General features: G+C 32.8%; 5 protein-coding genes across 10 annotated transcripts; 2 read left to right on the top strand and 3 right to left on the bottom strand.

Annotated features, from left to right (window-relative positions):
• Positions 1-15,920: 15,920 nt before the first annotated feature.
• LOC140436082 (uncharacterized) lies at positions 15,921-18,894 on the bottom strand. Its single transcript, XM_072524790.1, has 2 exons — positions 17,635-18,894; positions 15,921-15,953 (listed from the first exon to the last, which is right to left on the bottom strand). The coding sequence occupies exons 1-2, from the start codon at positions 18,892-18,894 to the stop codon at positions 15,921-15,923; spliced, it is 1,293 nt and encodes a 430-aa protein (XP_072380891.1).
• Positions 18,895-160,230: 141,336 nt separating this feature from the next.
• Positions 160,231-195,428, top strand: LOC140437519 (uncharacterized). Of its 2 annotated transcripts, none has more exons than XM_072527091.1 (3): positions 160,231-160,348; positions 187,312-187,457; positions 195,077-195,428. In XM_072527091.1, exons 2-3 carry the CDS (start codon positions 187,320-187,322, stop codon positions 195,218-195,220), a joined length of 282 nt encoding a protein of 93 aa, XP_072383192.1. In that variant the 5' UTR covers positions 160,231-160,348; positions 187,312-187,319; the 3' UTR covers positions 195,221-195,428. The 2 variants fall into 2 exon arrangements, with proteins under 2 accessions (XP_072383192.1, XP_072383191.1); XM_072527090.1 differs by having other exon boundaries at positions 160,302-160,425.
• Positions 195,429-198,367: 2,939 nt separating this feature from the next.
• Positions 198,368-223,360, bottom strand: Bili (FERM domain-containing protein 8 Bili). 2 transcript variants are annotated; one of them, XM_072524905.1, is made up of 9 exons: positions 223,166-223,360; positions 211,445-211,563; positions 208,978-209,195; positions 207,296-207,538; positions 207,062-207,227; positions 204,550-204,900; positions 201,769-201,898; positions 199,034-199,295; positions 198,368-198,746 (listed from the first exon to the last, which is right to left on the bottom strand). In XM_072524905.1, exons 2-9 carry the CDS (start codon positions 211,453-211,455, stop codon positions 198,601-198,603), a joined length of 1,527 nt encoding a protein of 508 aa, XP_072381006.1. In that variant the 5' UTR covers positions 211,456-211,563; positions 223,166-223,360; the 3' UTR covers positions 198,368-198,600. The 2 variants fall into 2 exon arrangements, with proteins under 2 accessions (XP_072381006.1, XP_072381007.1); XM_072524906.1 differs by lacking the exon at positions 223,166-223,360 and adding an exon at positions 216,515-216,595.
• Positions 223,361-228,637: 5,277 nt separating this feature from the next.
• d4 (double PHD fingers d4) lies at positions 228,638-283,665 on the bottom strand. 4 transcript variants are annotated; one of them, XM_072527085.1, is made up of 8 exons: positions 283,511-283,665; positions 278,991-279,372; positions 276,759-276,884; positions 272,522-272,648; positions 260,337-260,678; positions 251,821-252,207; positions 229,707-229,819; positions 228,638-228,906 (listed from the first exon to the last, which is right to left on the bottom strand). In XM_072527085.1, the coding sequence occupies exons 1-8, from the start codon at positions 283,585-283,587 to the stop codon at positions 228,781-228,783; spliced, it is 1,680 nt and encodes a 559-aa protein (XP_072383186.1). In that variant the 5' UTR covers positions 283,588-283,665; the 3' UTR covers positions 228,638-228,780. The 4 variants fall into 4 exon arrangements, with proteins under 4 accessions (XP_072383186.1, XP_072383187.1, XP_072383189.1 ...); XM_072527086.1 differs by having other exon boundaries at positions 260,367-260,678; XM_072527088.1 differs by lacking the exon at positions 260,337-260,678.
• A 1,312-nt stretch (positions 283,666-284,977) lies between these two features.
• On the top strand, positions 284,978-287,331 carry LOC140437518 (uncharacterized). Its single transcript, XM_072527089.1, has 2 exons — positions 284,978-285,166; positions 285,217-287,331. The coding sequence occupies exons 1-2, from the start codon at positions 285,081-285,083 to the stop codon at positions 287,291-287,293; spliced, it is 2,163 nt and encodes a 720-aa protein (XP_072383190.1). The 5' UTR covers positions 284,978-285,080; the 3' UTR covers positions 287,294-287,331.
• Positions 287,332-288,358: the final 1,027 nt, after the last annotated feature.

The following is a 288,358-nucleotide window of genomic DNA, read 5'->3' as shown; positions in this document are numbered from 1 at the left end:
CAATTTTCAAATCAGTTACGTTCAATATGTATTTAGAAATGAAGCAGAGATAAGCCGAATTTCATAATAGAGATTCTTATTTCTTACTGAAAATGCGCAAGTCAAGTGATAGCTGAATATGTTAGTGTTATTTTATGTAAACTAAGGCTACAGATTCTGTAGCAGAGGACTTGAAAAATTCAACCATATCTTGCATTACTATTTTTTAGAAATCTCTTTTTGGGTACTGCCAATTGACACCACAAATATATGGTATCAATGTACTAGACCTATACAAGCTGGAAATAATTAGAAGTCTCTACTGGAATCAGACAGCAAATCTCAGAGTTGAAGGTGAACACACTGACTATGTGAAAATCATGCGTGAAGTGGGGCAGGGCTGTATTTTATCTCCTCTAATCTTCAATCTGTACTCTGAAAGAATATTTATCGAAGCTTTGTACGAAACTGAAAAAGGTATTCTACTAAATGGTTGCCGGCTAAACAACATCAGATACGCAGATGACACCATAGTATTTGCGGACAAGTTAGCAGACCTACAAGTTCTTACGAATAAAATCACGTATTACAGTCAACAATATGGACTCAATATAAACGTTAAGAAGACAAAGCTTATGATAATTAGCAAGAAAAGAATAACAGAAGGTCAATTCTACGTCAACCAATCCCCTGTAGAAAGAGTGACGCATTACAACTACCTCGGCACCATAATAAATGAAGAATGGACCAACAACCAGGAGATTAGAGCACGCATCGGAAAAGCTAGATCCACCTTCAATCGGATGGGGGTCTTCTTCAAGAGTCACAACCTCTCTCTTGATACAAAAGTAAGAATGCTGCGATGCTACGTCTTCTCTGTCCTTTTTTATGGTGTTGAATCGTAGACCTTGAACGAAGATATGTGCAAAAAACTGGAAGCATTTGAGATGTGGCTATATCGGAGAATGCTTAAGATCCCGTAGACTGACCGAGTCACAAATGAGGATGTCCTCAGAAGAATGAATAAGAATCAAGAAGTACTGACCACCATCAAATCTCTAAAGTTACAGTTCTTCGAACATATTATGCGAAATAAATCCAGATATACTCTCCTTCAAGCCATCCTGCAAGAAAAAATATTTGGAAAACGAGGTCCAGGAAGAAGAAGAACATCTTTGTTAAAGAACCTCAGAATCTGGTTCAATACAACATCTGTGCAGCTTTTCCGCGCTGCTGCAGATAAGATAAAGATTGCCATGATGATCGCCAACATTCGTAACGGATAGGCACATCAAGAAGAAGAATACAAGCTGGTACAGCTTTCCAGAATTCTGGAATTGGCATCTTAAAAAATGGAATATATGCAATAAGCCAATTAGCTGCAAAGGGACTAGATCGTCAGAAACGGTTTACGAAAAAAGAAAGAAATCTTTTTTATTATATCCGTCATTAAAAAACCCAGTTTTTCATCACATCTATCCTATTAATATCAATATTAATCTCGGATAATTCTAGATACGAGTTTGCTTAATAACTTAAAGACTGCCTTGATAACTTCACCTACAGTTTGATATCAATATTAATCTCTGATAATTCTATATACGAGTTTGCTTAATAACTTAAAGACTTAGTTGATAACTCCACCTACAGTTTTATTGGGTGAATTGAGTAGCTCAAAAGAACTATTGCCTTTTCCAGGATCAAGTCCTGCAGACATATTAGCACCATATTGGTCGACTTTAAACCCATATAGCTTGTAGAAGCAATATTATGCTTTGGAACTGGAATTATCCCATTACGACAACCAACCAACGCTAGATGAAGGACAACGAATTTATGGAAAGCAAGGAATATACTTCGAATGGTTAGTTGCAACATAAAGTCTATAAACAGAATGGAATAACCACCTAAACAGAATGGAGGAGACCCGTATGGTCAAATAGCTAGATATAAATTACCAATCGGTAAAATAAGTATCGGACGACTGTACAAAAGATGTAGTGATAACCTTCGATAGAGGTAACAATCCAATTAATCAATCCAATCGGAGATTGGAAACCATTATCACTATATTTACTCCAACTTACCAACTGATACTGCTATCAACAAGGAGGATCAACAGAAATAGCAACATCCAGTGGAGTCTTACGTTGCCACGTTATCTATTCCTGTTGCGACATAAACATCATAGTTTATAAAATTAAAAAATGTAATTCAAAGTTAATTGAACAATATTTAAAGGGTTTTTACCTACATATTTAGTGGCTTTAAACGTGAACATCCAGATAGCACTGATGAAGGAATAATAATTCCGAAAACGTTCTGTGATGTAGCCCGCTAGGGTTTTTTAATATTATACCTTTTATAAAGGAATTTTAAAATAGTTTTTTTAACTATACATTAGTTTATAAAAATTATTTTAATCCCGGATATCCATCAAGTTTTCTGACTTGTTGACGCCTAGTTACTACAGGATACTACAAATCCGAAAGGAGGAGTGTCTTACACGGTGTTGTAAAGTCGATCGTCCTCTATGTGGCATCATTTTGGAGCGAGGAGGTAGAGATAACGGCCTATAGGAGGCTCATGACACAAGTGGACCGAACAATTCTGTTAAGAGTAGCATTCGCCTACAGGACTGTGTCTGCGGCAGCCTTGTGGACTATCACTGGATGTGTTCCGTTGCATGTTTTGGCGGTGGAAAGAAAAGAGCCCTATGAGACAATAGGCCCAAACCTTACTATGGCCAAGAGAAGACAGGAAAGGAAAAGGTCAATTGAAAGATGACAAGAAGAGTGGAACAACACGGAGGATGTGGCACAGTGGACGAAAATGCTGATCCCGGACATAAGAAATTGGGTGGTCTGTGGCCACAGGCGACTGGATTATTTCCTGATGCAGGTGCTCATAGGACACGAGTGTTTTAGGGCCTACCTGTCTAGATTCGGAAAGGCTGACACAGATGAATGTCTATACAGTGGATACTCTGACACTGTGACACATACGATGTTAGATTGCAGCAGATGGATAGTAGAAAGGAACAGAATGGAGAGAGAGACAGGTGTGAACTTTGTTACAGTGTTGGACTAACATACACAGCTATATCTGTGCAGTGATCAATAAAAAGGAAGAGGAAGAAAGACAGCTGTACCAACGGCAAAGGTAAGAGTGAAAGATGTTGGAAGTTGAAGCTAGAGAAGTAGGTCACACTGTATGAGTTAGATAGGCGTGAGTCAGACTGTGGGGAAGGAGAAAATTCCCGTCTGGGAATGATGCTGTACTAGGAGCGATGACGGTCTTCTAAGCGCCACCTGGAACGAGACAGGGAGCCTCCTTGCTGATAAATGGAACGTGGATGTGTATGAATGGAAAATGAATGAATAAAGGTAGTACTTCGGAAGTGATGCCGGCCTTACAGCGGCCATTCTGCTTCCTGATCGCTTGGATGACAGAGGAAGGTCTGGTTTAGCAGTTAGGCGTTCCGCAGGTAGACTCGGCAACGGGAGGGCATTTTAAAGTACCTTGGGAACTATCGACGGGAGTACGAAGAACGAATCCTGCACTAAGGTCAGTCAGGCGGCGTCCTGGACTGAGATGTCTTTTGAAAATTCCAGACCCCCCCTCTATAAAGACGAAAAAAAAAGTTTGTAATAAAATAAATAAATCCTAAAAAAATAAGTAGATAACGACGCCGCTGAAATTGTGGAATTTCTCTATAGTTTACGGTTTAACATTTGAATTTTAGCAATGAGTCACCCCTTTAATTGATTGTAGGACTGTATTATATTTTTTAACTAGTGTGGTGAAGTTGCTTATCTTCGTGAAGCTAATTAAATAAACTCACTGTTTTACTTCCACACCATCTACATACAAAATAAAAGAAAATAATCTTAAGTTCTTGAATTTGATATACTTTCAATATCTATTGAAATAATATTACAAATTTTTTTACAAAATTTCCTTTTAATGGAGGTTCCGGTGTAATGGAAAAAATTTGGCATATTTTCAAAACACTTTTTTGTGAGTTATGTTTACCTTTTAAAATGTCTTACACTTTTAATGAATTAATACTATTCCACTAAGAAAGGATAACTAAAAAAGTGATACAGTAGGCGGCAATAGACTAGCGCAAAGCTTCACACTAAGTTTTTGTATTTTTAAATTTTAAAAAAATTATGAAACATTACAAAAATCAAAATAAAGAATTATAGTCAGTTTGACATTTTGTATACTTAACGGCCACCCCCTTGTTAGGTACACAAATGGACTCTTCCGCTGTGACGGTATAAATATGAAATTTATTAAAATGTTTTACTAATTGAATTTATATGAAATTATATTTATATGAAATTATGGAAATATTAACAAATGTCATTTGATAGTAAATTTCATTATTATATAATCAAAAATATGTTTTAAAAATAACAAGGTATATTAAAAGAAACATGGAACAGTATGCGGTACTGTAGACTAGCGAGGAGCTTCATACTAGGTTTTCTGTATTTTTAAAATTTAAATAATATATTTAAAATTAAATACAGTAATTTTATTATTCATGACTTTTTTATTTTTTAAACAAATTCAATAAATTATTGTTTGCTCCTAGCGACACCTGTTAACGTATTAAAAAAGCATAGAAGCATGTGTTGTTTACTTATAACAAACTTGTCACAATCAGACCAAATAATAATAATAAAATATAAATAAATATCATTTGATGGTAAATTTGATCATTTGATAGTAAATTTAATTAGTATATGAACTAAATATGTTTAAAAATAACAATTGTACTTATATGAAATTAATTTAAAAAGAGAATTATTATGAAAATATTGTTGCTAATTGGATTGGATTGGATCTATGACTTTTATTAAATCTTGACAATCGTTACGAATCGAATCTTTTAGTGACAGTTATTCTTTTAATATTTTACTCCTCATTTATTGCCTATATTTTGTTAGTTTTTTTATACAGTTTTTAATTTAAACCTGCTTAGAGTAAATATATGATGAGTAGAAACGAATTAAGAGTAGTACTACCCATGACGACACTTTCTCGTGGCGCTAATTCCGTGACGCTCGCCTCAGCATTTTACTGTGAAGTAAAAAAGTAATTTAATGCCAGTATAGAAGCTTCGCTTTAAAGATAAAAATCATGAATGTCTGAATACACCATCGAAATGTCTGTCTCATGATGTGTAGCATGTGGTTTATTCCATATCTAAAATTCAGAAGTTATTGAACTATAAATATGTAGTTAGTATTACTACACACATGTCCAAAAGTTTGGAATATGTACAAATAATATATCTACGCCTATGGTGGTTTTAAAACTGTTGTTGATATTAATTCTAGAGGGTTTTTAAATGAAAATGATAAAAAATTTGAATCGTTTTTGTATGATTTTGGTCACATTCAACTGATTAGCGTATTTACACATTATTTCCGTCTTTGTTTAAATTTTAATTGAGCCGATTAAAAATGTCTAGAAACGTGATATCTCATTTTGACAGATCCAGAGCAATTGTTTTGTTACAACAGGACTTTAGTCAAAGTCATATCGTGAATATTGCTGATGCTACTCAGAGTGCTGTATCGAAAATAAAAAAAAAATCGGTTGCCTGTAAAGTCGGTTTTACGGGCGAAGATTTTACGTGACAACGTCTTTTTCTCGGTAGAATATTTGATGATATGAATATTATTAAATTGCACAATAGGAACAAGGAATTGAATGAAAATAAGAATTGCACAAATTTTAACTATAGAAATATATTTTATATATATATATATATATATATATATATATATATATATATATATATATATATATATATATATATACAGACACAGCTGACGATACTTTAACCACACGTGTGAATTTGTATTATGACGCTTTCTCGGTTTTCCAACGCCAAGAACGCTCGAGAAAGACAGAGACACAAGCACGCACCGATTCAACGCGCCTAATTCTCTAGTGCTGCGCGCGCAGCGGGCCGATCATGTTTGAGTGGGAGAGAGACGCAAGGCATTCGCCGGTCCGGCGGGCCTCTCTCTCGTTCGGTGACTCATCGTAACAGACGTGAGCGGGCGTTACACTTTTTCATGAGTGACTCCGAGCCACAACCTAATTTAAGACGTTGTCACGTCAAAAATCCAAGATAAAAATGAAGTCAAGGATCGTCTCAGAAGTGGTAGAAATCGAAACAGCAGCACAAGACCGGCAAATAACATTTATAGCTCGTAGAAATCGTCTGGAATCTACAAGTGGTATATCCAGAGAAATTTCTAGGCTTCAAGGACTGAATATTTCACGGCAAACAATAACACGCAGACTAAATGCGGTAAATTTGTATCGTAGAAGACCGCTACGTGTTCCTAAACTAACCTACCAACACAAAATAGGAAGGTTTCAATGGGCTAGAGAAATGGTGCATCATGATCCTAACTGGAATAACGTGATGTTCTCTGATGAGTCAAAAATTGACTTGGTATCTGATTCGCGAAGAACACTGGTTTGGAGGGCCCCAGGATGACAAGCCCCACTAGCTAAACCGCGTGTCCCATTTGAAGGTGGCAGTATTATGGTTTGGGGTGGTATTATAAGTGGTACACGGACGTCACTGCTGGTTCTGGATAGAAGAGTCACTGGTGCTGTATACATTAAGGAAGTTTTAAATACTATCGTACGTCTATTCCGAGGGGCAGTAGGTGATGAATTTGTGTTTATGCATGACAACGCACCTCCTCATCGAACATCAACAGTACAAAATTTTCTTGAAGAAAAAGGAATATCTACATTACAGTGGCCCTCGAATTCCCCCGACATAAACATTATTGAACATGCTTGGAACATTCTCAAAACATGCATCAAGCAGCGAAACAATCCATCTATTACACTTTGAGAACTTAAAGATGCTGCTCGTGAAGAATGGAAGAGAATTCCGCAAGCCCAGCTCAACCAGTTAATCGGCAGCATGCCAAATCGCCTACAGGCCTGCATACAGGCCAATGGAGGAAATACTTATTATTAGTTTTAATAAAAATTATTTTTTTCTATACTAATTTATTTTTAAATGTAAGTTGTACATTGTAAGTTTTTCACTCCAAGAAAATAAATATTTTTTTTGCATATCGTTTATCTGGTTTTGAGATTTATTTAGTACTGTTGATAATTGAAACAAAATGATGTTTAACTATTCAGATGATTTTATATATAAAAATCAATAAAAAGATGAAATATTCCAATATTCCAAACTTTTGGACATAATATGTGTAGTTAGCTGTATTTTCACAGACATTTACCAACTAAAACAGATGTCTGTATCGTTCAATTTTAACTGCTTTATGACAAAAATGGACATGTTTTGAGCATTTTAGAAACACTATTGAATATTCCAAAATATCACGTTTTACGATTTTTGCAGACTGTAATTTTACCATATTGTAAACAAAATTTTAATACTTTATAAAGACTTTACAACAAAGACTTTATACTGCTGAAATTACAAGTTACCGTGGATTTATGAGTTTTATAGTAATTAAGAGTCACACGGCAAACTATTTATCAAAGTCCCTATCCCATTCGTTATATTCTTTTAATTCTGTAGTAAAGTAAAGGCAAGCCGTTATTTTTAAAAAGCTTTACGTTTAATTTTAGCAGAAAGGCAAAATTGCGATATAAATGACAGCTCTACGAAAATCACATAAATTTTAAGAGTAAGGATGGTGAGGTCGGGATTTTTCTACTTATTTTTAGCCGCACTTGAGAACAGCCTGTTTTATTTTTTCTGTTCCATGTTTTTCTTCCGCCGTGAAGCAGCATAGAGTGCACGAGAAAATTATTGCGGAAGCTCTGTTGACATTTTGACGGTGAAAGCAAACATTGTAAAGTATCACGGGGAACTTTTTGGAATTTCCGTAATAAAATTACATTTTAGAAGATAATTTTTCATTGTTTACAATGAGTTTAATCATTATATCAGATATAAATTTATTTTAATGAATTTATTTCTTGTAATCAGGGCAAAACATTTTTTATTAAAAGAATCAAAAATCTTAACATGTAGGCAACATATAGGCAATATCATCAAATAACTAATTATTTAATATACAAAGTAAATATTACTATTATTAATAACTTAAAACAAATATATTTACAAAACATAACATTAGTAACAAAATAAATTAATCAGTAAATAATTAGTAATTAAAGATTTTTTTTTATTTATTTACGCTTTAACCACCATGGTATTAGCGACCTAAAAAATATAATATAGGTAAAGTTAGAAAAAATTACAATAATTGATACAGTCCTGAGTCTTTAAGATAACTTATTGTGTTTTAAATGTTCATGTTTTTTTCCTAGAGCTTCCTTTATATTATTTGGGATAGTGTGCTTCTTTCTTGCTGCTTTATATGTTTTGCACTGAATTAGTTATATATTCACACATTGGCGGCACAGTTCGCGTAAAGAGGTGTTTATGTGTAAAGTTACTGTGTCCTAGTCGCAAACGTGTTATTCTCACTTAGTCGTGTCTATTCCCTGTGGGTTGGAGCCACGGTTTCACTAATTGTTTGATTTTCTTCAATTTATTTTGTGATGCACTTTACTTATTTTGCCACGCACTTAACACTTTATATTTAATTTCTGACTTGAAGTCATCTGAAGAAACCTCATTAATAAGAATGGAGTCCTGGGTGAACGATGCTAAGCGGGCTAGTTCACCTGCTTCTTCATTTCCTTGTAAACCTGAATGTGATGGAACAAATACGAAGTCAACAGTGATCTTATTGTAACCATTTAAAATTTCATCGTTTATAGCTACAACTAAATGCTTTTCAATGTTTTTGCTCTTAAAACTAGGTCTTCGATTATTTATAGTTAATTGGTACATTAAAAATGAACGTTCTACATCGACAGATTTAAATGGAGCATATTTCAGGGCGGATAACATATCTGGCTCAATTTGAAAATACATAATCGGAAAATGTCCCATTTAAAACTATAGCCACGTTAGATAATAACAAAATACGTTCATTTTTATTTCATATATATCAAAACATTGATTGAAAGTAATCGTCCATTACTTCCTGGTGCCGATTTAATTTTTGACTTTAAATTATCTACTAATTTTACATAAATTTGCCTCTTGTTTTTCTAAGAAGGTAATTATTTTACTAATAGTTTATAATTGTTATCGATATATGCGAGTTGCTGGTTCAATTTCTGTTTTTTTAATATTTTTTTCCTCTCAAATGGCCTTGGAAATATTATCATCAAACTTTGGTATTACTAATTTTATCGCATTGCAGTGTTCAAAATAAAAAAACTGCCTCAAGCCAAGTTCCCCACTTTGTAATAACTAGTTTAGGTGACAAAGGGATACCGAGAAGTATTTCTTTATATATCTGCACTCTCAACGGAACTTTCACGAAAACTTTTTTATAAAATTTATAAAATCATTCACCAACAGAAACAGATTTCTTATTGCTTCTGCCATTCTGTTTACACCGTGAACTGCACAAGTGCAATGAATTAGGTAAGATAAAAAAATCTTTAAATTAGCAGCAGCTTTTAACATATACGAGTATGCTGCAACATCTGAAATCAATAAAACTATTTTAAAGAATATAAATAAGAAAACTATTTTAACTAAAATGTAATATAAACAGATCGGCAACGGTGTACTAAGCAGATAAAAATTCGTTTTTCTCCTACTAAAATTACAAATATCGCGATTAGTAGCGAAAAATAATTTACGGTTTGAAATTTGAAAAAAACTCTCTTCCAGTAAAAACTAGTGTTTGAAGTGATAAGAGAAAGTAAGGTTATTCAAAATTCGAAACACTCATGTTGGTGCATCTCTGTTCGTTCGGTTGAAGAGGATCTAGTTCCTTTCGTGGCCCTTAGAAACAGATATGATGCACACGGACAGTGATGATAACGCGTTACAAGGCATGACAAGAAAAAATAGAGGGTCAACTGCACCTTTCCTGCAGAATAAAATAACTTCCAGAACCCCAAGCAAAATAAAACCAAGGGAAGAAGATTCAGAAGATAAGGATGACGTTATGGGTATGTTCAAGAAGATGATGGGAGAACTGAAAGAAATCAGGAATGAAAATAAGAAATAGATAGAAAATATGATAGCGCTGAAAAAAGAAAATATAAAGATAAAGCAAGAATTGGATGAAACAAAAACAGGTTAACCCAGATTAAAAACAAAGTAAAAAGAATTATAAAAGAGATGAAAAGAAATAACATAGTAAATACGGGTCTACCAATAGTCACAACAGATGAAACACTCTTAAAAAATAACGTTAAAGATTTTTTTATACAAAAGTACTTAAAAGAGGATGTCGAAAAAGAATCTGCAATGAAGCTGAGAAACAATATATATCTGGAACAAATGAAGTGTTATGGCGAAAAACACAAGGTAATGAAAGAAAAAAGCGAACTCAGATTCGTTACTGGAAAACAGATCTTCATCAACGATAACCTGACCAAAAGGGAAAGACACATGAAGCAGAAAATTGTAAATAAAGGCAAGGAATTAAGAACTGAAGGTAAAAACATATAGATAGGGTACAAAAAACTAACTGTGGATGGCATAAAATGGGAATGGGTCGGAAATAGTACTTTCAAACGAGAAAATTTTAGAAATATGGACCCAAAAAGGCATATAGCAGTGGAAAAAGAAAAAAACGGCCCATTATGCCGACGGATCCTAGTGATGAACAGAAAAATAAGTTTAAACAAATAGCAAAACAAGAAATAAAAATACGTACCTAAATATTGCGACATGGAATATACGAGGAGCATACAAGGAGTAAACGAGGAGGGAGCAATAATTAACCTAATAAAAGAACTTAAGAAATATAAAATACAAATCATAGCAATAAAAGAATCACATTTGACTAGAAACAACATTGGTTGACTACATTTTCTGGTATATGAAGACCTGGAGCAGGTAAAACGATTTATAACAAGATATGACAGAATGTGGGCAATTAGAACTAAAGGAAAAGAGAGAAAAAAAAGAAGAAAAATAAAAGATAAATTTTATGAAGAATTAAAGTCATTGTCTGAAAAAATGCCCAGACAAGATATTAAAATTATTATAGGCGACGCCAATGCAAAGGTCGGAAGAGAAGATATATATGTATAAAAACATAACAGGGGGCGAAAGTAAATATATGAATACAAATGATAATGGCCAAAGATTGGTTATATTCGCAATTGAAAATAGGATGAAAATAATAAGTATGTATTTTAGGAGAAAGAATATATATAAAGGAACCTGGAAAATTCCGGGATCAAATAAAAATCAAATAGACCACATCTTAATACAAGAGAAATTCGCTAATTTAATAACAAATGTGAAAACATGTAGAGGGGCTGACGCAGACTCTGATAATTTTTTGATTAGAATTAATATGAGAGATGCAATACGTAAAAAAGCATAAACGGAAAAAGAAAGTGAAACCTAAATTTAATTTTAAAAAACTGCGAAAATTTAAGTTAGTGCGGGATTGTCAAAATCAATACAAGAAACCTACGCCAAACAAGATATTTCTACTGTAAGTAACATACAACAAAAGTTCGTGAAAATAACGAACACTAAAGAAAGCAACATCGAAGAACATACTAAGAACAAAAAGATTTAGAAAAAACCACTGGTTCGATGACGAATGTAGAACAGATTAAAAAAAAGATCAGATTTGAGGATAAAAAGTTTTCGATCGCAAAAACCAGACGACATGTATGCCGAACAACGAAAAAAAGTAAAGAAAATCCTAAGGGCGTGAAAAATAAAGTATATGGATGATAAAGTAAATCGTATGGAAGAAAATTACTTTAATAAAAAAAAATACAAAGAGGTAAAATACATTAAAACTGGGTATTGGGGAAGAACGATAAATGTAAAAGACGAGCAAGGAAACCTGATAGTGGACGAACACCAAGTATGTGAAAGGTGTAAAGAATATTTCGAAGAGCTGTTAAAGAATGAAGTGAATACTGAAGAAAATTATAATGTTCCTAAACCCCAAGTAGTAGTAGAAGAAATACCTAAGTCCACAAGAGAAGAAATTGAAGAAATATTAAATGATATGAAAAATCAAGAAAGCCCCGGGTAGAGCATTATGGCAGAGATCTTAAAATATAAAGGAGGAGCTTTAATAAACCAACTTAGTGAGCTAATAGTAGAAGTGAGAGATGTCGAAGAAATGCCTCAAGAATTGAACAGTCCATTAAAATTCCTATACACAAAAGGGGAGATAGAACTGAATGCGCAAGCTATAGAGGAATATCGTTGTTAGAGATAATATACAAAGTGCTCGCCATACTAATTTAAAAACGATTAGAAATATATGTGGAGAAGAATCTAAAAGAATATCAGGGAGGATTTTGCAAGGCAAGATCAACAACCGACCAAATTTTTATGCTAAAACAAATCCTGATCAATTGCTATGAATACAAAATTTCAGCAATCAATGAAAAGTACTTTTTATTGATTACAAAGCCGCCTACGATACAATAGACAGAAACAACTTAATAAAAACGCTAAAAGAATTTGAAGTGCCAGAAAAATAGTAAGATTGATAAAAATGATAATTAGAAAAACCATTTGTGCTACGAAATACAACGGTATAGTCTTAGAAGAATTGAAAGCGAAAAACGGTGTTCGCCAAAGAGACTCGTTATCTACCTTGCTATTTAGTATAGATCTAGAAAAAAATGTAGGGGTTATTTGGATAAATAGGCCCGACACTCTTTTATATAAAGAGCACCAATGCTTAGCGTATGCTAATAAAGTGGTTTTCGTTGAAAGAAATAAACAAAAAACTGGCAAGTATAGCAAAAAGGCTGATTCGGGAAAGCTCTAAAATGGGACTGAAAGTTAATATTATTAAATCCAAGTACATGGAACTCTCTAGCAAAAAAGAAATAAACACCAGGGGCTCCTTTAAATTGAAGGTGGAGGATGGAACAGTTGGAGAATTCGAGGTGTATGAATATATGTACATATGTACATATGTACTCTTAATAGCAAGCAATGCACAAGAACTACAAAATATAATAAATGCGGTAGTTCACCACAGCGAAATGTTCGGTTTACATCTAACCGTTTCCAAAACTAAAACTTTAGTATTTTCAAAGACACCAATAAACGTACAGGTGTATGCCAAGGGTCAAATAATAGAACAGGTAAATTCCATAAAATATTTGGGAACAAATATCAATAGTCAGTGTAATCAAAAAAAAAAGAAATCCTATCAAGAATCGAACAAGCAAGGAGAACATTCATGAGCATTAAAACATTTTTTACAAGATCAGACCTTAGGCTACAGCTTAGAATCCGAAAAGAGTAAATGCCTTTGAGATGTATATATACAGACGAATGTTAAGGATTCCATGGGTACAAAGAGTTACTAATGTTGAGGTAATTCGTCGCATGTGTAAACAAAAAGAATTACTAAGAATAATCAAAGAGAGGAAAATGCAATACTTGGGTCATGTGCTGAGAGGCGAAAGATATGAATTACTTCAAGTTATACTGGAAGGAAAAGTACAGGGCAAAAGATCAGTAGGAAGACGTCAGAACTCGTGGCTGAAAGACCTGAGGAGATGGTTCGACCGCTCATCCGCAGAGATCTTTCGCGCAGCAGTTTCCAAAACTACAATTGCCATTTGGATCGCCAACCTTCGAAAGGAGACGGCGCAATAAGAAGAAGAAGAATATATGTATTTAGGTACTCTTATTGATCAAACATGTAAGAAATAAAGTAAAATCAACCTGAGACTGACCAATAGCAACAGATGTGTTGGGGCCATAAGCAAAATAATTAAGGCCAAAAATACGTTTTACCCCGCCGAGACATAGACGATGAACAGTAAAATACAGATTAGATTGGAAGCATGGGAAAGAAAGGTACTTCGCAGGAAAGTCCTACTTGGAAAATTATGAGAGGGAGAATGGAGAAGAGTACCAATGTAGAAGTGTACCAATTATTGTAGGCTAACCCTACAATTTTTTTTAAACAAAAAAAAAAATTAACTTCAACAAAATTAATCACAACAAACACGAAAGACCAAGAGGCAATAAAAATACAAACAGAAAAAATAGAACACGTAAATGAGTACATCTATCTAGGACAAGCAATCAGAGCTAACAGAGAAAATCAAACAGCCGAAATATCGAGACGAGTAAGAATGGGATAGGCAGCGTTCGGCCAACTTTCTTACGCTCTAAAGAATCAAACAATCCCTCTATACTTACGAAGCAAGGTATATTACTCCTGTATAATACCGGTGCTCACCTACGGAGCACAGACATGGACATTTACACAGGCCAATTTGGATAGGATAAGAAAGGCACAAAAAGCGATGGAGAGACAAATGTTGGGTATATCACTTAAAGATAGAAAACGTAACCAGTGGATCAGAACCAGAACAAAGACAGTAGACGCGATAGAACAAGCAGCAAAACTGAAATGGAAATGGGCTGGACACAATGAACGTCTCCAAGACGGACGATGGAACAATGCCATCGGAAAGTGGCGTCCATACAATGCAAAGAGATCAAGAGGCAGACCACAGATGAGGTGGAAAGATGACATCAGGAAACAAGAAGGTCCCACATGGCAGAGAACAGCTCAAGATAAGGAAAGATGGAGAGAACTGGGGGAGACCTACATCCAACAATGGAAGGATAGAGAATAGATTCATAAAAAAAAAAACCCTACAATAACAAAAATAGTAAAAAAGGTAGACTAGACTTGGACATCTAGAAAGAATACAAGGCAAGGTAATAGAACAGTCAAAATTATTAGTTGTAGAGTACATAAGGGCAAAAAAAGATAGGAAGACCAGGAAAGAAATAGAGAAATGTAGTGATGGAAGATGTCAGAGAGATGGGAATCAGAGATTGGGCCTAAACGGCCTGTAAACGCTATACATACATATTATAAACAATAACCAAAATTGAGAACCAAATCATATGAGAATGAAAGGAGTGACTTAAGAAAATATGGGGCAAATGAAAAATAAACGAATTCATATAAAAAAACGAATTACACGAGATATTAGGAGTAAAAATTAGAAAGGACAAAATTAAAAAAGTGTTAAAAGAATATTCATGCTCCAGAAACTGACAATATATTATTTGTTGACTTAATAAGCGCATACACCAAATAATCTGGAGAAATATTGCATAAATAAGAGTGCACAAATAAGTGGAAAGAGGAAATAATTATAAAAATACCGAAAAGAAAGTAGCTCTAAAAATTGGCACGCAATATCATTCCTAAGCTTCGCATATACATTAATTACCAGAAAACACGAAAAAATCAAATTAAAATGGGAAGAACTCAAATAAACTCTCACTACTCTCATAGAACCGCAGTGCCATAAAACTCTACACGGAATCCACAAATACCCTCTTAAACCAATCATAATTAAAACATGTAGGCTGGAATTTCTACATCGTATGAGAAGTCAATAGCGACAGAGTCTGCTTTAGCTGGTTTTACAAGAAAACTTTACAGTGAAACAAAACCAAGACAGAGTCGAATGTCCTTCCCTCATAATATGAGAAGTTTTAATATGCCAACCACAGAATTATTCTTTAGAGCAGTCCAGAAAGTGGGAAAATAAGCTGCTGATGCCTCATAATTTCTTGTCATAACTTTTATCACCAAACGATCTTAATTATTCTACTGAACCTATAACATAATAGGAAGCGTACTTTAAAAGATAGATTTTAAAAGTTAGAATAGATATACATGTATTAACATTGTATTATAATACGTAACAATATTATTGTTTCAGTCGTAAACCTAAGATTTACAATAAACATTGTAGCTCTCGAATACTTTTTAATCTTGGACTAGTTTTAAAGTTAAATAAAAAGCAATTTTATCGCACACGATCCATGCAATTTACAACATCTGCAGTGTAAGCGGCTCCTGATTCTGAAAAGAAACCAGTAAATAGTAAAACGAAGTTAGCACCTGTTCTAAATTCAAATTTGTCAGTATCAATCGGGAAATTGCTTTCCTGGCATGGTTGAAACGGTAAAGTAGATAGAGCAGCAGCGAGCCAGGAAACAGGTTAGGGCATTAAAATTTCAAGGAAATTCGCCGGCGGTTAAGTTGCCCTAAGAAGTGCTCCATGACCTTTCATAAAAGATTTACAATTAATAAAACCCGCCCTTAGGATTCACTTTAAAGAGTAGAAGTAGTTTCTCGATTCTACCGGTGCGGCAGAATGATTAACAGGGAGTTTTCCCTTAAGTGTTACGACATATTTTACTGCGGCTATTATGAAAGATAAAACGGCGAAAAACAAGAGTTGTCTACGTTATCTACAGAGGCAAAGTATACAGACCAAACATATAACTATTTAATCTTTTAAAAAATTATTTTGTACAGCTCAAAGAAATACTTTTAGAATTTTTTGTAAGTTTTTGGCACAACATTCGTTAAACAGCATAATATTATTATTTAAATTTCCAATAATAATTTAATTCTTACGCTAAAGTAGGAAAATACATAACTTCAAGGATAACTGATGAAGACAGAAAAAGAAGGTATAATAGACTGGTGGATTTCTGTTATATATTGTGATTGGTCCTGCCTGTGTGCGAGTGGGCGGGGCCTTGTCTGGCGGTCTCGCTGTTTGTTTTTTCTGTGCGTTAACTGAAGTTGAATTTTTTTGGACGGTTCTTTGCAGAGCTGGTTTCCATGTTGTTGGAAGTCTTTGGGCATCATCTCAAGTTTTTAGGTTATTTGGATAATTTTCTATTTCTATGGCTTCCCTGATTATTCGCTTGGTTTTGTGTTCGATGTTCGCTAGCATTGTTGTCTGTTCTAGATCGATTGTGTGTCCTGTTGTTAGGGCATGTTGTGCAAGGGAAGATGTCTTTTCTTGCTTTGCAATAGCGTTTCGATGTTCTTCTCGTCTTACTTGAATTCTTCGATTGGTCTGTCCGATGTAGGATTTGTCGCAGTCTCCACAGGGAATCTTGTACACTCTTTGGTTTTCTAGTGGGATTTTGGTTTTTGCGGAGTTAAGCATATTAGAAATTTTCTTATCCGTGTTGAATATTGTCTCTATTTTATGTTTTCTTAGGACTCTACTGATTTTTTCCGTAGTGCCCTTCACGTACGGTAAAATCGTCTTAGCAATAGTTTTTTCTTTTTCTTCTGTTGATTTTTTGCTTTTTCCTCCTTGTGATTTTTGTGCCTTTTCAATTGTGTACGTGGTGAAGCCATTTTTTCTTAGTGCTGTTTTGACCGTTTTCATTTCTTTGTTCCTGTGTTCTTCATCTGTTAATCTTTCTGATCTTATAGTCAGGGTTTTGATGACTGACTGCAGTTGTGCAGGATGGTGGTGTGAGTCAGCGTGTAGATATCTGTCGGTGTGTGTTGGTTTTCTGTATACCGTGTATCCTAAAGTTCCATCTGTTTTCTTTATTATTAAAACATCCAAAAACGGTAGCTGTTGGTCTTTCTCTAGTTCCATAGTAAACTGAATTTTGGGGTGGATGGTATTAATGTGATTTAGGAATGTATTTAGTTTTTCTTCCCCGTGTGTCCAGATAATGAAGGTGTCGTCCACGTATCTCAACCATAGTTTCGGTTTATACTCTACCGTTGTTATTGCTCGTATTTCTATTTCTTGCATAAACAGATTTGCTATCACCGGTGACAGTGGTGAACCCATGGGTGCTCCCTCGACTTGTTTGTACCTTTGGTCTTTGTATATGAAATATGTGTTGTTCAGGCAGTGTCTCGTTAGGTTTACTGTATCCGGTGGTATTTGGTATTTTTTTCCTATAATCTCTAACGATTCTTCTACTGGGACGTTAGTAAAAAGTGACACCACGTCAAAACTCACTAGCAAATATCCCGGGTCAAGAGTCACGTCCTTTATACGCTCGATGAAGTGGCCTGCGTTCTTGACGTAAGAATCCGCTTCCTCTGCGTACGGTTGTAACTGATTGGCTAAGAACTTTGCGAGCGGCTGTGTGGGTGATCCGATTGAACTAACTATTGGTCGTAGTGGCATCCCAACTTTATGAACTTTTGGTAAACCGTAGAGCTTAGGGCACCTAGATGATTTTTCGCGTGGAATCAGCTTGGGCTGATCCTCCTTTTTTATGTTTGAAACTTTGATCTTGGCCTTCGTTGTTTTTTCTAGATACGTTGTTGGATCTGTGGCAATTTTTTCGTATGCTATGTCGTTTAGAAGATCTGTTAATTTTTTTTCGTAGTCATCTATATTCATTACTACCGTGGCGTTACCTTTGTCCGCTGGAAGGACGATTATTTCTTTGTTTTTCTGCAAATCTCGCAACGCCTCTTTTTCCTCACGTGTTAAATTTCTTTTTGGTGGTTTGGCTGTCCGTAATATCTGCAATACGTCTTGGCGTATGATCTCAGCTGTTTCCGGAGGTATATTGGTAATGGAACTTTCTACTTCGCTGATAATGTTTTCAACTGGGATTCGTGCGGGTGCTACGGCGAAATTAAATCCTTTTGACAGAACACTCGTTGTGGCCTCATTTAATTCGAGATTCGAAAAATTGTAAACCAATTTGTGTGTTTCCGTCGGTGGTGTTTCCTTTTTTCTCGGTCTTTGTTCGGCTGTTAGACTATTGAACTTTTTCAGTTGTTTTATTTTTGTTAAGTCGGCGTTTGTCTCTGCTCGGAAGTTGGATATTGTTTCCAGTGTATTCCATAGTATTGGATGTAAACTATTACTTAGAACTAGGTGTAGCTCTAGTAATTCTGAATTGACTTTGTCGATATCCCGCCTCGTGTCATGAATAGCTTCCCTAATAAGTGCAAAACTGGCCCTTCTTAAGATGTTTTTAGTTTTATAAGTCTTTTTATGAAACGTAAGCTTCATGCTTTTAGGAATTATGTCCTCGTCGCGGCAGCGTTCTAAAAAAGTGAGATTACACAAAAGTGTGCTTCGTTTGGAATCGTAGTTTTTCGTATCGTCTGATGTCTGGTAGAAATTCCTTCCCGTAAATGTTAATTTTCAAAGTTTCAAACATAAAAAAGGAGGATATATATATATATATATATATATATATATATATATATATATATATATATATATATATATATATATATGTATATATATATATATATATATATATATATATATATATATATATATTGCATTTGATTTGAGTCTCTTACCATTCTCTAACACGTGTTTCTGGGTCTACCCGTCATCAAAGAGGCTTGTAAAAAGACTCAAACCAAATCAAAACGCACCGACTGGCATTTATAGGAAAAATAATTACCAGAGTATGCTACTAGCTTCCTCTAGTGAGGAAAGATGAAGTGAAATGTCGATAGCAATTAAAGTAAACTATATACCCAAGCTTAATCAAGCCAATCAGAGCAATGCTGGAAATACTTATATTCCACTATGCATCAACAATTTACCCATATAAATTACCATCATTTTTGTACTCATTTCGTCGAGTAAGGATGATAACAAAATAAATAGACGTAGACGGTTGCGATTGGATTTGTTATCTGGAAAAATGTCTGGTGTTTAGAGGAATTCTTATACCACTACATTTCTTTTTTACGTCTTTACGCTTGCTCCAAGTAGATCTTAAACAAAGTCGGGAAAAGACAGCATCCTTGTTTGAGTACTTTGTCTATCACAAACTCTTTTAATAACTATTGGCCTATCTTTATTTTACTCATATTTTTGTTATAGAGTTTTTGCACTGCCTTGATTAAAGTTACATTGAGGTTTGTTTTTTATAAAGCTTCCTATAGTTTTGGTTGTGGTACACTGTTATATGCTTTTCGAAAATCGACGTATAATAGGTGTATTGCTTGGTTCCGTGTCGCTTTTTTTCTATAAGTTGGGTAATTGTAAAGAGATGATCAATAGTCGATTTACCTTCTTTGAAGTCAGCCTGCTCTTTGTCCTCCACGTATTGTATTCTTCCTTTATTCTATTTTTTTTTAATTTTCCTTAAACTCTTGAGATAGTGCAGAACTCTTGAGATAGTCTAACACTGCTTATTTGCTCTAGTTGTTACATATGTCTTTAGCTCCCTGCTTGTATATGGTTGATATAACCGAAGTTCTCCACTCTTCCGGTATATTCTCTACATTTATAAATTTTTAACACATGCTGGATAGCTGCCTGTATAATTTGTCGGTTCCGTATTTTAGTAGTTTGGTGGGTTATTAACTGGACCTATACTACGCAATGGAAAGTATTCTTTCCATTACGTAGGCTTATAGAAAAGACGGTATCTTTAGTCTTTTCATTTCAAAGATATTTAAGTACTTTCCAGCTTTCGGTACTTTGGGTATAGTACTTTCGTGTTTCCTTTTATCCGTTTTATCGGATTTTCAGAAATATGTTGTATTTAACACGTCCCCCTACCGCTAACTGTCCCCCTTAAACATTTTTTTTTATAGTTAGGTGGTCCTCTACGTTATCATAGTTTTTAGCATAGGATATACATTTTTCGTCCAGTCGTTTTCGTACAGTATTTTTGAACTTTTGTTGTTGAAGTTACCACATGATCAATGATTAATTTATGTATTTCTCGATGCTGAAAAATTCATTTAGGATTCATAAGTTACTTTGGTCACATATGTTTATTAACCTGATTTCGTTGTCATTTAGAATATCTTTCCCGATTTTACCAACTATATTATTTTCAAACTTTTTTACTGTCCGAGCATTTGGATGTCTTAACATAATTATTTTTCTCGCGCATCCTATTTGTAAGATTCCATATTAGAGTTTCTCAAAAAACTCATCTTTATCTCTTACTAGAGTATCCTCATTTACAGCGTAAACTCCTATAATACTGACTTTACATCCCAGTAAGTTTAGATATGATGTAATGAAAACCAATAAAAGGCAATAAAAAACCGTCAAAATAGTGTAAGAGATTGATTGTTCAAGTTTGTTATTACAGTTTATAATCATAAAGTCATCTATTTGCAGAATACTATTAAGATTATAATACACTTGAACATTTATTTCAATTTTTGTATAAAAAGAAACGAAATGAAAATATTATTCATCAAAAAATCTAAGTATTCCTGAAATACTTTTTACATATTTTTCTTGCTAAACCCCAGAACGCATTTCGCCAAACAAAAATAAAGTATAAAATCGTTCAATCACGAGATATCATCTTATTCGAATAGTAAATTTTGCTGATCAGGCCCTTCTTCGATTCAAATATTTGTCGTTATGTTATTCCATTGATATTCGTCGCTTGTTGCCTAGAGTCAACATTGTGATACATACAAAGATAAATAAAATAAATAGAAAATTTTATTCTTTTCGAAGTATATAGCTTATTAAAAATTAAGCGGAATAATATTGGTTGTAAAATTATGGTATGGTATTTTTTTTGTGATTTAGTACGTAATTAGGTATCATATTCGTTTAAAAAAATGAAAGACCTTTTTTCTAAGTAATGGTGTGTCTTAAATACCTGGAACAGGGTTTTTTACAAACTGAGCATATAAAAGTATCTCAACACGTTTTTTTTACTAAATTCAAACTTACAATAATTTACAAGGCAAATTTGTTGCCTCGTGGGGTAAATTGCCCAGTGGCAGTTTACCAGTACTATCTACTGAGATCTTCTGGCCAGCTGTTTTCCCTCTGATAGTAAGATAGTCTCTAACGTACTAATTTGTTTTCATGGTGTAATATCCTATCTTGTATTTTACTGCTCTAGATCGAATTTCATCATTAATGAATGGGATTTTTTAATCTTCATCTATTGTTAAATTGGAGGTGAACCAGGTGAACCCTTATTTATTTCAAATTTACCTTATATACACTTTGCCTAATATAAATATTGGTATTTATTGTATAAGCTATGGTTCTTAATATTTTATGAGTTCATTTGCTTTTAAACCTCTCTGGAGGCTCTCTATTTTTAATTTTCATTAAAGCTTCTTCCATTGCGCTTTTTTTATTGGCATTAGTTTATTTGATATTTTTAATTTCTGAAGTTCTGTTAGTGTCTGTTGCTTGGTTGAGTTGTTCAAAAGTATATTGTCCACTAATCGTTGGTAATATGGTTCACAATTATCATTTTTGAGCCGCGATTCAATATACTTACTATTTATCAAATTGTATATACAGTGATGAGTGCCTTAAGAATCGGCAAAATAACGCAAAAGATAGAAAACATAATACGTTGTGAAATAAAAAGAGATGAAAGTAGTAGAGGTGGGAAATTATCGATAGAAACCTCTAATTTACATTAAATTGCATTCCTTCATCTTTTACCTTCCTTCGTCTGCGAACTCCTTTTGGAATCTTGAAACAAGGATCCATAAGTAAAAAAATTACGTATAATAGACTGAATTGTTGATCGTGATGGAACCGGCCTATTTGGAAACATATTTACAAATTGTTGTCTAATCATGTTGTCCGTGTACCGACGCATTCTTCGTATATCCTGGACCGAACATGTCACCAACACAGAGGTAATCCAAAGAATCGGAAAGGAGAAAGAAATCGTGAATACAATTAAATAAAGAAAGCTTGAATATCTAGGCCACATATTGAGACACGATAAGTACCGTCTACTGCAATTGATTGTCCAGGGAAAAATAGACAGTAAGCGAGGGCCAGGCAGAAGAAGACACTCGTGGCTCCAAAATCTGAGGAAGTGGTTCGGGCTCACATAGGTCGAACTATTCAGAAGCGCCGCAAATAAGATCAGAATTGCCATGTTAATAGCCAACGTTCGCAACGGACAGGGCACTTGAAGAAGAAGAATCATGTTGTCTGATAATCCATTCACATGCCAGACAACAATTTGCACTTTTTCCTCGACCGTTAAAATCCTTTTCACGAATTGTTTTTTCAATAAAAAGTTTCTGTTTACCGTAAATAACATTTCTCGGTGTGTTATTATTTGATAACTTGAAGGCTTGATGATTTGGTTAGCTATAAAGCAGGTACCTGTTCGCGCGCATCCATTCCAATGTCGTCAATTGTTTTAAAAATCATTACCTGTACAGAGGAATTGATATTAACACTGAGAATTTAGTGATGGACTTGACATTAAACAGTCTTCAATGGATTATTTTCCATTCACAACTGAAGACTGTAAAACTGGAATTGAATTTGAAATATTTTGTATTTCTATTTTATAACATTGGAATAAGAATAAATTGTAAATAATGAGTTTTTCGAAAACTTGTTACCTAATATGTACCATATTTTCTATTATTTTTGATTGAGTAAAACAAAAATTTTGCCCTTGGTGTGAATTGAACCCCAGTCTTCTTGTCAATAGACAACGTCTCTAACTATTACTCCAATTTTACTTACAATAATTGTTTTCGGACAAAAATACCTACCTTTAGTTTAGTCAAATATTTGAGTTGAGTTATTTTTATTATTAAATAAACTTAAAGATTTGTAATTTAAAATCGCTACTAATTAATGTTTTTTACTATAATATATCTTAATATATTTCATCATTTATTCTAACATCAGAAATTATTGAAATAAAATATTTTCGAGGTCATCCGTAATTTATGACTGGAGTCAAACAGACACGTCTAATACTAGCCTTATCTCGTACTATCTCACAACTTAATCTGTCTTCTATCCTTTCCGCTATTTTGCCGGGTGGTAAGACACTCATCACTGTATATTCACATGTTCATAAATTCTTTTTTAGACAATAACTTCTGAAAATAACCGTTAACCAGTACCCCTTTAGCCACTGATTGTCCACACGCTCCTCCGACAACGAGTCAAAGAAGCATACCACCAGTTGAACACACAAAGCCAGCAAAAGAAAAAGACACCACCCAACAAAACAAACCACGTTCTAAAGAGGTGAAAAACCTAAAACAGGACACCAAAACACCAACCAAAGGAAAACCATCCCAGAAAAGCAACAACGATACAATGTGAAGCCACTCTGATACGCAAGTCAACGTCGACTGTAATTCTGTATTGCTCTGAATAGCCAACAGTAAGGTTCATTTGGGGTCTGTGTGGTACCACGGCGCTAATAGTGTTTTATTTCTGAAATGGCAGGTATTTCCAAAAGAGCGTATTTTGGAGAGCTTAATTTTAATCAAAGTGTAAGGCGGTGGTATGATGAATTAAAAAGCGAGTTTAAGTGATTATAAGGACTACAATGCCAGAAATTTTTCTCCAGAGAGTAACCATAACTCTGATTTTGATAAGGAAGATCAGGGTAACAATGCTAAAACACAAGTAAGTCAGGCTATAGGTGAAGGAGAAAAGGGGCCAGAAACAACAAATGGAAAGTTTTATTTTGGTAAAAATCGATACAAGTGGTCTGCTGTTCCGGCCAATCCAGATTTGAATATAAATTTGAATATATAAAAAACACAATCTGGTAAAAGATTTTCCGGTGTTGAAAGGACCTGCATAATGAGGTGACGTCTCAGATTCCTTAAAAATATGGAGCCTTCTTTTCGCAGAGGATATGGAAAACGAAATAATTCTACGGACAAATGAAAATATTGTTGTTTCAAGATAAATTCAACAATTCTGATAGAACAAAACTGAGAGAACTAACAAGGAAAGAATTTAGACCGTTTCTTTCTATCTTGTATTACTCTGCAGTTTTCAATTTAGATGAGGAAGATTTGGAAGAAATATTTGCAACAGATGGAACTGGACGAGATATATTCAGATCCATTATGTCTTTGAAAAGAATGTATGTCTTGCTCTCCTGTCTAAGGTTTGTTGGCTGAATAGTTAGTGTAAATATTTTATTGCTAAAACTAATGATCAAACTGCATCAGTGTCTTGGTTATCTGAGCGTTTTGTAAAAAATTGCCAAGACTGTTATTCTATGGGAGAATTCAGTAGCGCACCTAGAATTTGCCTCTGGGAGGGGGGTTTTGGTTGATCACCGAAATTTTTTTTATGATGTTACCTCCATTTTGAGTCCTTAAAATGTTTGAGTAACAGTCACAGAATAGGGTCCTGGGGGGGGGGGGTTTAACCACCAAACCCCTCCCTGAGTGCACCACTGGGAGAATTGTGTTGTATCGACGAAATGATAATAGGATTTCGCGGTAGATGTAGGTTCCGCATATACATACCTAATAAACCTCGGAAATATAAACTGAAAAATATGGCCCTAACAGACGCAAGTACCCACTATTTCTATAATGGCTATAGTTAATGTGATAAGGATAGTGACGGTTTTTCTTTAACAAATGAGAAGAGATGTTTCATGAAACCACACAAGCCGTGTTGAAACTGTGTCATCCCATTGCTAATTCACACTGAAATGTCACAGCAGACAATTGGTTTTCATCCATAGAATCATGGATTTTTTTAAAAAATAAGGACTGACCTATATTGGCCGCTCAAGCAAAACAAAACGAAAATACCTATGCAGTTCCTTCCAAGTCGGGAAGAGCTGAAGAATTCCATTTATAATTTTACAAATGAGTACACTATACTTTCCTACGTTTAAAAAAAAAGGAAGGTAGTTATCACCATACCGAATGTGAGAACATAGAATCTGGTAAACCCGAAATCATTTGTTTCTATAATCAAACAAGAGCGGTGTGGATGTAATATATATATATATATATATATATATATATATATATATATATATATATATATATATATATATTATATAAGTATTACATATATCTTCTTCTTCTTCTTAGCATTCTGTCGTCCATGTTTGAACATAGGCCTCTCCCAACTCCTTCCATCGGTCTCTATCCTGAGCAACATATTTCCAATTTGTTCCGGCTATTCTTTTAATATCATCAACCCATCTCATCTGTAGTCTTCCTCTTGGTCGTTTACTTTCGTAAGGTCTCCAATGTTGTATTGTAGTATTCCAACGTTGGTCTTTTTGTCTAGCAGTGTGGCCCGCGAAGCTCCATTTAAGTTTGGCAATTTTTGTTGCTATGTCCTCGACTTTTGTTTTGGATGTTACCCAGTCGTTCCTCTTTTTATCTGACAGTCGTCCTGTACCTAACATTGCTCTTTCCATTGTTCTTTCTGTTGTGGCTAGTTTATTCATGTTTGCCTTGGTTAGGGTGCAGGTTTGACATCCATATGTCATGATAGGAAGGATGCGTTGGTTGAACACTTTGCTCCTCAAGTATTGGAGTATTTTGCGGTTCTTAAGTATCCAACTAAGTTTTCCTAATGCTGTCCATGCTAGTCTTGCTCTTCTGGTAATTTCCGCACTTTGGTTCTCTTTGTCAAGTCTCAAGATTTGGCCTATGTAGATATATTCCAGGATTTGTTCTATCTCACTGCCATTTATAGTTATACGTCTGGGGTCATCTGTGTTTGTCATTATTTTTGTTTTTTTCATATTCATTTTTAGACCGACGTATTGGGAGCTGGCTGCTAGTTCCCCCATCATAATGTCGCTACGTCGTCAGCGAATCTGAGGTGGTTTAACTTGTTACCATTATCGTTAATGCCATAGGTTGACCAATTTGTAGTTTTGAAGACGTCTTCTAGGGATAGGTTGAAAAGCTTTGGCGATATTACGTCTCCTTGTCTCACTCCTCTCTTAATGGGGATGGGATTTGTATTAGTTGCCTATATCTCGAATCTATTCTACAATTATTATTAATAGTTTGTTCTATGGCCTACATCTCGATACTATCAAACGCCTTTTCATAGTCGACGAAGGCAAGAAATATGGGTAGTTGGTATTCATTTGCCTTCTCTATCAATGTTCCCATTGTCAGCATATGATTTGATGTACTATATCCTTTGCGGAAGCCAGCCTGTTCAACCGGTTGGTAATTGTTCATTTTGTAGGTTAACCGGTTGTTAATAATTCTCATAAATAGTTTGTATACTTAACTGAGCAACGATATAGGTCTATAATTCTGTAGATCACATTTGTCCCCTTTTTTGTGTAAGAGTATTACTAGACTCTCGTTCCAGTCTTTAGGGATCTTGCTATTATGGATACATATATTAAATAGCTCTGTTAGTACAGGGATTGTTAATGTCTTGCTTGTTTTCAAGAGCTCGGCTATTATACCGTCATGTCCTGGAGCTTTATTATTTTTTAGCTCTTTTAAAGCTCTTTTTATTTCTAATGCCTTTATATTTGGTAGTACTTCTGATCCCACGTTTTTTTTTTTTCTTTTGACGCTCTCCTTTGTTGTTTCATTAGGCTGGCCTTGCAAGCTGTACAAGGATATGTAGAAGTCTTCGACAATATTTGTTATTTTATATTTGTCCTTCTATACCTTATTGTTGGCGTCTTTAATTTTGATGATTTTTTGAACTCCTAGTGCGAGTCTTAGACATTTTAAGCCTTTGTTGTTTTCAATGACTCGCTCTATTAAGTTCTCGTTCCATTTTTGTATGTCGCGTTTTAGTTCTTCTCTAATTTTTTTATTAAGTTCTCTGTATTCTTGAGTATGGCGTTTGTTTTGCGCTAGTAGTTATCTTCTTTTCGTCATTAGCTGTTTAGTTTCATTGCTTATTTTGTCTTCTTTAGTCCTTGTTTTCTTTGCGACCTGTAGTCCTGGTGCAAGAAGGTTTTTATTTAGGTTTTTATTAATTTCATCAATTTGATCTTGATTACGTGAAGGATCAGATTCGAACTTATCCGCTAAGACCTCTCGGAATTGCTCTTCATTTGTTCTTAGTTTAAAGGCATCTATCCTCGTTGTTTTTTTTTAAATCCTTTTTCTCTCTTCTTTCATATTAATATTTATTTTTGCTCTAACTATACGATGGTCACTACCCGTTGTTACGTTGTTTATTGTTGTGACGTCTTCAAATATTCCTTTGTTGTTTGAGAGAAAATAATCTTGAAAAAATTTTCATTTTTGGTAGTTCCGTTCGGTGCGACACGTGTCCACTTTCAGTTAGGTTTCTTTTTAGTATTATATATACATATATATATATAATATACATATATATATATATACATATATATATATACATATATATATATACATATATATATACATATATATATATATATATATATATATATATATATATATATATATATATATATATATAATATTTTCTGCTCTCAGAAAACCTTGAAAAATAGTTGTTACATTTTTTTAGCATTTGTCGTTATTAATGTAAAATAAATAGAAAATGGACTTAACATAGATTAATTTTAGCTTGAATGATTATAAAATGATTATAAGGTAACAAAGAGCACAAAATCGCATAGAATAAAGGAGTTTAAGGGAGGCATATGTCCAGCAGTTGACGTCATACATGAAGGCTGCATGATGATGATGAAATGATTATAAATTATAACGAAATAATGAATTATGTCTTTATTAATTTCACAAAAAAACTCAAAAAAAATGTGGTCCGGTAGACCCCAGGACGCAGTTAACGGCAGCATAAACCACGACGCCAGTTGAGGGTTAAAAAACTACCTTACTTAACTCTGGTAATATTATAATAGTTTGAAGTTAGTTTTAATCTGTTTTTGGGGCTCAAATTGACAGAATCAGACATGTGGGTAAAAGATGTCTCCCATTTTAATCTCGAATCTATGGAACCCTGCAATTAACTAAAATGTTGATGAAATATAAAATAACTGTAATATTTTTACTTCACCACTGTGTAAAAACTTTATATCTACTTCTTTGCAATATCGGATTTCGCCTTTTATTTTCCCTTTTTGGATCTCCTTTGTAGCTTTATTACAACTGATATTTCGTATTACCACAAATAAAAAATATGTTACGAGTTACAGGTTTATACTTCAGTTTTAACTTACAATATTATTCAAAAAGTTCCACTTTGCCATCCATCAGTCGAAAATGTACGCGAAAGTGGGTAGTAAACTTCTTCATATAAGACATGAAATAAAACTTCTATCGGTTTTCTTACATCGCAAAAATTCGAAAAGCTCTTTCTAATCTTTTCGCTCATCTGTTGAACTTTTCTAGTTCTGAAGTAGTAGTTTAGGAGTTAAAAGCATTTTCAGGGATATATCTAGAATAACTTTATATTTAATGCTGAAAAGCTAGTTGGTTTTGAAAAACAAAATTTGTTTCCATAATTTATTCCATTGTAGTTATTTATATTTCAATAAGATAACATTTATTATTTTTTATTAAATTCGATATAATGCATTTTCCTTATTATGCAAAATGTCTGTTGGTGTTATTTTAATTTTAAAAATAATGGCTCCAATAATGTTGTATGCACTTTAAAAGAGACAAATGTGTTCTTAATTTACTCAAAGGAAAGATTTAGCCTGGAGGTTTTATTATTCAATAATGGGCAATACATCCCGGCTGTGAGCGAATCTGGTCTGAATATATGAATCGGGTCTTCCAATAGAGACTTTCGAACTTTGATAGTTGGTAGTTGCCATATTATTGAAGCATCTTCTTCTTCTTTTTAGTCGTTAACCTCATACAGGTATTGTGATACCATGAAGCTATTAGCTGATTTTTTTAATGTTCCTCTATGTTTTTCTATCTTCTTCCATTCTAGCATATTCTGACAATGAAGCGCCAATAGTAGCAATAGTCCGTGTGTCGTTAGGGAGATTACCTAAACTTCTTTTGTCTTTTACATTTCTCTGGGTGGTAAGTTTTTTAAGACCATTTCTTCGTAGCACGTGTCCAAAGTAACCTTTTATTTGTTCTGATATTTGTATTCTTAGTCTCTTCTTTATGTTTAGCTTGTTCATTATATGTTCATTTGGTCTTCGGGCTACGGTATTCTCAGCATTAGTCTTTAGCAGTACATCGAAAATACATCTGTAATCTTTTTATCTTTCTCCATAAGGGTCCAGCATTAAGGCTGCATAAGTAAAAACTGGAAAAACTAGACTTTCTACTAGTTTCACTTTTGAATCGATCATTATTTAATGGGTTTTCCAAATTTTTGTTAATTTTGCTATATTGCTTTTTGCGATTGCTGACCGGCGTTTTATTTCTTCAGTACAGCCCCACTACAGTACAGATTAACATCGTCCTAGGAGATTTTAATGCTAAAATAGGAAGAGGGAAATTCCAAAATATCGTAGGAGAATACGGACTAGGAGAACGAAATGAAAGAGGAGAGAGACTATTAGAGTTTTGCCAGCAACACAATATGATAGCAACAAACACTTGGTTTAAGTTACCTCAACGCAGGTTATACACCTGGACTTCCCCGCTACACACAAAAGAAAGAATAATAAGAAATCAAATAGATTATGTTTTAATCAACCAACGATTTCGTAACTCCATTACAAGTACAAAAACATATCCTAGTGCTGATGCAAATTCCGACCACAACCCTGTAGTAGCAAATATTCGCACAAGAATTAAAGTAATAAAAAATGCAAAGCCGAAGAACAAACCTAATATGGAACTACTAAAAGATGTACAGATTAAAGATAAAACCACTGTAAAACTAAATGAAAAACTCTCAGAAATAGACCGAACCCAAATAAATATCCAAAATATAAATACAACTTGGCAACAAATAAAATCCATCCTCGTCAATTCTGCAAGGGAAGAAATTCCAAATACACGATTAATGGCAAAAAAAGACTGGATGACACCAGCTATTCTAAAGATGATAGACGAAAGGAGGAAATACAAAAATAAGAACACAAGCGATTACAAACGATTAAATACAGAAATAAGAAGGAAAATAAAAGAATCAAAAGAGAAATGGCTCGAAGAAAAATGTAAAGAAATAGAAGAATTAGAACATAGACATGATTACTTTAATATGTACAAGAAGGTGAAAGAATTTTCATTCATCCACAAAAAACAACATTGCCCACTGGTAAATAACAACGGAGAGTTAATTCATAACACCAAAGATAAAATAGAAGAATGGGAAAAATTTATACAACAGCTGTTCCGAGATGAAAGAATAGACATTACAATAAATAATGTCACTGAAAGCCCACCAATTCTAAAAGTCGAAGTGGAATATGCCATTAAACAATTAAAGACCAATAAAAGCCCTGGACCTGATGAAGTTTATCCTGAAATACTTAAATTGATCGAAAGTAATAACATTGATTTGTTAGTAATTTTGTTTAATACAATCTACGATACTGGGGAAATACCAGAGGAATGGTTAGAATCTATTTTTATTCCCATTCCAAAACAAGCTAACTCCAGGCGATGCGCAGATTTTAGATTAATAAGTCTTATGAGCCAAATGCTTAAAATTCTATTAAAAATACTTCACAATAGGGTATACAAAAGGTGTGAAAAAGAAGTTGGATACGATCAATTTGCATTCAGAGCCGGAATGGGGACCAGAGAGACCTTGTTTTCATTACAAGTACTGCTGCAGAAGTGTTACGACCAACAAAAGGATGTCTTTCTATGTTTTGTAGACTTTGAAAAGGCATTTGATCGCGTAAACCATAATAAAATGTTAAATTCCTTGCAGAGCATCAACTTGGATAGCAAAGATCTCCGACTAATTAAGAACTTATATTGGAGGCAGAGTGCCAAGATTAGGATCGACGATCATACATCTAGAAATATTAGTATAAATAAAGGAGTAAGGCAAGGATGCATACTGTCCCCTATGCTGTTCAATCTTTACTCGGAACTACTATTCAAGCAAGCCTTGGAAAACCTTTCCACAGGAATAAAAATTAATGGAGAACCAATATCTAGCATAAGATATGCAGATGACACTGTCCTACTGGCTGATACAGACACAAACTTACAGAGGGTTATAGACCACCTTAAGGATGCTTGTCGAGAGTTTGAAATGAAGATCAACGAAAAAAAAACAAAAGTAATGGTGATCCAAAGAAAACAGAATATCCCCTTACCTATAAAAATAAATGGGAATATTTTAGAACAGGTAAACCAATACAAATACCTTGGCTGTTGGATTAATTGCAAGCTGGACCCAGAACAAGAAATTAAAGCGAGAATTGCTCAAGCTAGGGATAGTTTCTTTAAGATGCGCGTTCTATTCTGCGATACACATATAAATATTAAATTGAGATTAAAACTTGTAAAATGTTTTATCTGGTCTGTTCTTCTCTACGGAGTCGAAACATGGACTTTAAAAATAAAGAGCCTGAATAGAATCGAGGCATTTGAAATGTGGGTGTACCGTAGAATTTTAAAAATTCCTTGGACAGCACGAAAAACAAATGAAGAAGTACTAGCGAGACTCAATTTAGAAAAAGAACTATTGAGAACAGTCAAAAGAAGAAAAACCAGTTATTTAGGGCATTTGTTGCGCAACGAGAAATACTACATCCCTCAGTTGATAATAAAAGGCAAAATAGAAGGAAAGCGAGGAATTGGAAGAAAAAAATTGTCCTGGTTACGTAATATCAGAAACTGGACAGGACTTGGATTTGAGGAACTCTTAAGAACAGCTGAAGATAGACAAACGTTTGCCACCATAACCGCTAACCTCCATTGATGTAGACGGCACTTGAAGAAGAAGACAGCCCCACTTGTTAATTATTAAAAAGCCCAGATACACAAATTTGTCTACAACAGCGATATTGTTTATCATGATTTGATGAGTTTGATTGTTGTTAAATATACAAGCTATACGCTCCCAAATAAGCTGAAGCTATTTTCACTTGAAAACTCTTTTTGTGTGGGGGGTCATCCCTTGTGGGTTTGGTTTTACAGTTTCTGGTTGTTTCCACTACTTTTCTTCATTCTTTTCTCTCTTTGATTGTCCTTGTGATATTTCTTATTTCTATACTTCTATAGACTACAAGTCTTTTTCGACTTGTTTTACCTAGTGGTATCCATTCCGTTATAACTCTTAACGGATTGCTCTTCTCTCTTCTCATTATGTGCCCATACCATCAAATTTTTTGTGCCTTTTTTGCTCTTACTATGTTTTCTTGACTCATCCATTCTTATATTTCGTAATTTATCTATTGTCTTTTTTTATCTTCCTCGTTTTCCCTCTTTGGTACCAGTATTTCTCTGATAATCTTCCCATTAAAAACTTTTAGTTGCTCTTTTTCTATTGCCGTTGATGTTAATGTCTCTGCAGCATATACTACTATTGGTCTTATAGTTGTTTTGTCGATTATCTTCTGTGTTTCGGCTTATCTTCTTAGCTCTAAACATTTTTTATTTCTATAAAACGCTGTGTTTCCCGCTTCAATTCTTCTTTTCGTATCTACACTTTCATTTCTTCTGTTGACTAGTACTCCCAAATATTTGAATATTTCAACCTCTTCGAAAATGTGTACATCTATTGTCAGTTTTGTCATTTGTGTCTTCTTTTTCCTGCTCACGTTTATGTATTTTGTTTTATTTACATTTATTTCCAATCCTCTCAGTTTGTCTTTGTTTTCTATTTCTTGAAAGGTTTTATTGCACAAGTACGTTTTCCGAAACTACGTAAGTTCAGCTACAAAATCCACACAATGTCATTTTCTTCGAAGCATTTCCCGTGACGTGAGACTATATGTATTGTGGAAGTTAAAATTTAACGTTTTTTAGACATATTTCTTTAGACAAAACTGATCATCGATACGGAGTAACTTTAGACAAAACTGATCATCGATACGGAGTAGCTTTTATCATAAGCAATACTTGGTCTCAGCTTCCTAAGAGAAGACAGTATACTTACATGGACGTCTCCTTCGCATACAAAAAACCACATTGTCAGAAACCAGATAGACTTTATACTCGTAAATAGCAGATATAAAAACTATATAACCTCAGTTACAACTTATCCTGGAGCAGATTTTAACTCAGACCACAATCCGTTAGTTGCTGACGTGAAAATAAAATTAAAAAACATTGAACTCAGAAAACAACAACCAAAAATTAATGTAAGAATGCTAAAAAACGATTTAAAAAATAATATAAATGTTAATAAACAAAAACCCTAACTGACAACAAACAAATTATGGACGTAAATAAAAAGTGGTATATTATAAAAAACACATTACAGAAACCAGCTCAAGAAAGTTTGATACAACATAGGTCAGAGGCTAAAAAACAGTGAATAAGAGAAGAAATACTATTACAATTGGAAGAAAGAAGGAAATTTAAAGGAAAAGATTAGATAACAGTGGGTGACAGAAGAAATACTATTACAGGTGGAAGAAAGAAGGAAATATAAAGGAAAATATCTACAAAAGTATGAAGAAATACAACGAATAATTAAGGAAAAAATTAAAACAGCTAAGGAAATCTATTTGATGAAACAATATAAAGAGATAGAAGTACTAGAAACAAAATATAATATGAGAAATATGCACAAAAAAATAAGATAAGTGACTGTAATGGGTTGAAATAGACAGCAAGGATACATAAAAGACAAAAAAAGACTACTTCCAATAGATTTACCATAAAAATTCAGACGATGAGAGGAGTACGTTGGAGAACTTTTCCAAGATGAAAGAGGTGAAGTGCAGAAAATACAAGAATTAAATCCTTTATAGAGACAGAAGATCACGATAGATGAAATCAAATATGCTCTCAAAAACTCTAAAGACAATAAGGCAGCTAGTTTAAATTGATGGGCAGCACGCAAAAGAAATGAAGATCTGTAGAGGAGTTAGACAGGGATGTGTTTTATCGCCACTTTTGTTTATCTTATATTCTGAAGAAATTTTCCAAGACACGCTCAATAATATCAAAGCGGGACTTACCGTTAACAGAAATATAAATAACAACTTACGGTATGCAGACGATACTGTAATTATAGTAATAAGTATAGAAGATCTACAACATCTTATCAAAAGCTTAAGTATGAATAGTGCTGAGATGGGAATTACTATAAACGCTAAAAAAACGAAGTATATGCTAATTACAAAAGGAAAGTATTACTGCATTACTGGAATTACTGCAGAAATAAACAGGCGAATAGAAATTGCCAGATCAGCATTTATACGAATGAAGCCACTCCTAACATGCAAAAATCTAAATTTGGAGATGAGACTACGTACCATTCGCTGTCATATATTTTCAATATTATTATATGGAGCTGAAACTTGGACATTAAAAAAATGCAAGTTAAAAAGAATCGAGGCTTTCGAACTCTGGTTATACCGCAGAGTATTAAAAATATCATGGACTGATAGAATTACAAATAAAGAAGTACTGGAGAGGGTTGGTAAAGAAACAGAACTAATCACCACTATTCAAACCAGAAAACTGGAATACTGGAAGATTCAAGAAAGAAGATCTGTTGGCCGAAAGCAGAACTAATGGTTGAAGAATCTACGTGATTGGTATCAATGCAGATCAATTGATTTGTTTAGAGCAGCAAATTTAAAAATAAAAATAGCTATTATGATTGCCAACCTTAGGCTATAACAAGAGAAATTCCACAGAGACTGGTCAATGGAAGAGATAAATTTTATTCATCTCTGATTTGATTGGTTTTATTGTCTTATGTATTGTGTCAAATATGTCTACAAATATATCAATATTTCTACGAAGACAACTTTAATTAGTTGTTTCAGTTCTATTGACGTTTTCAGCAATGTTATTTTTTACCTCTTTTAGGTTTCACGCCAAAAATCGCTTCTTATTTTATTATTTCTTATTCTGTGATTACATGATCTAGTTTGTCTTTGTAAAATAGTTATTCTTCTTTGTCTCTAGAGGCCTTCCATATATGGATCCATTAGTTGGGTAATTGAAATATTGTGTTTACGATAGCTAATTGATTAGTTCATCATCATCATCATGCAACCTCTTCTGTCCACTGCTGGATATAGGCCTCTCCCATTTTTCGCCACTCTCCACGGTTCTGTGCTTCTTGTTGCCATTTCTTGGATATTCGTCTAATGTCGTCCATCCAGGGTGTTGGTGGTCATCCTGTGCTGCGTTTGTCTTTTCGTGGGCGCCAGTCAATTAGTTTTCTGGTCCATCTTGTGTCTTTCAGTATTTTCAGTAAAACAAAAGCGGATGTACCCCAGGTGAGTATAGCGAGAATTGTTCAGTTGGACACATTTAAATAATTATTTCACTTAGATAGATAGATAGATAGATAGATAGATAGATAGTTTATTTGACTGTAAGTTACAACAAGGTTTACAGCAAGTCAAAACTGAAGTTATAAATATAAATTTTAAATAATTACAAAGTATAGTATAATATATAGTAAAGTATAATATAAATCACTATAAAGTCATTACAAAAAAATGAAAACAATACACAAAAATATTTAAAACATTAAAATACATATAAAACGTACAATATGGACATTATAATATAATAAAAATAATATTAAATTTGGTTATGTTGCAGCTTGGGCATTCACAGATACACTCTGGTAATATTCACCTAATGTATAGGGACACATGGTCACTAGGTACTCTTTGACTTGGTTTTTAAAAGCTGTAGTTGAATGAATGTTTTTAAATTTTTGAGGAAGTTGATTATACAGTAGTAAACCAGAGACAGTAGATGACTTCCTACTTATTTCTAAATGTCGATAGGGTACTACAAACTGTCTCTTATTTCTTGTGTTGTGTGAGTGAATATCACTGTTACATAAAAAAGTTCTTTTATTTTTATGAATTAGTATCAATAATTCCAAAATGTAAATTCCATACACTGTTAATATATTTAAATCTCTAAATAGGTTTTTACAAGACCAACCATACGGAACACCTGCAATACATCTGACAATACGCTTTTGGGCCTTAAAAACGTCCTTTATACTAGAAGAGCCACCCCAGACAGTTATACCGTAACTCATTGTCGATTGTACCTCAGTAAAATAAAAAAGACGAAGGTGTTGCAGACTAAGTATTCTACCCAAATTTCTCAATTGATAACATTTAGAATTGAGTTTTTTACATACATTCCAACAATGAGTCTTAAAAGATAAATGAGAGTCGAAAGTCACTCCTAAAAACTTCACATCACTACAACTCAAAATACCCTCACCATTGATGGGAAATACTTAAATTTGGCTTAGTAAAATTTGAACGAGATGTAAATCATAAAAATTTAGTTTTATGAACATTAAACAGGAGCGACTGATTACTGGACCAATCAGAGAAGGTCTTCAGTGAGTTTGTTATTTTATCTTGTAAAAAATTTATGTCTTTATCGCGATATAGCATTGTTAAGTCATCATCTCCATAAGATCGGAGTCGACTACAGAGACATTCGAACAATAGCGAGTCTCTATTGGGGCCAAACAGCTAAAGTGAAAGTAGGATCTACATTGACCAATAAAATTGAGATCAAGAAAGGTGTACGACAGGGCTGTATCTTGTCTCCCATTATCTTTAATATATACTCAGAAGAAGTATTTAAGACAGCGCTGGAGGAAAGCACAGAAGGCATAAAGATAAATGGAGAAATAATTAATAACATAAGGTATGCTGATGACACTGTGATTCTAGCAAGTAGCATGGAGGAACTGAGTTGCCTAATGAGTAAGATACAAAAAACAAGTGCACAATACGGACTCAGACTAAATATCACAAAAACCAAATGGATGTTAGTAAGCAAAACCCAACAACCACCACAGCAACTGATATTAGACAATGAAAGAATTGAACACGTGGATTTGTACATCTACTTGGGAACAACAGTTAACTCAAATTGGGATCAAGCAAAGGAAATACGTATAAGAGTAGAAAAGGCAAGAGCATCGTTCACTAGCATGAAGCAAATTTTCACCTCTAAAAGCCTCACCCTACCTCTCAAAATTCGACTTCTGAAATGTTATGTATTCCCGGTTTTGTTATATGGAATGGAGGCGTGGACAATGACCGCAACAATGATGAAAAAAGTAGAGGCCTTCGAAATGTGGGCTTACCGACGTATATTACGTATATCCTGGACTGAGCACGTGACCAACGAAGAGGTACTACGCCGGATAGGTAAAGAGAGAGAGGTAGGAATAAGTATAAAGAAAAGAAAGTTGGAATACTTGGGTCACGTTATGAGACATAATAAATATAGAGTACTACAACTGATCATTCAAGGGAAAATAGACAGCAGAAGGGGTCCAGGCAGGAGAAGACACTCGTGGCTCCAAAACTTGCGGCAATGGTTCGGATTGTCATCTGCTGAACTATTCAGATCTGCCGTAAACAAAGTCAGAATAGCCATGTTGATTGCCAACGTTCGGAACGGACAAGGCACATGAAGAAGAAGAAGTCATCAGCATAAACTGATACAAATGCATCAGATATTACATTTGGTAGTTCATTAATATACAAAATAAATAATATCGGGCCCAATATGGAGCCTTGTGGTACCCCATTTTTATTAACAATCGGATCAGACATTGAAATCTTGAAGTTATTTTTCACTCTAACTATTTGATGCCGGTCTTTCAGATAGGAACCAAACCAACTATGGGCAACTCCCCTAACACCATATCTGTACAATCTATCGAGGAGTACATCGTGTTGCACACAATCAAAAGCACGACTGAGGTCACAAAAAATGGCAGTTGGATTTTCACTGTTTTCAATAGAGATTAAGACTTCCTCATAGAAACTGTTAATGGCTGTGGAAGTAGAAAATTTATTTCGAAATCCATGTTGATGCTTTGTGATAATTTGGTTGATATCTAAAAATAATAAAAGTTGTTTTAGCGTTGCATATTCAATAATCTTAGATATCACAGATGGAACAGACAATGGTCGAAAATTTGACATTAATTCAGGATCACCTTGTTTTAATACCGGTGAAATGATAGAAGTTTTCAGCAAACTGGGAAAAACACCAACATTAAAAGAAGCATTTATAATGTGAGCAAGTGGTGTCAAAATTTGAGACGCAATTTTCTTAATAACTATACCTGATATTTCATCAAAACCACACGATGGTTTGTTTTTAATTTTATATTTTATTATGTCTAAGATATCTTCCTCTGTTACATGTTACATGTTACTTGACTCACGTCTCTCTCTCTTTCATGTGTGATACACATAAATCCCTATTTAGACCACACCTTCAAATTATATAACAATACTCTAAATACCAGGATATTTCAAAATATATGGTATGTAACTATCCGAAAGAAGGCCGGGGTTCGACTTCTGGCCTCTTCGAAATGATTTAGTCATTTTCAGAAAACCTTAACGCCCCCAGATCTAAGCTAGCTATCTAATTATACGAGTTTCTTAGGTAAAATCAGCAATAATCATAGTTAGCTTAAGAAAGTCTTGACCCTGTTACTTTCTTTGTATATCGTGGACGAAATAAATAGCAGACTACTGTAATATACTCTCTTGAATTGCGCTAGCAGTATAAATGGATTGACGTATTTTGATCAATAAATTTCATATGGCAGCTGACGTGTTACGCTTAAAATAATATTTGGTTTGTTATTTAGCTGCTATTTTATCTTAACTGTTATAATATAGCTTATATATACAATGTGTTTTCAAACATGTTTTTCAGTGTATAGAAATCGCCAATCATTATTTTATAAACTTGTAATTAAAATACAACAAAATCAATATGTTTGTTAGAAAATAGTGTTTCATTAAGTTTAAATTAAATAAAATCAAAATTGGCCACTTGTAGTTCGAATTGCTGTTTTAAAATTCAGTCTTGTGCTTTTGAGCGGACAATTGAAACTCATCAGAAATCAAAGCGGGTTGGCGTTTGATATTATTTTTACAATTTCCTTGCTTGGCCGGGACTGATTCTTGTTACTATCCTCGTCACGATGTGTCTGGATCAGATTGGAGTGAAGACACATCTATTTTCTTGTACGGAACGTGCAAACATTCAAAGATCGATATAATATTTATTAACTATTGTGCCTTCTGCCTGAACATTCGTTATTTTATACGAATACATATATATATATATATATATATATATATATATATATATATATATATATATATATATATATATATATATATATATATATATAGGTATATATATATATATTATATAGCAGTTCCATCAAATTATTCCAGTTAATGTGTTAGAACATATTAAACTTAACTTAACAGCTCAAATTGAGTTGTTTAAGCTCTAATTCCTTTGATAAGATCACAGTCGAAGACAAATGGCTTAGAAACCTTTCTGAGATTGACCTATAGCATATTGTCTTCAAGATTTTATTTTTGGATCACAAATTTGGACTATACCCCTCTTCTAAGAATAATTTAATTTGTAATGTTCTTGCTGACATTGGAAATGTCCTATGACACAGCAGTGTCTTGATCTCACTGACCTTCGTTCCAATTGCAATAATATTATTTGAAAATTTTACTCACAAACTTTTTTCCTCCCCTCTGAGGTTGACTTGGCATTTAATGACACTTTCTTGTTTCTAAAAAGTCACCCTTGTTGGTTCTTACGAGTGACAAGGGTAATACCACTGTTGTCATGGAAAAGGAGCAGTATCTTTCTTTTAGGCAAATATTGGTGGATGACGAAAGATGATACAAATGAAATAGGAGTAAGGTATATGTGATTGTTTGTTAATTGAAAGTATATTATTTAAATTATTAAAAGTTATTTATATTTATTCAAGAGATATATTTTAGAAATGTGTGTTAGTTTATTGAATTTTTTACAGTAAGAGGACAGTTGTGTGACAATGAATTAAATTAGATGTACTAAATTTGTGGGTGTGCAATTTCTTTGACTTGTAATTATCAGATTTTTGATAAAAAACATTTGATTTCTGTTTTGACAGAAATTGTGATGTCATATGTTAAAATTATAAAACTAAAGACAATTTAGGACAATTAGGGATAAACAGAACACAATTAAAAGTACAAAACAGACATAAAACTCTTAAAAAAGGGGGCTTATTGGCACTACATCATTGTGTAGGAGAGGAACTGGTAAAATTGAGTTTTTTTGTTGTCTACTAGTATTTTAAGAGGTAAATTTGACAAGCTAATGTCGGTTAGAGTGTGACAGTTCTTCTTCTATTTCTTGGTGTTGTAACTAAAGTCAGCTAGTTTTTGAAGCAAACAGACCTTACTGAAATAGTAGTTAAATTCATTCAAATGGAAATTGTAAGCTAGTATGTATAATTATTGGCATATTTTCTAACAATCACTAAATGAATTAACTTTTAATGTATCAAGACAAGATGTAACGTCCACGTCGAAATTGGTAAGTCTGTACAATAAATTTCTGTAACACTTTAACAAATTCAAACTTATAGTCACTTATGGTTATAAGTTTAGTATATCTATTTAACAACGTGAAATTTGTATATGAATCAAGAATTAAAATAAATTGATTTAATTAGTAATACTAGTCTGAACGATTCTTCAATGTTGTGTTAGAATTTTATGTATCACGAATCAATAACTAAAACTTCTTGTACCGGAATGTAAGTAGTATTTTGTTTATTACTAATTTATTACAATTCAATAATTTATCTCTTACCAATTTGTGGGTTTTGACATTGTCTGCTAAATCAATTTTATGCATATTAATAAACACAGACAGGTAATATTGGCTTAATTACTATAACCTTTTTGATCTTAATTTTTATAAGACAGCACCCTAATATGGGCCTTTTTTGTAATTTCAGCATTTAATTTACTTTGTACCGTTTGACCTGAAAATGCTTTGCAAAGTGTAGAAAGCGAAACTGGTCGTTTTGGTAGTAAAATTAAATTGATTGTGAGTAAGTCTTATTTCTTATTCCAAAATCATTTCTATCGTCAAATCAAAGGTGCCCCAATGGGATCTCCCCTCTCTCCCGTAATAGCTGATATTTTCATGGAACATTTCGAAACAGCAGCCCTGTCGTCATCAAATCTCAAACCCACCTGCTGGTTACGGTAAGTTGATGACACTTTTGTCATTTTTTCCTCATGGTAAAGACACGTTAGATCTCTTCCTCTCCCATCTGAATGGAATACATCCTAGTATTCAATTCACGATGGAAGTTGAGTCTGAAGCGTCTTTGCCATTCCTTGATGTTCTTATTCAGAAAAACTTACCTCACAGTTTTTCCTATTCCGTGTACCGGAAACCCACTCATACAAACCGATATCTTAATGCCCAGTCACATCATCACCCCGCCCAACTCAATTCAGTTGTCAACACTCTCATTTCTCGTTCCATAAGACTTAGCGACAACAATCATAGGTCATCCGAAATTAATTCAATAAGGCAAACACTCTTACAAAACGGCTACCACAAAACCCAAATCAACAAGAGCATTCAATAACATCTAAACCCCATTCCATCCAAAAAAGAAACCTTGCCGCCGGATCAACCCAAAATCTTTCTACCTTTTATTAAAGGTGTCACTGATAAGATCAGTAGAACTCTTCTTCCTCTAAATATCAAAACCATCTTCACTACTCACTCCAAGTTGTCCAATCTCGTCAGATCCGTAATAGACCAAATCCCTAATGAAGACCATGGTGTTTACGAGATACCCTGTTCCAGTTGCCCACGTACATACATCGGACAGACAAACCGACGAATCCATAACCGTATTTACGAACATTCTATATCTGTCAAACATTCCGATACTACTTCAACCCCAGCCCAACATCATATTCAAACAGGCCACAAAATAGATTTCGAAAAAGCAAAAACCATCGCCCCCATCTGCTCCTTAAAATCGAGAATCATTCGTGAAGCTATCGAAATCGAAAAACGGCCTAACAGCTTGAACACGCGCGATGACGCGAAACGATTGCCGGCAACATGGCGACCCCTGCTTCAGCGACCTCCCGCCCACACCGCTCAGACCACGTCAGTTCAGACCACGTCAGCGCATACCGTTCTCGCGCATACAGCGAGTATAGAAGCAGCCACAGAGGGTAAGACCGGTTGTCACTCGACACTGAGGAGTAGGCAGATTGAGACCTCAGTGCCGAGAGACAGTTCTTGCAATATAGAACACGATACTAGTACGTCTCGAGTGAGAGGAGTAGGCAGATTGAGACCCCGAACTCGAACCGAACCGTATCACTCTTGATAATGGCTCCAAAATGGGTGCCGAAACGTCGAGTAATAAATTGTCAACGCGGTTCTTCCCGAGAACTAAGTAATTTTCAATCATCTGACCGCGGAAATTTATCCGAACATATATATATATATATATATATATATATATATATATATATATATATATATATATATATATATATATATATATATATACATATATATATATATATATATATATATATATATATATATATATAAATATATATATATATATATGCTTCCTTAATTAAGTCTTTATTTTTTGTTTCTTTTATTTCCTCTTTCATTTATTTAGTTGCTTATGAATTGGTAGTAGATCCACTAAAATAGACCAAAGAGGACCAACCTCAAAGCTAGCATAGAGATTTCAAACTAAAAAACAGAATATGGCTTAGTTAGTTTGAAACCACAGTGAGAACTGGAGTGTTTAAAACGCTCAGTGGACTTCCAAAAGACTGTAATAATAATTCAGTAAAAAAGTTCATTTTTTAGTTTTTATTAAGTAAATGAAAATTTTTTAAAAGGCACTTATTCATAGGACAATTTTCCATAAACTTAATAAATTACAAAGTATCCCAGTAGAATTCCGTCTTTTTCATTGTTTATTCAGAAATTTATCCATTAAACAAGACTGACGTTCATTCTTCTCTTATAACATATTATACCCTGTCATCTACCCATGTAGACTGTTTAAAAATACATTAATCATTGTTAAAAGAGAAGAGTAGTAGAGTTGCTTTTTCTAAGAAGGTATTTCAAAGATAAACCGTTTTATTATAGAGCATCACGAGTAAAATATTACTTAGGAAACTCCCACGAGAGCCTTTTAGGCGAAATTAATATTTCTTAGCTTCCGTAACATGTTCGTATATTGAAAAATATAAATACTGTAAGTAATTAATCTTGTAAACTTCCCGTCTTATAAAAAACGGCCAAAAGGAAACTTAATACTTTCTTTCTTAAAAAGTTTATTTTGCATTTTCATTTCGTTCTTTACGAAGTTTTAGTAACTTTGATGATCTTTAAAGGTTATTATAAATACTAATTGATGAAAACTGATTAAAACATGATTACCAATTTCCGTTTTTTATAAGTGATCTCTTGTGACCAATATACCGAGGATACCTCGCTTTCAGCGAACAAAGTCTTCTGAAAAACAAGTAATATATACTGATGTGTATTATCTTTAGGAATGAAGGGTATTACAATATTTCTTTGACTTTCTCTATTCGGATTTCTGAACTTTGACAGTTAGTAGCGGCCCTAATGTTAAAGCTGCATATGTAAAATTAGCTGTTGTTTATTCAGTTTATTTTGACAAATCACCGTGAATAAATACAGCGTATAACTACATGTGTATATGAAAAAATTTTTTTATTAAGACTGGTGTACTCTTTGTCCAACATTCTGCGCGCTTTGCAGATTTTATGGTCACCATAATCGTTCCACTGATACGAATATAAATTTTAGTTGACTGGTTCAATAAATTATCAGACAACACCGGCACCTTAGTGATCGCCCATGTCTGTGAGAATGGGCAGGAAAATCCATGAAGTCGATTTCACGTCGCACACTAGAACTCGGCATTTCATAGACAACAACTCAGCGAATATTGCATCGTGACTTGGACCTGTACTCATACAAAATGCAACTAACCCAAAACTGAAGGCAAACAACCATAGACAAGACGTGTGTCTGGGCCAGACTGGGCTCCGGATCAATTAAAAATTAGTAATAGTAATGGCAAACTGGGACTTCTCCAAACCTACCTTCTCGCTTATTGTCAATATGTCTCTCACAGAATGCCTGAAAATGACAACTATAAACTCTACCTGGACTACACACTGTGCTCACAAACCAACAAGTGACACATAATGGACCAAATCTCATACTAGTTAATAAACTTACTAGACAGACAACACTAATAGATGTGGAGATACCTAACAATAATAATCTGCGTCTTAAATACACCGAAACAATCGCCGAGTACAAAGATCTGTAAATATAAAGAAGAAGACAGTGGAGAATGGAAAGTACTCAGACAATACCTATTATTGTTTCTACTAATGGAGTTATTTCGAAGAGCCTCTTGGAGAACATAAAATAAATGGGCCTTAATATACATCTTTATAAAAAGCAGTACTGCTCTCAACAGTCTAGATGCGAAAGAAAATTTGTGGTAGGTATTCCGACGTAGCAAGTTACCTAGGGCTCGATAACATGGAAAAAGTCCCACCATAGCTCAATCCTTTTGATACTGTGGGTATCTGGGATAAGTGAACTTTCCTCTAAGAGGGAGTGTAAGCCATATAGCTAAATCTGGATAATAATAATAATAAATAATTAATACTTTGGAACAAAATGTATCCATTTATTCCGCCGACTTAGGAGATACCAAATTAGTAACAAACGGAAATCCGATAATACGCTTTTTGAGAATGTCAAAAGGGCGTTCCATCGAAAACTCAATTCAACTACAAAAAGTGCTAATAAATATTATCCAAGCCAAGAAGTTCATGAGTTTTGGGAACATCAACTTTCCACATCAGCTGCTCTAAACGCCAGGGCAGGATGGATTAAAAATACGACGCACAACTGTCAACACTACGTTACTGCTCCCTACAAACCCTTCACTACTAAAGAAGTTATATAATATTATCAAAGAACTTCATAACTGGAAATCTCCTGGACCAGAGGGAGGTAAAAACTTCTGGCTCAAGAAGTTCTGGAGTATTAATAAGTTAATAAGTTTAACAGCATTAATTAATTACACGATTTCTAATCTGCAGAAAATAAGATCATTCCTAACCCTAGGTCCAACCAAGTATCATCCAATTACTTGTCTTCCGAGCTTGCATAAATTGGTCACATCCTGTGTAGCCCGGCACATCTACCAACACTGTACTCCAAACAATATTATAGAGTCTTAAAAGAAAGAATGCGCTAAGGGTTCCATGGGCTACAAAGCACAACTTTTCATCAACTCTGTCATTTCTAGTTTGGCGTATATGAAAAAATGGAACCTATTTACTGCTTTTATCGAGTACAAGAAAATGTTTGATTTAGTGCCGAATTAATGGTTTATACATATATTATGTCGATGTCGATGGTAACATTGTAACCATTTTAAAATATATAATGTCAGATTGAACAACAAAAATTCACCTCCAGCTACCTGGTGAAAACAATCCACTGTGGTTCTGTCTAGAGATGAATCTCCTCTCCCAGCTACTAAACTCATCTGACACAGGTTTTAGCATAAAAAATAACACTACTGTAATAGCGAAGCTTAATCATCTATTGTATATGCATAATTTGAAACCATTGGCTTCCACTCAAAGCCACCTGGATTAGATGCTAAAAACTGTGGAAACTTTCTAATAATATTACTATGCACTTCGGTCTTGACAAGTGCCGTGTTTTAAATATAATCAAAGAAAAGGTTCAGCCCGGCGGATTCGATATGCAAAATGGTTAAAACATCAAGACCGTGGGTGAAAATGATATGTATAATTACCTCGGAATAAAGCAAGCGCTTAAAATTGACCATAAGCAAACGAAAACTGAGATAACTACTGAATTTATACGAAGGGTAAAACAGCTGCTTCTTTCACACCTTAACAGTAAAAATTTGTTTAAGGCACTAAACACCTGCGCATTTTCTGCGCTTTGTTATTTATTTGTTATCGTGAAGTGAAAAAAAAAACAGATATAGAAAATTTACGAAAAGTACGAACACACCTCACAAAGGTATAAAAAACTATCCACGAAGTGCAGTAGAAAGAACAACATTACCACGGTATTTATGAGGACGAGGACTTGCATATAAGTGAGCAATAAAAAAAAACAGATTATTAATTTAAGAAATTATTTTCAGATGCAGGCTGAGACATCTACTCTACATAGCGGGATTTGCGCAGTAGATGACACAACACCGATTAAACTAAGGAAATGAGAAATGAGCATAACCATGTTACTAAGGACGAAAAAATGTTGACTGACAATCTAGCGTCGAACTATTGGTTGACATCAGGAAAGATGTTCCCTGATGAAGTGACATCTGAGTGAATTTAACTGGATAATGCTGCGTGTCACACAAATTTAAAAAATAAAACAATTTAAATAGATCAAAATATATAACCTTAATAAAACCCTAAAAGAAAATCTACGTTATAGGAAAACATTGTTTGAGACTTGAAAAAGCTGCGGATGAGCATTGTTTGAGAGTTTATTATCTAATAGAAGTTTGGCTCTAAAATAATTTTGATCCATTTTGTTGCATTTTGGTTAGAAAAGGTGTGAAAACGAATTAGAACCGATCACATCTAACAAAAAATGGTTCCTCCTGAGGTGTCTATCTGAGGGAGCATATCATGTAAAAATGTACATTAGAATCTGCGTTTAACAAACAGTGTAGTCGTTCAAACAAGGTCTAAAATGCATGCGAATATGCGAAAATGGTAACGGAGATAGCTGCGATCCTTGTTCGGCTGTAAATCATAACGAAAATAACAATGTGAATAAGATTGAAGACATTGATATTTTGGATGCAATTTTTAACGATGACGACAGTCAAATTATAAATAATATAAAAAAAAACGAAAAGTTGATAATGAATATTATTAATAATAATTATAAATTAATGAATAGTGTAAATAGCAACTGTAATATTAATAATAAAACAATGAATAAACTTTTTTGCGTGTATTTTACATTTGTTATTTTACACTACACACTTTAATTTGAGCAATATATTCTTTAATTCAACATATTTAATGTTGCATGCACTAAATACATGTTATAAAATACATTTAATATGAATATTAACTATTTAATATAAAAAACATATATTATGTAAAATAAAGATGTAACAATAAAACACTGAAAACTTTGTTTTCAAAACTTCCACAAAATTTATTTTAAACTCTTATCACTACAGCTGTTTCGGCTGATTGCCTTTCTCAAGTGATCTATTTTTGGCATGCGTTTACACTTTATAATCTCTAATGAAATAGGTCTAGGAGAGGAGAACTGTTTGTCTCAAGTTGTCCATTCAGAATTATATCTGCGTTTTTTAATTTGTTGATTTCCATAGATTCTAACAAAGATAGCTTAAGTTCTTTATTTTGAATGTGGAGAATTTTAAATTCGTTATTAAGAAATGATTATGATCTAGAAGGTAAAGTGCATATGTAGAATCTGTTTTTCTATTATTGAAAGTCCTTTTATGTTCTGCTATTCGTTTATTAAAATTTCTACCAGTTTGACCGATGTAAGTTTTTAGGCAGTCGCCATATCTACACAGTCTACATTTACATAAGGATCTGGTTACCCATATTGAAAGAGGAAGTTATTAAAAGTAAAATACCATTATTAGTAAGTTAGTAACATACAGAAAAACAAAAATTTGTTTAATTTACTAATGTTTGTATTTTGAGAACCATTTCCAAAGTGGAAATTGAAACGTCAATAAACGTAATTTAACCTTTAATTGTGGCTTATTTTTATTTAAATAGTAAAAAAATTTAACATATAATTTTTTATAGAATGTGTCAGTAATTGTTAAGAAAATAGATAGAAAATAAATAAACTAGGTATATAATCAATATCCAATTTTGTTGAAGACGTATCAAGATAAAATTTGATTTCTTTTTTTTTATTTTTTGATATCCCGTTTTCTGTTCGACATTATATTCCTTTAAGCATAGAAAATTGAGAAATCTTTGTCACGTTACTTTCCGCTGAGCACGTGTATTATCTAGCGCCTCCACTTCAACTCTCCAATTTGAAATTGGAAGTTTTGACGAGTTAATTCGGGCGCGATCGCAACTCCCAACCTGAACCGCCGCCGACCACGTTATTGATTCAAACCGCTTCCAGCTGCGCGCTATGCACTTTCTGACAGTTCCATCCTTTCTATCAGTGTCGCACTTGTCCACAGGATGTATGCTCTTAGGATTCGCTATGCATATGCATACAATGTGCTTATATTGTGTTCTTTTTTGATGAGAGATATATCCGAAAAATTCATCAGGGAGATATACAAGGCAAAAACCAAGGCTTCTTTGAGTAAAATATTCTCATAAGATGTTTTTTTTCATAATAAAAGTCATTAGATTTTCCAAAATGCAGTTCTAATTGTCGCGCACTCGAATAATCGTCGGAAACAAGTTCCAAAAATCAATTTTTTTACGTAGGATATGAAATCGAAGGTGATACAGACAACGATGTTCTGGACCTGTTGGACTCAGATTATGATGATTAATTAATTAATGTTCATGTTCACCAACTATGATGATATCGTAGCATATACATATAGCCCAGTGTGGTTATGCAAAAATCATCGATTTCACGGCAAAATTTTTCACAGATATCTGAAGCTTTTAAGACATAGGTGGGAGTTACTAGATGACGAATAGATGAAAAAGTACTCGTATTTTTACCTTGCGTTTTTTAAACAATAATTTATGGTCACAATTTGATTTTTTGTCTATAAGTTTTTTCCCTTATACTTTACATAAACAATAATTATATCATTTTTTTATATCAAGAATATCTTTATTTTCCCGTTTTTTAAATTAAAATTTATAAATAATTTACGGAAATATTTGCAAAAAATCAGTTTTTTGCACTAATTTATAAATTTTATTAATTTTTTTATTAACAAAATAAAATGTTATTTTCCCCCGAAAATAACATTTCCCCAATACCATAGTGAAATTTACAAAATGAACGTTTGAAAAATGGGTATGTTTTTTACTTATAAACTTCTATATTTTTCAAGCTACAGGCTTGTATGTACAACCATTTGATAGCTGGTAAAAAAATTCACATTTAAAAAAAACCTTCTATGACCAATAGGAACGAAGTTAGGGACCATTTTTAAAAAAATCATAATATATCTCCATTGTTTATAAACATTAAGAAGTAAAATTTGCAAAAATTTTGAATAAAAAAATACTTTATATTGAAACTTATAGCCATAAAATTCAGCCAATTATTCGAAACTTATAGCCCTACGAAACAAAGGTACTTTTGAAAGATCGACATAGGAAAGTGGAGGGGATAACTGTTTCAGCTCCGTTTTTTTTTTTTCAAAATCGGAACTACAAATTAAAACACGTAGGAAAAATTTACATTATCTCGGCTTCCATTGCAGCTAGAAGTCTCTTTTTTTTAATCTGGGGTAGCTCGTGGAAATAGAAATAACTACATAGTTTTCACTGGCCGGGAAATATGGGAAACCTCGGAAAAATTTTACTTTTTTTAATTTGGCTGGAATAGTCTGTCGCAGTATTAATAATGATAACATAATTTTCACGCCCCAGGATATCTCGGAAAATCCCGGAAAATCAACATAATTATAATTAATATACGGAATATAATAATATAATGTGTAAAAAATTATCGGAAATCTCTGAAAATCCCGGAAAATCAACATATATTTATTTCATTTTATATCAGTGATGTAGTATTACCTATATATTTCATAAATTACATTTAAGGTAATTTTTACACATTATATTATTATATTCTTTATATTAATTATAATTATGTTGATTATCCGGGATTTTTAGAGATTTTCGGGGGAGGGGTGAAAATTATGTCATCATTATTAATACTGCGATAGACTATTCCACTCAAATTTAAAAAAAAAAGGAAGCTTTTACGGTGAATTTCAGATGGACTCAAACTTTCCGAGGTTTCTCATATTTCCCGTCCAGTGAAAACTATGTAGTTATTCATATTCCCGTCCAGTGAAAACTATGTAGTTATTCATATTCCCGTCCAGTAAAAACTATGAAGTTATTCATATTTCGACGAGCTACCCCAGATTAAAAAAAAGGCTTCCAGCTGCAATGGAAGCCGAGATAATGTAAATTTTTCTTACGTGTTTCAATTTGAAGTTCCGATCTCGAAAATAGTGAGTAAGTTTTGAAAAATTGAATGAATTTTATCTCTATGTTTTAATATAAAGTTTAGTTTTTCATTCAAAATTTGTGCTAATTTTACTTCTAAATGTTTATAAACAATGGAGATATGATTTTTTTAAAATAGTCTCTAACTACGTTCATATTGGCCATAGAAGGTTTTTTTTAATGTGAGTCTTTTTACCAGCTATCCAATGGTTGTACGTAAGTAAGTCTTTAGCTTGAAAAATATAAAAGTTATTACAATTGTTTATAAGTAAAAAACATACCCCTTTTTCAAACGTTTATTTTGTAATTAATTTCGATGAAAACACAACATGCATTTAACTTCTGAGATAGTTTAAGTCTTAAAGATTCCTATTAAATTTGCTAAATGTGTCTAGCGTCATTAATAGAGCAAGTTCAATAGTTAAAATATTTAACCTCAGGGTAAATAAATTAAATAACTTTTAAACTATTTGACCGATCGGGTGGAAATTTCGCACAAATTTAAAAGACGGTAATTCCTCCATGTTCAAACGTACTAACATTTTATTTTGTTAACAAAAAAATTAATAAAATTTATAAATTAGTGCAAAAAACTGCTTTTTTGCAAATATCTCCGTAAATTATTTATCAATTTTAATTTAAAAAACGGGAAAATAAAGATATTCTTGATATAATAAAATGATATATATTGTTTATGTAAAATATAAGGGAAAAAACTTATGGACAAAAAATAAATTGTGACCATAAATTATTGTTTAAAAAAAAGCAAGGTAAAATTACGAGTACTTTTTCATCTATTCATCATCTAGTAACCCCCACCTATGTCTTAAATGCTTCAGATATCTGCGAAAAATGTTTCGACCTTTTTTTTTAACCAGACTGGGCTAATACATCTCCGGATTAAAATACAGAATACAGATTAAAATACAAATTCTTTTAGCTACTTACCAAATTACGTAATAATTTTTTTAGTAGTAATTTTTTAAAATAGTTTTTAGTTAAATTTTTTTTTTAGAAATCTAATGGATACAGATAATGTAAGTATAATATCCCTTAACATAAAGAAATACTATTAAAAAAATAGATTTCCTCCAGTTGGTATCTTGTTTTATTGGTAAATTGTAAAATTTATTAAAGTTATTTATTGACATACGAAACAAAAAATAATGTTTATATATTACAAATATTATATTGAAAATTAAATTCTCCTTGATCTTTACACTTGCTGTTAATTTGGTGCACCCAGCATTTCCTTTTTTGCTTTGACTTCTCCAGGCTCAACAAAACGGAAGAAGAACTATCTGATTGACTATCTATTAATTGAATATTTGTTTGAATTGAGCGCTGCATGTATGCGCTCGGAACTTCAAAAAAAGAACGCAGAACTCTGAACGCCAGACCGCTGCCTGTGAACGAATCCTTTTAACTGTTACTGAGTCATTGGATTTTTCTAATTTTTTAAATTGGAAAGATTTTGCTGAAACATTAATACCAAATAAATTGAAAATCAACATTAGCAAACTTCGCATAGCCATGTTTAATAAAGATAACCCACAAAGCTTTATATTAGAGTATGGATTCTTTGACAATAGTGAACTGAAAACTATAAATTTGCAGGAAATCTTAAGAACACGCCGTAATCGTAATAGAAACAATACCGCTCCCCAACAGCTCTACAATAATCGACTCAAAATTTCGTCAGCTAAGTATCTAGATCTTGAAAAACTCTGTGATAAGGGTATTATCCCGACAGAGTTTAAAAATGACTTCCTTTTATTACCCCATTATGGTGATATTACAGACAGCTTGATGGAAACAGATAACGAGTATATAAGTGACGTTGATTTTTAATTATAACCTTTGTTTAATAAATGTATAATTTTCATAATTGTAATTTTTTTCATTGATTCTCGCCAAATAAAATACAATTAAAATAAATCTTAAGCAACGTGAATGCTTTAAATTTAATCACACGAAACATCGTAACCATCTCGACAAAAAGCGTAAGTGACACTTAAGCACAAAAATTTGAAACACCAAACATCGTAAGTAGCAGTACTATTACGAAAATAAAACATACAACATAATTACTCTTGGCATTTGTAAAGCGCACTACCAAATAATATAATATAAAATATTTAACTTTCAATACTGGTTGGAACGGGTATTAATTAAAAAAAAACGGGTGTGGCAGTCCAGTGGAACTGCCGGTGGAAGTTACACTTCTATACACGCATTCGCCGTTACAAATGTATTTGGGAGTCAATCCGCACAATCATTACATATGTAATGCTATAGGTAAGACATAGCAGAAAGAGAAACAGAATTAATAACAACAGTATTTAAAAATGACAATAATATACATAAAAAAATACACTACAATACAGTGCAACATAATTCAATATAATAATACAATACAAATTATAATGCAATATTCATAAGTATTTAAAAATGACAATAATATACATAACTTTTCTACTTACGCGTATATGTTTAATTTATCATGTAATAATATTACTATACTACCGAGGACATGACACAAACGTATTTCAAAATTGACAGTTCTGGATCATACAGTGATTTATTGAGATTATTATTTTGAAATACAAAAGACTAATATAATTATGAACATTTAATAAATAATACAAAACATATCACATAAATAAAAATATTAATAAATATTTTATTATATATATATAATATATGTATATATATATATATATATATATATATATATATATATATCTTTATATAATATATATAATATTAAATTATATATACAAAAGGAACATTTTTATATTCAAGAGAGGAAGAGAGAGAAAATATATCTTCTGTCTCTCTCTTACTCATTATCTTACATATGTAATAATTTCACAGATTCACTCCCATACAAATTTCTAACCTCCTCCTGTAAAATTGCACTTTTGCTGGTTACGATGTTTTTCCTGAAAGGGCTCGATATGGGTCAGAGACAGAGGGTCAGAGAGAATATAGCCACATTTCAAAAGCTTTTAGGCGTCTTATGATATTTAATTTCAATATCCACGCGTTAACTCCATGCAGAAAGACAGACCAAGATAGCATTTTATAACTCTAATTCGGACATATAAACTTAATTTTCAGTTGCAGATTGTTTGCTTTTATTGGATGTACATGTTTGTGGCCTGCTCAATTTGAGTTTCTTTACTTCTTTACCCTTCTACATCTGCATGATACTTGTCATTTAGGGGTACTCCTAAATATCTGAACCTATTAACTTTTTATTTAGATAAATTTCCAATTGTACCTAATTAGTCTTTATAGCAAGTGCGAAAAGAGTAAAGAGTTATGAATTGGTAAATGTGATGTATTAATTAAAAACCCAATTAATTTAATTAGTTACTCCAGGGCTTTTATTTTTCTTTAGGTCTTGAATTGTATCTATCCATTATGTCTTCTTCTGTTTGTCAGTCATGGGTATCATCTGATTCTAATATTATTTGTTTTGCGTTTTTCTCTTCGTTATTCATTTAATAGCGCATCGAATTTACTATTGAAGAGTGTTCCTTTATTTGATTCCATATACGTAATATTGCTCTGATAATCCTTTTTTGTTTTTATTAAACAATTAATTTCTGGGTTTAGGAACTTTTCGTAGATATTTAAAATTTTTCTTTAATTCTACTGTCTTTTTAACGCTCTGTTTCTTTTGTTTAACTCGTTTTCGTTTGTCTTTATAGTTATATTCGTTGGCTTCATTATGTTTGGACAAAATTGCCTGTCTTACTTTCGATTTTAATCTCGCTTAATCTCTACATTCCTCATTAAACCACTCCTTAACTTTTTAGTTTTGTTCTTATATCCATGTTCTTCTTTGTTTACCTTTTTCACTGCGTATTTCATCATTTCCTAGTTTGTTTCTACCTCTGTCATTAATACATCTTCTTGCAAGTCCAAATATATGTGCTCTTTATATTTATTTTCTTCATACGTCTTAATCATTGAGTTTTCTGTTATCACATCTTTGATTGCGTTTTTTTGGTGCCTGAGCTTGTTTTCCTTTTTCTCACATACTACAAAATTTATTGTAATTAAGATGTATTTTGTCACAGTCCAAACGTTTTATACTCCTTGCTGCTTTTTTTTATTTCAAGAAATAAAGTCGCATCCACCCAAAGGTTATTAGCGACATTCATGTATCATTTGTAATAATATTAAATTTTGTGTAACATATTTATACATTTTAAGTAACCTAATAAATTGTTCGGAACTAAACTTTTGTTGCGGAGTGCTTTCAGGTTATTAGGCAAATTATAAAACTGTCTTTGATTTACATATTTAGGACAGTCTATCAAGAAGTGCTTTATACTGTCTACTGTATTGCATGTTTCGTATTTTTGAGGTTCACTATTTGAGAAAAGAAGAGATAGGCATGAGTATACCTAGAGTGTCCAAGTCGTAGACGTGTAATAATAGTTTGGCATCTTCTACTTCTGGCTGTGGACTTCCATGGAAAAATATCACTTTTGGTGGTTCTGAGTTTCGAACTAGAGTCATTCCACTCCCGATTCCACGCACTTAACACCTTATTTTTGAAATAAACTTTTAGATCGCCTGCGATACTCCGACACTCTGTTTCTGATGTGTCACTGGTGATAGCGTTACGCGCACTAGTATCTGCTTCTTCATTCCCTTCTATGCCTATATGAGATGGTATCCATAGGAAGTGGACTCTTCTGAAATTTTCTTGAGCTTTCAATAATTCGGCCCTGATAATTTTCTCAATGGGGTGTTTAGAGTATACATTTTGCATAGCTTTGACTACGCTGAGAGAGTCAGAAAGGACTAGACAACAAGGGATGTTTTTAATTAATGTTGGCTTAACTGAGATGTGTCACTTTCCGCTTCCGATGTCTCACTGCTAATATAATTACGGATTTTTTTCATTATGGACGTGAATTTACGTTTTATGGATCTTTCCTTTAAATGGGAATAAACTTGACTGAGCATATAGGTATACAAAGCTGGTAAGTCTGTAGTATATTCTTGAATTGTGGTTATAGGATCTGCTGACCCCGTGATATTCATTAGGAGCATGTTAAGTTGATTAACGTTTAGAGGGAAAAGTAGAGGGTGACTTTCTATGAAGTTTTTAGCAGAGTCAAGTAAGAGAGAAAATGAGCATTCAGAAGTGCTTGCAGAACTAATTTTAGCTTTTTTAGATTTTGCTTGGACTTTAGGTGGTGGTAATTTCATCAAAGTTTCTTTTTGGTTGATTAATTATGTGACTGTCCTTATTTGATGCATCTACTTTATTCGGTATCTCCGGGATATTAGAAATAGACATTTGTTCACACTGAGAAGAGTTTGTGTCATTGGATGCTTGCAAGGATATATTTGTTGCGCTGCATACCGATGCTTCATTGTTTTGGTTGGAGTTTAGTTGAGCTAATGGTTCGGAGTACTGTGAAGCTGTGTCCTGGCTTCTTGCATCTAAAGCAAACTAAACTGTTTTGCGAAATGAATATTCTATATGTCGTGTTGTCAAAAACAAGAGTAAATGACTCTGGTAGTGTTAGATTGTGAGGACTGATATAAATTTGTATTCGAAAACTAAGGATGTGATTGTACTCAGGCATAGAAGCCCTTATTTTGAGGAAGATCATGGGGGAGACAGGAACTATACCGATTTTTTGTAACTTACTGATTAGAAAGTCGTGCGGTATTGAAGGGCATACGCAGGAGAGCACAAGTCGTTCCCCTGGTGTAACTAACCTTCTTGCTCTGACAATTTCACCTTGTATTTCTATTTGACCATGATTATTCATAAAATCGTCCACTATTTGTTAATTGGATAAATACATACATATGCGATTATTAGATAATCTAGAAGAGAAGATTATATTTTTCGGTTGAATTATATTTCCAAGTGGGAGAAGGTAGTCTTGAATTTTGGTGTTTTATAAGGCACTAAAGATAATTGCTTGGGACTTTAAAGGAAATTGCACTCTCGACGCTGCCGAAGAGTATGACTGTGATGTGTTTATTTGATTTTGATGGTCTTGTATTGTAGAACTGTTGTGTGATTACATGTTTGAATTCATTTCGATAAACGTTTGTGAAAAGTAAGTCCGACTCTGTACACCTGCTAAAACAGGTATATCGGTCTTTACTAAAAGCGGTTATTTGCTGGTAAAACTGGATTTGTTTATTAACAACAATAACAAATAATTGCAATTTGCTGAGTTTAATGCTAATTTAACTGGATATTATGTAAGGAGTTTGTACACTTACAGTTTATTTCAATATATCACTAAGATTTACAATTTATAACTTACATTAAACTTTATTAATGTTAAAAATATTCGGAGCCCATATTGAATACAACGTTATAATTATCGATGCAGAACCGAACTCCCCTTGCTGCTTTTGTCATGATGTGTTGATGTTTTTGTTCGAACAGAACATAGTCTATCTGATTTATGGTTTTTCCATCGAGTAACGACCACATTCGTTTCTCGATCTCCTTTCTCTGCAACTTCTTTTTCTTGTTCTTTTTTAAGTTCCATCTTCTATCGAAGGTTGGAAATAATTTTGCACTCCTGCATTCAAACCATTCCCTGAAGTTCTTAAGCCACAATATTCTTCGTCTTTCCATATTTCGCTTCCCATATTGATAGCCAATATTATTTCTACTTCATTTCCTATTCTTCTAGTAACTTCTACGTTTAACATTCTTTGAGTCCATGATATATGTAGGATTTTTACTTAACACCAAAATTCAAAGCCGGCCAACTTATTTAGATGCAATTGTTTTAATTTACATGCTTCCAAGCCATAAAAAAGAGTAGTGAATACTAAGCATTCTTAGGCGTATTCCTAACCTAAGTTTAACGAATGATGCACATGCTATTTCAATCTTTGTCTTAATTTCTTTGGTTTGATCTACATTTGATGTTATCCATGTTCCTAAGTATTTGTAGGTATCCACACTCTCAATTACAGTATCCTAAATAATCAATTGGATGTTTGCATTTGCTGATTTAGTCATGGCCATGCATTTAGTTTTTTTTTCAAATTCATACTTGGTGCATATTCATGACAGCATTCATTAAGTCGTTGCAATAAATTCTGTAAATCATTGTTGTTATCCTGCAAAACGCAAGTTATTCAAAACTTCTCCATTGATAGATATATCTTCTATTGAATCTGAGAGCGCTTCCTTAAATATCGCTTCACTGTAGACATTGAAGACTATTGGTGACAACACGCAACCCTGGCGGACTCCTCTCTATATTTTGATATCTCGGGTGTTCTAGTTGTCAACTCTTACCTTGGCAGATTGGCAGACTGTCAATATTTTTGCTTTTTAATTTATTTAAAAACCGAACAAAGCGTATCTTGCTTTGTTGCCCATACCATTTTTAAAGCCAAATTGTGTGTCACGAATTTCATATTCAAGACTTTTAACAATACTGCTGTATATTATTTTTAAAAATGTTTTAAGTGTGTGTCTCCTTAAAGTTATTTTTCTGTGACCTGAGCAGGATATTGCCGTTGACTTCTTGGGTATTGCCACAAAGGTCGATTGCAGCCATTGTCTGGGGATTGTGGCAGTCAGATATATTAGATTAAAGAGTTGAACCACTACATCAATAACATCTTTATCAATAAGTTTTAATAATTCGATAGGCACATCATCTGCTCCACTAGTTTTGCCTTCTTTTGTGTTTTTGATGGCGTAAATGAGTTTTTTCCGTAATATTGGTTGTCCGGTATCCTCTGTGGTTTCTAATGATAGTTCTTCTCTTACATCATTAAATAAATTTTGGATGTAATTAGTCCAGTATTACAATCTTTCCTCCATATCAGTAATATTATCTCCTTTATTATTTTTAAGGATATTCGTTCTTATGCATTTTCTAGAAAGTGTCATTTCTTTGATTTTTTTGTGTAATTTTTTTTTCTCTGCAACTGCGTGCCTTTTGTTAGTAATCTGTTTTATAATACAACATTATCTCTATTAACCTTTGCCTATTTCCATTAGTTTTTTATGCTTTTGTTTTGTTCCTGCAACTGGTTTATCCATAGTTTCATTTCCTGTTTTTGCATTACAATCCCCTAGAAGTATCTTTATGTCATGTTTTGGTTTTTTACTAAACTCTTCTGCTAATTAATTACTATTTAAATGGGAATAAGCCACAATTAAAGGTTAAAATACGTTTATTGACGTTTTAATTTCCACTTCGGAAATCGTTCTCAAAATACAAACATTAGTAAATTAAGCAAATTTTGTTTTTTGTTACTTAGTGAAAAATTCTTCTAATAATTTAATTTTATCTGACTCATCTATATTGACAATTCAGACATACATTATACATTTTAAAGTAGACGACTTTAAATTGATATTGCCAATATTGTTGAGTTGCGTTCCTGGGACGACTTTACTTATAAGATAGTTCATTCGATTACATGAAATCAACTTTAACTTGAGAATATCCGTCAGAAAAGATCATAACATGTAATTCGTCTTTAAAAAGACAAATACATGGCATGATGACAGTAAAATTCTCCTGTTAGTGATTCCATAGTAAATTATGAGGGAAAAACCAGGAAACAAACCTCAATACTATCCCGACATGGTAAGTATTTGATCGTGCATTTAGTTTACCTTCAATAAACACCAAATTCCTATAATCGAATGTAATTATATACATTTAAATAAATTTAATATTCTATTGGAATAGTGGAAATTGAAACGTCAATAAACGTATTTTAACCTTTAATTGTGGCTTATTTCCATTTAAATAGTAATTAATTTAAAATGCCACAAGAAAATAGCTTGAGAACAATCTTCTGCTAATATTTCGAAGAATATGTCTTGGTTTTTCTACTATCTTTTCAGTTGGAGCATAGATATTTATTATACTTTTGTTTATTTCTTTTTCTTCTAATTCGTTAAAGACATCTCTTATTTATAGGCTTAAAATTTTTAATCTTATCCTTTAGCTGCTTTACAACAAACAATCCTATCATTTTCTCCCCTTTGAAAAAATATTTCATCACTAATTTCATATAATATGTTTCTCACTTGTTTTATCTCATTTATGATCATATATATTTTTGATGGATTTCTCTATGTAGGTTCCCATCACGTTCCATGTGGTCATCTGCATTTTCACCCCGTCATTGTTAAGAGAGGTGGCCTTTCGGCCTATTCCACTGCAAATTTTTCATATATATTGTAGTCCTCGTCATAGTTACTCAATCATTACTTGTTTTCGTTTTCTTTGTCATAATTATCTTCTTATCTTACGCCTTTGTTTATTTTTATTAGTTTTTTAACTTAAATAACAACATTGTTCAACTGGTATTTTGGAGAAAACAAGATTATCTAATATTTCTCCTTTCTTTCTATGCCCTCTGTCTTATTGCTTTTTATATATTTCTGTCGTTCGTGTTTAGATCATGGTTTAAAAAAAAATTTCATTACTGATTTTCTTACTTACTTACTTAGTCCTAAGCCTTTCTACCGTTAGATGTAAGGCTGGTGGGGTTAAGATTTGCACTGTTGTCTCCATGCTATCCGGTCTTGTGTTAGATTTCGTGCACTTTCCCATGTCAATCCTTTCTTCTCAACTTCTTTTCTGATTTCGTCTACCCACCTAACTCTTGGTCTTCCTCGTTTGTTTTTCCCTTGCATTCTCGTTTCAAACACTCGTTTTGTTAATCTTTCATTCGACATTCTACACACGTGCCCGAACCATCTTAGTTGCCCCTCTACTATTTTTTCGTTTATTGGTTCTAGTTTTAAGTTTTGTCTGATTGTTTCGTTTCGTATTTTGTCTGTCCTCTTTCTGTTTGCTATTTTCCTCAGGAACCTCATTTCCATAGCATTGACTCGAGATTTTTGTCTTCCTGTCAATGTCCATGACTCGCTATTATAGATGATTGTAGGTCTAACTACTGATTTAACGACTGCCGTTTTTACCTTCTCCGGTATTTCTTTTTTCCCCAAAAATGTTGTTTTCATAGTGTTAAATAAGCTTCCTGTTCGTCCCATTCTCTCATTTATTTCCATGTCTTGTTTACCGTTTGATTCAATTATTGCTCTTAGGTATTTAAAATGTTCCACTTGTTCTAGTTGTTTTCCGTTTAATTGTATTGCGTGTGTCTTTCTCTTATTTGAAATTATCATTGTTTTTGTTTTCTCTGTATTTATTTTCATATTTATGTTTGACAGTTCTTCTTCTAGGATTTCAAGGTTGTTCTGTAGGTCTTCTCTGTTTTCTGCTATCAAAACCATGTCGTCTGCAAATAGAAGCTCTGATAGTTGAGTCTGTTTCATTTGCCAGTATCCTAATGTTAGTTTTCTCATTCTTCTCTTGGCTTTCTTTATTGCTTCATCCAGTACCACTGAGAACAGCAGTGGGCTCAACACGCATCCCTGTTTGACGCCTTGACTTGTAGTAAATTCTTCGGATTCCTCGTTGTTGGTTCTCACCGTATTTGTATTATTATTGTACATATCCTTTATTACATCAATTGTTATCCTGTCAACTCCTCTTTCCTTTAATGTCCTCCATACGTCCTTTCTTTGTATTCTGTCAAACGCCTTTTCCAGATCAATAAAGCATATATGTATTTCTCTATTTTTATTGATTACTTTCTCACATATTTGTCTTATTGTGAATATGTGGTCTTGCGTGCTTCTGTCCGCAAGACCACATATTTCCGGGGTGATATCATCCTTGCCTGGTGCTTTGCCCAATTTAACTCTTTCAATTGCCTTTTCTAGTTTCTCTGTTGTTATGGGTTCTACTTTATGTTCTTCATTAATTTCTTGTATCTCCACTATGTTGTCTACGTCTGTATGAGTTAGCTCTTTGAAATGTTCTCTCCATCTTTCCATTATTTGGTTTTCTTCTGTTATTACCTTTCCATTCTTGTCTTTTATATTCGGCATCATGTGTTCTTTCTTTTGTCTGAGCTGTTTTAATGCGCCATAGAAGAGTTTTTGGTTTTCTCTATAATTATTTGTCATTTTTAGTCCAAACTTTTCCCATGACCTTTCTTTTTCTGCTTTCACAGCTATTTTAACCTCTTTTCTTTTTTCTTTATATGCCTCATAATCTTCAGGGCGCTTTGTACTTAGATATCTCTTCCATTTTTCTTTTTTGTTCTTTACTTTCCTTCGTATTTCGTCCGTCCACCATTCAGTTCTCCTCATGCTATTATTTGCTATTTTTGTCTTCCCGCAAGTTTCCTCAGCAGCTATGATTAAGCTGGTCTTGAGATTTTCCCACTTTTCTTCTATACTTGCAGTTTTTGCCCTACCTTTCAAAATATTGTCTAATTTTTCTTGGAATATCTTCTTATATCTTTCTTCTTTTAATTTGTAGCTTTTTACTTTTTCATTTACTACCTTTCTCCTCTTTTCTTCATTTTCTTTTGCTGTTCTCATTCTCATTATTACTAGATGATGATCACTGCCAATCTCTGAGCCTCTTTTGACTTTCGTGTCTTGTACTCTTTTCCATTTGTTGCTACTTACCAAAAAGTAATCTATGATTGATTTTTCATTTCTACTTTCTTGTACTCTCGTGTATTTGTGTACTTTTTTATGTTTAAATTTTGTATTTGTTATAACAAGTTTATTCTCCATACATATTTCTATTATTCTTTCACCATTTTTGTTTAGTATTTCTTCTCCTTCTTTTCCCATGCATTCCTCAATTCCATTGTTATTATTTCCGACTCTACCGTTTAGATCTCCCATTACAATTATATTTTCTTCCCCATTGTCAATTTGCACTTGGAGCTCCTCGAAAAATTTATCCTTCTCTTCCTTTTTTGCATCTTCATTTACTCCGTAGGCTGTTATTATTGTCCATATTTCCTCGTCTATCAGTTTCATTTTCAGCGATAATATTCTCTGGTTAACATATGTTTCTTCTATAACGTATTGTACTCTATTCGGTGCAATTATTATCCCTACGCCTTCTTTTGCTCTCTCCTTTGCATCAGCTCCTACCCAAAATAACCAATATCCTTTGTGTATTTTCTTAAAACCTCTTCCTTTCATTTTCGTTTCCGTTATTCCTAATATTTCTATTTTTTGTCTGATCATTTCTTCTACAAGTTCTACCTCTTTTCCATTGATGCTTCTTACGTTCCATGTTCCCATTTTTATCTCTCCTTTTTTCTGCGGTATATCTTTCATCTTCTTTCTATTCTCATCCTTGTTTACCTTTGCATCGTGCTTTTTCCTATCGTTATTCCTATTCGTCGCCCTGGTCGTCATTGTCAGATCCTTTCCGTTGCTTTGGTCGTTATCAATGTTCCTCGTGTGGGTGTAGTTTTCTAGTTTTTTGGATGTTTTTCCAGTTCCTTTTTTATTTTGTTCCATCTCCATTCTTCTTGGTTTACTAACACCTTGTTGTAACCAATTTTGACGTCTTTGCCTTTCTCTTTTTCGTTTTTTGCAAAATTTCTTAGGTGTTTCTGCTTTTCTTTCTCTTCTCTAGTCAAGTCATCATTGATGAATACTTTCTCTCCTACCACGTTTTTTAGTTTATATTTTTTTGCCATAATCTCGTGTTTTTCCTCTTCATTTCTTAGTTTTATTACGCATGTATTCTCGCCTATTTTTTTTACTGTTGTAGGTGTAATATCAATTTGAAGATGTTTATTAAAAAGTCCTTTTATTCTTTCTTTTAGGCTGCTTGGTTCATTTGTATCCATTTTTAGACCATTTATTACAATGTTGTTTTTTCTTCTATTTTTTTCGATTATTTCGACTGCTTTTTTCATTTCTTGTAACTCTCTCCTTATTTCTGAATTCTCTTTTCTTATATCCTGATTTTCTTTTTTTAATTGTTCGTTTTCTAATGTCAGTTTTAGTAGAGCTTCGTTTGTTTTGTTTTGTTGGTCTTTAATTTCTCTTATTTCAGTTTTTATTTCTTTCTGTTCTTGCTTCATATCTTTTTGAGTTGTGTTCATTTCTTTCATCATTATTAATAACTGGTCTAATTTCTCAGATTCAGTTGTTTGGCGTTTTGTAGGAGTTCTTGGTGTTTTTTTGCTGTTTACAAAAAAATCTATATTTTCTCCTTTTCTTTTTCTTCCTTCATCTGTAGAGTATTCGTCGCTGTCCATTCTTACAATATTTTCCTTGGCCTTTTCTTGTTATTTCGCTGTTTATCTCCTTCCCTGTCCTACACCGCGAAAAGAGTCGTCGACCAGTCAACCCGTCGAATCTCCGACCCTTATCGGTGTTTATATGTGGGTCACTTCTACCGAGTTACTTTTCGTTGTAAGTCCCGTTTTCCGAGTTTTCTTACAGCCGAAAATTAAAACGATATTTATTCACCAACGCCACTTTGCCGTCGATTTTAGTGTGTGGACACCTTTGTTGTCACAAAAAAGTTACAATATAAAAAGTTAATATGTTAAAGTTGATAATACTAAAACTTTTAGTTTAACTTTAAACAATAATTTTAAACTTTTCTCTTAATTATATGAATTGAATTATATTTCTGGACCGCCTTTGTCTCCAACTCTTCTTTGCATCTATAGGTATAGCGTCTGCCAGATTTTTAATTTAAATATAAAGTGTACATACCCAAATTCACAATTTTTCCGAGAGAGCACTTTTAAACCTACTTGCTTGTAACAGGTGACCACACACTCCGATTTTCTTAACTTTATGCTTTTGTTATTACTTTTTGATTATCATCCGCGTTTTGTGATTTTATCAGGCATGCTTTTTCTTCTAGTTTTTTTTTCCTGTAACTATTTGGATCTGTATGGCTAGTTTTTTGTTCTAAACAGTTGCCGATCGTTTCTTCATCTTTTTTTTTAGTACTTTTTGTAGTTCTTCTTAAGGGTACTGTCGTTTAACATGAACGTAACAAGATGAAACTAGTAACAACACGAGAACCAACATATTAGTATACTGATTTAACGAAAATCCCTAATATTCTTTAGGTCTTTAGCATAATCAAATCGATAAAATCATCACAAATGTGAAAAATTTTCAATTAATGTTCATTAAAAAAGTAAAATATAACAAGTAAAAAAGTTTAAGAGTCATATTGTTTACCAAAATACTGATTCTTATAAGTCTCAGCATCTAGAAAATTTTATTTTTATAAATATTTTATTTCTTGAACTAGCAAAATCCAATAATCTAAAGAAGTTTTATAGATAAAAAGTATGTTTCCATTTTATTGAGGCGTCTTGCGAAATATCCGGTCTCAACCTCAAGTACTTTACAACTTCAACAAGTTTCATATAAAATTACTTACATATCATACTCTTTTCGTTTTACTTCCTCGAACACATGTTCTCAGTGGGCGAAACACGTAATTTATACTTATAGCTCGGAGGACGGAAAAATAAAAAATCAATGCCACCGGGCAAACCTTATAACCATAAAGTAAATAAACGACGATTACTGCTCAGATCAAAAAGTTTTGGATTGGGTTAAATGCGCGAGAGGAAAATCATTCGATAAATCTATTGAAGTAAATAAATTTATTAAGAGCGCCAATTGAGTTCATTTCCAAAATAACAAAATGACCACGAGCAAAAGAATGGGAATTTCAGAATAGGGACAGTTCCGGACTAAAAGGACATTTGAGATCATCGATATTCCATTCGGTAAATCTGCATGTCAAAAGATATGGAAAAAAAATACTATCAAAGTTAATTAAATAAAAAAATTAATAGAATATTGGAAAAGTTCTTCTTCTTCTTACGATGCCTATCGGTTCCGGATGTTGGCGATCAAGATGGCTATCCTAACTTTGCTTACTGCTATTCTGAATAGTCTGGTTGTCGATGTATTAAACCACTTTCTCAGGTGCTGAAGCCAAGATATTCTTCTTCTCCCTGGTCCTGTCTTTCCAAATACCTTGCCCTGAAGAATGAGTTGCAACAAGCCGTATCTCTGTTCATTCCTCATAACTAGACTTCGGCAAATATGCATATTGCATATTTTGCATATTGTGCATATTTTATGCAAATATTTCATATTTTGGCATATTTGTATAAAAGTTTGCATAAAGTGCATAAAAGTTCAGATTTTTATACTGTATTTGAAAATTTTTAAACATACCAATTTATTTCAATTCTTGTATAAAATTTTGTAGTCATTTTAATCAAGAAATGATCTAAGTACGTAATCTCTGCAGGTACAAAACATTTACAATTTCAAAGAAGATCAATTTAAGTAGTCCTCAACATTCTTAGAAAGTCTTGGTCACTGAGGCATTCAGTTATTGGATAATCGCTAAGGGTTCGCTCATTTGCATTTTATGATCTAATCCCCAAATCTATCTACAATTTATTGTATCTTAACAGCAGGTAAACGGCTAATAGTTTTGTTCCTAATTTAGGGATTTTCCAAAATCTCCCAGTTTATTGAATTAGGTACCTAAACATTTCTAATTTGATGCTCAGATTTGTAAATCATTTTTGTTTTGATATTCAAAGCGTAAACACTCGTTGTGCGTAACAAAAAGGAAGATTGTGATTTTATAATGCCTAAAACAACCAGTGCTTCAACTTGAATTAAACCTTATAAAGAGCTGTCTATGGATATGGGAAAAATCTACTGTTCAGTCTGCGGCAAAATTGTAAGTATCTAATATTTTCTATTAAATATCTAATATTTCATACATACAGGGTGTTTCCAAATGACACTTACAACGTTTGACTGTAGATACTTCTCAAAAAATTGAACAAAACGATATAGTTAATGAGGGGTCAAACTTATTTACTTTTCGAGATACAGGGTGTTAAAATTAAAAAAAATTAAATTCTTTTAGTTAATAACAACAATAACTTTAAAACCAATAAACGTATTTACTTGAAATTTAGTACTCGTAGGTTGTTTTTAAATGAAAAATAGCTTCCTTTAGTGAGAAAAAATTGTCCATGGTACAATACAATGGTGTGTATTTAGAAAAATTTTTCACCTTTACTTTTTTTTATGAAGTCAGCTATTCTAAAACACAATTATTTTTATTGTAATTGAATTAACAAAAAAAAAACTTTTGTTGAATTTTAAAATAAGTTATATGATGTACTAATGGTTAGTAACAAAAACTAATTTGTGGATTAATACTGCATTTAAAACACTTAGCGAGTGTTTTTTTTCCAAACCAGTTATTTAATTAACCAAAAACACCTTGTATATTTTTATATTTTAAAGGTTGGGTTAAAATAAAGGTTTTTATTTTTACCCCAAAGGTTAAAATAAAGGTTTTGTTTTGGTTCAGAGCAGTAGCTATACCGTTCTGAAGAGACTTAAGGAGGTCGAAATACGTATCAACGGTTGTTGCTGCACTTTATCAAAACAAAAATCTAATACCGTCATTCTGTTTTGTTATTTACTTCGTTGGAAGTACGAGAAACTGAATTCACTACGAATTTTGACTAGGGTGAACGGCTTGTGGAATGCAAGTTTAGATTCCCTTGCCGATTAATTCATCCAGCTGTTTGTTTCGCAAATTTAAGGAAACACAGTGGTTAAGATTTGAATTCGGTTTCGCTAAGTAGAAATCGTTTGATTTCTCTTTTTGTTTTTATTTTTATTTATAGATAGCATGTGAGAAGAAATTTCAGATAGACCAACATGTGAGAACTGCTTCACACATTGCAAAAAAAGGAAAAATAGGAGGAAAACATCAAACTTCAATGGCTAAATGTTTCCAATCTACTTCAAAAAAATTAGATGAGCAAGAAACTTTTAATGAAGACTTGTGTCGCGTATTAGTGTCTGCAAACATACCGCTTTCAAAATTAGCAAATGTAAATTTTAGTTCGTTTCTAAAAAAATATTGCAAACTTAATGTTCCAAGTGATCGGTCTCTAAGAAGAAATAATGTGAACGGGCTATACTCGTCGGTGTTAATTAATATTAAGGAAGAAATTGCAGATAATTATTTTTACATATCTGTAGACGAAACCACTGATTCCTCAGGAAAGTATATTGCTCATTTATTGATTGGTGTTCTTAAAGAAGATACCTTACCAAAATCTCATCTTATTTCATGCCAGCAACTTGAGAAAACAAATGCTTTAACAATTTCGCGTTTTATACAGGAAACATTGGCAACTTATTTTCTTCCGACAACTATTCTTTCTAATAAATTACTGCTTATTTTATCGGATGCTGCTCCTTATATGGTGAAAGCAGGACAAAATTTAAAAATATTTTTCCCAGATTTAATACATGTTACTTGTGTAGCGCATGGATTAAATAGAGTTGCAGAGGAAATACGAAAAAAGTTTCCTATTGTAAATACCATGATATCCAGTGTCAAAAAAGTATTTCTTAAATCTCCTATAAGAATTCAACTTTATAAAGAAATGCTACCTAACATTCCTCTTCCACCACAACCTATTTTAACGCGATGGGGAACATGGTTAAAAGCAGCTAATTTTTATGCAGATCATTTTGTTAAAATAAAGAACATAATTGATACGTTAACAGATGAAAGTTCCCAATCTCTTTTGGATTCTAAACAAACTTTTCAGAGTAACTTGCTTCAACAAGAACTTTCATTTATAAAATTAAATTTTAGTTTTGTTCAAAAAACAATTACTCAGTTAGAATCACCAAAACTGTCATTGTTCGAAAGTACAGCATTAATAAAAGAATTTGCGTCATGTTGTCGGAACGTTAGAGGTAATATTGGAAAAGATATTTTAAAAAAATTTAAAGCTACTATGGAAAAAAATAAAGGTTACCATATTCTTTCTGAAGTAGTCAGTGTTCTAGCTGGAAATATTTCGGAAACAATTAATTTAGAACCAAATGTTTTGGTTAGTTTGAAAAATTCTCCCGTTACATCAGTTGATGTTGAACGAAGTTTTTCCATATATAAATATATGTACTCAGACAGAAGCCACAAGTTTTTGTTAGAAAATTTTGAACACCACTTGGTCATTTATTGTTACCATAATTCTAAATAAGTTTATTCATACTTAAAAATGATGTAGTTACTTAAAATAAATGTAAATCTTAATGAATAGTAGGAAATATTTAGTTATGTACACTTTTTTTTTTAAATAAAATTGTTACTATTTTACGATTTTTTTATTTATTTGTATGCATATTTTGTAAAATATTTGCATATTTTCGGGTAAACACGTGCATATTTATGCGCATATTTTCTACATTTTTATTTGCATATTTGCCGAAGTCTACTCATAACATAGCCAAGATATTCTAGTTTGTGCCCTTTGATGGTGTTAATAATCTCGCATTCCTTGCTTATTCTACGTAGGACCTCAACATTAGTCACACGATCCACCCATGAAATTCTTAGAATACGTCTGTAACACCACATTCTCGAATGCCTCGAGTTTTCTTAAAGAAGCTTCGAAAAGTATCCAGGTCTCTACTTCGTATAATAACGTAGAAAATACATAGCATCTAATGAGAGAGATTTTGGTAGCAAGTGGTAAATCGTGACTTCTGAAAGGAGACTTCATCATTATGAACGCCGATCTCGCTTTTCCTATGCGTTGTTTTATTTCACTGGAGTGATCTTATTGGCTGTTAATGTTGGTACCAAGGTATGTGTAGGTGTCCACTCTGTCAATTGGATGTTGGTTAACCAAAAGCTGTGTATTTAATATTTCGCGTTTACTGACTACCATGTACTTTGTTTTCTTCGTATTAAGATCAAGTCCGTGTTCTCTACTTATATCTGATATACGCGACATTATTCTTTGCAAACCGTCCAGACTATCTGCAAAAACTACTGCGTCGTCGGTACATTATCTAATGTTGTTTAGTCGTATTCCGTTGACTAATACGCCTTCTTCTAGTTCGCCTAGCGCTTGCTCGAAGATATATTCAGAGTATATATTAAATAACACCGGGGACAGAATGCATTCTTGCCTCACTCCTCTATCTATGGAGACTGCCTCTGTCAATTGGTCATCCACTTTAATATTGGCTGTTTGGTTGTAATATAAATTATAGATGATTCTTAAGTCCCTATCATCTAACCCCACTTCTTTCAAGATGTTTATAAGTTTATCATGCTTTACTCTACCAAATGCCTTTTTGTAGTCGATAAAACAAGTATAGCGAATAGAGCCTATCGGGAGCCTAAGGAATCGCGGAATCCAAACTGCATCCATGCTACTTGTTCTTCGCATTTTTTATATATTTTGCCGTGTATCACTTTCAAGAACGTTTAAAGTAAGTGGCTCATTAGGTTAATTGTTCTGTAGTCTTCGCATGTCTTGGCATTTACTTTTTTTGGTATGGTCACGAAGGTCGACTTTAACCAGCTTTTTAAAAGGAACCGGGATATAAAAATGGTAACAAAATAAGAAATGAGAAAGTTAATAAAGAAATACAAAGAAATGTAGGAAGGAAATGTATCGAACCAGTTACTATAGCAGTATAGACAGTATAACAATAGACAGAATCAAGTTAGCTAATATATGTTTGTTTAATACCGAGTCATTCAAAAAAATACGTAATTTGAGAATTCTGTGAAAAAAAAATTCCTTCTCCCTCGTTTGTAAGGTTAGACATTCATAATGTTACTATAAAATATGAGTCATATTAAAAACCTGTAATCATTTTGTTTATTCTCACTTATGTTCTAGTATTTTCTCCGGTCCGCTAGAAACCTGTCTGGGAAAGGTCAAAACAGCTGCGAGCCGCTATAAAACCAGTCTGGGTTCCCGTTCATTCGAGACAATTCAAGGGTCAACATCCATGGGCTTCGAAAGATTCCAGGCTAATGGATATTTATATAAATAGAGGACCTTTTAATTTTAAGGGCAGTCTGAAGATAATATCGTGGCGAGTTTCTAATTGTAACGCGGAAATAAATATTGTAAATAAATTATACAAATTAAAGTAGTTGTGATAAGTGTAAATAAAGACTTTAAATGAACTAAGTGTTTAATTTTAAATAATTTTATAATAAATAAAGGTAATAAATTAGACTAATAAACTCATTTCAATAATATTCTTATTGAAATTCCCAACTACCGGTTAAAAAAAATTATGATTATGGTTAATCTCTTTATTGAAGTCTATAGAACTGGTATAATACCCAGCGATTATCCAATAGCATCTACATTCGTACCGCTGTCTCCTAAAGCTACAACGTTACTAAGGTAATTGTGACAATGTATGTTTATGTTCTTGGAACAATAATAACACTTGTGCAGGTAATTGTGATAATTTATTTTTAAATTTTTGGAGCAACAACGACATTTGTGTCGTTATGTGTAACTTTAAAGTCCCAAAAGGGCGCCTCGCCCTTCCGGTAGGATGGAGGAGTATCACTGAGCCGCAAGCCCTTATCTCTTGCAGTACTGCTCCACCATAGGCCGATCAGACACCAGCATATTCTAGTCTAAGCCGCAGATTCATTTAGAATTTTAAACTGCTGCGTTAGCCTTTTTGTTTTCTGTACACCGAGCTGGGGATCGAACTCACATCCACTGAACCACTCGCAGTGAAGCGAATGAGAACCGGCCGCCCAGCCCGTTGGCTATCTGACCAACTTTAAAGTTAAACATTAGATTAACACTTGTGACAATATTGCTCCAGTATAGTAGAATTATGTTTTTGGGTATTAATTTTATGATAATTATTTCTGCGTTAAATTGAGAAATGGTATCGGCTGTCTCGGTAATTTTAAGAAAATTTTATTTTAATAATTTTCGTTATTTTTAAGTACTCATTCGTTTTAATGAAATTTTATTATAATTAATAATTATTCGTGTAATGGTTTGGCTCACAAGCGCACTAAAGAGACAGCCGCCACTGCCGTTAAGAAATCTAGTAAGTGCCGTAGAATGGGTATACTTTGATCATATTTTTTGTTTAAAACTGAATATCTATTTTTTTGTTGAAAGTAAGAATTGGAAAAAAAATACTCTATATCGGTTCTTGGTGTTTTATCCATAAACAAAGTATAAATTAAAAAATTCAAAAGTTTTTATAGAAAAAAATAAAAACTGCGTGATCAAAGATATACTTAAAATGGGGATACTTTGATCACGCATGTTTGTAAGTGGGTTATGAAAGTATCCCCACACTAAAAAGTACTGTGTTCTCATATATACATTTTTATAATCAAATAGAACTTTGGAAAAATAATGAAAAATCCAAATTTTACAAAATATTGTTTTAATATATGCCTTAGTCAACTGTAACGTTTGTTGTAAAATATTTTTTTCAGTTTAACTTATTTTTGTTACACATTTACAGCTAATTTAAGCACTGCAATACTTTTACTGAACGTGTATATGATGTTTTCATCTTCGTCTAATAGTATAATCGTTCTGAAGGTTGAGGTAAAATCTCTACGATTTCTTCTTCTTTAATTTCCGAGATGTTGTTAAGAACTCGTCTTAATTTTATTTTATCTTTATTTACTGATTTAAGCCCTACAACGGTGATATCATCTTGGTCTAACTCAACTAGCTCGCAAACATATTTGTAGGTTTTTTTTCCAGGTTTAGATGAAAAACTGGCCAAGACAAATTGGCCCACAAGTAAATTTCCTGTATTATGGATTTTTTCGCCCTCTTTGCTGTTATAGACCTGGACGACCTCAACTGCTTGCTGTTTATTTTCATCTTTATTGTCATCCAAATCTAATACTTTGTCGTTCATTTCATGTGCGTTATATGTAGAGACACTGCAACCTGCTGGAACATTGAATCTTTTCTTTCTCCTTTCAGGACGGTTAGGTCATCCAAATCGCTGTTCTCTAAGCAAAGTTGTTAATGCCGATTCTACAGCTTGGTCAGGATTATCCGTTTCCTGATGCGGCAATTTCTGCAAAACTTGATATCGGTTAGGTGGGAACAGACCGCACGCCCGAAAGCCACTTTTCAAATTCCTTTTTATAGTCCCTTCTTCATAATTTTTGTTTCGTGATGCTACGCTATTTAATATATTTAAACATTTTTTGAGCAACACTGGAAACATGTCTTTTGGTACAGTATTTATTCGTAAGTTCTGAAGCTTCCAATCTGATAAAATAGCACGGCAAGCTGTTTTCATGGGGCGAAAAAATGCCACATCAAGTGGTTGACACAAATGTGTCGAGTTGGCAATTAAGCATACGAAATTAATGTCATTTTCTTTGCATACTTTTAGTACCTCCGGATCCATATGAGATGACAAATTGTTACCTATCAAGACTTTTCTTCCTTCCAAACGTTTAGCATGTGGAAAAAATACTGTCTTAAACCAATCTCAAAAAGTTTCATCCAACTATCCACTTGTTGTCCGATTATAACGTGTAACGAGACTGCAACAACTTTTCGTACAACAAGGATCTCCCTTTGGACCATTTTCTTTCAGGTATCATATAAATGAATACTTTTGTATATGACATAGAGCGGCAACAAAATGCCATCTGCAGCACTGCACACCATTATAGTTGTACAGCTTTTCGAATGATTCATGACGTTCTCAGGGTACTTCACTCCTCGTCTGTAGATGCACTTTTTTTCCAGGGTCATCAGCAAGATTAGATTCATCATAATTAAATATATTTGATGAAGGGACATCTTTAGTGACATCTTCTATATTATTAAAGAATTGTTCTATGGTTTTCTTTGAAACTGCAGCTCTAGTTCTTTCAATATTAGTAGCTATTCTTTGTCCATAACAGTTTCTGTTTCTTTGGAGTAAACTATATGCCCACTAAACACCGGGTATTTTATTTTGAAACATGTTTATGACAACTCTTTTTTTATCTAAGTAATATTTGGCCATCATACGTATATCAAACAAGGTCAAAGGAAACCCCCAATCACCACATTTTGCTGCAGCTTGGAGAATTGCTTGTTCCTCCTCGTAAGTGAATATTGTAGGCCGCCCTCTTTTTTCCATGCATTCCTTTGAATTTATTGTACAAAGTGCCGTATGGAATGTTAAATTGGTTTGATGCTGCACGAAAACTTAAATTCCCATTGGCTACGTTTTGGAGTGATTCCTCCAACTTTTCTGGCAAATATTCTGCATAAGAACGGCTTCCAGGTACTCTCTTATGTGTAGGAGGCATCTTCTGTAAAAAAGAAAAAAAATATAAGTTCAGAAAACAATAGACTGTGATCAAAGTTACCCCATACAATCAAAGTTAACCCCACAAACAAATTAAATTATTACACCATTATCTCTTTATATATATACATATATATATATATATATATATATATATATATATATATATATATATATATATATATATATATATATATATATATATATATATATATATATATATATATATGTTCGGAAAGATTTCCGCGGTTAGTATAATTAAACCTAGAGCTAAGATTAATACTATTATAAAAATTAATATTAAACTCACCAGTCTTCCGGATTGAACCGCGTCAATATCCATTGGGGCGAGCTTTTGACATCCTCTCTGATGTCTTCTTCAGGGCTTCCGAGGTCTCAGTCTCCCAAGACCCCAGACACTACTACACTCACACAGTGAAGTGAGTAGTGAGTTTTTACAACAATTTTAAATTGCACCAGGAGAAAAAAAGTTTAAGTAGACATGAGAAAGACAGGGATATGAAAAAATGTCATGGACCTGACAAAAACACAATTATTTATACCTATTACGTACAAGCGGTGTTACCATGTCCTGTTGGCAAATCAAGCTTTTTACTACAAATTAAGACTGAAATTGTTATAATTTAACGATATCTAATGCAAGGAAGCAAGACACAAACTGTTATTTTTGGCGTAGAGGATTAGGCAATAGAGGATCTATCGAAATAGGGTCATATGTATAAATACTTAGAGAAGATTGCATTTGAAAAGCCAGGTTGCGATGTTATTATTTGCTCTGACAATTGTTGTGGTCAGCAAAAAATTGGTTGGTTTTTGCAATGTACCACTATGCAGTGAGTCGCTTAAATATTCAAATTGAATAAACTCCATTCAACACAACTTCTTGATTCAAGGCTACACGCAGAACGAAGCTGATACAGCTCACTCAGTAATAGAAAAATCTGTTACTAGAGCCAAAACTGCTGGATGTATTTACGTTCCCGATAAACACATTTCCCTAATTCGTGAAGCCAAAAAGACTGGCAAAACGTTTATGGTACGTGAGAACATGAACTTTAATATGACGAAAAATATCAATGGTAGTGTTATCAAGACCGGTGACATTAGAAGTATTAGATTTACCAAAAATTCTAAAAATTACCAATATCAAACCACATACAAAACTGAAAATTGGGAGAAAGCAAAAGCTATTGTTCAACCCAAAAGCAAAAGCTATTGTTCAACCCAAAAAATTACGCGGTAATAGAGGCAATCGAAAAATAGACGAAATTACCTTGAAGCAAGCTTACAACAACAAAATAACAATTTCAGAACATAGAATTAGTGATTTACTGCAATTATTGAAGGCTAATCACATACACATACAAATTTTGTTACACTTTTTTGCTTTTTTAATAAATATTTTTTTAGAAATGTAGCATTTCGTGTTTTATTCATTTTGATATGATTGACAGATAAATTATTTTCTAGACCCATTCCGTCACTTCTGCGAGGGTAGTAATTTTTTAACGTGTATATTTTTATAATAATAATTAGTGAGATGTTCACTATTATTTTAAAATAAAGTTTAAAGTTGTAGTTTAAATATTGTCATTTTATCTATTTTTTTTTTTTCAAAAAGAACTACTGCTTCTCCTGAAAAATTACATGAAACAAGTCACGTCACGTTGATTTAAAAATTAAAGAAAGTAGTAATAAGTTATCCAAAAAATAAGAGATCATCCGTACTTTATTTACATATTTAACGTCAAATATGTTCATATCATTTTATAATAATAGAAAACAGTTTTCTAATCGTTGGTTTGAGCGTAATCAGAGTTTTAGGTAAATAGTTGGTTACTAAACATAAAAACTCTAAAAAAGAAGCCGAAATGAAGTTTTGCATGTGTAATTCAATTATTGCAGAAAGTTGAGCGCACGACCGCCTTCCTGGGGCTTATCTCTTGATTTATACGAAACAGCAAGTAGTTAATATTGCTGCAAAAGCTTATGTAAACGCCGGCAATGGCGGCTGCTTTAAATGATTACCATTAGTTCGAAGTACAGGAACATCTACAAATTGCCCCGTAACGACTTTAGTTTGCTTGTTATGTTTATGGGAAATGCGTTGCTCCACTCTCGTTACACCAATCTGCATACTACATCTGCTTCTTTCCAGATTTTTCCTTTATGTAATGACCAACTCATAGAACTAAATCTAGACACTACTATAAATGGTGCATTAAGATCCATTTGACAAAAAACTCTAAGAAAACGTGTTGAAAGTTTATCTATTTTTATGAAATTTAAATTACATTTTTAAGACTTTTTACAACTTATATGTATGTATATGATATACTTCACCTCATCTACTTCACTATAATATCAAGGTACAATAATTAAAGTCTGGTATAGGATAAATTGTAATCTAACAGTGAATTTTAATATTAATTTTATATGAGTGTTATATAACGAACTTCTTTAAAGACAGCTTTAAAAATAAATAAATGGAAGCACACAACCAATTTATGTTTACACAATGCTGCAACATTTACTTCGCACAAATATTTTCAGATTTATGAATTCCAATTTCTTCTGTGCTTTTACTCAGAATGTTTTTCTGTTTAATACTTTAGCCAGTGGCTTTGAAGTAAATAACTGTTGTTTTGTTTAGTCTTCTTAATAGGCAAAGTAGGTATCTATTTATTCTTTTGTATCTTCCAAAGTGAGGTACACCCAAACTAACATCAAAAATAGAACATCTATCTTATTCTATCTTGTTACAGTGCTGTCTGTTCTAGACAAATAATTTTAATAAACAAAACACATATTTCAAACAACATAATATCATAATATCATATTATCAACAAATAACATAATATCACATTTAATTTTCAATAAACAATTTACATAATGCCTACATTCTTAGCCTAGTTGTAAATATCAATTCACCTCAAGAACTATCCATTTACTCCTTAAAAAGTTGCATAAAACCGATGATTGCCTGTCGCCAGTTTACAATAATGGATTTTTTCTCAAATATTTATTAATATTCCTTGTATCGGCATGTAAGTAATATTTATTTAATTTTAATTTTTACTGAATTATTTTTCACTTAACTTTTAGTTAATATATTATTTAATAAATCACACATATATAATATTGGCATAATTGCTATATATTTTGTTCCAGACAGCACCCTAATACGGGATATTATATTTTCAGCATTTAGTTTACATTGACTCATTACCTGAAGATGCATAGCATATTATGGTATGCGAAACCGGTCGTTGGTGGTAGAATAAATTGATTGTAAGTAAATCTTATGCTTATTTCGATTTACATGTTTGAAATGGACTCACACAATCAACACATTCAAGATTAGATTGCAAGAAATTTTAGGTGTAACATTTTTGTGGTTTGTTTATAACTTTTTAAATTTATCTCTTTAAATATACCCGAAATAGTATTAAATATAACAAACGACAAATATCTTTTTAGTTCAACGTCAAAAAACAACAGCTAACTACCATTAGCTTTCTAACCCTAGAATATTTACCAAAAAATAGATACACTTCTCAACTATGACAGTCGATTTATAAAAGAAACCGTACAAAGCATCTATAGAACTAAGACTAATGTAACAACCGAACCAGCTATAAAGAATTTTAGAAAAATGTGGAAATTGACAACAAAAATATGCACCATAAAAGTAAAATATTTGAAATTCGGTGCTTTGTAAATAAAGTCGAGTGCAGTGAGTTTTATCGAATTTCAGTTTTTTACTACTATTAGCATTAAACATGGAGGTAACATTGTTGCCAACTTTGTCAATATATTATGCGAGGAATTTTAAAAAATGGACGGTGCTGTATTATACGATTCGTTTCACAATGTGCGTTCTAACAAGTATTGATGTTGGAATGTTCTAGAACTTTTTGAAACTACACGATATTTACCGTAAATTAGTATTGGAAGTGTTACACAAAATAAAATACACTACGGATAACGAAGTAATCCATCGTGAGCGTGAGTAACTTTCTTGAGCGTGAACATGAGCAGGCGTAACATATATCCTATAGATGAAGTGTGTGCGTGACTTACGATAACTTGCGATTGGACGCTTATTCGTCCAGTATTGTGCAAATTGCGGTCGCAGTATTGTGCATATTTGAGGATTAAACCTTCTAGGAATTGCATATTAAACTTTATTGTCGCGTTGTTAGTATAAAATCGAAAGAGGATATTGAAAAAGACTTAGGGTAAAAGATTTAAAGACGAAATATAGAAAACGAAGAGGAATATAAATTTCTTAAATAAAAAAAAAGTGAAATGTGGGTGAATATTAAAGTAATAAAATTATTTAAGATTTTGCACAGTTTATTTGAGTTACAAAGATATTTGCGACATGTTTCCGATGACGAGGAAACATAATAGTTCTCTTCCCAGTAAAAGCAAAACAGACAGGCAACCTTCGTTGGAAAAACGTGCAATTAAATCGCTGCTTGCTTTAAGAAAAAAAGTAGCTATTATTATTCTGACGATATTTTTTGTAGTGTCTTAATACAATTTACTATTTTTCTTGTGAATAAGCCACAATTTTACTCTAAAATAAGTTTTTATTTGATGTTTCTATTTCCACTTCGTAAATTGTTCTCAAAATAAAAATAAATGAAATTATATATTAAATTGGCTTAATCTCAGTAAAAATAGTAAAGTGAAAAAAAACTGGCTATTAAACAACAATTAAATTATATTACAAAAGATCTTTCTTCAAGGAATAACGTAGAAGGTGATTTTGGGTACATCACGAGTTTGTGGGCGGTGCTCAATTTAGGAACTTACATGCGTAAACGGACGTGACTGAAACTAACTCGAAAACCACTTATGCGTCCATCCCTTTTTTTAAATCTAAGGAAAATGATAAACTGCTAGTTATAATGAAAGGAAGGTCACTTACGAACGAGGAGGCCAATACACAAAAAACTTCAGATTCCTTCCATTCTAACATGAACTGACATCCTTGAAGCTACTCCGCTAGCTTACCGAACTTTCTATAACCCTTTTTCCTTACCCCGGACAGGGGGAGATTGATTTTTTGTGATTTCCCAATCTCACCACTCAATGATACCTGTCCGTCCCCCGAGAAAATAGCCGCAACTGTTTTTTAACCTGAACTGGCTAAGATTAAACTGTCTATCGAATCCCGATGAGACCTGGCCGTTAACTTAAGCGATCAATAACATGACTTTTGATTTAATACACTAGTTCTGAAGTTGATAGTAGACGTATAAACGGCTTGCAGGAATAATGGTCACTAGAGAGCACAGTTTACGTCTTTGCCAGTTAAGTTCACACACATTCACACTCAAAAAAAAACACTCACAATCACAACTCTAACACTAGCATGATAGTGAAAGAAGTTCTCTTTCTGCTACCGAAGTAACCTCACCGTTAGCGCCCCCGGCTGATAAATGAATCTTGTGACGGAACTAAAGTAATATCAAAATGGTAGCGTCCATCACTGTCAGTCTATCTCACACATTCACACTGGGCTACCTGTGGGAAAACACAAAGTTAACTTACAGTGTTATGGCTGTAAAGCTGGATATCTACTATGCGAACTTCTTGCGTCCTTGCGAACTTCTGCAACTGCTCCACGTAGTGGATACGTTCGAACTTCCGAAGCGTGTAACGTGTACGTCCGCGCTCCAATAGGTGGTGGTAAATTGGGCGAACCAAAAGGCGAGCTCAGTCTGTTCTGGGCGTGAGCAAGATAGCACGAAGTGCGTACGTGTCGTATGCGTATGTGTCATACATCACGCTCCACGTTCAGTTAAAAGGAGTGGTCGGAAGAAAAATGTTTAACTCTAATCGGGTTGTACTGAAATTATACTGTGCTATGGGATCCCCAGGATGAGAATTTCTTCTTCTTCTTCCTACATTATAAATAGGCTTAATGCCTGTTTTATTTCGATTTTTAGCCTCAATTGACGTTGTCTGACCATCTTTTCCTTGGTCGTCCCAATAATCTTCTTCCATTTGGCGATTTGTCTCTTGCTATTCGTACTATTCTATTTTCTGTCATTCTTTCGATGTGTTGATTCCATTCCACTTTTCTTCTTTTGGTCCACGCGTTTATTTCCTCTATACCACATCTCGCTCGTATTTCCTCACTTCTTACTCTGTCTCTTAGAGTTTGGTTTGTGATTTTTCGTAAGGCTTTCATTTCTGTTGTTTCTAGTAGTATTTGTGTTTTCGCCGTATCTGCTCTAGTTTCCGCTGTGTACGTCATTATCGGTCTTATTGTTGATTTATATATCCTGGTTTTCGTTTCCGTTGTGAGGTATTTGTTTCTCCAGATTGTGTTGTTGAGACATCCTGCTGCTATGTTTGCCATGTTCACTTGTTTTTGTACTTCTTCTTCTACTTTTCCGTAGCTTGACAGTTTTATTCCCAAGTATTCAGTTTCCATCACTTGTTCTATTATTTTGTTATTTACGACTAGTTTACATCGTCTTGGTTCCGCTGATATCACTATCGTTTTAGTTTTCTCTGTTGAGATCTCCATGTTGTATATGAGCGCCGTATCTTCGAATTCTTTAATTAATCTTTGTAGGTCATCTTCATTTTCGGCTGTTATTATGGCGTAGCATATTATCTTTATTCCCTTTTCTCCCATTCTATATCCCCTTCTTTTTTTAACTTTCTTTATGATTTCATCCATTATCAGATTAAATATTAATGGGCTCAGCGAATCTCCTTGTCTAATGCCAGTTTCATATTTGATAGGTTGCGATAGTTTTCCTTTACATCTTACCATAGCTATGTTATTTTTATATATATTCTCAATGGTTTTTACTAAATCCAGTGATATTCCCTTTTCATATAATAAATATATCGCGTCCCGAATAAACACTCTGTCAAACGCTTTCTTCAAATCTATCAGACACATATATGCTGGTTTGTTGTATTCCAGCGACTTTTCTTCTCGCTCTTCTCATTATCAAAGAACCTATGAGAATTTCAAAAACAAAAATTTAAAAGAAGATGCCTGGGTGAAAATCGGAAGAGTTATGGACATATCGGAGATATGTAGATAAAAAATAAAGATAAAATAAAAATTCTGCTTTCGGGATTTCGAAGAGAGAGAGGATACTTTAGTAGCAATAAAGAATTTGGATACTATACAAGTTAGTCCCATATTTATTCAGTACATTCACCGTCAACAGCTAGTACCTCTCAAAGCTGATATTGGCCAAGTCAGTCCAAGGAAATCGCAGTGTAGCACAACTAGAGTACCTATCAAGCTGATATTGGTCAAGGCAGTTGCAAGTGAATCACAGTACAGCACAGATTCTTATGGTGTCAATGACTACCTTCAATGATGCTTCTTACATAGTGTTTATTATTTGAATAAATCCTATTATTAATAAAAAATTGATTACCTGCAGATTATTTTTCAGTTCATTGATAATAGCTTGACGGACCCTTGGGATAAATTTTCTGATTGCTTGTTTTAAGATTTTAAATAAGTATTGCAGGCTTGTAAAACTATCACTCGTAGCTAAAAATCGTAGCATTAATGATAATTTATCTTGAGCCGATATGGGTTTTCGAAATTTTGTGCCTTTTTTTCTATTGCTGGTAGAACAAAATTATACAAATATTTAAATTTAGATGAAGACAATCGCATGAAGTTTTGTAATGGCCACTTAATTCCTGAAATTTGAATTTCAATACCAATAAATTCGGTTTTTTCTTGAAAATGCCAGATTCCTAAAGGCGAAGGGGGTTTTATATGCTTCGAGAAAGTAATGAAATAAAATATATGAAATGTTCGTTGAAAACTGTAGAGCATAGTGGATACCCACCTTTAGAAACCAATATACATCGCTTGCAGGGATCTGTCGATGTGGGTCGATGATTGAGTTACGAGGCAAAAATAACGTGGAATATGTATACTTGGCAATGCATGTAGTTCAAACATTGGGAATATTACTGAGATCAAGAGTCTACTAGTGGAGTTTAAGCGGATATTAAGAAGAAAATTGATGACTTTGATATTAAAGTATCTGAACTCAGCAATAAATTTAATCAACTTACAACAGTCTATTACAACAACAGAATTTACCGACAGATAATCTCCCTTAATCAAAAATTTTTTCATTAAGGGAGTCCCTGAACCTACCGGAGACACACAAATCATGTTAAGAATAAAATTAGTCTAGCCCTGGAAGTCATCACATGTCAAGAAAATCCTGTTACATTTTATAGAGTCGGTAAACAGAATCAAAATGAACGTTATCCTCGCATAATTAAAGTGATAATGAGTTCTAAATACCTTCTTCTTAAAGTGCCCTCTCCTCAATGGAGGTTGGTTATTACAATTGCAAACTCTTCTTTGTTATTAGCTGTTCAACTTTTAACCCCGGTTATTATCGCATGTTTTTTCACCACGACAGACTTTTCCTTTCTAGTCCTCTCTTTCCCTCAACCCTTCCTTCCACTATTAGTTGAGCATATTGATACTTATTATTTTTCTATATGTGGCTAAGTACGATGTTTTTCTAACTTTCATTATATTGAAAATTTCTCGTTTCATGTATATTCCCGATGCGATGTCCATGAAATCTTGAGGATTCTTCAGTGGATGCTTATTTTAAAAGCCTTTAATTTATTTGAGATTATTGTTTTAAGGATCTACATTTTAACTGCATAAAGAAGATCCGACCAGACATAGCATTTTGACAAACTTAGTCAAATTTCAAGTTTTATTCGAAAATCACATAGCAATCTCTTGATTTTTTCGAAAGATTTTCTGGCCTGTTCTATTCTCGATGTTATTTCTAGATCAGGATTTAGGCTGATTTCGATTCAACATCCCAGGTACGATCTGTTTTAAAATATGCCCGTTTATTGTGTAAGGTTAAGGTACATTTTGGTTTTATGGATTGAACACCACACTCGAAAAATTCTTCGTAACAAAAATAAACGTTTTGAAAACAAATCTACTAAAATTTATACCGTTATTGATGACAAGACACCTATGCAACAGCTTCGATTATAGGAATTTTTTACTGAGCTTAACACTCGTAAAAATAATGGAGAAAATTACCTCACGATCAAATATGTGAATGGGGGTCCAAATATAATGAAATTTTGATTATAATTCTCTTACTAGGCAACTTTTAAGACCTTATGTTTTTCTTTTAACAGAAACATGGCTGAATTCTTTTACCCCCCCATGCTATTGTAAATATTGTAAATTTTAATTTATTTCGTAGAGACAAAGGTACTCGTTAAAGTCGAGGGGGAGGAGTATGCATCTGTTTAGCAAATAAAGTTACTAATAGTTTTTCTATTAGTAGTAAAACAATAGGTGTACCAAGTATAGAAATTATCCACCTACTTATTACCAATAACTCTTTTATATTTAACAGAGTTTAGAGAACCGACTTCCAGATACAGGGACAATATGCTTATTGACAAACTTGGGGAAATATTATCCATTGAAAATCTCTTTGTTGTTGGAGATTGTATTTTCCGGAGATTAGCTTGCCCAATATTTCTAAAACTAATACTATTAACTCTCAAAATGTGTCTTTTTAGAAGAAAGAGCTTCTTACTCAGTCGCTCTAATGAGTCCTGCAAGGACGAGATACCTATAAGCGAATTGTAGAAGCACTATACGTAAAATCAAATCTTAACTGTCTTTTTATATCTTTATTTACTCGTATTTTGAATATTCAAAGACAATTTATGAAAGTTTCTTGCTTATATGAATCGATATGATGTGGAATGCAATTTTAGATTCCCTATGTCAGTTAATTCATCGTCTGGTTGCTTTATAAATTGCAAAAGGCACAAATTTGGGTAAAGATTTGAATTTTGGTTTCGAACAAGTAAAAATCTTCGGATTTTTACTTTTTGTTTTATGAGTCGACAGTGTTTATTATAGAGCATTATTTTAGCTCATACGAAAATGGCTGAAGATCCAAATCTTTCAGTACAAGTATAATTTTAGCAATAATTAAGAAATTTTGTAACACTGATAGTGTGTTACGGTTTTCCATGTACCGTAGACCTGAAGATGCATAGCAAATTATAGCATGCAAAACCGGTCGTTGGTGGTAGAATAAATTGATTGTGAGTAAGTCATATTCTTATTTCTTTTACATAACTTTATAAATATGTTGGATAATCTCCAAAAACGTTATGAAGCTTGTTTGTACCGAATATTGTACAACCGAAATCTAGCAGTATTACTTTCCTAAAGCAGATTAAAATTGAGCCTCAAGGAGAAGAAGTTCGAGGAAGATTTAACGCTTTGAAAATTGTTTAAAAATTTGTAATTTATATTATAAACGTTTTAATACTTTAATAATTTTATAAACACTAACAGAAATATTGCTTTATCGTATTGCTTTCATAATCTACTAGTGCTTTTATAGATACTAAACTGTGTGTATTTTACCGATCCGGCTGAGATGTTTAAAATTTATTTAACGGTAGCCAGTACCAATATTAGCATTTAATCACGAGCTCCATTTGCCAGTCAGAGGTGTGAGAGCTTTCATGAACTTCCCGATAAAATATTCAACGGATGTCCTTTGTAGAAATACACGGCTCTACCTTTCTGTTTCGGTGATAAAAAGTCTCTCTGGAACTCACCGAGCAGGTTTAGTTGGCCCCGTTTCAACCTATATGCCTTCCGATAGTCAATAATTTTAACATTTTATTGATATGGATTAGGAAGTGTGAACTTTGTTTGGATTGTACAATTATATACAGGGTTTTATATATTGTACATGTAGAGGTACAGAATAGGTCAACATAAGCGAGCGGGCCATACCAAACCTAACATTGTCACAATTTAATGGTACTTACAAACACGTAATTAAAACTAATAATACGTAGATTATATATTTAGAAAGCCTTCCAGTTAATGAAAATAATATGCAAAAAATGATTGTCAAGTAATATAGGTTTCCACGGTTGGTGTTTTGTAAAGATACAACTCTGGATCTCAGCTTTCTTCCCCTATTCGTAAATATGCTGTTTTGGATACATTTATTTTTATTCCTGTCTGATAGGATTCATTTTAAAGTTTACTAAGCCTATATTTAATATTTTCTTCACAGATAGCAATTATTACTTGATCATCAACCAAGAGTAATGTCGTCAGGTAGCTTTCGTCGACTTTGATTCCTATAGGTGAACGTTTTTCTCCCATTTCTGTAATACCTTTTGAATATTAATTGTAAATAAGTAGGAGATAGGCAACATACCTATTTGTTTAAGGCTCTTAATTACTCGAAATGGTTCTGAAAAGGAATTTTTCATCGATATAACACTCAGTGGATTTCTATAGGAAAGATACGACACCTGTAATGTCCATAAAAAAGTAAAAGAAATGACTGATAGACACAGAAAGAGGCAAGAAACAATATTAAGAGATAATAATAACGAGATAATTATAGATACAGAAAACAAGCTGGAGAGATGAAGAGAATACATTCAGACACTTTTTGGCGATGATAGACCTTGTTCTTCACCATTCACTGATGATCGAATAAATGAAAAAGGTCCAAAAATACCAAAAGAAGAAGTTATTTATGCAGTAAAAGCTCAGAAAAACGGAAAAGTCATCGGTCCAGACAATATCAATGTCAAAATACTTAACTAAAATTAACTGCAGACAACAGAAAGTAAAAGCCTCGACTTGATAACAGCACTATTTAATAAAATATATGACACATGTAAAATACCATTAGTCTGACTAAAATCAACATTCCTTTATCAAAAAATCCAATGCCTTACACTGCGATGACTATCGAATATTAAGCATGATGTCTCATATCCTTAAAACTTGCCTCAGATTCATTCATATACGAATTTACAAGAAGTGTGATAGTCTAGGTGCCAGGCGACATACTGTATCACTCATACATAACAGGCTACAATTTTTAGGATAGCTTCATAAGACCTCGAACCCCCCCCCCCCCAATTATCTCTTGGGATACTTTCGGTACCGGGTGTTTTTTCTCTCCAGCTTATCCAAAAGTGGTCATTTTAAAGTGATTTATCAAATTTATTAATAACGTGTTACTGTTTAATGAAAATAAGAGTCGACGAAAATTTCACTTCGTGAAATATACGAAAAAAAATCTTGTCCGACAAAAATTTTGGTTCCATAAGGGAGTCCACCAAACTAAATATGCCAAAAAAAACTTCAAAAAATTTAGTAATAACAAGCTGATTTTCTCTGTATCGTTTAAAAATAACGTGAAAAATACTATTTTTACATTGTCCGACAAAATGTACTCGCTGATTTTTCAGTCTGACAGTGAAAATCGGCTTTTCCACGAATCTGTGGAAATTTATTAATAACTGTCGGACAAAAAAAAATAGATTTGTGAAATATCTACATAATAATGGAATATGTGTCCGACAAATATAATGTACCCAAATTGCAGTCTGACAAAAAATGGCAATTTTCTTATTTATTTAATCTAATCTTCAACAATGCGACAAGGGTGCGTCTTATCACCGCTATTATTGAATCGGTATTCGGAATCTATATTCAGAAGAGCATTAGACGAGTTTTAAGGTGGAATCAAGATTAACGGAACCAGCATAGACAACATCAGGTACTCTTATGATACCGTGTTAATAGCAAGCAACGCACAAGAACTACGAAATATAATAAATGCGGTAGTTTCTCATAGCGAAATGTTCGGTTTATATCTAAATGTTTTTAATAAAACTAAAATTCTGGTATTTTCAACGATACCAACAAACGTACATTTTTATGCCAAGGGACAAATAATAGAACAGATAACTTCCATAAAATACTTGAGAGCAAATATAAATAGCCAGTGTAACCCAAAAATAGAAATCCTATCAAGAATCGAACCAGCGAGGAAAACACTCATGAACATGAAGACATTTTTTACAAGATCAGACCTTAGTCTAGAGCTCAGAATTCAAATGATCAGATGTTACGGTCAGTACCAAATTCAAATGGTCAGTACCAAAGGTTAGACAATGGACTCTAAAACAGAAAAAAGAATAGATGCCGAATTGAAACGTATATGTGCCGACGGATGCTGAGAATTTCATGGATACAAAAAGTTACCAACGGTGAGGTACTTCGGCGCATGAGTAAACAAAAACAATTACTCAGCATAATCAAAGAGAGGAAAATGCAATACTTGGGTCATGTGTCGAAAGGTGAAAGATATGAATTACTCCAAATCATATTGGAATGTAAAGTGCAGGGCAAAGATCAGTTGGAAGACACCAGAACTCGTGGCTGAAAGACCTGAGGAGATGGTTTGACCACTCATCCACAGAAATCTTTCGTGCAGCAATTTTAAAATAAGAAGAAAAAGGATTCCTATAGATAAGATACTATCTTCCAAGCGGAAACTTAATAATAAAAAGATTTGCCTGCACCAACTAATAAAGAGAAACTGCAGGTGCAGAAATTGTAACAATTGTATTGTATTTTTGTAATAATTGATCCAAAAGTATAATTTGTTAATTTATTGTGATAAATCTCTGTAATTTTGTTACATTTTAGTTAATTTGGATGAAACGACTAAAATTACAACGTTCACAGTAATACATTTTATTATACAGAGAAAAAATAAACTTTTTTTTTAAATAGGTATTCTAGTTATTTTTTAAATTCAGCCTAAAATAACTCTTAAAGTCTGTTTAGAATTTAACCAAAAAATATAAAAAATTCGACAATAAAAGCTGTGAAGGCGTCGCACATTACTGTATACGGCGATGAAGGGATGCCACGACAAAATAGAAGGAACTTGCGTTGTTTTGCAAGCTTTTCGTGAGATAAAAAAACCGAAGAATACACTAGGAAAATAAATGACAAAAAATAAACTAAGTATGTCAGACCTAGTTGCAATTTGTAACGTGTTGGATCTGGACTTAAGTTTGATGACGAAAATGACGAAGAAGACGATAAAGACCATGATGCTGATGACGGTGGCGAAGATAAGACTTTTGAGACGGCTGCTCTGAAAAGTTCATTTGACATACATCCGTACCACTCTCTCACGTTGCGCAGCCATGACATTCTACGCCTCACTATGCTTCTCCTTTCTTGGGAAGGAAGGTGTATTTCTCTCCACGTGTAATATGTCCGAGATATTCCAATTTTCTTGTTTTAATTATATTTAAAATTTCTATTTCTTTTTCTATATCTTTATTCATCCTTCTTAAAACCGACAATTAGATAAAGGTAGGCAAATAATTTATTTACCTTAACTTTCAGAGACGTAAAAGACTTCCGACGAAAAAAACAATTATCCTGTAGGAAGATGGATTAATGGTTTTAAAGAAATTTTAAAGTTGACAGGATGGAATGATTTACAAATGTTAATTTTGGCTAAACGATCCCTAAAAAGAATATACTCCTAAAATAAATGTATATACAGTCAGAGAAAGAAACGAAGAGCTGGAAGGTCCTGAAGAAAATACTTCTGACGGAGTTCGAGAACAAAATAAGTAGTGCTGAAATACATAAAATTCTGATGCATTAAGAAAAGAAGCGTGATTAAAGCGTGTAGGAGAACGGACTGACGATGAGAGAAATTAGTAGCAGAGAGAAAAAGATCTTTTAATAAAGTAATACTTTATGGTGTAAAAATGAATTTAAAAAGAAAATTAAATGATATGAATTAATTAAAAAGCAGACGACATAAAAATATTTTAAAACCGAGACGAATAAGAAAAAATGGACAAATAATGAAGCAAGACGGGAAAACTGTTTCAATTGTGGGAGACACAAATCGAAAGATTACCCTGATAAAGCCGATTGCACCGAAAGTTTGCACCGATTTCTTGTCGATGCAATGCTAAAGAAGAGAAAACGTCAACTTCTAGACATCTAAATGTTATCGATGTGGTATATAAAACTCAGTGATTTTGAAGTTTGCAAAAATATTACTATGTGTATTATTTGACACAGGAAAAGATACAAATGCAATAAGCAAAAAATTTTCATTTTTTATTTTATTTGATCCCAAAAGGATCACTAAAGTTATACTTGGACACAATATACTGAGACAAGCAGAGGTTACAATAACCAAAGATGGGATAATTGTATGTAAAAAGAAAGTAGATAATTTTGTAATGTAGATTGACAGCAATTGATGCGACGACAGACAATGATGATCTACAGCTGAACAATATAAAAGGTCAATCTCTAAAGAAAAAAGTCAAACTAAATAGTAGAACTAGAAACACAATATCACTGTTAGTTCCGGGAACGATTTTAAAATGGAGGACATTAAAAAAAAACCAAATAAATAAGATTAAAACCTCAGTTAAAGAAGATGAAAAAAGAAACATGTTAACCTTAGACAAAGAATATAGCATAGCGAACGATAATGTCGAGAAATATGAAAGAGGGCCAAACAAAAAAAAACAGCAAGAGCTTTAATAAACAAAAATGCTATTAATCTTAATATCTCAGATACAAATCAAAAAACAGAAAATAAAGCTATTTTCTTGTGGCATGTTAAAGTAATTACTATTTAAATTGAAACGTCAATAAACGTAATTATAGAAAATGAAGTTTTTGTAAAAAAGATAAGGTAATAGAAATGGAAAGTGAAAAAGAAGTTACAGATGAAGATGAAATAAGACCGATGATGAAATATCTAATAAATGTGACCGCAAAATATTGCATAAAAATTCAGCATCAGAAGAGGATGCAGTTAAAGAAAATACGAAAATTGCGAAAAAGAAAATGACAGTGTTGGAAATAAAGGTACAAGAACTGGAGCAAACAGAGATTAAAAATTACGATGAAGTAGAAAATAAAAGAGACCAAATAGAAAATGAAAATTTAGCAAGGGAGGAAGATAAGGAAGAAGAATAGATCCCAAATAAAGATGAAACTGAGCAGCAAGATAAGGAGTCCAATGGAAAAATAGACAATGAAGAAATAGATAATTGGGTAAATAGACGCAGATATGATCTACGAATAAAAAAGCTGAGAAGTTACTAAGCGCAACTATCATTTATTTATCTATTTTGTTAATTAAAAAAACTGTTTAACATCACACGGACTTTTACTTTACATGTCTTTAAAGACCTTACATCTGATGGATTCGATCATTACTTCATGGAAATTCATTTTATCTAACAATAAAAGACTCAAAACTTATGTTTTTCAAAACTTCTACAAGTAGAGATAGAACTAAGAGATATAATTGAATATGATTAAAAAAAATTTATTAAAATCCTTTATAAAAGGTATATAATTTAAAAACCCTATATCATATCAAAACGTTTTCGGAATCCGTGTTCCATCATCAGTGCACTAGGTGGGTATACATGTATTGAGCCAATAAATATGTGGGTAAAAACCCGTTAAAAATTGTGTTTTAAAATTTGGTTTATATTATATTGTGATAAATTCTATGATGTTAAAGTTACCAGTGGATTTGTTACAGAGTTGGCCACATCATAGAATTTATCACAATATAATTTACACCAAATTTTACAACACAATTTTTAACGGGTTTTACCCACATATTTATTGGCTCAATACATGTATACCCTCCTAGTGCACTGATGATGGAACATGGATTCCGAAAACGTTTTGATATGATATAGCCCGATTTGGTTTTTAAATTATATATCTTTTATAAAGGATTTTTAATTATATATTTTTTGTTATATATGATATACAGCCAAACTACAGGAACTTAGATTCCTTGTGAATATGATTAACCAAATAGCAGTAAAGAAGGAGTACAACTAACAAACAATAAATAAAATTTTAAATCAAAAATTACTTAAGAAAGCCCTGAAATTAGTATTTCCATTCCCAGAGAAAAATCCCAGTACATTCTGCTCGATTACATATACAGGCAAAAGATCAATAAAAATAGCCAAACATATAAGAACGAAAGGAATAATACCAGCGTTTAGAATAAACAACAACTTAGGCAAATATATTAAGAACAAGATCCAAAAGAAAAAGCACTTGCACAGTGGTGTATACAAACTTAGATATGGCGAGAGCCCCGAGAATTTACATCGTTCAAACTGGTAGAAGTTTTAACAAACGAATAGCAGAGCACAAAGAGGGCTCTTAGTAATAGAAAAACAGATTCTACGTACTAGTTTCACCGTCTATATCATATCATTCTTTTAATGACCAATTTTAAATCCGTCAAGTAATAATTGATTATAATACATTTTGTGGAAGTTTTGAAAACAAAAATTTTTAAGGCCAATTGGCTATAGTATAGCGAATATAGCGCAAGAAGCTACTTTAGAGAAGAAAAAAGATAAAACTAAATAATATTAAAAATTACCATTATCGTATACTTGAATATTGAAAAAGCACCAGCTTTTTGTAAAATTGAAAAGAATAGAAGACAGATCAAAATAAAATTTTTGTCTTCACCAAAAACTGGTTAAAATACAAAAAACAAATAGGTAAATAATTGGAAAACAGACAATTATATAGGCTTGTATCTTATTATCATATAAATTCTTTAGTTAAGCAGTTTAGAGTGAACCCTGATTAGGACAACATAAGTAAGGTACAAGCAGATTAAAGCGAAGGGACAAAATTTCCGTAGTACATATATAAGATGTTTTATAAAAGGAATCCGGGTGAAAATCCCTGGATAAAATTTGTGGAAACGGGTATTTCGTAGGTGTAGGAGTGTAAGAAATCCGTGTATCCCGAGGCATAACAGCCATTGAGTGGAAAACATCTACGGACAAGGATTAGCCACGGGCGGGAAACTGTTTAGCAAAGATGAAAAACCACCGAAGAGGTTTTTTTTCTTGTTTTTCTTTATATAGAAAGGCAGCTATTCACATACCTCGGCTTTCGTGATTCTCATTTTCATGTACATACACACCGAGTAAATTGAAAATAGTTTTTTTGACGCATATTAACGCTTTAAATTGGGATTTTTATACTACCAGTTATTTAATAAACTCTAAACTTTAAGAAAATATCGCTTTTTGCGTACTACTATTAAAAAGATTGTATTATATTATTTATAAAAATAATTATATTATCAGAGATATATTATTTATTTTAAATAGAGCTTTTAAAAACTATAAGGAAGTTTTAAAAAACTGGATTTACATACAAAAAAATTGCTAGAAATCTTACTAGATTGTTTTTATTTTGATGGACTTTCAGGCCCTGTACACAGGAGGGCGGTAGACAGCGCGTTGTGCACGTGTTGGAAAAAAGTGGTATAGTTTGTTTCACGAAAAATGGTTGAGTGCTTAATGGTTACCTGAGTTGATCCTATTGTGTATACAAGAGTCTCTCAATAAACTACCGAAGTACATAGGGTCGCACTTCAGAAAGTTTGTTATTTAATATATTTCATTGGTAGCTGTGTAATACACGATTATAAGGATTTATTAATAATAATAGTTCTATTTACAGTATATACATACAAACCAATACATAATGTACAAAAAATAGATGAATTGAAAAAAATATATATAGAAAAATATATACAAGTTAATATTTACAAAAAAAAATACCCAAAATAACCAAAATATATTTATGAATTCCTAAATACCTAATTCTGTTTCGCTGTCGCTTTCCTTTTTAAGATTAATAACAATTGGTTTCATTATGTGATTCAAAGTAACATATGAATTTTCTACGTTCATTACATGGCGTACTGAATTTTTCCAAATTTCTGGGCAGATATCATCAACACATATCCTTATTAATTCGACTACACTACCACTTAAAGTCGGAGAAACATTTTGTGACCTAACATTTGATTTTAGTTGGTGCCACATATGCTCTATGGAATTAAATAAACAATAGTAGGGCGGAAGCCGTAACACTGTATGTCCCATGTCCTCGGCCAATGCGTCACAAACATATACTTTTTTAATAGAAAATGATTTTAACACTTCTAACAGTTCATTTTTTAAATAACTTTCTTCAAAATATATATCGTTTTCTAACAGGTAGTTTTGAATTTCAATTTTCGTATTATTTGCACTTGGAGACGTAATTGACGACTGTGATAACTTGCATTGTCCATTACTATCACACTATTTTGAGGAAGGTTAGGTATAAGACAATTCTTAAACCATTGCTCAAAAAACTCTGCTGTTGTATCCTCATGGTAGTCCACGCAGGAGTCTTTAATGTTCTTTGCAGAAAGCCATAAGGCATTTGGGACCCAACCATTTTCTGATCCTTCATGTAAAATTATTATTCTTTTCCCTTTGTTTGATGGAGCTTTTGTTTGACACCTGTTGGAAGAATCGGACCATCCTATGGATGGTGTTTCATGAGTGTCAAACCATGTCTCGTCCAGATAAATTATTGGTCGATCTTCTGTACGGTACTTTCTTATGGAAGTTATATATTCAGTACGCCAGTTTTGTACACGATGGGACTCCATAAGCACTTGCCTTTTGTTAATTGTACGATATCTGAAGCCCATTTTAGATAAAATCCTCCAAAGACTAATGCGGCTACAGTTTATTTGTGTATCATCATTAGTAAGCCGTTGTTTTAAAGCATCTAATGTAGGTATCCGTTGCTCTTCGTACATTGTGTAAATTTTTCATCTTATTAAGTCCTTATCACTTTCGTCAATACATTTGGTAGAATCGGCATCCTTACGCTTCCTTCTTGACTTAATGGGATTTGATGTAATTCTTTTCACTGTGGTTAGAGGTATTTTCGTTAAATCAGATATTTCACTGGCAGCAGTATTAGCAGTAAGTCCTCTTGTAAGTAAAGAACTATATATTGTTTTTACGATTTCTCTAGCGTCAGCAAATAAATGCTTTTTCTTTGCTGGAACACTGGAAGAAGCACCATCAATGTTTTTCCACGGACGCCACATATTGCTGTTTTATAGGTATAAATAGGTATAACACTGGTAACACTTGTAACACTTTTAACTAAATGAAACAAAATGTATATTTAAAAATTTCTCATCGGTTTTATATAATTTTACAAATTATACAAAATAGAGGGAACCTGTATAATTATTCCAGAAAATACTTAACGATCAACAAATTTATTGTGGTCATTAAAAGATCAACCATTGATAGTGAAACTCACTGTTCAAATGTTTACAACTTTTGAAATAAAATGTATTCTAATCGTTTTTATAATTTTATACGGTTTTTTAATCGTTTTTATATTACCAGGAATTTATTATACAAACAAGATAACGACACTCCACAGTAGCTTCAATTTTACCTGAATACTTACCTGCTCAACTAATGTTGACTAAGCTGGGGTACTTGCGGTCGGGTTTTATTGCAATCATTAAGCACTCAAGCATTTTTCGTGAAATAAACTATACGTGAACATGACAGCTCTTAGCGCCGCGGTTTACTGGCTTAGTCGACAGTCAGTACAGTTATGAAACAGTTAATGTACTGCAACATAGTAATACTGTTAAAAATAATAAATAAAATGTTTATATTTAACTAATACTTTCTTCTCTTCTAGTCTGCTATTTTCATCAGCAACCACAAGCTCTTGTCAGGCAGAATTTTTTAAAACTCTGTTCTTGTATTTATTATTATTTCAACTTCCATTGTAGACAGACCACTTTTCAATACAGCACAGCGATGTCAACAGGGCAGAAGCGAGCGCTTGGCTGTGAACATGTGTACGATCACATGCCCCTCCTAGTAATTAGAAGCGTGCTGCAAACGCGATGTTTGAAGTATATTCTAGGAACGTTGCGTTTTGACGACGTTGATTCTAAACGCGCGCTTGCATGTGAACTATACCATTTTTCCTTGGTACTTGGAACGCGGCATTAGGCAAACGCAGCGTCTAACGCAATCATGTGTACAGAGACTTAGACCTTTGGCTAACACTTCTTCTTCTTTCTGTTCTTTCTGTTGTGGCTAGTTTATTTATGTTTGCCTTGGTTAGGGTCTAGGTTTGACATCCATATGTCATTGTAGGAAGGATGCATTGGTTGAACACTTTGCTCCTCAAGTATTGGGGTATTTTGCGGTTCTTAAGTATCCAACTAAGTTTTCCAAATCCTGCCCATGCTAGTCTTGCTCTAGTAATTGTTGCACTTTGGTTCTCTTTGTCAAGTCTCAGAATTTGGCCTAGGTAGATATATTCCTGGATTTGTTCTATCTCACTGCCATATATAGTTATACGTCTAGGGTCATCTGTGTTTGTCATTATTTTTGTTTTTTTTTATATTCATTTTTAGTCCGACGTTTTGGGAGCTGGCTGCTAGTTCCCCCATCATAATTTGCAGTTCCTCGAATGTGTTCGCTATAATCACTATGTCTTCAGCGAATCTGAGGTGGTTTAACTTATTGCCATTAACGTTAATACCATAGGTTGATCAATTTGTAATTTTGAATACTAGTCTTCTAGGGCTAGGTTGAAAAGTTTTGGCGATATTACGTCTCCTTGTCTCACTCCTCTCTTAATGGGGATGGGATTTGTATTTTCGTCTAGTTGTACTATCATAGTTGCATTTTCATATATCTTATGTATTAGTTGCCTATATCTCGAATCTATTCTACAATTAATAATAGCTTGTTCTATAGCCCACATCTCGATACTATCAAACGACTTTTCATAGTCGACGAAGGCAAGAAATACGGGTAGTTGGTATTTATTTGCCTTTTCTATTAATGTTCTCATTGTCAGTAGATGGTCTGATGTACTATATCTATTGTGCTGTTCAACCGGTTGGTAATTGTCCATTTTGTAGGTTAACCGGTTGTTAATCATTCTCATCAATAGTTTGTATACTTGACTGAGCAACGATATAGGTCTACAATTATGTAGATCACATTTGTCCCCTTTTTTGTGTAAGAGTATTACTCGACTCTCGTTCCAGTCTTTATGGATCTTGCTATTATTGAGACATCTATTAAATAGCCTTGTTTAGTACAGGGATTGTTAATGTCTTGCTTGTTTTCAAGAGCTCGGCAATTATACCGTCGTGTCCTGGAGCTTTATTATTTTTTAGCTCTTTTAAAGCTCTTTCCATCTCGAATCCCTTTATATTGTAGTACTTCTGATCCCACGCTTTTTATTTTTCTTTTGACGTTCTCCTTTGTTGTTTCATTAGGCTGGCTTTGCGAGCTTTACAAGGATGTGTAGAAGTCTTCGACAGTATTTGTTATTTTATATTTATCCTTCTCTTCCTTATTGTTGGCGTCTTTAATTTTGATGATTTTTTTTAACTCCCAGTGCGGGTTTTAGACATTTTAAGCCTCTATTGTTTTCAATGACTCGCTCTATTAAGTTCTCGTTCCATTTTTGTATGTCGCGTTATGGCTATCACTAACAGGTATAAAATTTTTAAGGTATTTTTTAAACTGCGATGTTATAGATATACCCACTTCGTTCCTGTGATGTATCTCGTTATTTGAATTCCCAGAGTAGTACAGTGTACCGTCATTCTCTTCACATATTCCTGATTCAGGCCACTCAGTTCACTTATGACAATCATACTTATTCTTAGTCGTTAAATCTATTTGCAATCCAATCCAATCCTATCCAATCCGATCCAATCCAATCTGCAAACCGCTGTCTATTCGCACTGGATAAGCTCATAAAATCAAAAGTTCTTACAAGAAGTTCAACGATCAAAATGTATACATCCATTATCAGACCTGTAATAACATACGGATGCGAAACGTGGACCATGACCAAAGCAAACGAAGAAAAGCTCAGACGTTTTGAACGAAAAATATTTTCGGACCTTACCATGACAGTACCACAAACCAGTATAAGATCAGAACCAATATCGAATTAAAAGCACTCGACAATGACGCCGGTATTGTCCAAGAAATTAAATCACAGCGACTAAGATGGGCAGGCCACGTGCACAGACTGCATAACGAGAGACTTGTATAACTGGTATGGGAGGAGATTCTCACAGGCAAAAGACCACTCGGACGTCCCAGAATGCGATGGAGAGATAACATCCAAGCAGATCTTCGGAAAACGAGCATTCCATTTGACCCTAGGTTAATGGAAGACCAAACAAATTGGAAAAAAGTTATACAGTCAGCCAAAACTCACCCAGGGTTGCAGCGCTACGTGATGATGATCATGTTAAATCTATTGAATCAAACTACGAGTTTTCTTGCTGCAGAGAGACTTTTAACGTTCCGTGTATTTATTCTAATGGTGCTCTTGAAAATCTTTCGGGGTGTTGTTTTATGTCTTAAACTGTAGTTATTTCGTGTAAGACCAACCAGGGTTGTCCCAGAGTCTGATATTGTATATCGTCCTCCTCCGTTTTTTTTATGAGGACCACGATCAAAATTATTTCTTGGCCGTTGAGTTATTAATTATCTTCTTCTTATGGTGCCTATCCATTACGGATGTTGGACACTAACATGACTATTCTGACTTTGTTGACTGCTGCCCTGAAAAGTCCGGTAGTGGTTAAGTTAAACCATTTTCGCAGGTTCTGCAGCCAAAATATTATTCTTCGTCCTGGACCTCCTTTCCCATGCACTTTACCTTGAAGTATGGTCCGAAGTAGGTTGTATCGTTGTTTATTGTGCATTATATGGCCCAGGTATTCTAGTTTGCGACGTTTTATGGTTATGACTAGTTCGCGCTCTTTACCCATTCTATGTAGTACTTCTTCGTTGGTAACTCTGTCTATCCTAGAAATCCTTAACATGCGTCTATAGCACCACATCCCAATAGCTTCGAGTCTCTTCAGTGATGCTTCAGTTAAGGTCCATGACTCCACTCCATATAAAAGAACGGAGAATACCTAGTATTTTAGTAAACGAACTTTTATTTCCAATTTTATATCGTGGCTGTTAAAGATTTTTTTCATTTTGACGAAAGCTGATCTTTCCTTCTCGGTCCTTATCTTAATTTCCGTCGATTGGTCCCACTGTTTATTTAAGTTTGCACCTAGATAACAAAAGTTGATGATTTGTGTTACAGGTTGTTGGTTAACTAGTAATTGACCAGGTGGTATCCTATTTTTGCTTATAACCATGTATTTGGTTTTTTTGATGTTAAAATCAAGTCCAAATCTGCTACTTACTTCTGCCACCCTGGAGACAAGTATCTGCAGACCTTTAAGACTGTCTGCAAAAATGACAGTATCATCAGCGTATCTTATGTTGTTCAATCATTCTCTGTTTATATGTATTCCCTCGTCTATGTCCGTTAGCGCATATCTGTATATCTTTTGTTAACTGATCCTCAACTCTAACAGCTGCAGTTTGTTCGTTATAGATATTGTTTATTATACGGCGATCTCTGCTGTCTAGACCAATTAAATTTAATATTTTGATCAATTCGTCATGTTTTATTCTATCGAACGCTTTCTTGTAATCAACAAAACAGACATATACATCACAATTCACGTCTCTACATCTTTGAAAGAGAACTTGTATTGCGAAAAGTGCCTCTCAAGTACCCAATGCATTCCTGAAGCCGAATTGTGTGTTTGTCATTTGTTCTTCGCACTTTTTATATATTCTTTTATGTATAATTTTTAAAAAAGTTTTCAGGAGATGGCTCATAAGGCTTATTATTCGATAATCTTCACATTTTTTGGCATTAGGTTTTTTAGGGATTGTTATAAAAGTTGATCTTAGCCACTGTTGGGGTATTTTTCCGTTTATTAATTATACTCGTAAAAATTAATTTAGGTCGTTTTCCATTGTCTTCCTCAATATATTTTTTTTCTGTTAGGTTTACTCTTGGGAAATGAATAGGATGTGTAAGAATTTATGATTATTAAATAATCAAAATGAAGAAGAGCTTGATTTGGGATATGAATTCGCTTTCTGAAAGAATTGAGAGATAATCATGTCTGGCGAGGGCAGGGTCGCGTCCATGTAATAGATTTGTCTTATACTACTGGGATCGTATAAGTATATCCATCCGCTATCATGATAGCGACAGGGACAGATATACCATTACTAAATGTGAAAAAGTATTCGAAAATTATTTAGTAAAGAAAACATTTAAAAACTTCGAAGAAGATATATTTATTTCCTTTACTTTTTACCTCTTGGTAAAGTTTTTCTTTTGTGTTTATTTACATTTTTAAGATTGCTTAATTTTTAGTCCACAATGAGTTTCTTCTTTGGTGTTATTATTTCTAATTTCTCTTATTTATGACCATATATAATATGCTATCAGCTTTTAGTGGCTTAAAACATGTACACCTAGACACTGATGATGGAACATGGTTTCCGAAAACATTTTCTCTTCATGACATAGCCCGTTTGGGTTTTTAATTTATATATACCTTTTATAAAGGATTTTTACTTAATTTTTTTTTAAATTTGAATAGCATATGCATTTATAAAGAAACCCACAAATATGCTGCATATATATGCACATACATTTCGCATATAATCCAGTCTCTAATAATAATACATAAACTGAAACAATTAATCCTGATGAATTAAAAAACCATGCTACTTAAAACCCATCCTTTACCAGCCCATTTTGCATTTCTGACAGACGCGTACAAAACATTAGTAATTACAAATTTAATATCACGAAATACTCATAACAATTTAGAGTTGAAGTTGGACATGAATTATTGTTGGAAAGTCCTGACATTATATTTGAAAATAACTGTCAAGTGTATATCACCAGTACGTAATGAAATTTTCTGGCTTAAAGTTCATATCATTATACTTGCTGTCTTTGGTATAGCAGTTTAAACATCAGTGTCTGTTAGTTTATTAAAAAAATAATAAATAAACAAGTTATTGGATGAGAGACATGTTTTAAGATAAAAAATTACACTGCAATATTTATCAGAGTTTAAGATCTGACATAGATACCGTAAAACTACTATAAAGCTCATATCGCTGCTTTCGAACAAGACTGACACAATTCAAAATTTCATGTCTTTGTTATCGCAATTTAAACTGCAATATTTATCAAACTTTAAGATCTGACATAGATACCGTAAAACTATTATAAAGCTCATATCGCTGCTTTTGAACAAGACTGACACAATTCAAAATTTCATGTTTTTGTTGTCGCAATTTATGATAAATAATATGTTTTTAGACTAGTATTATATAAGATAAAATCAAAATTTCTTTTGTTTATAATTAAAAGCTATGTTGTGAGGCCACAAATTTATAAAATTGATTTATTGTTACTGTAGTCTAAATAAATATTTTTTTCAATAGTTTTGTCTTATGTAACAATCATTTTATTAACCAGCTTGGTTCGAAAACACCAAGAAAAATTGTTTTAGTTTAATAAAAATCATATTTCTTATTTTTTATGAACTAAAACATTAATATGAAAAAATCATTTAATAGGAATTTGCTGAATCTGTTAAATTGTATAAATTTGTTAGTGACATAGCTATGACTAGTGTGAAATGGATGTTAGCTTTATTGCTAAAATTGCTGCTTGATAAGATTATCTATTTTAAACATTACCTTTAAACGCAAATAACTTGAAAATTACTTACTCTATCGCATTGAGACAAAAGAATATTTATGTAAAAAGTAACGAAGAATATAAAAAACATGCTAAAATGAATATTACCATAGTGTCAAGTTTAAACAAAAAATATGGTATTAAAAGAATGGGCTAAAATCATTTTAGAATATTTGTAATAAAACACTCTGTATCTCAGTAAGGAAGAATATTTTATTTAAGTGTTTTGGGTTAAATCTACGTATTTTGTGTTAAGAATATTACAGTTACTATATTGACAATTCTTAAAGCAACACCCTGTATAAGTTAAAAATACAAAGATACCTCTGTAGTTTTTTTTGTACATGTATAAGTTTTTTATGACTTGGACTGCTTGAATAAGGGAATATGGGAAATATAAGTAGTTCTTCTTAAATAAAATACTAGTAAGGTTGGTTGCCTACTTTCTAGTACACAAACTTTGCAACATTTTTCAGTAAAATTGTATTTATAATACATTAATTTCACGAATTTGTCACTATTATGTATTGGAATGAAAGCCTTGACTTAAACGCTCCGATGTATTAAGAAAGTTAATAGCAAATTATTCCAATATTTCATAAAAGATCGAAGACAAGCAAATATATGGTTTTAACCGTATATCCATTGTACAGTGAATTAAATAAATATACCATTATTAGTGCAAAAATACAGGAAAATTACAAATTCTATTGTTACTGAATTGTAGTCGTAAATATAATTAGCATTCGAATTAACAATTTAGGAATTCATATTAATTTCTAAAGAAAAATGGAGAAATGAAATAGACGCATCTAACCATTGTTTAGGATACTGTCTAGTTAATAAAGGAGGACATTTAGAACACTTGATTGGACATTAAGTTATTAATGTAGTAAACTTTTTATAATTATGTTAAATTTAACTGTACCTAGTTTGAATCAAAAAAATTATTGAGACGATCAGGCGTTGGCTTTTTAAGATGTTCCTAACTATATAAAATCGAAAATATTGTATTGCATTGAAGTGGAGATTGCAATAAAGGTTTAATATACAATAATATCATAAAATGGTAAATATGACCACGTTACAGACATCAAATTTCAAATCTTCATATCGCAAAATAGGTGTATCCCTTTTTTTGTATAATTCCGACCATTCGTTTAAGAGATAATTAGCCGTTTTCAGACTGTTGGTCCCCTCTGAATATATACTATGATAGTTTAAATGAGTAAAGAGAGAATATTCAATTTAAAAAAGGAGATCGAGAAAAGGAAAGAAAAAATCGACATTAATAAACTACAAAATCCCGACATTGCAAATGTATACCGACAGCAAATAGAAGATCAAATAAGGATAGAAATCTTAGAAGCAGAAGAAGACATTAACCAACTATGGGCAAATATACGAGATATTGTGTTACAGAAATCCGTTGAAATATTGGGCAAAACCAAGTCAGAAAGAGAAATTATTGGTTTGATCATGAGGGCTAAATGGCCTCAAATAGAAAGAACGCAGCATATAAAACCATCGACGCACGTTGTACACGGTGAATAAAAAGAAGAGTATAGATGTCTTAGAAGAAAGGAAAAACGTATCCATCAACGTAAGAAGAGGGAATACGAACAGAATACTCTCAATAAGATACAAAGTTTATTCGATAAAAATGAAACGAGGAAATACTGCAAATCCTTAAATAATAACCGTCGAGAATTTAAACCAAGAATAAAAATTTACAAAGACACTAACGGACAAATTAAACATAATAAAAACTCAGTTCTTAACAGATGGGCACAACATTTCATGAATATTTGAATAATCAAAGAGAGGAAAATGCAATACTTGGGTCATGTGTTGAGAGGCGAAAGATATGAGTTACTTCAAGTTATACTGGAAGGAAAAGTACAGGGCAAAAGATCAGTAGGAAGACGCCAGAACTCGTGGCTGAAAGACCTGAGGAGATGGTTCGACCGCTCATCCGCAGAGATCTTTCGCGCAGCAGTTTCCAAAACTACAATTGCCATTTGGATCGCCAACCTTCGAAAGGAGACGGCGCAATGAGAAGAGAAGACAACATTTCAGCGAACATCTAAATATAAACGATATTGAAGGAGGTTAAAACAGAGACAATCAACAAAATCTACATCTTCAACTACACAGTGAAGACCCAACAAGAGAAGAAGCGTCAAATGCCATCCTAAAACTCAAAGACAATAAAGCCCCAGGAATCGATGAAATCTGTTCGGAAATGTATAAAAAAAAGATGGTGAACTTTTGAACTTTTTGCAGCAATCCATAAACTAATAGTACTTATATGGCAGAATGAATTGGTACCAGAAGAGTGTTGAAAGGCTATGTCCGCTAAGTGGCTATGTCCATTCCATAAGAAGGGTGATCAACTGGAGTGTAAGAACTATAGAGGCATTACTATTTAGATCTACGTATACAATTTTCGGCAATTTACTGTTTGAAAGACTTAAACATTTTACAAAGGATATTGTTGGTCAATATCAATGCGGATTTACTGCTGGAAAGTCAACTACACATCAAATTCATGTACATAGGTTGATTCTAGAAAAGTCACTAGAATATAAAATAGATACACACCATCTCTTCGTCGACTTCAAAGCAGTCTATGACAGTGTGAAAAGAACTGCATTGTATAATACAATGATAGACTTTGAGATCCCACCAACTAACATAAGTTAGTTAAGTTAACCCAATTAACAATGCAAAATGTAAGCTCGTGCGCTAGAATTAAAGGAGAAAACTCTACGTTCATTGACATTAAAACTGGTTTAAGACAGGGGGACGCGCTGGCGTGTCTCCTCTTTAATATTGCCTTAGAAAAGGCAATCAGACAATTAAATATTAGAATGAATAAAACTATTTTCAATAGATCGACGCAAATTTTCCCATTAGCTGACGATATAGTTATAGCGGGCAGAAGTATAAGAGACATGGCGCAGTGTTTTACAAGGCTTGCGGACGCGGCAAGTGAATTAGGACTTGTGGTAAACGAGGAAAAAAACAAATATATGTTGATTTCTAAAAACCCCTGAAATATCCAACAGAGAATTCAAATTAACAAGCATACCTTTGAGCAAGTCAAGGAATTCACATATCTTAGATCGCTAGTAAACGCAATAAACACGGCAAGCTACGATATAAAAAGACGTATAGCAAGCAAACAGACCTGTTCAGTCTCCAGAAACATTTAAAAAATAAAAATATAAAACGTGCAGTAAAGTTCAATATATACAAGATCTTAATAAGACCGGCTTTGATATATGGGGCTGAAACGTGGACCTTATCTCAAAATGATGAAAGACTTCTTGGTATTTTTGAGAGAAAAATTCTTAGAAAGATTATTGGGCTGTAAATAACATACAACTTTAAACGATATCAGTTATACACCTATCCAGATATTGTAAAATTCGTTAAAGTGCAGAGAACTAGATGGGCTGGATATATTGCTAGGATGTCAGATCACGAATACACGAAGAGATTAACATTTTCAAAACCAAAGAGCACAAGAGCTAAAGGACGATCACGAAGGAGATCAATTGATGATGTGGAAAAACACCAACAGATTCTAAGAGTCAAAAGATGAAGGGAAGTTGCCAGGAAGATACATAACGGATTGTCGAGCCACTTACGATGATGATGAGTTTAAATGACTGCTAAATATTGATTCTATTTTTATGAACTTTCTATAATATTTTCAAAAATGAAGATGAAAATGAAACTCGTTTTTATATTTTGATAATTTAGATTGCCAAGAGAATATCGGTTGCTCTTCGTCTAATTATTAATCAGCTACCCGTATATATAACAGTGTGTTACGTGATAGGCATTGTAGATAAAAAAAATAAGTTTTGAAATAAATTAAAGTCTCAAATAAATTTATTTGTTTAATATTATACAATTCGTTTATTATTAAGCGACCTTCTTGAAATGTGTCACAATTCTACACTATGCTTTTAATATTGGCCTTCTACATTTATATATCTGCACCAAGATACTATACAAATACAATAAAACCAAGAATATACAAAGTCTTTATTTGTTTTCCAGGTGAACGGCCATTTCCTTGTAGTTGGGAAGGCTGCGGAAAAAGGTTTGCAAGATCAGATGAGTTAGCCCGACATACACGAACCCACACCGGAGAAAAGAACTTTGCCTGTCCCGTCTGTAATAAAAAATTCATGAGAAGCGACCATCTCAGGTAAGCAAAGAACGCAAAGTCGTTTGCCTAGATTTCCCTTATTTTTCAGCATCATAATTATTTTGTGGTCATTTGACATAAAAGATGCAGCTGATATAATATGAAAGGTGGTAACTAATTCGAGGAATTAATATGTAGGTCGTAAATAAAAATAATATTTATATATTCATCGTATAGATGCGATGATTATGTAATAATAAATAAATAATATTTTTTAATTTCTAATATCTCGCCGCTTATTTAAATTTAAAAGATAAAATTAATTTTAAAAGGCTTTGATTTTAAGAATAATAATATTAAAAATAGTATTATTTACCGGGTGTACCATAATAGACCAGAGCGAATCTGCAAAAAAAAAAAACGAATAGTTAGGTGATAACTTCAGTAAAAATAATTTACTTACCCTTCCTCCCAAATAAGTCGGGAACATTAATAAAAAAATTTAAATATTTAAAAATTACTAAAAACATCGATTTCTTTCTACTTTCCTCCGTTATAAGTTATAAACAATAGAATTATAATTGTTAAACCATTATCTTTTTCTTTCGGAACTTTTTCTCGATAAAAATTTTCGTATCTTCAAGATATTGGATTTTTTAGTCCGACGTAACTCGAACGTAACGTAACGATTGACGAAAAGCAAAAACGATGGAAAGAATATATGGAAGAGCGCTTCGACGACGAAAAAGGAAACCTACAAGACATATATTTCGAATACAGAGAAACAAGTATAGAAATTACAAAGGAAGAAATATTGTATGCAGTTAAAACACCAGAGAACTAGAACACCAGAAATAAAAAAAGTCCTGGGTCAGATCAACTGCCCATTGATATCCTTAAAATAATAGAAAATGAGTACATGAATGTCCTCTTAAAGCTCTTTAATGAAATTTATCAGTCGGGTGACATACACAATGAATGGTTGACCTCAACATTTATTTCTCTTCCAAAAAAAGAAAAATGCTAGAGAATGCACTGACCTCCACACCATAAGCCTGATGTCTCACACACTTAAAATATTTTTAAAGATCATCCATAAACGCATTTACCAAATACTTGATAGGAATGTTGAAGAAACCCAATTTGGATTCCGTAGAGGCGTAGGTACCCGTGAACCGTGAAGCTCTCTTTGCATTCAACGTACTAATCCAGAGATGCTCGGATGTAAACCAAGATATGTACGTATGTTTTATAGATTACAACAAGGCTTTCGATAAAGTCCGCCACAAAGAGCTAATGGACGTCTTCAAAGCAAAACAATTACAATACAATGACCTTCGAATTATAACAAATCTATATTATAAATAGCAGGCACACCTACGCATTAATGAAGACACATCAGAAGAGTTTGAAATTAAAAGAGGAGTGCGACAGGGGCGTATTGTCACCACTACTATTCAATGCATACTCTGAAGAAATTATGAAAAGAGCTCTTGAGGGAGAAACAGCAGGAATAAAAGTCAATGGAACACCAATTAACAACATTAGATATGCGGATTAAAAAAGCCAGAAACTCTTTCAACAGCCTTAAGAAGATTCTCTGCAACTTATCTTTAATACGCATGAGAATTCTTAGATATTACGTCTTTAGTGTCCTTCTCTATGGAGTAGAAAGCTGGAGCTTTACAGAAGATACCATTAAACGATTAGAGGCATTTGAAATGTGGTGCTACCGACGTATGTTGAGGGTCTCATATATACACCACACAAGTAACATAACTATTCTCCAGAGGCTAAGAAAAGACAAAGAAATTATTAAAACCATAAAAAAAAACAGAAAATTGGCTTACTTCAGCAACATCATGCGTAATGATAAATACCGACTTCTAAAATTGATTCTACAAGGCAAGATTGAGGGTTAGAGAGGCCCTGGATGTAGAGTTATATCCTGGCTGGCCAATCTTAGGAAGAGACTGGTCTAACGTCAACTGATTTATTTCGAGCTGCTGTGAAGATGGGTCAATGTGGTCGCCAACATCTCTAGAAGAAAGGCACATTTAAAAGAAGATATGCGGACGATACTATTATAATAGGAGACAACCTCCAAGACCTCCAAAAGCTAATGAACAAGATAGTTGAGTATGAGTATCATTAATAAACATTAAGAAAACTAAATTTATGAGGATATCAAAAACCCAAAATAATAATAAAATCCTGACAATTAACGGTAAAACTTTAGAATAAGTTAAAAACTACAATTATCTTGGCACAATAATTAATCACACAAACGATTATTCCAAAGAAATCAAAGTTCGAATAGAGAAAGCACGAACAAACTTCAATAAAATGAGAAAAGTACTTTGTGCAAGAGAACTGAAATTAGACTTGAAAGTTAGGCTGGCAAGGTGTTATATTTTCTCCACTCTGCTTTACGGGATAGAAGCATGGACACTTAACGCGTCTACTATATAAATGTTGGAAGCATTTGAACTGTGGATGTATAGAAGAATCCTGAAGATATCATGGACCGAGCATGTAACAAACAACGAACTCATGAGAAAAGTCAACAAAATAATGGAAATATCGGAAACCATCAAGACACGAAAGCTGCAATACCGGACGCATGCTATGCGTAATGAAAGATACAACATACTTCAATTAATTATACAAGGGAAAATCCAGGGCAAGAGAAGTGTACGAAGGAGATGAATCTCATGGTTGCGTAACTTGAGGGAATGGTACGGGTGCACATCAATCGAACTATTCAGAGCGACAGCATCTACATAAGATGAGAATAGATATGATGATTGCCAACCTCCGTCGCGGAGATGGCACGTAAAGGAGAAAAAAGAACTCGAAAGAGACATCTAAAAAACGCATTACGAAATGCCGGAGATGCTTTATTTTGTTAGAAATCGATTAATTTATTTATATTTCAGTCGTCAAATATAAAAATGCCACTGAAACTCTAAAAATCATACGAACGAGCTGAATTTTTTTGAGAATATCAATTTTGGGATCCCATAAAATATGCAAAAAATGTACTATTCCTACCTCTCGTCTTCTCCCTAAAACCAACGTCCCTCGTAGGGAAAAAACGGAATAAATTGTTTTACCAAAAATCTATGTGTCGTAGAAAATAATATTTTAAATAAAAAATGTAGCTGAGACAATTTTAAACAAAAATGTCCATTAGCACTTTTTGTGTAAAATAACCGTTCTCTTAAAAATATCGCTTTAAGCGAAGCGGCTAGCTGAATTAAAAAACTCTCATAACAAACAATCTTCTTTTTCTAGTGCCATCTCCACTAATGAAGGTTGGCTATCATCACCATCAATCGCGCCCACTGCTAGACATAGGCCTCCCTCAGTTCTTTCCAGTGTTCTCTAAACTGGGCCGCTTGTAGCCAGTTTCCCGCTACACGTTTTATATCAGCGGTCCATCTAGTCGGTGGTCGTCCTCGGTTTCTTTTACAGTTTCTGGGCCTCCCTTCCATAATACGTCTTGTCCACCGTCCATCATGTGTTCTGGCTAAGTGCCCTGTCCAGTTCCACTTAAGCGTCGTGGTTCTTTCGATGACGTCCTGAACTCTTGATCTTTGCCTGATTTGTTGGTTTGTTATGTGGTCTTGAAGGCTCACGTTCAGCATTGCACGCTCCATGGCTCGTTGTGTAACTCTGAGTTTATTCGCAGATTTTTGCGTGAGTGTTAAAGTCTCTGCTCCATAAGTTTGTACAGTCAAAACACATTGGTTATAAACCTTTCGTTTGAGACACACGGGAATTTAACTTTTTAGAATATTGCTTAATTTGCCAAATACTGCCCATCAAGCCTATTCGCCTCTGTATTTCATGTGTTTGATTGTCTCTGCTTATTTTGATCTCGTGTCCCAGACATTTGTAAGTGTCTGTTTGTTGTATGGTATTATTGTCTATAGTTATATTTCCACTCATTACGAGATTTGTCATAAGTTTAGTTTTCTCAAAGTTTATCTTTAATCCTGATCTTTCAGACAGACTTTTAAGCGAATGTATCATAGAAACTGTATCCTGTAAGTTATCTGCGATTAATACAACATCTGCAAACCTTAGATGATTTAATCTTTCTCCATCTAGATTGATGCACATATCTTGCCATTGAGTGTTCTTAAATATTGACTCTGAGAGCTGCCATGAACAATTTTGGTGAAATATTGTCTCCTTGTCTAACTCCTCGACCTAAGCTGAATTTTTCTGTGTCTTCATGTAGTCGTATACTTGTCTGGGTATACGACTACACGTACCTACACTACAAGGTTGGCTATAACCATTGCAAATTTGTCTCTATCTTCTACTTTTCTTACGAGCGTCTGTGTGTTTAACCCGGTCCAGTCGCAAATGTTTTCAGCCAGGATATTTGTCTTCTACTAGGATCCCTTTTTCCTTCGATTTTACCCTTCATAATCAGCTGCAGCAACTCGTGCTTATCAGTTCTAAGTATGTGCCCCAAATATGCTGTCTTTTGCCTTTTAATGGTGGTCAAAAGTTCTCTGTCTTTTTCCATTCTGTGCAACACCATTTCGTTCGTAATATGATCGGTCCATGGTATCTTCGACACCTAAAGAGGAATAGAGTGGATATAACATTTTACCATCCGATATAGGATTTGCAGATTGAGTTTTTGGTTATTTCAGAAATTTCCTCTTGATTGCTCTATTCTTGAGCGAATTTCTGATTTCGGATTCAGATCTTCCGTTATCCAGACTCCTAAGTATTTCATTTTTTCCACTTCCTCAATATTTTTATTTTTTATCTGGATCCTTGTAATGACTTTGCCCCTCTTACTGATAACCATGCTTTTTGTTTTTTTTATGTTTATTGTTAAACCAAACTGTTCCCCAGTATCACAAATTGTGTTTAGTAACGTCTGCAGGTCTGTCTCACTTTCAGCGCTAGTGACTGTATCGCCAGCATAATGGATGTTATTGATATTTTCACCACAAACAAACAATCTAAAAGATTTAAAACTGATTTTTTCGATTACACAAGTGCGTTTTTCTAAACTACACTACTTTAGATACAAATTTCACCCAATGCCGTTTTAGTGGAAGTATGATCCGTGACGTGCAATCATTTGTAATGTGGAAGTTAAAACTCTTTTCAAGCTAGGATAGCAAGCTAGATATCCCAGTATCCTAGCCTGAGTTACTATCCTGGCTTGGCGCATGCCAGAACGGTTTACATCTTCCTAGGAAATTTTCAGCCAGTAGCTAGTGCTATTGCGAGATCAATAGATCAACAAATATACTGAAAATGGTAAATATTTCTAAAAAAAAAACAATGTTCGACTACAACAGTTACTTCGAAAACTGTGTCAAATTGCATTAAATCAATTAATAGAAGCTTTATTGGAAAAACGCGTTTGGATAAGACCATGGATTTTAAAAAGGAATGAATGTGGATCATCCACACTGGTTTTAAAAGAACTTCGCAATGAAGACTTAAAAGAGTATATCATTATTTTGCGAATGATGCCAGATGTATTTGATATTCTGTCCAGTCTTTGGTGATGCCAAAAATTTAACGACACCATACCATTATGAGAGAGGCTTTATCAGCAAGAGTAAAGTTGGAGATCTTTCATTTGGCATTAATTACAGAAGACAATCACTTTTATCGGATTTCAAGGTGTTCCAGATTTAAATTCATACCAGAAGTATGCGAAGAAATCTTCAAGGCATTGAAAGAAAACATGAAGTGCTAATAATAACTTTATATTTGTATTTATCACAAAATTACAAATAAGATAATAAAAAAATTATATACTGCGGAATGCTAAAGCAATGGGATTCTTATTGTCCTGGCGTAAAAAATCTAAATTAATCTCGTGGATTGGATTTTATTGTTGATAATTATTAGCTTCACTTTCTGTAATTATTGTTAAATCCGACTTTCCTGACGTAAGTGAAAATGGTACAGTATTAATTTTTGTCTGTGAATCTGAAGAGCAATGACTACTAGGCGTCTGGTGTGTAAATGTCGTGTTTACGTAGTTCAGATCTTTCAGGCGAGACTGAGATAATATGGCATTGATTTTGTGCCGAGTCATAATAGCTCGTGTAATAGATAACATTTTCAGATAGCTACTCACAAAGTTTCCAAAAATATCATGCTCATTTTCTTGTGGTATAGAATGCTCACCCGTAGATGTACTATTTAAATCATTCTTCATCGACTTAATTTTCGTAACCAAAGATGCACTTCTGAAATTTTTCAATTTTTTGAAGTTGAAGCTGACATTTTATCGTTTGATCTACTAGTAGTTTTCGCAGTTGGCGTCGCAGATTCGTTGCCTTGTGGTTTATTACCTCTCGCAGATATAGATGGTCGTGATGAACAATTTTCAGAATTTGAAACGTTTTCACTGTGACTACTATTGTCATTGTAGCTCTTTTCAATATTATTTTCTTTGCTATTTTCAATATTCATCATCATCACTGGCTCGACAACCCTTTTTGGGTCTTGGCCTGTTCCAGGATTCTTCTCCATTCTGATCTGTTTCGTGCTTTTTTTCTCCAGTTTTTTATTTTTAAGGTTGTTATATCATTTTCTATTTGTTCTAAGTATCTCAGTTTCGGTCTTCCTCTTGTTCTTTTTCCTACTGGCATCTGTTTGAATATTTTGTTTGGTATTGCGCCTTCTTCCATTCTTTCTACATGTCCTATCCAACGCAGCCGTCCTATTTTAATGAATGTTATAATATCCGGATCCTGGTATATTTTGTATAGTTCAGAGTTGTATCGTCTTCGCCATATTCCGTTTTCTTTTGTGCCCTTATATATGTGTCGCAAGATTTTTCTTTCGAAGGTGGCTAACAACGTTTCCTCTCTTTTAGTGAGTGTCCAGGTTTCTGAGCCATATGTGAGTACCGGTCTTATTAGGGTTTTATATATTTGGCATTTTGTCTTTCTTGCGACGTTATCTGATCTTAGGTGTCTAATTAAGCCATGGTAACATTTATTTGCAATAAATATTCGCCTCTTCACTTCCTCCGTAACGTTATTATCAGACGTGACTAGGGATCCCAAGTATATAAAGTTTTTTACCCCCTCTATGTTGTATTCTTCTATTGTTATATTTTGTGGCTGCCTTATTTCTGCGTTTTTACTTACCTGCATATTATTTTGTTTTGGGCTGATTGATTTTAAGACCACTATTTTGTGCAGCTCGTTCTATTTGGTTGTATGCCTCTATCATTTCTCTTCTTGATCTTGCGATTATGTCAACATCATCTGCAAATGCTAGTATTTGCACGCTTTTATTATTAATTGTTCCTCGTGTATTGACTGTTGTGTCCATCAGTATTTTCTCGAGTACGATGTTGAACAAGATGCGTAATAGAGCGTCTCCCTGGCGTAGTCCCTTTTTCACATCTATTGTTTCCGTTAATTCATTTTGTATCCGGATTTTACTTTCTACTTTTAGAGATTCTTTTATCAGTTCTATTAGTTGTGTTGGTATATTAAATTCTTTCATTGCTTTTATTAAGAATTCTTGGTTTATATTCTCATATGCGCTTTCAAAGTCTATGAAGAGATGATGTGTGTCGATGTTATATTCACTTGTTTTTTCGAGGATCTGTCGCAGAACAAATTGTTGACTATTGTTGAATCTATTGTTGACTTCTGTCTACAGAAGCCACTTTGGTGTTTGCCAACTATTTTTTCAGCGTATGGTCTAAGTCTTTCATAAATGACATTGGACATTATTTTGTATGCTGCATTCAGCAGCGTGATTCCACGGTAGTTTCCACATTCTAACTGATTTCCTTTTTTATGTAATGGTACAATAATACCGCTATTCCACTCCGTTGGTAGCTGTTTATTTGACCATACCTTTGTTATCAATTCATGTATTGTTTTTTGTAGTGCGTCTCCTCCTTCCTTTAGTAACTCCGATGCTATTTGGTCCGATCCCGGTGCTTTATTGTTCTTTAATTTTTCTACTGCTGCTCTAATCTCGGCTATTGTTGGTGGAGTCTTTTCTCTGTTGTCTGCTTGGTCTAATGGTATGTCAGGGGTCGTCTCTCTCCGATCTCCTTCAAACTCTTCCGTCAAATGTTCTGTCCATCTACTTAGTATCTCTTGCTGTTCTGTCAATATATTACCTTCCCTATCTCTACACATCGTTGTTCTCGGTTTGAAGTCTTTTCTGCTTTTGTTTAGTCTCTGATAAAATTTTCTTGTCTCTGTTGATTTACTTAGTTCTTGTAGTTCTTGAAGTTCTTTGTTCATATATTCTCTCTTTTTTCTTCGGTGAGTTTTCTTTTCTTCTTTGCGTAGTCGTTTATATTCTTCCTCTGCTTGTCGGGTTCTGTGCCCTGTTGCATCAGTAAATATGCTCTGTTTTTTTGTCTGTGATGATCTGACATTCTTTGTCAAACCAGTCATTCGTTCTTGTTTTTATTTCTCTACCTTTTATGCCTAGTACTTCTTTAGCTGCCTCTTTTATGATGTCTCTGCATTCTTCCCACTCTTTATTTAGGTTTTCATGTGTTATTCTGTTTTCTAGTTTGTTGATATTTATTATTATTTTCAATATTGGCTTGGCTCAATAGGCTGTTACCTTGCTCTTTATCTATTGCTGATTATTAAATGTACTACAACAATAAAATAAGAAACGCTTTAGTAATAATTATAATAAATAGGTATGTTATAATTTTTTATATACCAAATAATGCCGAAACATGGGCGGAAATAGAAAATAGATTTAGAAAAAGGTGGAACTTTCCTTTATGCTATGGTGGCATCGATGAAAAACATATTCAAATTATTGCTCTTGGTAATAGTGCTTAATAAATAAAGAAAATTATAAGTTTGGGCAAAGTTAATTACAATATTAAGCGGGGTGTACAGTTGTGTTCTAAGTAGTGGTTTTGTTTCCATGAAAAAAATATAAATTTTAGTCTTAATTACGGCAGAACTAATAAATTAGAAAGAGATTATGAGTAGAATCGATAGAAGTGGAGCACTTAAGAAGAGAACGTGCACGTGTCCGTGGGAAAATATGAATACTTATATGTATTCAGAGCGATAAAAAATAATTTTTAGACAAAGGGTTAACGTGAAAGTAGAGAACTGTCAAAAGTTTTAAATTTAGGAAAATTAAAATGCTGCAAATGTATCTAGATCCAATAGCTTATAAGAATTATCGCAATGAAGAGCCAGACAAAAATTCATGATGTAATGCATCAACAAGTGCAGAATCTGAGTAAGTGCGCGAGAGTGTATCTAAAGATCTCAAAACGTTTTTGAAGCAAAAAATTACACACGCATACCTACTTTCGGACAGTAATAGCCTCATAGTCGATCTATGTGCTACGTAGCATCCTCCATTCGTTAATTGAGTGTCTAAAATATCAAAGAAAACGTTCAATCAACAATCTACCAAATACTCTACCAGTTCTATTAGGAGAAAACTGTCCAGTAAAAAACTTATTAAATTAGCTAAGGTCAATCAATATTTTTTTACTAAATCTAAACTAATTATTAATTTTTGTTTACTAAGTAATTTCACTAATAACCTTTTAGTGGTCGCGGTACTTTGCTTTATTAAAAAAAAGTTAGAGCAAAAGTAACTTAAGAGCTTACAAGCATTAATAATAAAACACTAGTTATAATACAAGCCCACGCTTCAAAAATAAATTTAAACAGTGCCATTCGATACCACCTGTTATCTTCGATTAGCAAAAAATACCTAAATCACCTTTTTTTATAGCAAACACGCCAGACGGCATCCCAACTTCGATCCATCGGTGCTACGGCAGCGACGGGCCCCAAATCGAGCTTTCTCAATCAACAGCAGCGATGGAACACCCTCTGAAGTCCTCTCCGATTCAATGCCCAGTCCGTAACTAAAACACTTTTTGTTGGCCTTTGTTTCCTGTTAGATGAATACGTTATTTTATATCGTAGTGTGTATATTGTATGGATTTTTTTTGTGTAAATATCGATTCTAAGCGGGAGATTTAGAAGTAAAAATGTAGTAAAAGTACGCGTCCAATCATTTTACAGTTGTTTGAAGTTATTTTATAATTATATATTTTATTATTCATCAAATCATTTGAGGTTAGGTTATTTGATATTCGGACAAAGCGTGTTCTGAACAAAAAAACAGAACTCTATACTAACACAAATGGGCATAATTTTAGAAGTTTCTTCAAAAAGTTAACCAGGAGTTAGGGATATCTAATTTAAATTTATATCAAAATAAAACCATAAGGCGAGTTGACACGATCCAAGTGTACTTGGTTAGAGTCTGCTTGGACGTTGCGCGCGCAACACTTGGAAGCTACTTTGATCGTGTGACCTGTTCATCCAAGTACACTTGTATCAACAGGTTCTATCCAAGTTAAGTAGAACGCTGGCCAACTTTCTTGGATCCAAGTAGTGTGATATTGTAAAATTAAGATAGCGTTGGTGTCCAAAAATTTAAAACGAGAAGTAAACCCAAAAGGAAAATGATCTAAAAGGAAGAGTGAGATTTATTAAGTTATACCAAGATGAGGAAGCATTATGGAATGTACGGATAAAGGAATATAAAAATAAGGATGCTAGAAGTGCGGCATTTTTTCATTTTTCTGGATTTCAAGCGCATGTATTAACATATTAGCAACCACTAGAACGCCTTCCACTATCTTTACAATGGTTATTTGACATCCAAGTCATTTAACCATGGCAACCAACTTGGTACAAGTACACTTGTACAAGTCCACATGGTTCAGGTTGGAATCAAAGCATTCTTGGATCGTGTCAAGCCACCTTTACAAAAAAAGTGAAATTTTGGATGAAGTTAGTCTCTATGTTCGCCATTTTCAATTAAATTCTAATTAAAAATCCAGTCCAAGTTTTTCTCTACTGTCCCTGTGGAAATTCTCTTATTGTTAATAAAATGATAAATTTAACTTATATTTTGTGAACGGTTTAAAGAACGGAGAGATACCTGTAAGAAACTTGAAAAAATAGGAAGATATAACAACCTTGACAAAACCACAAACATTACATTATGTTTATAAATCCGGAGTACTGGCATGAAACAAGCATTAATACAAGGAACAAGAACGTCAATAAAAAGATAAACAATCATCAGAAAACTGGTGCTAAAACTGAGGAATGTAGAAAAAAACTAAACAAAAAATAAAAAAAAAATAATTAAATCACTTCATGTTGTGAACAAGCATGTCGTAAGCAGTACAATAAATGATTTAGAAAAATGTATAAAATTTCTTCTGTTTATTTGAGAACCTTTAACTTTGTTCGTTTTAAAATAATATTTTTATTTCTATTATCTTCAAACAGTTCCTCGACATGTTGTCATGTTTGTAGTTTTTCTTTTAAAACTGTTATTATTTTGTTAAGTGTGTTAATATAATGTATTTAATTAATCCAGTCCTTATTGTCCTGCTTAGTGTTTAATAATTCTATGTTTATTATGTTTACTATCCCATGTTTTTTGTAGCATCACAATTTCTTCACACTTTGTTTAATAAAAAGTTTCTTTTACCACTCTAATCTTACTTCTTATTTGTTGTGTTGCTTTATATTGTTGATCACCTTTACCTACCTTCCAAACCCTTTTTTTATATACGAGACGAAAGATTTCATCGGTCATCCACTCCTGGTTTGCTTATGTATTACATCTTTGGAGTAAAAAAGCAAAACACCATAAAAAAAAAACTTAAATAAAAATGTTGCCCTGATTTAAAATAATTGAAATAAGAGAACATATTGATTGCAGCCATATAAATTATGTAATATTTAATATTTTTCAATAGAGTACAACTATTTATAGATTATTTAAAAATCATACAAAATCATTTGTATATCTAGGATCGATTGCTTTTTTTTTTTAATTTTATTGAAACTTTCAAAATTACTCGTTTAGAGTCGATAATATAAATTAGCATTGTAGGGCAACACGACATTTGTTGTTCAGTAAATTATACACATAAAACTTAGATTCTTCGTTTCGTTTTTAACTGACGTACCAACAGTATTTTACCTATTTGCTGTTGCACCAGTGATTCATTTTCACCAATTTACAATTTGTTAGCAGTTTTTCACTGATCAAGCAGAAAATGGCAATAGGAGAATGGATATCCAAACCAGCGAATACAATAAAAAGCTTTTGTTTATATTTAAAGACAAAGATCTAGTAACTTCATTTTTAAGTCTGAAAACTCCAAAAGTGTTGCTAATAAACATCGATTAAAATTATAATTTTTAAAAAATATTCTATCTATCTTATCTTATTCATTCTCCTACAGGATGCAGTAGTTGTATCAAACAAATTGATTGTTGCAATGAGGTATATAAATTATATACTTAGTGACATTAGACGTGTTAATTTAGTTAACGACATGGTAGATTTATATCAAGAATGAAACGACTACGTTGTCAAGAATTTTTATTAACAAGTAATCAAAAAATAATAATGTATTCAGCTCCGTAGCTGAATACACTCCTGTATACGTCTAGACATTGACAAAATGAGATGATCGATGTCTGCTTGTGGCAACTTATTTCAAGAAACTTAAACTTCATGTATTAACTGTGCCAGAGTTTGTGGAGGAGAGACAAAGTGAACAGTCTCCTTTCCATCATATCCCATACATGTTCGATAGGATTTAAATCTGGAGCACGAAGCGGTCACAGCAAAATATTAACGCCAGTTTCTTGAAGTCCATAGTTTGATGCGAGATAAGGCAAGGCAAGTAAAGTGGTTTGTAAAATGTCATCAACATAACGCGCAGCTGTCATATTGCCTCGAATAAACACAAGTGGTGCTCGGCTAAATATATTGAAGATCTTTTCATGGACACAAGAACGGAACCAACACAAATTGATGAGGAAGCTCCAATAATATTAAAATCTGAAGTCCAAGATAAGCCCTTGGGCCAGATAAAGTTTATATCAAGCTGATTAAAATTATAGACGAAGACAATTTAAGTGCAATAACTATAGGCTTTAACAATATATACAAATCTGGTGAGATACCTACAGAATGGCTGCTATCGACCTTTGTTCTGCTACCAAAAACCCCAAACACTGTAATGACTATAGATTAATTAGCTTAATTTCACACTTATTAAAAGCATTTTTAAAGATTATACATGCAAGAATATTCAGAAAGTGCAAAGCGGTTATGAGTAATAGACAGTTTGGCTTTCGTAACGGCTTCGGAACAGTCGAAGCTCTGTATAGTTTTACAACTCTTGCTCAAATGTCGAGACCAACAAAAACATTTTTTAGTCGCATTTATAGACTATGAGAAAGCTTTCGACAAGGTTAAACATAACATTCCCATGTAATGTGTAAAGAGAAAAGGACTCAACAAAAATGGCATTAACATAGTGAGAAATCTCTACTGGAACCAACAGGGTGTGGTAACATTAGATGGAAATAGCACGGATGCGCAACAGGTAAGTAGAGCAGTGAGACAGAGCTGTGTACTTTCACCATTACTATTTAATATATATTTCGAAGAGTTATTTACGCAAGCACTTGAAAACTGTACAGAAGGGATCAAGATAAATGGTGAAAACATAAATAACATCCGTTATGCTGACGATACAGTCATTATCGCTGAAAGTAAGACAGACCTGCAGACGTTACTAAACACAATTTGTGATACTGGGGAACAGTTTGGTTTAACAATAAACATAAAGAAAACAAAAACAATGGTTATCAGTAAGAGTAGCAAAGTCATTACAAGGATCCAGATAAAAAATAAAGATATTGAGGAAGTGGACAAAATGAAATACTTCAGGAAGTAGAATCTGGATTACGGAACATCTGAATCCGAAATCAGAAATTCGTCCAAGAATAGAGCAATCAAGAGCAGCCTTTTTGAAGATGATGAAATTTCTGAGTAACCAAAGACTCAATCTGCAAATCCGATATCGGATGGTAAAATGTTATATCCAGTCTATTCTTCTTTATGGTGTCGAAGCCTGGACTGTTAATGTTGACTTAATAAGAAAACTGTAAGCTTTTGAGATGTGGCTTTTTAGGAGAATTTTAAACATACCATGGACCGATCATATTACGAACGAAATGGTGTTGCACAAAATGGAAAAAGACAGAGAACTTTTGACCATCATTAAAAGACGAAAGACAGCATATTTGAAGCACATACTCAGAAATGATAAGTACGAGTTGTTGCAACTGATTATGAAGGGTAAAATCGAAGGAAAAAGGTGTCCTGGTAGACGACAAATATCCTAGCTGAAAAACATTCGCGACTGAACCGGGTTAAACATACAGACGCTCTTAAGAATAGCAGAAGATAGAGACGAATTTGCAATGGTTATAGCCAAACTTTATTAGTGGAGACGGCACTAGAAGAAAAAGAAGGTGATCGGCTACCATAGGCAATAGCCCCCCAAACCATTACTCCACCTGTCCTGTGTACATGCCTTTCAGCAGCAAACCCGATATCTCGTCGCTCTCCATGGTAGCATCTTACCATCCTACGACCATCATGCATTCCTAAACAGAATCGTTATTCATCGCTGAATGCTACATTACGCCATTCTGCCACCTAATGCTGACGTTCTCTGCGCCCATTCACACGTTGATGACAGTGGTCCTCTGTCAAAGGAAGCACTAGTCGTGGGCGGAATAAAACCAGTCCAAAGGCTCGAATGCAGCGGTATAGTGTACGCATAAAGGTCTACCTACTACTCCAAACCATTGGTTATAAATTTGACGCGTAATAGCAAAACGGTCTCACAAAGCCGGTAATCTAAAGTGCCTATCTTGACGCTCTGTGGTACGCTTCGGTTGACCAGTTGATTCGTGTTCCTCTATCTTCGTCTGTCCACATACGACAGACACGCATAAACGTCATTGCCGTACAATTAACACGACTGCCAATTTCGCGATACGACAAACCCATATCTCTATACGCAATAATGCTACCCCTGTCAAAATCGCTAACATTAGGTGGTAATTTTGGTGTCTTCGAAATAGAGGCATTTTCTTACACTGAATACAATTAGAATGAGGAATACTAAAAATTTCTATACGAACCGGTTTTCACAAATCGGTCTATTCACAAAAAATTTAAAGATAAAACTTTATTTTCACAAAAAGTAGAAAAGATAAAACATTGGTATTGTTATCATAGCATGTTTTAAATATAGTGATTCTGTTGCCAAAAAATTAAGATCAGGAAATTATTCCTTCTGAGTGTAACACTTCTAATGTCACTGAGTATATACGTACATTAATTACCTTAATATATTTCTAATAAAATAACAGCAAATTGTTGTGTTCCTACATTGCTATATTTTCATTAAAAAATGTCCGAAACTATCCATCATCTGAAAAGAAAATACTAATTAAAATAGCAAAAATACCATTAAATCGTAGTAAAAATGTATGCCAAAAAGTTATTACCGACCCATCTGAAAATTAAAAACAAACACAACAAAATCAAATCATCTAAGAAATATACCAAATTGTTTATAAGAGTATTTTCGATATGAACACCGTTTTTAATTTTTAGATTATAAATATCAATATATTAAAAATATTACAAAATATTATTAATTTTATCTTTGGAATATTCACTCGTTTATTTTTTATATAGTATGAATACAGAAAATTCAAATATTACAATCAAATCAAAGAATTGTTTTTAGTTTTTTTGTATATAAATAATTTATAGTATCTTTGAATTCATTATAGAAAAGCTCACAGAAGACAAAACCAAATAGACTTTTTCTTTTTATTCCATTGTATGATATAAAATCATGTTTTAATTTTTTAAATATGTTTATATCTGGATTATGTAGTAATATCGTTTTCTATCATAAGTCTTAATTTTTCATTTTTCTCTTTTACCAAAAACCTGTTGGTAGAAAGTACCACAAATACAAGTACCTATATAATTATAATCCATTGACACAGGCACAATTTACATTTATATACAGGGATGAGTGCCTTAAGAACCGGCAAAATAACACAAAAGATAGAAAACATAATACGTTGTAAAATAAAAAGAGATACAAGTAGTAGAGGTGAGAAATTATCGATATAAACCTATAATTTACTTTACATTACAATATTGTAGATCTATCTATCTATATATTACATTATTGTAGATCTATCGAAAGTTTCCCACCTTTAGACGTTAGCTTATGAGCTGGTTGACTTCAGTCATAGTAATACGTATCACGTAATGTAAGTAAAAACAGTTCAAGTATTACGAGTATGTTTTTATCCAAAATTAAAGTATTGATCAATAATAAACTGTGATTTGAGACGTCGCATACACTCTTCTCAATACAGAATTATGATAGCTTGTTATTCTGTATTTATCAAATTACTACTAATTAAACTGTTTACTTACATTTGCTTTATTGCCTTCAATCAGTTTTTACTTTATGCGAAATTTAAAAAATGTTAACGTTCGACGTCATACTTGTAATATTATGACTGAAGTCAACTAGCTCATAAGCTAACGTCTAAAGGTGGGAAACTATCGATAGCCCTAATGTAATGTAATGTAAATTAGAGGTTTCTATCGATAATTTCCCACCTCTACTACTTTCATCTCTTTTTATTTCACAACGTATTATGTTTTCTATCTTTTGCGTTATTTTGCCGGTTCTTAAGGCACTCATCACTGTATACATTTTTAATACTTTTACATTGGGGACAATATTAGCTACAGTACACTTTTTGGAACACATGTTTTTTAAATTAAATTGTATAGCTTTGTGTTTCTTAAAAAGTTTAATACATTTTTATAGTTGTTAAACTGTTTGTTCGGGCTGTTAGGCCGTTGTCTTCTGAGATTAGTTCTCGACGTTTCGTCAACACTAGGGGTTGGCATCTTCTGGAGATGTTACTGCTTCGCTTGTAAGCTGAAACTGAAAAGCGAAGCAGTAACTTCTCCAGAATGGCTAAACACCTTTCCTGATGAGTATTTTAAAATCTTAGAAACAACCCCCGTCAAATATCGCAACTAACAACTGCACGCCAAAAATGATGATTAAGAGCCATTCCTATTGTATGGCTGATAACCCCTGAAGTACCTTCTGCGACATTTTTGCATAGCTCATCTAAATTCCTCTTGTGCACTTCTTAACACATCGTCCACATATTATATATGCCACCTTCTGAACCCCAGCTTCTTAGTAGTCCACTACTTCTCCACACATAACATCATTGATCACGTTTTATCCTACCTCCATTACTCCGAAAAAAAACAGGAGTCCCCTTTCTTGAAGAAGCGAAAAGCTTAAACAAGGTTAAAACTCTGGATTCAATAGTTTTAGTAGTGTTTCCTCATTGGCTCCCCAACTATAATTACCTAGTGATTAAAGAAGATTCATTTTTTGAAGGCAGCTGCCCTCAAGTTCTCGAATGTGTGACCTCCACGAAAGCTTTTATCGAAAATAATGCCGAGAAGCTTTATTTGATCTACTACTTGGAGAAAATTTCTATTCAGAGAAATGGTTGGAGATTGCGTGCTTTGTCTTTTGGTAACATGAATAACTTTGGACTTGGATGGGGAGAAGATAAAGCTGGATTAACCGGCCCAGTTGTTTCTCTTATTTACCGTGTTCTATAGTAAATGTTTGTGGTAGATGTGACCTTTCCATAGAAGTTCTAGTTTTCAAGAACAGACCCTTGTGAGATACCGTTTTTGGATGTATGTTGTAAGGATGTTTTGCCGCCAGTAATTACTTCTATATATATATATATATATATATATATATATATATATATATATATATATATATAACGAGTTTATTACACCTGCCGCCGTTTCTCGCAACCTAGCTTCCAACGCTTGCGATCGTTCCAGTCATCTACTTGTAGACCCCTACCTTCCATTGCATCTTTTACTTCTTGTCTCCACGATCTTCTTGGTTTTCCCTTTTTCCTGTGGTTGGTGGGGATCCACTGTAACATTCTCTTTGGCCATCGTTGATCATTCATCCTTTCTACATGGCCATACCATTTCAGCCTTTTGCATTCTATAGTTTCCAGGACGTCAATGTCTATGCTCATACCTCTCTGATTTCAGTATTCCTTACTCTGTATCTCCTAGTGAGTTGGCAACATCTTCTCCAATAATTCATTTCCATTGCTTTTATTTTGGATGCGTCATTTTTATTTATTACCCAAAGCTCTGAACCATATGTAGCAATGCTTTCTATGATACTTTTGTATATCCTAATTGTTGTGTTTCGGGTGATGTGGTTATTCCAAAGTATACTATTCAGTTGACGTATTGCTGAATTTCCTTGACCAATTCTAGTAGCTATTTCTTTTGTATTCCGACCATTGTTTGTAATGTTTACACCGAGATATTTATAGCTATCAGTATTTTGAATTTGTTTGCTTCCTAGTTCTAACTGCTTTCCTTCACCTCCCACTACTACGTACTCTGTTTTTGATGGATTCATTGATAAGCCCCACTTAGTATATTCTTCATCTATTTTTCGTAACATGTAGTGGATATCATCTTGATCTTCTGCAAGTATTACTTGGTCATCAGCAAAATGCAAGCTGTACAGTGTATGGTCTCCAATTTTAACACCCATAGGTTCACATTTTCTTTTCCAAATATCCAAAACCCCCTCCAAATAAATCTTAAAGAGTGTAGGTGCAATGCAGCAGCCTTGACGAAGTCCTTTGGTCACTTTTATCTTTTTTGTCACTTTTTGTCCAATCTTTATTACACTCGTCATATCATCGTACAACTCCCTTACAGCATTAATGTAAATCGGTGGAATATTCTTGTCTTCTAGCACCTGCCATAGCTTGGCTAATGGGACACTGTCATATGCTTTTTGAAGATCAATAAATACCATGTGTCTCCATATTATGTTCCAAACGCTTGTCTATTGTTTGTTTTAGGCAGAACACATTGTCTATACAAGAACGACCAGTACGAAAGCCACTCTGATCTTCAGCGTCTTTCCAGCAATCTTCAATTCGGCTTTTAATTATCTTCCCGTAGACTCTACAGATTAAGTTAGTTACACTAAGCCCTTGGTAGTTCTTACAATCTTTTCTGTCGCCTTTATTTTTGTATAGATTACTGATATATACAGTTTTCCATTCTGGGGGTAGCTCTTCTCCTCTCAGGAATAAATTAAAAGTATAAGCCAATAGCTGAAATAGTTTGTCAGGGCCATATTTAATCAGTTCAATGGGTACTTCCCCCGGTCCTGGAGCCTTTCCATTTTTCATAGCGTTGGTGTGTTTTTTAATTTCTTCTGGTGTTATTTCAGTTTCTTCGCGGTAGGAAATATCATATTTTTGGTAGCCAATATCTTGGAATTCTGCTCGATCTTCTGTCATCTTTTGTTCATAATATTCAACCCATAATTCTGGGGCTATTAGAGTTAACCTACTGCATTCTTTTCTATCTGTTCTACTACCTCTAATTGTTTTCCAGGCTTCTTTACTTCTTGCTGTACCCATAAAATTTTCTACGTTATCGCCGGCTTTATTCCACATCTCATTTTTGGCTTTATTTACCTCTTTTTTTACTTCTTTGTTTAAGCTGTTGTACTGTTGTCGATAGTAAGGGTCTTTTGTTGCTAGCCATTTGTTATACATATTCTTCTTCTTCCCCACAAGATCTTCTATTTCTTTATTCCACTATTCATTTCTATTACTTTTTATAAATGAATGTGTACTACCAGATAGCTTGATCTGACTTAGTTTGTTTAGTATCACAGAAATCAATATAGAGTCAAAAGCGATTTCGATGTCAAGGGAGGTTGTGGATTGAAGAAGTAAAAGATTGTCCATGGTGCATTGATTTGATCTCAAGTCTGATTGAAATTGGTCGAGAATATTAATTTGTTTAAGGTACCAAAGTTATCTTTTACTAACCATTTTTTCTAGAAGTATACATGATGTATAGGTGAAAGATATTGGACTGTATGAGTTTAACGTGGTAACGAGTTTTATCGTTAGGGAGTGTCTCCATAGTAATGGGAATTGTTTGGAAGATCAAATGTTGTTAAACAGTTGAAGGACTCATAACATTTACTTTTGTGAATGATCAGATAAAAGTAAACGATAAAATAAAATAGCTATTAGTAGTATATCACGGATGAGTTAGATGGCACTAGGCACTTGATTTTAATACCTTCTTTCTGCAAGTATAGTCTCTTTTTCATTTCTTTTTTATTATTTTAGTGATTACTTTGCCTCGAAAATTAGGAACCTTTATTGATTAGTGGGCGATAAATTTTTTAGGCAGAATCTATCACCCCTTTTATATATAATGATCATAATAGATTCACTCTAGTCGTTACAAGGTAATAAAATAAAATTTGTAGTCATGAATACAAATTCTGATATTTTTATGCAACTTTCAACATAATGAAAGTAGATACTAAGAGTTATCAAATAAAGATACATTTATTTGGGAGTCAAATACCAATTACATCATAACATAAAAAAACAACCGTGATATTTAAGCAAATGTCTTCACTTACTAACCGTAAAATCCGAGAGGTTAAACATAAAGTTAGCTAAACAAATCAAACGAACACTCATAACTTTGCTATGAACATCTGGCACTAATGTCGAAATTTGTTTTAGACAGAAATTTAAATTTTTGGTAAAATCAATTGTATGAGATTGCGTAGGCATGCTGGATGCTTTTTGGAAAATCACAACAATTTTACGATTATTATGTCAACAACAGAAACATAAAATTAATCGAAATACAGAAATTAATTGAAAAGTTGAAAAGAAAAATGGATTGGGCGACTTTTGTTTAACAGTTAACAAAAGGTTTTTTTGGCTTGTAGATTTCAAAGAGCTTATTTGGTCTTTCTACACTGATATCTGAAAGATCTGTATATATCTTATGTTTATATATATATGTGTCGCCTTCGGATAGGCTTCATCCGCGGGCTATCAAGCCTTTTTTGGATCCAGGCATTGATTTAACAGGCACATTAAATATTTTTGTTGCTTCGTTGCTCATGTTTATTCTATGAACCTTTTTGGGACATTTACTGCCATTTCCTTGACTATTTTTTAAGTCGTTCCCATTAATTTTTGAAAGTTTGTCCTGTATCTTAATGCAGTTTTATAGTTTCCGGATGACTGACACTGCGTTTTTTCTTTTTGTTGTTTGCTTTGTTTGTTGGTTTCTGCTTCATTCTTGTCTCATGAGAAGCTATAATAAGGATGATGCTCTCTAGATTAAGCCTAGCTTGCTGGAAAAATGCTAGTGATACTAAGTGTCGCCTGATATTCGGAGTCCCCATGGTATATATCCGGATTTTTGTGTCTCTTGAAAGAAGTTTTGACTTTATTAGATGTTGCATTGCCAAGAAAAATCTGTTTCCTGCTATTATTATCGTTTCAACTTCTCGCTCTAATTTGTTGTCATTTGTGATTGTTGCTCCTTGATATTTAAATTCTTTAACCACTTCGAAGTTGTGATCATTTATAGTAATGTTTTGCCTTATTTGCCGTCGTTCTTGTTTTGAGACGACCATGTATTTTGTTTTGTCTTCATTTATTTTTAGACCGATGTTTAATGCAGCTTCTTCAAAGCTCGAGAAAATATCCTTAATTTCTAATATTGATTGTGCTACTGCTTCTACGTCATCGGCAAAGGCGAGTATGATTTTTGCTCCCCGAGCAGTTATGTCTGGTTTGATTTTTGGATATATTTTTCGCATGACATAATCTAAGGCCAGGTTAAACAGCAATGGGGACAACGGATCTCCCTGTCTCAGTCCAGAATTTACGCAGAAAGCATTTGATATTTTCCCCCTATTCTAACTTGTGCAAAAGAGTTACTTACACACAGGTGTGTTACCGCAGCTAGTTTCTTGGGTACGCCGAGCTCGATCATTGTCTTCCATAATGTTGCACGATTAATTGAATCATAAGCCTGTTTGAAGTCTATAAAAATCTGATAGTCTAATAGTCGATCTGCCAGGCCTGAAACCACACTGGTAGTCACCAACTATTTCTTCGGCGTATGGTACTAATCTTTTTAATAATATCGAAGACAATATTTTATATGTAGTGTTGATTAGTAAGATTCCTCTGTAATTTATGCATATATATATATATATATATATATATATATATATATATATATATATATATATATATATAAACAACACAGTTTATTAGGGTTGCAGTCAGAAAATTGGCCGGGATGTTAATGAAACATTCTTTTGAATTTTTGTCTAGCTTTCGAAACGGTTTTACTCCTTTTTCAAGACACTGTAATAAGAAAAATATGTAAATATTTATAAAATATCACAATTCTTCAGTGCAACTTACTAATCGTTGAGATTATTTGTAAAAGCATTGACACTCAACATTAATAACACACATATAAAATATAAAATAATGGACAAAATACATTCTACAATATTTACCTGTACATAAATTACACTTATATGCATAACATGTTGCATACCATTAAGACAGGTTTAAAAATTAAAATCACCCAAGATGGGCCTCTAGTATTTCTAAAAAGAAATATAATATTAAGTACACCTAATTACTTTTTAATCATAGGGTTTTTTCTTTCTGTTCTACATGTGTCAGAGTTAAAACACACCAGTAAAAGGTGCCATAAACTAAGTTTTACTATCTTTACCCAAATTTTAAAAATGTTTTATTTTAACACATAAATTTAATGTCGACTCGTGTTCACGTAAGGTTAAATATAAAACTAAAAGTCTATTTTATTTTGTCCCAAGTGAGTAAAATCACTCAGAAAATCATACCTTCCAAAAAGCGCAATAAGCATTAGCATTGTTAATATTCTTGTTACTTTGATTTAATCGTAAGAATATGTTCCTATATTTACTTGTTTAATCATTAAGCATAAGTTTGTTATTGTTATAAACAACAGGTGAGGTGTTATGTGGATATGAACCTTTAGAAAAATCTTTACTTCTTTTGATAATATAAAATAGCAATTATGCAATAAACCATAATAGAATATCATCATTAGCCTTTTTTTAAGTCCCAATCGTCCATTGCTGAACATAGACCTTAAACACTTTTTGTTAAGTTTGTTAAGTCGTCCTTTCCTTCCCTAGGGAACAAACCTCTTGAGGGATGTTGCACACCTATCTCGTCACCACGTTAGTAACGTTTTGGTCTATTGATTGTTGGTCCTTTTAACTACGTATCCAGTCACGTACTACTTCATTTTGCTCTGTGTGGTTCTAGAATAAATTAATTGTATCGAAAGCATTACGAAAATTATTGAAGATCCGGTACAACTACAAGTTAACTTCTGTATTCGACCGCGTTTGTCTGTTATGGCTTTCATGCTTTGCAGATGGTCTTTGATTTCGTAATATTTTTGGCTGGAATCCTGCCTGTTCTATAGGTTAATAGGATTCCAACTTCATTTGCATTTTAAATACTATTATTTGAGTAAATATATAAAAAGATATCTCAAGAGATTGATTATTCTTATAAAGAGAAACACCTTTTTGGTATTATCCTATTCTGTTGGAATATCGGCGTTATTCAGACATATGTTAAAACTAACTTAATTTTAAATTAGTTTTTGATTTCGGCTTCTTTAAAATTTGCAATTCTTCTGTCTTTCCCTTAAACTAGTTGTTTTTCTCTATGCTATTAGCTATTTTTCTTGCTATGTTCTTAAGTTTACTAACTTTGTTTGAGGATCTCCTAATGTTTCTATTATAGTTTGGTTGAGTGTATTAACGTAGTTGGTGTTGTACTTTCCTCTTAACTTTTAATATAATGCTCGAATTCTTATATATTGAAAGGTACCTCTTCGGGTTTTATCATTTTAAAATTTTTCTTTTTGCAGAAACGTTTTCGCCCTCTAATAATCTACAGTTAATGCTGGTATTTAAATTACATTAGATATTTGATACACTAATTTAAAAATATTAAGGATTTATATGAAAAATGAAAAGTGACCCTACGTCATATATAAGGTTACTAGTGTAGTAACCTGATATATGTAGTAGTATCTTTAGTATCTGTATATGTTAAAGCTGTCATGTTGTTTTTTGATGTTTATATTTCTGCACATTTTTCAGATATTTACAATTTCTTCACTTTTTTTGACTTATTTACGTTTTTGTATTGTTTGTTTTTATTCGCGTTTTCCCTTCTTTTCAATACCAATGCTTTTATTTTTTATGTTATTCATTGTCTGTCTTTTAGGCATTGTATCAGTCTCCGGTTGTTGTTGTATGATATTCCTCAGGATCTTGTCTCTACAGTTTTCTGTTGCGTTAAGTTTTCCTTGTTTTTTACTTCAGGAACTTCCTTGTGTATGGCTTCTTTAATCTGTTGGCAGAGATCAGCTTCTTTCAGTCTTCTTCAGTAATTTTAACTGTGTTACTGGCTGTTTTCTTTTTTTTTTTTAGTTTGAGTTTTATGTCTAATAAAACAAAATTGTGGTCACTTGCTATATCTGCCCTTTGGTAAGCTTTTATCAATACGACGGCTTTACTATATATTTGGTTTATAATTCTAATTAACATGACAATTATAATCTTGCTTACGGTACTTTTAAATAGTTCGACCGATATAAACCCGAACGACTTCCCATAGATTTTGGAGCATCTAGTGTGTTTTACTGCCTTGCCCTCATCTGCTGTCTATTTTTTCCTGGATAATTAATTGAAGTAGACGGTACTTGTTGTGTCTCAATTCGTGGCATAAATATTCAGATATTCTTTTTTTAATTGTGTAGGAATATATTCTGTAGGAATATCCTACAGATATTTAATGTGGTAGTTTCCTACTGCTTTTCCCATCTACCCGTATTTGATCATTCTTAATTCATCCGCCATTAGAGGTAATTTCTCGACTTTAGTACAAGGGGTTGCTCTTGCTCCTATCTGCTTATACACCCTAACCTCAAGACTTCTTCTTCTTTTGTTGCCTATTTGTTTTGAATATTGGCCATCATTCTGGCTATAATTATTTTATTAACTGATGCTTTAAATAGATTATTAGTTGTTGTTATGGAGAACCATTTTTTCAGGTTTTTTAACGATGATATTCTTCTTCTCCCAATTCCTCGCTTTCCAAATACTTTGTCTTGAAGGATTATTTTAGGTTTAGGTTAGGTTATTAGGTTTCTCATTATGTGTCCGGGGAAAATTCTTTCCCCATTCTTCGTAGTACAGTCTCGTTGGTTATCTTGTCCTTCCATGATATCCTTAGGATTCTTCTGTATAGCCACATCTCGAAGGCTTCAAGTTTTTTTTCCATCGCTTCAGTGAGTGTCTAGAATTCAACTCCACCGTATAATAATGAGAAGATAATATAGCATCGTAGTAGCCATACTTTTATCTCCAGATTAAGGTTGTGGCTTTTAAAGAGTTTGGCCATGTTGTTGAATGTACTCCTAGCCTTCTCTATTCTACATTTTACTTCCTGTGAGTGATCCCATTGTTCGTTTACTATGGTTTCAAGATGGGTAAACTGTTTTACTCGGTCCACTGGTGTATTCTTGATAAGCAGTTGGACGTGTCTAATTTTCTTTTTGCTGATGACCATTAATTTACTTTTTGATATGTTTACTTTTAGTCCATATCTCTCATACTTCATTTACTTTGTTTATTAGTTACTGTAAACTGTTTAAACTGTCTGCAAAAATATCAGTGTCATCTGCATAGCGGATGTTGTTTAGGCGTTCTCCATTTAAAAGGATTCCATGTTCGCAATTTTCCAAGGCTTGACTAAATATTTCCTCTAAAATATATGTTGAATATTATAGGTAAAAGTATACATCCTTGTCGAACGCCTCGCAGAATCTGGATTGCTTCCGTTAGTTCCGTTAGTAGGAGGAAACTACTTTACCGGCAGTTTCTCCCTTTTTATGCTTCTTTATTATACCTAAAAGCTGGGCTGCCACTTTCGCCAAATCCACAATTTTGAATGTTTTTCTTAATCTACTTCATCGTCATTCTGCCCTTTATCTGTAATCCTAGACAAGGGGCCCTTACAGAGTTGGATCAGCTGAACTCTTGTTTTTTATATGTGTTTTACCCCTGCTTTTTTTCGGGCCTTAAACCGGCTGCATCTGGTGAAGAGCTACTCAGTTTACCCCATAACTAACATAGACAAATTTGATAATCACGTAGTGTACCTAACTTAATGACTGCTTAGAAATATTGATTTAAAAAATTGAAATTTTACGAAAGAAGTAAATATTTTTATATTTCGTTTTGTTAATTTTTATAATGTTTTATATTTATGCATGGTTATGTTCTTGACAAAACTGTAAATAATCATAGAATATTAAACTATAGTTTAGGTTAAATAAATAAATGAATAAATAATAGACTAGGTTTGTCAAACTTCTGACTATTGCGTAATATTATCTTGCTCCTAAATAATTTATATCTAGATGATAAACTTTTATAATGTGATATTTTACACCGATATCATTTTGTGTTTGTTATTTTTGTTTAGAATCTTTATTGTCATTGTTTACTTTTTGCACTTTTCTAAACATATCTCCTAAAATCTAATACAGTGTCAAAAAAAGGTTGTATTAATTAAATTTACAGTACGTGATTGAAAATATTTTGGAACTTTAACTTAATGTCGTTTTTGCTTGCTATTCATTCCTACAATAATTTAAATTGGGAAGCACTATACGTAGACATATGACCTCTGTTCTTCTACTTTTTTTTATTTTTTTTTACATTTATATTAGTTATTTTTTTATTACGTCAGACTTTAAAGCCATGTTTATCTGGATAGTGCTATTAGGTACCTACAACAACGGGAGGCAACAACAGAATGTATTAACAGAATAATAATATTATCGACAGTTTAAACGATTATAATATTTTAATGTAAAACATCTTTTGGCGTGCCTTAAAAATGAGATTAGTAAGGATCTCTCCTATGAAGTCATGTCCCTACTCCTCCGTGTAAGGTTGCATTCATTACGGAGACCATCGTATGGTATTCTCGCCTAGATCATAGCACCCACAGTGAAGTAATCGCTCGCATTTAAAATAATGCATTTATTTTACCTGGCGATCGATACGATGGTCGGAGCGCGGCTCAGTGGTCGGCGCCTCGTAGTGTCGATCGTAGAGTACTAGGATCGAGAGTCGAAAAAATACTAAGCTGGAATCTGGAATACTATGATCCAAGTCTATGGTCCGATACCTGGCTCGAGGCTGGGCGCTGCGCTTTGACGGCGAACGATGGAATTTTTAAAATAATGAATTTATTTTACGTGGCGATGATACTATGATACCATCCTGTGGTCCGAGTGAGGGTCGGCGCCTCGTTATGAGTGCACACTAAGAGTGTATCCGGCGTGTGTCTCACTATTCAACTACTTAGTACCACGATCCGGAAACTAGAAACTTACTGTCTCATTTAGTAAATATCAAGTGTTGTACAACAGCATGCCTTTACAGAACTTCAACTAGTAGGTAATTCAAATTGATAAAGAAGGAGTCAATTCAGTGACACAATATCATATACTTCATTCATAATAAGGTTTGAAATAAAGTTTAAGGGCATTTTATAGGAGTTATTTACAGATTTAAGTAGCGCTAGCAAGTAGACTGTTTTTTTTTGTTTGCTAGTTAGTTTAGCCTAATTTATACAACTAGTATATTTGACATTTGAGAACTTTAACCTAAAAAAAAATTAACAAGCAATCAGAGAAAATCGATAGATGTTTATATTGAACATCAGGGAGGAAAAATTGTTACTATGTTTTTCATCTGCCTGGCGACAATATTTTTTGTTATTATAAGCACTTATTGTTTTTTTATTGAACGTTTGTATTAACCTTTAAGTTAAAGTTTCAAAATATATCAGAAATATTAATTTTTTTATTGTATCAAAACTTAGTTTAGACATGATCGTTATATCTTGATTTGAATTTCTACTTTTGCTTTCTCCGTGACAATCGTTTCATATTGTTACTTTATAATTTATTGGGGAAACCGAATTGCTAATTGGTACTCGTAATCTGTAACATAAATCTTAGTACCTATTCATTCCCCGATAAAATCATTTCTAAAACTAGTATTCAATCGATAATTTAAAATCGTCACTCCTTCGTCATTTTTAAAGTAATTATTATTACCAAGACATAAATACGTATATATGAAGGATTCACAAAAAATTCAGGAAATCTGCATATCTTCTTGACTTAATTGTTGGATTTCTATTTGTATTTAAACATGGCTGTTGGGCAAACTAGTACAGATATTAAACAAAACAAATCAAAATTTAATATGTCACTTTATTTACCCATGTATACTATTTCTTATATTTGTGACATCCATAGATGTCCTGAATTTATTAGGGCTGTCTTTGATGGGGTAGATTTTATTTAAAATTAACGATATTTTTTTTACAAATTTAATTATATTTCTTCATTTAAACACGTGTCATAATTAGTCATAAATGGGACGAAAGAACATATATTTTGTAATATAGTACACACCACCGCATGGAAAAATATCAGAAAGAAATAAAAAGGACTCTGAACTATGATGATGCTATATCCGTATGCCTCTGGATACTATAGCTGAAAATATAAAAGTAAATATTAAAAAAGCAACAGAAAAACATTGTCTTAAACAAAAAAATAATAGAAAAAACAAAAGTATAAATGTGCAAAGGAGAAATAAGAAAAACTCTCAGATAGAACGATGCGCGAATAGGTCAAAATGAAGATTATGAATGAGATTAGAAAACACAAAATACATATAATGCGATTAAGATTAAAAATTTAATAGAAGAAAAAAGAAAGACGTGTAAAAATCAAAAATTTGGAAAGAAATATTGTCACAAACAGAAATAAGATTTTACAAGAATTTTAGTTATTCTACAAACAACTGTATTCGTTATACGAGCGGGTAACAGAAATTACACATAAGAAAATTTTAATCCAAGCATCAAAAGATATCCCGAACATAACAGAAGATGAGACTATATCATCTCTCAAAGTGAAGAAAAACAATAGAGCACCGGGTCAGGATGTCATTGTAATAGAAGCAATAAAAGAAGGAGACCAAGAACATATCGAAGCCTAAAACATTCTATTTAACAAATACTTGTTTGAATGACAAATTTCGTCGCATTAGTAGGATCATATTGTTGTCATGAAGAAAATAGATACATTATTCACGTCACGATTTATAGAGCTATAAGCTTGCTTAGTCTTCTTCTTTTTCTTTTAGTGCCTGATCCTGTTTATTTTATCATCCCAGCTCTTGTGATGTTGATGTCCAGCTCTCGTACTACCCCTTGTAGCGTCTTCGTAGAGGTCTTTTTGTATCTGGTTTAGGTCATTCTGTCGACATGATCTCTTTAATGACGGCGTTATGATCGTATCCATCTCACCACATCCTGGACTCCAGTTTCTCTTAATGCATCCTTATTTCAACATTTATTTCTGTAGTTCTCATTAATCTTTTAAGAGATGTTTCAGCGCTATTTTCCACTGCGTATGTTAGTACTGGCCTTACATATGCTTTACATATCCGGATTTTTCTCTCTATGCTCATTTATTCTATTTCTTCTGGCTGCCGTATATGTATCATACGAAATATTTATTCCGAGGTGGTTGAAGTTCATGACTTTATGTTCTATTATGTGTTCGTTGATCATTAGTTTACATCTAATGGAGTTCTTGGTTATAACCATTGACTGGGTCTTTTTGTGGGATAATGACATGTTAAACTTGTATGCTATTATGTTGAATCTGTAAAGTGTTCAATGAAATTTATGCTCATTTTCTATCGTCATTACTGCATCATCCGCATAGTGGAGGATACCCAAAGCTTGATTTCCCAGTTTGTAGCCAATATTTGTTTTATTTATGGTTTCTATTTTTTTGCATGATCGTGTTAGTTAGATTTATAAACTGTATACTAAGATATTATCCAAAAGATTAACAAATAAAATCCCACACCACAAAGACACACACTACAGGACCTGGAGGAGCACGAGCACCAACAAAAGGGGTGGGTCATTGATGCAAGTTATTCTGAATAATAATTTGGACATTTTAAATATAGGCAAAAAACCGAAAGTAAAAAGGAAATAATAGACATTACAATAGCCTCAAATTTCCTAATCCATTTTGTATCAGAATGGCATTTGTCTGAAAAGGAGAGCTGTTTAAACCATAGACACATTTGATATACCTTAGAGAGAAAAGCAGCAAAAGTAACTTATCTGAACCCACGTTTAACCAACTGGGAGGCTTATAAAGAAGTTCTAGAGCAGCATCTGTCAAGAATAAAAACAATAAATGACGACACGAATCTAGAAATGGCAGTTAATGATCTATATGATTATATTCATCATACCAAGAATCTGTAATTTCATCATACCAAGAATCCTGCCCTCTAATTGAGAAGAGTTCCACCAGGGATACGCCATGGTAAAATAACAAACTGTCTGTGTTCAGGAATAGGATAAGGAAGCTATTCAACAGAGCCAAAGTAACCGAAAAGTAGGGAGAATACAGAACCACACCACAATAGACAGAGGAATAAGACAAAGTGACACACTATTCCCAAAAATATTTGTGGATCTTCTGCTTAATAATGATAATAATAAAATGGAGATTAGCTGGGATCAACATCAATGGAGAAATGTTAAATCACCCATGTTTTTGGGAGGATGTTGCATTGATTTCAGATAATATCCAAGAAACGAAATGTGTGTTAAAAATGTTTGGAAAAATCATCTAAAGAAGTCGTTTTAAAAATAAATATTTGACAAAACCCAGTTTATGACAAATTTAGTGACTAATGGTGCTCTACAAATAAATAACAATAACATCACTAAAGTAACTAGGTATAATTATTTGGAGTATGAGATATGCATCAAAAGCGATAATCAAACACATGAGATTTAAGGAAGAATAAAAAAATAAAGTAAAAAAAAAGTGATTGAGATCTGGTGTTATAGAAGACTGCTGAAAATATCAGATGTAGTTTAAATTAGCAATTAATTATTCTTGCGAATACTATATGAGATAGTTCATGCAATAAAGGGACGAAATCTTCAATATTGGACACCTATGAGAGGGGGACCAAAATAGCAGCTGCTCTTCTTCTTTTTAGCCTTCTGTCCATGTTTGGAGGTAGGCCTCTCCCAACGCCTTCCATCGGTCTCTAAACAACACATATATTTGTTCCGGCTATACTTTTAATGTCATCAACCCATCTCATTTGAGGTCTTCCCCTTAGTCGTTTACTTTCGTAAGGTCTCCAATGTTGTATTGTAGTATTCTAACGTTGGTCTTTTTGTCTAGCAGTGTGGCCCGCAAAGTTGCATTTAAGTTTGGCAATTTTTGTTGCTATGTCCTCGACTTTTGTTTTGGATCTTACCCAGTCGTTCCTCTTTTTATCTGATAGTCGTATACCTAACATTGCTCTTTCCATTGTTCTTTCTGTGCCTTGGTCATTGCCTTGGTTAGGGTCCAGGTTTGACATCCATATGTCATGATAGGAAGGATGCATTGGTTAAACACTTTGCTCCTTAGCTTCGCAGCTGCTACAAATTATTATACAAAAAAAAATAAGGTGAAAATATTGGAGACATATTTTCGCTCATAAACCTCATAAAATGGTTAAACTTCTCATTTAATCAACCCTTTAAAAGAGCAATATACTTACAGATTACAAATATTCACAACGATGACTTACATTAGACAAAAGACGCCAACTTAAGCAGAAGAATATTAAAACGCTTTACATTTTTTCTGTATTTTTATAATCTTTTTTAAGTTCCATCTTCTATCGAAGATTGGAAATCATTGTGGTTATGTGGACCCTGTTGGCTCCCACTCTAAATAGTTCTACACTACTGCATTCAAACCATTCCTTCTAGTTCACTAAGTTCTTAAACCACGATATTATTCGTCTTCCCACATTTCGCTTCTCTCGAATTTTGCCTTGCATAGTGAGCCGCAGTAATGAGTATCTTTGCCCTCTTATAACATGGCCCAAGTACTCAAGTTTTTTTTATTTGGATAGTCAATATTATTTCAGCTTCATTTCCTATTCTTTTAGTAACCTCTTCGTTTGATATTCTTGAATCCATAATATTCGTAGGATTCTTCTGTAACACCAAAATTCAAAGGCGGCTAACTTATTCAGATGTACTTGTTTGAATGTTCATGCTTCCAAGCCATAAAGCAGGGTGTAACACTGAAGAATTTTTAGGCGTAGTCCCAACCTTATAGCCCGATAACGAAGAATCTTTTAAGTTTAACGAATGATACACGTGCTATTTCAATGCTTCTATTAATATTTCAAGTAATTCTAGGTATTCACACTCTCAATTACAGTATCCTCAATAATCAATTGAATGTTTTTATCTGCTGATTTAGTCATAATTATGCATTTACTTTTTTTCAAATTGATCCGCACATTTCGAACAGTTTTTTATTTTGGCCAGATTGGTATAAATTTTTTACATTTCATATTCCAAATTTTCAAGGCTATAGCGTTATTTTTATTTTTTTGATAGGGATTTACCTTAATGACAACCTGAGAGGCCCCGTCGTCTAAATCTAATTGTCCTCCCTTGTCGTATCTTGGATTCCGAGCTCAATGATCATTAAGTAGATTATCAACTAGTGGATCCATGATGATTTTTACTAAGAATATCCATGCGGTTCTATAATGTGGTAGTCATCCCTTGGCTTTCCACATCTCAATGCCCTTGAATAATTTGGCTCTTCCCCCTTCGGAGTTAATTTCTCAGCTCCAGAGCAGTGAAGTTCCCTACCAAATGTCGGTTCTTTTACCCGTAGGTGTTGACCAACAAGTGGGGATTACTTATACTGGTAATCGTTCGGTTAATTTGCAACTTGTAGTATCCAATAATAGACCGATCTAGAATCATTTCTCTTACGCTCTATCTTGATACTGGTGATGCCGCTGCCCGACATCAGAGTAGGATATCGAAATGGAAACTTTTGTAATTAGATGGGAGAATGGGTTTAGGACATAATTTGTTCTAAGTACCAGGAGATTGGGAGATAATTACGGCTCACTTGAGCAGGGTTGTATACCTGAAGTAGATTAATCTTCTACCGGGAACGTAAAAGAGTATCTACCCTGTTATAATACCTATTTTTAATATATAAACTCTGACAATTAAACAAGAATTCAGAACGTTTTTGAACATCCTTAAAATTAACTATAAAAAATATTTACTAAAAACGTTTAAACAAAATTACTCAGCTTTTTTCTAGTTTTTTATAATTTTTTGAACTTAACCTAACCTACGAAACACGGGGTACCCCCGTTAAGATTGGCAAAATTCCCACACTTCGAAAATTATTTTTTAAATTTTTTATGTTCTATGTGATTAAAAAATATGGCTTAGGACAATTTTAGCCCGCCAGCCCCCCCTCCCCCACCCTCTATCTCCAAAAACGTTGTCTATTTTTATAGCCCCTAGGTTGAGGCCTTCAAAAATTAGGCAGAACACCTTTAAGTTTCCCCAAAAAAACATGTTTTTCACGGTTTTTATGGGTTTTGGAGGGGTTAAATATATTTTTTAACGTGGATACAACCTGAATAAATTTGCTCACATTTTTAGCTTTTAGGTGATTAAAAAATAATACTCAGCGCATCTGGTCTATTTTTATAGACTCGTAGGCATGGCAGTTTAAGTGTACATAACTTAAAAATGCATACTTTTTTCGAAAAACGCGTATAACTTTTTTGGACGTGGCTGCAGATACCATTTTTCCAAATCCCCTAAAAAACCTGACAAACATGGTTTTTAAGGAGGGTTTTAAAGGGGTTTCACCCAATTTTTAAATGTCATAAGAGCCTCATTTAATTTAGAATATATATAACCTATAAAAAAATCTTGATTTGATCTATTTTGAAGTTAATAAAATTGAGAAAATTACCCAAAACCCTTAAAAATAGTTAAAATTTACCTGAGCCTTATTTTTTAATTATATTAACGGTGGGTATCCTTTGTGATGCTAAATAAATGCCAAATATATGTAAATAAGGTGACATTACATATAGTCCAAGATCCCAGAGCGATCAGACATAACTTATTTTCACACAGATGAAACCTTCGAGTCTCAGTAGCGTCTCGCGTGCTTTGAATACCTGCGTATTTATGAAACTTGCTGAGTGACACCTGGGCAGATACCAGGTCAGAAAGTTAACTAAAAATAAGAGCTATTTAACTTAAATTTACATAATTGATTTTTATACAAATTTAGTAGAATATTATTTTGAATATACTGTAATAAGTGTCAGAGACTTGTCATGGAGCAGAACTTTTGTCAGGCGCATTAAAGCTCCACTAAAATTAAATGAACTTTACTTACTTTTACATGTCTGATTTTTAAATATGTTATTAATGGAACTATAATAAAGTTATATTTAATCAGCCAGACAGAATAAATGACCAAACATCCCTCAAACACAAAATTAGTTAACCAGAAGTATGAGCGCGAGAGTGCTGTGCGCATGAGCCTCAGAGTAAAAAATTCAAATACATTAAGAATACCTACTGTTTTCGATCCGATTAAATATTTTTGCATCTCTATTTAAAAATCAGACATGTAGAAGTAAGTTAAGTTCGTTTAGTTTTAGTGGAGCTTTAAAGCGTCTGACAAAAGTTCTGGTCCATGACAAGTGTCTGACACTTATTACAGTATTTTCAAAATAATATTTTACAAAATATGTATAAAAATCAGTTATTTTAATTTAAGTTAAATAGCTCTTATTTTAAGTTACCTTTCTCACCTGGTACCTTCCCAGGTGTCACTCAGCAAGTTTCATAAATACGCAGGTATTCAAAGCACACGAGACGCTACTCAGACTCTAAGGTTTCATCTGTGTGAAAATAAGTTATGTCCGATCGCTCTGGGATCTTACTCTAATAGGATTGATACAAAGTAAAAACACTTAAAATTTGCTCGCTCAGAAGAAATTAAACCTAACCAAATTGTTCATAGAGACAATTACGCGGAAAATCAGCTATATTGTTCTTGACTGCGATGTTGTATGTCCATTTCTTAAAGTTTAATCTAACCCGGTATATTAGTTTATACCGGTGAGTGGCAGAATATTGGTTGACTTCATCAATGAGATGAATATGCAACGTAAAAAAATGGTAGCAGTAATTACTTTATAAACTAAATCTGTTCTTCCAAAACCCCTTTTTATCTACTGACTAAGCGAAATGTTACGAAAATGCTAAAATAGAATTAAGTAATAGAAATCGTTGTATGTGGTATAAGCATAATATATTTGTAATTTAGCAAAGAGCGAGAATGTATTTTTGTTGATAAACTGTGTCCAATCAAGTAACAAATATCTATTTTAATGGGCCATATCTCAAGGGTATCATACTTTTGATCTTACTGGTAAGAATTTTTCCAAGTAGTGCAGTGAATCACCGTTTTTCTTTTGGTATTATTTAAAACGAACTTCTATGAGATGGATTTTTGTTTAATATAGTAGTTTTTTTACTAGTTTCATGATTCAGGTGTTATCTGTGCCATCTAAATTGTACACAAAAAATTAAATCAAATAACCAAGGATTAATCTTCAAACATAAAATAATAGAATATATCAAAACATGTGCAAACAGTGACCAAGGAAAGAATATCAAAACAAATACCAATTTGGAAACCTAGTAGATCTAGATAAAATATACGACCAAGAAATTACTAGATTGAAGAAATTGATTTAGAAATGCCAGATAGAGAGATACAAAGAGAGATAAAGAGACTTAAAAGAGGACCAGTGGATAGACAGAATACGGAGTAGAAGGTTTTACAATGAATATTTATAGGAATTATTTTTAATAAATTGTATTCTTGTTTTAGTTTACTTCAACCCTACAGAGATAATATAAAAAAATTTTACAAAAAAAGTAATAATACAATACAAATGTACATAAAATATATAAAATATGTGTATTTTTAGGTATTTATTTTAATTTTTATTTGTATATTTACGTCCAAAATAATAATAATAGTCCAAATTAATAAGATAATAATTGTAGAAACATATGTTGTATTTTAATTTAGATATTTCAAACGATATATCGATTTATATATATATGTATATATATATATATATATATATATATATATATATATATATTTACAAACGATATGTCGATGACTGCTTAATCAGCATTCCGGATCATGAAATCGATAATATTCTACAAATGTTTAGTAATTTTTAAAATAACATTAAATTTATTTTTGAATTAGAATTATTAATAATAAGTAACAATTAGTAATAATGAACATCTGGTTTAAGCTACATCCAAGTGAATTTAACACCTGAAATTTTCCACAGGATTCTGAAGGAAGGGTTGTAATAAATCAGATTGATTACATGCTAGTAAATAAGAGGTATAGGAATAGCTGTACATCTGTCAAATCATACCCGGAAGCAGACATAAATTCTGATCATGTACCAGTTGTAGATAATTTCAAAGTCAGAATGAAGAAGGTAACAAATAAGTCGATGAAGAAGTATGATGTTAGAAAACTGAAAGATTCCAATGTTCGACTGAAGGTGAGTGAAAAGCTTAATACAAAGATGCTAAAATGTAGAAATGCAGGAATTATAAAGGAAAGTCTGACCATCATACAAAAAATAGTGAGAAAAATAAAACAACAACACCTGAAGAAAGATCCAGAGAAACAAAAATCGTGGATGACCGATGAAATACTTGAACTTATGTATTAGAGAAAAAAAAACAAAGAAAATCTACAAAAATATAAAAGAATACATATTATCGTCAGAAGAACAATAAGGGAAACCAAAGAAAAACAGAAAACAGAACAATGTCAAGAAATAGAGGAGTGTCAGAGTCGATATGATAACTTCGACAGTTCCGAAAACGCAACAGCGAAAGCATAACAGATGATACAGGCAATGTTGCCATAACCAAAGATAAAAAGAAAGTATGGAAAAAATACTTAGAGAAACTTTTCCACGACCTTAGAACAATACAAGAACCCACTATTGAAGAAAATTTAGGTCCCGAAATCCTACCAGGAGAAATATGGGCAGCCGTTACACAAATGAAGGATAGAAAAGCGCCGGGCTTGATGAAATTTCTGTAGAACTGCTAAAGCTATTAGACGCAGAACAAATAAAAATAATAACTGAAATATGTAATGAAATATACAAGACAGGAAAAATACCAGTAGAGTGGCTCAAATCAGAGTTCGTACCGTTGCCCAAAAAACCAGGAGCAAAAGTTTGAGAAGACCATAAGCCTAATGAGCCATCTGCTGAAGCTGTTTTTAAAAGTCATCCACAAAAGAATCTACCGGCATTGCAAGAAACAAATTGCGCCCAATCAGTTTGGATTTGTGAACGCCTTTGGTGCGAGGGAAGCTTTATTTATGTGATGTTTTATGCATGCTTGATTGACTACAAGAAGGCTTTCGATTAAAAGTTAGTCATAAACAAACGATGGAAGTGCTGAAGAGGACAGACATTGACGGACTAAAAATAATAGCTAACCTGTATTGGAATCAATCAGCGGTGCTCCGAATATATGGAGAAGATACAGATATTTAGTCTGTACTCGGAGCACATTTTTGAAGAGGCTCTAGAAGATATTGATGAAGGCATCTCAATAAATAGAGTCAAGCTCAATAACCTGCGGTATGCAAATGATACAATAGTGTTTTCCAGTACCATAGAGGGGCTGCAAATCTTAATGAACAAAATAACGGAAACGAGTAGAACATATGGACTAGATATAAACACCAGCAAAACCAAGTTTAGGATCGTCAGCAAGGAAAACATAACTGCAACAAATCTGTATGTGAACCAAATGAGAATTGAAGGTGTCTCACAGTAAAACTACTTGAGATCTATAATCAATAAGTCGTGGGACAATAACTAAAAGATTAAATGTCGCATCGGAAAGGCAAAAAGTGCATTCTTGACTATAAGCTCTGTGTTTAAGGGCCATGACCTCACCATAGAAACAAAAATAAGGCTCCTTAAATATTACGTGTACTCAGTGCTTCTGTACGGAGTAGAAACGTGGACATTGAAGGAGAACACTCTCTCAAAACTTTAGGTTTTTGAGCTATGGGTATACAGAAGTATCCTGAAGGTACCATGGACATAAAAAGTCACCAATGACGAAGTACTAGGGAGGATAAACACAACCGCGTATTACTGCACAAGCTGCAGTACTTGGGACAAATAATGAGAAATTAAGGCAGATATGAGCTACTCCAATGCATTTTGCAATGAAAAATTAAAGGAAAAAGGGCCCCAGGACGAAGAAGAATATCCTAGCTTGCTAAACTGAGAGCATGGTACAGAAAGACCTCAACACAGCTATTCCGTATAGCAACCAACAAAGTTATCATAGCCAAAATGATCGTCAGTGTTCGGAATGGTCAGGCATCCTAAGAAAAATGAATTAAAAAAAAATTAACAAAATTAGTTTTCTTGATTTTTCTTGATTTAACTTCAGAGTATAAGAGCAATAACCGACTGATAACTACTAACTGGTTTACAAAGCTGTTTATTCCGGAATATATCTAAATTTTAATACCAACGCACCTACAACTCATTAAAGAAGAGTTGTGTTCAGTCTTACTGAGAGAGCAATAATTAAGCTATCTGGCCCACAATATCATTTCGAAAGTCTGAAAAAAACTAAAGATATCTTAGAAAAAAATATTTATCCACCAGAATTGAAACCGTCTAATTTAATAAATTAAAAAGGAAGTTGCATTAGCAAAAATTATTCCAATCATAATCCAAAACAATTCCAAACTACACCTAGCAATAATAATGATAATGTTAATAACTCAAACAAATACTATATATCCTTACAAAGCATTAATGGCTCTCTGAACAAATGTCGAAAATATTGGCAAAATATGACATCAATGTAGGACATAATTCATCAAAAATATCAGGAAAATAATTTTCAAAATTAAAACCCAATTTTCAGTCGGATGTTGTTTATAAAATAGATTGTAAATGCTACAACTCAACATATATTGAGCAAACACACCAATATCTACATTGAAGGTTTCTTCTATGGTTCAAACATAGTGCAAACAAATTAAACACTAGAGCCTTAACTAAGCATTATCTAGGAAATAATCATTCTTTTTATTTTGAAAACGTACAAATTTAAAAAAAAAAGAACAGAACAAAAACAAAAGATATATATTAAGGAAAGGTTGACATAAAAAGGATTTAAAATTCTATCAATAATAAGACCGATATAAAAGTGTTTATATACCATGCGGTCCATATGTATGGAATAAATTCTTTTTTAGCGTTATTATGTATTATGTGAAAAAAACTTGAAACAGGTCGATTTTTATTTTTAAATTGACAATTTTCAGTATAAAAATATTATCCCCCTCCAGTACCCCCTTTAAATTATAAGCACCCCGTCGAAAATTTTAAATAACAAAAGGGGTCGTGCGACACCTTATTAGAAAGGGATTTTAGTCATCTGTTCAGCAAGTTTTTTGAGTTTGTTGCAATCATACCTGAGAAAATTGATTTTTACAATAATTAAATTAAATATTCAACTTGACCACCATTATTCACTTATTGACAATAACCGAGGCGATTTTGGAATTCTCGTACAACATTTTGTATGACCTCAGGTGTTATTTTGTTAATTTCTTCCGTTATCCTATATTTTAAATCAGCAATATTGCCTGGTCTATTAAAATATACTTTAAAAATAATCAGGTATTTTCGTATCTGCTCTGCTAAACATTAGGGAAAAAACTTTAAAGATAATAAAATATTAGTCAAAAAGCCAAATAAACAATTAACATGAATCTAGTAGGCTACTGTCATTTAAGTATTTAAAGTTACTTAAAGTTAAGTTAAGAGACTCAAAGAATAGACATTTTAATTATGATTGGTTGTGGTAATAAAACAAGAGCTCAAAAGGAAGTTTGTGAAATGTTTTAATAATAAATACACTGGTAAACAAGTTTCGATATACTGGACATGTAAAAGAAGTTTCATTATACTGGACATGTAAAAAATATTGAAAAATCAGGTAAAAATGATAAATTTACTTATGAAAAAAAAAAGATGTACTTCTAGAGATTGAGGAAAATCCGCATAAGACAATTCGAGAACTTGCCGCCGTCAATGGCGTAAGTAAATCATCTATTTTGAGAGTTTTGCATAAAGAAAAATACCACCCTTACAAAGTTCAGTTGGTTCAGGAGTTAAATGAAGATCATCCTAATAGAAGGCCAGAATTCTGTGATATATTGGAGGACAGAATGAACAAAATAGTTTTTTGTTGATGAAGCGACGTTTTATTTAAACGGAACGGTTAACTGTAGATATTGGAGTAGAGAAAATCCTCACTGGGTGTGTGAAAGTCACAAGTAATATCCTAAAAAAGTTAACGTTTGGGCTGGTATTATTTACAATAAAATTATTGGTCCTTATTTTTTTAAGGCCACAGTTGATGATGAGGTTTATCTAGATTTTTTGATTAACTTTTTAGTGCCTACATTACTAAGATTTTTTCCTGATGTTAATCATACAAATAATATAGATCGATCTATTTACTATAAAAACACGAAGCTCCACCGCATTTTGCACATATAGTTCAAAATTACTTAAATGAGGTTTTTCCCAATAGGTGGATTGGAAGACGTGAAACGATCGAATGGCCAGCTAATTATCCGATTTGACTCCTTTCAATTACTTATTATGGGGTTTTTAAAATCTAAAGTATATTTTATTAGACCAATCAATATTGCTGATTTAAAAGTCAGGATAACGAAAAAAATAACAAAATAACCCCGAGGTCGTACAAAATGTTGTAGGAGAATTGCAAAATCGTCTCGATTATTGTCAAGAAGTGAATGGTGGTCATTTTAAATATTTAATTTAATTGTAAAGTACATTCTAAATATTGTGTGGCATTATTATCTTCATTTAACCTAAAGTTTTGTGATAGAGACATTATCAAAATTTTACATCTTAAAAATCAGTTTTCCCAGTTATGATTGCACCAAACTTAAAAAAACTTTATATTGCTGAACAGAGGACTAAAATCTCTTTCTAAAAAAGTACCATACGACCTCCTTTAATATTTAAAATTTTCGAGGGGGTGCTATAATTCAAAGGGGAATGATGGAGGGGGATAATATTTTTATACTATAACTTGTCAACTTAAAAATAAAAATCGACCTGCTTCAGGTTTTTTTCACATAGTACATAATAACGCTAAAAATGAATTTATTCGATACATATGGACCGCATGGTATGTATATATATATATATATATATATATATATATATATATATATATATATATATATATATATATATATATATATATATATGTATTTCAATATTACTCAGTTTCCAGATTAATTATTACCTTTAAAGGAGATTATTATAATTCGGTAATTAGATGGGGCTTAATGGTTAATGGCTTAGTTGAGTAATACAAAGGTGAGAGATCGGTTCCGTAAATCTCGTGCAGTTCCATAATCCAAACTAATTATCAAATAGCATGGAACCAATTAAATCTGATTCTATAAAAAATCGTCGATAGAGAACTACTCACTTTTAATTTAATTACAAAACACTAATAAATTGATCTTATGATCTTGATGATAATTTAACATACTCATACTCATATATATTTTGCATCAGTAAAATATATATTTAGTTTGAGTTTCACACATCATATTATGTTATCATTTAAATTAATAAACAAAAATTTCATTAATATAGAAGTTCTATTCATTATTCTTAATATTATGCCTTTAGATGTATTTTGATTTCATTTAACCTAGTTTAAACTTACCTTAAACCAAAATTGATTAGAAGATAACTAGAGTTTTTTTTAATTTTATGTTAATATGTTTATATTCTGATCTATAACTGTATCCCAATTTCAGTTCATTTAATTATTTATAACAAAGCAATAAGTGATTATATTATGACAGATTAGTGAGTATATTGGGAAACTCTTAAAAAATATTAAGTACCAAATACTCGTCGTCAGAGACCAAAATGCCACTGAATCTCTAAATATTATACGAACAAGCTGAATTTTGCCTTGAATGTGAATTTTGGGATTCCAAAAAAGATGCAAAAAAATTGATCACTTTTACCACCGGGCGGTGGTCTTTAGGAGGTTTAGGACTTCCCCCTAAACCTCCCCTTCGGAAAAGCGTGGGAAAAAGGGAAAACATCGATTGCCTAAGAATCTGTACGCCGTAGAAATAAATATTTTAAACAAAACATGTAGCTGAGTTAATTCTAACAAAAACTTTTTGTGTACAACGAGCCGTTTTCTCAGAAACAACGCTTGAACTGACCGGTGTTTTTGTATGTCAGTTACGGGCGCTAAATCAATTTTTTAAATAAAATTTGTATCACTTCAACGGTAAAAATTTGATATCTTTTGATTAGAGTGCTCTAACGACAAAATTCAAAATACTTAGAGGTAAAGAGTGCAGCTATTTTACGCAATTTTTGTTTTGCTGCAAATGGAGTCAGTTTCTATAAAGCTGTTATATCAATAAACGTTGCGCAATTTTTGCCATTTTTTACGGTTCTCATAAGATCAATAAAATTTATTACTGCCATTGATCGGTCGCTATGGAATTTCCATTGCTAGAGTCTCATCTTTAAAAAGTGTAACATGAAATTTCGATCTTGCATTTTGGCAACAAATATGAGGCATTTGAAATAAGCCTAAAAACCGCCAAATTTAAACTTTCACATTACACATCCACAAAACAACATTAATGGAATTGGTAGCTGATGATGTGTTGTTTCTTAACACCTACTAACGCTATCAAAAAGAAGCAATTTTAAATGTTTTATTTGAAGTATAAGGCCAATTATAACAATTTCCTCATTTTTCACAAAAAAATATATAACTTTCGACTTGACCATATTTTTGCGTCGTTAGAAACAGTAAATTGAAGTTAAATGTTTCTACTATTGACTACTATGGTCGCTTAATGTAGGTAAGTCTTAGAATTTTAAGGGAGAGCTTGAGTCAACCGCTTGAGTACTGCCGCTTGAGTACTGCCGCTGAGTATCAATTCTCGCAGTGGCTGCGGGCGCTTGGCGACCTTTTCCTGGGCGATCAGAAGCTTATTACAACAGTCATGTACAAGGTCCTTTCTATATTCACCAATTTTTATCGTAATTTGTGCATTTCTATTTTTCATTCTATGAAGGATCGCTCATTTATGACTAAAAGTCAGATTATTTTAATGATAAAAACACCTATAAAATGACATAGTTTAAATATTATAAATACTTAACGAATTCATTAATTTCCATTTATTACACACATTACATACATACTTGTTACATACATACAAGCGTATGCATGTACGAGTAGGTCGCTGCATACGCAGCCGCTGCGATAATTATTGTCACTCGCCGGAAGTACTAAAGCGAAGAGCATTGGTTACTGTTTTCGAAGGTTTGCCTTAAAATTTTAATACTTGCCTCCATTAGACGACAATATACAATTAATAGTATAAATATGTGAAAAAGTTACAGTACAGCGGATCATCTTCTTATAGTCAGAACGCTAAAAGAGAAAGCCAATGAATATTACTTGAACCTATACATTGGCTTCGTTGATTATGAAAAGCCATTCGACTCCATAGAACTTTGGGCAATAGAGAGAGCTATGAACAACTGCAGGATAGACTTCCGATACAGAATTCTCATACATAATATTTACAAGAAAGCTACAATGAAAATACAAATAGATGCGAAAACCAATCAACAGAGGATTTCACCAGGGAGATGGTATCCCACCAAAACTATTCACACTTAGACTGAAAGACGTCTTCAAAGACATTAACTGGGTAGATAAAGGAATAAATGTTAATGGAAGAAAACTGAGTCATTTGAGATGATGACATTGTAATATTCGCTACAAGTTTCGAAGAACTACAGACCATAATGACGCAACTATTTTAAGCTTCGGAAAAAGTAGGCTTTAAGATAAACTTGAAAAAACAAAAATAATGACAAATACACCGAACATTAGAGATTTAGAAACAATAAGCGAATACATCTACCTGGGACCTGGGACAAATAATGAAAGTTAACAAAAAAAATCAAATTGCTGAAATTACCAGAACTATAAGGTTAGCATGGGCAGTATTTGAAAAACATTAAAATATAACAATGTTTGAAAACCTGAATTTACGATCAGTGTATCCTCCCTATACTCACGTATGGTTCACAGACGTGGACACTCACCAAGTCTCATATGGATAAAATCGTAAAAGCACAAAGAGCGATGGAAAGATCAATGCTCGGGGTGAGACTTATAGACAAAAAAACAAATGGATTAGAAGCAAAACCAAGGTAAAAGACGCAGGAGAACATGCTGCCAAATTAAAATGGAGCTTCTCAGGACACAATACCCGACTAAAGGATAAAAGATGGAACCATGAAATACAACAATGAAGACCGTGGCTAGGAAAGAGAAGCAGAGGAAGACCACAAATGAGATGGGCTGATGATATTAAGAAGATCGGACACAACTGGAAGCAAGTGACGCAAAATAGAAAACACTGGATTGATTTGGGGGAGGCCTATGTCCAAAGTTGGATTACTTAAGGCTAAAGAAAAAGAAGAGGAAAGTATAAACATTTAGCTTCAATTTCCCGTTTTGAATGTCCCAAAATAGGGTCGAAATTGAAAGTTATATATTATTTTGTGAACAATGAGGAAATCGTTATATTTGGCCTAATACTTCATATAAAACGTTTTTAACTCCTCGTTTTTTAGTTACACAAGTACGTCTTTAATATACATCTTCCGCTACAAATTCCACGTAATGCCGTCTTCGTGGAAGCATTTTCCGTGACGTGAGATCGTTTGTAATGTGAAAGTTTAAGTTCACCTTTTTAGGCATTTCAAATGCCTCATATTTGTTAACAATGAAAATTTCGTAGCGACCAATCAAAAAAAGCCATACATTTTTTTGATCTTATGAGAATCGTAAAAAATGGCAAAAATCACACGTTTATTTATTTAACAGCTTTATAGAAACTGAGTTAATTTTCGGTAAAACACAAAAATTGCATACAAAAACTTTACTATTTACCTTTAAAATGCATTTTGATTTTTGTCGATAGGGTACTCAGATCAAAAGATATCGAATTTTTACCGTAGAGTTGATACAAATTTTATTTAGAAAGTTGATTTCGCGCGCGTAACTGGCATCAAAAATCATACGGTCGCTCAATCGTTGTTTCTAAGAAAAATTTTCGTTCTTCACAAAAAGTGCTAACAAACATTTTTGTTCAGAATTGCCTCAGCTACATTGTTGTGTGAGATATTTTTTCTACGGCGAGATTTATTCTAGGGAAATCGGTGTTTTTTGGTTTTCCCAATACGAAGGGGATTTAGTGGGAAACCCGGGAGAAGGAATAAAGTTTTTTGAAATAATTTTATATAATTTGGAAACTTTAAAAACAAATTTTGTATGATCTAGAAAAAAAATGAAAGAACAGATAAGGAGAAACATTATAGTCCAGTCTGGTTAACAAAAAGGTCGAAAAATTTTTCGCAGATATCTGAAGCTTTTAAGACATAGGTGGGGGTTACTAGATGAAGAATAGATGAAAAAGTACTCGTGTTTTTACTTTGCGTTTTTTTTAACAATCAGTTATGGTCACAATTTGATTTTTTGTCTGTAAGTTTTTCCCTTATATTTTACATAAACAATACTTATATCATTTTTTTATATTAAGAATATCTTTATTTTCCCGTTTTTTAAATTTAAATTGACAAATAATTTACGGAGATATTTGCAAAAAAGCAGTTTTTTGCACCAATTTATAAGTTTTATTAATTTTTTTATTAACAAAATAAAATGTTATAAATACATTTGAACATCGAGGAATTACCCACTTAAATTTGTGCGAAATTTCAAGTAGAAAACATTTACATTATCTCGTCTTCCATTGCAGCTAGAAGCCTCTTTTTTTAATCTGGGGTAACTCATCGAAATATGAATAACTACATAGTTTTCACTGGCCAGGAAATATGGAAAACCTCGGAAAAATTGAGTCCATTTGAAATTCACTGTAAAAACTTACTTTTTTTTAAATTTGGCTGGCATAGTCTGTCGCAGTATTATTAATGATGACATACTTTTCACCCTCCCGGGATATAATAATAGGAATATAATAACTATAATGTGTAAAAAATTACCTGAAATTTAATTTATAAAATATTTAAGTTGATTTTCCGGGATTTTCCGAGATTTCCGGGGGGGAGGGGTGAAAATTATGTCATCATTATTAATACTGCGACAGACTATTCCAGCCAAATTAAAAAAAAATTCAAATGGACTCAATTTTTCCGAGGTTTCCCATATTTCCCGCCCAGTGAAAACTATGTAGTTATTCATATTTCCACGAGCTACCCAGATTAAAAAAAGAGGCTTCTAACTGCAATGGAAGCCGAGATAATGTAAATTTTTCCTACGTGTTTTAATTTGAAGTTCCGGTCTCGAAAAAAAAACGGAGCTGAAACAGTTATCCACTCCACTTTCCTATGTCGATCATTCGAAAGTACCTTCGTTTCGAAAGGCTGTAAGTTTCTAAAAATTGGATGAATTTTACGGCTATAAGTTTCAATATAAAGTTTAGATTTTCATTCAAAATTTGTGCAAATTTTACTTCTAAATGTTTATAAAAAATGGAAATATGATTTTTTTAAAAATAGTCCCTAACTTTGTTCCTATTGGTCATAGAAGGTTTTTTTTAATGTGAGTTTTTTTACCAGCTATTCAATGGTTGCACGTACAAGTCTGTAGCTTGAAAAATATAGAAGTTATTACAATTGTTTATAAGTAAAAAACATATCCCTTTTTCAAACGTTTATTTTGTAAATAAACTCCTGGACAAAATGAACGCACCACTCATATTTTTCTCAATAATCTATATTTATTGATAATTTACTGTACAAGTTGCCTATGGACCTTGTTTGATAGTGACAGTTGTTATTAAAGCTAATAATAGTCTTGTTTTAACAATAATTTGTATTAAACTTCGTTTTAGACTAAAAGTGAGTTAAATTTTTCATAACGAGTGCCGATTAAAGCAAACTGCTTGTGAGAAACAAGCTTTTTATTGTGATATTTTTAATAACGTGCATGTTTAGAAGTTCATTTGCATAAAAATCAAATAAAAAAATGAACCGACAAAGAAATTTGTCCATGGAGGAGGCAGTGCGAGCATCGACTCTTCTAGATGAAGGATATTCAATGCGATACGTTGCAGGTTTGTTAGGAAGACATCATTCCAGGATCAGTCGCAAGGTGAGGCGATTTAATGAAACAGGGTCGTACCATCGAAGACCAGGGCAAGGGCGAAAATGTTGCACTAATCAAATTGATGATCGTTTTTTGAGACAACGTGCTCTCAGAGATAGGAGAGTTACCAGCAATTTGCTAAAAAATGAACTAGCACATGTTCGAAATGTCGCGACATCGTCTCGAACAGTTAAAAGACGTTTACATGAAGCAGAATTGAGTAACAGAAAACCGGCCAAAAAACCCTTGCTTACCAGAGAAGCTTACAGGGTTTAGAGATATAATTTTGCAAGATTGCATCAAAATTGGACCATCGATGATTGGAAGTTCTTTTCTCCGATGAGACTAGAGTAAGCCTAAAAGCTCCAGGTGGTCGTGAGCGTGTCTTGCTAAGTCGAGGAAAAAGGTTTGCCAGCTGCAATATCTCTCCTAAACTACCTTTTGGTGGTGGCTCTAAAATGTTTGGGGGGGGGGGGAATTTGATTTGAAGCTCGTACGGAATTGGTCCCCATACGTACGAGGTCTATGAATGCCCATTATTACTTAGACAACATTATTGTCGAACATGTAATGCCTTTTGCTCCGTTTCTTGGACCTAATTTTTTATTCGTGCAAGACAACGCTCGTTCTCATATGGCTCGATATGTTATTGCCAAACTAAATGATGTTGATATTCCATTATAAGAGTGACCACCTAACAGTCCGGACATGAATCCTATAGAGCATCTATGGGACTATCTCAAAAAAAAGATTCGAAGTCGTAGACCCCCTATTCCAAGTCACAACCAACTCATTGAGGCCGGTATTGAAGAATCAGAGAATATTCCGCAAGCTTTTGTTGAAAATTTGATATCAAGCAAGCCTCAACGCATAAATGCAGTCATAAGAAGTAAAGGACGGCCTACACGGTATAAGTGTTGACCCAGATGCAGTTTATTGTGTTACTTTACTGATTTTTTTCTTTTTGCAATTTGGAGTTATGCTAGCTTATTTACGCATTTCTGTCAAAAACAAATTTTTAAAGAAACAATAAGGCAAATTAAGGTCATGATAAAGTCATGTTGGACTTATTTGTAGGTGTTTATTATTATTTCAATGTAATATAGTTTTATTTTGTGTTCATATTGTAAATATTTAGATCAATTAAAGTGGTGCGTTAATTTTGTCCAGGAGTTTAATTTCGATGAAAACGCAATATACATTTTCATCGCATATAGCATAAAGAATCCTATTAAATTTGCTAAATATGTCTAGCATCATTAATAGAGTAAGTTCAATAGTTTAAATATTTAGCCTCATGGATAAACAAGTTACATAACTTTTAAACTATTTGACAGATAGGGGGAAATTTCGCACAAATTTAAAAGACGGTAATTCCTCGATGTTCAAATGTATTAATAACATTTTATTTTGTTAATAAAAAACTTAATAAAATTTATAAACTAGTGCAAAAAACTGCTTTTTGCAAATATCTCCGTAAATTATTTATAAATTTTAATTTAAAAAACGGGAAAATAAAGATATTCTTGATATAAAAAATGGTATAAATATTGTTTATGTAAAATATAAGGGAAAACACTTATAGACAAAAAATCAAATTGTGACCATAAATTATTGTTTAAAAAAAACGCAAGGTAAAAAATACGAGTACTTTTTCATCTATTCGTCATCTAGTAACCCTCACCTATGTCTTAAAAGCTTCAGATATCTGCCATGAAATAGATGATTTTTGCGTAAACCGACTGGGCTATTATTCAATTGTCTCTCACAACACAATTTTGAGCTTATTTTAATACTAGATCTCTGGGCCAATATAAATAGTTACTAATCTGAAGATGCTCGTAACAATTAACCTCTGGGTCAACATAAAGAGTCACTAACAATTAGATTCACCTTTTTGAAATTTTAAAAAGTTTACGGATATATCCAGTTTCTCTACCATCTTCTGAAGACTCCTGTAGAAGAGACATGTAGTTATATTGCTCTATATTGTATAATCTATAGCTCAATTCATACTATGGTCCATAAAATAATTTCCAATACAATGCTCAAAAGAATCCAAATTATAATACTCAAAAAATATGGTCGATCGACCGATGTGTCCTATATAATGCTCGTATAATGCATTAAATGCATCTAGTTGTACCGACTAACAAGCGATTTAGCGTTAGTTTTTTGAACGCAGTTTACCATTATTTCTCACAAATTTAAATTTAAATTTATATAATTTAGTATAATAAATTATAGATCAGAATAGTAAAACATAGCATTTACTTTAAATTGCACAACTTGACCAAACTAGATATTGCACTTAAATGAGCTAGAATATTTTTATATTTACACATGCTTCGTTACATGTACCTAAAAAATCTATCACAATTTTGTATCATAAAATGTTTAGTGTATTTACCCCATATCTGTACATATTGTATATAGAATGTATTAGCTTAAGTTATAAAATATTTATGTTTATGTTTTAAACGTAAGTAAATAAAAGTTGCATTTAGAAGAAAAGTTATTGTTTATTGATACCTTAAATTTCTCTTCCAGTTAGAATTACACTTAGATCGGCATCTATTAGGACTGACTATCAAAGAACATTTTATATTGAAACAATATTTTAACTGCTACTGCTCATTGTGGACTAAAACAATGATAGTCATGTAATAATAATTCACGACGATGTGTCAAGAACATCCATGTTTGACAGCGGTCTTCCCGTCTTTGTGATACAACGCTTTAAACAATATAAATATATAGGAGTAACAATAACAAAAGAACAGAAATGGTAAGAAAAATTTATAGGAAAACAATAGAAAAAGAAAGCAATATAATTATTAAAATACTATTGATTCAAAAATGTTTTTAGGCTACGATTTAGTCAGTATTAACTTAGTGCTCAGAAACGACGAAAATGAGCTCAAAATACACTAAAAATTAAAACAAAAAACTACATTAGACAATGAAGTTGTTGTATCTTCAACAGGCTTGCCCTTGTGAGGATTGAACTATAAAATTAACAGAATTACTTAACATTTGACATTTTATTAATTTGCTTTTCTTTTTCTTTCAGTCAAAACTTATTACTATGGTTACCATGTCTCTTCTATTTTTTAAATTCAGTTTAGGTTAGTTTGACAGAGGAAGTGTCTATGTTTATGCAAACCTTTATTGAAAAAATTTTGACATAATATGTAAAAATGTTTAGTTTGCACTTATTAAACAAGCAACAGAGTTGCTTAATAAAATTTGTTGTTTATTTTTGTTTGGTTTTTTCCCTTCTTAATTACTTATTAACCCATCAAAGCCTGAATTAATTTTTCTTGTAAAACTGGTGGTTTTTTGCTAAGTTTAGTTTAGGAAAAATACAAATAACCAGAAAAACGTATTAAATTTTATTTGTTTATCGAACATATGACATTACAAACTGTGACCATATGGTAACACTAGGTCAAAATACTATAAAAATATTATAAGATTTACTCTTTATGAAATATGGCAAAGCATTCAATGCAGAGTCCAATATCGCATTTCTCACACTGCGTACGTCCTACTAAGCACCCTTCTCCTCCGCACCGCCTTCGTCTTTTATTAGGAACAGGTATAATGAGATGGTTAACACCATCGTACCCAATGTTGTCAGAGATTCTGTTAAGAGATAAACTATTTCTACTTGTTGTTGGTCTTCCAGGTCTAATGGGAATTTTTTAATTTGGTAAGGTAAGTAGTCGCGATTTTACGTCGAAAAATCAAATTAATTGTCGGTCTTTCTGAACACTTATAAAATATCCACGCATTTTGCACCGCAGCGTCAATTAACTATGTAAGTATAGACCAATACCATTTTTTATTACGAATACTTATACGGTATCTTGTTAAATCCTCATCCATTCTATCAGTGCCTCCCATAAACTTGTTATATATTTCAACAACATGTGGGCGTGGAACTTTGACGACGTGGCGACTTTTTTTTCAGATTGTGAATAACGTTTCACTTGTTGAATAGGATGCGCACCATATGAAGTTGATGCCATTGTTACGACGGCGTTATCCATCCATCTTGTCAACATAATACCATCTTGTTTCAAATCAAATAACCTCGAGTTTGTTTGGACATAGTTGTTTTATTGACAAGTAGAACATCATGTGGTATTCTGTTCTCTCTTATTGTTCCTGTGACACCATATCCTTTTTCTTCTAAATACACCATTAAATTGAATCCAGTAAAAAGGTTATTTATATAGATTTGTTAAGGCAGCTTTTGGCAAAGTGTCCAATATCGAGACAAGGGGAGCGGCTGCCTTTCCCAATGCAAGTTGGTAAAGATCATTGGAATTGGTACTTTTCCTCTTTGATACTCTTTGATAGATCTCCAAATTCACAAGGTAACTAGTCTCGAAGTTAAGGCACCATACTTTATAACCGAATCTTATCGGTTTTCCCCTAATGAATTGTTTACAATTATGGCGGCTGTAATATTTTACCATCTACTCAACATAATTCATATTTTCAGTTGGTTGATAATATTTGAGAAAACTACTCTGTTTTTGATTACTGGTCTCAATTTTTACATTGTATCATTTAAATCCATTTGCGTATTATCAGCACAGTGCATGAAACGCATTATTTGGATAAACCTGTAGCGACGCATTGCATCCTTCATGATTTTTTTTGAAAATGTCTGCTCCATTGTCCCAATAAAACCTTTTTCCAGGAAGTCAATTGTATCCAGACACTATCAAAATACCCAAAAAACATTTGAGCTCGTCCAAGGTAATCTTCGGATCAGCACCATTCACAAAAAGAGCGTATTTTCTGCTTTCGTCTAAAATATGGCCTAGCATTTCGTTATTGAAAAACAACTCGAATAAATCTGTAGGGCTCATATTTTTAAATTGTGAGTAGTTGCTTTGCATCGATGCAAGTTCTTTTAGTATACTTTTTTCCCTTTAGTGATTTCAAAAAAACTAGTATTAGGTTATGTGTGAAGTGGTGAAATAAGTGGCATTTGCTCGTCTTCCATCTCATTAAAACTCTCTTCTGGTGCATCATCAAAATCCAGCTCGGCTTCTGCTAATAATTATCTTCGGGACAGGTTATCCACAAATCCACCATTATTCTCGTCAGCAGAATCTTCATCAGTCAAAACATTTGGATCAGGTGGACTATATATATAATATATATATATATATATATATATATATATATATATATATATTCTCTTATGTCTTATTAACCTAATGTGACCATTTGGTAACAGTCTGATTCAGTCTTATGTAAATTTTTTTTTAATGAACCAGGTTGCCTGCTATAATTTTTATGTTATAACCTACTTCCTGAACTATATCAATAATTATTTAAATTGCCGGAAAGTCTTAAAAGTAAACTAATAAAACTACTTACTCAAATCTCGGTTCCATAATTTGCACATTCGTTAATACGCATGAATTCACACAACTATACTAGTCTTTCGCTCCAAACTGTGGAATGTTACACTGTAACAAATTGAATACACTGATATCTAGTAACGAAAAGTTAAACTGCGGATAGACTTCTAGCGTTAACTTGAGCTACAATTAACATTAAATGATGGCGTGTTTTCGTAACTAAGTGGTCACACAAGGCTTTGATGGGTTAATATAAACTCTGTTGCTTGTTTAATAAGTGCAAATGAAACATTTTTACATATTATGTAAAAATTTGCAATGAATGAATGACGTATATCGTCAAATTTTACTCATTACCAAAACATGGAGAATGGTTTTTACACAAAAATACATGTTGTGATTTTCTCCAACCCCTAGATTAGATCGTACTACGTTACTGAATGAAACAGGAGGACTGAGAACACCAGAGAAAAATTAGCTAACTGATATCATCTCATGCATTGTTTAATGGCTGAAGATTTAAAAAGTGATGGGAAAAACCTACCGGTTTTAACCGAAAACCGGTTTTTTTACTTCGCAATAACCGGTTTTATCGGTTGTTTTTTGTCCCGGTTATAACCGGTTTTTTATTTTTAAAGTAAAAACCGGTTATTAGGTTTTTACGGTGATTAGGATTAGGTATTATTTTGGATCCCAATCATAATTATTATTTTCAAGTAATTATTCCAAACAAAACCATAATTCAAATGTATTTGTAATCATAATATTTACATAAGAAGTGATCTGGTACATCATCTATTTTTCACACTTGACTCTTGACATTGAAAATGGGTGAATGGCTTTTTCTGATTACTGATTACCAAAAATAATGTTCTGACTATGAATATCGAATTACCGATTACGAATACGAATCTCCAAGGATTTCCCTACGTTTTCAAAACGATACACCCATACAGGAAGTATTAAATGAGTTAAAATGTAGGTACCTATTATACAAATATATTATATAAACGTGTTAAAAGTAATACATAATAATTATTTTTTGATGGTAATAAAAATAAAAGATGAATTGCATTATTCAATTTATTTTTAAGTAAAATATTTATGTTTATATTATTTTTTTTAAATCCCATTTGAAAGAGTCTGGAAATTTTTTATAAGTTAAAATGGTTGGTGTGGGGAATTTTTAGGGTTTGGGAGGAGAGGAAAATTGGTGGGTATTTTAGAGGATTATAGTTTTAAATGGTAAATTAAATTTGCATCATTATTTGAATACAATAATTGCATATTATATTCTACTCTCTATTATTTTAGCGCCCTCTGTTGAGCAGTAGTATAATAATTTTGGTTTACTGCTCTCTACATCTGACTACAACCAGATGGAATTCTGTCTACCATATGCTTAAAAGATTCACACTAATGTCCCCGTATATAGCTGCAATATTGGCAGATCTCTCGATTAAAAAAGCACCAAGGATGAATTCTGGTTCAGATATAAAACTAATTACTGAAATTGTAACCAATTTATCGCCTTTCGATGAGGCCACAAAGGAGATCTCGGGTTCACAGTACATTACTGCTAGCCTTGTTATCCCCTTGTGTCTATTATCGAAAGATCTTTAAAAAACCTCAAGCCAAACCGCCAAACCTTAGTACAGCCCAAAAGTTATGCCAAAAGCTTATAACTAGCCTTCAAGAGAGCTTTTACGAAATCCCCTGCTTTGCCATGCTACAATCACGGACCCGAGGTTCAAAAAACTATATCTGAATCCGTCTATAGCGGAGACAGTCACATCCAATTTAGGCTCGGTTAGGACGTACCTTACCGAAATCGGAAAACTTTCTCCTTCCTGCTCCTTCCAAAATGAAGAAGCCAAAGTGAGTTTAAAATCAAACCCTCTTGGTCTTCACACGATCTGGAGTTGGTGAAAAGTGGTTTCAGTTCAAGTTCTCAGGACACACGGATTCAAAGTTTTGCTGCTGAGATTAAGTGATCCGTTTTCATTTTTAGAGCAGAACAGAAACTGTATGCCAGGCTTGGCTTTTATAGCTAAAAAATACATGTCGTTGGTCGGAAGTTCGGTGGCATCAGAGAGATTGGTGTCATCATTGAATGATATTGTGTCAGATGAGAGAAGCCGTTTATCCGACCAACATATATATGAACGATTTTTTCTCAATAGGCTTCATGAAAAATACTGGCCAACATAATGCTAAATCCATTTCATATAATATAACCTATTTGTAACCTTCTAATCTATACTTTTTTACTTAAAATATTACTTCATATTCTTTTATTGTATATTATTGCAATATGTATATATTAATCTTACGCTATAATATATTTAATAATAATCACTAAATATATATTAATAATCAAATAATAAACAAATATAATAATTAATAGAATAAAATGGTTTTATTAAAAATTGTGTTTTATTTATATTGATGTTCTTTCGATAGTACTAATTTTGATCATATTGATATCGAGTCGAATGAAGTATCGCAAACTAAAGTGCATTGTAAATGTAACTTTGTAACTTATTGGATTAAAAAAACCGAAAACCGTTTTTTTGGCCGGTTATAACCGCCAGGTTAAACCGTAAGCAAAAAAAACCGTATAACCGAAAACCGGTGTTTTGTCAAAAACCTTCATCCCTAATTTAAAGTACGTAATTTAGACACATCTGATAAGGAATCTGTTAAGGGTACGCTAATTTAATTTTAATAGCGTTAAGAAAAAATTAGTTCATGTATAATAATTTATTTTCAACGTGCATTTCACATGACAATGTGGCAATCTGGAAGTAGAAATGTTCATAATAAATAGCTTATTTTGCAATTTAATATCATTTTCACAAGAGACATTATAAAGAACATATTCTATCTGTGCTTTTACTAAATTTAAACTTGTGGCCCTTTAAAAATTTAGCAGAATTTAAAAATACAATTGCTGAATCCGATGCGTACGAAAAAATCATCGAAGTGGGTCATACACACGTACTTGCTCGTCTCCAATCCCCCCTCAAAGAGAGTTTTATTTCGAAGACGGTACCGTGCTTATATAAACACACATTTCACAACCTGTTTGAAATTTGTAATCGTATTTTCTCAGCATCCAGTTTAATATAAAGGTAAGAGTGAAAGTTAAAAGTGAATTTTGTATCACGGTTTATTCTGTCGCTAATAGTGATTCAATTTGTCACGTAAGGTAGGAAGTATTTTAGGCACAATACAGTTCCTTCATGAACTTTTTTTCGTTTGGCTTTTTAAGAATAGAGTTAGTTTTTTGAAAGAAAATCTGTAGCATCATTTCATAAATTAATATTGTTTTATTTATTTTTTTATGCTATATACATAACATACTATGTTTTTAATTATGCTTTAAATTGCTTTTAATATTTGAATAACCAGTTTATATATTTTAACGATATTATTTCGTTCTTTTCTTTTTTCGCTAACATTTCATTCTTTTTTTTAGTTGATTTTATATTAAAATTTAATTAGCTATGGACTTTTGATTGTTTTCTAGTACTAGTACCTTTTTCTGTTAAATATTTTAATGTGAGATCTACAAACATAAGAGTCACACACTTTCTTCAATTAATTTGAGACTCATTTTTTCGGATTGTGTAGTTCTAGATGTTAGATTTCTCAAGACTAGAAGGCGGTTTGCTGGCATCTTGGTTTGCTCTACCTGATGATATGTTGACATTAGTTACAATAGTTCTTTCTCATCTTAGTTCCCGGACATATTCGTAATTGGATCGAATCTTTCATGGTTTGGCAATCATCAACGTAACCTTTCACCCATTGGGTTGTGTTTTATAATGCGTGCGGTTTCTACAAGTAGCTGTTCATTTCTTTGGCTGTTTTCCTGGCAGACTTCTTTCTGCTGATCTTCCGTCTATTGCAATCTTAACTATTCTATCATTCTTCATTGTCATTACATGTTGGTTTTAGCTCCTTTTCCGTCCTCTTCCAATCATTCTGTATCCTGATTATTGCTTTAAATCCTACTTATAATGCTGATTAACCACACACTAAAATGATTTGCTAACTGATTCTATTCTATGCTGAGCAATTGTTGTAATTATATAGCTTCCTAACAATTTTAAGAGCTTCCTAAAAATATTTAACTAGTTAATATTTGAATAGTAAAATGTTTAGTTAATATAAGGAGACAAATGTATAAAAGTTTGTCTTAAAAGCAATGTTTTGATGGGTCCCTAGACGAGAAACAAGTGTCCATGTTTTATCTCTAACCTGTCCTTAATAATAATTGTAATGCTTAAAATTTTAATGCTTTTTATTCTTTCTGGGTAGAAAATTTTCATGTTGTGACTGGCTGTATGGCACTTGCCTATACCATTAAAACAAAACAAAAAAAAATGTATAAAAGATAGAACTGGTAAAATTTGGTTCATTAAAAGATGTAGGATATTCGAATTGTTGAAAAAGGGACTCTATCGTATACACTGTTTATTGAAATTGTTTTGAAGCTATTTTCTTGTGGCATTTTAAATTAATTTATATTTAAATGGGAATAAGCCACAATTAAAGGTTAAAATACGTTTATTGACGTTTCAATTTCCACTTCGGAAATCGTTCTCAAAATACAAACATTAGTGTTTGTATTTTGAGAACGATTTCCGAAGTGGAAATTGAAACGTCAATAAACGTATTTTAACCTTTAATTGTGGCTTATTCCCATTTAAATATAAATCTGTTTATTGAAGTTATTGAAATAAAAAAATGAGATACCGAAAACTTAATCAATTCATTATAACGGAACACAAATAATTTACCTCGTCGTTATAACGAAAAACAAACTGGGCAGAATAATTAAAATACTTATAAGTTCTTCTTCTTCCAGTTCTATGACCGTTTATAATCGTTGGATATTATATTCGCTATTGTGACTTTACTGACAGCAGCTCTAAATAATAGTGTTGTCAATTTTCAGTACGATTGTCTTGGATTTGTCAACCATGATGTTCTTCTTGTACCTGGACAACGTTTACCATGAATCTTTCCCTGAATGGTCAGATGTTAAAGTTAATATTTTTCAGGATGTCTCAAAATTTGACTGAAGTATTCCGTCTTGCAACTCTTTATGAGATTGACTAGTTATATTGTTTGGTTCAGTGGTCTCAGGTTCTTTTTATTTTTAACTCTGTCGACCTAGCTTATTCTTAATAGTCGTCTGTACATTCACATCTCAAAGGCTTCTAAGCGTTTAAGTATAGCCTCACGTAAAGTCCACGCTTCCACTTCATACTGTAGCAATGGAAAAATATAGCAATATATCATTCGAGCGCGAAGGCCAACACTAAGATCGTGGCTGCAGAGTACGTTCCTCATTTTTATAAAAATTTTTCTGCATTACGGCCGAGATATACGAGTTTCTCTACTCTGTCCAGTAAGGTATCTCCGAGTTTTTTACACAGGTTCATTTGATTTTGTTCATTAGATTGAAGGTCTTCTACACAATTTTTCAGTACTGAGGTATTGTCGGCATATCTAATATTGTTCACGGTTACATTATTCACAATAATACTTTCTGTTGTCTCCATTAAGGCTTCCTTAAATGTTTCCTCTGAATAAAAGGTAAAAAGTAAAGGCAATAGTATACAGCCTTGTCTCATTCCTCTTTTTATATTTATTTTATCCGCCAGTTCTTGTTAAACTTTTAATAATGTCACTTGATGCTAGTATAGATTTGTAATTATTCGTGAATATTTATCGTCCAATTTAGCTGTTTTCAATATTTTTAGTATTTTGTTATGTCAGACCTTATCAAAAGCCTTTTCAAAATCGATTGCACAGATGTATACAATTTTATAAATATGCACTTCTGCACCTCTTCACCTCTGTATCAGTACTTGAATACTTAACAAGGGTTCTCTCGTACCCAAGTCACTTCTATGTCGAGAATGTGTATTGCAAATTATCTCCTCTTTTAATATCGTGCATATTCTGCTGTGTATCAGGAAGATCTTAAAAACGTAACTTACCAGCTTCTGTCCAATAATCACTGCATGTCTTTGCACCACGTTTCTTTGGTATTATAAGAAATTGCGATTTAAATCAATTAGTTGGTAATATCCAAGTGTCATAAATGCTGTTAAAGAGACTACACAGTGCTGTAATTCCATTTTCTCCCAAAATATTTAGTATTTCAATACTCATTTCTGCCAGACCAAGTGATTTTCAATTTTTTTGCAGTTTTTGTTGCCCACTTAATTTTACTTTCTGTTATAGCAGTAGGTGTATATTGTTCTACTATTTTATCTTCAAATAATTTAGAAATGTAGTTTTTCATTCTTTTAACTGTTAACTGGTATCTAATATTCTGTGTTGGTTTTGGTCTTCTTAATTTTAGGATAAATTGTATGGTTTCTTTCTACCAATCTCTGTTAAATCCTTGCTCAAATCTTCTGCCTGAATATTGCGTGGATCCTCTAGTAATAATTTTTATCTTTATTTCTGACTTTTTTTCTTTGGACCGGAAGTCCCAGTATCTTTTCAGTCATCCATCCTTGTTTTCTGGTTTTTACTGTACTTGATATTTTTATTGAACTCTCTTTAATATGTTTTTAATTTTATTTCAGTTTTCCTCAGTACTTTTCACTTTGCTTGATGTCAACTTTATTTTTTGTTCTAATACATTATTTCTTGTTTAACGCTTTCATTTAACATCTTTTATCTATCAATAGTACCTGTTTACTTCGTCCTTAGAACCCTTTTTAATATTAGTCTTATTTTTGCTACCAAAATATTGTGATTTGTTGCAATTGGATACGTTTTGACTGCTTATACCAAATTTCTGTAGCTTTTATTTATACATGTGAAGTCTATTTGGTTACGAATAATTGTTCATGTACATGTAAACATGAGGTGCAGATGTAAATATAACCTTGTTACATATGACATCTAGATATTGACAGAAATCAGAAACATTGTCATCAAAAAAGAAGAAAAATTCTTCTTTTCTACCTTAAACATGAAGATGCGGTTTTTGTTGGGTTTTAGATGTTTTTGTGTTGTATTTGTAAAAATACCCCTTTGTGTTGTAATGTTTTTATTGAAAATTTTAAATGTATTTTTTAACATATTTATGACAGTGTTCTTTACCACTAGGACCAACTGAACATTTTCAATGTAGGTTTTTAAATGTTAACTTCTACCATTTGCACTAAATAAGTTTTCCATTTAGGTGCTGATGAAGGTGGCAGCCTATCACTGAAAATTTCACATTTAGAATAAAGTTCTACACCAAATTGGCTTATACCATCTCTAGCCGATCCTTGATTTGATGCTTTCCCGAAAGTTACCTACATATTTATATATATATATATATATATATATATATATATATATATATATATATATATATATATATATATATATATATATATATATATATATATATTAAAGAGGATTAGTTAATGTCAGTTTTCTCTTTTATTTTCTCCTCGCTACTGTATTTTATTTTCACCACTATTTGGTCTAAGCTTTTTGTTGCTTTTGGAAAGATGTAAAATGGAGCCCTTCTCATTTATGATTTCTCATTTCTTACTTCCATCGATTTGGTCGAAGCTATATTGATTTTAAAGTTAAATTCTCAGCATTTTCTTCTAGTAGTTTTAAATAGTCCAGCCTATAACGGTCTTCTGCTCAGAATTCTTTTTATATATATGGCTTTGCTTGAAATTTTGACAGTAGGTAAAAAATGTCTCACAGATCAAAATTTATCCTATGCCAATATGCGTTTTGCCTCTTGGGGTAGTTACCACTCCAATGTAGAGGTGGAAAAAATTAAAAAATATATTGCATTTGCTAGAATAGTGAATTTTAAGAAAAACATGTTTGTTAGAGTTTACTAACTAAGTAACAAACATACCCGCAGCAAAACCATTCTGATTGAAACTATTCGTTGTTTGTAAACGAAATATGATTTTTTAAAGTTTTATTCGCATGAGTTTGACACCATCTTCAAGTCTTTTCGTGGCAACCCTTTTTAAAACGAAGGGCTTAAAAACATTTAATATACACCATTTTATAGTTTATTTCAAAAGCTACAAAGTGGTGTATATTAAGTTTTTTCAAGTCCTTCGTTTTAAAAAAGGTTGAAGATGGTGATAAACTAAATAGATCCGTTGAACAATCAAATCTCGGTCACTTATTAGTTTATAAAAATAAAAAAAATACCAAAATTTTCAGTAAAATAAAATCTGTTTTTGATATTTTAGAATTTTCTGTATCTTTTTTAGTTTACTCAGATTTTCAAACTCGTTGACAAGATTGCGTCACAAAAAATATAAGCTGACTTTATTTTAGTTATAACTTGATTTCTTGGTCCGAAATTGTTTTATTTTTATCTAATCTCTTCTATCTAGCTAGTGATATTAATATAGATAAAATAAAAGGTGGTTTCAAAAGATGCCTATAATTATAGATTCTCAACTCTGGCCGGATTAAGTTTCGTTTTATTAAACATTTGGTATATTCCATAAACCAAAATAATCAACACACAATTATCTATGCATGCGTTATTTATGTTTGCTGTATCTATTATATGATTAAACTGTTTAATTGTACATTTATAAATAAGTCAAGTGAGAGAACACGATCTGATAATAATAGTGAGCGAATAATTATAGCTTAACTATTATATTTACTACTTTACGCTGAGTGATGCTGTGTTTTGGAAATATTGGTTATAATATTTAAATAAACAAGTGTTTTCTGAAAATAAAACTTTGTAGCTTTTGAGTTTTTTTGAATATCTTTTGGGAATAATCGACTTTTTGACTTTCGAACCGGACACTCTTTTTTAAATACCTGTTTTAATTTAAATAAACTATTTTTAGACGTAAATATTTACCTTTACCGTCGAGTAGTTTGATTACTGCTCTAGGTATATTATCTTGTTCGGTAGCTTTTCTATTATTTGCTTGTTGAGGAGCGTCTATTTAAAAGACACATGTCCATCATTAAGTGAAAATGAGATAATAGTGGGATTCTATAGAAATTCCTAAACTGAACAAGAATATAAGGTCAGAATCAAGCAAAAACATCTTGGTCCGTATTAAACACATAGGAATATATACATATCCGAGCAAAACAGCACATGTCCCAATCGAGTAATTTGATTGTATATTTCGACCAAAACTACTCATGTCCTTGAGTTCATAATATGGACTAGTGCAAATTCTTTTTCAAAACAGCACTTGTCCACAAGTCAAAGTTTTCTATATTAGGCTTTTTTACCTATTTTGTGTGCGGATACTCGGTCATAGAGGGTAATACTAATCCTTTATAACATTTTAAAGTGCTTGTTTACAAAATACGATATCTCCACGTTTTGTATCTGTGGTTAACCTATAAAGTGCTAGCACGCAGCGTACAATTATTTTGTTTCAAATACGTTGTTTTTGTTCTGTGAATTTTTAAGAGCTACATAATAGTTTTACCTTACTCTTTATGGTTGAAAATTATTTAATAATATAATATGGATGGAACTGTGGGGCAAATTAACGTTGGCTCTAGAAAACGTTTGAGGCGAGATATTTTAAAAGAAGAGAAGAAAAGAACTGAAAGGTAAGAACTATTTTTAGCAATTCGATTACTAAATTTTAATATGCGTGTTCATTAAAGGAATACCAACAATGACACTGGAATGAAGAGATTCGAACGTCCTTGTAATCATAACTGGAAAAACTTAAATTGCAATTCAGTTTCGCTCGAAGAAATTAAGATACGGAGGGAAAAGCTTTATGGATATGACAATAAAATTGATCAAGACCAGAAATTGAGCGATTTTATCTTAGTGTGTCCACCCCAGAGGAGACGTGGAAGGGATAACACAGAGGAAAATAATGTTAAACCTCAATCATTTTATGCCTTCTATTATTTCCGTACAAAAGGTAAGACAGTGCCGGTGTGTAAAAAGTTTATTATGGCTGCTTTAAATATTTCTGCTGGTCGACTATGCACAGTTACCATTTTCTTTCGAAAGAGGACAGATACCTAAAGAAAGACGTGCTGGGGATAGAATTTCACGAAAAACGTTGACAAAAAAAACAAAGTAAAATAATTTATATCTTCAATTCCAGCAGCTGAATGTCATTATAATCGTAAGAAATGTTCACAAATCTTTCTGGCGTGTGACTTAAATATCAACAAACTTTTTCAAATGTACAATAATGAGCACCATGACTATAAAGTGAGCCTTACTATGTTTAAACACGTTTCTACCAAAACTTTAATATTGGTTTTAAGTCCCCAGCTTGCGATATATCTGGTACTTGTCTTAATTTAAAGCACACATTACGTAAAGAAATAGGTGAAAAAAGAACATAGACAAGAACAAGAATTCGTAAGTTTTACGAATTAGCGAAAGAGTCTCCTCCAAAAAGCATTTCGTTCGCTTTTGATTTGCAACAGGTCCATCCACTTCCGAAAACTCCAAATCCAAGATGCGTTTTACTTACGGCAGATTAACTTCTACGCATTTTGTTGTATTGGAATGAACAGTTAACATCCATCACTTTATACCTGGGACGAGTAGCAAGCCAAACGAGGTTCCACTGAAGTTGGATCAGCCTTAATACACCATTTACGCTCTTTAGATTTAACAAATTGTGAGCAAATACGGCTTTTTTGGGATGGTTGTGGTGGTCAAAATAAAAATTCGTATATAATGCATATTTCGGCCTGCTGGCTTTTAGAAACTCCTGCGTCAGTCAAAACTATAATAATACATTTTCCAGTTTGAGGGCATAGCTACTTTCCAGCAGACCGCGCATTTGGAAGGGTTGAGAAATTATTGAAACGCAAAGACTTGATCACAAGTGTGGAAGAATACAATGAAGTTTACTCTAATATCGGAAATGTTATGATATTAGAAAAGGATTGGTTTTTATACGATATAAAAAACATTAAATGTTATGATGTTAGGAAAGGATTGGTTTTTATACGATATAAAAAACGGATGATCTGTACAATAAAATTCCAGGAATAAAAATTTTTAAAGCATTGAACTCAAAAAGTTTACTACAAAAAACAATACTACAACCGTTAAGTACAGGAGTTCCGAATTTTATAGATTTCAAATCCAACTAGATCCATATCAATGCTTAGTAAAAAGAGGCAAAATGAAAGTATATTTAAGTTAATACAGCTGTCAATTGGAAACGAAATTGCGAAAGAAAAGAAAAAAGACGTACAGCAATTGTTGAAAAAACAATATAATAACGATAAAAAAAAATAAATGGGAAGATCTACCAGAGGTGACATTTTTTTAAAACATTGTTTATGGAAATTTAATAGAGAATTTTGAAGAATTTCACATATAAATATTGAAGTTTATTGTTTATTTTTATAATGTAAAATGATTTATTTTTCGTTGATTTTTTGAATACTAATAACAATTTCGTGTATTTTACCAATAAACTGTTCAAAATAACACATGTCCGTCACTCAGTCCAGTCAAAACTGCACATGTCCATACTGTCTGAGCAAAACCACACATGTCCAAATTAAAAATAACTATTTTTCATTCCTTATCAAACAAAAAAAAGTAATTACAACTGTATTCAAATCAGTGTGCACGTAAGTATACTTACTGACATTTTCCACAAATAAAAATTACTTTCCATTGTGCAAATAGTTTTTGTAACATATTTCAAAACTATTTTAAGTGGACATGTGTAGTTTTGTGTGGACACTCCTCAGTTGTATGGCTGTTTCCATCTTATCCAAAGTTATTTTTGGTTCAGTCGATACATTTTCCGTTTGATTTCTGTTCTTTCGTCTGTCTTTCTCCATTATCTCTTGTTCGTTGACGCTAATGTTTCTTTGTTTATTTTATAAACTACTTAGAGTTAAACTTTATTATTATTATTTTCACGTATTAAACGTGTTATTTTCGGCAGTTCCCTTTTTCAAGATATTTGTTATGTAGTTAAACCACCAAGGGTTATTAGCGGAGGGACATGCACTGACAGTAAAGTCGACTTTATACTACATGATTTTATCATATGACAATATCATATGAGATTTGTTATGATTCCTCGTTTACACCGAATGATAAGTTATGACATGATATGAGTGACAATGAGGTTTTATTGATTTTTCTTTTTGTTTATGGTCATAGAGATATAAGACACAGTATAGGTAATAACTATCAGGTTGGAAAATAAATCTTCATATATATTCATATAATAAAGTCCATCTCCATAAAGGTATGGCCACTTTCGAGGAACTTGTGCTCTATGATTTTTATGTTTGAAGTTTGGACCAAATATAAAAATAGTGCTGCAACATTTTGGTTGTGGTTTTGTCCACCACAGGTATCAGAATACAATCAGAGCTGCTTTATTTCAGGCTTTATTTGGTTTAAATAGTTAATCAAGCAACTATCTGTTTCTGAACTGCCTCTTATCTTGGTAATTCTGTCCATCCATAGCAAAAGGCATCATTTGGTTCACGTAGCGTATAAATGGTAAAATTATACATGCATACTTTAAGAATGTATTACAACCCATAAATGCCTTATACTGCTGACATTTCTCCTTATCAGTTGCTTTCGCATTCATACACTCATCCTTCCGTATAATCTGTTGTACATAGTCATTTACTAACAGCTGCTTCTCCTGGCCCACTTTTAAGGAATTATATTTAGTACAAAGCTGACCTGGATCTTTTTTTTGGCTTATAGAACGACAAGTTGTAATCGGTACAAAAAATCCTCCTATAAGTAATTTCGCTTACATGTTTTAAATTTTCATTTAAACATAGTTGTTTATATAAACTGTACATTTTCATAATGCTAAGTTGAGGGTACAAACGTTTAGTTTATTTTCTGGAATAATGAGATTCCATGATGGGAAACTTTTCTATATGATTTTTCACTCTTTCTGTACTTTCGTGGACTGTCTTGTTGCGTGGAGTCTTCTGACCTCTATTGCCTTGTCCAACAAACATTTTTCCCTCTTCCCTGCCTTTATACGCAGTATCAATCATATCGGCCAAACTGCATAAAGTTTTAAGAAAAAAGTTTTTACATACTCTGATTTTTTGCACATATGCACATTGCACTCGGATTTTTTAAAGAGTAAATTTTTGTATCTGTTCTGTCTTTCCTTAAACTCTCTGTTCGCACCTTCTCCTCAAAAGTGGTATACTTTCTGTTGTTCTAAGAAGAAACTCTTTTTGCTTCAAATATTCACTATGCCAAAAGTTGTGACAAAGTGATTTTCTAAGTTCTAAGTTTGATAACTTTGTTGTGTTGGATTCAATTTTCTGTTTTTTCTGTAAATTTCTTTTTCATTTTGAAGGTTCAGGTTTCTTTCGTCGACCTCGTTTTTGCCTAATTTCTGTATCTGTTAATTGTTTATTTAATAAACTTTCTTCCATATCTGCCTCAGTACTTAAGACATTTTCTTTATCAGTACTCTTACTGTCTGATGAAGGTTCGTAAAGTGGATCTTGCATTGAACAATCACTTCCGGGATAGTCGTGACATATTTAGTGAGCACTGGGGAAATCGAACAACTTGCACAAGCAATAATGTTTAGATCATCTTTTGTTGTTGAAGTAGAACCAAAACAAGGGGAATTGTCTGAAACAACAGAATTATAAATTTAACATCCCACGAGTTACCCAACATCCCAAAGAAAACATTGTGTACTCCATTTAATAGATCTTTTCAAATAAAAATACATAATTTTCACCAAACATATCCTCACTTTTAGGAAAATTAAAAATAATATTAGAATTCAGTATTAAATATAAACCCAAATTATGGTTCTCCACTTATAATGCCAATAACACTAATTTTTCACATCTACTTTCGCCACTTGCCATCATTTTATTGACTAAAATACTGTAAAACTTACAGCAAAGTTACACGTGAGGTTTATTCGTTACAATGAGTATTTAACACAAAATAGTCTGCCAAAACAAGTTAGGTTAGGTGTACTTATCTGATTTTTGCTGTATAAGCTATTCCCCGAAAAACATTGTGATAAACAGCAGAAATCGTTTAAAATACCTTAATGGTTTTTAGCTGTATTGCATTTCATCATTTTGTTTCTACAGTATCGGCTATGTGCTCTTAACTGATTTCTGTAGTAGCTTTTGCATTCTAGATCACTATTATTTTACAATGTAAACCTTTTAAATAAACATAAAGCATTTTTGTAGAAAATTTTTTTTTGTTTATAAAAAATAATTAAAGTAAGATCCATTTAAACCAACTTAAAGTATTTTGATTGTATAAGATTGTGTTAAAGGTAGTTATATATTTTGGTCACATTTAGTATTAACGTTTAAATGAGTGCTTTGACTAAACGGGTTTTACCAGTCGATAATTTTTCTCTCCCTAAAGCCGCGTTTACACGATGACAATTGGCGTGACAATTGTCATCACGTGGTTGCGGATTGTCAGAGGCCAGTCCAGTTGAACGAGAAGATGTTTATACGTGGCCAACTATTGCCATGGTAGTAGACAGCTAAAACATGGCCGACTGCTCGTCATCTGTGGTGTCCGGTGAGGGAACTGCCAAAAAACAAGACAGCACTACTGGCCTACACCGTTCACACGGCGCCAATTGTCGCGACAATTGAGATTTCGAGTGGTGGGGGGCTCACTGGGCGCAGCTCATTGTCCTTAGTCTACTCCCGGAGACAACTGAATTTTGGGCCAATTGTGAGGGCAGTTGGCACGGCAATTGGCCTGAAGTGACGAAGACAATAATTTCATGCCAGTCAGTTGTCTTTTGACAATTGTCTCGCCAATTGTGATCGTGTAAACGCGGCTTAATACTCTCTATGAACAAACCCGAAAAATGACCAAACATATACTTAACGGATTTTTACAGTAAGCCCACGATATTATATATTCCATTTCATTCTTTGTTGTCCCATTTGTGCTTTGCCAGATAGGTCCATCTGGTTTTTCTGGTTTTTAAAAGAACATATTGGTTATATAAAGGTTGTTTTTTTTGCAAAGTGTACTAGTATTTCTCCTCTATTATTTCGTTCTCCTAATCCATAGAGTCCTATTAAAATTTTATTCTGGTTTTCTTCTTTCCCCATTTTTGCGTTGAAATCGGCCATTGAGATTTGTTTTTCATCATCGGCTCAATAATTTCATCGTAGAATTGCTCTACTTCCTCACCTTCGCGATCTGATGTTGGGGCATAGGTTTGAATAATTTCAGATGTATAACGTTGGTTAATCTGGATGTCCATTGATATTCCTCTTTTTGATATAGCCTTATACTGTGTGACGCTGGATGTCACTTTTTTATTCGTAAGTAAGTTTACGCCGTCTACTGCTTGATTTTCATCTCCTTTGTAGAATAGTTGGTAACCAATTTTAATTCGATACCTTGCTCTTCTTTCCGTCGTACTTCTGCCAATCCTATCACTGTCCACTTTATTTTCTTAATTTCTTCTTCTAATTCTAGCAGGTTTTCTTGCGAACTTAGTGTGCGTATGTTTATTGTAGTTGCGTGATGGTTTTGTGGATGTTCTATGTGTCTGTTTCTGCTATTTCTTATCGAATTTCTGTCACCCCTAGAATCTTAACTTGTCACGCTGGTCAGGCAGGCTGATAAGTACCTGTTGATCCACGGAGGTATTTTATTTCCCTCCTACCCACCGATAAACCGGGTCGGGAATTCCCCTATCCGCCACCTGGGGACCTCTCTAGGGGTTACAGTCTCCCCCGAGAAGGGGGATATGTTATTTAATTACATTTTTAATAATATGTCGTATCCAGATATTTTTTCTTCTACGTCTATGACAAGTCTTGTAATGTTTATGTTTTCACAGCTCTGTATACTTAGTATTCTATTTAAATTATGTTTTGCTAGTGTAGTATCATATGTTTGACAATCGTACGAATGGATGAAAAGAATGGTCTAGTTAAAGAGTTTTATTTTTTGATGGTAATACATTTGATTTTCAATTTGTACCTAAATTTACCAAATGAAACATATGCCAATTGTTTTTATACTGTTTGGTTGTCTTTTTTCTTCTTCTTCAAGTGCCCTGTCCGTTGCAAACGTTGGCTATTAACATGGCAATTCTGATCTTGTTTGCGGCGCTTCTGAATAGTTCGACCGATGTGAGCACGAACCACTTCCTCAGATTTTGGAGCCACGAGTGTCTTCTCCTGCCTGGCCCTCACTTACTGTCTATTTTTCCCTGGACAATCAATTGCAGTAGACGGTACTTATCGTGTCTCAATATGTGGCCTAGATATTCAAGCTTTCTTTGTTTGATTGCATTCACGATTTCTTTTTCCTTTCCGATTCTTTGGATTACCTCTATGTTGGTGACATGTTCGGTCCAGGATATACGAAGAATGCGTCGGTACAACCACATTTCGAATGCTTCTAGTTTTCTCGTGAGCGTCTCCGTCAGCGTCCAGGCCTCCACACCATACAGTAAGATCGGAAAAATGTAGCATTTAACTAGACGTAGTTTTAGGAGAAGAGACAAATCCCTGCTGATGAGGAGCTTTTTCATTTTGCTAAATGCTGCTCTAGCTCATTCTATTCTCGCCTTAATTTCTGTGGCCTGTTCGCATTTTGCATTTACGTTGGTGCCAAGGTACACATAAGATTCTACATGGTCAATTAGTATGTTACTTATCCGTAACTGTCGAGCAGGCTGTTGCTTCCTGCTTATCAGCATCCACTTGTCTTCTTGAAGTTGAGGCTCAGGCCGTATTCCTTAATAACTGAATAAAGTATTTCCATTACCTGCTGTAATTCGTCTATGGTACTGGCAAGGATCGCCGTGTCGTCGGCATATCTTATATTGTTCGTTAACTCGCCGTTTATTTTTATGCCCTCATTTGCATTTTCCATACATTTGTTAAATATTTCTTCGGAATAAATATTGAACAGGAGTGGGGATAATATACACCCTGACGGACACCTCTTTTGATCTGCACACTTTCAGTGTGCAGATTGGTTGTCTTTATTTAATTTTATGTTCATTCTCAAATATATGGATTCTTATCATTTTTTATTTGTCTTTGTTAGACTAGAATTAAAAACTCTTCTTTGTGATTTTTTATCTTTTTTTTTTGTCATATTTCAAATTTAACTTTTCTGACTGTACCTATCATGTAATTGGAATTCTCGTACAAATTACATAATTAAAATTTCACGAAAAGCATAACATCACAGGAAAAAATACTAAGCCTGTGTAATTTAATTTACCCTCTTAAAGTACGTTAAAAAAAGTAGAAAAAGTAGTGTTAACATTACTAAAACATCTCACAACCAGAAAATAAAATAAAAAATGTATGACATTAATCATACATAAGTGCCTCGAAAATGTTGAAATAACCTTTTTATTAAAATTTAGTATAAGGTTAACCTTGTGTTGCTAGTTTTATTCATATGGTTACAAAATATGGCTTGTCTGTAAAGATCACAAATAATTTATTGATTTGAATGACATGTCTTCATCTAGGAAACGCAATAAAAATTACGAAATATATGTCATATTTCATATTAAAAGAAACACAATAGATTTAAACTGTTAAAATGTCATTAACCTCATTTTTGTGCATAAAATATATTTTGTAGCAAAGTGAATATATGCTAATTAAATTAAGGTGTTAACATTTTTTTTGAATGTAAGATTTTGTTCTTTGTCTTAAGAATCGTTACCGTGATGAAATTTGCCATGTATAATTATATACATGCAGTTTTTTTAAAAAGGTAGTTTCGTAAAAATGTCTTTAAAAATTATTTTCATGTCTTCTTACTTGCATTTTCTTTTATTTCTTTTCAACCATGTCAGCAAAGATTTATCAAATTATATGGCATTGTATTTAATATTTTATCAGATTATTCTTTACATATTCAATATCATATTAATATTAAGTTTATATACAGAGTATTCCATATAACCTAAATTAAACTTATCTTTCAATATATTCTTCTTTATGTGCAGTGCTTGTTTTCAAGCGTTGGCTATCGTCGTGTTAACAAGCTGATGAAATGTTTCTCGGTTGGCAGCTAGATGAAACAATTTCTTTCTTGTTGCTTTCTTCCGATCCAGGTTTTCCTTTGATTTTGCCCTGAATGATCAACCGGAGAAAGCGATATTTAGGTCCTCTCATTATATGACCGAAATATTGGACCTTTCTTATTTTGATGATGTTGATCAATTCTCGCTCTTTGTGCATGGTCTCTAGCACACGTTCGCTAGTTATGTGTGCTGTCCACGGGATTCTGAGCATGCGACGGTAACTCCACAACTCGAGCGCTTCTAATTTATTAAGATTTTTTATTTTTGTTGTCCATTTTTTACATCCATAGAACAAAGCGGACCAGGCGTTGCACTTTAATACTCTTAGATGCGTGGTCAATAACAGACTTCTACTGTACAATACAGGACGTCAGTTAATAAAGCTTTTTGTGCAACTTCTATTCTGGTCGAAATTTCCTCGTCACTTTTAACCCTGCAGTCAATCCAACTACCCAGATATCTTAAGCGTTTCACCCTTTCCAGGATTTTGTTATCTAATTGTAGTATTGAGTCTTCGATATTAAATTTTTCCGACCGCCATCCATGTTGTTTTCTCTGCTTTGATTTTTAAGGCCTTTTTAGTGCATTCGTTGTTTACAGCGTTTAACAGGGTTTAAAGATCTTCTCTACATCAATAATATAAGAAAGTAATTCTGTATTAGGTAATGGTCAGTTACCTTAACATTTTGTAGAATAAAATAGAAATATGCTTTATTGTCACTGAAAATTGTACAATTTTATAGACAAAGCTTACAAAAAGTCAGAAAAATAATATCATTTTAAGAGCTTCCCAGATGATTTTGATAGTATATTTTTCAGCTGTTTTGATACGTTTTAAATACTTATAGATATGCTATAAGTTTTTTTATAATTAATAATTAATTATACGGACGAGCAGAACGACCGTGGTCAATACAGTTTTTGAAACGGTTCACCAAAAACACCAATAATAATCGTTGTTTTTGTTTTAAAAAGAGAATCAGGCGTAACCTTTTGATCGCTATTATCCGAGAGTGAAAGTGAAGATGGTTAATAAATCTCGCACCGATGACCTACTGGTATTGTTAGCTCAATGGCAACGATGTCGTCGCAATACATAATTTCACCAACTTATATTTCATTGACATTTCATTCTTGTAAGCGTTAAATATTATTTTATTCGGGTTGGGCGATTCCTAAGACGGACTGCGTGAAAGCACCTACGTGTGAAAATGATAATGATTTCAATTACACAAGCGGGCAATCTATTTTACTTGGTAACTGCTCATATACAATATTATGGAGTAGGTAGTTATTAATTTTTATTTTCAAAAAGGATAAACGATTTAATTACAAATATATTAATAACCTACGATCCAGCGTAACCTGCTGAGCTTCAAATTATATTGAAAGAAGTATCAATTGTTTAGTTGTTGATATAAATTTTCGGATAAGTCCTTATTATTATGGAAGTAATGACTTTAAAAATAAACATTAAAAAACCATTCGACATTTTTTTAAAGAACACATAACAAATAAGGATACAGGCTATGCAACCAAAGTCTACAGAAAGCCAACACATACCATGAGATATTTAAATTATCCCTCAAACCGGGAATTATCAAAAAGAAAATTATCAAATCATTATAGGATAGACCCAATCTTGCTTTAATAAAAATGCATTTCAGGAAGAAAAAAATCTGCTAACAAAAGATTTAACAAACATTGATTGTCCATAGTCATTGATAAACAAGAACTTTCACGAGATTAAAGAAAAGAAAGAATATAGCACCATAAGCAAATCCAAAAGAACTGATTTAAAGATGACAACTTTACCGTATGTCCTCTTCTTTTTCTTATTTTTATGTGAACATGACTGTATTTTTTAATGTGCCTACAGTAAGTTATCATTCCATCGTGTTTGTGGTCTTCCTACTGACCGTCTTCCTATTCGGGTTACATGTTCCATTCTACTTTTCTATTTCTTACCCAGTCCTTGATGTTCTCCAACTTGCATCTTAACATTATTTTGCTCTGTCTTTATTAAGTCGTGTTTCTGCCCCTTATGTCATTATTGGTCTGATTACTGCTTTGTAAATTCTGCTTTTCATAACTTTACCAATATTTGTATTTCTCCATATTATTTTGCTCAGTTAACCTGCGGCTCTATTTACTTGATTTTACTCTATTCACTTGATTTTCCACTTGTTGGAGCTTTCCGTAGCTAGATAATGTGATGCCTAGATATGTAAGCTCCATCACTTGTTCCATTAGCTGATCTTTTAGCTATAATTTACATCATAGTAGATTTAATTGAATTAAAGAAAAAAGGGCCCCAGGACGAAGAAGAATATCCTGGCTTGCTAACCTACAACCTAGGGTGCCTAACAGGCACCCTAAGAAGAAGATTTGCTGTTATAACCATTTATTTTGTCTTTTTTGAAGAAATTAACATGTTAAATTTTCTGCCGGTTATATTTATTTGATGCAGCATACGTTGTTAATCATCTTTACTTTGAGAAGTTCTCAGAGAGTATTATCCCATTGCCAGCTTCAATGAGGTCTGTTAGTTCTTCTTCTACTTTTACTTATATTGTGTTGTTTTGGTAGATATTTTCCATCGTTTTGATTATTCCTACAGGTATGTCCCTTGCGTACAGTAAGTAGATAACATCTTTTAATGTCTTCTTAAGGTCCATGAAACATAGATATGCCGGTTTGTTGTATTCTAACATTTGACATGCGTCGGTCCCGACCTAAAACCTTGTTGTTCTTCTGTTAGTGTTATAATTTCATTCAGTTAATTTGTTATCACTTTAGATGTTAATTTAAGTGTTTAATAAATAAATTCCTTTTTAGTTCTTTGGGTCCAAGTTGTCTCGATTTTTGAAAAAAAATATTAATGTGGTACTTCTTGGGGTATTCTATTTTGTTCTTTTATTTTTTTGATTAGTTTTAGTAGTTGTTTGGTCAGATCTGGTCCTCCGTACTTTAGGAGTTCACTCGGTTTTCTGTTCCCTCCTGTTAATTTTAAATTTTTTAATTTCCATAATAATTCCTTTACGTTTCCCCGTCCATTATTAATTTTGTCGTTTGTAGTTACTTCTGGTGTTGGTCCCATGTTTCTTTCTAAAGGTGTTTAGTTTTTGTTTGTTCGTTTATCTCTTTTCTTTGTCCTCTAATCATTCTCCATATTTTTTCCTTCTTCTTCTTCCTACTTTATAAATAGGCAAAATGCCCGTTTTACTTCGGTTTTTAGCCGTTGTCTGACCATCTTTTCCTCGGTCGTCCCAATGATCTTCTTGCATTTGGCGATTTGTCTCTTGCTATTCGTACTATTCTATTTTCTGTCATTCTTTCGATATGTTGATTTCATTCCACTTTTCTTCTTTTGGTCCACGCGTTTATTTCCTCTATACCACATCTCGCTCGTATTTCCTCACTTCTTACTCTGTCTCTTAGAGTTTGGTTTGTTATTTTTCGTAAGACTTTCATTTCTGTTGTTTCCAGTAGTCTTTGTGTTTTTGCCGTATCTGCTCTTGTTTCCGCTGTGTACGTCATTATCGGTCCTATTGTTGATTTATATATCCTGGTTTTCGTTTCCGTTGTGAGGTATTTGTTTCTCCAAAGTGTGTTGTTGAGACATGCTGCTGCTCTGTTTGCCATGTTCACTTGTTTTTGTACTTCTTCTTCCACTTTTCCGTAGCTTGACAGTTTTATTCACAAGTATTCAGTTACTATCACTTGTTCTATTATTTTGTTATTTACGACTAGTTTACATCTTCTCGGTTCCGCTGATATCAATATCGCTTTTGTTTTCTCTGTTGAGATCTCCATGTTGTATATTAGCGCCGTATCTTCGAATTCTTTAATTAATCTTTGTAGGTCATCTTCATTTTCGGGCTGTTATTATGGCGTCGTCGGCGTAGCATATTATCCTTATTTCCTTTTCTCCCATTCTACATCCTCTTCTTTTTATAACTTTCTTTATGATTTCATCCATTATGAGATTAAATAATAATGGGCTCAGCGAATTGTCTAATGCCAGTTTCTTATTTGATAGGTTGTGATAGTTTTCCTTTACATCTTACCATAGCTATGTTATCTTTATATATATATATATATATATATATATATATATATATATATATATATATATATATATATATTCCCTTTTCATATAATAAATGTATCGCGTCCCGAATTCTCACTCTATCAAACGCTTTCTTCAAATCTATCAGACACATATATGCTGGTTTATTGTATTCCAGCGACTTTTCTTTTATTTGTCTTATTACAAAAACTGCATCCGTGCATGATCTTTCTCTCCGAAATCCTTGCTGTTCCTCTTGCAGAGAAATTCGTTCATTTATTTTTGTCGATATTATTCTTGTTGTCAATTTAAGTGTTGTATTTAATAGATTTATTTCTCGATAATTATTGGGGTCTTTCTTATCTCCTTTTTGAAGAACATCACCATGATCGCTCTCCTCCATTCATCTGGTATTCTGTTCATGGTGATTATTATATTAATAAGAAGTTGCAGTTGTTGTACAAGATGATCACCTCCATATTTTAAGAGTTCATTTGGTATTTGGTCTTCTCTTGGTGACTTTCTGTTTTTTAATTTGTTTATTCCTTCTTTCACATCGTTTTGGGAGATTTCGGTCTTTTCCGCAGTTATTATATTTGGCGTTTCTGGTAAAGGTTCTTCGTTTTGTTTTTTAAACATTTCTGTCAGGAAGGCCACCCATGTATCCTCTTGTATGTTTTCTATTTCAACTAGTTATTTCATTTCGCTTCTTTGTTGTCTTATGAAGCGCCATACTTATTTCTGTTGTCCATAGAAATCCATCTCTAGTCCTTTTGTGAATCTTTCCCAGTAGTCTGTTTTTGTTTTTCTTACCATTTGATGAGTTTCAGTTCTTATTCTTTTATATTCTTCATATGATTCATTCGTTTTTTCTGACTTATATTTTTAGAAAGCTTTCTTTTTTTTTGTGACATTGCCCACTAGGTGGATCGAGTAGCTTGGTGGGTGACGTTGCCGGTCCCAAGCCCGGATAAAGGAGGAGGGTTGTAGGGTTAGGTTAGCAGCCTGCCATATATAAAAATAAAAAAAAAGCTCAAAGAACCGGTGACAAGCCTCGGACTAGGATAGAGATATTTTTTTATGTTCTGTAAAAATCGTGTTTTATCTGTTTTGAGAAACTCCTGCCAGTGTTCCCTTTTTATTCATCTGAACAAAGTATTCGTTTTATTTCGGATTTGTTTGTATTGGTTGCACGCCTTTTGTGTTTGTTGTGTTTTGTATTGTAAAAATTCTTTCTTCTTTTCCTCACATTTGTAATCACTTCCTCTCTAAACCATGAGGTTTTCCCTTTTGATTCTGTTGCTGCGTTAATAATGTAGTACGAAGTATAAAGTAAAACAATAAAAAAAATATCTGTTAATAAAAGATTCAATTCGTAACAATTGTCAACATTTTAAAGTCATAAATGTCATCCAAATAATAATGATGAAGATGAAGCATCTGTTTAAATTTTTATGACACTTCTCGTTTTAAAATAATTTCGTAGATATAAATACAATTATTATTTTTAAAAATCTTATTAAGTTTATATAATAATAAAATTTACTATCAAATGATATTTATTTATATTTTATTATTTCATATTTTTTCGGAATTTGACAGGTCTGTCAGAAGTACACAAAGCATGCTTTTAAATACGTTAGCAGGTGGCGTTAAAAGCAAACATAATAGTTTATTAAATTATGTTAATATGATTGTTTTTTTTTTAATATAAATAATAATTAAATAATAAAATTATTTTATTCAATTTTCAAATATCTTTTTTAGTTTTAAAAGTACAGAAAACATAGTATAAAGCTTTGTGCTAGTCTACTGTCCCGCCTACTGTACCATATTTTTCGCAGCTTTCCTGGATTTGATCGTTTTCTAATATTTTATTCTCAGCAAATTTCTCTGATATTCTGTATACATAATGATATTGTTGCTGAGCACGTTGCTTGAATTGAATCGCTTCCGAACTTTTTTTTTATTTTTTGTAAAGCATTTTTATTGACCGCATTTTGAATAGTCATAATGAAAAGTTAAACAACGATTTGTTTTGTTTATTTTGGGGTAAAAAATTGATGTTTTATGTTGCCGTGAAGATGAGAAAGTACATGCAAAATTTTCGTTTCCAAATTCCACTAGCAAATTATTCTTTTAAATACCTACTTAAATAGGATGTGTTATGCATATGGGCAATTGTCCAAAATATACTGCAGATAAACCTAATTAACTGTAGTATGGAACTAAATACAATATAATAATGCTTAATATTATAATCTTGTGTAATTAAGCACGAAAATTCCGTTAAATCTATAAATATATTCAATTAATTTTATATAGTATACTAGTGTCGTAATATCTGGTTCATAAATTAATAGTGATAAACTATGAACGTACATTATTATGTTAAACTATAAGGTAAAATGCTAAGTAGTGTTATGTAATACTGTAGATCATCTGCAATCAAATTAGAAAATAATCCGATGGATGAAATATTCTTGCTCTTCTTTGAAACCAATTAAAATTAAAAGGAAGTGTGACCATTTAAAAACGTAATTTGTGTAAGACATACAATAGTAAAGAAAGTGATAAAAGTCGCGCTTGTGCAATGCGGATGCAACGACCGACGTATAGTCTGACCATGTGCTTTTTAGACAACGACTGCATAATACAGGGTGAGTCATAACTATTGGGACATAGAGTAAGGACAGGTTATTTGGACCAAAATATGGCTATTGGGCCAAATATGCCTTTATAAAATGTTGCTGAGAAAAAAGATACAGGGTGTTAAAGTTAATTTTTGTTTTTCGTTTTTTTGCTAATAGTTTCCCTATATATTTATAAATTGCTATCAAAATTGGCACAGAGGCATAATCTTAGACAAGAAATAGTATTTTATTGACAATTTTACGTTTTGTCATAGAGGGCGCCACGTGGATCATCCCTAATGATCAAATTGAGTCTAAACTTTTTCTGATGAAACTTTTTAGTAATTTTTATTAGAAAATATGACGTAAACACCATTTTTACGTAAAATTGGTACTCTTGTTTAAACATGATAATTTCAACCGTTTTCGATAAAAACGCAGTCGAACTGCTTAGAGTCTTAAAAAAGGATTTCAAATATTACTTCATTTATGAAAAGTATGCTTTGGACTGTCAGATAATTGTTGTTGGTAAATGTCATTTGTTCAGAGTAAATTATTTTTGATGTGACAGTGTAGTGTAATGTTGCATTTTTTAAAAGTAATCATTACTTTTTTTTATTGAAATGCCTTGTCACAATCATTTTACTAATGAAGAAATGCGAGATATGATATGCGTATAAGCACAAGAAAATTATTGCGGTCGCTCGGCAGCCAGAAGGTATGGAATGTTATACGCAAACAGAAGGCAACCAAATGACAAAACTTTTGCAAGATTATATCGTAGTTTAGGTGAAACTGGGTCATTTCACACTAAAAATCGGGGTGGTCGACCGAAACAAATCACACCTAATCAAGAAGATGAACTTTTGGTTCGAGTAGATGAAAATCCTGAAATAAGTTTACGACATCTATCAGCAGCAACAGGAGTAAGTCAGTCGTCTATTGTTAGAATTCTAAAAAAAGAGAACCTCCATCTTTATAACTTCACTCCTGTTTAAAATTTACTTCCAACAGATCTTCCACGACGGTTACAGTTTTGCCAACGTATTCTGAATAAACATCGTAATGACAGACACTTTATTAAGAATATTATGTTCACCGATGAAGCAACTTTTACCAGACGAGAAATTTTTAATTGGCGAAATAGTCATTATTGGGAAGAAAAACACCCGCATGCTATTAAAGCTAGACATTTTCAGCATGAGTTTAAATTGAATATTTGGTGTGGCATTATAGACGACCAACTACTAGGGCCTTATGTTCTTCCTCCGAATTTAAAAGGAGATTCTTATTTATTCTTTTTGGAAAATACTCTTAGTGATATTTTAGATGATCTGTCACTGGATGTAAGAAGAAAAATGTGGTTTATGCAGGATGGAGCGCCACCTCATTTTTCATTAGCTGTTTTCATTGACAGAGGCAGTGATTTTCAATGGCCACCAAGAAGTCCTGAGTACAACCCGCTAGATTTTTATTTTTGGGGACATATGAAGTCCTTAGTTTATGCCAATGAAATTAATACTCGAGACGAACTTTGGAGATATATTCAAAATGCAGCTAATCTTATAAGGGGACAGAATAATATTTTTTTTAACGTCCGAAAATCCTTTATAAAAAGAATTAGAAAAGGCATAGAAATCGGAGGAGACCATGTAGAACATTTAGTTCTGTGGGTTTTTATGAGTTCTTTTAAGTTAAAGTGTGTTTAGTTTTGATTTATCGTCAAAACAGAAACCTTACGTTAGTTGCAACTTTTTTTATTAGTTTGGTATTTGATAGTGGAATTGTAAATAAAATACTATTTCTTGTCTAAGATTATGCCTCTGTGCCAATTTTGATAGCAATTTATAAATATAGCGGTAAACTTTTAGCAAAAAACGAAAAACAAAAATTAACTTTAACACCCTGTATCGTTTTTCTCAGCAACATTTTATTAAGGCATATTTGGCCCAATAGCCATATTTTGGTCCAAATAACCTGTCCTTAGTCTATGTCCCAATAGTTATGACTCACCCTGTATATGAATATATATATTATTATCCAGTCTTTATATGTTTTTATATATCAGTATTTATATGTTTTAATAAATATATATATTTGTGTCTATTTTTGTGTGTCTTGTTAAATACCGGTGTTTCTAACAAAGTCTGGGAGGTAATTATATTTACAGGCAATTTTACATTGTTCTTGAAATACAGATAGGGAAAAAATGTATCGTTAGTATTACAAAATTGACGAAATATACTAGCATTCTGTTTCCACTTAATAGAGAGAGATCAAAAATTTGTGGAGTTAAATAAATTTTCCCAAAGTGATAAAGTAGTTATCACAAATTTATACAGCAAAATGATCGCAATGTATAAAGATATATTGCTTACTTGCATGGACCCACAATATGTAAGACAAACTAATGTTGAAACAATTGATCTTCAAGATATTACAAAATTTGTCAACATTAACAACATATATCTAGGAATTGAAGTGACCGAAAATATTAATGATTTAGACGATGAATTGAAACAGGATTTTCACGAAAGATGCAAGCATTTCTTGATTACAACTTGTACGGGAGTAAAAAATAAATGATTTTCCAGATCCAATCATGGGCAAGGTACACCTTCTAAATAAAAGAAGCTTTAATAGATGCCAAAGTGTTATACTGCTTATGTCAAAATTGACCCAAATTTGTAATCCTCAAGACATATAAACAATAGAAAATATCGATAACGAATGGAAGCAACTGCAGCAATACCAGGATATTTCAATATAATTAGAAAATCTGGATCTGAAATCTGAATTAAAGAAAGTCAAATAAGACATTTTGACTGTAATCCTCTATCTGTTAAGTTGTGAGACTTTGACTAATAGATGCAAGGCATTCTTCTGAACTCATGGATGTCAGAAGCTACCGAGGTCCAAACATAGATGGACCTCTTTTTTATATTGGCAAAAATCAGAGGAAAAATTTCAAACCTAAAGAAGGATAAACATATGAAACAAGACAAAATTAATGTTGATAATCTGCGCATTGAAACCGTTGTGAGAGAGTATAGGAGACAACTAGACGTGGAAATAGAGAGTCTGGTAGCGGGAGAAAATGTGGAAGAATTGTGAACAAAATATAGAAATATAATAAATGAGAAGGTAACGGAAATGTATTGAGAAAAACGAAACCAGTTAGACAAAATGAATGGTTTGACGAGGAGTGCTAAGAAGCAACGGAAAACAAAAATAGAGCTTACCTAAATACAAATCAAGATAGATGCACAAGAAGAGTAAAGGAAAAATACCAAACCCTAAGAAGGAAAGAAAAAAGATTACATAGAAGAAAAAAACGAAGTTTAAAGAAAAGCAGTTAGAACACATAAAATGGCTAAGAAATCAAAACGAAACTCGAAAGTTCTACAGAAATGTAAACAAAATGAGTAAAGAATATAAGCCAAGAATAGAAAGCTGTAAGGATGGAGAAGGAAATATCCTAAGTGATACGGTCTCAATCTTGAACCGATAGGTTGAATTTTTTGACGCAAAATTTAACGGCCATTATATCGAAGAAGCAGATAACACCGTAGCAGATCGAAATGATTGGAATCTATTCAACCCAAACGAAAGACCACCTACCACTGAAGAGGTTGCACAAGCTATTAAAAAGCTTAAAAATAATAAAGCACCAGGAACTGATCAAATTTGTAGTGAGCTCTACAAGAATGGTGGCGAAGCTCCACTACAAGCACTACATAAACTGTTATTTCTTGTCTGCTAAAATGAAACCATGCCCTGTGAATGGTCTCAAGGCATGATATGCCGGTTACATAAAAAGGTGATCAGCTCCAGTGTGACAAATACAGAGGTATAGTCCTGTCAACAAATGCTTACAAAATATTACAAATATTGTCTACGAAAGGTTTACACAGTTGGCATAGTTGGAAAATACCAGGCCGAATTTACTCCAGAAAAATCAAGAATTTTCCAGATTCATTCAATAAGATAGATCCTAGAGAAAACATTGGAATTTAAAATTGAAACCCATCACCTATTCGTCGACTTCAAGGCCGCATATGGCAGTGTCAAGAGAACAGTACTATACCAATCAATGCTTGAGTTTGGTATAACAGAAAAACTTATCCGATTAACGAGAATTACAATGTCTAACTTAAAAGCCAGCTTTAGGATACAGGAAGAAAATTCTCGATCCTTTGAAATAAAGGATAAACTCAGACAAGGGGATGCCCTGGCTTGCCTCCTATTTAACATTGCATTGGAAAACGTAGTCTGAGACACACGAATTAGAGACAGCGGTACTATTTACAATAGATCAATACAAATCTTAGCATACGCTAATGACATTGACATAATAGGACGAAGCAAAAGAGATGTTGAGCAATATTTCCGAGAATTGGAAACGGCAGCGAAACAGGTCGGTGTAGTCATAAACGAAGACAAAACCAAATACATGATGGTGACTAAGTATCCTATAGCAAATGAGGAACGGGAAACAGCATTTGAACGTGTTGACAGCTTCACATACCTTGTCTCGCTAGTGACTACTACCAATAAAACAAAAGAAGAAATTAAATTTTAATTTTCAAATCAAAATATTCCGAAAACGGTACACAGTATTGAGTTTTACCAAGAGTACCTTTTTCGTGTAAAATTCAATGATGTTTAAGTTTACTTGAAATTTTGATTAATAATTATACTCTTAAAAAAGTTATATTGACTAATACTTAGTACGATCCGTGTAACTAGCGCCCTCTATGAGAATCAGATATAAAAACAAATTCATGGGATGTATCAGCTTCCAAAACATATTCGTATAAAATTTCATTACAATGTTGCCAGTAGTTTTGGCAAAATCGTAAAAAATGCGTAAATGTTTTTTTCTTCAACGCCCTGTATCTTGAAAACGGATGGCGTTACAAAAATTTTTTACTAAGCAAACCCCAATTATTTTTTAGTTTTTTACCTACCCTAGAGACGGGGTTACCTTTTTTTGAAACACCCTGTATTATTAATTATTTTGTTACTATAAAAATAATATTTGGGACTTTGCGAAAAATTTAGAACTATTAAAATATTCAAATCTTTAATACACAAATATATTAGTTATGTTATTATTAGTACTTAAATGAATTATATTTGTTTGCCAACAATCATACTATTCAAACTAGAGACCTGTTTGTCAAGTTTTGATTTTGTACCATTGAAGATTTATTATTGCGCATTTCTCGTATTGACTTCAACTTTCCGTTTTTGGACTTGGTCAGTAACCTTTAAAAAATTACACAACACGTTTTATTCACCTATTGGCTTTCCTTTTTCAGGTTCAACAATGAAATTCTTCATTTGCCTGGCTTTCATCGGTTTCGTAGCAGCTTTTCCGCAAAAGGAAGGCAGTGCGTATACCCAGGAAGCTATTAGACAAGCACAAAATACGTTTTTAATTCCTAAAGATGCTCAAATTCAAAAGGTGAGTTATTATTGATTTTTGCCTATTTTTACTGAATTATTCAGTTTATCAGGATAAGGAAGTAAGAATGTCCGGTTTTATAAAATAATTTGCTGTCAAGAAATTACATTTTTCTTTGTATTATGTCTACTTATTAAATATCTCTATTAAAATATATTTGTATAAAATATATTTCTAACATGACTAAAAATAATGACAGAGACATTAATAAATTAAATACAGTGCAATATTTAATGGAAAAAAAAAGGTTCTGAAACAATTTTATTGTGGCATGTTTAAGTTAAATATTATCTTTAGATGGGGTTATGAGATTTGGAGGTCGTCTTTCAGTTCTGGTGAAAGGTCAACCTGTAAGAATGATGTACCAGGCTTATTATTATCGATATTGGTAGTTATAACATAGTTTGTATTATCATAAGCAACAAGTGCAACATTTTCCTCTTTTAACAGATGTCTTTCTGAGATTTCTGCAAAAGAAGAAACATTATTATAGCTAAAATATAAACTTTTTTATCCAGGCACGCTATTTTTTTATTATTCAATATTAGATTACATGAGTTTCAGACTTGATCTGGTGCATAACGCTCTGGTTTTATTTTCTTTGCATGGGCCATAACTCTTTGCATGATATGGAACCAGCTTGTTTGTTTCAACAAAAATAATAATAAATAAAAACTAGGAAGGATAACACACAGTCATAAACAAGTAAATAACAGTAGATAATTCTAAAAAGGGTCAGAATTATAAAAAACCGTCAGTGGATATGAAAATTGTATGTGCCGGTTCTGCAAAATAGTCATATTCCAAAAATAATTTAAAACAATATACTCACATATTCAAAGCAACTGGCCCAACTCAAAATATAACACTACTCCGCACCACGCAAAAGTACTTCCCTCGTTTAGAATTTCAAAAAAACTGTCACAACACAAAAAAAAACAGTATTTTACTTATTGCAATAATCAGATATAACTAATAATTCACACAAAAACTGTTACAATTCTAAATATGACTCTTTTCAGGATTAAGCACTATATGTAGACTGTTATAAAGTCAAAGCCCTGTAGTGGAATGCATGCTGAGCTAATCTGTAAAAAAACAAAAGTGTCACATCACCATCTCGCGGTAAATAGTTAAAATATAAGAGTGACACTTTTATGGAAGAAAGTACGACTGATTTCAATACTTGTAACATGTTCATCTCAATAATGGCGATTTTTGAGTTGTGACTCTTTTTTAGCCGAGGTGCGATATGTCAAATATAAGTGCTTTTATATTTTCACTTACTCTGTATGTTAGTTTTGCTTATTGTTATTTAACAATAGATTTTCTGATTGAAAATCGAATAATTTGGTAAATTTTTTGACAAAGAAGTTTATAAAAGATTTAAATGTCTTCTATTTTGAAAAATATTTTCGGGTCGCCGGTACTCCCACCCTGTGAAAATCGTTGCACCAATCTCACCTTGTGGTTCTAGGGTGAAGTGAGATAAGAGCTGCTTCTTTGATTTTTCATTGTCAATAGTCATAAAAGAAACAGTCATGAAAAAGAACAAAATCAAAGAAGCCGCTAAGATCATAAATATGCATCCAATAGATTAAATTTTTAAATAGAATTAGCCTTAACTGTTTTTCGTAGATCTGGGATATCGTATCCCTATCAGCCATGTTGTATAGTTGTAGGGATTTTTATAAATAATCTTAGCAATAGTTAAGATTAACGAATCTTACTGAAGTATGTACACACAAACTAAAACTTATTCCAATTATTCCAAACAAAAGATAGTGGAAAGGGGAAGTGATAGCCGATAGTTTACAGGACCTGGAAAGACTCATAAGTAAAATAGTAATGTGTAGTAGGGAGTACGGACTCTCGCTCAATATCAAAAAGACGAAGTTTATGAAAATTTGTAAAAAAAACCATAATACTAACGAAATCTTGACAGTAGAACCCCAGCAGATCGAAAGAGTAAAAAAGTACACTTACCTAGGAACACTTATAACAGAAACTAATGACTACACTGCAGAAATCAAAGTCAGAATCGAAAAATCACGTTCTAATTTTATAAAAATGAAAAAGATCCTATGTGGCAAAGATTTAACATTAGCTCTTAAAGTACGCCTAACAAAATGTTACGTATATAGTGTACTATACTATGGAGTGGAATCATGGACGTTAAATCTAGACAAAATGAGACGACTTAACGCCTTTGAAATGTGGACCTATAGGAGAATTATGAGGGTTTCCTGGGTGGATAGAGTTAGGAACAATGAAGTACTGAGAAGAATAGGTAAAGAGAAGGAAGTTGAACTTACAATTAAGGAAAGAAAGCTACAGTATCTCGGACATGTGATGCGGGGCGAGAAATATGGCATCCTGCGACTCATAATGCAAGAAAAGATAGATGGCAGAAGAAGCATCGGAAGAAGACGAATTTCATGGCTCAAGAACCTGAGAGAATGGTTTGGATGCAGCTCAAAACAACTATTTAGAGCTACTGCCTCATACATTAAAATAGCTATGATGATTGCCAACCTCCGTAGCGGACCTGGCACCTAAAGAAGAAGAAGAAGAAGTGATCATTTAATTTTATTTAAAACTTTGTAAGCCCTACTTGGCCGAAGGCAGAACTCATGGTTGAAGAATCTACGTAATTGGTATCAATGCAGATCGATTGATTTGTTTAGAGCAGCAAGCTTAAAAATAAAAATAGCCATAATGATTGCCAACCTCCGTAGAGAGACGGCACTCTAAGAAGAAAGAAAGCACTGCGAATAGGTGCCAATTTTTTTCGGCTCTTAAGGAAATCCGTTAATAAATTTTTATTTTTCTTCGAACTTTCTGTTTTTTTTTACCGTAGATGTTTTTTATCGAATATTTTTTTTTTTGTTTTTGCTATAGATATTTATAAAAAAGATAATTATGAATCTTCTCTATCTTTGTAAAATAAGATCCTTCTGTTTTCTTGATTTTAAGAGGAAAATATATCAAATACCTACTTAATGTTTTGTTAATACCATAATATTATTATTTTCTATTACAGATGATTAATTAAAATTAGCTAAACGGTTCGGTAAAAACATCCTGTATTACTCAATATCTAAAATACGAGGCAATAAAACTAACGATTGAAAAGTAAAAGTTGATTTCGCCTACAAATTTCGTTGTACATATATACCTACTTGTAAATTATGAATCTCGAATAATAAAAATTAAAACAAATGTTTTCTTTATGAACGTATAAATTTAATCAGAAAACATAGATCGACCATAGATCAGATATTTACTCTAAGACAGCTGCTTGAAAAAGGATGGAAATTCAATAGAACTATTCATAATATCTTCATAGATTTCCGGTAAGCGTACGACAGCATTAAAAGTGATCAGATGTGGAGTACAATGGCAGAACTTTTAGTTCCAAAAAAACTTATCCAGCTTATTATTTAGTTATGTGTAAATAGCTGTAGATCCAGAGTACGGATAGGTAACAAACTCTCAGAATCTTTGCACAAGGAGATGCGCTGTCATCTCTCCTCTTTAATATCATCCTGGAGAAAGTGGTAAGAGCAGCACAACTTAAAAGAGAATTACTGACAGTAAATGGACCAAAATTACTACTAGCATGCGCAGATGACATTGACATTGTAAGAAACATAGTCATCAATGTGAAGGAGACTTTTAACAAATTAAAGGTAGAGGAAAAGAAAACTGATTTAAGGGTAAACGAAGAGAAAACCAAATACATGTGCATCAACAGACAAAAGGGACGGGATAGAATAGGACAAAATGTGACAATAGACCCATATAACTTTGAAAGGTGGAGAGTTTTAAATATCTCGTAGCAACAATCACTGCAGATAACGATATGGCGGAAGAGATTAAAGGAAGAATTCAGGCAGCAAACAGATGTATCTACAGCTTCTACAATACTATTAAATCTAAAAGCCTAATACGAACATCAAAAATTAGATTATATAAAACGGTGATTAGACCGGTGCTCATGTATGGGTGTGAGAGGTGGACCCTGGCCAAAGAAACTGAAAGAAAACTTAGATGTTTTGAGAGGAAAATTCTCAGAAGAATCTTTGGGCCTTATCACGACATTAATAGCAACCAATACCGAATGAGAACAAATGCTGAGGACAAGCAGATGTATAGAGCGAGCGATATAGTTCAAGAGATTAAATCCCAACGTCTAAGATGGGCTGGCCATGTCCATAGACTCCCTAACAACCGCCTTGTTAAGTTAATATGGGAGGAAGCCCCAACAGGAAGAAGGCCCTTAGGACGTCCACGAATGCGATGGAGAGACAATATGTGGTCAGATCTAAGAACAATGGGGCTGCCCACTGACCCAACTATTATGGACGACCGTTCAAGATGGAAGCAAGTTGTGCAGTCAGCCAAAACCCACCCCAGGTTGTAGCGCTTCTTAGCTATCAGCTATTATGACTGTATTATCAGCATAGCGAAGATTACTAATAGTCTGTCCGTTGATTTTGATTCCATCTTCAGTGTCACTTAAGGCTCTATCGAAAATCGTTTCAGAGTAAAGATTAAAAAGGAGGGGTGACAGAACACAACCCTGTCGTACACCTTTTTTAATTGAGAAATATGATGTAGGTTTAGTCCTACTCTCACAGATGCCACTTGATTCATATAAAGGTTCTTTATGATTTTAAGGTCATTCTCATCTATCGAACGTTCCTGGAGCAATCTTACTAATTCTGAATGATTAACACAATCGAACGCTTTCTGGTAATCTATAAAGCATTGGAAGACATCTTTTTACTGATCTCTGCATTTCTGAAGTAGGACAGTTAAGTTATAAAGTGCTTCTCTTGTGCCAAATCCTTGTCTGAAACCAAACTGTGTGGGGCTAATATCTCTTTCACATCTGTTGTATATTTTTATATGAATTATCTTTAAGAATAGTTTTAGGACCTGGCTCAATAAGCTGATCATTCGGAATTGGTCGCAATATTTAGCGTTTGACTTTTCTGGGATTCGTAAAAAGGTTGACTGAAACCAATCCTGTGGTATTTGACCGGACCCATAAATGTTATTAAAAAGATCTACCAAGGCGTCTATATTGTCTTCACTCAACATTGTTAGAACCTCTATGTATATGTCGTCTGGGCCTTGTACTATTCCCCATTTGCTCTGTTTTATTGCCCTTACAACTGCTGACTTCAATATTTTGGGGGAGGGTTCACTTTTATATTCACTCTCAGAGTTTCTTCTAGTGTTGTCTAGTGTTCTAGTGTTGTGTTCCTGTGTATAGTTGCTCCAATGTTGAAGTAGACCCTTGGGATCAGTAATTAATTTATTTTTCTTCACCATACTGTTAAAACTGCAAGGTTTTGTATGACCTGTCACTTCTTTAACGAGTTTATGTATGTTAAAGTGGTCATGTTTTTCTTCAAATTCCTCCATTTCTGCACACCTGTCTAGCAGCCACTGTTCTTTAGCTTTGCGACACTCTTTTCGTATTTGTCGGTTAATCTGCTGATATTTGGTTCGGTCATTGTTTTTAAATGATCGGCGGTCGTTCATCATTGCTAATATTTTGTCAGTCATCCAATTCTTCCTTTTGTACTTTTCGGAAGCGATCAGAGACTTAGTGGTGGTTACGATAGCTTTTTTAATACAATTTCATTTGTCTTCTATACTGGCCGGTTGTTTAGATCTTGCCGTGATATCCGCTACTGTCTCATTTGCCTCATCTGCCTGTTTGCAGATGCTGTTTTGTGGACTATCACGTTAACATGTGGTGTAAATGTTAGACCTTGGTCCATTGTGGCATCTAGGTATTTAGCTTTGTTTTACGATTCGATGAGTCTGCCTTTCATTGTTAGATGTTTTTCTGGGTTATACTTGGATTTACTACTATTTTTCGTTAGATATTTCATTTTTCTATCATACCCAGTGACGTCTGTAGATTTCTTACAGCTATATCCAGGTTCCTGTGTTTTGCCGCGATTACAGTGTCATCTGCATAAAGATTGATTAGTATTCCGGGTGTCCTTGGATCGTCTGCTGTATATATGCTACACAGGAGGAGTGATAAGACTGCCTCCTGTGGTACTCCAGCTTTGAAGGTTCGCTGTTTAGATAGAACTGCTCCTATCTGTATCCTGAATCTCCGGCCTCGTCGATAGGAGAAGAAGTCTTTCGTCATGGTCTCGCTGTATCCATAATCTTTCATCTTGTATGTCAGTCCTTCATGCCACACTCTGTCGAAGGCTTTGCTTATATCCAGGAATGCTGCTCCTCAAGATACAAAGAATGATACTGAATGCCCCTTAATACGTACCGAATTTAGTGATCCAAAGAGATAGGGCAATCCCACCATCAGTCAAGGAGTGATAAGTGAATACAGTGGAATATACCGCGACAGAGTGTTAGGGTTTCCGAACGTGTTGGCCAAACGATTGTTTAGTCGTCAGCAAAACAAGAAGACTCATAAAGTTCAAACTAACAGACCTAATTATTTTCTTTAACTAAAATTAAACAAAAATCCTCTTAGTTTTTAATGTATATAATTTAAATAACTAATCAAATATTTCTGAAACTGTTTTCTTGTGTCATATCTAATTTAAATATTATGTTTATATGGGGTTAAGCCACAAATTTATTTAAAAATAAAGGTTAACTTAAACCTACTAATAATAGTAAAGAGAATAGAAAAGATATTACATTTTTGATTCAACTATTTGATATATGTATTAACATTATTCCGAAAACGTTTAAAGAGAATAATAATTGTAAATATATTTCTGAGAGAAAGAAAAGATTGTCTCGATTTTTACGTTGCAAAAAACGTGATTAAGATTCACTTTTCATTACTTTCACTATAGTTTATGGTATTCTTAGTAGAGAAAAAGCATGACCTTTTTGCACGTTTATGTATGCACCTTTTAAAAGCCGATTCCGTGTTGGTACCGAAAGCATTCTATATTTGTAACTAAAAAAAATATGAAGTGGTTTCTCTGTTTATTCTTAGATTTCTATGAAAAGCTTTTATTAAAATAAATTCCGAAAAATATGATACTTTAATAGTTAGTAGCAAAATTATGATATCGTTTTTTCTTGGGGTACTTTTTTAGTAGGGATTGGCCATCAATGAAATATTATTTACCATTTAATAAAAGTGTTTTCAATTCTAACCTATAATCTTTCTAAGACACTTCTTGATAATTTTTTTCTTCGGGCTTTTTACCTCTTAATAAGTTTGTCAGATTTTTGTTAGTGATTCTTATTTCTTTCTCCACCGGTTGCAAGTGTTATCAATTTGGTCTACGGCAATTGAATTGTCATCAATGCCAAAGTGGCGAAATACATATTCATCTGTAATAATTCTTTTCACAACTATAAAAGCTCTTCAAAAACATTTAAATTTTGTATCAATGTTATAGTTGAAGTAGCTACGTCAGTAAGCAGTGCAAGTGTTTCCGAATCGTTATTTCAACTTTAACCTTGAAAATATTTTGTTGGTTTTTTGTGAATGTCGATTCTTATTCTGTTGTGTATTATTGTATATTGTTTTTTATAACATCAACTATATAAACATAAACATTCTTATTCTGTCTATACTAAAAATCCCTTTTTTATTTAAGGTACAAGAAGGTATAGAAATCGGAGCATACGAAAGCATCCCCGGCAACCAAAAAATCAACTTATTCGAGATTTTGGGTGACCAATTCCCACCAGAAGTCGTAAACAACCTTCAACAACAGATCGATCAAGTAGGCAGGAGCTAATTGTAAATGAGATTTTATTTAAATCGTAAGGATGTGATATGAAATTGTTAATGTATGATTTCTTGTGTCAAAACAATGTTTCCCTAAGTACTATCATTTGTACTTTTTAAAGTTTTATTTTTGTAGATTGGTGTTAAAAATTTTATTTCTTTTGTACATATTAAGTATAATTATTCTATAAGGTGTTTTAAATAAAGTCTAAACAGCTTTTTTTATTTTATTCATTATGAAGACCGGTACCATACCACAGGAAGTCAAACGCTCGAAAGTTATTGCAATATTAAAACCAGGGAAATCAAATAATAACAACCCTAAGAACTACAGACCAATAGCCCTACTATCGATGACGTTCAGCTACTAGAACGACTTATCCACAACAGAATAAATCCAAAGCTACTTGAATCAATACCGGTTGATAACGCAGGTTTTCGACTTAAAAGAAGCTGCGCAGATCAGGTTCTTTCACTTACCACTTATAGTGAGGCAGGGTTCTACTAAAAATTTAAAACTGCAGCCGCATTCATAGACCTAACAGCGTCCTACGATACAGTCTGGAGAGAAGACATGATATACAAGCTCCTCCGTATAATCTCCTGTAAATCCACCGCTCGAATAATCAACAACATGCTAGCCGACCGAACGATTCAAGTAGTCATGGGGTCCGACATCAGCACCCCATTAAAACTAAAGAATGGACTGCCTCAGGGGTCTGTCCTAGCTCCTCTTCTCTTTATCCTGTAGATCGTTGATATACCAGAAACCAGATCATGAAAGTTTGGTTACGCCGATGAGTGGGCACTTGCAACAAGGTGTAAGTCATTTGTAGAAACGGAAGAAATTCTCACGGCGGACTTACACACAGTAGGAAAATATTTTCGTGAATGGAGGCTCCAACCAAAGGCTACCAAAACAGAGGTTTCCAGTTTCCACCTAAATAACAAGCTTGTAGGAAGAACACTCAACATCCAATTCGAAAACACCACACTCGCCTACAATAAAACACCAACCTTGGGGTGATTCTTGACAGAACCCTATCTTTCAAGGAACATCTGTCAAAAACAACAGAAAAACTTTAATCCAGAAACAACATTATCCAGAAGCTGTGCAGCACAACATGGGGAGAATCGGCTTCCACCTTGCGATCATCTGCCCTGAGTCTTATCTTCTCAACCGCGGAATACTGTTTTTAGCCTGACTTTACAGCCCACATATACACAAAGTAGATGCCCAATTGAACAATACAATGAGAATACTTGCTGACCTTATCAAATTTACCCCTACGCAATGGCTTCCAGTACTAAGCCACATTCCACCACCCAAACTACGGCGCATACACTCACTATTGAGTACAGAAAGATACTTCGTGACAAGATCCTGCCAATCCACCGTCTAGGCTCCAGACGACCGCCAATAAAAACAGCACAGACTGCTGTGGAAAATGAGTTCAACTGAACGACCACTTGGACTCAAGAATAGATGGAACAATAAAATAGCAGCTTACCCTGCATCACACAAAAATCACCAGGTTTTGACTTACCACGCAACACATGGACTATGCTGAACCGAATCAGAACCCAACATTGCAGATGCGGTTAAATAAAGCACAAATGGGGTAAACGACTATCCCCACTCTGTGACTGCGGACAACCACAAACCACATCACAGAACAGTGATGTGACAGATGGTTTGAGTCACAAGATCCCATCATGGCAGGTCAGTGGATTTCCTAATGGCGACTCCATAGACTATATAAATAAGTTAGATAAACAAAAACAAAAAGAAAAATCAAACGATTTCTACTTAGCGAAACCGAATTCAAATTTTTACCATTGTGTTTCCTAAAACTTGCGAAACAAACAGCTGGATAAATTACTCGGCAAGGGAATCTAAAATTGCATTCCACATGCCGTTCATCCTGGTCAAAATTCGTAGTGAATTCAGTTTCCGGTACTCCAAACGAAGTAAGTAATAAAACATAATGACGGTATTAGAGTTTTGTCTTTAGGTCTCCTCAGAACGGTATAGCCAGTGCTCTGAACCAAAACAAAAAGTTCAGAGGTTCAGAGCATAAAATCTTCAGCGGAAAGTAACAACAGTTCTCACAAACGCACAAAAACATCGTCCACGTAGTGCAATAGAGAAAACATTACCCCGTTATCAAGGGGGAAGAGGAATTTACACATAAGCGAGCAACTGGATAGTCAGGTTGGTAATTTAAGAACTTATTTTCAGAAGCAGACTGAGACATCTACTTTACATCGCGCAATTTGCGCAGTTAATAAAACAGCGTCGCTGTATATGTATCTAGGAAAATAAATACATAAATCTCGCTCCTAGCTTCCACAAATCAACAGAAGAATGAAATTGACAGACATCTTTTGGTAAAAATGCTGTAATATTCTTATCCAGAATGCCACATCACCTAAAGGAAAGAGCATTCGATCAGTGTATACTCTCATTCATGCATGTTAGGCAAAAGAGACAGCAATAAAAAGAACTGAAAATAGGGGTCCACTAGAATTACACTGTGGTATTCGAGGCGTCAAGAGACCAAGACGTCTTCCAACGGCCGAATGGTCGTCACTTACATGAGCTTTATTAATTTTTGCTGTTCATTTAGTCAGGTATTTTTATTCCCTACTGAAAAAGAGGTTTGGGCTAGGCACATTGTTTTAATAGACATGCACGCAACTGGAGGATCCCGAAGAAGGAGCAATAGCTCCGCTAGAGCTGAAGATACCATGATGATATTGATTATTAAATTTAATTTTTATACTAATTTTGGATAAGTTTATAAGAAATTGTGTTAAGATTATTTTTTGCATCGATATCAACAACGAACTATGTACCAAATTCTTCAGAATAACATAATAATCTGAAAAGAGTGTACTTCACCACAAAAGATAAAATCTTAAAGATAAAGATTTTGGAAGCATACGTTTGTTAATAAATTTAATAAATAACAAACCAAAACATATTTGCCCATTTCCCATTATTTTCCCAGGGCCCATTTATCAGCCGTTCAGACACTTGGACCTCATAAGACGGGTTCATTGTATCACTCTTATCATACGGTTATTTAAGTTACTGACATAAAACGTGATAAAATATCAGGTTAAGAGGAAAAAAAGGAAATAATAATTTGTTACATATTTTTTTATTTATTTAAACATTATTTGATTATTAATATAACAAAAACATTTAATGTATCAATAAATAAAAAGCAATTATTCACAGAAGAAATCTTCGTTTTAATTTTGATATCTTTTGTAGCCATTCGCTAAGCTCCGTAACGAATCATCTTCACAAAACCAATATGTTTCTATTTTTTATAGATTATTTTATCATTTGGAATCATCATCACCATATCATTGCCATCTTTAGTAACTGAATGACCAAGAACCCATTTGTCCAATACAGTGACCTTCTTCATCGAATGTAGCTAATGTCAACCTGTTAAGTTTGTTATTAAGACATGGCAGAGTTGAAGGATACATAGTTCCCATCATAATTGATGAATGTGATTCTAAAACAAAAAATATATTGTAAATATCTCTTTTTAATGGCGTTTAAAACATATTATGGCGTTTAAAACATAACACGATTATGTACGGGTATGTGATAAAAAGGAAAATATAAAAGAATGCATGAGACAATTTTTGTAACGTGAAACTGTAAGTAAGTCTATAAATCGGAACCAAAATATCTATGTACATGTCCTGCTGCACATCTTTGCTACTAGAATTTTGCAATACTATTAAAAAAATGGACTTCTCTTTTCACGAAACAGCTTAAATATTTATTGTAACTTACCTATCTCATTGTGACTTTGATCCAAGGGTTTATCTATTTCATCATTTACTTTCGATTTAACTTGTTCTATAAAAGCAGTAATCAGGGTGTCCATTAAACTAGCTTGTCTAGAAAAAATTTGCAATATTTTTGATACAGTTGTGCCGTTTTCTACAACGTTAAATTGAATAAACAAACACGGCAAACAATTGGGATTTTCTTCTTTTGATGGTCTTGCATATTCCCAACTAAATTCTTCAAATTTTAGTCCTAGTAATAACACCTAAAACGTATATTTTGATTTAAAGTTGTATTACATTAGGAAATAAGCCTTACCAAAAGTTATAAAATATGTAATATGATTTAATATTAGTTATATAACAGTAGAAGTTATTCTTAATACGCAAGGCAAAAATATTCAAGGACACACTGAAGAAATTGCAAGAACGTTTTAAAGACAAAACACTAAAATTATTACTAAAAAGATTATATCATCTTTCAGTTATATCAAAAAAAAACGTGCTTCAAGCAATAAAACTACTTATTATATCAAAGAACTAAAAGGCAATCTGATCCAGTACGAGTAGAAATATTAAAATTAATAGAAGACCAGAGTGAAATACTTGCTAGGTAACTTTGGTTATGCAATACACAATGCAGGGATTATTCCTAGAGATTGGATGATATGTATTATTTCCGTCTGTTTAACTGGTTTGTTTAGCAATTCTCTAAAATTAATTTTAGAATATTTTCATTATTTTTAAATCATATTTTCATAAAATAAAATTTACACTAAAAAACAATAATTTATATTCAATATTATTGAAAAAACACTGACACATTTCACCCTTAATTTATAAATGATAGGTAGGTGCGGTTGGTATGATTTCCAGTTATCGTATTTTCTTCTTTCTCTTTAAATCACCCCATCTTTTGTGATATTTCCTCTACCGATTGGTGATTTATCTCTTTCTATTTACTACACAGGTCTTCTCCATTCGCTATATTTTCTTCTAGTGCTTTCATTCCTCTTTCGATCTCTCAGCGTATTTCCTGTAAGTATTCTCAATAAAAAACATTTATTTAAAAATCCTTTATAAAAGCTATATAAATAAAACACCCAATCGGGCTACATCACAAAACGTTTTCGGAATCTACATTCCATCATCAGTGTGTCTAAGTGTACATGTTTTGAGCCACTAAATATTTGGGTAAAAATCCGTTAAATGTTATTAATTTGAATTTACGTTACATTATTGGATCTTATATGTTATGATGTTAAAGTTACCATTGGAATTGATAACATGGCAACGTAAGACTCTGCAGGAGGTTGCTGGTCCTCAAAGTGTCTACGAGGACTTGTTGATAGCAACTGATTGCAAAATTCTTAATATTCTCATCTGCGCCATTTCCGGAAGCCCTTGTGTTGTGGCTGTATCAGATCTTGTCGATAGCATCTTGCCAGTCTATTACTGTTTATACTTGATCTCTCAAGTCTCTTTCTAGATCTTTATAGCTGAACAGCGTAATTTAAAGGAATTTTATTTCCATTACTTGTTAAATACTGATCCCATCGATTTTTGCTTTACATCTGGTTGGTTCTTTACTGGTTACTATTGTTTTGGTTTTCTGAATTGAGACTGTCATATTAAATTCTTTTGCTCTTATGTTAAATCTGTGGACTAGTCTTTGTAGACTATCTTTATCTTGAGTATCAGTATTGCATCTTCTGCGTAACAGAGTAGTTTGACTTCTTTCTTTATCATTCTGTATCCTCTTCATTTTTGTTTACACTTTTTATGACTTCGCCATGATTAATGTAAAGAGCATAGGATTTAATGAACCCCATGTCTTATTACGTTGCCTATGTCTATAGGTTCTGTAAGTTGTCAATCTATTCTGACTTGTATTTTGTTGTCATATATAATTTATAATAATATCACAAATTTGTATGTAATCTAAACAAACCTTAAATATTGTGAATAATTATTTTTTATTATCTGAGTTCATTCCAATACCCAAAAACCCAACGCAATGAAATCTGAAGAATATAGAACGATCAGCTTGAAACATGTTTTAAAAGTCTTCTTGCGAGTGATACATGAACGTGTCTACAAAAAAGCCGATAGAATAACAGGAAACCAACTGGAATTTAAAAAACGCTTTGGCACTAGAGCTTGGGCATTATTTATTATACAAACACTCATAGAACCATGTTGAGATGTCAACTGTGATAGATTCATATGTCTAGTTGACTTTAAGAAAGCCTTCGACAAAATACAACACAGAATTCGTGCAAAAATAATATGGAACACAGGGCTATATGATTAGAATATGAGAATCAATATAAATTTATATTGATCATAATACAGGTAGACCAACACAAATCTAAAGAGATATCTATAAGAATACGAGTACGACAAGGATGTGTACTATTGCCTTACTTTTTAATATGTCCTCAGAAGAGATGTTTAAAGAGGCACGGTAAGAGGTTAAAAATGTGTAATCTTGTGTTTTAGTGGGTTGTCATAACTTCAATATCTGTAATTTTATCACCTTATCAAGAGTTAGCATGATTACTAAACTCTTATTGGTTTGTATTTTGGCTTAAATAGAATTTGAACAAAAGACCGGAGGCTAAAAATGATGAAATTATTTTTAGAAGTATTGTTTTTGGAAGTGGTGTTTTTAGAAAAGTATAGTGAAACAAAATTATATAAAAATGGTGTATTTTGGTGTAAAAGAATGTTACTTACACATTGAATATCATCGATAATATATAAACCTTTAAAGTTAATTCCAACTAAAACTGGTTGATCTTGATGAGTTAATAAAGATGTTAGTCCTGTCACAGGCTGTTCTATCTGACCTTCAAAAAATGCAGATCTGCAAAAATCAAAAGAACTCTGAAATATATTTAGATATAAATAAAACAGGCCTTTTATCTTTTCTCTATTATTAATTTACTTTTTTATGGCTGGGATTATTCATAAAGCCAGCTAATTTCATATATATGAGATGTCCTTTAGTAGGGTAATGAGCTGAAGTGTGTGTGTTGGGTAATTGCCTTGTTACTAAGTAAAATCAGCTTCTTTTTTTTTAAGAATAGTTTATTATATCCAAACAAATGCAGTACCTCGGGCGAGTACCTAGCCAAGAAAGAGATTTTTTAAATAAAATTCTTATTCCGACCAGGATAACATACTTATCTACGTGATATTTCTATACATCTACCGACCGATATTGTGTTGTCGAAAATTTACAATTTATGATTCACAGATAAGACTCTCAAGTAAAAAAATGAACGTTGTAAGGTGGCAAGTTATCAAAAGAAAGAGTAACTGTACTCGCGTGTGACAACATGTCCGGTTCCGAAAAAATGAAGTTAGTCCTCATTGTGAAATCTCAAAAACCACGATGTTTCAGAGGTGTAATCGTGGATGACAGCACTGATTTTTGTACAGCCCATCCAAAAGTTACCCCCAAACTGCACATCTGTTCTGCAACCAATGGAGCAGGGCATCATAAGGTCCCTTAAAGGTAACTACAGAAAACTCTTAGTTAAGCGGATCCTGAATAATGTGGAAAACCGTAGTGAATCCCCTGTTACTTTATTAGATGCCATAAATTTCATCCACAAAGCATAGGCACTCGTAGATAAAAAACCATCAGAAAATGTTTCGGCCATGTGGCGTAGACACAGACTGAGGTAGAAAACCAAGATAAGTATCCTGTAGCAGAGGTTACAACAGCAAGGTCAAGAACTAACCCAACTGAACAATGGTGACGAGTTTGCTGAATTTATTGTCATTAATGATGACGTCATTGTTTGTTATCTTCCGACGGATAGTGAAATTATCGCGGAAGTAATAAATCCTCCGGCGGAGCGCGTTATGTACGCGTGTGGTGTACTGTACAGTAGTGAAGTGAATAGTGATCAGTGTAGTAGTGTCTGGGGGCTCGGGTGACTGAGGCCTCGGAAGCCCTGAAGAAGACATCAGAGAGGATGTCAAAAGCTCGGCGCAATATGGAAATCAACGCGGTTTAACCCGGAATATACATATATATATATATATATATATATATATATATATATATATATATATATATATATATATATATATATATATATATATATATATATATATATATATATATATATATATATATATATATCTTTAAGGTATATGACCGTTTAATTTAATATAAAAAAATGTGCACTCGTAAGTGAATGGGATGTTTTCGGTCAATTTGGAGATAAAAAAGACAAGAGTTGTGCTACTTTATCTATTTATTGAAGACGTTTCGCCTATTGTTCAATAAGCATCATCAGTTCATCTAAAAGAGTGTTATTAGCGATACATCTAATATGAAAAAACAATTAAGTAAATGATCTTACCTTTTAAAGATCTGTAGCATTAAAATGTTATTATTGCAAAGAAACATCAAAAAATTAATATACTAAATATATCAGCAAAAACACAGAAACACAGAACGCCGGAAGATTCCCAATTTAACTAATTTGTTTTAAATTTCACTTTTGAAAACATTGATTGATTAAATCTATCAAAAAATATAATTGTCAATTTTGAATTGTTATATTAACAACGGCACGGCTAGGGTTCTTGACTGTTATGAAAATGAAGTATTTGAAAGCGTAAGCTTAATAAGAGACAATTTATGGAGATGTGTCATATTTTGAAACAACCTAATGCATTAAATAAGAGAACTGATATCAGCAACTTAAGCCAAATTTACCATGCACTAATACTACAAAATTGATTCTTCCGTATTCTACTTTTAATTATTGGTTTCTTTTTCAACTTCTTTTATTATATCATAACATTTATGTTGACATCTATAAAACTTTTCCTTTAATCTCACCAGCTGATTGTCATTTCTGACAGTCGAGCTTTCAAATACTTCATTTTCATGATATGATCATAACAGTCAAGAACCCTAGCCGTGCCGTTGTTAATATAACAATTCAAAATTGACAATTATATTTTTTGATAGATTTAATCAATCAATGTTTTCAAAAGTGAGATTTAAAACAAATTAGTTAAATTGGGAATCTTCCGGCGTTCTGTGTTTCTGTGTTTTTGCTGATATATTTAGTATATTAATTCTTTGATGTTTCTTTGCAATAATAACATTTTAATGCTACAGATCTTTTAAAGGTAATATCATTTACTTAATTGTTTTTTCATATTATATGTATCGCTAATAACACTCTTTTAGATGAACTGATGATGCTTATTGAACAATAGGCGAAACGTCTTCAATAAATAGATAAAGTAGCACAACTCTTGTCTTTTTTATCTCCAAATTGCCTGAAAATATCCCATTCACTTACGAGTGCACATTTATATATATATATATATATATATATATATATATATATATATATATATATATATATATATATATATATATATATATATAATGTATGTGTGTATGTGTATATATAATGTAAAACTGAATTTACTAATTTAGACAAACTATAAAATATACTGATATATTATGGGAAGACATACCCATAAAATGGTAAGGACCAACAAAATTCCAAATACTTTTTCATTAATTTCCTATTCGTTGTAGCATTCGGAATCCTCTTAAATTGTTCTAATAACTTTACTTCCGCTGAATTCTTGGAACTGATCGGTAACCACGTCCAAGTGGAACTCTTCCTTATATGCAAAGGTAAATACTTAACTTGCTCTTCTCTAAAGAAACGAATGGAATGTTGTTGAGGATTGTAAGGTCCTAATTCTATTCGCGCTTGAATTCCACCCAACATGATGTAGTGAATCTCCTCGCATGGATATCTTCCTTGCAGAATATTATGGCGAGCTTCGTCGTATAGCAGCTCGATGAGCTTTTGATCCCTAAAAGAAAAAAATCTTATAATACTAAATAAATGGCCTCAGACGCACACCTAAGCATTGGGGGTGATAGAACGATTAAAATATTTGCAAACCAGGCCGATAAAAAATCATTTAAGACGGCTACTAAAGATTTAGTTTTAGACCAGGTTATGACGGTAAAAATAGTAGAAAACCTCTGATTTTTTTTATATGCCTCGATTTGCTTGAAATTTTGACGATAGTGAAGAAATATCTTAAAGATCCAAGTCTACCCTATGATAATAATATGTACTTTTCCTATGGGGGTGATTACCACTTCAACTTGGGGGTCGAAAGAGTTTATCAAAAAAACGATGGTAGTCCATTTAGTTTACGCTTATAATAAAAAACTAATCTCTTTATTTTATAAGCTTCATTTTATAACCAAACAGTTTTCTTGGTAAAATCTAAATTTATAAACTTTCAGTCACAAATAACTCAAAAAATAATTTGTTTTTTTTTTATACACATGTTCCACCCACGAGCTGGGATGGTAACGACCCCCAGAGAAAAAGCACACATGGGCATATATTTTGATCTTTGAGACATTTTCTACCTACTGCCAAAATTTCAAGCAAATCCATTTATATCAAACGAATTCTAAGCAGAAAACCGTCATATCCTTTACTATTTCTGTATTGGTATTGCAAAACTTGATATGTCCGATTTTTTTCCATCAGATTATTGGATTGATATTTCATTTAGTAACATTTCTTCAAATTTTCAGATATTGATATGTCTGTGGTGAAGGTAAAACCGTTAAAAATAAGAATGAAATATATATGTCAGCTCTGGTAGGTATTAGATACGGCAGAACTTGATATATCATATATCAAGTCCTGCCTAATTCCATACCTTAGGTTGAGACATCTTCTTCTACTTAGCTTTCTTTCGTCCATTTTTGGACATAAGCCTCTCCCAACTCCTTTCATCGAACTCTATCCTGAGCAACATACTTCCAATTTATTTCGGCTATTGGTTTTATGTATCCACCTACCTCATCTGTAGTCTTCCTCTTGGTTGTCTACCTTTGTAAGGTCTCCAATGTTGTAGGAGTAGTGGGTCTCCAACGTTGGTCTTTTTGTCTCGCAGTGTGACCTGCGAAACTCTATTTGAGTTTGGAAATTTTTGCTGTTATATCCTCAACTTTTGTTTTTGATCTTACGCAGTCGTTCCTCCTTTTATCTGACATTCCTATACCTAATATTGCTCTTTCTATTGCCTCTCTGTTGTAGCTAGTTTATTCAGAATCGCCTTGGTAAGGGACCAGGTTTGTCATCCATATGTCACTAAAGAAAGGATGCATTGGTTGAACAATTTGCTCCTTAAGTATTGAGATATTTTGTGGATTGAGTTTTCCAAATCCTGCCCATGCAAGTCTGTCAGACATATGCTGATATATCACATATCATGTTTTGTTACTCCAGCCATTTGTACACAAAGCTTGGGAAAACAACTCTGTAGCGGTATGGGTAGCTATAGGTTAAACGCCAGCGGATTTGCATATAAGCGATGAAAGGTAGTAGTTTATTTCTCTTTCTCTTCCATCCCCCTCCCATCCAATCAGCAAATATTGGGAAGCAATCAATGATCGGTCTTTATTTTCTTTATCTGTGGTTGCAAATTTCTATTTAATGCTCTAAGAAGCTAAGGTGAGCATTCTTATCCTGTCTAGGGTATTTGAAATCTCAATATCTGTTGAGAATTCTTGTTAATTGCGCTCCCAAGTGAATCACTGATGTGACTCACTTAAGACCAAATTTTGATGTTATTTGGGGAGGGCCTCTAAATATTATTGCTTGTGGGTTTATTAGGATCAATCAAAGCTCTAGATTTAGAATACCATCTTTCGATCAAGTTTATTTGGTGTTGAGCATGATTAAATAACGTTAGATCTCTTCCCACGGCGAGGACGTCCGTATCGTCTGCATACAAATGTCTGTAAGGGCAGAAAGATGAGTTTTGATCTGATTTGCTTTTGGCTTCCTTACTTAAACAGTAAAAATTACAGTTTACACCATTTTAAAATGTGTTTGGGTTTTGTTGTTTCCTGAAATATATGTATTTCTCTGGTTTAATACTAGTATTAAAAATAAACAAATTTTATTACACATTAAATCACTTAATCTCTTAGAATACTTACTTAATTTTTTCTTCCAATTGAGGAGAAAAAAATATGTTCCTCTGAAAGACTAATCTCGGCTCATCTCTTTGTTGTCTATTATATGACGTATGGCTATATTGTTCTAGCAAAGATCTCCAACATTTCCTGATGCTATATGGTTTGTGTGTGGGTTTTAGCTGAAGCTCTAAAACCAAACAACATAACTTTCTTTTAAAAACATATACTTAATGCACAAATAACTCATTTGTATACCTAAAAGTGGACTGATCATCCACAAAGAGAATATTTGGGAATAAAGTTGCTTTCCTAATCCTAATTCTTCACTGTTGACGATTCTCTCGCAAATTTGTTCAGCAGTTACAGTTTCCACGTTTTCGATCTCTAGCATTATAGCCACCCGATTGTGTAGATAAACACAAACAGGTGAAAAATGTCCTTGGCTAGACTCCCCTAGATGTTTCATTTGAGATTTGCTATTTGTAGAGCTTGTTACATCTAAAAATACATATTACGTCAATATTCTATGGTATAAATAAAGAGCTTAATATTTTTTAGAAAAAAAAACTGATGATTTAAAAAATTTTTCACTTAGTTGTAGACACAAGCAGTATGCTGATAGTGTTATTATTGTGTTATAATATAATTAGTTTTAGATTTTAAGCTCCAACAGGACGATTTTTATTTCAATTTTATATTGTTTATTAATTTTTAACTTTTTCATAATTTTTACATTTAATGAAACTACATATTTTTATAGAAAAAATTAAAACCCACATTTTTCTGAATTTAACTATGCCCTAGTGACTATAACTCTCTGGCGTAGATCAGCAATGTTTTGTAGATTTGTCTGGTATACCTTGAAGTTTAGGTAACCGCACAAACAAAATCTAATGGGTTAAGATCCAGTGATTTCGGTGGCCATTATATGGGTCTTTGATATTTTCATACATTTTGTGTTAGCGGCTGATATCATCATGGTTTTCGGCAACCAACGTCGCATCATCTGCTAACACAAGACTTGAATCTCCTTATCTTCCATCCTATATATCCTCATTTTGCGCAGCTTCTTTAAATGTCACTGGTATTGGATTGGTAAATTCTCTTTATTTTAGCTTAAATTTGATTCTCTTGACATATGTATTCCACAGTTTTTATCAGAATATGTGAAATTTGTCTATTATAGAGGAGACGTAGGATGTCTTTTAGTTGGACACAATCGAATGTCTTCACTAGATCACTGATATATTTCTAGGCAAAATTGTTGTATTCTATTCTATATCTAATGTTGGCTTATTACTGCTGGACCTTGAAAAAGTATTTGCTAACAAATATCCACAAAAATAAAACTACAAAAGGCTGTTGCGGAAAAAGAGAACGAGTTTATTAAAAAAAAACCCATCTATTGTCTAACGTAGTTTAAGTTAACATAATTTTGTTTCAATAAATATTTTCTCATTATTTTTTGCAGTTTATATAAAAAATTTTAAACACACTTTCCATGAAAAACTTGCATACTGAAAAAAATTAAGCACAGATTGTGTAATTGAAGTTGGGAAAAATGCAGTAGAAAAGAACTACTTACTACGAAAATTGGTTTAGAAATGAACCTAAACAAAATAGAAGTAGGTACAAACAAATTATTTAACGTGGAACTGTGTAGCACGATAGGATAATGACAGATTTTAAGGACACATTATTTATTGGTGAACACTTGGTTGATGCTTAATGAAAAGAAAAGAATGGTAACGTGGTGGTATCACAGCAAGTGTAGGAGTGAAAACAGAATAGAGAAAGATTCAAAAGCAAGCATTCAGCGAAACGTAATTAAGATAATAAAAGAAAAGATCCTGAATATAAAGAAACTTATATTCATGGTTATTAAATTTTTAATAAATTTTTTTCTTAAAATCGTTCAAAAATATTTGAATACTTACCACTAACTTGCTTCTTTTCACTTTGTTCTTTACTGTTATCAGACGTATTATCCCAGTCTTGTTGTTTAGTGGATGACTTGGGCGGATCAGTCACTCCTGCGTTAACCGTAGCCAGATTCGAGTAACTGCTATTAGTTGGTGTAACTCTTTGAGAAACTGAATACAGATTGGTGTAGTTAAGAATATCATCGGTCTGAACGTAGTCATCGTGGGTTTGACTTAAACATAACACAGTTGCAAATAAATAAAGTAGTTAAATATATATATATATATATATATATATATATATATATATATATATATATATATAGGAATCAACAAAAATCAAAATATTCAACAGTTGCATTAAGAATATTCTATTCTTCTGTTTGGGGCTGAGACTTGGAAACATGAAGAGACAACCACAAAAATATTACTCACTATAAGTACAATCGAAGTGTCTAAGGACTCTCTGATGGCAGACATAGTTGCTTTAATCTCAATAATAAACTCAAGACAAACGCTAGAAGGTAACTCAACATAAGGTCTGAAAACAACAATCGTATGCACGAAACAAAACAATAACAAAACACCAAATACTTGGGCAGGACACTAGATAGAATATTATCTTTTAAAGAGCACCTAAGTAAGACCAACAAAAAGTTGAAAATAAAAAATGACAATATTTAAAAGATCTGTGGCACAACCTGAGGAGCGATGGTTTCCCATACCATACCTGCGACGATTTGATGCCTTTGATTGATGCAAAAAGTTCGTGGGCATACGTCTACCGATCTAACAAGATCAGTATGCAAACATTGACCGATTTCATTCTAAAAACCCCCAGCACAAACAACAAAAAACAGTGTAGAAAAGGCTCTTCTTCTTCGTTTTATGTAGATATGACTCTATCTGTTTTTCAATGTACCTCCAGTAAGTTGTCGTTCCATCGTTTTCGTGGTCTTCCTACGGATCATCTTCCTATTGGAGAACCGTCTCTTGTCGTATTTACTACTGTATTAGTTGTCATTCTTCTCTACTCTTCTATTTCTTATCCAGTTCTTGATTTTCTCCACCTTGCATGTACGTCATGTATCTAGGTCTGTCTCATAGTGTCTTACCATCAGGTTTGTGTTCTTAAAAAAGTGTTTTCATCTCTGCTGTTTCTAACATCCTTTTTTTCCTCTCTGTGTCAGGTCCTGTTTCTGCTGCGTATTTCATTATTGGTCTGATGACTGTTTTGTAAATTCTGCCTTTCATTTCTTTTCCGATATTTTTGTTTCTCCATATTGTTTCATTCAGGCAACCTGCGGCTCTGTTTGCTCTATTCACTTGATCTTCCATTTCAGTTTCGAGCTTTCCGTAGCTAGATAATATGATGCCTCGATAAATAAACTCCATCACTTTCACAGTTCTATTATCTGACCTTCCAGCACCAATTTACAGCTACCAAATATTTTATCTGATGATTTTGTCGTAGTGAAGGTTTTTGGAAAAAAATCATACAGATTATTTGTCGCCAAAGTCTGCCAAGTAAATGATGATGGTTATGAAGGCGTATTTTTTAAGCGACTGCCCACAACATTTCGTTTTCGAGAGAAAACGGAAGATGCCTGTTTTGGAAAGGACGATATTGTTTTAAAGCTTTCAAAGTCAATAAAAACCAGCTCTTTCAGGATTCTCTGACGACCTCGCCAAATACAGTTCTCTTTTAGATTGACGTTTTGTATTTTACGTTTGGTTTTTTTCAATAAAGATTGGTTTCTTTTAAACGCATACCATCTCTTTTATATACTAACCAACTAATTCGTTGCCAATCCCAAAAATGGAGGAAGTTTGATATTCATTTTTTTATATAATATTAGTGGCCTCACATAATTTGTTATTTGAATGTGAAAGCTAGATAATGACCCAACGAAATAACTCTAAAGTCTAGCAAAATGAGATTTCTTAAGAAAACAAAAGGCATTAGAAGACTTAACTGACAAAGAAATAAAAACGTAAGACAAGAACGAAAAGAAAAAGAAATGTAAGGCATCATTGAAAATATGGCGCGAAGTTTATTGTCGGTACTGTTAACAAATGCCTAATTACTGAAATAAAGAAAAAGAATAATACTAATTCCAGTTTTAGATTTTACTTCCCGAACATAAAGGAAATAAAGTAATAGACAAAATATAATAAGTTAAATCAATGCCAATTTGGATAAAACCTATAAAACCCATGATTATCAATGGATTGTCAACACCATCATTCTATAGACACAATAAACCTTGAATTGAGAGACTTTGTTTACTATAAAATTCCAGAACATCAGAACATCCTGCTAGGTTGCCCAAAAGATCTAGTAAAATTACACTAATTTTTCTTTTGTTAAATATCCAAATTATACATTCAGCGTACGAAAATATACATGAAAGGTAATTGAAAATATTACACTGTAATATCAGAATATCAAATTAATTATTTTAAAATATTCTTAACTTACGTTTGCCACATGAATCTCTTATTTATGGTATATCTATATTATCGTATTTAACAACTATAGTAGCAACTTATAGGCATTGGTTCTATATGTCTTGTTTCTATATCTGGTAGTATTTTCAGCTGAAATAGTAAATTATTAATTACCACTTCATATGAATGATTATCAGTCATATTACAATTATTGTTATATTAGAACTATAAATAATTGATACTACTTCGATCGTAGACAGAAACATCAGTGGCAGCTTGTGTAAAGCGCTGCAGTACTCTATAGCTCCCAAAAAGTAGAGAACTATAATAATAATTACCTAATCTAACTAAAATATAATCTATTACCAAAAACGCTTAAATCTAATACTTGGCATTAGCCTCATTATGCTGATAAAAACCTAAAACCAGAGTAACAGATATGTAACATACAGTCTCTGCTCAATTTATTAGACTCGCCATAAAAATTTTAGTTATTTTATTTCAATCGCATCGAAAGCATGTTAACTTGGATACTAAGTTGTTAAATGGGTTGCATAACTATTAGGTACATAGTTACGTAGAAAATGCTGAAAATTTTCTTAGAATTGTCAAAAATTTACAGATGACAGTAGAATGTGCTCGACGTGTGGAGTAACTAATTGTTTTACATTTTGAGATTTTTTACTTAAAACTTAGGTTAAAGTGTTTAAGTAATAGGTTTGTGGCAGTTTATTTAAAATTTGCACTAGTAAGTATTGGCATTATTACACTATAGTGTTACTTTTGATTTTGGTTAATTCTTAATCATAAAACGATAAGACGATTAATCTTGGATTGGAATTTTTAGATGGGTAAATCTAAAGATCTTTGTGTTGAGAAAATCTAGTCCATTACTGTTCTATTAGAGAATACAGCACTTGGTGGTGGTGTATCCCAGTCGTCAGTGAAGACATTGAGTCAAAAACTTTAAAAATTTAGCTGTAACACACAGAATGGCCACCAATATAGATTTAAGAAATAAGTTGGAAGAAGCAGGATGCTCAGTATCGGTGCTACCGTACGCCGAAATTAACAAGGCAAAATTAAGACCAAAAATTAAAAAACGCTTAGCTTGGGCCAAGATCAATAAAGACTGGTCTATTGATGATTGGCGTAAGGTAAATTATTAAAAATCATTTAAGTTTTGGACTTTATAATTGTTATTCACATTCACAGGTTTGCTTCAGCGATGAAGCCACACTTCAAATTATGGATGACAAGGCCCAGTTTGTTCGAAGACGTTCAGGGGAAAAATATGAAAAAGGGTGTGTAATTCATACAATTAAACATACTATATCAGTAATAATATGGTTGGTATGGGACCTTTGTATGTCGTAGAAGGAATCATGTGACAAGACCAATATAAAAGGGCTTTGGAGACAAGATTGGTTCCATAAGTGAACGAATGGTTTGGTAACAGCTATAAGATATTTATGCAGGATTGAGCACCTTGCATCATCATCATCATATAACGGGGGTCCTACGGCGATTGCCGCTTCCCGCATTTCAGCCTCCATTTTTTCCTATCTCTCCAATCTCCCTCTTCTAAGCCTCTAGATTGCATTGTTTTTGTAATTTCTCTTCTCCAGGAATTTTGTGGTCTTTCCCTTTTCCTTCTTTCTGGCGGAACATACATTAAGGCTTTCTTTGGCCACCGCTCCTCATTCCTGATTCTTTCCATTCTCGATACTCGACATGACCTACTAAGATAATCCATTTCCACAACGTCTACTTTATCTCGTTCATTCTTTGTCATCGTCCAACATTCGGCACCATATGTGGTAATTGGTTCTACAATTGCTCTGTATACGCGAAGTTTGGTATGCATCTTTATTTTATTAGACCACAGTAATGAATTCAGTATTCGGATGCATTTTTTCCCTTGGGTTATTCGGTTTTGTACATCTATCTTAACTCTGCCATCTGCCGATATGATGCTTCCTAGATATTTATACTGGTTGCAGCCTTTTATGACTGCGTTTTCAAGCCTCAGATCTGTGGTATTTCCTCCAATTTTTAAATATTCTGTTTTGCTTATGTTTACAGTAAGCCCCCATTTGGCATATTCCTCAAATAATTTTCGATTCATATAATTTATATCTTCCTCATCGGTTGCAACCACCACCTGATCATCTGCAAACAACAATGTATACAGAGTTTCTTGTCCCACTTCGATGCCCATAAATCTACATTTATTTCTCCAATTCCTCAATGCTTCTTGGACGTATATTTTAAAGAGTGTCGGTAACAAACAGCATCCTTGCTTTAGGCCTTTAGTGACTTTAAATTCATTTGAGGTTCTGGTTCCAATTTTTACACAACTAACTGCATTTTCGTACAATTTATATATCGCTCGGATATACGTCGAATCCAATCCGGACCTTTCGAGGACCTCAAACATTTTCTTGAGCACCTTGCCATACGGCTAAAAGTATTAAAAGTTTCTTGTTAGGACAAGAAATTCCGCTCTTACCATGACCCGGCAACTCATCAGACATAAACATCATTGAAAACGTCTGGCAGTGCCTAAATAAAGAATTAGTCAAGGAAATAATTGCCAACAAGTTTTAGTTGATAGAATCATTTTTCATTGGAATTTTACCGAAAATGCATAAACAGTATGCCTAAGAGAGTGGCTGCACTGCTTAAAAAAACTTGCACTGGCTGCAAAAAGGTTACTACTATAATTTGTGTTATGTGTCTTACTTATACCTAATCACAGAAAACTAGAATATGCCAAGTGAGTCTAATCAATGGAGCAGGCTGTATGTTTTTTAGTCCTTTGACAATCTACAAAAAGTGTTCGCAGCCTACCATTTAGTGCTTCGCAGTCAAGCGTGATATAATTGACTGTTTCAGTCAATTGTCAAGTTCGGAACATCATGTCAAGTAAGGAACCTGTCATGACTGAGCTGATTTCTCCTTGTTTTCCGGAGTAAAATATAGTTCATTCAAGCCTAGTAGTGCATATACATAGCGCATCCACCCAATAATCATTTTTCCATGTGCTTGACCAGACATTTTGTCCCACTGAGGGTCTGACCTGACAAGGGACACTAAAAACTTGTCGAACAAGGCGATGGTCCGCCGAGAGAGTTCGATGGAATTCCAGAATAACGGGATAAACATATAAAGGAAATTAAACTGTAGAAAGTTAGTCGAAGAAATAAATTTGTAGAGTTAAATAATAAGTATTATTAATTGTTTTTTAGTGTTACAATATACACTAACCGGCAAAAAAATTGGCCACCCTATAAACTTCCGAAAATAAAAGTTCATTGGAGGTTTTATGGACTGTTTTATATTGTATACTCAACATCCTTCATTTTTAAAACAAAAAATGACCATTACTGCTTGATTCCTTAGCATAATTTATTTAATTAGAAAGCTACAAAAGAAAATAGTGTAATATCGAAACAAATTACAAACAATAAAAATTACGAGGGAACTTGAGCAAAATTGTCTATTGTCAGGTATTTTGCCCTAAAACATCAATAACCGTTTGCATACGATTTGGAAGGGAAAGGAAGAAATTTTGAATAAAAACTTGAGGAATACGTTCATATTCTTCACGAAACATGTTTTGAAGTTCTGGAAGACTTTCTGGCTGGCCTGGTTGACTTTTAACCCTACAATGAAGTTCAACCTAAAGATGTTGGATGATATTCAGATCAGAGCTGCAGGCTGGCTATTCTAGAATATTAACTCCTTTTTCCCCCAAGTAATTTGTCATGATTGTTACAGAATGCGGCCGTACACTATCATGCATAAAGACGAAATTGTCCCAATAAATGGACCAAATTAAACTCCTCTATGGACTAAAAAATATTATCTATATATCGTTGAGCATTCAGGGGACTATTGATGAAAATAAGTTCAGTTCAAGCTTCAAATGAGATTCCAGCCCAAATGATGACACCACCACCATCAAACACTTTCTTCTGGGACATACAAGCTTGGGCATATCTTTCATTTCTTTGTCTTTAAACTTTCTCTCGGCCATCGTCAGATTTCAAACAGAACCGTGATTCATCAGTAAAGAGAATTCGCCTCCAATCCTGTATATCCCAGTGTTGATACTTTCTAGCAAAATTTCGGTTCCTACAGTGTCTGGATTGTAATTCGGGACCAATAGCTGGCCTTCTTGCCATTAGTCCTGTTTCATTGAGGCGTCTTGCGTCTTCTAACCGTTCTTACAATTACATTCACATTTTGAACCTCCTGCAGACGGTTTCTTGTAGCAATTGCAGTGGAATGGCGATTTCTTAAGTTTCTTCACAATAAAACGATCATCTCTTTACGAGGTAACTCTTCTACGACCTGAACTAGGTCGACGTGAGTATGTACCAGTCTCTATAAAGCGATGGAAAGCTCTTCGTACTGTAGTTCTCGGAATACCTAAACTTTCTGATACACAAGCTTGACTTCTTCAGTCTTGTAGCAATGCAATAATTCGAGCAACATCTACTGTAGATAACACTATATCCTAATTATTCACTTAGTCTAAATCCACGTTTAAAAAGTTAGATTACTGTTTAATTAAATGTTTTTAACTTAGAAGATAAACAGGGAGTATAGAAAACAACATAAAGGTCAAAACTGTCAAAAATAAGCATAAATGATTGCAATAAATATTTAAATTGAGACACAATATGAAACAGTGCATAAAACTTCCAATGGATTTTTATTTTCGGAAATTTATGGGGTGGCCACTTTTTTGCCGTTCAGTGTATTATAATTATCACAATATATTATAATTATCTTAAATAAATACGCGGGGACAACATTAATACTCGAAGAATTGCTAAAATTCATCACCTTAGAACCCATTATGATAGGTGAAACAAAACAACTAATAAGAACCGAGAAGCAAAGAGAAGGAGGATTTCAAAACTATAAAGATAAAGGTATGAATCTATTTATAGCAGTCATAATTAAAAAAATTAACAAATCTTTAACAATGGGATAACGAACACGCAGGAAAATTAACAAAAAACAAATTAAGAAATAAACTGTAATTTGTTGTCATAAATAGTAAAAATAGTATATAATATTAGCTTACCTGATTGTATAGATAAGTCTTTATTAATAATAGAAAACTAGCTGAATATATTATGTACTAGAATTGCAAAAATATTTATTGAAATATATCCGCTAACATGTATGTAGGTGTATAACAGTAATTAATATGCACCTACCAGTAGGATTACGTAACGATTTTCAAATGGCGAATTCCGTTAATTGTTTAGCGTAATTTAAATGTAAAGGTAATTTGCAATTTCTCAAGCGTATATCCCAAATAATTAAGGCTTTTAGAACTGTATCATAAAAATTGTGTTTTATGTTAAAGATAACAAAGACACATGCCAAATGTGCAAAAGAAACTTTAAAGTAAGGACATATCATTTATATTCTATTCAATTTTATTTAAGAAGGCGCTTTTATATTATTTTATCAAAAAAAATGTCTTACAATTATTACAAATGAACCAGAAAAACTGGGTAAGAAAGTAAATGAGTTATATATTAATAACACTGCGTTAAAAGTCAGAATACAGAACAGAGATAAAATATATCCTCAATATTATTCTAATAAAAAGGTTGATGAAATGAGCGCTCCTTCAATGCAGATACTTAAAAAAAGGCAAGTACAAATTACTTGCATTCAAGAGGCTAGTTGAAGAGGGAAAAGAGCGAAAAAACTAGGTGAAGAAGACAAATTGTTATATGATTTACCCTACAAAACTGATTCAAAACACATTCCGGAAAGATTTAGAAAAGAAACTGAATTGTTAGTCGACATGCCAAAAGCCAATTTCGGGAACACTAATAACGGCAACACTAGCCAAAGATTCTTTGAAATCCTGAATTGGCTGCCGATATAACAAAAGCTAAGAATAAGCATTTTTGATTATACCCCGAGATATATGCACGAAGTTCTCGAGGGAAGAATGCAGCCTAGATACGAGTATATTCAGCTGACTTAACAATTTTAAGCAGCAAAAAACGGATACATCACAAAAGGGTCAAAGTAGGGTCATTTCGCTCTGAAATAATTCAAATGCTGTTGACCCGAATACTGAGTCCGATATGTCAAACACCGATTTCTGAGGTATAAATAGAAATCTTCATATTGCTTGTTCAATTTCAATTTTGATTTTTATTTTTTTCATGAAAAATATGTGCCAAGTTTTAAAAACAATTTTCTCGTTTGATTTGTATGAGTTTTAAAAATATATTGTAAAATAATTTTTGGCCGCGTAAATCCATTAAATCGACGTATGTGCGTAGCATTCGAGCCCTTGGACTGTTTTCATTCCAACCACGACAAGTAGTACTTCCTTTGACTGCGGACCACTGTCATTAAAGTTTGAATTGGTGCAGAGAATGGCAGCAGAGAATTGCAGAATAGCATAATGTAGTATCCAGCGATGAATCGCGATTTTGTTTAGGAATGTGTGATGGTCGTAGGATGGTAAGACGCCGCCGTGGAGATATCGGGTTTGCTGTTGAGAGGCATGTACACAAGACATTTGGATTAATGGTTTGGAGTGCTATTGCTCATAGTAGCCGATCACCAATTGTGTTTATTCAAGGCAGTCAGTATGACAGCTGCGCGTTATGTTGATGACATCTTACAAACCACTTACTTTACTGCCTTGTCTAGATGACCGTCGACATGTCCTTTTTCACCAAGACAACGCGCTTCCCAATATTGCTCGTCGAACTATGGACTTTCTACAAGAAGCTGGCGTTAATGTTTTGCCGTGGCCATCCCGTTCACCGGATTAAAATCCTATAGAACATGTGTGGGATATGATGGAAAAAGACTGTCCACTTTGCACCATATCCTCCACGGACTCTAGCACAGTTAATCCATGAAGTTTAAGTTGCTTGGAACGAGGTGCCACAAGCAGACATCGATCATCTCATTTTGTCAATTCCTAGATATGTACAGGAGTGTATTCAGCTACGGGGTTGCCAAACACATTATTAATTTATTTTTATTTCATGTTAAATGAAATTCTTGTCAACGTTATCGTTTCGGTCTTGATGTAAATCCACCATGTTGCCAAAAAATGAAGTTCAAGAAATTATTCCTTCTGGGTGTAATCCGTCTAATGTCACTGAGTATATATATTTGATACTAGGGAAGGAGAAGCAAAGATATATAAAATAGTCAAATATAGAGCAAAAAAACAAAAGATCTTAAAAAGATTAGATGTATTCCAGATGAAAATAATAAAGTACTAGTTCACGAAAAAGATGTGAAAAAGTAACGGAAAAAATATTTTGACAGTTTATTAACCCTTAAAATCCTAAGCGGGGTACCTCAAAAACCCCAGTAATAAATCATCTTTAATATTATATTATTTTAATTGCACAAGTGGGCAAGAGCGCGTCTAGATATGCATTGGAACAAAGCCCCTTCACTTATATTTATTTTATGCTGAGACCTGTCGCGTGTTGGTTGTTTGTTAGGACGAAAAAAGTGCGCTGGGTTTCCACCATTACTCCACTTAGACACCTACGCGTCAAATTTATAATATTTAATTGCTGAGTTTTGTATCCATTTTATGTTAGAAATATGAGCAAGTTTGACAAGAAAAAACTGTTAATGCAAGAGGAGTTAGAAAGGATTAAGTTCAAAATTGGAACGATGTAATAGATGACTCGGAAATGGATTATGATGAAGTTGCAGAAAACGAAGATGATGAGGATCTTAGAGAAATGAGTTCAGGAACAGAAAATGTAGAAATTCAAAGTGAAGAGGACTCAGTCCAGGAACCAGGAGGAGTTGATGAATGTGACATAAATATAGGCAGTAGGCAGTCCCTACATTAACTGCAAAATTCGGAATGCAATGGTTTTGCAATGGCACTGCAATGCAATGCAGTGTTGTAATAGTGCCAATACATTCATAGAAATATTTAATTTATTTATAACAACAGAAATACAAGATATAATTTGTTGTTACACAAATAAAGAAGCAGGTAGACATTTTAACGACTGGAATAAAAAAGGCTATATTAATCCGAACAATGGACTCCGCTTACAAGAGTAGAATTGGACTGTTTTATCGGTGTCCTGGATATAAATCAGGACATATATGCTTGCTTCATAGACTTTAAAAAAAGCTTTTGACAGAGTTCAACATGAAAAGCTTTTAAGTATTCTTAAGACCAAAAACATAGATAGTAGAGATCTACAAATTATATCGAATCTGTATAAAAATCAGAAAGCAAGAATAAGGATCGAAGGAGAACTGACAGAGGAAGTAAGTATACTTAAAGGAGTTCGACAAGGGTGCATACTTTCACCACTCTTATTCAACGTCTACAGTGAAGTGATATTTCAAGAAGCTTTATTGGATATTGTGGAAGGTATTTTGGTCAACGGAAATAGCATTAATAATATTAGATATGCGGACGATACGGTCATATTTGCAAGTGACATGGAAGATCTACAGTACATAATACAACATGTATACAATGCATGTGAAAGGTACGGACTGCAAATGAATCTCAAGAAAACGAAATCAATGATATTCTCAAAAAAACCACAAAATGTAGATAACCTGATCATCAATAATACAACGATCGAAAGAGTAACAACATATAAATATTTAGGAACGTGGCTAACCGAAGATGGAGATCAAACAAAAGAAATCAGATCTAGAATAGAAGTTGCAAGAAACACGTTCATAAAATTGAAGAACTTACTTTGCAACCGTAACCTTAATCTAGAGATCCGCACAAGAATGCTAAAAATTTTTTTCTACTTTACTATACGGCATGGAAGCGTGGACAATAAAACAGTCTAAAATCAAACAATTAAACTCCTCTGAGACTGTGCTACAGGAGAATCCACAGAATATCGTGAACTGAAAAAGTAACTAATATAGAGGTGTTACAAAGAATGAAGAAAGAATGTGAAGTCATAAAAAGAAAGATTCAATATCTGGGTCATATAATGAGGGGCGAGAAGTACGTATTACTTAGATTAATTATGCAAGGGAAGATACAAGGGAAGAGAAACCCAGGACGACGCAAAATATCCTGGCTAAGAAATTTATTCAGAAGCGCGGCCAGTAAAATTAAAATAGGTAAATGATGATTTCCAACCTCCGATAGGAGAAGGAACCTGAAGAAGAAGAAGATCGGTGCCCTTATCAAACCAGGTGCCCTCAGATGTAAAAAAGAATCTACAAGAGAGATGCAGTCTACTGAAATATCTATACGTCGATCATTTTCACTGCGACCATGTTCGGGGACATATTTGAATTCGGTATTTTTGAGATTTGGTGATAAGAGTACCCAAGAAAAAGTAAAGAAACAGATAAACTTGCTGTATTTAGGGAAATTTGAGATAGGTATGTTTGTCAGCAACTGTAAAAAAACCTTCTAACCATGCCAATGTATTACAATTGATGAACAATTAGTTTCCTTTCGAGGAAAAAGCCTTTTTCGACAATTAATCGAATCGAAACCAGGGCGGTATGGCATCAAAATTTGGACAGCAGAATCCTGGAGGTCAAACAAAAAAACCAACGCTTTCGAGTAGTAACCGATTAACTGAGTAATTTATTTAAACAATTTAAAATAAATATTTATTTTCTAAAATTTTACTTTTCTCTTAGTATTAGTAAAAGGTTATGAAAAGATAGGTAACTTAAATATTTATGTATTTTAGTTAAAAATAATACCCTTTAAAACTAAATTTTACACAAAAATAAACTGTTTATTTGAAAATCAAATATACACGTGTTAATTTTTTTTTAATTATATTTATTCTTTTTAAAATTACTTTTTTGACTAAAAAACATTACAAATATATTTTAAACCAATTAATTGCTATAAATTTTGTATAATTATAAATAAAAGTAGTAAAATTAAATATGTAAATTGTCACATGTTAATTGTAACGTTATTGAGAAAATGTAATTACATAAATAATAAGCATAATTAAAGTAAAATTAACATGTGGATAGACTTTTCAACTAAAAAATTAATTTTTGTAAAATCTATCTTTAAAAGGTGTTATTTATAACAAACTATAACACATAAATATTTAAGTTGCTTATTATTTCAAAGCATTTTATGTTTTTATGCATTTTATGCTTTTATGCATTTTTATGATCTGTTCCACGAGGTATTCAAATTTAAAAAAAAAATTAAGTTTCGTTGAGTAAAACCAGATATATTGCGACTTTAATAGATTTCAATTTATGAATTCAGTTTTTAAAAATGCAAAATCGCTACGCTTTTCATCCTTTATCTTTGGCGCATCATGGACTGTTTATTTTTAAAGTAATAGTTTTAAAAAGTTTTTGGTCCAAACTTGAATTTTTAATCCTTTAAATATTTCTATTTGAATTAATTATTGTTTATAAACAAAGGTCTGGTGAATTTTTGAAGAGTTTTAAGGATCGTGCGATATTATGTTTTTTTGAAATTCGCGTAAAAATGCCAAAATAACGAATACAAAAAAAATAACTTTCTAAGTATATGATATTTTGTCTTAATAATTTAAATTGTTTATAAGCTTAAAATCACAATACTTTTGAAAACCTATTTTACCATATTTAAATAAATCAATGATTTAATTCATTCAGAATTTATGTAGGCCTAATAGTTTACGCATTATAACATTATAGATAAAAGCTTTCTGGGATAAACAAGTTCAAATTTGCAATAACTGTTAAATAAAACTTTTTGAAATTTTTAAACCTGAATAATTATTGTAATATTGTCTTTATTCTTTAGTAAAATCAAATTTATTTGTGAATTTTTAGAAAAGGCATTAATAAGTTTCAAAAAATTAACTTTTGAAGTTATTTTTGCAATGATTGAGCACTAAATTAACAATACAAATCCTCATTTTAAAGGATTTTTTACGCTTTTTAAAAAAAATTGTGTCACTTTTCCATATAATCTAGAGGTCTTCTCCTTTAGTATTTAAAAACAAGTAAGTTTAATCTCTTGCATATTGTGATTATGACATATTTTTATCCCCAAATTTATCAAAAGCAGTTGTTAGATACCTGTATCAAAGAATATAGACGCATATGCGTCTATGTTCTTTGGCTGTATCAACGAATGCCACGGGAAAATCCTTAGTTCTCTGGTCTAAGGTTGGGTATGGGTATTTTGACAGTAATGGTTCTTTATAACAGGTCGTTGGCCTGTTGCTCAACCTTTCTTCTTTGTCCGGGCTTACCTGGTATCGACCCGTCCACATAAACACATACAAATTTAAAACAAAATATTCAAAATGTTATCCATGTTATTTTCAGCAACATTCATTTTCAATTGTTTATATGAATTAAAATTGTTTTCAAGTGTTTTAGAATTTTTCTGTTGTTTTAATTTATTTTTAATTCTTATATTATATTTAATTGCTCAAAATAATAAATATACCTTAACTCTTTATAGAGATCTAGTGTTTAAATAACTGGACATTTAAAGAACTGAAGAAAAAAATGAGTTAAATGGCTTTTGTTTAAATTTTGAAGATTACAATCCATAAAAACATTTCACCCATATATTTGATCAACTTACCTACCTATCACTTGTTCGTCTATTACATTATATTATAGTAATAAGCACAAAACGAAAACACTGAACAAAATCTTATTGGATCCTTATATTACATTATTAAATTTGATATACACCTCTTAATACATACATATCAATTTTTAAATAAAAACTTACCTGCCAAATACTCTACTCCAAATACTGCCACTTAACTCAAATAAATTTTGCGAAAAATAATTAAATATGTTGATTCATACTAAAGGACAGGTATTTCTATAATATACTATTATTCTAGAAGAATTAAAAATAAAATAACTTGTTATCGCACGTGGAGGTTAATGGACTATGGGATTTGAAGGGATGACAGCGTTGGGGTGTTTTTGGAACGCATCTTGTACAATATAGTAACCCAGATTATTAATCCATTTTGAGTATAGTAAAATTTCGTACAATATCAAATTGAGCGACTGTATAGCTGGGGTGAGATCGATAGTTCTGTATTGACTACTGTGCCATGCGCTATAGGAATATCCTTGACAATAAAATTATATTTAATTACATTTATTTGGGTTTAAACCACAATATATAATTGATTGTAGTGAGAATCACCAACATTTGTTCTGACGTTTCGATTTCCAATTCTGAAATCATTTAAATTGTAGTGAGAATTACCAACATTTGTTCTGACATTTTCAAAAAAAAGTTATAAATTATGTTAATCTGTAAATGCTTATCGATTAATATTTTATTTCTCTCTACTACTATATGGCATACTCTAAGTTTTTCCATTAATGTAGATAGACAGAATTATATGTTATGACCAGATGTAACAACAGTTAATAAACATTTTAAGGAGTATTTTACTTCAGTCTTTATTGAACGACAAAGAATGAACTTATTTTATGAGAAGTATATTATACTAAGAGAGACTTGCCCAGTACCGGACACCTAAAGCTCTTTGAAAATACTTCTTTTTTTTTGGAAATACACAAGAAATAAAAATGCAATATTGTTAAAGTAAACATGTTTATTCACAGAAAAATTAATATGTACCTATTCGCAAAATTCCTTGCTTAAAGATATCAAATTAACAAATAAAAAAAGTTTATTTTTGTTGTGCTACAGAAACACTAGTGCCGGACACGTGAAAAACACATTAATCGGATGGGTGGCATAATGAAATACATTTTTTTTTTATAATTTTGGAAGCTATGTAAATACTTTTGAATTTTATTTGCTTACAAATGTTCATGTTGCGCAATTTTCACACTTAAAAAAAAAGTAGATTTTCTTGATCCTTAAATCTCTTGATCAAGTATGCCCAACCCTTGCAAGTAGTGCACTTGACCCAATCTTCATTTGTAGTTTCTTCGCAGATGAGACACTCGGCAGTTTCTTCTTCTTTAGTGTTCATTTCTAAACTTCCACTACTTGGTATCGTTGACGTGAAAGTTATCTATTCAGATCAGGATTCTTCTTTTGTTTTTTCCTTTGTTCAAGCTGTTTGGTTGGGTTTTTTCTCTCTAGTTGCATTTTCTTTTATTTTCCTCTGCTGCCTTTTTAATCTTCGCTTGTGATAATTGTAATAATTTTAAAGTAAATTTTGTACAAGACGATAGATAAAGATGTAACAGAAGTAGGAATACTTTACTTATTTTCGATGGCCGAATAATCCTTTAGGTATTTTGGTCTCCTTCACAAAGCCTCTCCATTTCTTTCTGCCCTATGTTGCTGTTTTGAGAGGAGTATTAACAATAATTTATCTCTTTGTCTTTCTTCACATTGTCACTCAATATCTGTCAGTGACGAGCCTGGGGGCGTCTTCCTATAGGTTGTGCGGTAAAGATGGTTTTCATACCTCTTTTATTATAGCTTCTTACTACTGATCTATCTAAAGGCTGTCCTGTGAGTCTTTGTATTTCATGGTTTTACCAGTTGTTTCGTCTTCGGCTTTTTACTTTTATGAGTTCGCTGTTTCCGTACTCCACAGCACTCTATTCTCATAGTCATCATCGACATTCTTTGTAGGTACATGTAGTACCACTGCAGAGCTGTGTTTTCCAATTTTTTTTAATTAAGCATTCTACTTCCATTCTGTTCCATATTTCCTCTGTTCTTATTCTATCCTTTATTTTATTTTCTAGACATCTTCTCATAAAGTTCAATTCAACTGTTTTTATTTTATTCCGTATTATTGGTGTCATTGACCATACTTCCGCTCTATATAGAGTCATCTTCAGCACTATGCTCTGAAAGATCTTTTTTTTTTGTTTTCTTTAGTTAGTTTTGTTCCATACTAATCTATGGAATGTTTTCATAGAAGTACTATTTGGGCTTATCATTTTATCATTGACCCTTACAGCTCTTAATAGTCTCTTCTTTTAAACTTAAGTTAAAATCTGCAACCTCGGATCCAATACCAAACCACAACCGTACAAACATAAACATCTCTTTTTTACCCAACCGGATTGTAGGGCATACTTTTGACGTTTTATAAACTATTTTAATTGATTGGTGGATTTAAGTTTCGTATGATCTCCAAAAAGGTGTCTTACCTTGTTTATTTTCTATCTGAGATCTGCAGTTCGATCCACGATAGAATACCAATCTCTTTCTCTGCTCGATATATTTATGGGTAATTTTTTTCAGTATTGTTAAGAACCAACTAATGAGAACAAATGGATTCAACAATTACCCCAGTTTTTTTGTACTAAGTAATGATTTAGGCTTCCGAATCTCCAGATTTACTTGTTTTATTGAAAATGTCTGCTGTACTACTGTAGTCCCTCTGTATATCATAAAAATCTATATAAGTTCCTATTAACACTTGAAGTTTTGCGTTTTAGAATTTCAAACGAGAGAACAAACTTTAAAGTGTATGTTTACGCTTTCCAAATACCGGTGATGGTTATTTGTCTCTCTTCAATTCATTTTTCTCTTTTTTGCCTATAGAAATTTTAAAAATAATTGCAGAGTTCTGAATTAAGATAAACCAGCGATTTGCTGGTTTATTAAAATAAATAAGACTCTCAAAAATGCTCTTAGCGTGGGATCTTTTCTTAGTTCACTTTTCGTCTGGTTAACGAAGCTGTTCGTCGGTAATTTTTAGTCAGTATGGGCGATGCTTGAGTGTTTAAAAACATATTTGGAGATCTAGTGTATCTTTTGCAGTAGTGTTATTTGGTGATAGTATGCAGTGCCAGTAACAATTTTCTATAGTTTAATAATTTATCTGAGAATCTTTTTTTTTAATAAATAAATAATTGCTATAGAGCGTTTCACGTTAAGAACGGAACGTGAGATGCCATGACGACCACAAGCACGATTCTGAGATGTATTTGTATTTTCTTTTTCACAGAAATGAATTAAAATGAATGTTTTTTAACGTAACTGATCAGAATTGTCCATTGAACATAAAAGATAATTTTATTTTATATTATACTAACAATTTTTCGGTGAGAATATAACATGTCATTAGAATCATGGTCATTATAAACTAATTATCTTCGTACCTCGTACCTATAATAATAACAAAGCTTTGTGGTTGTTAAGAAGTTATTCTTTAGAAGTTTAATGTTCATTGAAAATTTAAATTTAAAGAGTGGTGAAAGTGTTAGAAGTTTAATCGATAAAGTAAGTGTTATGACGGGAGTAGGTTCTAGTACTATTTCTAAAATGCGCAAAAATCAAGTTTTTTCTTTAAAAATTTACCGCCGACATTAAACAAGTTTTTGCACTGGTTAAAAAATTCAAAGATATAGCAAACATGTCACGCACAATAATGTGGAGACTACTCCATAAAATGATTTTTGTTTTTTGCAAACGAGTACATTCGACCATGATGGAACGACCCGATATACTGAAATGGAGACATCAGTATTTGCGTGAGATAAAAAAATTTCGTTTCCAAGGATACACCGTCGTTTATTTGGATGAAACTTGTGTGAATATCGGACATAGTGTTCTCAAAGAATGGAAGGACCTCTCGGTGACTTCAGCCAGGGATGCGTTTGTTTGGGGGTTATCAACAGCCCTACAGCCGACACAAGGCCCCTCATTTGTTGTAGTGTATGAGGGTAGTGAATTCGGCTTTGTGGAATGTGCTGCTTATTGGTTCTTAGCTAAAAAAGCTCAACGGACTATTATTATAAGATGGATGGTCCTATATTTAAACAATGGTTTAAGGAAATGCTGTTCCCTAATCTTCCAGACAAAACTGTTGTGATGGACAACGCCTCGTACCATTCGAGGAGAGAATTGATTCTGACACAAGCGTTTCATAAAGATCAAATTAAGACATGGTTACTGGAGAAATATATCTTTTTTGAAGATTATTTAAAATCAGAGATTATTGAAGTCGTAAACACATTCAAAGAATACATAAAATATAAAATCGACGAGATGTGCAAAGAGGAACATGTTACCATTCTGAGATTACCTCCATACCATTGTGAGTTGAATCCAATTGAAAAAGTATGGAGTCAAGTTAAAAGACATATTGCCTCACACAGCACAGAGTTTAATATCGCCGCAATGGAACAATTAATAAGAAATGCATTTGTTGTAGTAACAGTGTACAACTGGAAAAACTATTGTAAACTTGTTAAGGAAGAGCAAAAATTTTGGGTTATTGACGGGTTGGTGGACGATATTGGTCCTGTGGTAATAAATGTGACTGTTGACAGTGATAGCAATGATAAGGATGATGTTAATAAGCAGTGAGTAAATTATGTTATAATGTGAAAATCGGCGGATACAAAGTGCCAAATCCGAAAAGTACGTAAGTGATAGTCTGGCACAAAGTGAAAATTAGATAACAGTGCGAAAAATTTCAAATCATATAGCATTGTTATTTAGGGGAATGCATGTTATATACAAGGAAAAAATTTTATGTAAATAATTGTTGTAAATTATTTACAAGCAACTGACATAAAAGTTGCATTTATTTTTTATCTCTTAGCGTTAATAAACATGTAGTGTTAAACCATAAAATCTAACTATTTTTATCAGACCTATAATAATTACATACCTATATCTGTCTATTAAAGAAACAAATATTTATAATGCATTATTCTGGATTCAACTGTACGTATCCGCAACTATACGTGCCTAGGAGTTTTGGCAACACTGATCTACATAAGCCAAACGTTCCGTACTTAACGTGAAATGAAGTTTAACAAGTTTACTGAAAGTTTAGTTTACTGAAAGACCATATCAGGTAAGTGTTATCGTTTCTTGTTGTTTGAAAATATATGTATTCTGGTTTTAAGAGTTTTCCTTGTCCCTCACAGAAAAGACAAGGTGGTGCCATTTTGCTTTAATTAAATTTTTTGTCTATTTTTTTTGAGTTAGTATGATTAATTTTCTTTATTCTTTCTAACTTCAGTACCTATCCTCGTCATAAACGATCTGTAGACCCACGTCTCAAAGCTCGCCGCTGTGTCCTCAGAACACCTGAGCGTCGGTTGTATAGTGAACGTATCTATACCTGGAATTCTTCGCCAACATATTCCAAGACTAAACTTCCCCTTGGGTTAATTTTCATGTTAATTACATTAACACCCAACTGTTGGACATCCTTTCTTCCCATCCAGGTTTAATTTACGTTGCTCTACCGTACAAAAGGGAGATAAGGAAAGAAAAAAACACTATTGCTTTTGGTATATATTTAAAAATTCAAGGGAAATCAATTAAGTACAACTTTGGACCTATGTAAAATAGTTTCGTAAAATATATAATCAAAAGTTAAAACGAACGAATCGATAAAAAATATAAGTAAAATCGGAATACCCCTATTTATTAAAATGGTCAATACACAGCTTACACGACCAAGATCCTTCTGGTGGGTTTACCAAGGCAGGACTTAAGCAGTACATGTGATAGCCTCTATCACAATCGTCACAAAACAGTAACTGATCCTAAAACAAGTATCCTTCATTAAGAATTAACACAAAAACAATTTAATATAAAAACATAAATAGTGTATTCATATCGGAGAAACTTCAGTCGAAAATTCTCCGTACGCTACTGATTCTTGTTCTTTTTATTGTAGGACATATTCTTCTTGTAGTGCCTATCCGTTTCGGATGTTGGCCACCATCATGATAATCTGTATTTTGCAAACTGCTGCTCTGAAAGATTAGTCGTTGTTGTATTGAACCACTTACGTAGATTTTTCAGCCAGGAAATTCTTGGCCTTAATGGTCCCCGTTTTCCTTCTACTTTTCCTTGTAGAATTAATTGCAGCAACCCATATCTTTCGCTGTTCCTCATTATGTGACAGAGGTAACCGATTTTGACTGTTTTTATTGTGGCTAACAACTCTTTTCCTTTTTGCATTTTTAGTAAAACATCCTGGTTAGTAACGTGGTCGGTATAGGATATCTTTAGGATTCGACGATAAAGCCAAATTTCGAAAGCCTCAATTTTCTTGCAGGTTCATTACATACGTAGGACGGAGGTTGTTCGGACCTATTATCATTATAGGACATGGTCCTGTTTATTCTATCATGTTGATGTCCAGATGTCATACCACCTCTTCGGGAGTCTTTCTGGTGGTCTTTTTGTGTTGGGTTTATGTGTTTTTGCTCATTTCGCGATTCTTCCTGGGACATTATTATGATTATATTGTGCTTTAGTTATTACGAAGTAAAAGCTTACATGCCGGGTAGAAAAATGAATCAATATTAAAAAACATTTATGCAGAAAAAACACTTACATCATTATCTGAATTTCCACACATCGAACAACATTTGCATTCAATACACTGCCAGCGATAGGTTTTCACGAAAATTTTCATATTGTTGGTAAATTGTAGACAAGTGGGGTGACCTAAAAATAATAAAACAATAAATAAAAAAACATTGCATTTAAGTATAAACTATCTCAATATAATGCAGTGGATTAACTAGTTCTTATTGCTAGTTCAACATGCCAAATCTATTAACTGAATTTTATTTAATTTTATAATATTCATAAGTGTCCATCCGAACGTAGACAGGCTAAAAAGGGAAAGCTATGTTCATTTGGCAAGAGAACATCGGCGATGTCCCAATAATTCAATTCAATATTCAAAATATTAAATAAAAAAAACTGTAGATTGTAATTCACATAAAAGAAAATCTAATTCCCTTTTTCGGGACTATCCATCATAAAAAAGGGAAGTTTCTCTCGCTATTTTAAAGAAGGTTCTAAACCAAGACAATGTTCTCCTCCGACCAAAGCTACACTTGGAATATCATTCCTTATATCAATATTCAGGGTTAAAAAAAGGAGCTTTTAAACTAATAAACTTGAGTAATAAACTTGAATAATAATTGAGGAGTGAAGTGTGGGATCCGAAATAGCATTGGGTTCTACATTGTTCAGAGGATCCTTCAAGTTTGTATGATTCCACGTAATATATAAATAATTAAAGTATTCAAAGTGTAATTTTCAACAAATTTTATTTTACAACGCACAAAACTGAACAATTGAACTAAATTAAAATTTGTTGGAATAAGTAAATTTACTATTAATATTTAAACTTTAAGGTTCAGAAACATTTTTTGTATTACAAGTAATATGTTGGATAGACTATTCTAATTTTTAAGTTCATGCGCACTGTGTGTGAATGTTGTTGGATTTTAAGCGCCATGTTGACATGTATGTTTTTCATTAAACTCATTAATATAAATAAATAAAAACGTTTGTGATTTTATTTATATATTAAATTTAAAATCCTAATAAAATTTGTTCATTACAATCATTACTAAAAAGTCCGACAAGGTGTTATCTCTAATTTTTGTCCTGGTAGCTTTTCAACATTGCAACTTGTCAAACAGCCGATAGGTACGTTACATTGTTTAAATTTCATTTATTTTACTAAATTTTGTATAACACTCAGTATATAAGTTTATTTTTGCCAAGTATTTCTTAAGAAATCGTTTTATACCGTGGTTAATAAAATTTCCGTTATATTTTTACCACCCAGGGCCGTTCAACTACCGGCATTATCCGCTTTAAGATTACTATAAAATGCCGTTACGATTTGTTTGCAAATATTACAAATAATCTATTTTACAGATATTGTCATAATGCCGCAAAAATCCAATTACGGTCTGTTAAGAAATATTTTAAATACTCCCCTTCAAAGAATACCATTATAGGCCAACCAAGAGTTCTGAATATTTCAGTCTGAATTAATCAGTTCTGAATTTTGCCAAGAATATTAATTTTGCAACCCCAAAAAAGATGCAAAAAAGTTTACCACTTAACCCCCGGGCTTCCCCCTAAAACACCCCTGTAGGGGGTAAAAACGCAAAAAATCGATTTACCAAGAATCTGTACGCCGTAGAAAAAATATTTCAAATTAAAAATTTAGTTGAGATAATTTTGACGCAGAGCGACTCTGGACCGGTCCCGTATCTGCATACAAGACTGGATAAAATAAGTAAATATGGCGCTAAATTAAACATGTACGGTACTAAAGATATGCACGAGAGTCGCCACTCATAAATCTATATAACGCAGCGGGTCTTGCATATCCCCCAACCCGTAGAACATGTTAAGAACATCAAACAAATCGCAGAGGAGCGGTGTATCCTATGCAGAGCCGAGCAGCCACAAAAACTACTGAAATCCTGGAAAATCTTCCTTGAAACAGAGCAGAACAACCAAAAAACTATTAAAATCCAGGAAAACCTTTCTTTCTTAAAGTCTTAAGAGTGTAGTCGCAAAATTTCGGGCCAATGCTTTTTAAATGCATTCATTTTTTCCGAACCCTTAGAAAACTAATAAGTATTTTTGAAAAATTTAAACGCAGAATGAAAGATTGCAATATTACCGAGGGCCGAAAGTCCCTGCAAACTTCTATAATGTTTATTTTAGTAAGTTACAGGAGTGAAAAAAGGGGAAAATTAAGTGTGATTTTTAATTTCAAATATCTCATTCCAAAGAAACTTTTTGTTTATTCTAAGAGACTTTCGGCCCTTGGTAATAATGTAATCTTTCATTCTACGTTTAAATTTTTGAAAAATATTTATTAGTTTTCTCAGGATCCGAAAAAAATGAATGCATTTAAAAAGCATTGGCCCGAAATTTTGCGCCTACGCTCTTAACATACCAGGAGTTTGGAAATCATCATTTAAGACTTTTCGTAAAGTATTAAATGTGCAGTAGATATTGCAGGTTATGTGCTTGGCCATAATAACAGTAACACCTGCATATTACTCATGATTTGTATTAATTTATCTCTTGAATACAACTCTTCATATATCAGTTATTTCAGTTAGAATTGTACGAATTTATCATTTAAACAAAATCTGTTGTTGAGTGGGCAACAAGACGATTTTCCTTGAGAATGATATTTTGTTCACCTATATGTTAAAAAGTAGCATGTCTTTTCTGTAATCTTCCATATTCTTCACATTATTGATTTATTTATTCACTGTATCTAATATTCACTCTTTATAAGCAATGCTGCTTGTTTATTGGCGGATTAATACTTATATGAAAGGTTGTCACCCCATCTTTTGCATGGTCGTCCGATACTTCTTCTGCCTGTTGGTGACTTATCTCTTGCTATTTTGACGACACGGATCTCCTCCATTCTACTTATGTGGTTATTCCATTCTTTTTTTCTATTTGGTGTCCATTCATTTATATACTGTACGTTACATTTTCTTCTAATATCTTCACTTCTCTTTCGATCTCTTATTGGCATATGGCATATGTCATTATTGGTCTTTCACTGGCTTTATAAATTCTTGACTTCATCTCAGTGTTAATGTGTCTGTTTCGCCATATAGTGTTATTAAGGCGTGCTGACAGTCTATTTGCTTTTTGTACTTGCTTTCTCACTTTGTCCAGGTCTCCATAGCTAGACAATGTAATTCACTAATAACACTGATGCCATCAATTTCTATTTTACATCTGGTTGGTTCTTTGCTGACTACTATTGTTTACGGACTACTTTTGCTCTTATGTTAAATCTGTGGACCAGTCAGTCTTTGTAGACTATCTTCATCTTGGGCTATCAATATTGCGTCGTCTGCCTAACAGAGTATTTTTATGACTTTGTTTCCCATTCGGTATCCTCTTCCTTTGTTAACGCTTTTGATGATTTCATCCATGATCAAATTCAAGAGCATGGGGCTCAATGAATCCCCTTGTCTTATTACGCTGCCTATTTCTATAGGTTCTGTAAGTTGTCCATCTATTCTGACTTCCATTTTGTTGTTTTGGTAGATGTTTTCGATCAAAAACCCCGTTGTTCATCTGCTAAACATATTCTCTGATTTATTACCACTTGTAAAATTTTAGTTGTAAGTTTTAGCATAGTATTGAACAAGTTTATACCTCTAGTTTTCTGGCTGTTTTTTATCTCCTTTTTTGAATAGTAGAATTAGTTCGCTCGTTCTCCATTCTTCCGGTATTTTGTGTTTTATAATTTTATTAATTAATGTTGTTAATTGTTCTGTCATTGCTGCTCCACAATATTTCAGTAACTCGTTTGGTATCCCGTCTTTACCTGCTGCTTTTCTGTTCTTCAGGTTTTCAAGTATTTTCCGAACTTCCTGTACAATTATATTAAGTTCTTCATTTGTGGTAATTTCTGGTGTTTCCGGTTCTAGCGTCGTTTGTTCTTCCTCTGCATATAGCTTTTTTTAGGTACCTAGTCAATCCACGTATCCTTTTCTATGTGCTTTGGTTCTATTAGTTCCTTTACCTCCGTTCTTTGACCTCTTTTGAAGCGCCATATTTCCTTTTACAGACCGTAAAAATCATGTTCCATTTCGTTCGAAAAGCGTTCCCAGTGATCATTTTATATTTTTCTTACAAGTGCATGTGTTTCGTTTCTAATAATTGTCTTGTAATTATGGTATGCCTTTTGTGTTTTTTTTATATGTATTTCAGGTAGGCTTTTTTCTTTTCTTTACATTTTCCCTCCACTTCTATACAAATCCATGGAGTTCTTCGCCTTGGGAACGATTTATTTTTATTTCTTTCACCAAGAACTTCCTTGGCCGAGGCTAAGATATTAAGACTTAATTTTTGTCCAGCTTTCTTCGACTCATCACTTTCTGTGATATATGTATTTCTGCTTTTTCGGTTATTCTTTATTGGAATAGGTATCTTGTTGAGTCATCCTGTAAGCTTTCGACTTTTATCTTTGTGGTGTATTCTGGTGTTTTGTTATCACATATATGTTTTCATTCGGATTTTGCACAATACCAATTTATGATCGCTTTCCATTTCTGCTGATGTTAGTGCTCTTACATCCAAGATTTGAGAGGGCTGTAACTCTCTATTCGACAGGATATAGTCTATATTAGATCTTCGTCCTCTACTGTTTTTAAAAGTGTATTTGTATTGTCCTTTGTAAGGGAAAAATGTATTATTAATACGTATCTCGTTTATGCTGCAGAGGTCCGTTAGAAGGTCTCCGTTTTCATTTCTGATATTTTCGTTATATCGCTGTTTTATTCTTGAAACTATATCATTGCCAACACGGACGTTAAAAGCACCCATAATGATTATATATTCATCATTTGGGGTCTCGTTTATTACAGTCTGAAGGTGTTCGTAGAAGTTTTATATTTACTATTCTTTCAGAGGTATATTTACATTCTTGTACTTGGGTTAAAAAAATTTTGTGTACTAACAGAGCGAGTCCTTCTTTGGCTCTGGTTTCTTTCGCAACACCCCTGTAAATCATCAGATAGTCATCTAGCATAATTTGACCCTTTCCTTTTTTCTTCGTCTCTTGTAGTGCACACAATGTCTATATTTTTTTCTACAAGCTCTTTTGTAATTTCGTGCTTTCTTGTGTTTAGAAACTTCATGTTCCAAGTACCGATGCGAAGTATATTTCTGGTTTTCTTTAAATTCGTTGTCCTCTTTCTCGCGTTAGTCGTCGTAATAAAATCTTTCCTGTCCCGAGGCATAATCCTGTTTCTATGAGCTGTATGGTTTTAAAGTCTACCAGTAGAGTGCTAACCTGGCTGTAGACCCCCTCCTCCTTTATCCGGGCTTGGGACCGGTAACAGTTTTGTCAAGCTACTCGATCCACCCAACTAAACTGCAGGCACTGTATTTATCAAGATATGTTATTGCATAGCGATCCAATTTCTGGCTAAGTTATTTTGGTTTGAGGTTTGCTCTACTGATTTTGGCAGAGATATCTTCGTTAATCAGAGTGAGAGAAAAGAATTTCCTTTGATGTGATTGTCACAGGTTTCCTTAATTTTTTTCAGGCAATATGTTTGGCCTGCGTAACTTATATCTGACTATCTAACAAACCACTTCACTTTTTGTTTTACTATTATAAATAATAGTTTTATATTACTAGTCTCTTTTATACTGAAAGCATGGTTGGGGAGTGAGTGCCGAAGAACAGTGATCTTCCAAGTGTATATGTACAATATAAAAAATAAAATTTAAATTTCCAATTGATTTAGTATTGCTTCAGCATATTTTACAATGAAGTGCACCGTACTTCGGCACTAAAATCAAACACAATTTTCTCTATGTAATTTATTGCATTACGAGATTACATCTGTAACAGAAATCCTTGGAAAATAACTGTTCTTAACAACTCAAAGTTCCTTCTATAGTTTGAACGATTTTCTCTAAAAAAAAATGTCACAAAATAAAAAACCATTCAAATATTGATGGATATACGCTGCCGAAATGAGTATGTTACAATCAGAGTATGAGTATTAATTTGATTTACTTTAAATATCAGGAATACTGCCATAACTCTTTACAAAACTAAATTTAGTTCAAATTGATAAAATCGGAAGAGTTCCAGTCCTGCATATGCAACAAAGTTTTTCATAATAAAAATATTAAAGGGATTCATTAAAAACGTAATTGATAAAACATCAAATTTCATGAACATCAAGTTCCACAAAAATACAGGATGGAAAAATGGTTATCAGCGGCATTAAAATATTACATATCTTTTAAATACATACGTTTTTTTTACCGAAGATAATGTATCCCTTATTAAAATTGCGCTAGCTATCATACTTTACGGGTAAATATGTTTTTCTCTAGTGATACTTTGTATCTCTTTTTGACTATTTAGTTAAATGTGATAAAACATTTGAGATTGCTCCATATGAACCAAATTCCCCCTATAATACGTATAAGCGTATAACTCAGAGCAACTACTACATAGAGGGTTTATTTCATAAGCTTTCTGTGACAATTGTTCTATTCTCGTAGTTATTAGTTCAGTCACGTCATTCAGTTCACGTGGTTATAGTACTATCCATTTGTATTTTGTTTATTTGCATACGATTTTTAACTCCCGTTTTTTGCATAGTGTAATATTATATTTATTATATTAGAAATACGGTGTAATTTTAATTACAAACACCAGGATTCGAAAAAGTGTTATGTTCCTGGATGTCTGGAAAACAATGAAACAAAACATCGTTTTTCGATAAGGATGTTTGACTGCAGGCTAAGCTTCAGATTGTCCTTAGTGTAAAGTAGGTCTTCAGCTTTTGCTTGATTTAATTAAATTATGTTAGAATGACTGCACTATTTAACAGCTAGTACAGTACAGTTATATTATATTAAAAAAAGTGCGCCAAATATTAGTACTTAGTTTACTCGTGAGGAGCGTTGTAAACTATGCTTAAATTATCTAATTGGAGTTTTCACTTTATGGAGTGGTTACTCTGTGGTATTTTTATTGTCGTTTTCCAAGCCTTGGTATATGACATTCTTTAAATAACGGCCGGGGAAATAATTTTTTGTGAAAAACGTAAATTTAAATATTGTGATCCTAAGACTTCTATATAAAACAAAAACTTACAGTAATTAAAACATACATAAATATTCATTTTCATTCAAACAACAATTTAAACTGATGATCCCTGTTATTATCAAATATATTGAATCTACATAAAAACGTTATTTTGGCACTTTTTAATTCAGGTACGAAATAATTTTGATCAGAGGTTTTTAAATAATCTCTTAACAATTTTCATACTCAAATCATAACATATCATGAGTTTAGGCATACATATCGAGCTAGTAAAACATGTCCTGCAAGTTTTGAGAAAAATTGTTATATTTCAGTATTAATAGTAGGGACAGAGAGTAATACAAAAATTTTCGCCAATCTCAATAGGCGAAATGAATAGAAAACTATCATATATTTAAATATATATATATATATATATATATATATATATATATATATATATATATATAAAATATTTTTAAATTTGTTTCCAGTGTTTTAATCATGTTATACAACTTGCATCTCTGCTCTTTTCTACGGACAACGTTTTTCGACAAATTTGGAATTACTTTTATATCTATTTGAAAACATTCCTCAATATTTTCCGAAGCATAAAATTGAATTAATAAATGGGTTACTTAACTAAGTCACGTGTACCTTATTTTTACTTCATATCATTTGAGAAGTCTTGTGTCGCCTTATCAAAATGGCGACCATTCAATGTTTAATGGCAATAGCATGGAAACAATATGGACTACCCCTTAGAATTTCGTAGTCTTCAATATTCGACATCTTCAAAAATGTAGGACCATACTTAGTAAAGCAAGGTTTCAAACGATACATTTACTTACCATATATTGCCATTCAATAAAATTTTGACGAGGCCATGTTTTGACATATGTCAGCAAGTAAACAACTGAATTATATCAGAATATGGAAAGTCAAAAAAATTAATCTATTTATTCGGGCTTTTTCCGTACAAATTAGACCTCCAAATTATTATGAGTTCGTCCATACTTTTTTTACGGAGTGTCCATTAACAATTATTAATCGACCGCCAAATATAACTGGCGCGACAAAATCGCACAAAAATTTAGAAATTGGTACTGAGTAATATCGGCGCTTTACAATGAGGTATTACCATATGATCTCATTTGGAGTATTTTAATAATTACGTCACTAAAACAATAAAAACATTGCAGAGGTACTTTAGTTTAGTAACCCAAAAATTGATTAATTTAAGTTTAATGGTTCACAAAATACTTGGGGGTAGAATTTCGACGCGAACTTTGTGTTAATATTGAACTCGAACTCTATTAAAACCAGTTAAAATATTGATTTGCTACTTTTCTCAAAACTTAATGAACAAATATTATTTTTATTAATTTAGGTATTTTCCTTTAAATAAGTATAATATAAAACTACAATCGATAAATAGGTGTCTGTAGGTACTACATGATTAATAATTGGACATTATATTAATATTGTGCATATATAACAAAAATAGATACATATTGATAAAATGCTCGCCTTTCAATAAATAATATTAACTTAAAGATGGAACACCAAAGAGCTTGTTTATGAAAATGTAACAACGACACTTCTTTATTGAAATACAATACAAATTACACGTATATATTTTTAACAAGTTTTTTTTTTTGGCAGTTGGCAATATGTTATGTCAAAATGGTGACAAATTATGGTAGTGAGTAACTGACTAAGAAAAAAATATTTCTTAAATATTTCTTCTTTCTTCTTAAACATTTCTTAAAAAAGAGACATTGGTAAGTAAATTATATCCAAAAAAATATAATTATATCCTATAAAAAAATGGTTATTGACTGCTGTCACGATAAAAACAACGATAGGATAAGACAAAAATATCTGGGCCGTACGGGACCTAGATCTCTAGATGAACTCGCCTGCATGCGTTTTGACATATATAATTTCATTTTGTTTCCGGACTTTAGAACTTACAGATCCTACGGCTTTTCTGCTCACCTATCTCAATATTTCTGTGTTTTTATGTAGCTTTCTCCAATATTGAAGCATATAAAGTACAACAATCTAAAATCGTTTATTCAAACTACGTTTAGTCCCTAGGTGACCCTGTAGATGCATCATAGGTATAGCAGGTGGAATCCAACTTCCAACTGCGAAGCTGATTTTAAATAGGGATGACAACGATGTATCGATACGTTAAATATATCGTTATATTTTAAAATTTTATCGATATTTTTATATCGATATTCACCTCGATATATCGGCACATATACCGATATTTGAGATTCAATGAATCGCCCACATAGAATTGATATACCATATTGGCAGCACGCATGTAATATAATCCAGAACAAATTATATTACATACTATAAAAACAAACTATTAAAAAAAGGAAATCATCTATTGATGTCTCAGCAGTAATTGTCGAGGTAAATCTCCACTTCAAATTATGGCGTAGGATTTGTGTTCATAATATCTATTGAGTTTCCTTTTATGTTTTTGGTACTAGTGTAATAAGCCGGAACGATGTCTACAGAGATGAAATTTATATCAATGAATTCTGATTCACTTACTAATGATTTTGCAATGATTTTTATTCTGTGAAAAAGTGTTCTTTCTTATGTAATTTCCATTTAAAATATGTCCGATTTTTTAAAGCCACCGCCATTATTTACCATGAAACAACAAGCAATGACAGGAATGACAACTGTGTGCAACTGTTTCTTATGGTCAAGAAGGGTAATTTTAACCAGTGTTGCCATCGTTATTCAAAATGTTTTCTAATGAAAAATAAAAATTTACCTTAAAATTGGACATTAAAATAACATTTTATTATTACCTACTTTTAACTGAAAATTATAGCTTTTTTACAAGGGTCAGGTTAGATTTGGTTAGGTTACTTTACCTCTATTATCATATTTTCTCATGAAACATAAAAATTTTGATATTTAATTATATTACAAAATTTTATTCTTATTACTGCTTTTTTACCAGCGTTAGGTTAGATTTGGTTACGTTGGTTTAGTTTTAATGTCATGTTTTCTTATGAAATATAAAAATTTTGATTTTTAATTATATTATAAAATTTTTTTCTTATTACTCCTTTTTTTTACCAGTGTTAGGTTAGATTTGGTTAACTGGTACTCGTTTTGTACGTGGTTTATTAAGATTGCATCCACCTGTTTATTAAGGTAAGTAATTTTCATTAAATTTTTAGGTATTTTAAATGTTAAAACTGGCAACAATGTCAAATGTATATAAAATTTAACTTCTTGCTCATGGCCGCCATATTGTTTTGAAATATGAAAAATCTTGATTATTTTAAACAATTTTACGCATTTTTTCATCAATTGACAGTGAAAAACAGTGATATTTAATATGTTTTAGTTACGTTTTTTTTATTAAGATATGTATATATACTTTTTTTTGTTCATAATACTTTCTTGTTACTTTTTCTGAATTTTTTGATTATTTGGGCATTTTTACTAGTTTATAGCAAAAAAAAAACATTAAAATTTGAGGGTTTTTTCACTTTTTTGGCTAAGTCCACAAAAAATTGGGCATTTTTGAGGCGTTCCGGCTTACTAAATAATTCCCCTGTTTTTATTCGTTAAGTATTAGGTATTTCGGCAGAGAGTGAATATTGTTTTATATTTAATAGAAATAGAACCACCTAATGACCCAAAAGCAATGTGTGGCTGCATTTTAATAAACTTAATAAAGAACAATCTCGATGCAAATTTTGCTCCAAAGTTTTAAAAACATCAGGAAATAACTTCAATATTAATGGGATTTTATATGTAAGTGCATCTTTACTTTTAATATTTTTGAAGAAAACTTCAACGTTTTATTTAGTATTTTTTATGTTATTTAATTACACACGAATATATCGATATATTGCATATACCGATATCTTAATACGATGTATCATATGATACATCGACATTGTGTTAAGTTACAATTTAATTTCAGAATTAAAATGTAAATTTAAAGTTTTTACACCTATACACTATGTGGCTGGCGCATGCTTTTATCAAATTTACTTGATACCATCATTGATAATGATTAGATAGTACCGAAAACAATTTGACGAATATTAAATAATCCGTTTGGATATTTTTACATTAATATACTTTCTACAAAAGAAAGTTTGTATACCACTTTTTTATTTAATATTGTGATACACAGACAACTGGAAATTATCCCGTAATGATATTATGCTTTGGTGTTTCATTTCCAAGAAGCGTTTTATACAAAACTAAATAAGAAACATTTTTATTGCCTAGTTAGGCGAGCATTAAAAACTATTAGTATTATATTCCAAAACAATAAATGTGCCAATCTAAATAATTTTGACTAGATATTTTTTAGAACAAAGTATAGACAATAGGATAGTTTTTACCACCAGTAAATTTTACTTTAAAACGAAATCATTCCTAAATTCTACCGGAATAAAAGTTCTATCGCACGAACAATTTCTTTTCAGTCTGTTACTCAGGATCTACCAAATATTATCTTCTGAGCTTTGCATAAATGCGATAAAAAACAAAGGCGTGATTCAACTCCAATGGAAAAATATCACACGGTCAGCTATTATAAATTTTTGTATTTTTTAGAATTATTTTTTAGCTGCATAAAATTGACGTGTGTGGAAAAATGACACTTATGAAGAAAACGATTTTCGATCTCTCGTTAAACATTATTTGTGAAATAAAACAGCGTGCTACACGGTCCACTGATGCAGATACACCGGAAAATGAAGAATGTGAAGAAGAAAGTCCATGAAATGGTTTTAGCTGATCGTAAAATGGAGGTACGTGAATTGGAAAAGACTACAATAATATCGAACATGAAAATATTATCCGGCCGCGTTTGTTGACCATTGACCAAAAAAATGATCGTGTGGTCACTTCTTAGCAGTGTTTGAAGCTTATAAAGCGCAATCTGTCGGTCTTTTGTAAGCATCGATTAGTAACCATTGATGAAAGCTGGATACACTACTACACATCAGAGAACAGAATAAACGCATAGCAGTGGACTAAGGCCCCGAAGCGGCCAAGAGTGGCTCAATAGGTAGGTACTGTCTTAGTCATTACCTTATTCAGAAGAAAAAGTGTTGTTTCTACAAGAGAATACACCGACTCAAGAGAGTGTTATGTCAATCTCAAAAATTTATGAGTTGGGTTTCGAATTGCTTTCTCATCCTTATTCTCCTGATTCGGCCCCCTCCGATTATTGTGTGTTCCAAAATCTGAAGAGATTTCTTGTAAATAAAAAACTTAGCTCTAACGAAGGGATAATTAATAAAACAAACGCCGATAAAAATACGTAAAAACGCCAAATAAAATAAAAGAATTTTCTGGAAAAACACAAACAAAAAGAATTTTTCTGAAAATTTTTTATTTCAAAGGAAGTTACTTATCAGACCGAGTATTAAGAAAAATTCAACAATTGATAGCAGTGTTTAACCAAATGAATGGATTTATCTTTCATCCAACACCTAAATATAATAATTAGCGATATAAAGGAAGAAATCACAGGAGAGGGCGATTTTATTGTTCTGTCAAAGCGATTTTTTCTATTACAGAAATATCATTCAACAACTAAACTCCATCTAATTAAGCAGAAAATGAAAATGTTTTGAACCATATTCTATAAACATAATAACTCAGAGCGAGCAACATGGTATAATTTGTTTTGAAAAACAATTAGTCCACTGGCCAATAAAAGTATCACAAGTGTAGTATGGAAGTGGCACAATTGCTTAAACAGTTAGATCGCTCTGTCCACTTTTTAGCTTACTTCCAAAAAAATTGTCAATCTTATGTTAACACTAGTATAGTAAGTGCCATTTATGATGAGTTTGCAGCCATTCATTCAACAGTGTACATGCGAAGTGTTACTGCTAAATTTTCACTGAATGGCAGCTAATCTAAAAAGCTCAACGTAGGTGGCGCTTGTGTAGTTGGAGGTCACGTCTACTCTTCAAATCAATTTACTTGTAAGTAAATATTGCGTTAATTTGGCTGTGTGAATTTAATTTGAGAAAATAAAATGCCACAATGTTGTGTTGTGCCTTTGTGCTCATCGAGAACATCAGGACACGGGTTTCCCAAAGATATTCTGATGATAAAAAAGTTAATTCTAGCCATAAGAAGGGATAAATATGTGCCGACAATAAATACACGTATTTGTTAAAATACTTATTTTTTTCTGGAATATTTAGTTGCAGCCATATTTACTAAGAATTTAACAGCGAAAACCCTGTAGTTGGCTGTATGCCATAGGTATAACATATTAAAATGAAGTAAAGACTTCAGTTGTATGTTTTTATAATAAATTAATTTAATATACTAACATACAAAAGAAGTCACCACTGTTACGTTACATGACTGTATTAGCTCAAACCCAAATACAAATACTTCACTATAAAACTCATACGAACATAAATATTTTTATTTTGGTCTGAGCTATAGAAATAAAACATTAAGAAGATGATTAATATAGTTTAACTTTCGGTAAGGGCTTCCTTTTTTCCAGTAACTTTGGCATTTCTTCTCCTTAATTCGGTTTTTAACGCACAAACAGTCCAAGATCCGTATTTTTCTGCCATAATTTATTATTTATTAAATCGTAAACAAAAACACCATATACAAACTTCACGAACTGTCATAACGTTGACCATAGATAAATAATATTATATGACCCCCAACTACCACTAGTGACGCCAAGCGGAAGCAACGGCGTACATAGTTAATTGTACGCCGTTGCTTCCCTTGATTCCCTAAAATCCCCTTGTTAATTTAACAGACAACAATAATGCAGCGATCCTTGTCGCATAAGGTATACTTATTTATTTGACTAGATTAATGTGATTTAAAATTTTGACTAGAACTAAGAATAATGAAAAACTGTATCAAGGAAAAACGTGTAGTCAAAATTATTTATTTTAGGCACCAGCATTAGCTACATAAACCAAAATAATTTGTTTTTTCAAAATCAGATCGAATTTGAGCAACTATATAAAATAAATGAACCTTTGTAAATAAACAAACAATTTAAAAATTAACAATTCTTTTCGTATCACAGGTAAACCAAAATAATATAGGATTTGTCCAATTTTGAACACGTAATGATATATAAGGCTTTTCCTTTCTTTTGTTTAGTCAAAACGATTTAATTAGATTAATTAGAAAAAAAATGCCCATTTATTTGTGATAAAATAATCTATAATATTAGAGAGTTATCTCTAATTGTACCAAAAACAGAGTTGGATAAACTGTGGTTGAATTACATCAAAGATTGGCTAACCAAAAACAACAATGCTTCTAATGGTTTACATAGTTGGGACGCATATTGGTCTATGTATTAGACCAATAGGCTATGCACTTGCCAAATTTTTGGTTAATGTATCTCAAAACTCAATCAATATAAATCAAAATATCTCCTATACTAAAATATTACTCGAAAAAAAAAATCTTTTAGAATTCGCGCTATTCTGTTATCAGTCCATATATTTCTACTACTGTTTAATTTTATATTATGCAACCATTACTAAAATAACAAAGTTTTCAAGAGCAGAACACAACAGGGTATCTGCCAAGCTTCTTATCAGATGTGTAAATTGGGAATGTTAGAACGATTTGTCAAATTGTCATTACATATGAAAGTACATTAAAAAACAGATTACATATGATAGACAAATGGAAGAAAATATTAATATGAAAGATTTCTTTAACATTGATTACTCTTCAAATCTTGAAATTTCGAATATTCGATTTCATTGCTTGATATAACTCTTCGGTTAATTTATTTATTACTAAATATATGTGGTCATTTTGGTTTTTAAAATTGAAATTTTAAATACATATGGTGCGAAAAGTTGGATGAGAACAGTACTGAATAGCGACCAGTAGAAAAGACAAGGTAACCTGAGGAAATCTGTGGAAGATTGTGGTAACCAACCCAGTGGGAAGCAGAGTCAGGGCAAACGAGAGCGGGAGAAATGGTCCTTCGAAGATTAGAGGGTTGGGCAAAAGGTTAACGACCTCTTCCCTTAAAAAAACTTATTATAATAAAAGCACTAAAAAGAAAAGTTTAATTCACGACGACCTAGCAAACGACAAAGAAATAACGATTTACAGATCTGCACATGGAACCTTTTATGCCCCAGGCGCTCTTAAATTGCTAACACAAGAACTGGATAAAATGAAAGCCGATGTAATAGCGATTCAAGAGATTAGATGGACTGGTTCAGGAATTATCGAGAGAAAAGACTACAACATATACTATGGTGGACATAGCACCCGACACGAGTTTGACAGACTACAGACTAATTAATAGTATGTGTACAACCGCCGATTTATCGCACTAGGCAGAACTGACCTTGCACACGAAAGTTTGAACAAACGAGGGTTGTAACTTTGCCGGATACGAAATTTTTCGAAACAAATTTTTGTGTCCTTTGAGTCGGCATCCGCTGTTCAGATTTACAATAGTTATTTGAACTGTTGCAGTCCTGCTTGTCAAACTCACCAATACAGTAAAAAGCTTAGAAAAGCGAATATACCATTATTGCAATTTCCCCGAATAAAATCTCTCACAAAAGCCCTAAAATATAATGAAAACAAAGTTCGATAGATGATATTACGAAGATAACAAGAAACGCAAAGATCTGTGTATAATAATTGTAGCAAGGATACAGATATTTATTGTTTACAAGTAGATATACTAAGCCACTTTCACTACAAATATAGGGAAATCAATGTGTTAGAGAGATGTACCTTTTAGGTAAGAAAGTGTGAGAACGATATGTTGAGGTCACAGGCCCAGCCCCAATATGGCCGCCGCCAGTAATACGAGACATATTTTGTCACGTTTTATGTCAAATGTCCCACTTTTCATGTCAAATGTAACGTGTCATGTTTTATGTCACATGTCAGGTTTTATGTCACTTTTTATGTCAAATGTTGGTTGATTGTTGATGTCAAGGTTGATGTCAACTGTCCCATTTAGATTTAAAAAATTGAGACAAAAATGGCGAATTACTGGCGGTGTCCAAATTGAGGTGAGGCTTATGACGTCAACACTCTTACTTACCTAAAAGGTACTTTTCTCTCTTAACATAATATTTCCCTATATCTGTAGTGAAAGCGGTTTAGCATATTATCAACTTTTATAGATTAAGAATTGTCCTAAAATCTAAATCTGGCATCATACAACACGAAATCTAGCATCATAAAACATGAATAATTGAAGAATTTATGGTTGAAATAGAGAGTGAAGCAGCGTTTATTGATTCACCCATTCACTTTGAGTTTTCTCATTATACAGCCAAAAGTAGAAATTGTTTGCAATTTTTATGTGCACTTTTGAAAACAATCAACTTACACACTATTAAAAACTTTAATAAGGAGATCATTTATTGAAAAAATCTATAGGAACTGTTCCAAAATAATATGGACTAGAGAAGACTAGTATGTTTTGTATCTAATACAAAATCGTTAACTATGATATATTGGCACTTTTAAATTAGAATGTTTTTATCCAACTCTGAAATCATGATAATAATTAAATCTACTACGTATATATGTATTTTAAATACTAGTATAAAGTATAGATGAGACAAAAGAACACAATTGTTTAGCAATTGAGTCACACCTTCAAATAATATTTAAATATTATACAAGTTCTTTTCTAGTTTTCATTGCCTACAATTTTACTAGATATTTTGCTAATGTTCTTAACATTTCATATCCTTATACAGCACATAGAACCATGTGAAAACATTTACTTGCATCTCAATAAAACCTTGAAGATACAGATTACTTCATGTACAATTTACTTTAATGTGAAGTAACGATTGTTGTATTGCACCTTATGCAGGGTTGTATATGTAACATTATATTCTGTAAAATGTACAACAAAAGCCAATTATGGCTTCACCATAATCTGCGTATTCTGTAAAAAAGTAACGTAACATAAGGGAGCCACACAATTTAACATCCAAGTACAATGTTGCGTAAATTAAGTGCAACATGTTCAAATAAAAAAAAATGTGTCAACAATTATTAAAGAACAGAAACAGACAGTTTCTTTCTGGATTTTTATTATAACGCATGAGATTCAAGTACATGATTTTGCTAATTATATGTGCCGTGATTTCAGAAGCTCCTCAGTATTGAGATATTCATTCTCAATTCTACGAGAATGCCTGACGAAACCATCTATTTTTTTGAGTATTTGTTTAGGTAACTATAATTGTATTATCTAATGGCAATGAGCCAAATTGTTTTTAAACCCTACCACAATTTCGTAGAGTTCGTACTGAAGACTTTTATTTTCAATTACGTATATGCATTTCTTTAAAAGTAATGATTTATACATCAATAATATTTTAGACATACGCTTTGTATTTTGGCAGTAAATATTTTTTGGATATTGTTCTTCGAGACCAGCTCTAGTTTATCATCGTTATACTTGCAACAACATGAGAGAATTAATGAAACAGTATATATTTTTATAACCAATATACGATATTAAATACTAGTATAAAGTATATATTAGTGTAAATATATACTGTCATTCTTTGTATTAAATGTAAGAGCCAGGTCTTGATTATAAACACGGGTTTATCTGAAGTATGCCCACATCAGTTCAGCTAACTAGTTCAGTAATCAAAGAGTAATCGTTCAGTGATGATAGACTAGCACAAAATAGTGAAGAGACGCGAGTTCTGGGTGCGCAGTAGCAAAATTCAAAAAAGTGGGGATGCTTGATGGTTAATTTTGTGCAGTGATGTAACGTTGTGATAGAAAGATGGAAAATGTGCGAAAACGACAAGTTCTAAATAATCAAATAAGTTCAGACAACTTCTAAATAATTAAACGCAAGAAGTAATTTATAACGTTTTAAAATTTACAAAAAATTCAGCAGAAAATGTTATTGGTTCTCAGACGAGAGCCATTTTTTGATACAAGGACATTTAATTTATTACAGTGACTACGAAAGAATTACGATGGCCCACTGATCAAACAGTTAAACATCCGTTTCAGTAAGATGAAATGGGGTTATGTTTCTTATAACACAACGAATTCCTTGCATCGGTAGAAAACATAATGAACTGACAAAATACAAAGAATTATTAGAACACTGATTGAATACCTACTCCAAAGTCGTGATGACATATTTCAAGAACATCTTGTCTTAAATGATAAAAGAAATTTAAAGCAAAGCAAATTCAAAAAATAATTTAAAATGCATTTATGCCATCTTTTAGACAATTTATAGTTTAAAATCAAGACCTCGACATACACAAATAAAACCATTATCTCCTGATGTATTTTCTAATGTGACATACTACATTTCCAACTTCTAAAATTTAGTGTGTTGGCAGTATTGAAAATTAGAAAATGATATCAGTTATTTTTTAATTGCCTGGGATCTACATCTTACAAATACATAAATGAATGAAGTGTTTCTGCTGATGTAGATATGTGATAAATATAGAACTTTGTGCTACTGTATAGTATACTAAATGACAAATGTCTAACAATGAAAATATTCTTTTTAAATAGACAAATAGTATAAAATACGGTATCTAATATGTTTAGTGTGCTCTAAGAGGTATATCTAGAGCAAAATTTTGTACTGTAGTAAAATTTGTGAAGCACAAAAAGTGTAAAACCTTTTGTCCTCATTTGAGTGACAGAACACGAATGTGCATTGTTAACAGAGTTGTAATTTTTTTGACAGACTTGTATCACTTGAAATAAAGTTACACATAGTCCATGAAATCGCCATGTCCGTATTCATTCCAATATTCAAATTTACAAAATATATCAAGTATACTCTTAGACACAACATATCAATAAACGGTGTAGATTAGTTAAACAAACAAGTGGTTGATACAGTTAAACTAGCACAATGAAACGAAAAATAACACAAAGTACAAAGGAAATCTGTAACCTAGGAGGATCTATTCATTAAAATAGGTCGGCTGGATTAAATGGTACGTGTGGAAGGAATGGAAGAAGGCGAAATACCAACCAAAATAAGCAAACAAGTAGGAAAAAGAACAAGGGAAAGACTGAAGCTGAGATACATAGAACCACTAGAAAATGATATAACAGCCTTAAAAATAAAAAATTGAAGAAAAAAAAGCTCGAAACAGAATGGAGAAGAATCCTGGAACAGGCCAATAAACAAAAAGGGTTGTAGAACCAGTGATGATGATGAAGAGGGCCTATTTGAAAGAGTCGACAAAAATAAGAAGATTCCATAACCAAGATCAAACAGTTAAACAGTTTCAAAATGAAATTTTATGGATGAAAGGAAATTGGTATATTAAATAGTTACCCTGAAACATTTTAAGACAACATGCTGGAAGAAATTAAGAAATACGAAGATTGCAAAACAATTCCTGAGGAAATCTACGGAAAGAAAGAACCAAAAATATTTTTAAGGACACTTATGACTATGAAAGTAAAGGTGAACCATTCATCTTGGAAGTGAATAGAGTATCTTTATTTAGCTGATTTATGATTGTCTGAGAATTTGTAAACGTTTATTATGCTTAAAATGATACAACTCTGCAAACAAAATTATTTTATGTAGCTATAACCATATAGCTTATTTATAAAATACTACAAAAGAAATATGTTGTGTGAAGTTCACAAAAACAATACATGCCAAGAAAGTTGCAAAAATTACACAACTTGACAGAAATGTTTGTCTTATTTTTAAAATTAAAGTAATGAATTTAACACAAAGTTGAAATGTAGTTTTTGCAACTGAAATAGCTAGAAAAATATCGTCGGTAACTGTAATAATGAACAGTACAGTAACATTTTGATTAGTACTTAAACAGTTAAAAATGCTATTTAGCTGACACACGGTGTCAGGTTTTCTGAATAAAACTCAGATCTGGTTTATAACATATTCTAATTATGTTATAGGCGATATAAGCTAACTACTAATTTAGCCTTCTGTTCTATTCAACTGAATACTTTTGCTGTAAAAGAAAAATTATTTAAATTTAAAGGTTGGATGTATTGTTTATTTTTCTGTATAGTTAGTAAATAACAATCATAAGGAACGATTTGTATCTGGGGAACGTAAACTGTAGGAACTGTGCTTGGAATCTTTAAGATAAAAAGGAAATATCAAATTGCAAATACAAAACTAACAGAGAAATGTGAATTTAGGATCTAATGATTGGAGGAAACATCGAAAAAAATTACAGAACAATGTATGAAAATGGACAAAAGCAGTTTAGCATAAATAGCAACAAAAGAACAAGAACAATCATAATAATAGAAAGTCCAAAATTCTTCCTATATATACGAAATTTTCCAATGTTCGTTTTTAATTCTTCTCAATCGCTTGCATTTTCCCCTTCATTTTTGTACAGAACCACGGAGTTTTTCACTTTGGGAGAGACTAGTAGATTAGCTACTTTGTACGACTATCAGAATAAGGAAATCAATGTGTTAGAGATGTGAGAGAGAAGTACCTTTTAGGTAAGTGACAGAGAGAACGACGCATGTTCGCCATTTTAAAATTAATTTAGAAATTATTCTTGCAGTTCAACTATTATCCGCTACTCGGCACCAGTAATTCGCCATTAGGACATATAAAATATCTGTAAACGTCTTTGTTATTTCCTCGCCTATTTTCGTCTTTATTGAACGAGTCCACACGTGACATAATACGTGACTTAATAGTAGACAAAACAAACAGACTGGCTTTCTACGTCATATAACTACCACGTTTTATGTCAAATGTCACGTGTCACGTTTTATGCCACATGTCACGTTTTATGTCAAATCTCACGTATTATGTCATCTTCTATGTCAATGTCGGGTTTTATGTCACATGTCACGTATTGTCACGTTTTATATCAAATGTCACAGACGTTTGCAGATATTTCAAGTCATATTGGCAAATTAGTTGCGCCGACTAGCGTATAATAGTTAAACTACAAAAATAATTTCTAAATAAATTCTAATAATACTGGCGGCAGCCTTATTAGGGCGGGGCTTGTGATACATATATCGTTCTCACTCTTACTTACCTAAAAGGTACTTCTCTTTCTAACGCATTGATTTCCCTATTCTGATAGTAGTACAAACGTAGCTAACCTATTTTACCTAACCTCTTTAGCAGAGTCTAAGATGTTTGCTTTAATTTTTTCCAACTTTCCTCGACCCAATGGCTTTGGATGATATATGTGTTTCTGCATATTTCTGCTATTCTTTTTTGGTGTAAATAACTTGTCAAAAGTCAAAACAAAAAGGAAAAATGTCTGAGTAGATCACGTTCTCCTTATTTCATCTTAAAACTTAAAACAATCTTTCGAAAGTGACACAGAATTTAACACAGGGTGCAGCAGAAAGAAACCATAATGAAAGTGATGCAGAATGAAAGAATAGAGAAAAGTTTGAATATCTTCCAAGACATATTTTTTTTTTGAAAAAAAGTGTAACGGGCTAATCCAACGTTAATAGATATACAAAATGAGGAGAATCTATTGCTAAAAATAGAGGTGGCTGACACTTGTATTACAAGGATTTTTATTTTAACTCCACACATTGAAAGTATGATAATTTGTATTACATGACTGTGTTTTTTATATCTGTCACGTGCTGAAATTGTTTTACAAATAAATTTTCAATAGTTCACAATTATTAGCGAGAGTAACAGTAGGGAGGGGCCATTGGTATGACAGTTAAGGATATGATAGAAAAATTGCCCCAAGGAATCAAAATCAACGTGGTGTTGCATTTCCTTAGCAAAAATGTGTCTTGGACATAGTCAACATAATTCATTTTCGATGCCGCACCCTATATATACCATAGCATAAAGGAGTAATTATAACCAAGCCAGATACTCAACGAGATATACCTTAAATTTATTTAGCTGTGTTAAAGGTTAAAATTGATTACTTCCTATGCGTGTTTTATAAAACTTTACCGTTTAATTAAAAATACGTGATCACAATGATTAGTAGAAGATTAATTCTTAGTTTGTTAAGAAACTTAAACTACCAATAACGTACATTTTCCTCCGTATTAAAAATCTCCTTACCTGATCTACCACAATCTGAACAAGACACCAACTCCTCTTGCGTTCCCGTCTTTTTATTCTCCCTATTATCACCCAAACAAAAGTCGCAATATGGACTCGGTGAGGGTTTTTTGCCGCCCTCAGCGCTTCCCGCAGGGGCAGGACTATCTGCCGGAGTAGTAGGGGCGTTCGAGGCAGCAATTTTATCCTCCAACGCTTTTTCTGGCATTAAAACAGGCATCTGTGGATCTTCCACTGGAGGAGATGGTTGTCCTGGCGGTAAATTAGGCGGTAGTGTCGGCGGAACTTGTGCTGGGCTCTGGCCCGAGGCCGGAGACAGAGGTACCTGAGGAGAAGGGGTCCCCGTTGGCGTAGGCTGCCGGCCGCGTCCACGTCCCGGGTTTCCACCTATTGTGTGAAAAATAAATATTTACTTTTAGAAAAAAAGTGCTAATCGGATATTGGAAACAAAAAATATTATTGGACCTCATTATTTAATATTTATTAGTATCAGTATGATAATAAATTAAATTCATATATTCGAATACCTCTAATAAGAATAATACAAGCCCGTATTCATAAAATGTGTTATTTTGAGAGTTCTCGAAAAAAAAAAAAAAAGTTTTTAATCACAGCAAAAAAAATAAGAGCTGGAATTTGTCAGGATTTGCCGTTTGAAGATTTTCAATATGTGGTCCATCACAAAAACCTGAAATTTAGTTTTTGTCATGGCCTTCAAACATGGACATTAAAACATTATGACGTCAACAAATTAAATTCATTTGAAATGTGGATGTACCGCCGAATGCTAAGAATAAGCTGGACCACCAGAACTACGAATGAAGAAGTACTGAGAGCAATGAACACACGCCCGCATCTGGTCAATAATATCAAAATTAGAAAGACATCATATCTATTACACATAATGCGCCATAGGGAATTTGAGAAGCTCCAGGTAATATTAGAAGGCAAGATTGAAGGTAAAAGGGGCATAGGACGAAAGAAAAAATCTTGGCTACGAAACATCAGAGATTGGACCCACACAAAAGGAAATGAATTAATTTATTAAGCCCAGAATAGAGAGAAATTTGCCATATTGATCGCCAACCTCAACAGAGAAGGCACTTAGGAGGAGGATGGCCTTCAAGGTCATTGTAGCATTCACTTAAATCGTCTTTATATCGTCATGTTTCTCCTTAAACAGCATACTCAGTCCTCAAAACACCAAAATGAAACAGGTTATTACGTGTAACATATCGGCCACAAAATTTCACAGTTTTCTTCTCACTTCAGCACGCAATATTTTTTTTGCAAGTGTTTTATCTTCTTTTTCTCGTAGCACTACTACTTTTGGCTGACTGCACAACTTGATTCCATGTTGAACGGTCGTCCATAATAGTTGGGTCAGTGGGTAGCCCCATTGTTCTTAGATCTGACCATATATTGTCTATCCATCGCATTCGTGGACGTCCTAAACGCCTTCTTCCTGTGGGGACTTCCTCCCATATTACCTTGGCAAGGAGGTTATTAGGGAGTCTATGGACATGGCCAGCCCATCTTAGACGTTGGGATTTAATCTCTTGGACTATATCGCTCGCTCTATACATCTCCTTGACCTCAGCATTTGTTCTCATTCGGTATTGGTTGCTATTAATGTCGTGATAAGGTCCAAAGATTATTCTGAGGATTTTCCTCTCAAAACATCTAAGTTTTCTTTCAGTTTTTTATATGACTTTTTGAAATTCTTTAGTAAAGTTATTGTAAGAAGTATTCTGGGAATACTTCAATTATCGTATTAATGATATCATTATATTCTTATCATTCAGCGTATTCATGATGCATAACACCTTAGTAATTACAAAAAAAAACACTCAAGATGTAGCTGTGATGGAAACTTGTGAAGTTGAGACTTGAGCCGTTGTGAAGATTGTTATCCTATTCCAGGATCATAACCAAAAATGCCTGACTCAATATTTTTCATCATTATAGACTAGTTATTTCACGTTGTCCAGAGCGACTAAGTGATTTCTTTTTCTGATCTGCTGTACGAAGGTAAGATATTTTTCGACAGACCTCATATATTGTGACGTCATAATATGGAATCATCTCTCTGCTTATTGGTATGCAAGACGTATAGAACATTTAATATGAATGTTAACTGAAAAACACTCATTATATGTCAAAACAATACATCACCACCAAAGGCACACTCATCTCTGAGCTACCTAGGCCGGAATTTAACATCCTAATTGACATTATAAAACAGAAATAATACTAAATGGCCAAAAAAATCCTATGCAATGAAAAAAATGACACATTAACAGCAGAAACAAATAGTTCTAAAGAAAGTTGGATAATTATCTCCACCGAGAAAACGTTTTCTATAATAACATCGAATAATTTGTATTACACATGTATAAGTTTTTGGAGAAGAACAAATAACAAATGCATCGTAGAAATTATACGAATTAAGGTGATAAATAAAAAAACAACATAACAGAAGTAACAGCAAAGTTAAATAGGCCAGAACAGACAAGAAAAACGTCGCAAATTTAAACAAAACCTAAATCAAAAGCTTGTTAAACAGTACGTAAAACAGAAAATAAACAAAAGTATTCAAATTTTTATTAGTTAATTTATGTAGTTTTAATTCAATTGTTTTTAAAACATTTTTAGTTTTCGATATACCTGACAAGTTAGGTCCATTGTAATATTTTTTGCTTTAAAAGTATGTGTGTGTGTGTAGGTGTCAAAGAAAATTAAAACTAATACTTCATTTAATCAGCTGTCCCATTTACACAATACTCATACAATTAATTGAAAATGTACTGCAGCAACCTTTGAATGGGAAATGTATATAAGTAATTAAATTTTTTCAAACGACTGATTACTTTCTTTGGATCGGAATAAAAATTTAAAAAATTGATCCTTTTCATTTCGTATAGTCCGCTGTCTCTATCCATCCATGGGTAAGTGAAACCAACAATTACAACAGATATAGAAACTTATCGACAGATTCGGATTAGGCAGTAAAAGTGAGGTGCGAAGGTGGGGAAATTATGAAATCAGAAGTTTAAACTTCCAGTTACAAAAAAATTATTAGTAAAAGAACACACGGGTACGGCCTCATTTCCAATGTGAAGGTTCATTCTGTTCATTTTTGGCTCCTTTCGTGGTGGGGTAGAATAGTTAGTCGGATCGTGACGAATGATACATCAGTGGAAAGTAGATGTGATAACGCATATGTTAATGCAGAAAAACAAACATGGAAGCATTGCCAAAAGGGGCATCACATCATATCTTCCTTTTTATTGGTGCAATTGGAGGGTGTGAAGCGTTGAACGAATAGGGAAAGGGATAACGATTATATCAAGATAGAAAAAATAAACAAGACGACTACCAAAAGGACACCACACAGTATCTTTATCCGTCTGTCAAATCCTCTTAATTTCCGCAGACGTCAGTTGTCACACGCCATGTTTTATGTGAAATGTCACGTTTTACGTCACGTATTATGTCACGTTTTATGTCAGATGTCACGTTTTATGTCAGATGTCACGTATTATATCACACTTCCCGTATTATGTCACGTTTTATGACAGATGTCACTTTTTATGCCATACGTCGACTCATCCATTAACATAGACAGGGGAGGAAATAGCAAAGACGTTTGCAGATATTTTAAGTCATAACGGCGAATTACTTGCGTTGACTATCCGATAATAGTTGAACTACAAAAATAATTTGTAAATTACTTAGGATAAAAAATGACGAACGACATCTGACAAACTTGAAATGACAAAAGACATTACAAAATCGAAAAGATTTGACAGACAGAAAAGAAGATTTGACAGCTGCGGAGAAGATTTGACAGACGGATGAAGATACTGTGTAGTGTTCTTTTGGTGATTGCCTTGTTTGTTTTTTCTATCTTGATATAATCGTTATCCCCCCTTCATTTAACGCATCACACGCTTCAATCGGACCAATAACAACAGAGACATGATGTATTGCCCTTTTGGGAATGTCGACATGTTTGGTTTTTCTGTATCAACATATTAGCTATCTCCTCTACTTTGCAATGATGCATCATTCGTCACGATCCAACGAACTATTCTACACCCACCGCAAAAGAGAAAAAATTAAGCAGAATGAACCTTAACGATTTCTAATGGGATTTATCATGGGAAATGAGGCCGTATCCGTGTTGCCCTTTTACTCTTATTCAACCGTAAACTATGACAGTCGGAGCAATTTTGATAACGGATTCATCATTAACGTAGAAATAGATGTCTAATTAAAATGTAATATTGTACTTTTGGTGATAGAAATTGTTGTGGTATTATGTTTGAAACTCATGTTCTGGATTGCTGTCCCTTAGATATTTAATGAGAATGACAGGTGAAGAAAAAATTGGAGAATGGTAGAATAAAATGAAAATTTTTTTATAAAAGGAAAGGATCCCAGTAGTTGGCGGTATGCCGTAGTTTTAAAAAAACTTACATTGAAGTCAAAATTTCTGGTGTTAATGATATTTATTTAAAAATATTACTAAAAATAAATGAAAATATCCAAATAGATTATAATTTTCATCAGAACATTTTTGGTCTTATTGTCAGTAAAAACGCATTTGCGAATAGCCGCTTTAAAAACTGTACAAATTTTTTGATTACATTTTAAATGTCCAAAAAATTAAATTTGTATCGACATGGAGTCGATGTTATTAAATTTAACTGAAAGTTAACATAATGACCCCTATTCGAAACGGTGACTACATCTGAGCCTGACCAAAGATACCAGCTAACTCGTACAGATCGCCATAGAGTTGGCTGGACGTCACCGTTTCGAGTAGGAGTCAGTATGTTAAATTTCAGGTAAATCTACTAATATCGACTTAATGTAGCTTCAGGTCTAATTTTTAAGAGATTTAAAATGTAATTTTACGACTTTTAAAGCGGCTATTTACAAATGCCAAGTTTTCATTGTTGGAGGTCAGATAATACTGTGACGATAATATACTCTTTTCGTCTAGTGTAGGCCTATGTATTCAAGAAAACGTGTTTATACATTCACTGGCTGTGCAAAAGACCGAGCAGAAACTCATTAGTGGTCATTCTCGGTGAGTTGAACGGAGAATACCTACCTACCTACCGGAACAGGTGAGCTGAACGTGGTCCATCCCGTTGATTTGGTAACATTGCTCAGTGCTAAACGGATGTATAAGGAATGACGTGTGCGATTCCACACATCAGAAGGTAAAGGAAACTCGGCAGCTACATTCAACGCATGTAGTCACCGGGTAAGACGGGAATTATCGATTTTTTTCAACTCACCAAATCGACGGAATGGACCACGTTCAGCTCACCTGTTCCGGTAGGTAGGTAGTTATCTTTCGTTCAACACACCAAGAATGACCACTAATGAATTTCTGCTTGGTCTTTTATATAGTCAGTGACGGTATAAAAACATGTTCTGTTGAATGCATAGGCGTATTCTAGACGATAAGAGTATATTATCGCCAGACGACTTTCTGATGAAAATTGTAATCGGTTGGATATTTTCATTTTCAAGTAAATTTCTTTTCTTAACGAAAAATATCCGGGAAAACTTGGTAACAAGTAATCGATAAGTCGATGCAAGCCAGTAATTTACAAAATATCTGACAGCATTAAAAAGATCGGCCGTTAAGACACTATTATAAAAGATAAAATTATAAAAATTGTAAACAAATTTGGGTATACATGTATCAGAACACAAACAAAATGTATATTTTCTCACAAAAGATATAATAGTATAATAATCAATTATGTACTTGTTTATCGAAAAATATGTCTAATAAAAGTTTTTATTTTGAAAAGGATATTAGTAGAAACTAGAAACTGCTAATTGTTGATACAAAGTATTGTTAATCAATCAATTCAAACTTCAGCTCAACATGCATTTGGCTGTTGTAAAAATAGTACTGATTATTTTTAATGTAAGTAGAATCAGAAATTAAATGTCTCATATTTTTTTTTTAATTGTCGATTTATAAGACGATATATTTACGTACTTACTTTATATAAGACGATCGATTTATTTTACATTTCTATCTCAGATATTCTTAATAAGAATATTCTTTAATAGCAATCATGTAAGTTGATATTTATCCTTTTTTTGTAGATAAAATATGCTGTCAGCTTGTTATATCATTTATATAAGCTCTTTAAGAGAATAATTAATAACAGACTAAGATCTAAGCTAGATTTTCACCAACCACTGAGCAAGCCGGATTTAGTAGTGGGTTGGAACAAATAACCACCTACAAGTAATAAAGTCCTTGATACAGTAAGTTACAGAATACAAGCCATTGAAAGTAATATTTGTAGACTTTAAGAAAGCACAAGACTCAGACCAGCAGAGATCCATGTTAACTGCACTTAGAGTGGAGTATTAATCAGAAGTACCCAACTCTTCTTCAGAATATATATAATAGCGCAACAGTTGCAATCAGAATATACTCTGGCGACACAAATGCATTTACCTTGAAGACGGACATACCATCTCTCCTAACCTATTCACAGCTGTGTTGCAGAGTGCTAAGAGAAAGAATAATTGGGAATATATTGGAGTCAACATAAATGGGGAGTTTCTAAACAACTTGAGATTCGCAGATGACATAGTATTATTGCAGATTAGGTAGATTATGCATGCCAACTTCTGCAAGACCCTCAGAGCTCTTGTACACGAGTTGGCCTTAAAATGAACTGTTCTAAAACTCAATAGATGACCAACCTTGAACTGGTGAAAAACATTTCAATATATGGCACTAAAACTGAGCAACCAAAGAACAAGAGCAGACACAGAAAACATGGAAAGACTTATTATCCAAGGAAAAGTAAAAGGCCGAAGATCAAGGAAAATCCCCAAGAAGACCCATGCATGAATTAAAAGAAATGACCAGAGGCAGAGATCTTTTGAGACAGACAATACACGATATCACGATGACCACTACACTCCCTCCGGGGCGTCAACATGGTCACCTTACGCAAAAATGGGGGAAATCATTTAGAAGGAAATTTAGATCAGACATTCCCATGTGCTTGAAAAGGAAGGTCTTTGAACAGTGCGTGCTTCCGGTTCTAACTTATGGGCCCTTACCAGACACTAAAACATTGGCCCTTACCAAAAAGTAATAAATAAAATAAAAGTGGCGCAGAGAACAATGGAGAGGTCAATGTTGAATGTATCCCTCAGAGACTGAATTTCAAATCAAATAGTTAATAAAATCAAGACCGGAATCCATGGAATTATTTATGGGAGGCTTATGTTCAGCAGTGGCCTCAAAACGGCTACTGATGAATGTTCTGCATTGTATATTCATATAGGTATTTGACTAATTTGTTTTATTCTGTCATTCAACTGATGTGCTGAACAAGAAGTAACTGGGAAGATGGGGAACAATAAAAAAGAATGAAAAAGAAATGGAAAATTTGCGATATAAAGATAGAGATGAGCAAATACGAGAAACAAAAAACAGGACATTCAATAGAGATGTGAGATAACAAACCAAAAAGTTTAAGTCGAGGGAAAGATTGGATAAGAAAAGACAGAGAAATAACCTGACAGATGACAAAAGCATTCTAAATATAAGAAGAGAATAATGCCATAAGCTACTAAATCGCAACGATGTAGAAAATAAGGACGATACATTGGCAATTCTAACACCTGAAAGAAATAGATCAAACTTCCGAAAGTGAAATGATAAAATTATGTTACTAACCCTATCAAAGCGTTTTCCTCCCTCCTCGAAAACAGAATGACGCCCTATTCATTTATCAGTTTCAAAGGAACCTTTGACATACTAAATCGACGAAAATTAAATAAAAACCAGGTTCCCATGACTATACATAAAACCTACTCATACTGATACAACTCACTTTCACTGAAATTAAGGCAGTCGTAGTAATACAAAATTATTATGATGACATTGATGACGCTACTACGCTGATGACAGCATTATACTTGGGCATAATAAGGCATCATTAAGAGAGACTTTTGCAGACACTGAGAAAGCCAAACAAGCTGTAAGATTGCGGGGAAATCAGGGTAAAGCTACATATATGTTCACAGTACAACCCACAATGGAAACTCCTTTCACAGCTTCGAAAAGTAGCAGATATCAGATACTTTGAATCAATAGCAACCAAAAATAATGGTAAGTACAGAATAATCTGTCTTGATTTTCCTAGACTAGAATGTTCAACCTACATATGAATATAAAAGTTTATAGATTATATGTATAAAATGTCGGATATACAAAGAATATTTTTTGTATCAATATATAATCAGCATTTGGAACAATTTGTGCGATTGTGTCTACATATTGTTCTATTATGCTTAGATAGTGAAATCGATATTAAAAAAAAAAACATGTTATGAGACATTCAATAAATTATTACTGTTGTAAATAATTAAAGACTACTGGCAGTACATTCCAACTACACATGCATGCAAAATACACTCCAAAAGAAAGTAAAAGATTTTAAAGGCAGTACCGGGTGTCTGGTTCAAAAAGGAAACGTAACTATCTTGATAGACTTGTCCTTGATCAGGTCTGCTGGCCGTCGTGGTACTCACGTCTCCTATCCCCCCTCCCACATTGGAAGCGACCGAGCCTCCTGTAGCGGCGCCGCCTGCAGTTTGAGGCGGCACCACTTGAGTCGTTTGGTTGGGTCCCGGTTGGAGGCTGGGAAAAGCCGAACTTACAGCACCACCGACCTGAGTAGACGGAGTAGGAGCGTTGCTGTCGCGAGAGTTCTCGTCACTTGCGCCTTCTTTGTGTGAGTGGCCATAGTGGTAAGTCAGCCCTGGCCTCGTCTTGTATCGCGCACCGCACACTGAAATTTTGCAAAATAATTTCCGATTCCATCTCAATTAGATTTTAAGTTAAGTATAAATGAGCTCTTCACATTAAATTTTATTCGCTTTAAAATGATAATCTTCTTGGGGTGAAGTAATTTAAATATCGTTGTCATTTGTGTTCTATGCAAATTACAAAAAAAAATAATTTTTTAAATAAGAAACTAAATCAGTTGGTTTATTTTCACAATGATTGGTAGTCAATTAACATATTAGAAATAGGAAATATTATAGATATAAAAATTATTTTAGACAATTTATGCAATGGTAATTATAAAAATATGTCCTCATTATTATTACCTCAACAGGTATCATAATACACGAGATTGTTATTTTACTTATTGTATTGCAGTGTGGTCCAACCTCAGGCACGCGAGCCTGATATTATTGAGATGAGAAAAATATTGCCATTGATAACTTTTACCTGTTCAAACCCTGTCTAAATTTCCGTAATCTTAAGAAAGTAGTTAACCTTGAACACCCACTCCCGATGAGCGGGCAGTTAGCTTCAGTCAGCTGCACGTGTCGTGTTGAATTAATAGTGACGAATAAATTGAATGTTAAATTCAGAATGAGTAGTGCCAAAAAACGCAAAATGTTCGAACAGAATCGTACGTTCCAAGGAAAATGGGAAAATCAATATTTCTTCATCGAATTAAAAGACAAACCTCAGTGCATGATTTGTTGTCAAGTACTCGCGGTATCAAAAGAATACAATATTAGTAGGCATTATGAAACCCAGCACAAAACAAAATACGACAAATATCAAGGTGAAGCTCGCAATATTCTTGTAAAAGAACTTAAAGCTAAATTGAATAAACAAAAATCTCTATTTACAAAACCGACAGCTGTTCAATCATCAAGCTTAGCAGCATTATATGAAGTATGTTTAGAGCTTGTCAAAAGTAAAAAAGCATTAAAGATGGAGAAATGATCAAGCGGTGTGCCGTTAAAATGGCGCGATCCTTTGGAGATGAAAAGACGGCCAAAAATTTTGAATGTGTTTCAGTTTCCCATCAAACTGTATCTAGAAGAGTTGATGAGCAGAATACTTATGTATTTAAAAAAATGGTCGACACAGTTCGTAATTGTTTGTACTACTCCTTAGCCCTTGACGAATCCGTTGATATCACTGACAAAAATCAGCTATTAATTTTTGTTAGATGCATTAGTGAAGATTTTTTTGTAACTGAGGAACTTCTAAAACTGCAGCAGTTAGTGACGGTGTGAAAAATATAGGTGGTTTTCAAAAGTGCTCTTGCATTGGCACCGACGGAGCAAAAGCAATGACGGGACGCATAACGGGATTGGTTGGAGTTTTGCTGGGGTGTTAACTGTGTTGTTTCTTTGCATTATCCATCATGAGGCTCTCTGCGGAAAGATAATTAAAATCAACGATACTATGAAAACTGTAGTGCAGATAGTAAACAACTTAAGAGGAGGAAACAGAGCTCAGCGACACCGAAAATATAAGTGTAAAATTAAATAAAGGTAAAAAGAATTCAATAACGATAAACAGAATTTAAGAAAATTAAATCAAATACAATAAAATAAAATTACGATAGAATTAGATAAAATAAAATAAAAATAAATAAAATTAAATTTAATTAAATGTAATGATAATCAAAATGAAATTATTAAAATGATGAATAAATTCTACAGAATATTTAACAAATTTTAAAAATTACTAAAATCATTAAACAAAATTTTTAAAGAAAAAAATTAAGATTTTTTAAATCTTAAAGTACTTAAATGTGTGATAAAAGAAATATTAATAATTCAGTAATAAGCAGAAGTACAATTTCATTAACCCACATAGTAATAACGCGCTATAAGAAGTATTCACTTCTGTCGGCACTCCTCAAGTGCCCCGCGCCGTTTTTATTTTTTTATACTTTTTTAAAGTTAATGAGTGATTATAGATGGTAATTTATTGATTTCCCGTTGCATGCGACGGTCAAAATCACTAATACCTTTATAAACACCCTTGCATAAATTGTCTAAAATATTCACTTATTAAAGAACTACGAAGAAATATCAAGCTGTATTTCCATTAAAAAATATGTGTTGTAAATATTGAACCTATTACCCTAATAACCTAAAATGTGAGATCACAATTTCTCTCTTTTATGAGTTGTACCGTTCCATAAAAACTCAGACGTTGTAACGTTATAAATGTCACATGTTTGTAATTTTTCTTCAAACAATTATTCTGTTCCAATTTCTTTTGATTTTATTCGTTTGTCAACTTTCTGTTGTTTTACTATTTTTCTTTTAAAAATAATTGGCGCCCAACTTTTCTTTCGACTAAACACAAAGTTTTATATTGTGTTTTATTATTTTATTACTTTTAACTTACGTACTTTTTAATTAAAATACTTATAATAAATAATTAAAATATTATGTAAAGTTGATGAGTGGAATATGATTTCGTCGCTTTAAGTGCGATGTTGCCAATTATTCACCTTCAATTAAAAATTGTTTTAGTATAGTCGATAAAATTAATGTAGAAGGGGTACATAAATGTCTCATGTTTATGTGGCCAAAAATTTATTGATGGTATTCGTAATAAAAATGATAAATCTGCGATAATGTTGACTTCATATAAATCAACTTAAGTTTTTGAAAGTTCACATACTGACAACATATCTTTCTTTCTTTTAAATTTGGTTGTGGATACAAAGTGGATTCAAATTAGAGTGACATGACTGTAGCATACAAAACTTACTCTAAAGTAGCTAAATCGCAGTGTCCTAATAATTGATACAGGAATATCTCTGAAGGTATATAATCACACCCTTTTTTGTAATTATGGTCTTAATGTATACTGAAGGTTTTAATATTAACATCTGATAACAATGTTAAGTAATGAACGTCACGTGATTCGGCATGGTGACTATGCTACAACTGATACGTATAAGTAATTGATTTCACGTCCTTCTTAAATTATGATTTTGTTCGATGGCTCTATATAATATCTTCTCCTTCTTCGTCGACCATTTTCCATCCACTTCTGAAAATAGGTATCTCCCAATTACTTCCATCTTTCTTTATCTTGCGCCAATCTAATCCACCGTTTGCCTGTCACTGCTCTTATGTCATCTACTCATCTCTTTTGAGGCACCATGCTTGCCTTCATCCTTGGTCTCCATTCTAGAATTCTCTGTGTCCACCTGTTATCGTCATACCTGGCTATGTGACCGTCCCAGCGCCATTTATATATTAGGAGAGTTAACTATAACTATAAGTGTAGTACACAAATAGCCAAATTTTGAATTCATCATGCTTACAAGATGTTCTCGGTTGCTCATTATCTCTCACCCCCCTCACTCTACTCTCTCTCTGGAGACACACAACAGTGAAGCCTGACAGTTCAACTCGAGGTTAGGCCGCTTTTTTTAGATTAGTGACCTAAATGATTTTTTTGATTATCTCGGGAATTGCTCATTAGTAAAATTGGAGGGACGGTGAAATTAAGCCAGTAAGTTTGGGCTTTCATGTATACATTCACCTTCGTTTGACTTATGTATTGGACTTGAATGAAGACTACATTTTATTTTATTACAAAGGTAATATAATAATGAACTACTGAATCACACTAGGTCATCAAACATCGATATTTACATCAATTTCGATATCCCTTTTGGCGAAGCTAAATTTTCAAAATTGAATAAACCATTTCAATGTATTATAATGGTGAATTTTATTACTTTTAATTTTTAAACATTAGCAGGTAATTTCCTTTTATAAAATGACTTTCCCTGTATTGTCACCGCTCTAGACATCAGCTGATTATATAAAAACTCATTTATACTTGTAGAAATCTAATGATTGCTAATTTAATAGCAGTTTAAAAAAGATTTATAAAAACTTGAGTTTTTTCTATGAAGTTAATAAAGATGTATACACCCATTGTGAATAATAAACTTAACTGTTTTTAACAATGTATTACGTTTATTTGAATCCTTAACAAAAACCTGGAAGTAGATAAAACTTTATCAACAATCAAAATCTGTATTAGTCCTACAGAAATTAAAAAGCACTGTATAACAATATTGCTATTTAGAGACATTAGTATATTAGGCAGAAGATTTTCATTTTAAAGTTTTAAATACTAGGGACTGGAACCGAAATATAATTTTGTTGTAGGTATATTCGAAGAAAACGTTTCATGTCTGCTCGAACGAACACCAGCTTTGGGAAAACAGGAAATAGTAACGCGATGAACAAAAGAAACAGAACCCAAGCGCCTGGTGATCTGAACCCGAACCGAAATGTAAAAATAAAATATATATACATAGACTAACTAATTAACTAAACATAAGAACGTTAATGTAACGAATTAAAAATTATATTAAATATTGTTAGTAAATGCTTCTATGGAGTCTCTATACTTATACTCCTACGAGACGAAAAACTTATACACTCAGAGACAAAAAATGTTTTAATGTTACTTTTTCCCTTTTAACTCTTGCATAATTCAGTTATAAATACCTGGTGTCTATTATGTGTGCTGTAATTTATCAGAATACCATATCAGAGACCATCAGAATACCTAGTGACAGCGCATTTGGAGGTAGAAGCAATAATGTAACCAATTACAAAAATTGTGTAGCGTACCTTGTTGATCAACAAAGATAACTGTTTGGTTGTTTCTGTTCATTATTGACATTTCGACTATTTTAATTATTTATGTAGTTATCTTTAACGATTCCACGCATAAATGTTGGTTTTGTGTTGAAATTGTTACTTTAGCAAATGAGGGATGCAAACAAGAATATAATTAATGTGCCTCGTTTGCGTATCCATCAATTAACTGTTTCTCGAATAGTAAACCGACACAAAGTAACTGGAGAATTCAAAGGAAGTCTTTTTAATGGACAAAAAAGTATACAACTAGAGATGGGCAATATTTTAGAACTGAAAAAGACAAGTCAAGTGTAAAAACAGTAATAAGAAGACTGAAGCTGGTTTAAGTTCTGAGATTTCTCACACGTCACAAAACTAGGTGGAGAACGTTTCTTAGAATGTATTCTAGCAAAAAATGTTAGTTTTGGTAGCGGTTCCAATGGATTGGTCACCAATGAGTCCTGATGCAAATCGCATATAACATATATGGGCCATCCTTCAGCGACGTATAAAGCGACTGCAGAATTACAAATTATTGCAAAGGAAGAATGGGTTAGAATTACGCAAGCAACCATTTAAGAACGTCTGAGGAGCATGTCAAGTATAAACTTGCACATAAATCTATAAATTTTTGACCGCTATCATTTTTAGTATCTTCTCCATAGTCTCCAATGACTCTATTGTCGTGGTCTTTCCCGTTTGTGAACCTTAAGATCTCCAAAATGAGCTTTTCTTTTGTTTTATTTACGTTTGTTAGAACTTTTTTCATAAAATTCGTCTTTGTTATGAAATCATGATATGACACCTGCATCATCGCATGACATGACATCGTATTCTAACTACGGCAATAACAACTTATCTGTCGTTTTTTTTTAGTGCAAACGTTATTAATCTTTCTTTGATCTCATTCTAACTCTTAATGTTCTTTTTATACCGTTTTTGTATAGCAATGGACGCACCTCTCTTTGCTCTTCCGTTCTTATTTACTCCACTGTAAAAGTGTATATAGTCGCCAATTACTACCTCCTGTCTTTTTGTATCAATACCTTGTACATTCCAGCTAACCATATTGATTGTCCATTTTCTTTGCTATTTTCGTATCTTTGATCCGTCCTTATTCGGAGACTCTTGATTGAAAGGAGTTTTCCCAAATATGAGAGGTTTGACTATCGTTTCAACCAACAAACTCTAGGTTTTCTGTCAGGATTTTTCTCCCTTAGCTGAAACGTTCTGGTTTTTTTGCCGTCGGAAACATACCATTCACCCTCTTCCGTTAGCTTCTTCTTTTTCTTTGTGTACCTCATCCCTTAAGGACATTGGCGATCATCACAGCCCATTTTACTCTGTCTGCTACAGTTCTGAAGAGTTGTATTGTCTTTTTCCACTCTTTATAATTTTATAATTTATCTTTTTTTTCTCCACTACTTTAAATTTTTCAACCAGGAAGTGCGTCGTCTCCTCGGTCCTCTTTTTTTCTTGTATAACCAAGTTGTTAGCTACATTACGTAAATTCATTGTATGCCATGCGATAGTTAGTAAGTACGAGAAGTGGAGCGGATGATGTTTTCTTGTCTCCATGTTGAAGGGAGCCGCCATCTCTAATATTGAGACAATTCGGCAATTTTTCAATCTACGGCTCTAAAGACATATTGACTATAGCTGAAATTGAATCGGAATTGCGAACAGAAATGGAATGTTCATAAATCCTATTTTGGATTCTATGGTTGGTTTGACCTATGTAAAATCGGGGGGCAGTCTGCACAAGGAATTTCATAAACTCCGAGTTGTTCATTTGGCATTTTATCTTTGTTGATCAGACAAGAGATAAAAGTAAGGAAGAAGAGCTTCCATATGATGAGGGTCCAAGTCTTTGGGTTGAGATTGAGCGGGAGATTGATGCATGTGATCTGTGAATGATCCTATTGATGTGATTTTCGCGGTAACCATTTTGGATGAGATCTTGTATTAAAAAGCTACTTACATAATCGCAAGTACGTATTAATCTAGAAACAAGGGCATTACCATTATTAACAAGAGGACCGACGGGTTTAGAGACGCTCTATATCGCATATCTTCTTTTTTTTATATTAATCTATATTTTATTGATTTTGTTTTATGTAATTGTCCTATATAACTTGTTGATCATGCTTTATGTACTTTATATCCTATATCACAATGTGATCTGATGGGATTAATAAAGAATATTCTATTCTTCTATTCTATTAATGATCGAATTATTTTGTGAAGATTGGTAATGGGAGTTGGCATGCAAGTAGCAGATGAGTTTTCGATAAACAGACTGTTAAAAACCTTGATTACAGATTACTGAAAATAATCCTTCAAGGCAAAGTATTCGGAACGCAAGGAATTGGGAGAAGAAAAATAGCATGGTTAAAAAACCTGAGAAAATGGTTCTCCACAACAACAACTAATACATTTAAAGCGTCAGTTAATAAAATAATTATAGCCAGAATTATCGCCAATATTCGAAACGAATAGGCACCAAAAGAAGAAGAAAAACCTTGAAATTGGTATTTTTTATGAGATAGTCGAGAAACGGTAGAGATCAGTTTCCATGTCCATCATGAACTGGATACTAGGATGTATACCATTCAGATGGGTTTGAAAAGATGGATTGCCGAGAGGATCCTTGCCGTGGAACCAAATGACGAAATAAATTTTGATGAAACAAAGTTACAATTATCTGGTATACGCGTCAAACAACAAATATATCCGGAAAGAAGAAATAAGTTTCCTCATAAAAAAACCACAAAGTCTTAACAGTACTGTATATACACAAATCCTACGTTATTGGCATTAATATTATTAACATATAAAAAAATGTCAATTTGGCAAATTGTAAAGTATTTACTTTATATTTACTGTAATATCAATTGTATCTTGCCTTGCTGGTTCACTTATATACTTAAATAGTTCCATAATAAAACTAGCACCTTATTATGAGTTAAAAAGAAACACTAACAACTAAAACAACACCTTGAAAGAAACAATAATGATATACACCTGTATAATTGTAAAATAAAGGCTATTAATAGAATTTATATAGGCCTATACCAAGGGAACCATTTGAAATTATTGCTTGGCAATCTTAAACAGTCAGCTTTTCTTGTCTGAAGATATCTTCATTCTTGAATATTCTAGACACGTGAAGTCATCAAGGCTCTTCTTTATTTATTCTTTTTGGCCTCATATTATTGTTTTTAATATTACTGCTAGTTACTTTATAGGAAGAAAATCAAGTTAGTCTATGTTTCCCATTTAAAATGAAGATTATAAAGGATATTTGGTAAATCATAGTTTCGGTTCGAGTCCCTGCCTAAATAATAAATATAAGCTGTCCTAAAGCATGAAGCGATTAAATACCATTTTTTTCTACGATTATTCTACTAATCACTTGATGTCAAAAAAGATTATTTATCATTATCATGCTAAGCAGCTTTATGCTTTACAACCTAACCAATGAAAAGTAAGTAATTACTTTATTCAAACATTTTACCAATTAATCATGCTTTATTTTATATAATAGTAAAAGAAACTAATTGCTGATGTTACTTTTTTCAGGGGGGGGGGGGGATTTTTTTCAAATACCAATTATTGACTGCAATGAATACAGTAAATATATTTTAGCATTGCCTCTAGAATTTGGATACTTGGATGAAAGCCGTTGCCTTTTTCAATTCCTAATTTTTATTTCCTGAGAATGGTAGCACTGTTCATTTAATGCTTTGTCAAAATATGTGTATGTTAACACTCGTTTTACCATTTTCTCATTGTAGGCGAGGCAATGAAGCAATAGACCTACCAAATTTTTGCAGTACGATGGATCTCGAATGAAATTTTTTGCATTTTATTCGTATGAGTGTCAGTAAATTTTGTGAACAAAAATGATGCTATGGAAACGAAAATTTACATTATTGAACAAGGATAATATAATTTTCCAAAGTGCATTTCGAAGCGATAAAAAATAATAAATTTGTATATCGGAGATAATTGACGAAAATGAGTTCAATATTAATACTCAGAGGTTTTTGGGGTCACCGAACATGAATATCATGACGGTGATGTTCTCCGAGGCACCTGGTGTACCTGGGATTCGTCTTCTGGAGATTTTTTGTTGGAAATTCGATACAAAATCAGTGCAAATTTGTTACTCGGTGGTTTTTGGGGTCGCTAGACACTAATATCATGTCAGCTAGAGTGCAAGGCACCTTGCGTTCATGAGAGCTCTTAGAGTTTATGCACTGAAGACTATCACGGTTATGATATTCGTGATTAGCGACCCCAAAATCCCCCAGGTAACGAGTTTACACCAATTTTATATCGAATTTACACAAAACTATGAAACATTATACCCTTCCTGTCACCAAGTGTCTTAAAGACCATCGCCGACATGATATTAGTATTGCGCGAACTCAAAAACCACCCGATTAACGAGTTTGCACTGATTTTGTATCAATTTTCCACAAAACTCCAGGAGGAGAGGCCCTTGTTTGACACCAGGGGCAACGAAGACTATCACCGACATAATATTCGTGATCAGCGACCTCAAATGCTCCCGAGTAACGAGTGTGCAATGATTTTGTATCGAATTTCCATAAAACTAAGAGAGAAGAGGCCCGTCACCAGGAGCCCCAAAGATCATCGTGGACATAATATTAGTGTTCCGCGACCCCATAAACCCCCCGAGTAACGAGTTTGCACTGATTTTGTATCAAAATTCCACAAAACTCCAGGAGATGAGGCCGTTATGGGCACAGGTGCCTCACACATCATCGTTAATATGATATTAGTGTTCAGCGACTCCAAAACCACCGAGTAACGAGTTTGCACTGATTTTCGGCAGGGCACTAAACCCATTTACACCAGGTGCCTCGGAGACCATCGCCGTGATGATATTTATGTTCAGTGTCCCCAATAACACCCGTAGGTAGTTAGTAATATTAAAGTAGTAGAAGAATAGTAATAGTAGTAATATGGAACTCATTTCCGACAATTATTTCCGAATTACAAATTTTTATTTCCACATCATCATTTTTGTTCACAAAATTTCCTGACACTCTTACGAATCGAATGTCGCAAGTTTCATTGAGATCCATCCAACTGCAAAGATTGGTAGGTTTTGGGCTTTTTGAGACTTATCGTTTGTGTTTATGTTAACTTCTAGGCCATATTGCGTACTAAATTCAACAATATTGTTCTTAAAAAACTATAGTGTTGACAAATGTGACAGTTTATTTCATCATTTAATAGTATTCCACACCAAATTGTATTGGTAATACAGTATACTCCCTCTATAACGAACACGGTTATTACGAGGTTTCGCTTATAACGAGGTACATTAGATGTCCCGTGAAATTTCTATTGAACTATAACCCTCTATAGCGAGGTAAATTTGCTTATAACGAGACAAAATAAGATTGAAAAACGTGTTTTTTACGTTTTGGCCCGGCCGTAGCTATAAATAAATACCCTTTTTAACTGCGGGCCGCCCGCAATAAACTTCTTACAATTTATGATTCTTAGTCGGAAATGTAAAATTTATGATTCAAGTGTCATTGTAGGGGGTTGACCATTCACACCTAATAATATGGGTCCTAATAGACAAGATGTGCAAAGTGTTTTAAAGGTTGTCAGAAACTTTATCCAAGGACAAAACGCAAATGAAGAAGCATAAAACTGTTTCACATCTTTAGAAAATATGATAGATAGAATACTGGACAATTTAAAGCAGTCAAAAATGACAAAATAATTTCTTGCAATTGCAGAAGCAGTAGTTTATGTTGTTCTTGAAAATACGCTTTATACATATTTACAGAATACAGATTTTTCGTTTTAACGTATATCATTGACAATAAAAGTAAACAACTTTGTTTTAAAAACGCCATTCAAACAATATTTATTAGCATCTTATATTGCTCTGAATGGCTTCACTATAGAAATATTAATGTTTTAGAAAACTACATATTCATATGTATGCACAGTATTATTGTTGTTGGATATAACGAGATCCGCTTATAACGAGGTAATTAGTCTGCCATTTCAGTTCTCGTTATAGAGGGAGTCTACTGTATTTGTTCTTCGCGGATTTTGAATAATCTCCGATGTATTGTTCTGTAATCAGTGCACTTTTTGCCTCCCTGCTTTTGGGGTAGAATTATTAATTTCAATCTCAATCATTTTCTGGATATTTACTATTTCATTGAATATTGTTGTGAGTCAGATACCCTGATTGCGGCTCTGTGTGTTAGAGAAGCCGAGAACTCTCTCTCCGTCGCCTAACTACGATAAAGAGATGACCTTCCAGAATTTCGGACAGTTCGTTCTCATTATATAAGCCAGCAGGAGCGGGCTCAGAGATTAGTATTGGCCATTCTACGCATCAGTGCGAATTCCTCTAAACGATAATTATAATTTTGATATTTGCAGTTAAGTGCGTTTTTGAGTTAAATAAAGTTAGTTAAATCACCTCGTGCTTCACTGAATCTCTGAACTCGTAGAACAACGTAACAATATGAAAGTTAAATCTTTCTTGAAATCTTCTTCCGAGAGTTTGATTATCTCGGACTGCACCTTAACTTTTTCATCTTTAAGGGACAATAATACTACCTGAATTTCATCTATAAGAATGTCCGCCCTATTATAGTATTCGCTATTTGTTGTTCTGCTCTTAGGTCTAAGAACAATCCTTTCACATAGCCTTTTCATGTTTTTTTATTTGTTGCGACATCTATAATTCTGCTTGATCATTTTTCATTTATTCAATTGATTTCTTCTTGAATTTTCCTGTTATTTCCTTGACTTTCTTGTATACACCAAAAGTATCTTATTTTGTTTGTGATATTTCAATATCTATACTTTCGAGTTCTAAACTTTTCATAACTAAAATATCAAGATACCGCGAGTGTCGTATATATTATAAACAATTATTATTGATATGTAGTAAACCAAAATGTAAGACTAAGGCTATCGCACCCCCGTATATATAAAAATGCCATTAAACCAAAAAAACCTATTATGACAAAACTATCACTTGCAAATGACCATGTTGAGTTTGTGACTCTGATTCATTAAAGAAAATGTTTGAATAAAATATAAAACATACGAAAACATAAAAACCAACTACACTTTATTATAAAGAATAATTTAAAAGCCATTATTTGATGCAACTTACGTTCACATGCAAAAGGTTTATCAGGATCTCCGGGGGTGGGTTCAAAATTATGACTTGACTTTTTCCTTCCCCTTCCTGCTCCTTTTCTCTTGTTAGGCGTACTTGGTGAATCGGTGCCGCTACGACCCTTTAAAGTAAGTTAAATAAGTGTCAAGAAGATCATCAGTAAGAAGCAAACTGAAAATATGTTGAAAACGGATGAACTTGCATAAGGTTTGTTATTTAATAATTTCTTTTAAACTAAAAATTTTACATATAGTAAGGCCTTGTATTGTAGGTTAGGTTCAATATGAGGCACTTAATCACCCTTCCACTCGACCTAAGAGGTCTATTGTGGCTCATCCCTAGATTAAAGTAGTCCCTTCAGCCCAGCCTTTTTAAGAAAGTCTATTATGGCCTTAGGTGACCTCGTAGTGTAAATTTAATATTTTACAATTTAAATCTTCGTTTTAGGTAGAAACGACAGGGCGTTGTTTCTTGTAGATGCGTATTACGTAGTCCTCAGGAGGCACACTTAAAACATATTTACAGGCCCCGATACTGTTATTCAAATAAAAAAAATCAGCATTTTTTGGTTTCTTTGTTAAATTCAAATTTTGAAATTTAACAGGTACCAAAATATACTTAAGTTACATGTAATCAAAATTTGAAGAATGTTTAAGATCCCGACAAAGTAATGCAAGTGTAGTTTTTTATAGTTTTGATGGTAACGGTCAAACAACTGAAGCTTTGAGACGTGAGATGATCTTTTGCGACGCTGAAAAAAAGTGTAAAAAACAATGGTAAACTGACAATAATTGATAAGAGACTCAGGCTAAAAAGAACACTGGATTATAAGCTGTAAGTTTATTTTTATCAAATAATACATTTCATCACATAAAATCATAGGCGTGGATTTGGGTAAAAGGTTTACAAACACATTCCAAATTTAATTTAATAGCGATGACATTACAGACGATCAGAAGAAATGATCATCTGAAAATGCCTAGGAATCATGAACAGTAAACTAAAGAATGAGATAAAACTAGTAATGGCAGATTAAAAAATGTTTTCAGAAGAGTTAGAGATTCCGAAAAAAGAGAATGCAGATAGAACAGCAGAAAATAAGCAAGAAAGAAGATCAAACAGAAGAATCGGGAGATCAGTGGTAAATTTTGTCCCTTACTCTGATAAAAGTATTTTTCTACAACTTCAAACTGAAACAGGGTCCATTCATTTCCTTAAAGTCCACAGCAGAGAAAGGAGAGGACATATAGAAAAGTTTTATGCCAGTCTGGAAAAAGTACTCACATCAAAAAAGCGTTACCAAGTTACCATTGTAATAGGCGATTTCAACGCCAAAATTGAACCAAACTCACGTACGTGAGTACGGTTTAAGTAAACGAAATAAGCGGGAGCAAATACCCTTTATAAACTTCCTAAAGAATGACTCTACAAGTGGAAATCTCCCTTGAACAAAAATGAAAGATTAGATCGAAATCAAATAAATTACATCAAAATACTATAACGGCCATATAGTTAAAATCATTTCATTTAAGTTCAAGCTACCACAGGTATACCCGATGAGAGCGAATTCCTGGAAAGACGTATAGAACAATGGTCGAGCTCGGACTGAAAAGAAATGCAATCGTCTACTTTCACTCCAGGAGTAGTTTGCTTCCGAAAAAAACTGAAACTAATAAAAAAGTCTGAGGATCGAAATATGGTAATAAATTTATCAAAGTTTGATGAAATAAAAAAGAAAATGTATCACAAAATTAATGACACGACATAAGCAAAAAGTGGGGCAACAGTCCACGGAAGACTACGTCCAAGCTAACACCTCCACAAGTCAAAAGACCCCAATAAAGATAAATTTAAAGAGACAAATAAAGAAAGTAAGGAAGAGTTGTTGAAGAATCAGTGTAAATACAGTAAATACTGTAGTTGAAGAGCTAGAGAGAAAATATGGGTCTTTGAATATGCATAAGAAGATTAAGAACGACAGGAATGAGCAAAGTGAATAGAAGTCTGCTGAAGGATCCAGACGGAATGTTAATCATGGATGTAGAACAAAAACTGAAATTATTCAGAGATCATATAGGTGATAATTTGAGTATGTATTTGGAAGAGCGGCCAACCACATTGAAAGAGGAAATCAAATATGCAATTAAAAATATTAAAACTGGCAAAACAAATGGACCTGATGTCATCAAAATTGAATTTATAAAACTAGTAGGCCATTAGTTGTTTCCATATTATTAGACCTTTTTAAAGTCGTAAATATAACCGAAACATTAATGGCAATGGATTGGCTTGTATAAATATTTATAACAATACAAAAACCATAATATGTGGGATTGCAGCGAACATCATACTATAGCACTACTCTATCATATATTGAAGATCTTTTTAAAAGTAATTCGCAAATGGAATTTAGACAAGGATTTGGCATTGCGAAAGCCTGTTCAGATTAAATGTTCTTGCACAACAATGCCTTTATACGAATCAAAAAGTCTATTTCGTAGATTTCAAAAAGGCTTTCGATAAAGAAATAGTGTTACAAATTTTAAAGCCTAAGATTTACACAGTGGATACATGAGAACAACCTGAAATCTATACTGGAATCAGACAGCAAGGAGCAAGATCGAAAATAGACTGACAGAAGAAATAGAAATTCGTCGGGAGGTTCTTCAGGGCTCTATATTTTCTCTTCTTCTGTTCAACTTGTACAGCGAGTCTACTTGTCAAGAAGCTCTTGGCGATATATCAGAAATAATAAAAATTAATGGAGTAGTACTAAACAATATTAGATATGCTGATGACACTGGATTATTAGCGACAACTTTTGAAGTTCTGCAACAACTAATTGAACCATTTAATAATTATTGTAACAATTACGGTCCTAAAATTAACCTTAGGAAAACCAAATTTATGGTGATAAAGAACACACAAAGCCCGAAAGGAGAGGGCTATGTCGCATTTTAAAAATCATGTATGAATCGAATAAGAAATTATGAGGTACTTCGGAGAGTGAACAACGAGAGTGAGGTATTTACAACAATTCTTCTCCTTGAAGTGTCTATTCGTAACGAATGTTGACGATCATGATGGCTATCTTTGTATTGTCAGAACAGCGGGAAAAAGCTCAACAGATGTTGTGTTCTTCTGCTTCCTGGACCTCGCTTTCCAAATATTTCTCTTTACAGGATGGCTTGTGGGAGGTCATATCTGGATTTATTTCGCAAAATGTCTCTGAAGAATTGTAGCTTTCGAGATTTTATGGCAGTCATAAAATCTACTAGTTCTACTTTATCCTTCTGAGAACCTCCTTATTTAAGACGGTCAGTCCAAGGGCTCTTAAATATTCTCCAATACAGTCACACATCAAATGCCTCCAATCTTCTGCACATATCGTCGTTTAAGGTCCACGATTCAATACCATATTAAGGACAGAGATGTAGCATCGCAGTATTGACAACAATAAAAAGAAGGAAACTTCAGTATTTGAGACATATTATGAGTGAGAAAAATACTACTGCTGAGAAATATCAAGACAAAATAAAGAAAAACATAATTCAAGGATGAAGAAAAATATCCTGGTTGACGAACTTGCGCGACTGGTGTAGATGTAGAAGTTCAAGTGTACTTTTTAGAAGAACAGTTAATAAAGTTATGATGACATCCAGTCCCAGTAAGGAGTGGCACCACAAAAAGAATAAGAAGCAATTAAAGGATGAAATGTTCAAAAATAATAGTAAACATAGATTGGATAGAAAAGGATAAGAGAAAAGAATAAGAGGAGAAATAAATAAACTGAAAAGTGAAAGAAACGAACCCAGTGCTTTAAAACCACTCATTACCAATTTTATACGAAAATCATCAGTCATTCACGGTTCCCAATGATGCTCTTTTGGTTCCATTACTGCTTGGGTGATGTACGAATAAAACTTTCAAGACAATATTGACACCATGGCTTTCCCATTCCTAGCAATGAGGATCGGGATATCAACATTTGAAGCTGAGAGCTATGTACAGTTTGATGATTCTATCCCGTCAATTTATGTTAAATAATGTGTTAAATCAAGTTGTACGGTAAGCTGAAAAATTATAAGAATATATCTAAAGTCAAAATTGTAATTTCATTATAAATTGTATTATTATATATAGGTAATGCTCTTAAAAAGTATTTTAAGAAGGAAACGCACTATATTTTATATTTTCTGGTATCTCTGTACAAAAAACAATAGGTACTTACTCTTCCTGCACCCCTACGTCCTCTCCGTCTTTTACTGTAGCATTCCTCATAATCCACGTCAGAATCTGGATCAGGTTCATCATAAGCATCCATTTCCAGCATATCAGCCTCATCATAAAACCATTCCTATAGAATAATTAGAGTACATACATTTTCTAAATGTATTTTTTTAGATAAAACAATAATAAACAACAAAGATACATCTAAAATAAATAGTAGTTCTTTTCAATCATTTATATGGTATATGATTCCGCTAAAAACTCTACCATCAGTCAACTTGAAACTATTCAGAACACGGCACTTACCACAGGCTTTAGAACAACACCAATAAAGTTCTTATCTCTTTAATATATACCTATAGTCGCTAGAATATACCTTACCCAGTTTTTGGAAATACACATACAGAATGTTATCCAAAAACTTGAATGTCCGAAGAAAGTTAAGAAACCGTTAAAATCTGAAGAATCGAGATGCAATTTCATATTCTTCATAAAAAATATATAAATTTCCCCTATTTGGTTAATCAAAGCTCCGGAAATCAACACTACAGTCCTTCATTACCACAAAAACAGAGACACTAACCATGTTCATCTGAAATTCCTTTTGAATTTATTGAAAAAAAAGAAAGCTATTCCATTTATACAGATGACTCCAAATCTGGACATGATGTTGGAACAAAATGTGTTACTTCACATTTATATTTTCACACAATAATGCTCCCATTAGTATTACCACTACAAACCAATATCTCCCAATCATTATCATAGATTATCTAAACTCTAATTACAATCAGTCTGCTAAAATCTGGCTGCTTTTTAAGAAACTTGCTCTGAGATAAAGTACAAAATCTAGAGACCCTAAATAGGACTGGATTCTTAGGACAGCAAGAACAAATCGATGAGTATGAAAAAAAGTATGACAGCTTTAATCTACATAAAAAATCAAACACATAATTGAGTACGATCAAGCATAAGAACGATACTCTGAACAGCTAACTTGTAGGTCAAGGTACATTACCGAACTTTTCCACGATAATTGTTCAGAAATAACCTCAAATTTTATAGGAGCCCATCGATTGTGCAAGAAGGAATTTAACATGCAATAAAAGAAAAAGAAAACTTGATGAGTTCCCAATGTTGACAGCAGAAGTTCGTATATATAGAGCTATCAATTGTTACAAATTTTTTCACATCCTTTGAGAATAACTTATTAGCATATTGAACTGATAGCCGTGACCTGATTTTAACAATGCAAAACGAATATAACCTGTCTAATTGGCGATAATTTATAGATTCATCAAAAAGCAGTTGGAAAGTGATTTTTCTACACAACACCAATTTAAAAAATTCCGTTCTGATTGCATTGAGCACAAATACATACATATGCACCGCTAAAAAATAATCGAATTGTTACATTATATTGATCATCAGTGTAAAATTTGTGCTTAAAACTAGTGACTCTCTTAAGAGGTATGCAAATGGGTCACACCAAAAATATATGCAACTCAAAAACTTCATTGAAATTTCACATGTTATGATTAAAAAACAAATTAACCTAACCCAACAAATAAAACTAGGAATCATTAAAAATTTCATAAAAGCGTTCATTAAAAAAGGAATTCAAAGAATTGATTTTCCACGGTTATGTGGAATAACAATAAAAGAAGATAGGTCCTTTTCTGTTGAGTTCCTTAACTGAAGTTAAGAAATAGATATGACCAATTTGAAACAAATAAATTTTATTTCACTATGGGAACCTGAAAGATACGTAAAATAATTTTGTGTTTGTACAGGTCTTTTATGAAAATCCTTAACTAAAGTTAAGAAACAGATATTCTCCATGACAAACTTGAAACTTATAAGTTTTTATTAACCTTTTCACTGAGAGCATGAGAGAGATATATAAAATAATTTTATGTTCATACAATCATACAGCATAAACTGGATAAACATTTGACTTTTTTGAGTATTCTCTATTGGAATTATCTGGCTTTACATATTTTATATTACTTTCTGCATATATTATATGCAGAGAGTAATTAGTTAAGATACATCGAATTTTACAATATATTTGAAAATTTAAGAGCCTGGTGGCCATACAAATCTATACTTTTTAAAGATACTGATAAGGGCAACAGCCATACTGGAAACAACATTGCTGTAAATGCTAGCTGCTGTGAAAAGGTTAAATATAGATTGAATCCATCAATTATAATTTATTTACTGAACAAACCTTTGAAACTTCATCTTTTAACAACTGACTATCTTTGCTATCAGTATCTTGGAGCGCTGGATTTTCAATTTGGGAAATGCTATGCATATCAGTGTCTGGTCCATCTAATAAATGGTCAGCAGCTCTGGCAAATGCTCTTGCATTCATTGATAAATACTGTCTCCTTCTTTTCCTCCATCTTTGTCTGGGATAAGAATATATCTGCCCTGGATGTAATCCAGGTATCCTTTGCCTCTTATTCATAAATAAAGAGCAATGATTTTGGGCCACTCCCGTTTGAGTATCAATGAAGGGGAGGCGCAATCGTCTTTCAATACATAGCCTTGTATTGAAATTGCTGGAACTCTCAATTGCTTCATTGTAGCTAGCCTCATTCATAAACCTGTAATAAAAAAGGGATATGGTTGAATGATCAATAATCTTAAATTTTTATTTTAATACATAAAACAATAAAAAAAACGTGGAACAGTAGGCGGTACTGTAGACCAACGCGAAGCTTCATATTATGTTTTATGTATTTTTAAAATTGAATAAAGTAATTATTAATTACTTTATTCAAATTATATAATTAAATTACTTAATAATATAAATAAAAAGTATTTGATAGTAAATTTAATTATTATTTAGAAAAAATAATTGTATTTATATGAAATTATTTTAAAAAAATGTTTAAATTTCAATTTAAATCAATAATTATGTGTATAACATATTAATTTTTAATTCTTATCAATATTTTTTTAAAAATTTTTGAAAATTTCAAAACGTTCACACACATCACAATTTTAATGAAGATATATTGGTGCAACAGCGTCATTTTTGAAATGTTATTATATTTTTGAAACAAAGTTTAATTATGATGAAAACCATAAAAACAATTGAAATTTCTAATAATACATAAGTATATATTGTTCTGAAGCTACTTTCTTGTGGCATGTTAAAGTAATTGCTATTTAAATGGGAATAAGCCACAATTAAAGGTTAAATTACGTTTATTGGCGTTTCAATTTCCACTTCAGAAATCCTGTTGTCTCTACATCTTCGTAAAAATTTGATGGAATTTTGACAATGTGCCAGTTTCTTGTAAATTTCATTTTCCGAAGAGGAAATTGAAAAGTGAATAAACGTACTTTAACCTTTAATTGTGACTTATTCCCATTTAAATAGCAATTACATAAGTATATGTTGCACTTCTCACAATAATGAGCAGGAATTGGTTTACAACCAGGTTTTTGACATCATCCCCTTTTATCTTTCATAACGGGCCAATGTCCTATTTCATCCAGCCTATCCTTTTGAGGAATAATTTTTGTAGCTATACTTTTGTGTTTTTTTGCTGCAGTAAGATTATCAATAAAGCTACTGTTAGAATGTCTCAATTTCTTGGTAACAGTACTTGAACTCAAACAGGGACAGTTCGTTTTTCTTTGGAACGCCAAAATCATTGCAGTAACATATATATAAAAGCCAACACTTTACAACTGAAACGATGACAAAAAAAAAACGATGGTAATATTTCTTATTGATGTTTTAATCTCCACTTTGGAAATCGTTCTCAAAATACAAACATTTTAATATTTCTTAGATCTAATTGTGATTCTGTATAGACCTATTAGTAAATTCATAAGATCTACTCTGGTCATGAATTTATTGTACGTTTTAATTGCTGTGGGGCACTGTTCCTAGACAATATATTTTCTTTTGAACTACCTCATTCAAAAAAGGTATTGATGAAAACCAATTACTGATATAAAGAAGGTGATTGTCCTGTTAACTGCTTCTACAGAGTGTTAAAACAATATTGCCACTGGAACCAATATCATTGTATCTGTAACTGGCATAAAATGCGGTTTGACTTAGAGGTGATCTTTTTTCATTTATGCATTTTGACAGATATGTGTCGTAAAGGTGCTTTTTTGATACAAATACTGGTTCTAGATATAATTTGAACGTTTTTTGTCTATAGTGGTGACTTCGAAATTTAGGTAATCCTTCCAAAAATGCTGTATGGTATGAATACTCTTGTTTTTTGCGTGAATTATCTTTCACCTTCATTTTGTTGAACTTATAAAGAAATATAGTTATTTCATACCTTTGAAACTAATTCCACGATTTTCTTTGTTCTAGAATTCATGTTTTCAACAAAATTGCACTATTAAACACTACAATAAATGCAAAAGCGGCAACTCATATGTTTTAGGTTAGAATATATATGTGCTGTTGTTTAGAGTTCATAAGTAGCATGGCTGATACGAGCTATTAGAACTCAAATTTAGTAGCACACTTTAACATGGTATTAGAATTGATCGAATATGTGTTATTAGAACATATTTGTGAAAAACTCTGATCCATGCTATTACAGATTTATACATATAATGTGCTAAATGTGTTCTTACACTTGGGATTGGAATCATTCGGTAGAGTGTGTGCAATAGACTCAAAGTCAATGTCTAACTCATTTTGTCTAAAAATTCTCATATGTGGTATTAGAATGTAGGTAGCACTATAATTTAGCAGCACACTTTAACATGGTATTAGAATTGATCGAATATGTGTTATTAGAACATATTTGAGAAAGACTCTGATCCGTACTATTACAAATTTGTACATAATGTGCTAAATAATGTGTTCTGGTACTTGGGATGAGAATCATTCGGTAGAGCATGCGCAATAGACTCAAGAGTCAATATCTAACTCATTTTGTCTAACAATTTTCATATATGGTATTAGAATGTAGTTAGAGATATATTTTCTAGACTTTCAAAAAAAACTTATAATCATTTATTGTTTTTGTAAAGATAAGGCTCTATACCAAATTTTAATATAAAAATGGAACTAAAGAGGCATTAGTATGTATTTTATCAAAAAAATCAATAAAATATATGAATAGAACATACCTACGCAAAAAAATTAAATTTATAATGTAATACCCAATTTGGGCACATGCTCCCCCTCTGTGATATGTATCATTTTAATATAGATGTGAAAGTATAAAGTATAAATAACCTGTACTAGTTTGTAATGATAATTAAACCCACATCATTAGGCATCAAAGGCAGATACAATTCCCCATGAGGTACTAGGGAAGTAAATGATTATCATATTATAATAATGATGATCAACTAAAGTGAGTGAAATAGTTACAGACATAGAAACCTCCTGATATACATGCATACAATCTACATATGTACAGAATTGACAGCAGTGATCAAATGTTAAATTATTACCGCTGACCTCACAGGACAAACAAAAAATTGTTATTCTATTTAATGAATATTAGCGTTTGGAATTCCTTTGTTCAAGATAAAAAAAGGAACACAAAAAAGAATAAATCTTGTTAGCTTCAAGGAAGCCTTAGTAACTCCTCTTTACTGCTTGAAAATGTCTGTGATAAAAAAATATTGATGAGAAAAATTTTTGTGATGTGGCTCCAATCCTGTGTAAACATTAAAAAATGTGTGTTATATCAGGCACAACCTTTAATTTAATTGTGTTATTAAAATTGAGTGAACATTTTAAAAACACATGGTAATAACAAAATTTAATAATTATTCAGGTTGAATATTTTATTATACTACTTTGAATTTTAAAGGTGAATGTCACTATAACACTAAAAACCATTAGTTAGACAGTATTTTATCAATAAAATTAAAGACATATATGAAGAACAATAGAAGAGTATCAGTAAAATGAGGCCATGAACAAAAAATGAAAAAAGTACTAGGATTAAAAGTGATTTTAATGAGTTTGAATGAATGGACTAATGAGTTTAGAAAATTTAGTAGTATTCATGAGAAAATAGGAAAATCAAAACATTAGTGACAATCAAAATCAAACTACTGGATGTATCTTTAAATATTGTTTTTAAGCACCAAATAAAAAATGAATAATGAATACATTATAATTTATTTCTCTTCTTTTCAAATAGACTTGTACAAGCTGGTAAAGTATTCTGTGATTGGTATCAGGAATAAATGAATCAGTAGCACCAGTGCATAACAGACAGCTTCCAGAAAGTTGAAAAAAAAATAAAGATATTGACAAAAGCATTCTACATTTAAACTAAAAAATTATTCTTTCTAACTTTACAACATTCAGAAATATATTTGAAAACAATTAAAATGAATACTAAGCTTCTGAATCTATCGCACAATTTTATTATGCGATCATCTGAGCTAACTAGACAAGGCTTCCTGCTAGCATAATATCAAAGAATATAGTTTGATAATATCCTGTCAATAATGAATGTTATGTTGACTGTTTAATTGGACAAATAAATAAGAGATAAATGTAGCAAATTAATTCAGTTAGGCTGACTTTGTTTATCATCTAAGTATATTCACGTTTATTCAGAAAAGTATCAAAAACGTAATAAAGCTTGTATACGCCTAGTCATTTTGAACGGTTTACACAATCAATAACCAATCTTGCCGGTGTAGTGTGATAAAACAAGTACATTGGTTAAAAATTGTTTTTATTATGTGTCATATCTTATCCTGATAAAGAATTAGGTCTAAACTTACCCTTCTATTTTCTCCAAACTAGTTTTGGTTGAATTAGTTGTAGGTGTTTCAACACATGTCACCATTACGGCCGCCATTTTTCTCCATTGGTATTTATTTATTATTGATTTCTAAAAACCTTGAAAATTAGTCGAGGTCTCCGCCTATGACATTTCATTAGTAGCATGGAACACAAAAGATTCGCTAGGACTTTCGTCCTTGTTTACTATTTTGTAGTGTTTAACTAAATAGAAATGTACCTTCTACGATTTTTTGAAATATTAGCAAAATAGAGACATCCTCCAGAATTTAAATGTATTTAATTTTCAGTGAAATATTTAAAGTCAATGTTTTGATATATTTCTTGTTGGCAACAGTGAAAGTGGTAAAAAATATCTTAAAATTGCATAAAAATAAATATATAATATATTTCTATATAAAAAACATATATAAATAGTAAAATTTTTAGTAGAAATATAAAGTTTAAAAGATATCTGTTGCAACTGATCCTTTGAGGATTGCCAAATCTATCTGCAAATCTATTCTAAAGCGCAATTCCAAAAAAATTCTAGTAATTAATTACAATTAATATTGGAAGAAACAAATATTGATTCGTTTTTATTTTATATTAATTAAAAAAATTGAAAAATCCATAAAATGATGTAGGTAATAAAAGTGTACTTTTTCAAATCTTTCTCTCTGTTAAAGCATATTTTCATTTAACGTATTTTTAATATTTATAATATTATTTTTCACTTTAACTAAAGAACCACAGGAGGTAAATTAGATTTGTTACTATTTGGTGGACACCTTCCAGAAGACGCTACGGTGAACACCAAAATGTGGAACAGATATAAAATATTATGTACACGACAAGCAGAATAAGTATGTAGGTATTGGAAGTTCGCATATAATGGATTAGTAAAATCGAAATCGTGTCTTGGATTAAAATCACGTGAAAAAAGTTTTACAACAAAATATTTGCTTAAAAGATTTAGTTTATTTTGGTTTGCTAGGTACTATTTTAGTGCGGTATTTTAATGTTAATTTGGTTCTAAATAGTTTTTACTTTTAGTTTTCAAACTGTGAATCATTTATTTGGATTTTAATCCGAAAATCCAGAGGCGAACGTTCAATGAAGTTAGCCACAAGTTGGGGGACAGGAAAATGTTCTTAATCAGCCACAAACTTGTTTCTTATTCTGTTCCACAGAACCACAGACCACTAATAACGGTGATCTGTGCCATCGAGCAAAAAAACAAGCTTGTCTTTTTGCTCGATGATCTGTGCACAGAACGACGGAACGAAAATTTCTGTATCAACACCATGTTAAAATAAATACATTAATTTTTTAAACACTCAATAATGGAAGTATTAAATAAGCATTAAAATTTACAATCAATTTAATATGAATTCTAGAATCTAGCCTACTAACTACAGTAAATGTCATTTACGATAAATAACCGATTAGGGATTTACTAAACATTTTAAAATTAACAATGAACTGAACTAAACTAACCTAATAGAAGAAGTATTAGGTTAGCTCCGATTTAAAAAAAAAGTTAATGCCGTATATTTATTTGTTTAAACTATGATTTTCATACAGAATTGGTCTCGAACATTGTTGAAAAGAAATATTTTAAACTCATATCGCTATCAACATGGATATATTATACTGTAAGTATGATACTAATGTTTTACTTCAACTCTTAACAGTTTCTTTTTAGGGTTCCTGAGATAGGAGAAGATGCAGATGGTAAAGATTCAGCTTCCAAACAAACTTCAAATTTACCAGAATTTAACAATGTGACTATTGAAAATTGTAGGGCAGCTATTGCTAAACAGAGTCTGGAGTTTGAAGAAGGTGTAAAAAATATTGAAAAAGAGATAGAAAGTAATCCAAAAGGCGATATTTTTCAGCAGATATTTAAACCTTTAGAAGTAGTAGGTGGACCTCTTGATGTAACATGGGGCGTATCTAAGACTTTATACTTAGGTAACAGTACTTTAATGCCAACATCAAGTTATATGGCCATCCATGAAAGGGCTAGAAAAGCTAGAGCTTCAAAGTATAATAGTAAAAGCATTTATAGTGCTGTTAAAACAGCTTTAAATATTAAGACTGAGAGGAGTAGTGAAGAATCTAGAATTTTACAAAAATTTGCCACTGAAGGTAGGTTAAATGGACTAGAACTGGATTCTACAAAAAAAACCATCTTGAGTGAGTATCTAAACAAATTAAATAAGGAGAAAACTCTCTTTAGACAAAAGACAGAGGTGTCAACTAAACGGTTTACACAAACAATATCAGATCCAGCAATTATGAAAGATATACCAAAGTCTGTTCTAAAATTACTAGCAATTGACCCAAATAATTCTGATAATGGACCTTGGAAGGTAAATCTCCAACCTTATAGTTATACGCCTTTAATGGAATATTGCTCAGAAAGGGATATACGATGGAATTTATGGCAGGCTTTAGTTAGTAGAGGTAGTAAAATGGGAGACAGTGAATTATCAACTAGTTTACATATTGAAGAAATTCGTATGCTTAGAAGAGATGTAGCTGGCATACTTGGATTTGAAACATTTGCCGACATGTCGCTGCAAACCAAAATGGTCAAAAATACTGCAGAAATTAAAAATATTTTACTAAGCTTATTGGAAGTTGCAAAAAGTGCCCAAGATGCAGAAGTTAAACAGTTGTATGATTTTGCAGTAGAGAGTGGATTTGAGGATGATAAACTTGAATTGTGGGATGTGCCTTATTGGAAAAGAAAGCAACAACAGTCTTTATATGCATATAGTGAAAATGATATTAAACAATATTTTCCATTAAAGACTGTTTTAAGTGGCTTATTTAAATTGTGTGAAAAACTGTTTGATATTCACATTAAAGAAAGAAATGGAGCTACTGTGTGGCATAAAGATGTAAAGTTTTATGATATATTTGAAAAACACAGTAGTGCTCCAGTAGCAGGCTTTTATTTTGATCCTTATGCTAGAGATCATCTGAAACTAAAAATTGAGAATACTGGTTGGATGGTTGCTATCCAAAATAAAAGCACTCTTACTGATAGGATACCATTAGCTTCTCTTATATTTAATTTTGACCCCTGTACAGGAAGCAAGGATTCCTTCCTGAATTTTAAAGAAGTTAAGTCACTGTTTCATAAATTCGGTAATAATCTACAACATCTTCTGACACGTACGAACTACTCTGAGGTGGCAGGTTTATCAAATGTTGAGTGGGATGCAGTAGAGGTATGTGGATATGTATTAAGTCATTGGCTAAACAATAAATCTATAATAGACAGTATAACCTCACATTGTCAAACAGGTGAGAAACTACCAGACGATATGTACAAATCATTAGTTCATACAGATAAACATATGGCAGGATTAGACTTATGTAAAGACCTATACTTAGCTTCCCTAGATTTAGAATTACACACCTCAAAAGAGTTTTGGCTAGATATTGTCAAAGCATTGTGGCCAGAACATAGGAATTTTACTTTATACAAACTTGATGTCCATCCATGTTCCTTTACTCAGATATTCAGTGAAGAATGGGCTGCAGCATATTACTGTCATATTTGGTCGAGAATGATAGCTGCTGATATTTATAGTGCATTTTATGAAGTTAGAAGTGATGAAGAACAAACAAAAGAAATTGGAAAAAGATTTAGAAATTTATTTTTAGCTTTAGGTGGAAGTGTTGATCCAGGACAGATTTTTAGAGAATTTCGTGGACGTGACCCTTCTCCAAAAGCATTGTTAAGTTCATTAGGTTTAAAAAAATAAATGTTTTTTATTGTAAATAAATCTGTTATGTAAGTAAATATTTTTTGTTTACTTTACCTTATTCCCACCATACCTCATACAGTGTTGAAAATAATTAGATTCAAGTTTTTCCTAACATATTCATGATTACTTGTTTACTATCACTATGTCTCTTAAGTAGTCAACCAAATAGATATATAACTATATTCAAATGTCATTTTGCATTACCTCCTCTATTTTCATTTCTGCAATATACTTTTTTTTATTTAAATTGATCTTGCAGTTTTTTCTTATCTGTCATTCCTATCTGCTTTGATATTACTGCTCATTTTTGTTAGATTTGTGTAATACATTTTTTTGAAATTCCACTGTTTATTTTAAGTATAAATTGACCTAGTTATCGTTTTTAATAACTTTAACTGGAGTTAAAATATTGTACTACTTTGGATTTTTCATTTTGTTTGTTGCTGCATAAGGAATTTCAATTCTTTGGTACTATATTATTTATTAAAAGTTACGTGCTTCCGATGGCTATAATACAACCCTTTAACCCGGCAGCAGACGGGTGGTCTGAAAATCTCACGTGGACGGGTGGGGTCTATCAGGACCGAAATTTAAATGACCCACAAATTTCAGATTTCAAATTTTCGTTTTGTTTTATTTTTCAAAAATAGCAATTAATCTAAAACCTTGCATTTTCTGCTTTGTTTAACTTATTAGCACTGATTAGTAATTCTCAGTGATTCTTCTAGCTATGTGGCCGAAGTAAATTAGGTATACTCGTTTTACTTTTTTTAACAGCTTGTCTTTTATATGAAGTTCTTCCAGAATCTATAGGTCTGTTCAGAATACGCATAGAATTCTTCTGTAGACCCACATTTCGAAGGTTTTGATCTTGTTCCTATCGATTTTTTTGAGTGTCCATGTTTCCATGCTGCGTATGTACCAATTGGAAAAATAAGGGCATTGACCAAGCGGAGCTTATGATTCCTTGTTATAGTTCGGTCTTTCCATATTTTAATTAGTTTAGCTATTGCGGTTCGGGCCATTGCTAGTCTACGCTTGATTTCTGATGAGAAATCGTTA

This window comes from Diabrotica undecimpunctata, chromosome 3 (genome assembly GCF_040954645.1).
Source record: "Diabrotica undecimpunctata isolate CICGRU chromosome 3, icDiaUnde3, whole genome shotgun sequence".
Classification (NCBI taxonomy): domain Eukaryota; kingdom Metazoa; phylum Arthropoda; class Insecta; order Coleoptera; family Chrysomelidae; genus Diabrotica; species Diabrotica undecimpunctata.
Note: the sequence above shows the minus strand (reverse complement) of the source record. Positions and strands in the feature narration are given on the sequence as shown.

Coding starts and splice junctions, on each gene's coding strand:
- LOC140436082 (XM_072524790.1), bottom strand. CDS start 18,894: ATGAAGCTTACGTTTCATAAAAAGACTTATAAAACTAAAAACATCTTA. Junction 15,954..17,634: donor AAATACGAGCAATAACAACG/GTAGAGTATAAA, acceptor GTTTCTTTTCAG/AATCAGGAGCCGCTTACACT.
- LOC140437518 (XM_072527089.1), top strand. CDS start 285,081: ATGATTTTCATACAGAATTGGTCTCGAACATTGTTGAAAAGAAATATT. Junction 285,167..285,216: donor CAACATGGATATATTATACT/GTAAGTATGATA, acceptor GTTTCTTTTTAG/GGTTCCTGAGATAGGAGAAG.
- d4 (XM_072527085.1), bottom strand. CDS start 283,587: ATGGCGGCCGTAATGGTGACATGTGTTGAAACACCTACAACTAATTCA. Junction 276,885..278,990: donor TAAAAGATGAAGTTTCAAAG/GTTTGTTCAGTA, acceptor ATTATTCTATAG/GAATGGTTTTATGATGAGGC. Junction 272,649..276,758: donor GACGTAGGGGTGCAGGAAGA/GTAAGTACCTAT, acceptor CTTACTTTAAAG/GGTCGTAGCGGCACCGATTC.
- Bili (XM_072524905.1), bottom strand. Junction 201,899..204,549: donor TGGTCCTTACCATTTTATGG/GTATGTCTTCCC, acceptor TGATTTTTGCAG/ATCTGCATTTTTTGAAGGTC. Junction 198,747..199,033: donor TCAAAGTCACAATGAGATAG/GTAAGTTACAAT, acceptor TTTTTGTTTTAG/AATCACATTCATCAATTATG.
- LOC140437519 (XM_072527091.1), top strand. CDS start 187,320: ATGAAATTCTTCATTTGCCTGGCTTTCATCGGTTTCGTAGCAGCTTTT. Junction 187,458..195,076: donor AAGATGCTCAAATTCAAAAG/GTGAGTTATTAT, acceptor TTTTTATTTAAG/GTACAAGAAGGTATAGAAAT.